The sequence below is a fragment of the Amblyomma americanum genome, chromosome 7 (genome assembly GCF_052857255.1).
Source record: "Amblyomma americanum isolate KBUSLIRL-KWMA chromosome 7, ASM5285725v1, whole genome shotgun sequence".
NCBI lineage: Eukaryota > Metazoa > Arthropoda > Arachnida > Ixodida > Ixodidae > Amblyomma > Amblyomma americanum.
Genome location: NC_135503.1, coordinates 74,026,354 through 74,280,454, shown reverse-complemented (window position 1 = coordinate 74,280,454; position 254,101 = coordinate 74,026,354). Strand labels below are relative to the sequence as shown.

General features: G+C 47.7%; 2 protein-coding genes, 2 long non-coding RNA genes and 2 other non-coding genes across 10 annotated transcripts; all 6 read left to right on the top strand.

Annotated features, from left to right (window-relative positions):
- Positions 1-10,114: 10,114 nt before the first annotated feature.
- On the top strand, positions 10,115-23,405 carry LOC144099311 (uncharacterized). Of its 5 annotated transcripts, none has more exons than XM_077632525.1 (5): positions 10,115-10,327; positions 10,465-10,644; positions 10,721-11,217; positions 11,319-13,360; positions 13,391-23,405. In XM_077632525.1, the coding sequence occupies exons 4-5, from the start codon at positions 11,693-11,695 to the stop codon at positions 20,834-20,836; spliced, it is 9,114 nt and encodes a 3,037-aa protein (XP_077488651.1). In that variant the 5' UTR covers positions 10,115-10,327; positions 10,465-10,644; positions 10,721-11,217; positions 11,319-11,692; the 3' UTR covers positions 20,837-23,405. The 5 variants fall into 5 exon arrangements, with proteins under 5 accessions (XP_077488651.1, XP_077488652.1, XP_077488649.1 ...); XM_077632526.1 differs by having other exon boundaries at positions 11,319-14,776; positions 14,837-23,405; XM_077632527.1 differs by having other exon boundaries at positions 10,132-10,327; positions 11,319-16,552; positions 16,871-23,405.
- A 26,413-nt stretch (positions 23,406-49,818) lies between these two features.
- Positions 49,819-63,255, top strand: LOC144099310 (uncharacterized). Its single transcript, XR_013307372.1, has 4 exons — positions 49,819-49,971; positions 50,223-50,311; positions 51,226-59,618; positions 59,691-63,255. It is a non-coding gene; the product is annotated as an uncharacterized LOC144099310 (long non-coding RNA).
- Positions 63,256-84,291: 21,036 nt separating this feature from the next.
- Positions 84,292-209,524, top strand: LOC144097224 (uncharacterized). Its single transcript, XR_013306956.1, has 6 exons — positions 84,292-84,518; positions 90,433-90,589; positions 201,957-202,050; positions 202,588-202,663; positions 204,721-204,850; positions 209,410-209,524. It is a non-coding gene; the product is annotated as an uncharacterized LOC144097224 (long non-coding RNA).
- LOC144097223 (arylamine N-acetyltransferase-like) lies at positions 130,490-132,601 on the top strand. The gene has a single exon (XM_077629970.1). It carries the CDS (start codon positions 131,331-131,333, stop codon positions 132,225-132,227), a length of 897 nt encoding a protein of 298 aa, XP_077486096.1. The 5' UTR covers positions 130,490-131,330; the 3' UTR covers positions 132,228-132,601.
- LOC144099637 (U1 spliceosomal RNA) lies at positions 184,887-185,049 on the top strand. Its single transcript, XR_013307452.1, has one exon. It is a non-coding gene; the product is annotated as a U1 spliceosomal RNA (small nuclear RNA).
- LOC144099639 (U1 spliceosomal RNA) lies at positions 190,240-190,403 on the top strand. The gene has a single exon (XR_013307454.1). It is a non-coding gene; the product is annotated as a U1 spliceosomal RNA (small nuclear RNA).
- Positions 209,525-254,101: the final 44,577 nt, after the last annotated feature.

Below are 254,101 nucleotides of genomic sequence, written 5' to 3'. Positions count from 1 at the left end.
AGCGTGCGTTCATTTTACGGTAAACAACATACCAGACAGCCGATACGCGTGAGAAAGGTTCCAGGGAGGACAGGGTCAAAATACCCAATTAGAAATACGCGTTGACCGGTGACAGGTGATGTAAAGGGAGACTTGTAATCGTTAGACCAGAGATGGCGCGCAACGGGGAAGGGGCGATACTAAGACAGATGACGACACGTGATGGCACATACTCACGCGAGACGGTTACCCCGCGGTCACGATGGCTGACAGGTACATTCAACTTGTCTCGTAATGCAGGACAAACAAGCGGACGTTGGTCTAAGCGTAATATTCCATCGTTTGCGAGCAGCCTGTACCATAGTACGTGGAATGCCAGACTCGCACCTTTGTAAAATATTGCAAATGTTGAAACTCGAGCGAGTCCTCCAACATACGTGCAATATGCTCAGCTCTAAATGATTGAAAATATTCTCACTCAAGTTCTCCATTATACGCGAAACATGTCCGCTCGAGTGAGCCCTGCAACATACGCGAAACACGCCCGACTCGAATCCGAGACAGTCCTTCAACATACGCGAAACTCGCCCGCCCGAGTGAGCCCTGCAACGTACGCGAAACAGGCCCGGCTCTAAGAGGGGCCTGTCGGAACTACGAGTTGGGCTGGGCTGCCCCGCTTGCCTGGCGCATACTGGAATATCGTTGTCGATCTGAAGATCCAACTCCGCGCAACCTGATTTGGGCCCCCGGTCACCAGGGCCTCCAGGGAAACGAACAGGCCGATCAGACCGCCCGGGCACTCTCTCCCCGGGCTATCTCCCTGTCCTTGGAAGGGTACTCCCAATCAGACAATCTGGCCATTACATTCAAACAAATCAACGATTACTACAAGGAGGAGCACCGGCGCTACCCGGCCCCTTGTAAGGGTCTGGATCGCGCTGACGAGCGCCTCCTCATCAAAATTCTCACTAACACTGTACTGTGCCCGGCGGTGCTTAAACACTTCAATACATCTGTGATGACCCCCATAATGCGCAGGTCCACACGGGACGGAGAGGCAAAGAGACACCGTATGGCTCAGTTTAAACAAACAGGTATATTCAATAATTACACATGATTAAGGTTATACATCAGAGGCTGGGGCGTCCGAGCTTACGTGCCGACGACTTCATGGGGGCGATGGAGTGGCTCCGGAGTTGGGCTCGAGCGGTTGCTGGCAGAAGCTGCACGCCGTCGGGCTTCGGCGCTGAAGGCCCTCTTGGCGAACGATGTCGTCCTGAGCGTGTATGCAGTAGAATTTCAATAGTCGTCCGTTTCTTCGAGGATGGTTCACAAACCCTTCCTCTAGTGTCGTTCGGCTTGGAAGATGAACAGGAGGCGAGCTTGTAGATGATGACAGCAGAGCATAATTTTACAACATACATATACAGAGAGTTAAACTGGAAAAAGCAGAACTGAATTTACAAAAGAACAAACTTTGCCCTACTTTACTCATCGACCGGGCAGGTTAGTGCCTAAGTAGCATCACATTACATGCTAAGCATGGAGCCCCGGCTCAGACTGGACTGCATCCGTTTACATGCGCTTTTAAGCACTTGATTAACAAAGCACTAAGGGCGGTCATTTTCAGTGGCCCGCCCAAAGCATCAATTCTCCAATCAAAAATAACATGCGAGATGGGGACAACCCCTTGGGTTGGGCTTAGCCTCGAACCCAGAGTCTTGTTAACAACACAAACTAAATAAACAAAAACGCCACAACTCTCTCTCAAGTGAGAGTATCCACAGGCTCTCCCTTCGGAGCTAATCCTTGCCCCATGCATGCATACCGCCACCCACCATCGGTCCGCGTCGCCCGTCAGCAACAGAGGAGGGGGCGAAAGGGCCCACGATGCTGCCGGGCTACCGACGGCGGGACACAGCTAATAAGCATGAAGGGGTTCGTCTGTCGCTCCGGGAAACCAGATTAAGGGTCGCCCCTGTCTTCCCACATTCTTGGCGAGTCTTGCCTGTACGCCATGACAGGTGTCCGTCACGGCCCTCCTGGGAATGCGCTTTTGTTCACGAGGCACGGCGGGAAGCTGTGGGTGCCTTCCCGGCGATAGCCCACGACAAAGGGGGGGGGGGGGAGGGGGTCCGTGCGTCAAGCGACAATTTTCGTTCCCCGTATGTACTCGGGGGTACTCCGCGTGGGCCGGCGTCCTGCTTTCTGCAAAGGTATGCAGCTGGAAAAGAGGGGCGGCCTTAAGCCCCAACTCGATGCACACACAGGGAATGTACCTCGTAGCACACAAGGAATGTCACACTCGCTCACCCTCCAGAAGAATGTTCTCCGAACATTTGAGTCCCTGCAGCTCCCCTTGTCTTTCTGAATCGCCTCGCACAGGGCGTCCGACAAAACACTTTTCGCTGCACTCAACACCACTGCACAACACCATATGCCTCCGCTGTCATAACTGGCGTCTCCAGGGGCAGCACTGATCTTCTTTTACAGATAAACATGAAACTCAGCACCCAAGCCTCTCCTTTCTAGTCCAAACTGGACGAAATAAATTTACCACAGTTATAAAGGAGCTCCCACTTCTAGCACGATCACGGCACAGACAAAAATATAGATAACGAAAGGAAGTAGGGCAGGTTCTGCATGCGCTCCGCATGCTCTCCTGTGAAGGTGTTACTTAATGACAGAAAGGTTTAACTACCAACTCCGATAACTTAACACATAAGCACATAGCAATGTTATGAGCTGTGGCATTACACAATTCTGACCAGTTCACAACTCCGCTCTGTTTACACCATTAGTCCGACTTAGCTTTCCGATTTCGCAGCGGATATCGGCCTTCATGAGTCATACTAAGTAAGTCTGTGACCCTTTGTCTGCTTTGGGACTCGCGAGGGCTCGTGGCAGGAGCCTCTCCTGGAGTTATCTGCGCGGCAACCTCGCGCGCTTCTTCTTCTAGCAATGCATGAAGTAAATCCGGTGGCATTCTGGCCGTCACCTCTGGCGCCTGCCGAACAAATGCAGGAGAGGGCGTTTCTTGCGAACTATCTGCGCGCTCCGCTTCACTTCTGTCCCCATCAAAATCCGCGCTTTCCCTTTCCTCATTTCGTGAATACTGAACCGGTGCCGACTTGAGGCGATTTGCGTGTATCCTTATCAAGCGCCGGTTCACGTCTTGGACTCTGAAGTTTACCGGAGAAAGCTTCTCGGCAACCTCGCACGGTCCTCTCCACTTCGTCTGGAACTTACGAGCTAGCCCAATCTGCCTTTGGCAGTTTTCAATGTACACGCTGTCCCCCACATTAAACGGCGCGTCTCTAGCACTGCGATCGTGCACCTCCTTCCTGCGCATCGCCGCTTTCTTTAAGGCCTCCTTTGCGACGTCCCTCGCCACTTGCAAGCGCGATTCTAGCTCCACCTTATAGTCGTCCAGTGAAGCGTATGGGACACGACGGGGGCCCTCTGGCACTTCACTAGGCTGGTCCGGGTCTCGGCCGTAGAGAAGAAAGAATGGCGATTCGCCCGTGCTCTCGTGTGCTGCAGAATTGTAGGCAAACATTGCATACGGGAGCCACAAGTCCCAGTCCCGCTGGTCGCGCGAAACAAAATGCGACAGGAACCCGGCCACGGTTTGGTTCAGTCGCTCCACCGCGCCGTTGCAAGCCGGATGGTACGGTGTTGTCTGCTTCTTAGCGATCTTAAGCAGCTCGCAAACTCTCCTCATTAGCTGCGACACGAAGTTCGTTCCCCGATCTGTCAAGAGTTGCCTCGGGGGTCCATGTCGGAGCACGATCTGTTCGACAAATGCTCTTGCAACCGTGTCTGCCTTCTGATCTGGGAGTGCTACCGCTTCCGCGTATTTTGAAAGGTGATCGACAAATACTAAAATGTACTTGTTTCCGGAAGTGGTCGTGGGCAATGGGCCCATTATGTCCATACCTGTCCGCTCGAAGGGAGCCGAAACCTCAGGGAACGGCTGAATTGGAGCTGGTCTTCGTCCCTTGGATGTTTTTCTTTCGAGACAGGAATGACACTTCGCACAGTAGTCTCTAACATCCTGTCGCATGCCACTCCAAAAGTACAAACGCTCCACACGCCTGCGTGTCTTCGCTACGCCAAAATGACCGGCGCATGGCGCATCGTGAAACGCGCGAAGAACCCTTTCTGTCCACGACCGAGGTATGACGACTCTCTCCCAAGCGGTTTTCTCTGGTCTCCCTTTCCTGGTTGGCCTCGTGCGCCGACACAGGGTGCCGTCTTTGCCAATGAAATAACCTAGCTGTTCGGGGTGAGACGGTGCGCCCTCTAAGCTTTCGATTATTCGCTTCAGGTCAGGATCTTTGCACTGCTCTGTGCGTAATTCGGCGGGGTCGACTACGGGGACAAACTCATCTATAGCTGCCACGGCAGCTGTGCGGCTGAGTGCATCAGCATTCAGATGCGTCTTTCCTGACTTGTGCTCAACTTCAAAGCAGTATTCCTGCAGGTGTAGATTCCATCTAGCGAGTCGCGAGCTAGGGTCCCTGACACTCATCACCCATTTCAGAGGATGGCAGTCTGTGACTAGCTTGAATTTGGGGCCGTAAAGGTAGCATCTGAAGTGCTTTACTGCCCAGACAACGGCGAGGCACTCCCTTTCCGTAGCTCCGTACTTTTGCTCTGTGGGGCTCAGCTGTCGGCTAGCAAAAGCAACGGGATGTTCTTTGCCCTCGATAACCTGAGAGAGCACGGCACCAACTGCGAACTTTGACGCATCTGTGGCCATAACGAAGGGCAAATTAAAATCCGGGTGGCGCAACAGCGGTGCACTCATTAGCTTCCTTTTCAGGGCCCCAAAAGCATTCTCCGCGTTTTCGTCCCACCGAAAGGCGATATTTTTGGCTGTTAAGGCGGTGAGCGGCTTAGCGAGCTTGGCGAACTCCTCTATGTGCCTTCGGTAGCAACCGATCAGGCCGAGAAACTGCCGGACCTGGCGGACGCTAGTCGGGGATGGAAAATCTGAGACACACCTCAGTTTCTCAGGGTCCGGTCGCACGCCGTCAGCTGAAACAACGTGCCCGAGGTATTTCACCTCGTTTTTGAGGAATTGGCACTTAGAGGGCTTCAGCTTGAGACCCGCTCCTCTTAGTCGCACCAAAACCTGCTCAATATCGCGCAAATGGTTCTCAAAACTGTCACTGTATATGATAATGTCATCCATATACACGAAGCACAGCCTCCCCAGAAGACCTGCCAGGATAACATCAGCGGTTCTCTGCCAGACAGCAGGGCTGTTGGCCAGACCCATCGGCATTCTTTTCCATTCATAGTGCCCTGAGGGCGTGTTGAATGCCGTTTTCTCGGCATCTGCCGGATCCATTGCTATCTGCCAGAATCCCGCCGCCATGTCCACTACCGTGAAGTACCTGGCAGAGCCCAGCTGAGAAAGCGTCTCCTGTATATTGGGGATGGGGTATGGATCGATGCGAGTTACGGCATTTAGTTTGCGGTAGTCCACTACCAATCGATACGAGCCATCTGGCTTTTCCACCAATAGTGCTAGTGCTCCCCAGGGTGACTTTGAGTGTTCGACAATGCCGCGATCAATCAGGTCCTGCACCTGCCGCTCCATCTCCTCACGTTGGGAGTAAGGAATCCTGTACGCACGCTGGTAAACGGGCGATGAAGTGCCGGTTTCTATCCTGTGCTTTATAACGCCACAGCAGCCCAAATCCAGGTTGGACGCGGCGAATACCTCCGAGTAGTCGTTCAGCAAACCAGCCAGAGCCTCCCTCTCCCTGGATTTTACGTGAGAAAGATCGAACGACACCTTTGGAGCAGCCGAAGGACTAGCATGCTCTACAGTTGCGAGTACCGTATCGGTGGGCTCACGTTTCTCTATCGCAGAGGTGAAGAAAGCCAATGTTTTGTTCTTGGGAAGGCTCAGTGGCTGCTGGCTAAAGTTAACCACCCGTAGGGGCACTCTGTGGGCGTCATTAACTGTCACGAGGCACGCGGCTGCCTTCAGGCCATTGCTGAGAGAGTCGACCGGCTCAAGCACTCCCACGGCGCCGCTCTCTACATCTGAAGGCACAAACGCGTACAAAATGTGCTCCGACCAAGGAAGGACGACCGCCTCATCGACCAGCCTGACGGCAACCCGCGAATATACCTTCTCCAATGATCCCACTGTTTGACGGGTGTCAATATCGGTAATGCGAATCTCAGCCCCTCTCCTGTTCAAAAACGGAACTTTTGATCCGCCCGCATTAACCTCTTCCTCAGAGAATGAAACTACTGCCTTCCCTTTTCTCAAAAAATCCTGCCCTAATATACCTGACACTCCGTTTGGCAGAGACACCGTGTCCGGGCATACGTAGCAGGGGTGCTCCAATGCAATTCCACCGAGAGAGAAGTGTAACCGGTAGAGTCCACTTATGCCAAGAGGATCCCCCGTTATGCCTACAAATTTGGTTGCCATACCACCAGACGCTTCCAACACCTCGCGGTCCCCCTTCCTTCGAAGCGTGTTAAAACTGCTCTCCTTAAGCAATGTCACCTTTGACCCCGTATCTATCAACAATTCCATGCAACAACCATTTAACTTGCAACGCACAACAGGGCATGCCTCGTCGGCCACACAAACTACCACCACCTCATCATCCACTGCTCCCTCCCCACGCTCCTCAGGCTGGGGAGGACTAACTAGTTTTTTGTCTCGGTATCTGGAGCCCCGCTGTAGGCTTGCTTAGGGCGTGTCTCGCCTGCTTCTCTTTGTGGCTCCCCACGGCGCACGTTTTGGCAGAACCTGGCGATGTGTCTGCGACCCTGGCAAGCGAAGCATACGATTTCTTCAAAATCTCGCATACCGCGCCTGTAGCTTTGTGGCGGTCTCCGGTTTCCAGCGAATGAGCGCTGTTGAGCGCGCGCTTCAACCTGGCGTTCTACCTGCTGAGATAGCAGCTGTTCTAAGCGATCTAATCGCTCTGTCAAGAGAGCAACCTCAGGGTTGAGCACCGCTCTCTCTATGACGCGTACTCTCGCTGCGGCTGTCGTTAACGCCTCATTTCGTTCCTCATCCAATGCGGCCTCCACGGCTTGGTCGAAATTGCTCGGCTTGCGCGAGAGCACGAACCGGCGCACGGGGTCTTGCAGACCAGCCACGAACAAAGCGGTCATTTCCTCTTTAAGTATATCCTCCGCGTATTTCTTCTTTAGCTGGTCTCCTTCCTCCTCCCTGCTTAACGTATCTCGCGCTAAGCGCTGAAGCCGCGACGTAAACGTTCGCACGTCCTCCCCTACCATCTGTCCGGCGTCACGGAACCTCTGTACCCGCACGTGACGTGGTTCAGTGTCGAAATGCTCAAACGCGAGCTTCTTAAATTCCGCAAATGATTTTGTGGATTTTACTTTTTCGTCTCGCCATGCAAAATCATGAGCAGCTCCTGCCATCTTACACCTCGCCATTCCCAGCATTTGAACATCGGACCATCCCCCCATTTTCCCAATCTCTTCTAGCATGGAAAAGAAATCGCAGATTGGAACCCCTGTCTTATCTCCTGTAAACGTCGGAATGACGCTTCCTAATGCCAGCATGCTTGCTCCGAGCGACGGCTGTGGAGTGGGAGCTCCCTCAGATAAAGACATTTTTTTTTCAAGCCCTCCGGTGCCTCAAGCCTCTCAAATGGGGGTAAAAGTCCCACAATCAGTCCCGTGATTCCCTTTTGATTACAATTTTGAAGTCATGAATGTCGCAGCATTCAGAGGACATTTGCTTTTGAGACTCCACTTCTGACACCAGTGTGATGACCCCCATAATGCGCAGGTCCACACGGGACGGAGAGGCAAAGAGACACCGTATGGCTCAGTTTAAACAAACAGGTATATTCAATAATTACACATGATTAAGGTTATACATCAGAGGCTGGGGCGTCCGAGCTTACGTGCCGACGACTTCATGGGGGCGATGGAGTGGCTCCGGAGTTGGGCTCGAGCGGTTGCTGGCAGAAGCTGCACGCCGTCGGGCTTCGGCGCTGAAGGCCCTCTTGGCGAACGATGTCGTCCTGAGCGTGTATGCAGTAGAATTTCAATAGTCGTCCGTTTCTTCGAGGATGGTTCACAAACCCTTCCTCTAGTGTCGTTCGGCTTGGAAGATGAACAGGAGGCGAGCTTGTAGATGATGACAGCAGAGCATAATTTTACAACATACATATACAGAGAGTTAAACTGGAAAAAGCAGAACTGAATTTACAAAAGAACAAACTTTGCCCTACTTTACTCATCGACCGGGCAGGTTAGTGCCTAAGTAGCATCACATTACATGCTAAGCATGGAGCCCCAGCTCAGACTGGACTGCATCCGTTTACATGCGCTTTTAAGCACTTGATTAACAAAGCACTAAGGGCGGTCATTTTCAGTGGCCAGCCCAAAGCATCAATTCTCCAATCAAAAATAACATGCGAGATGGGGACAACCCCTTGGGTTGGGCTTAGCCTCGAACCCAGAGTCTTGTTAACAACACAAACTAAATAAACAAAAACGCCACAACTCTCTCTCAAGTGAGAGTATCCACAGGCTCTCCCTTCGGAGCTAATCCTTGCCCCATGCATGCATACCGCCACCCACCATCGGTCCGCGTCGCCCGTCAGCAACAGAGGAGGGGGCGAAAGGGCCCACGATGCTGCCGGGCTACCGACGGCGGGACACAGCTAATAAGCATGAAGGGGTTCGTCTGTCGCTCCGGGAAACCAGATTAAGGGTCGCCCCTGTCTTCCCACATTCTTGGCGAGTCTTGCCTGTCCGCCATGACAGGTGTCCGTCACGGCCCTCCTGGGAATGCGCTTTTGTTCACGAGGCACGGCGGGAAGCTGTGGGTGCCTTCCCGGCGATAGCCCACGACAAAGGGGGGGGGGGGGGGGGTCCGTGCGTCAAGCGACAATTTTCGTTCCCCGTATGTACTCGGGGACTCTCGGTTTCCGCGTGTGCCGGCGTCCTGCTTTCTGCAAAGGTATGCAGCTGGAAAAGAGGGGCGGCCTTAAGCCCCAACTCGATGCACACACAGGGAATGTACCTCGTAGCACACAAGGAATGTCACACATCCTTTGATGGCACGTGCCAGTTCTGTGGGGAGGTGTCTGACACCTTCCACATGGTTTGGGCGTGTCAATCTAACCCATCTATCCCCCCCAACCCCAACCCCACCAGAGAGGACTGGGAGGCGGCCCTGCTCGGCTGTCAAGACCTGAAGAGCCAAAAGGCCTTGGTTCAACGGACGCGGGCGGCGTTGCTTGCCAATGGGGCCCCGGAATAGGGGCTCCACCTAGTACTGTGAGGGGAAAGGGCCAATAGGGTCGTACCCCAATCACCTTTCTGTAAAAATGTAATTGCTTATAAATGTTTTTCACCACCACCACCTAAAAGATTGAAATCTGAGACAGTCCTTCAACATACGCGAAACATGCCCGCCCGAGTGAGATCTGCAACATACGCGAAACACGCCCGGCTCTAAACGATTGCAATCCGAGATAGATAGCTCTTCAACATACACGTAAATGTTCGGCTCGCGTATTTTACAAAGATTGAAAATTTTTCAACCCGAGCGAATTCTCCAACATACTCGAAACATGGCCGGCTCTAAACGTTAAAAACGTTACCACCCGAGTGAATCCTCCAACGTGCGTGAAAATGCTGGGTTCGCGCTCTTCTAAACGATTTGCAAATGCTCACAGTGAAAGAGTCCTCCGGCATGCGTCTAAATGCCACACTTCAATCGCAGAAATGAGTATAGGCGTCTGTGCACAAGCGCGAGTTGCGTGGAGCTAAAGTACGGAATTGTAGGGTGTAAACAAAGGACGCGCCGCGTGTGCTTCCAACCAAGTGGTTACCAAATGTCGAAACGCGCCGTTCTCGATTAGCGGTCGCCAGCCGGCACCTAACGGGTGCGCGTGGCGTTGTTTTCGTTTCTAAATGGACAAGAATCGCCGTGCCTTTCGGCGACGTCTAGAAAGCCACCCCTGTGTTTGTTGCCGTTACAAACAACCCGTCGCAGAGCATAGATGCGCCGACGTGCGCGTCGACGGTCGTCTTGATTAGCGATATTCTCACACCGCGCTATCGCGTTCTCGCTCGCCTCCCAGATCCAGGAGAGAGATAGAGAGAGGCGTTGTGTCTTTCCGAGAAGGAAGCTCCTTCCTGCCGTAATGCACGCGCGCGATGGGCATCTATGGCATTGCTTACACAGCCTCGCCACGAGCCTTCTTTCTTCTTCCTTCTTTGTGTGTTAGGCGAGACGATAAATAGTCGAGTCAGCTGTTTTAGAGTCAGAATCACCGCGGGCGCCATGGTCGTGGTCTATCGTAACGAGAAGAACGTAAGTCTACCCCAAAGGTCTATGGTTTGCTATTGTATAATGCTATTGTATAATGCGTGCGCATCTCTCTCTCTCTCTCTCTGTGCTCTGCTTGTAACACCAATTTGATTGGCCAGCGTTGCGTGTATTTACTGCAGGCAGGCGCTCACTCGAAACTGCCCAGCAGCGCTTTTAGCTTGGGCGAAAAAAAGACAAAGCAAGGACTAGACCCGAACCCGCTGCACTCTTAATCTCGTGGACCGCGGGCAGTCTGCAAACTGCACGCGTTGCCCCGGATGCACCGCCGGCACCGCCGGCATTGGCGGCAGTGGTAACGGGTGAGGATATTTCACTGTTTCGTAATCTGTGACTCGTTGTTTGCGTCTCTTACGCTGTTATGTGTATTTGCCACAGGCGGGCGCTGCCTACGAAGCGGGCAGCCGTGTCGGAGAAAACGGCAAACCAGAGTTCCGGAGTGGCGCCGAGAGGAGCTACTATTTCAAATTGGACCGTCGCGCCCCTCGTTATCGGATGGGGGCCGTCGATATCAAGCCGTCACGCGATACGGCGCGTCTCAGATAAGTCGCCAGGCGTCGCTAGCGCACGGGATCGAGCCGGGCGGCAGGCGATTTGCGGGGGTAGCGCGTCGGCAATGGCGAAGAAAGGAGGAAGTAGCGAGGGAAAGCGCGGCGGGGGGGGGACACGCAGTTGCTGTCGGTGCCGCGAGGAAAGGAGACGGGCAGACGCGTTGAACGATTGCGGCGAGTTTTACGGCGCCGGTGGTGCCTTGTCCGGTGGCGGCGGTGACTCATTCTGCGACTTGCGGTGGGCGAGAAAGAGGCGTGCCGACAATTCTGCTGTGTCCTGTCACGCGACCGTGACGTACAGCGGACGAAAGGAGGACGATAAGGGTGAGTCGAATCCAGCTGAATCATCGTATGGGGGGGGGGGGGGGGCGGTTTTCGTTGGCGTCGCGTATCCTGTTTAACGGGCGATTCTTTTCTCACGCCAGGCTAAAACAAGAAGGTACCCGTGACACGCTGTCACGTGCGACCCAAACACGACAACGGCGGCAGCGCGACCGTTTGGACAATAATGTGACACAACCAAGAGGAAGCGCCAGGCTCCAGCGCATCTCTAGCATGTAGTTTAAGAGACAAGATTCGAAAGCTCAAAAAGGCAAAGAGGAGGGCAGAAACGCTTTGGAGCAGAAAGATAAAAAGAGCGGACAAGCGATTGAGAACGCAGCAGGCAACGTTGTCCGAGAAATGCCGCCAGTGCCGCGAGCGCAAACAGCAAGAACAGTGGCAACAGCAGAGCGCAGATGAAGGATATTGCAATGCACACCGAAAATTGTGGCAAGACACGATAGAAAATATAGTGCAGATGCGAAAAGCCAAAGTACAAGCGAGGGAGGAACGAAAGCAATTCATAAGAAAGCACGTTGCCATATTAAAGGCGACAATGCCGGCGGAGCAAGCCAAGCAGCATTTGGTGGAGAAGCCCCTGAATCGTCGCCTTACGGGTCTAGGCGGCTGCCAACAACTGTCGGAGAACTCTCGGGGCGACGGCGAGTTGGGCGGTCGGCAGCAAGAGCAATCCCAAGCTTCGAGCCAGCAGCCGCTTGGAAGCCAGGGTCTCTCAGAGTCTCACCACTACCGAGGGGAAACTACGACGACGCAGCAGCAGCAGCAGCAAGAACAGTTCCAAGCTTCGAGCCCGCCGTTTGTGAGCCAGGGTGTCTCAGAGTCTCACCAATACCGAGGGGAAACTACGACCACGCAGCAGCAGCAAGAACAGTTCCAAGCTTCGAGCCCGCCGTTTGTGAGCCAGGGTGTCTCAGAGTCTCACCAATACCGGGGCGAAACTACGACGACGCAGCAGCAGCAGCAGCAGCAGCAAGAGCAATTCCAAGCTTCGAGCCCGCCGTTTGTGAGCCAGGGTGTCTCAGAGTCTCACCAATACCGGGGCGAAACTACGACGACGCAGCAGCAGCAGCAGCAGCAAGAGCAGTTCCAAGCTTCGAGCCCGCCGTTTGTGAGCCAGGGTGTCTCAGAGTCTCACCAATACCGGGGCGAAACTACGACGACGCAGCAGCAGCAGCAGCAGCAAGAGCAGTTCCAAGCTTCGAGCCCGCCGTTTGTGAGCCAGGGTGTCTCAGAGACTCACCAATACCGGGGCGAAACTACGACGACGCAGCAGCAGCAGCAGTTCCAAGCTTCGAGCCAGCCGCTTGGGAGCCAGGGCCTCTCGCAGTCTTGCCACCATCGGGAGGGAACCGCGACACAGCAGCAACAGCAGCAGGGGCAGCCGAGCAGAGCCTCCGGGCAACAGCCGCCGCGAGTCAGCGGCCAGCAAACACCTCGAGATCCATACCTGAAATCGCCCAGACAAGTACAGTGGCTCATTCAACCACCCTTTCACTTGACGTTAGAAGAGAGCCAACATCCCGAACACAAGTGCTGTCAACAGAGAGACGGAAGCGAGTTTGCAAACGCGCAACTAAAGCCCATGTTGCCGATGGATGTAATTTTTCAGTACATGGACAAGCCAAATCAGCCGCTTCTGCCGCTGGAAATTGCTCCGCTGATGCCGTATTCGGACCCTCTCATAACGGACGCCGTGTGGCAGTATCGCAAAGGGCACATCGAACGCAAGCAACAAGCTTCCAAGGTTCAAGAAATGCCGCAGCCCGTGGCGATGCGCGACTGGTCGCAAGCGTATCCGCAACATACGCAAGCTTTTGCAACGACCCAGAAAGCCTGGGCGGCCCACTCGAGCAACGCGGAGTCGGTGACAAACAAGCCGGTCACGTCAGAGCGTCGAGACTCGCAGTCAATTCGGGAACCTCGGCTAATCCGCCTAGAAGGCGATCCCAGAGAATCGCAGCAAACCAGAGACCCACGGCAGCCATTTCCACTGCGAGACGCTCCTATACTTTCGGACCTTCGAACGCGGTGGGCCACCCAGTCGTCCCGGCCACAGCCGCCACGATCCCAGCTGTCCCAGGCCCAGTCGCTTCAGACCCAGCCGTCCCAGGCCCAGCCGTCCCAGGCCCAGTCGCTTCAGACCCAGTCGTCCCAGGCCCAGTCGCTTCAGACCCAGTCGCTTCAGACCCAGTCGTCCCGGCCCCAGCCGCCAGGATCCCAGCCGCTCCAAGCCCAACCTCCCGAGCAGCAAACACTGTTGGCTGCGATTCAAATGCCGTACAACACGGAAACCTCTTGTCCACTGTGCCTGGTGCAAATAGACACGCCAGAAAGCGACCGTGCGCAACAGGGCGACGCTGGTCTCACGCCGCCGCAACTCGAAACGGAAGACTTGTTGATGGCATTAAAAGGCGAAGAGAGTCCAAATATGATGGCCTACATGCAGTACTATCAGAGAAAGTATCCAAACAAGCGATTCTGGAATCCAGACTTGACCGCGGGGCAGCGCGACCTAACGATAGTACATCTGACGGTCAGGGAACACCAGAGAGACCGATTTTTACTCATAACGGACGTACTGCGGAGAGCGTTTCACCTGTTAACACCACCAAATCTCACGGAAAACCAGAGAGCCATGCTCAGAATACACCTCGAGTCTTTGGCGAGGCGCATTTACCTCCTTTTTCTGTTTCCAATGTTAGTGCCCCTTTGTTCGGCGATTGCAAAGTACCATCTGCGCACGGCGCAGACGAAGAGCAGAGAGTTTGCACAGAAAGTAAAGAGGGTGTACGCGGAGTTGGGCAAGTCGGTACTCTCGGTGCCTCTGATAGACACAAAGTATCTCTTTACGGAGCCAGTCAGACAAGAGGCGGCCAGCGACCCGGAGGCGATTCCCGGCGAGGTTCCCACGGTGTTAACGTTCGATTCGCAACAGCAAGCCGTCGCGATCGAAGACGTGGTGCCCAATATGGACATGAAAGTTCCCGTGTGTCATCATTACCGCAGCACTGTTGTGCCCGCTGCGGGAAAAGAAAGAGAAACGTCCCCCGCGCGGACAGGGCCCGCACAGAATCCGCCACCTGGCATGCCAATGCATTATCCCATCCAACAATCGACGCAATCGTCGTCACGACGACGACGACGACGACGGCGACGACAACTCAGTCGCTCGTTGTTCCCGAAACAACCAATGCTTCTGCGAACCATAGAGGCACCAGTGGCGCCGTTACCGCACGTTCAGGAAGACGAGGTGCAAACAGGGCTGGTGGAGCCGCTCACGAGAGCCGAGACGCATGCGAAGGTAGCGGAGACATTGGAGAGCCCGATAGGGGTGTTTCAGGCAGCCGAGGCGCATGCGGAGGCAGTGGAGACTTTGGAGAGCACGCCAGGGGTGTTTCCCACAGCCGAGACACACATAAAGGTGGCGCAGCCTACAGAGAGATCGACAGAGGTGCTTCAGACAGCCGAGACGTATGCGGAGGCAGTGGAGACTTTGGAGAGCACGCCAGGGGTGTTGCCCACAGCCGAGACACACGTAAAGGTGGCGGAAACTTTGGAGAGCCCGCTAGGGGTGTTTCACACAGCCGAGACTCACGTAAAGGCGGCGGAGACTCCAGGGAGTCCGGCAGAGATGTTTCAGTCGGCCACGACGCAAGTAGAGCCGCTGAAACGTCACGAGTGCCCGGCAGACGTGTTTCAATCGGCCACGGCGCACGTCGAGCGCCTGAAACGTCAAGAGTGCCCGGCAGAGGTGTTTCAGACAGGCACGGCACAAACGGAACCATTGGAAAATCAAGAGAGTCCCGTCAAGATGTTTCAGACAACCACGACACACACAGGTGCTTTGGAGAATCACGAGAGGCCCACGGAGCCATCGGAGAGTCACGAGAGGTCCACAGAGCCACTGGAGAGTCAAGAGAGGCCCACGGAGCCACCGGAGAGTCAAGAGAGCCCCACGGAGCTACTGGAGAGTCAAGAGAGGCCCACGGAGCCACTGGAGAGTCAAGAGAGGCCCACGGAGCCACTGGAGAGTCAAGAGAGGCCCACGGAGCCACTGGAAAGTCAAGAGAGGCCCACAGAGCCATTGGAGAGTCAAGAGAGCCCTACAGAGCCAACCGAGAGTCAAGAGAGCCCCACGGAGCCACTGGAGAGTCAAGAGCGCCCCACGGAATCTCTACCCAAAGCCAAGACGCAAACGGAGCCACGCAAGAGTACAGAGCTTCAAGCAGAGTCGCTTCAGGCAGTCGAGACGCAAGTAGAGCCACTCAAGAGAACAGAGCTTCTGGCAGAGTCGCAAACAGAGCTCTTACTGACTCGAGCGCCCTTGTCAGAGTTCCTTCAGACAGTCGAGACGCAAACAGAGGCAACGGAGACGACAGCCAAGATGCGAGCGGGGTCAGTGGAACCGCTGACAAATCTTTCCCACACAATGATTACGGCATCGGCAAGCAACGATGCGTCAGCATTTGTGCCAGGAGCGGAATCGCCGCAAGTGAAGACTGCGGAGACACTTGTGCAAACGCCACCTGCAGTTTCACCAGAGGCGTCAACAACGACACGGCGACGGCGACGCCGGGATGGCAATACGACGGTGGAGCAACATTTGAAAATGGCGAAGACGGTGGCGACACAAGACGTATCGAGCAGCGACAACGCTTCCCTCCGGGTCAACGACAAACAGGCAGCTCCTCCGGCGACGCAGCAGCAGCAGTCAACGCAGTCGTGTGGAACAGAGGTGTCGCTTCGCTCGCAAGCCAGGCCCATGGTATTCCGCTCCAAGCTGTGGCGGCCGCCTTGTGTGAGCCTAGAATCTACTACGTCGCCGTCGGCAGAGCGTGTGCTAACCGAAGCACAACAAGTGGTCGAGACGACGCAAGAAAAGGCGCCTCGATCGAGGATGACTCGAGAGAGCTCCCCGTCGATGAAATCGGCATGCAATCTGGTTGCTCTGCCGCCTGCGGCCAAATTGGCGAAACTGGCCGCGCCGGACAACAAAGGACAGCGAGAACAGCGGCGGCAACAGTCGCATCTTTCTCCGCAGCTTTTACACCAGTCGCAGCTATTACGGGCTCCCAGGTTTGACCCACAGTCGGCGGCGAGGTCTTTCGAACAGTCCGTCCAAGTACATAGCCAATCGGAACCCGTTCACCGGCGTTCGTCGGCGATCGTTGCGCATCATCCGGAGCCTGCTCATCAACATCAGCCGTTTCAAGAGCAATGTCCCCCTCCAGCCTCCCAGCGACCCGATCCGGCCCTCGCGATGGTTTCCCCGGCAGTTGCGAAATCTCCGATGGTTCACGCGTGGCCACAAACGCTCGCTTGCTCTACAGCGACGGCGGCAGACCCGCACGCGAGCATGGCTGCATCGTACATCGCGCCACAGCCCAGTTCGAGCGTATTATTACAGCCGTCCACCGCTTGGAGCCACGTGTTGCCGCCGCTACAGACAGCGGGGCTACCCTTTTTGCAGCAACAGTCGCCTTTACAAGCTCCCTTGCAAGCCGCCACCACCGGAATGCCGCCGCTCTTGCAACAATCGTTACCGGTCCCCTTGCAAGCGGGGATACCGCTAGCGGCTCCAGTGACGCAACACCAACCGTTACCAGTTTGCATGCAAGCCACGATGCCGCCGCTCTCAAAACAACCGCCCTTGCGAGTGGAGGTGCCGACAAACGCGTCGGCTCAAGCGGCAATGTCGTCGCTTTCGAAACAGCCGCCCCTGCGAATGGAAGTATCGGCGCGTGTACCTGCTCGAACAGCAATGCCGTCGCTCTCGAAACAACCGCCCTTGCGAGTGGAGGTGCCGACAAACGCGTCGGCTCAAGCGGCAATGTCGTCGCTTTCGAAACAGCCGCCCCTGCGAATGGAAGTATCGGCGCGTTTACCTGCTCGAACAGCAATGCCGTCGCTCTCCAAACAACCGCCCTTGCGAGTGGAGGTGCCGACAAACGCGTCGGCTCAAGCGGCAATGTCGTCGCTTTCGAAACAGCCGCCCCTGCGAATGGAAGTATCGGCGCGTTTACCTGCTCCAACAGCAATGCCGTCGCTCTCGAAACAACCGCCCTTGCGAGTGGAGGTGCCGACAAACGCGTCGGCTCAAGCGGCAATGTCGTCGCTTTCGAAACAGCCGCCCCTGCGAATGGAAGTATCGGCGCGTTTACCTGCTCGAACAGCAATGCCGTCGCTCTCGAAACAACCGCCCTTGCGAGTGGAGGTGCCGACAAACGCGTCGGCTCAAGCGGCAATGTCGTCGCTTTCGAAACAGCCGCCCCTGCGAATGGAAGTATCGGCGCGTTTACCTGCTCGAACAGCAATGCCGTCGCTCTCGAAACAACCGCCCTTGCGAGTGGAGGTGCCGACAAACGCGTCGGCTCAAGCGGCAATGTCGTCGCTTTCGAAACAGCCGCCCCTGCGAATGGAAGTATCGGCGCGTTTACCTGCTCGAACAGCAATGCCGTCGCTCTCCAAACAACCGCCCTTGCGAGTGGAGGTGCCGACAAACGCGTCGGCTCAAGCGGCAATGTCGTCGCTTTCGAAACAGCCGCCCCTGCGAATGGAAGTATCGGCGCGTTTACCTGCTCGAACAGCAATGCCGTCGCTCTCGAAACAACCGCCCTTGCGAGTGGAGGTGCCGACAAACGCGTCGGCTCAAGCGGCAATGTCGTCGCTTTCGAAACAGCCGCCCCTGCGAATGGAAGTATCGGCGCGTTTACCTGCTCGAACAGCAATGCCGTCGCTCTCGAAACAGTCGGTCTTACGAGTGGAGGTGCCGACGCGTTTAAAGACCCAGACCAAAGTACCGCCGCTATTGAAACAGCCTTTGCCAGCTCACACGCAAGTGGCGGTGCCGCCTGCCTTGCAAGATCAACAATTAGCCGGGATGCCGTCGGCCTTACAAGAACAACAGCGTTTACCAGCCGAGATGCAGCCGCCGCCGCTCTCGAAGCGGCCTTTGCCAGCTCACACGCAAGTGGATGTGCCGCCTGCCTTGCAAGATCAACAATTAGCCGGGATGCCGTCGGCCTTACAAGAACAACAGCGTTTACCAGCCGAGATGCTGCCGCCGCCGCTCTCGAAGCGGCCTTTGCCAGCTCACACGCAAGTGGATGTGCCGCCTGCCTTGCAAGATCAACAATTAGCCGGGATGCCGTCGGCCTTACAAGAACAACAGCGTTTACCAGCCGAGATGCTGCCGCCGCCGCTCTCGAAGCGGCCTTTGCCAGCTCACACGCAAGTGGATGTGCCGCCTGCCTTGCAAGATCAACAATTAGCCGGGATGCCGTCGGCCTTACAAGAACAACAGCGTTTACCAGCCGAGATGCTGCCGCCGCCGCTCTCGAAGCGGCCTTTACCAGCCCATATGCAAGTGGAGGTGCCGCCGACGTTGCAGGAGCAACAGCGTTTACCCGCCGAGATGACGTCGCCCTTGGAATCGTGTCTGCAAGTAGAGGTGTCACCGACCTTGCAAGAGCAACAACTACGACCGTCTGTACCGACAGATCTGAGCGACATTCGAAAATGCCACGGCGCAATGGTCGATTCGCTCGCACAACGGCGGGCAAAGCCAGTTTCTGTCAGCGCGGAACAAGAGCTCCCTTCGAGAATCTCTCACAGTATACACAACTTGCAGACGTCAATTGTCGCCAGGCAACATCTGCTACACGTAAAGCAGCATTTGGCAGCAGCAACTCCCACGACGGCTTTGCCAGATCAGGCGACATCTCGGCAAAAACCACAGACTCACTCTTATCTTCCCGGTCGGCCCTCGATCAGGCAGCACCAGCGGCTTCACATTCAGCCCAGTCAAGCATCCCAGTTTGCGCAGCTTCCAAGTCAGTCGGGCAAGACAGTCCAGTTTGTGCAGCCTCCGATTCAGTCGATCCAGGCGTCTTCGTTTGTGCAGCCTCCCATTCAGTCGAGCCAGGCGTCCCAGCTAGCACAGCCTCCGATTCAGTCGAGCCAGGCGTCCCAGCTAGCACAGCCTCCGATTCAGTCGAGCCAGGCGTCCCAGCTAGCACAGCCTCCGATTCAGTCGAGCCAGGCGTCTTCTTGTGTGCAACCCCCGATTCAGTCGAGCCAGGCATCCCAGTCCAAGCTGCCGCCTCATATTCAAACGAGCCAGGCAGCTCAGTCCAAGCTGCCGCTTCCAATTCATCCGAGATACCAGACGTGCGCTTACCAGAGCCACAGTATTCCAACCACAACGAGTGCTGTCGCGTGGAATCTGCCCTTTCTAGAGTTTGCCAACAGATACGCCCAGTTACCGACCGACGTGGACATTGTGAGGCAGGTGCGTCTCATGGTACAACAGGAAATGCCTGAGCTGCAAGCGGTGCCCATGTCGGAAGAGATTACGCAGAAAATACGGCAGCAGCAACTGTTGGCGCGACAGCGCAAACAACGAGAGCTACAACGGCAGCAACAACAGGCTATTTGGCGGCAGATGCAGGAGGCCAATCGGCAAAGGGCGCTACGGCAGAACTCGGCAAAGCCCCATCCCGTGAATATGCAAGCATCCGTTGCCCGTCCCGTAGAAGATTCGACCGAGACGATCATTGGAGTGCCGCACATGAACTGTCAGTCGCCCGAGCCGCCTGCTCGAGTGGTGAAGATCAAGAAGGAGCCTACTTCGAGCGTGGAGGAGCAATCGCAATCGACCGGGGCACCGGATTCGACCGAGACGATCATTGGAGTGCCGCACATGAACTGTCAGTCGCCCGAGCCGCCTGCTCGAGTGGTGAAGATCAAGAAGGAGCCTACTTCGAGCGTGGAGGAGCAATCGCAATCGACCGGGGCACCGGATTCGACCGAGACGATCATTGGAGTGCCGCACATGAACTGTCAGTCGCCCGAGCCGCCTGCTCGAGTGGTGAAGATCAAGAAGGAGCCTACTTCGAGCGTGGAGGAGCAATCGCAATCGACCGGGGCACCGGATTCGACCGAGACGATCATTGAAGTGCCGCACATGAACTGTCAGTCGCCCGAGCCGCCTGCTCGAGTGGTGAAGATCAAGGAGCCTACTTCGAGCGTGGAGGAGCAATCGCAATCGACCGGGGCACCGGATTCGACCGAGACGATCATTGGAGTGCCGCACATGAACTGTCAGTCGCCCGAGCCGCCTGTTCGAGTGGTGAAGACCAAGAAGGAGCCTACTTCGAGCGTGGAGGAGCAATCGCAATCGACCGGGGCACCGGATTCGACCGAGACGATCATTGGAGTGCCGCACATGAACTGTCAGTCGCCCGAGCCGCCTGCTCGAGTGGTGAAGATCAAGAAGGAGCCTACTTCGAGCGTGGAGGAGCAATCGCAATCGACCGGGGCACCGGCGGCACTTTCTTACTCTCCCGTAGCGGACGCGTGCTCCATGTCAGACGACGGCAATTCGTTGCAAGAGACAGAAATGCCCACTGTGAGCACTCGTTCGTTCGAGACGTCTTATGCAGCATCGCTCTTGTTGTCTAGCGAGCTGGAACGAACCGGTACCAGCGCCGACACAGAGAGCAGCACGCAGGCGTCGATGGTAAACAAGCAACGCGCAAGCGGCAAAATTGTCAAGCAGCGTCGCAAACTCAAAACGCGTCGCTCGCACGGAATTCTCTGACTATTTTGAGCCCTATGCCGCAAAGAAAGGGGACGTCGAGTGTTCGAGAGCGCAGCTATTGAGAGAAGCAAAACAAGGTGGCAACAGCGGCAGCTCTAAACGATTGCGTTGCCAGACGTGTATTGGGCCTATACCGTGTGTGTTTGCGCGTAAAGTGCGTGTATTATGCCTGCCATACGCGTGCCGTTCGTGTTTGAGCGTGTTCCTCAAAGTGTGTGTACTACGTGCCGCACTGTTTCATCGCTTCGTTGGACCACACAGCGGTGCATCTATTTTCCAGGCACACAATATAACACACGTGTGCCGTCCGTGTTTGAGCGCGTTCCCCAAATTACGCTCATTACATGCCGCGCTGTTGCATCGGACAATGCCGTCTGTGTTTGAGCGCAAAGTGTATGTATTACATGTCGCACTTTTTCGTCACTTGTTTGGACAATAAAGACTTTTCCATTTGCCACACAGCGGTGCATCTCTTTGTCCAGGCGCGCAGCAGCGTGAACGAACGGTGCAATGTACTCTGAACAGGTGCAAAAAAAAAAAAAAAGGGCGAGGCATGCCCGGACGCGTATATACATTGTAGCGACGAGAGCTCTTCCCTACGCGGCAGACAGCTGTCTTGCCTGCGAGGAGGAAACCCAGCGAGCGAGCGCGCAGGCGAACGGGCGAGCGGGCAAGCAAGCAGAGGCCACATGACCGGTTAAGAGAACAGATAGGGGGGGGGAGCGCACCTGAGGAACGTCACGCTTCTTTTCCTGTCTTGGATCCCCACGCGCGGTTTCTATATTCTGGGTAAGCGAACTCGTTTCTCGTTCAATCACGTTCGCGTGCATATATCACCTGCAGCAACATAACAATACTTTTCGTACCCTTTCTGATTCTCCCGCACCGCTCCTCTTCATTCGAACGCCGGCGAGAAAGAAAGAGAGAGAGAGGGAGAGATCGAAACGAGGACGCAAACAGCCGACGTAGCCGATGGCTGGGGGCGGGGAGTGGTGTCGTCAGCTGCAGTAGCAGCAGCGCTGGCGGCAGCGTGCGGTGGCTTTCGCGGCGACAGAGGCCGCTGCAGAACTGGGAAGGTCACCGCGAGGCGTGTGTGGACTACGGAGCGGCCTGCGGTGGGCCGATTTCGGGATACGATGAACGGCAAGTGAATCGTTGTTCTCTGTTCTGCGGGTGTAGTCGCGTGTTTGCGTATGTGTGTGTGTGTGTGTGTGTGTGTGTGTGTGTGTGTGTGTGTGTGTGTGCGTGCATGCATGCGTGTGGAACACGTGCGTACACGCGCGCGCGCGTGTGTGTGCAGTGTTTCCAAACCGAAAATGCGTCACGGGAAATCCGCCTGTGTTGACACGTGCGCGCGCAGTTTGACTAGGCGCGCGCACGCCGTTTGTGTGCGCTGTTTGACTGGACGTGCGCTATGATAGTTTCCGGCGTATCGGGACAGGCTTATGGCCATGGATATCCACCGTCTCTAGCCGAGTTGGCAAATCATCGTCAACAACCGCAACCTCACGGCCATTATTATCGTCCTGCAATGCAATCGCCGCGACAACCGAAGCACGTGCCGTGAACGCGGGAACATTACGTGCAACGGCAGCACTGTCATTCCCACTACCACCACTACTACCACCCAAATTCACACGGCCACCAAGACAATTTCCTGTTCAAGTTTATGCCTTTCTCGCGATGCAACGGACAACTAGACGAAGAAGCAACAAATAGCGACTCGCGTGCCGTAGGCGCGCCACTGCCCGTTGTTACGTTTGGAGACGCCAACATGCCAAGAATATTCAAGCCACTGGGAATCATCAATCTACAGCGGCTTCAAAGGGCCGTCGATGTGGTTGCAGCGCCACGAGTGCAGGTGGTGGCGTCTACAAGGGTCCTTCCCCCCCCGCCCCTGCTGTTTACGGGGTGAAACGGCCCTCCGCTGTCTGAGAATGGCTTTGGTGAACCTGTATTTTGTTCTCAACGCCGGACCCACCCGGGACATGTTTCTCCCGGAGGGGACGACGGGGGAGCCGGCGAGCGGCGGGACTGCAAATGAGCCGTGGCAAATGCGGCCGGGTTTGACTAAGCCAACGTCGCCGGAATCCTCGTGCTTCGAAAACAACTTCGTCTTAGACTGTGCTTTTCCTTATACATGGAACCTTCTGCAAACTGCAGTGGCAACCTTTCGGTCCCACGCTCCACGTGAAAGCTTCTGCAAACTGTGGTGGAAACCTTTCGTTCCCACGCTACCGCTGTGAAGTGCAGGTGACTGACCTTCGACGCTGCCATGGGACCCCCTTCGGGCTATTCATCACTGAAGCCTGGACAGCGCGGACCATAATCTGCCAGAAGTGGCAAGAGTGTGTGGCTGGGGGCGTCCTGGAAGGCGGACCCGGAAGACTGGACACGTGATCTACATCACAGTGATTCGACGCATTTTTAATGAACTAGATTCCCCAACTAGGGACCTGGGGACAGCGGACCCTATTTAAGCACCGATCTGGCGTGTGATCAGCCAGCTCCCGATTCACTCTTTCGAACTTTGTAAAAATGTAAATAAACCCTTTCAGTCTCTTCTTCACCCCGAAGCCCCTCTCATCTCTTCGTCACCCCCACAACAGCAGTCTCCCGATCCGGAACCCGGGGACACCGACCTTGGCGAGAGACGGCACAGGCGAACCAGGGGCCCGCTTCTAACAACTGGTGGCAGCGGTGGGATAGAAGCGCAATCCCCCAACACCGGTGGCCTGCTACGGGAGAGAAGCCCTACACTTAACAACTGGTTGGCAGCGGTTGGATCGACCATGCGGCGTGGTGTTGCTTCCGTGGGTGAGTGCTTGAACTTTGCTTGAGATTCGCCAGGCTTCAATTGTTTGGGTTAATACATTGAACTGCTGGGAATCGAGGGAAGTTGTTCAGTGAGACAAGTGTGTGTAGCTCACGTCAACAGTTGTTCAGCAAAGTCAAGGCTCAGAGCAAGAAACATGGATCTAATGAAGTTGCTAAGGTCAGATTTGCTGTCATTTTGCGAAGAGTTGGGTGTAGATGTAGGGGTTAAGATCAAAAAGACGGACATTTGCAAATTGCTCTTGGAAACCGCCGAGGAAGGAATAATTACCGATACGTGGGAACTCCTCAAAGCTGAGCGAAAGAAAAAGGAAACTGAGCTAAAGAAAAAGGAAGGTGAGCGGAGAAACATAGAGGAACAAAGGCTAGCGGCAGAGAAAAAGGAATGGGAGCTCAGAAGGTTGCAGCTTGCGCTTGAGATAAAGAAACTGGAAGATGAGATCTCGAGAGGCAAGACTCCAGAGAGAGCGAGTCAGGCCGGATCGTTCAAGTTGGACAGACGTGACGACGTAGAACAGTACTGTGAAACAGCGCACAACCGTCAGGAAGACTGCAGAGCTGTAATGTTGAAACGCAGTATCGAAAGCCACGCTGAGACAGAGGACGAAAGCTCAATTGCAGACGAGCAGGGCGTTTCAGGGGTAAGCGCTCAGGCCGATAAGCGGGCGGTGGAGGACTGCCTTCAGGGAAGCGAACTGCCCAACTCGGGGGTAGCGGAAGGTCCGTGTGTCAGCAGTGTGGAGCTGACACTGACCTGCGAAGTCAAAGCGGCCAGTTTGCAATTGGATGAATGTCTGTGAGGTGCCTCTGTAGAGCTAGATCAATCTAGTTGTGGTCAGGAGACGCAAACGGAAGGGTCTAGGCGTAAAAACAGGAAGAGGGCACGGACCAAGAAAAAACGGTTGAAATGCTAAGCCCTAAATCCAGGAGCGCAGACAGGTGCTAACGTTAGCACAGATATAAGTACGGCAGAAGGGAAAGAAAAGACTTCCCGCATGAAACATTGTAATTTTGCAGCTAAAGTTACTGGTCAGGCGGCACGCGCAGGTGCTTCTAAAGGTGACCGCAGTAACAGAAAGAGAAAAGCGCATCTTGCAAGCAGGACAGGAGCGAGGTTCTTGAAAGGGCATCGGCCAGCGTTAAGACCCAGACAACTCCGACCTGACAAAAAGGCGGTAAAGAAAAAGGCAAAGTGGCAGGAAAGATCAGAGGGCGCTAGATTGCGGTACCCCCGGCGCATGCGAGCTCAGGGGTCGAGCAATAGAGACCACGCATGCAGGCGTGTTCGGCGCCCACAACTGACAAGGATGGGTCCTGCACTTTCCGCACTGTATTCGAGGAAGCGCGCAGGGCGAAAGGGTAGGCGGGCTTGCTTGGGGTGAGAACAGAGAGCAGCTTCTCGCTCCGGTCGCTGTCCGTCGCCCGGAATCGGTTATCGGCACTGCATGGGCTACCGGGGCCTACTGAGCGCGTCTAGAGGCTGTGGAGATGACAGTAGCGATCAGGAATGTCTTCTTTCAGTTGCCCTTTGTCACGAGTTGACAGTCGTACAATGAGTCAGAGCGCGACCCCGACGGGCGCGGCTGAAGGACTAATCCTTTCGACGCGGGGGTGGTGATCCATGTTTGACCCCGTGTAGCAATTCGAAGTAGCTGTTTTTTTATTCCTCTTTTTTGTGTGTGCGTGTAAAAACGGGGAAGGAAATGCTACTTTGTTTTAAGTTAAAAAATTTGGATTTGATCAGGTGTTACTGTTTTCTTAACACTTAGATCAAGTTTATTGTACTATTCAGTTAGAAAGGACATGCGTTCATTTGGGATGCTACCGAGTGATAATGGCACTCACAGGAGTTTCGCGAAGACAGTTCCCGAGTAGACGATGAGCTGTTTGCTTATGTAGAACCGTTCCGAGAAAGCAAATTTCTTTGTGTTTTAATTTTGAGCACACGTTGCGCTTTGTATCTTTAGCAGATACCGGACGACAAGTTTTGTTGGGGCCATAGTTAGATACCAAACGTTTGTCTCATTCGTCGACGCTGCTGTCACGTTCCGGCCTCAGAACTTCCAACCGCGTCGTTCGTGTCAGCGCAAGGTCATCTCCCTTTTCCTCTTGCAACCCGTAGCTCTTAGCGGGAAGTCCTCGCAGGTCTTTCGAAGCGCCCTTATGTAGAGTGAGAAATCTAGTGGCGATACGTCGTTGAAATTAAGTGCTAAAAAGGCGAAAAAAGGGGAGTAGAAAAGCCGAATGAAGGCAGCAAAGGTATCAACTTCCCGGTAATAAGGAAAATACTAGTACGCGCCTAACGCTGCCTTACTCAGATATTAGTAGAAACCGACGTGTTTATGCGGAGAGCTAACACAGAAGTTCCCAAAATCCGTAAGAATTCTATGCTGCCCGAACACCCAAAGCGAAACCGGTTAACAATGAATGGCTTGACATACAAGCGCACGAGTACCGCCGCTGCGATTCACCTGTCTCGTGTGTCTGGCTGAAGTGAACTACGCTGCTTGCAAAAGTGGTGCTCGAGAAGCGGTACGAAGTTCGTAACAGTCTGTCACAAACGATACACTGGAATCCAAACAACTTCTCGTTGAAGTGACGCTGGAAGGTTTTATAAGCGCAGCAGGTTCGAATGCGACCTGATCCAAGGAGTTTTGCTCTCATGGAGTGCTGTCGCTGGCTTGTCTTGGTGATTTCTCAGGGTCGCAATTCAGGATCGTTTTTCAATGACCTCTGCTTCCGATGTACTCTACGGGCATGTACATAAAAAGCGTCCAACCATCAATGCATGGACTGACAGGTAGGTTCCTCATGAAGTTCTTCATGGAAGCAGAGGGGGGCCTTCGAAGGCCGGCATTCTGCGACTGCTGCGGCAGCTGTCACCGAGGCGCTTACAAGGAGGGCACATATTCGTCTTCAGCTATACTCACAGATAAAACATAATACCCATAGCACAGGTCTGGACTACCACCCAGACTTCCTCGCCATCTCGAAAACACTGCGTTTACAAACAGCTAAGGGCACAGTTTAGGACAAGTGTATAGCACGCATTGCAAAAACTGTGGCTCAGTCCCAACTGTGCAGCACGTTGCTTTCGAATGTGCGGCGTATACCGACTAGTGTGCGCGCAATGAACTTCGCATGGTGTCGCTCACAAAAGTGGCAGTAACAGTGGTCTGTATGCGAGGTCCCTTGGCCTGCCTTACGCAGCAGAGATGTGCAATGAAATGCTTATTTCCCCATTGATATGACGTTGATGTACTAGACAAGCCTCTCATACCTCCTCCTATCTCATAATTATGCAATCTTCATGCAGTGTAATTTTTCGGCCATTTGGAAGAGTTCGGACTAAGCAAAATTATTATCTACTAGCATTACTTGTAGATGCATCAGCCAAATTCAATGGCCTCATATTTTTCCGCTGTACCGTTTTATCAACCTCTCTCCTCCCCTTTGCCCCAAATTCCATTCCCCACACAGAATAGCATGTTAGGGATATTTAAACCGCGGCTAAATTTTCTCTTCTCAAAAAGGTTCTTTGTTTAAAAGGTTACGTTATGTTCTTCTAAGTGAAATATACTGCTGGTATTTCCGCGCTTACGCCGGTCTAGAATAGTTCAGTGGTGAGTGGAATGCTCTGAGATGACGACTGTGTCGTTGATCTCCTTCCTTCATCCGTGAGCTCAAGTAGTACTCACCTTCTGTACCTTGTCCTTCGTTCAATTTTCTAGTTCTTCTTCGTCCTTTTCTATATTCACCTGAATACCTTGAACGACCTGTTCTCTTATTTCCGGCCTCATGCACACAATATGTGCCATGCGTAACCGATAATAAGGCATACTCTTGTAAAGAGATGCAAGTTTTTCAGTATTGTCTAGGTGAGCTGTAGGGAGCGTCCTTCAGCGAAGGAACGGATGGAAAGACGATCAAAAGGAACAAGTAAAAAGCGCAATAGAAGTGCAGCTCATGTGAATAAAACAGGGGAGAAGCCGCATTTTTTGCGCATAGATACCCTCATGTATTAGGCATTACCACCTGTGCTGTGTTTTTGAAAAAATATTTACAGTGCGTTCTAACAGCTGCCTGGATTTCTTCTCACGGCGCAGCTGGCTTCCACCCACGAATCATTGATGTGAAATTTTTGTACAACATTTCCTGTATTAATTCACACCATTTACGTCGTATTTTACACCGTTTAGCACCATTTAAGCGAACTTTTCACAATTACGCTATAGTGAAGCATTGGCCCAGTCTCAGCAGTGTATGTTTGAATTTCAGCCCCTGGCTATGTGTTTACACTGGCGTGAACAGTGCTCCTGCGGTCCAGTTGTCGAAAAAGGCGTTTCGGAGTAGAAAATTGGCACTTTCAATTTTCGGCATTTTGGTAACAGCTTAATTTTTTTCTGTGTCAAAAAGAAGCGCTGTTCCCTGTCTACTGAAGAACATAAACGTATTTTAATGCTGCAGCGACGAAAAGCTTTAGTACAAGAAAAAGTTTTCATGCCGAAATGTGGCGCAAGTAGTTATCTGCTTATCGCACACTACGGAAGTTGGCTAAACAGGAGAAGAAAAAGGGTATGCAAGCTCTCACCAAAACATTTCAGTTTAAGCCATCATATAGCTGAAGCTGCTAGAGCTGCGTTTGTACGTCTCGGCGCACATTTTAGGTGCTGCCGTTGCATCTCCTGAAAGCAACCTGACCAGTTTTCTACGCTTCGCAGGCGTAGTAAGTTCCAACGGAGCTCCAAGACTCAGCTAAGGATGCGCAAGGTGCGCTTAATTGCCGGGAAAGTATGAGTGAAATGGACCGCATATAGCGGACAGTTCATTAGAGCCGAGGACAGCTATGAAAAACACGACATAAATTGTAGCAGACGACGCCTGGGAAAAGAAGAGGTGAAGAACGACAGAAATAACAATAAAGCACGAGCGGACGTCGTACATAGGACGAAAACACAAGCTGTAACTCCGCGACTGCGGCCCCAAGACAAGGAACCGTGGCTCCGTGCTTTGTGTAGCGCTTCATTATATCACCTGCAAGCAAAGCACATCGTCTTATAAATGTGGCATTGGTGTCTGCGTACTTGCTCATCCCCTGTAATTTCTTGTTCTCCTTATTCCCGCTCGTGTTCACCACGCTGCCGTAGCTCTGACATGATGACAACGGAGAAAGCAGGGAAGAAAAAAAGGCGCGTCAAGACATGAGCATCTCTGCTCATTTACTTCCTCTGTACAGGAGAGCAATTCCTTTGCTTCCCTTAAATTACGTTTGTGCTTTGCGTGAGCTTTCAGCAGTGCTCTCTCTCAATTTTTCATCACAAACGGACGCCTGACGCTGATAGCGGTTTGAGTTGGTGCGACATCGTTCCATTTGTGTGTGTTTGAGAGAGCGAGAGAGTGTGCGTTGGTGCGCATTGACGTCAGCGTAAGGTGCATCTTCGTCGAATAACGGTGGAGAGGTCTGCAAGCCACGTCCGTGTCCCCCGTCAAGACACTTGTCGTTTCTGAGCCTATTTTGGTCCTGCAGCTGCCCGCCTTTCGGATCATTTGTAGATAGAAAAAGAAACCAGATGCCTTTCTCACCATCAGCGTGAGTAGCAGCAGCGCTTGCGACAGCAGCCGTGGCAATAAATGGGGGAAATAAAAAGAAAAAATCTGCTTGTGCACGCTCTGCCAATTTTTCTGTCTTCGTGACCTCTTCTTTTTTTCCTGAGCAGTATTTTTCTTGTTTTTGCGTGCGCGGATTTGTAGTTGTTGTTTGTCCTATAAATAGGCACATACCCACAAGGGGGATTGATCAAAAGCAGGCGGTGAGTACATGTATTGCAAATTGCACGCAGCAAACATAGGATGATCTAAAAAGATTGGGCAATTCAATTTCCGTGAAAGAGGTGGCTGAGGGTGGTAAGGGGGCCTAACAAGCTTAACTTTATGCAGTAGGCTGAGGACAAGAAAGAACAGAAAAAACACATGTAGGAAATCATGCAAAAAAAGCCCAAATAAAGGGTAAAACTGGAATTATGAAAGCTTATGATGGTAGGCGTTTTGTTTCCAGAAGAAAATTTTGAACGCCAGAGCAAACATTCCCAATGGTAGGTCCATGCATAGCTTCGATCCTTCTGTGCGTTGGGCTTCTGTTTCTTTTCTTTTTTTGGTGCAGTGACCTTTCCCTACCTTCCCTTTGGAATTTGTGGACAAGGCAGGGCGTAGAGAATGGTTTTGTGCGCACATGGAAAGCCGCTAATTAGGGATATAAAAAGCACTGTACTTTTAGTCGGCTTATTCTATGGGTAACGTTGCCCGTTAACATCCCTGGCCCCGCATTCTTTCTGTTTCCATGCCTGCTTTTTGTTTTCCACAAGAATGCGGTTGCGAGCCTTACGCGGTCGACAAAGAACTGGAAGACGAAAATAAATTGCGCTTCTATGCGCCAGTTTTGTCTCTTAGCACGGATTTTCGCCGCAGTCACTGGTCGGACCCCCGCCTGTTTTTTTCCTTTGTGGAACACCGCGATTATATCGGGGCAGTTAATACGTAAAGCCCATATCTTATTTGACCTCGGGTCTCTTTGTAGCTTAGATTCTGCCCCTGTGGGACCTTTCGCAATGCATCCAGCTAAACAGAGGGAAGTTATGAATGCAGTTTGAAGTGGCGGCTCGCTGGGGGACGGCGGTTCGGAGGAATGGCCTGTTATAGTTTCAGGGTGCCCTTACGCTTGACCTGCCTGAGAGATCGAATTCCAAACGGTGGTAATGATTTAAACAATACAGCATTCACTTGGCCTGTTCCATTAAAGTCCCTCCTCCTCCCCTCCTGTCAAACGGAAAAGAAAGGGAAATTGTGAAAGGGCACTATATTCTGTTCGCCAGCGTCCGTAACGAAAGGATATGTTTCTATGAAGCAGGCATTCGGCCACGTGTCATGGTCACCTGAACACTTAACTTTTCAGGTAACCTGAAGTTGTGTTTCATTTTAATTTCCTGCGCCTTCCTTGCTTTTGCTTTGAGGGCTGATATATAGCTGCCTCTGGGAGATAAGATAAGAGGCCTGAATTATTAGCACTGCCGTTTGCGACGTGGAAACTATTTCTTAATATTATTTCTGCATTGTCCTTGGAATATAATTCCTATATCTGATCGATTGTTCATGAAAATTTACGAATCTTAGTAAAGTTTCAAGACCGGATGGTAAATAAAATAACTTTTGTAATAGCCATGAAAGTGCACAGCGCTCTCATTCAGATAGGAAGACGGGTGTATTGTTTAAATCATTACAACCGTTTGGAATTCAGTATAATAACTGCATTCCTTGTTTGGCAGGTTCCGCTAGGAGGTAATTTGATCCAGTTGTCCAGAAATGCTATGCCAAGCAGAGAACATCATGTGAAGGTCAACGCATGTTTCAAATATGCTCTTTATTTCCACTGAATTCCTGCACGCTCAGTTCTATTGGTTTCTTTGGGTGATGGTTCTTGTGTATCTCGCGAAAGGTACATTATTAGGGAGCGCTATAGTACTTCCGCGGGGAGAGTGGCTTTTATCTGTCCACAGACGGAAATTAAAAGCAGTGCCTTCAGTTATATCTGTGCATACAACATGCTATCAGTGCTCAAGCATGAATCATATCACATAGAAAAAGCCTATGAATAAATTATTGTCAATCAGAACACACCAAAGCGCTTTTTATTCTATTGCATTCGCGTGGCGAAGAGGTACTGCCATGCAGGATACAACATCCAAAGAAATAATACCCCCCCCCCCCCCCCCCCCCATATCCACCATGTGGGCTTTTTATCGGGTGTTCGCCGTTTGCCACCGACAAAGACAATTTAGCAAAAAGTTTTTGAAAGCCAAAACAACATCCGAGTTTTCTTCCACACTCAAACCGCGGGACGAATGTCGTCAAAAGATAAGAATGGGACAAGTCTGCGCATGAGACACACCGTTTTTATTGTTGGGCATTTTTCAAACATCTCCGAGTGCGCTTTCCAGACAAATTTGCTTGAGAGCGAGAGTTTCTGCTGCCCAATAGCCCTGATCATCACAAATTCAAAACAGAGGCGACGGGGCACGCCCTTCTAGTGGGTATCAACCATCGATCTCACATTCTCACGGTACGCGCTCATATGCGTGATACATGGACTGCTACTTTTCGAGCTGTAGCCTCGAAAGCTGGTTTGTTTGAAATAGTTTTTATTTGATCGCTCTTCGTTTCGTTATTTTAGAGGGCAGTCATTTGTTCATATTGGTGTTCGAGTGCAGGGTCAAATACATCGCAGCATGTGGCCATCGCGGCAGAGCCTGCCCAAAGTTTGTTTCTCCGCGTTTACGTAGATTTTGCGGCTAACATCACTAGCGCAGACGTAGGTAATTCTGCGAATCCAGCCAGAGTGTGCTTCCTATACAAGTAACGCCTCCGATCACTAGTCCTATTTGTAAACATTTGTTCGTAATCGTCCGTTCTGTTTTGTCATGCAGGCAATTAAAATGCGCTGAAATCATCTCCACAGATTTACCTGTGCACATTTGTGAGCAGAAAACACAATTCTAATATTTGAGTCTGCTCCATAACACAGCTAAGCTTAAAACAATACGTCAAATTTCTAAGTTTGTTCGCCTACCACGGTAGCATGCTAAAATGTCACAATAAAAGTGATGTTGCTTCTTCAGTAATACATGGAGCAGTTCTTGAGCGAGGAAGCCTAAAGTGGAACACAGCACGAGATTCCTTGAAGAATAGCCAACGTAATATTTGGCAGGTGTTTACTTATTTTTGTTAGTATTTAGCTTCGTAGATTCTCTGTTTCCGAGTAGCGTTTCGGAGCAATAATTGACGATTATGCACAACATGACTGTTTTTCCATCAGCCTATACAATCTCAGTTAACAGACTCTAGGTGGCCTGAAACTCTCACGTTAGGTAGAAGTGCTCTGGGGAAGTTCGGCTTTCAAAGTTCGGTCGGTCGGTCGGTCGGTTGTTTGGTCGGTCAGTCTGTCTGTCATCTGTCGGTCGGTTGTGCTGTCGGGCTATCGGTCGGTCGGCCGGTTGGTAGGTAGGTAGGTCGGTTGGTGAAATTATTAAAATACTGTCTTTTTCACACTTGTTTTCGTGTGTGTAGCAGTAAGACACAAGGTAAACTCTGGTCATTGCGCTCCTAGCACTTTCCTCTCTGCGTGAATACGCTGTCAGAAACGTGTGCCGCCCGCTCTAACGAAGCCGAGGGGGCAGTCGGGTGTCTATCGCTTAGTTGGCCGGCGCCATTCGGGGAATATTCACAGCCGCAGGTCACACGTTCTGGAAAGTCGTCGCAGCGCTCTAAATTGCACCCTGCGGCTCGCTGTAATAACAACCATTTATGCAGACCGCGCGCTGAAAGTTAGTGCCTACAGTTGGGAATAATTTGACATTATGGCCAGCCGTCCAGTTGCCCAGGTGCGCCTGACTAGCAGAGTTGTACACCTGTCACACGGGCGCATTTAGTCTCACTTTCGACGAGTGACATTCGCCTAGAGTGTCATTCGCCTGGTGTCATACGATCAGCTTGAGTGACACTCACTGAAGAACGCGCTTTCCCCGTAGTGAGTTTGACGAACTCATTCCTCTCGGTCCGGCAAGGCGAGTGTGTAGCCACTACAGCAGTGCTCCGAGATTAGAAAAATTTGTTTTGAAAATTAAATTGTCTTACGATAAGAGAAATTGTTTTAAATTATCACCAACTAAATATAATGCGCCAACATGAACAGCTACTCTCGCTTTGCAAAGGATGACGGCACCCTTCCGCGATACGCGTAAAGATGCCACAGTGTTCGTGTGTGCAATTTCGGCGCTTGTGGAGAGCGAATTCACATGTTTTAATGAACTCAAGCGGATGAGAGTAGATTTGAAAAAAAAAAAAGGACTGACCTGAAGTCGACTGTTGCTTGCATTAAAGGACGCGCATGAAGGGAACGGGAAGCACCCGTGGGACCCAGACTGCCGCTCAATGCTTTAGGCAGCTATCAGCAGTCGTCGCCGTCGCTTGTGGGTAAGAAATAAGACCATTTGAATGCATGCAAGCAGTCATCGAACACACTTTTGGATGAACTAATTCAGAATGAAGCATTAGGCAGGGACGATTAGCTAAAAGCGCCGGTCGTACACGTTGCCAGCAACCCGGCTGCCGAGCGTTACCCAGGTGTGCGGTCGCATCGGTGCTTCCTATAGAGTTGTCGCGCTAAGTAAACAAGAAAGGGTACAACCGGTTCAAAAATGAGATTATTTAAAATAATTAACGCGCTGCTAGTGTTTTATGTCATGGAAACGAGCACTAGCAGTTTGTGCAGAGCGATGTAAACACGAGTACTCGAGTGCAGTCATTCTCATCGGTGGGTCCCTGGGGAAATTAGACGTTTATGTGGTAAATGTTCAGTGCTGTACTATGATCTTCAAGCGCTCATTTAGGGTGTAGTGAAAACAATTTGTTAAAAAGAAGGAGAAAGAAAAACGAGCAACGTACATGAAAATAAATATCCACAGAACCGAAGCAAAGTGGCGTTGCTGTGTCCTAGGCGAAGCGATCGCGACGCCTGCTGGCCAGTGCGAGTAGTGCGGGCTGTGTTCGAGTTTCGAGTGCATCCCTAAATTTCGAATGTATTCCCGAAGCTCAGCTGCCAGGAATGCATCTCAGCCGAATACTGTTAAAAAATTCATCTAGCCGCACAAGGCGGCAGTCGAGTCGAATGACATTCGGTTAGAAAGCATTAAGAATGCTTTGTAGTAGGGGTATCACTTGTCTCGGATCGTGATGGTTTTGTAGTTGACAGTTATTCATTTAATCAGATCCGGAAATAAAACTACATTTGCTTCCGCCTGTTTATAGTTAAGACAGATCAGTTCAATGGTGTTTTCTATTGCGCTGTTCTGTGTTGCTCCCTCATTTGGGGAGACTACACTATCGTCGTTCGTAAATGACTCAGCTATAACTGATGTAATGCAGTTCAGAGCGTCGTCTTCCTCTAAACATTTTCCCTTGGCATCTTTGACCTGTTCTTGCTTTCTTTGATTCGTTTTACCCAGCTAGCTTATAATGTTTCAGATTTTTCTTGGCCCCTTATTAGTTACATTGCGAACTTCAACTATCCAGCAATCAGAGCAGTGCTTAAGTTTAACGTGGATGAGCACCTGCACTTGCTGTTTTTTTTGTCGCTAAGATTTTCATTCTTGACCTATTTCCTCATCAGATAACTGCGCCTTCTTTGCTTCTTTGTGTTCAATTGAAGCCGCCCGTCATTGTTCGATGGCGTGGCTTCTGGATGTTAAAGGGGCGTATGATAACGCATCTCATCAAGCTGTTTTAGACTCTCTCGAATCTTCAGAACTTTGCGGTCGCATGTTCTGCCGGATAAGCAGTTATTTATCGAAGAGATCACTATTTATGTAGACTAAAAATGGACCAACATCTGCACATTTCACTTCCCGTTTGGTATCACAGAGTGGAGTACTTAGCCTGACGCTTTTCAATCTTGTGCTTGTCGGCTTTATCTACAGTCTAACACAGTCGGCACAACTCTCAGTCTATGCGGACGATATATGTATCTGGGCATCAGGAGTTAGGCGGCCACAAGTTCGAACAGAGCTTCAAAAGGCGGCAAGCATTCTTACGGCCTACCTCCACCTGCAAGGCCTGGACATTTCTTCTGAAAAATGTTCTCTTTTTGCCTTTACACGCAAGAGCATGTCTCATTACCCCGTAAGCATAAATAGCTCAACAATACTCCACGAAAGAAGCCACCGCTTCTTTGGAGCAATCAATGATTATAATCTAACGTAGAGCCCCCATCTCTCGTAGACGAAAAGATGACTGACATCGATCGTTCAAGTTCACTCCTTTCTCGGAGGGAATTCCTGGGGAGCGTAAGTGCAGTCGGTGCTCCAGCTGTACACCGCAGTAGTCATGGGATTCCTTCGGTACAGTATCCCTGCACTAGAGAACTTAAAGAAAACGAACATACGGCGTTTGTCTACAAAGTGCTCAAGCTCTAGCACTCCGGACGTGCCAAGGACTGCCAAAATGCGTGTCTACAGGAGAATCCAGTGACAGCCTATGTCAGAATCGAAGCCTTGCTAACCGGCCGCGTACATTCTTGATTGATGCCCATCGCGACTTTCTACGAGCCCAATTTACACCAGCCTCTAGACCATCTTCTCCAGTATGGAGTGTGCACCAACATCGTTTGCTTCTTTCCATACCGGGCATTGAAAAGAAGGCTGATTTATTGTCGAAAGCATTAAAACAGACCACTCTAGAATATTCGCATGAGGAGCACGGACATCGACTGCACGTATACATCGATGGCTCAGTGACACCTTCCAGTTCGTCGGGCTCCGTGGTCATCCCTGTAAGGACCATAGTTTGTAAAGTTGAAACATCGCACCGGACTTCATCGACTGGTGCAGAACTTACTGCTATTTGTGTCGCCATCGAGCATATCAGTGAAGAAACACCCCATAAATGGTCTGTTTTCACTTATTCAAATGCTGCCCTCCAAGCCTTACAATTTGCTCTTCGTCATGGATCCCATGAAAAACTGGTCGCGGAAATCCGAGAGCTCCAACACACCGCCATCAATAAAGGGCACGATGTTGTTTACCAATGGCTGCCAGGACGCAGCGGCATCGCAGGCAACCACCGCGCGGACGAGGCCACGCGAACTGCTCACCATGAGGGAGATTGCGTCCATTGCCATCTCGAAAGCCGACGCAGCGGGTAGGCTTAGACCACCGGCGCTGGATATCACTGTTGCCGCGTGGAATTCAGGCTAATTTTCTAATTCGCGTTTAAAATCCTTGGACCCAGATTTGAAGCTCCGGCTTCCATCCGGCTTACTACGACGCGAAACAACTTTGCTGTGTCGCCTGTGCCTTGGTGTAGCTTTCACCAAGCATTGCTCTTTCTTAAGAGGTATGGCTGATAGCCCTGCATGTCCCATCTGCGGGTGTGACTAGACTATAGCCCACATCATTCGTGAATGCCCTGCCTACAGCGCCGAAAGACAGTTTCTCTGCCGTGCGCTCGAACGTCTATATCCACGCCGACAGAAGAAAATGAAGATTCTCGGCCACTGGCCGCGGCGGTCGTCGGCGATGAAGGTCTCCAAGGCACTGCTCCGCTTCTTGAGAACTTCGGGCCTGCTCGATGGGCTCTGACATTACCGAACACTGTGACTTTGCATAGTGACTTCAATTTCCTGTACTATCTTTTCTCCTTCATATTTTTATCCCCTCACCCCTTTCCCCCTGTACGGAGTAGCAAACCGGTTATTCTTCTGGTTGACCTCCCTGCCTTTCCTCCTCATCCTACTTCTTTTACTTGTTTCATTTTTGTAGTGATGAGTAGTTCTGATTATACTTCCACTTTTCCATTGGGCGTTTCTTTATTGCTTCCTCTATGGCGGCTGCTATTTATGCAATTCATTAGTAGATTAATTTTTTGTTTTTTTTGACTGCTCGTTATTTCTCTTCTGATTAGGGCTTCCAGCTGTTATCTAAAGCACTTAAGATCACTTCCCAGGCTGTACATTCCCTCTTCGTCTATTTTCATTATTGCGAGCTTGCTATAGATCCCCTGCGACATTAGACAGTTGTCAATGGTCGTTTGCCTGTTTCGAAATTTCAACGTGATTTCTCCACCACATTTTTTTTTCTCTATTTACAATAACCAGGTTGTTCCACTCACAGAAGTCTGGCGTTAACTTCCCATTACAATCTGTATATCTATCCAGATCCTCAATGTCGCCATTCATTTCACCCAGCAGAATGTTATATGCATTCTCTAAACTGCTTATATCGTCATTGAGACACTTAACTAGATCCTTGTTTTCTTGCTTCCACTTGTCCCCTGCCCCTAAATAAACTACCCCTAGCCATGTTCTTTCACCGGGAATCGTACCAGATACCCAGATCTGCTCTTTGCAAGTTGATTTCATTTGCCAATTTGTTCCTTGATTTATCAGCATACCTACCTGTGGAGTTCGCTGACCTTTCCGCGAACTCGTTGGTCTTGTGTTCGCAAGGAAGGCCGCTCGAGTGGGGTCGGAAGTCGCCAACAAAGGGACCCGTCCCGTCCTGGCCTCCCGTTCGTGCGGCGGACGTCCTTGTTTACTCCGCGCCGTCACGGGCATAGCCCGTCTTAAGAGGCCTGAAGCCAACGAGGTTTCGAGGGCGCACGAGATACAGCTGGGTGGGGACCGAGTGCTGGGTGACCAGGAAACGGATTATTCCCTTAACGACTGTGTTCTCTTTGTTGCTGTCAACAACCTGAGTCATCGCCTCGTCGGCACATGTTTCTAGCATCTGTGGTGCCGTGGGTGGCGTGGGGAACGGAAGTCGCATTTGTGTTGTTTGTGTGGTTATTTGAACCCCCTTCCCTAATGTTTTAATCAGAACTTTTTCCCCAATCTCTGATCAGTGGGCGGACCTTATTTTCCTTTCCCTAACCACTGATTGGCGAGATGGGTCGTTTGTTATCTTATTGGTTGCTGTCCCCGCTAAGGGTGGAGACAGAGGGTTTAAAACCAAGCGCTCTGGGTTGAGCGGGGGCTGAATTCGTCTGATCCACGATTTAGTCATGTAAATAGTTTTCTCCTTGCTTTGTTTCTTCTCGTTTTTTACCTATGTTGTAAATAAATAGTTAACCTTCTCCTTTCCTTGAGTAATGTGAATGTTTGCGAGCAGAACCACCGGGTCATCAAGAAACCCCGATTTCATCATCAAGTAGTTTCCTCTCATCGCCACCGGAAGGGGAAACTCAACTCTACCCCTCCTTCCTTCCTCTCCGTTGTTGTTCTGTTGCTTTCTTCCCAGACATAGCCACAAATAAACGGTGGATCTTCTAGATTCCTGAGATATGTTTCGCATAGTGCGTACACAACTACCTTTTCATCCTTTACCTGCTGTCCTATTACTAACCATTTCGCTCTCTTTCTACCCCCTTGCATGTTTATCTAACTGATCCAGGTGTTAATTTTTTTTGTAGTTTTCTTCCTCGACTCTCTAGTGGCCATTTTGTTTTCCTCAGCCGCCATTGTTACACTTTTTACTTCGCTTCTACATACACCTACGCCCTGAGCCGCCATGGACCCCCTAGAAAAGCTTCTGCCCGGCCGGCCAGCCGCCAGCCGATCTCTGCTCCTACCCTAGCTTCCACTTAAAAGGATTCCATTTAGTGCAAAGCCTCTGACAGAGCTTGCTCTCTGCACTTCTCTGTTTATGTCTGCCACTTCAAAGCCTTTCTCAAGGCTTAACTTCCTTATCTGTCGATTAACAGTTATCACGTCCTTGGCAACCTCTCCGTTCCGTCCTTGCACCTCGGCACTGTGCCCACCACGATTTGCACTTGCTGTGCTATCACCCTTATGGCGTCAACTCCCTCAGCTAATCTTTCCACTACTTGTGCGGCGTCACCATCCAGGACATCATTTAGCCCCGCCGCAACCACTACCAAATTGCGCCCCGCAGCATTCTTAGGAAGTTCGGTTTTTTGTCGCTCTCAGTACCGTGTCTATTGTCCTCCACAAGAATACCCCGACTGCTACCCGGCTATCCCCCTTTACACCCTCAGTTATAGCTCTTTTGCAACTTCGCAAGTTTCAGTCACTAGCGATAAGCACTAGGGCACTCTCTGCCTCCCTCCTAACTTAGGGATTTTGCTGCCCCTTATTAGTGACTGTGACGACATTGCTTGGTGTTAGCTTGTTCTCCTTCTCTCCATCGCCTGCGAACTTCTTAGCTGCTACCTGTGCGTAACTGTTCCTGTCTAAACCTGCCTGATTTAATTTCTTATCGCTGTCCATGCCAGTGCAGGCCCCATCGACGTGGCTGGCGCCGGAATGTCCGCCAATGTGTCTTCGGATGGAGGTTTCAGCCATTTTTGATTCCAATTGAACAAGCTGTTCTGGAAGTTTGCGCTTCTTTGCTCTCTCTACCTGTAGCTCTATTTCTAGAGCATCCTTGCGAAACTCTAGGTTCTGTTCGCTTGATGAGCCCTGTCCAGGAATGCACTTAGCACGCAGCATTTGCACATAAAATCCGCGCCTTCGGCCTCCTCTACTAATCCCAACCGCGTTTCCTTCAGATGCACCGATGCCTCACGCTCCTCGCATTTAACCTTTAATTGCTTGACCACCATAGCAGCAATCGTTCAGTGTTACCACAAAATGCTAGAATATCGACAGGCTAAAGGAACCACTTGCAAACATGTGCTCAAATTAAATCCTGCCTGCCGCAAATGCCGATCACCTAGAAATGAATAAATACCTTCTTTGAATAGTTAACTCTCACGTGAACGCTGAAAATCTATAGCTTCAGGCCAGAATAGGCTCAGCCGTTAGCTCACAGACCTAAATTCTGCCCCTTACCCTGCACTTCACCTAACTAGTCTAAAATATAACAACTCTGCCTAATTATAACTAGCCTAAATCTAAAGTTTCAAAATAGCAAAGAAAGAACTAACCTATTTGACGCAGTAACGTCGTTCTTGCAGTCGTCAGTCCGTCCAGTCCCGGTCACCACGCGTAATCCGAACATGCGCCCGCACCGCACGGCTGTCAGCGAGCAACACTGAAAAACAGCATCGAAACGGCATCTACGACAGCGATAGGGGTTGAGGCTGCTCAAGGGGAACCGATCTTATCTGGAGTAATTTCATTTGGCTCCTTTCGGTGTGTCGCGCTACTTTTCGGTGAAATGCCGAGCGGTGCCGCACTAGAAGAAAACGTTAAGTTAAAAGTAGACACCACAGACATGGCTTAGCGTTCGTCGACTTAGCTTCACGCCAACGACCACTACGCTAGCGATATCGCAGCGCGGCAAGCGCCGGTCGTGCGCAGCAGTTGCCGTGCCATATCTCGGCCATGCAGTGAAAAGAAAAGTATAAAAAAAAACGCCACCCATGCGACTTTCATCGTGTCTGAGCGTTTAGGTGAGAAGGAGCGCGACGCATTGAGCCTAGCTAACCGACATGTTTGTCGATAAAAAGGGGCACCACCACGATTGCCTTGATTCCAGATAGCTCTTGCTAGATGGCGTTGCAATGTAGTTTTCTCGAGCTCCGCCACCGGCCGCGTGTTGCATACTGCTTTTTCTTACGACTCTCCCTAAATGAAACGCAGCGTTCGATTTAATTTGCAGCTTTCAGTAGAAAACCATTTGGAAGGAAATATAAACTATGATAACTAAGGCGTTCTGGAATGCAGGAAGAAAGCTTTGTTAGAGTCAATAACAGAGACACCCTTAGCGCTCATTAAATGCAATACGATCGAAGTTGAATCCTGCCATAGCCGCCACTGCATGCGGCAGGATTTGTTCCCAAGGGTCAGTGTTGCGCAGTTATTCCGACGTCGTTAGAAACGTGATGAACGGCACGCATTGCAACGAGTCAAATTAGGTTCATGCACTGAATGGACGAATAAGAACTGATACCCGAAGTGCTGTCAACATTGTCCGCCCGCAGGTTTTCCCTAGTGGCTATATGGCAACCTGCTACACAGGATGACGGTTCGGGTTCGAAACAGAATTCTGAGACTGCACTGGGATCAAGGAGATTGGCTAAACCGTTAATGTGGTGGTAATACTGTGCACGCTTAGGGAGTTCACGGCGTTTGAATGAATCAAGAATATTGCACGTGCCTCATGCGGTTCCCTCATCTTTGGTGCTTGTGTAAATTCAGATTAAGCGCCTACAAGTTGCGAAAGACGGAAAGCACTGCACTTCGCCTTAAGTAGGGGACATGGAAACAGGGACTGCACCTGCGGCGGCAGTTGTGCACCTGTGGTGTTTAGCGGCGCGGTACGCATTCGAGCGATTGATCCCGGCCGGGCCGGTGCATTTGCAGTGTGTCAAAATTAAAGAAAAAAGACGGGCGCCAATGTGATCCGCAGGGGATGGGAGTAATGCGTATCCTTCCATTACTCTTTGCCTCATAGCCCGCGCCGCCGATTCGTTTGAAAATACGTACTGAAACAAAAGGTGATATTGAAGAGTAGCCAAGTGCCTAAGTGTGAACTGCAATGCCATGGCAGTTTTTGTATTTCGGCTAATAACCCCGCCCATCAATTTTGGCACATATATCAAAAGTGTAATATGTCCGCCAGCGTAAGAAACAGCTAAAATCATCGGATTAAATACAATTCAGATGGTGGCTTCGGCTACGAAGCCTACATACGCAGCTATATCGAATGAACGGGCCAAATGAAACTAATATTCTTCAATATAGATTCCACAGGGCCGGATTGAATAATTATTATATATGATAACTGCGTGTGGTTTACGAAATTAAACTGTCAGAACTTCGCATCGCAGATTATGTCAAGCCAATTCGGAGGCTATGGCACTTCAGTTTTTCTGGGCCTCTTAACAATGGCAAGTAAGCTTATTCAAACAGGCCGAACAAACAAGGTGAAGTTAGATGCACAAAACCTTTCTCTGGTATCCATATTGTGCGTACATTGTAATAAACATATTCTCCCACAAGCCTCAGCCAGTGTGTTGCGGTGGGTAATTTAGAGCCTGAAAATGACACAAACCGACTAAGAAAATTCGATGTTCTTCTAATTGCGGGTTCTCTAAGCATAACATTTTCTTAACTTTTTTTTAAACGCACTCTTCTTGGACCGAGTCGGGTGGATTTTGTTACCGAGGCCTTCTTAACGACCCGGTAATTAGCCCTAGCGGCCGCAAATTACGAAGGCGAGAACACCGAAGATGTTTTAAATCTGAACGAACGTTAAAGAGGGATAGCTGTGGAGCCCCGAAGACAGTATTTTACAGGAAGCAATTACGCAGAGGTTTTAATCGGTTCGCAATGGCGAAAGTGCCTTTTGGGGGAGGGTGCGAACGATTAGGTTTCCGATGGCGAGGTTCAGGCTTTCGCATCTTTCCGGGAGTTCGAGTTGGTGAAAATCGCTTTTCGCGTCGCTGTTTTATTGCCGTGAACTCTGCCTGCAGTTTCTCGTCTCGGTGGTGAGCGGTCAGGAACGCGCTTTCGAATAAATGAAGTGAAGTAAAAACGTTTCTCTGCTTCAGGAAGAGTTCGAGCAAACGACCGAAACATATATCATGAAAAGCCTCCAACTTGGCCCTCTTTGTGAGCCGTTGATGCTGAAGCATGGGTAGTTTAGTCTTTTGGGGGAAACATTTTGTCCAAATCACAGTAGCTTCTACGCGTGTGGCAATACCATTATTGTAGAGCCCCAAAGCGGCATTTGCTATGTGCATTTGAACTGTACTTTTAAATTATTCTTTTAGAAGCTTTGCAAACAATTATGTGCATTGGAAGGTCTCAGCTTTCTGTGAGAGTGCGCTTTGACTAACACTGGTTTCTTCACTGAATATGACTCTAAAAACATTGATACTACAACTGAGATGTATTCTGCATCATGTACCGCCTTTGTCAAAAGTAACCGGGCACAAGTGGTTTGTTTCTTAGGCGCGTGGCGAAGCACTTACGTCAGCCCTTCAGGTCTGAATCTGTGCAAAATAAGGAGAGCCCTTGTCATTGTTTTGACACCTTTCGGTCTTTAGGGGTGCTGTAAAGGATCCGTTATACGGTTGAGAAGCGAAAACAAGCTTCTCGGTTACTTTTGACAAAGGGGGAACATATTTCACGAAACTATGAGCTTTTCCGCACGTGCTCCGAAATTGTCATTGAAGGCTCATTTGATCCATCCGTTTCAGTTTTATGTCATTAAGTGCAGCTGCAGAAATGGTTTCCTTATAGCAAAATCCTCACGTTGCCCATTCGTAGAATGATAGGGATTACAGAAGGCAGTGACAATTTATCACCATAATTCTGGCGTGAACACAAATGGCTTCAAGGCACCTAGCAAGAATAGAATTGCATTATCTCCTGCATTTGCATTTAAGAGCGCTCGGCACTGGTTTGTGTACCTGTCAGTCATTTACGTTTCTGGCTTGGCGTTTTCTTGCTTAATTTTTGTAGTAGGGTCATTCCACGCCAAACATCCCAGCGTTGTGCTCGATCAGCTCCAATTTGTTCCAAAAAAAATCTTGGAAATTATCGTAATGTGTGTGATGAAAGTATGAAATATTTTTCCCGAAAAAAATTATTCGTGAGCTGAGGGCAGTTTGAATATTTAGAACAAGTGAGAAGCCAGGCACTGCTCAATAATTAATAACAAGTTCAAATTTTTGAATACACTTCACAGTTTTTTTTCATTGACATTTGCAGAGATTTTGGCTTTCGACATAATTCGGAGTATGCAGCTTTACAAGGCAAAAATATTTTTAAAAGAGCTAGAAAAGTATGACAATGTACCATTTTGTCTTTTTTTGTTTTTTCTTCCTCTAGATGTCTGCTACCTATAATAAATGTGGTGGTACAAATGTTCGGGTGATGAAACTGCGTACACCGAATTAAAAAAATAGTAATGTTAATAATAATAATAATTGTTTTTTGGGGAAAGGAAATGGCGCAGTATCTGTCTCATATATCGGCGGACACCTGAGCCGCGCTGTAAGGGAAACGACAAATGATGGAGGGAAAGCACAAAGGAAGGAAGTGGTGCCGTAGTGGAGGGCTCCGGAATAATTTCGACCACCTGGGGATCTTTAACGTGCACTGACATCGCACAGCACACGGGCGCCTTAGCGTTTTGCCTTCATAAAAACGCAGCCGCCGCGGTCGCGATCGAACCCGAGAACTCCGGATCAGTAGCCGAGCGCTTTAACCACACAGACACCACGGCGGGTACTGATGTTGCAAAAAGTGCGTTTTGAGCCAAACAACACCCGTTAATTTCACCTTCAGATTTTTTAAGTATAAATACAAACAATAAAGGGTTATGTAGAACGGTTTATTGCCTTTCATTTGTGAAATTTTTATCGAGGTAATTTTTGCTTAAAGCGAGAAAAAATTTTCGAAGTTGAGCGCTCCGGCCGCATGTTGCGTCGTCTCTTAACGCCTCTTCACCGCAGAACACGACACTGCTGACACTGTGGCCACGCGAAATCTGTTCTTAAGCGAGGCTTGCACTGCAGGCAAGCATTGGAACATTGAGTAGTAGAACAGGTATTCGTGATTTTCTTAACGTTGTTAGGGCGGCACATTCCCAAGTTAGCAAGTTCTTCGGTGTGGTTCTGTCGCAGTCAGTCATTCTTGTCGGCGCCATGACAGACGTAATCAACAGCTTATGAGACACCGATCTGGGCATGACCAGAACAATCCGGTGTTGAAACAATCCGCGACGCAACAGCACCTCGTGGTACCTGATCCTTGTGGCCGTCAGGGGCTCATGCCCGGTTGTTTCCAATGTGATGTGAATGTTATATTTGATTTAATCAGTGCAATTTCTGCATTATAACTCCAGCGACAAGTGTAGACGAGCTAGTATGCTGGTGAAGCACCTTCATGCGAGCGACGCACCTATGCGCGAGCGGGCCGTGTTCACCGCCAGCGCCTCTCGCGTTACTCGCCGCAGCCGTGTGCACTTCGCACCTTCACGTGCATGCACTCCGAGACGCGCGCTATCCGCGATCTTTTCGGATATAAATAAAGCACTTGTGATACGCCTGCCATACCAGCTGGTCAGCCCTCCTCGTAGTCCATGCGAGACAGCACGCAGAATGCCCTCGTTTTTCTTCTCTCGGCTGCCCCGCTCCAAAGCGGGTCTGTTCAAACTTCGAAAGCGAAAACGATCACGCTTATTGCATACCATCCGCCGAATGTGCCGCACGATATCTTCTTTACCTCCAGCCCTAAAAATTCACGACAGCGAACGACAGCAAACGAAGTTATCTGGCCGTAAGTGTCACTCCATGCCAGGTGCCGTGTTATGCGGTGAAGAGGCGTTAAGAGACGACACAACTTGCGGCCCGAGGGCTCAACTTGAAAAATTCCTTTCTCGGTTTAAACAAAAACTACCTCGAAAAAAAATTTCAGAACTGAAGGCAATGATCCGTTCTACGTAACCTATTATTGTTTGTATTTTACTTGGACCAACTCTGGGTGAAATTAACGAGTGTTTTTTGGCTCAAAATGCACTTTTGCAACTTTAGTATTTATTTTACTTCGTTGTACGCAGCTTCATCACCTGTAACATTTATATAAGTACTAGACATCTAAAGAAACTAAACAGCTTTTTGTGAAAGCAAGTTATTGTTTATAAGGTTTAACGTCCCAAAGCGACTCAGGCTATGAGGGACGCCGTAGTGAAGGGCTCCGGAAATTTCGACCACCTGGGGTTCTTTAACGTGCACTGACATCGCACAGTACACGGGCGTCCAGAATTTCGCCTCCATCGAAATTCGCCCGCCGCGGCCGGGATCGAACCCGCGTCTTTCGGGCCAGCAGCCGAGCGCCGTAACCACTCAGCCACCGCGGCAGCTGAGAGAAAGTTGATATTTACAACAAAAAAGGACAAAAATTGTACAGCTTCATACGCTTTTCTATTTTTTTAAAAATTTTTTGCCGTATACCATGCTCTGAATTATATCGAAAGACAGATTCTGTGCAAGTGTCAATGAAAAAAATGTTGAAGAGTGTTAAAAAAATTTGGACTTGTTATTAATTATTGAGCAGTGCCTAGTTTCTCGTCTTCTCTAAATATTCAAACTGCCTTCACCTCACGAATAATTTTTTTTCGGCAAAAGTATTTCAGGTTTTGATTACGCACATTAGGATAAGTTTCCATGAATTTTTTTGAACACATGTTGGAGGTGGTCGAGCGCAACGTCTAAGCCCGGAATGACCCAGTACAAAATGTTTTGCTACAATTAGGATACAAAGCAATGCAAAATTTGAGTGCAGCTTTTGAGGTTTTGAACTATGGACGATCGCACATAGACCTCGCAATGCACAACGGTGGCGGCTCGCCTGTGCTTTGGCGACATGTTTCAGAGAAGCCGCCCCAGGGAGAGCGCTGCACCACTTCGCATTCTGCCATCATAAGCTGCTCCTCCGTTATTCTCCTCCCTCTCTCGTCACTATTCGCTCATTTCACCCTTCTTCAACAATTTTGAACGCGATTAGGATAAACGCACCGTTAACAAGCAAATCCGGCGTCGACGTTGTGGGCGGAAAATAGCGAGCAGGAATCCGGAGAGGTGGTGCCCAGATAGCAACCTAGGAGGCAGTTGGCCCACGTTGGTCACGTGACCTTGCGGTGTGTCGACGTTTACTGCGCTCTGACTTGTGATAGATCATGTACGTAGGGGGCGCTCCAATTGCGAACCGCACCGTGCGTTCATTGCTCCTGCGTTTTGATGTCTCGCGCTTTTGAAACACGTTCCGACGCACTCCGACATATTGCGTCCGTGATAGCGCTCTCTTTTTGTATAATGCGTCGAACGCCACAGGCAAACTAAGGGTGCACAACAAATTACTTTGACTGCCTTGTTGATATCATTTCCGAGGCCCCTGTTGGGCACGTTCTTCACCCAGCTCTCGTGTTCAGCTCCTTTCGAGCGTTGCAACCGACAGCTCCACCGCTAAAAGGGGGCCACGTCTTCTGAGATTTCCTGCGCACCCAACTTACCTTCTGATTTTTAATATAGCGCTTGGAAAAAGATAGTTTTCAGCGGTTTCGAAATAGCGGGCCGTGAAAACCGGCTTGCGGCGAAAGTGTAACGCGTTTGAAGATCGCGCCGTTAATGCTGGGATCGCGCCGGAGAAGATGACACGCCGAAACGCTGGGCTCGGCACGAACTGACACGAAGCGCACGATGACAAAGAGCGCGGCACAAGAGAATTCAAATATTCACCGAGAGAGACACCATCAGCTTCAGCAGACACTGCGGCGCGCCCTTCTATTTTTTCAGTCATCTCTTCACTCTTTTATTTTATTCTTCTTTGAATATAAGCCCTTAGTGCTCCACCCGCCACTTTCACGCGGAAAATTGCACTTCAATCACTCAGGGTCTTGTCGAGATTTTTTTCTTTTTTGTTGTAGCGCTCTTCAACAAGACGAGCCTGATTCAAAACGCGTTTGAGAGTTGGTTCTCTTGCTGTACTGTGTGCCGCAGGCAGATGTCGCGGAGTTTGTAACGATTGACTGTTAATAACAATAAGGATTATGTAAACCCCCAGCAGGCGATCTTGCGGTGGTGCTCCCTTCTTCTAGATAGAATGCAGTGGGACAATGCAGAGAAAGGCACGGCTCCCTTAAAGGGCTTTTTCATGTTATTTTACTGACTAGGGCTAGTGGTAAATGCTTGTGCAGCTTGAGAGGCTTCTATACTTGTACAAAACTGTTTTACGAAGAATTAGAGGTCGACTCCTTAGCGTTTAAGCCATATTTGTTACATATCACCTCCAGTGCTTCTCGACCTCCTGTGGACTGCATCTGGGTGCCGATAATGTTATCATCATAGGACAAGCTGCTTCTTAGATTTACGCGCAAGCAAGATAGCTGCACCGCACAGTGACCTATCGTTGCCGAGAAGAGTTTTTTGTGCTGGTTGCGAGGTCACACCACTTATTATAAAAAATGTTTAATAGCGCTGCTGCACCTGGTTCCTCTGTGCCAGCTGTCAATAGTGCTTTATCAAGTCTACGTAATGCAACCCTTTGCCCGCATGTATTCCGAAGGAAACAAAGGGATCAGCAGCTACGTCGCAGAAAGACGGGAGTATTGACGTGATACACTGGCTTAACAAGGCTTAACATCATGTCGAGCATGTCAGGAAATTAAAAAAAAAGTAGTTCACATTGCAAAAGGTTGTTTAAGATTAAGATGGAGTGTTTAAAATGTCCACAGTTGATTGAACCACGACCAACTAATTCTCCAACAATGGCGACGATACTTGGGGACTAAGTGTATAGGAGACCGATTAGGAACAAGACAGAAACTGCTTCGTGCAATACTATTCGCAAGTTCCGTAGATGGTGGCGCCGCGCACCGGTGAGGCCGAGAAACGCAACAGAGATGATCGGCGCGTGCAGGCGCAGGCGTGTGTGCGGGAGCTAGGACTTCGCAGTTTTTTACTTTGTTCGAGCTGCGCGTCAGCGGCGTCTTAAGGCTGTTTGCGATAGAAAGAAAGAAGAAAGTACAAGAGCAACAGGATGTGCCGCAGTGCACAAACCGGGTAATGTGCGGACAAACAAGTCTGCATTATTTTCCCACTGACGCCCGTCTGAAAAAGCTGTGGGTGATTAAGCTGCGCATCGGGAAACGTGGGACACCGCCGATGAAGGTGTGCAGTGCCCACTTTGTGGAGGACGACTTCTTTTGGAGCCGTATTGGTAAGCGATGTGCTATTCATTTCAGTACTATGCTCGCGCAAATCGACTGTCTAGCGCAAATATTTCTGCAGTGTCCGTGCGCAAGGAATGAGCGGGTGACAAATGCAGATCTCAGGATTTAGAAGGAAGCTGCAACGAAATGCGTCGCTAAGCAGGGAAGTTGGCGTCAAGCTGTGCATTTGTGTAAATGCACAATCGTGAGATCTTTTCTGCCCACTAACAGCTGCTCATTTGTATGATGGTACCCGCCGCGATGGCTCAGTGGCTTTGGCGTTCGGCTCGTGATCGCAATGTCGCGGGCGAAATGCAAAAAAAAACGACCATGTTTTGTGCGGTGTGAGATCACGTTAAATAACCCTACATAGTCTACATTAATTCAGAGCCCTCCACTACGGCAACCTCTCATTAGCTGAGCCGCTTCGCGACCTAAAAACCCACAATCCACAATGTGAGGTCACTTATGCTCATTGGTACCGTCACGGGAATACACAAGCAGACGTGGGCACAAGTTTCTTGTTAATTTCTGCTTAAAGCGAATATCACTGTCTGAGTCACCCACTACGGTGAAATAACAGCCTGTGAGGGTAGTGCAGGGTAGCTATGATACAGTTCAGCGTAGTGTGCGATGCTGCAGTCTACCATTGTCTTTTGCTGCAGTTCCATGCACGGAGTACCCTCAATGGAAGCAATATATGGTTGTACTTAAACAGCTGTGTAAGGCATCTTTTGTCAGTAATTCCTGCAGCAGTCCTAGTGAAGTGCTGCATCAGTTCCCAAAAATTAGTAGTTTGTGAAGAGTGAAGCAACTAATGATAGCATTTCTGTCTTAACAGTGCCGCACTTTCAAACCATTGTCAGAGATAGAAGGCGTAGCTGCATTCGGCTAGGAGGTAATTCATAATTTATTCTACAGATCCAAACATATGGGCACCAGTTCGCAAGAGGCTCAAGAAAACTGCTATACCTTCACAATGCCTACCAAACAGAACTCACGACCACCAGGACCTTCGAAGAGCACAAGCATCAGCAGCCCGTGCTGCGCGAGCATCCGCTAGGGATAGCCACGGTAAGTTATTTTTCAAACCTGGTTGAGACATGGTTGCATTAAAGCCAAATTTCTTTATTAGATGCTAATTTCATTCAGTCAAGCACTTTGCTTTTTAATAAGTCTACGCCGTACAAATTACAATACACTAGAAACAACTGACGCATACACCTTTCTAAAATCTAAGGTAAACAACAGATTACACAACTTAATGCAGTGGCACTTTTATTTCTTTGTTATGGCAGAGAAATGTGCGTGTTCATTTTTTTCAGTGATGCTACCCGAACGCAGTGGCATCTCGGACCTGTCCTCTCCACTATGGGCCCCTTCAGATGGAGATACATCTACAGGGATGTCTGCGGTGAGCATTGACTTACCACATTTGTCTGGTTTGAAGCATTACTTTCCCTCTGAAAATGCTCACATACTCTGTATCAGCTGCCAATTTCCTGCACCATCCTTTGCATCTCTCGTCATTCAGGTGACATGTGCAGACAGTGACACTATCCCTTAAGCCTTCGTTAAGGCATATTGATAACATCCGCTGTGAAATACAAAACCCCTGGGTAAAAGATTAACATCTAATGAGCCACAGTGTGGCGCATGTGCAAATCATAAATTTCTACAGAAATGTTGTGCAGCTGAGGGACGCATTAATAGCTAAATATTAACATTGCAGTAAAATTATTCCTTTGCATGGAACATAGAAAACTGAGAAGTATGTAAAAGGTATGTTACTACTTTTTGTACTTATTTTAGTGCTCATGTTGTAGCTACATTTTTTTTCTTCAGTTGCTGGTGTGGGGAAATTTGTTTTGTCAAGGTGTGCTATCCCAACCATCACGAGACAGAGGGAGCCTGCAAGCACTGTTGGGCAGTTTTTGAGAGTTAGGAGTATGAATAATTGAAAATCACTTGTTCCAGTACCAAGTTGTGCCTGTTGCATGAGCCTCGCAGTGATAGTTCTTCGGGGTGTAATGAAAAACACTAAAAAGATTTGTTTGTGCATAAGATGGGGAAAGAGGACAGTCCCAGCTTTATTTGTAGATAACGAGGCGAGCTGGAAATTATGACATGTAGGTATGTCTGGCTTCTGTATTTGTTAACCGTGCAACTTTCAATGTTTATTCTCCAGATGCTACTGCAGCAAATTGCAGTACCAGTAGCATGTTTCACAGCATACTTGTCATCCTGGCCTGAAATCCTGGCTGAGATTTAGAAGGAAGTTTCATATTTTTCGTTTAATGTCTTGCCCATAAACATCTTTCTATGCAGGTGGAAGATGATTGGCATGCAGCTGCATTTCATACTGCCCCCCATGATGGCGAGAGTGTGCCCAAACCAACAATGACGGATGTTGAAGTGGCAGAGGTCATGCTCCAGCTAGCAGGGCACAGCCACACCTACACAGACAAAGGTGTACAAGTTGATACACTTTCTGCTCCGCAAAGAAAGAGGAAGGTTGTTGAATTACTGGCAACAGATGTAGCTGTGCGAGTCTTCACTGATGTGAAGTCAAAAAGTGCGCTTTTAGCTATTTCAGAAGAGGTGGCATTGGTCGACGAAATGACCACGGACATTCCTGTGTATGAGCGTGTTGTCCTTGTACTTGTATGCCTAAAAACATGCCTGTCACAAAATTGCCTTGCCACACTATTCTGTACAAGTAAAACGACAGTGCAGAGGCATTTCTATGGCACCCTTCGCAGCCTTGCTGCCATACTCAAAGCAGCCATTCCATGGCCATCAAAAAATGAAATAATGCTGAATATGCCTCATTGCTTTGCTGAATTTCAGGAGGTGCGGGTTGTCCTAGATTGCACAGAAGTGCAGGTAGAGAAATCGCACTGTCAGTCTTGCCGCATCCTGCCATATTCTTATTACAAGGGAACACAAACGGCTAAGGCACTTTTGGGGTGTCACCTGCTGGCCTTATAACATTCATTAGTAATGGATTTGGAGGTCGTGCATCGGATAAAGCTTGTATGCTAAAGTCCAATGTGTTGGACAAGCTGAAAAGCTTCCAAGATGACGTAATGGTTGACAAAGGCTTCTGCATTGACGACATGTGTGCAGAACGGGGCCTTGATGTGGTACAGCCACCATTCCTGAGCTCTGAAGAGCAGTTCTTAGCTGAGGATGCGACTAAAACAGTTCACATTGCCAGAGCTCGAGTGCATGTGGAGAGAGCCATCCAACGCATGAAGGTGTTCAAGGTGCTTAAGGGGCCTATTCCGTGCGATCTTGTTGGGGCGCTCGATAAAATAATGGTTATTATAGCAGGCATTGTTAACCTGTCAGCTCCGATATTGTCTGAAAAACGATTTAGTGGGGGTGTCCAGTTGCAGTAATTCTTTCAGTGTAATTGTGATTACTGGATTGTAAGGTTAGCACCATGGTGATATTTTTTTGCACTGTCTTCAAAATACCTTACTACAAATCAACTGTCTGCAACTAACACTTTTCTTTGTTGTGCCCTTTTCACCACTTAATGCAGTTTATCAGGCTTCATACGCCCTGGCATAACGAAGAATTGTTCTAATCATAAAATGCTTGTTGCTCCCATTCTCAGCAAATTCAGGCAAACATCTCCTGTTTGCAAATGTCCCTATCAGATTGGTTTGGCTCAATTTATGGGATTTCATGTCCTAAAGTGACTCGGGCTATGAGAGGCGTCGTAGTAGAGGGTTCCAAAATTTTGACTGCCTTGGGTTTCTTTAACATGCGCCGACATTGTATAGCATAAACGCCCTATCATTTTGCCTCCATCAAAATGCGGCATCTGTGACTGGGTTCATGGCAAGCAGAAAATAACTTCAGGCCTGAGTATGATTCAATACAGCACTGGCACCAAAAGAGCTGCTTCAGTTTCTCCTGCTGCGGCAAACTTGGCTGTCGCCACAGCTTCTCATATGGTGTGTTTTGCTCATAACCTTTTTCACTTTGTATCGTTGTCCTCATCTTTCATCTTTTTTCTGTGCTTCAAAATGCTTGGAGCCAATTGTGTGTGCTACTGCCGCCGTGCCTGTGCAACGGAGCCAGTCATGCCTACAGATACAAGACCTCGACAAGGTCTCTGCAGCTTTATTTAGGTAGACATGAAAGTGAGAAAAAGAGCAAGGAGGCCAAACTCCTCACTACGACCAGCAAAGAGCTAGTCAGTGCTATTGTGTGCCGAACAGCAAAACTAATTAGGAATTCTCATCGCACTGCCTGTCAGCAGCAGCCAAAGCAGCTTAACGCACCGGCAGATAAATCACAAGAAGTGGCGAATGAAGGCGACCTGGTGCTATCAGGCAAAGACCATGACCTATACTAGAAGAAGAGGAAGACGAAGACGTTGTTCGATCGCCTGTCGCCTCAGCCCTGTTTATTTAGCTAATTTTTCCTAATTTACCTAGCTTTATTTGAATATTCGAGGACGGCAGCATCTTCAAGGCGGTACTGTCCCTACGGGAAGAGTTCGGCTGTTCCGGCGCCGGCAAGCCTAAAGGGACCACGCCATTCAAAGGAGGCTGGCTCGGAAGAGGCGGCCATGGCTTCCCAGGCTGTGGAGCGACCACAACATGGATTCGACGACCCGTCCAGCGAGACCTCATCGCTTAGTGGGGCTGAGTCAACGATCATGGACGGTGACGAGTCAGTGGCCGATATGGCTGACGTGGACAACGAGGGTTTCAAGTTGGTGAGTCATCGCAAGCAACGAATGGTAGGGATCCCGGTAGTGGTTGAGCCCACAGAAAAGGGGGTCGATTTAAGAGAGAAGAGTCCCATCTTACTTTTCACGGCCATTCAATCACTGCTGGGATCAGCTCCGATTCGAAGTCGATTCACCATGCACGGGGCTCTTCAGCTGGATGTCTCGACGGAAGAGCAGGTTGACAAGCTCCTGCAGAGCTCTCAGATTTTTGGCATCAAAGTTAACGGGCGGTTGCCCCATTCCTACATGAAGAACACCTGTGTTATTAAGGGTGTACCAAAGTGGTATTCAGAACGCGACCTACTTGATTACCTGAAACCACAAGGTGTACTGCACGTGAAACGACTTGTGCGTCGTGTGGAGTCTCCAGGAAAAGAATGGGCTGCGAAACCTACCAACTCTATCGTGTTGACATTCGCTCCCAACTCAGAACGCCCCGAAAAAATTGATCTGGGATTCACAAAACACGCAGTTGCAGATTTCACTGAAGCTCCTCCACGGTGTTTTAGATGCCAACCGTTTGGGCACGTGGCCAAAGTTTGCATAAAGGATCGACGCTGTAAGCGGTGCGGAGGCGACCACGACTTTAAAACCTGCTGGGCAGATTTTGCTTGCGCCAATTGCGGTGGCGATCATCCAGCGAGTTTCGGCGGCTGCTCCTTCCGTGTGAGCGCTCTGCACCGCCGGATGTCCTTTATTTCTGGTCCAAAAACCTCACCGACTGAGACGCCTGTCCCTGAATTAGACGAGTTCCCAGTATTGGAGTCTGATGTTGTTGCGTTGCCCAACAATGTCCCTAAGAGACCTGAGTCCAGCAAGGCGCCAAGGCCCAGTGCGCGCGAGTCGACTGTTCGACCTCCAGCAAAATGTGGCCATGTTCCTGAGCGGCCGGATCACAGCCAGACTCCACGGCAAGGGGGACCCTCATATGCACAAGTGACAAAAAAAAAACAGCTACTGCGGCCAAGAGTGTGTCCCCGTCGGCATATTTTATCGATGTTGTAAGTGATTGCGTTGCTCAAAATAAGGAGCTCAAAAATCAAGGTATGCCTGACCTTCTTCATGTTTTGTTTGGGGCCCTGCGTTCACATGTTCCAGCGATGGCGCCTGGTAACCTGAAGAACTTCCTACAGCTTGTGCTTTCTTTTGAGTCCCTAATTTCCACCTTCGCAGCAAACTTCCTTGCGAACTAAAATGGATGGGGCTAAACCTCGTGGATCTCATATGCACCGAAAAGTGCCGTTTATATTGCAGTGGAACTGCGCTGGGATTTTAAGTCGGTTAGCTGAACTCAAACTATTCTTGAAAGAGACTTGTGTTCCAGTATTGGCCCCGTCAGAAGCTGGCCTGCCAAGCGGGAGATGTTTGACTGGATATGTCGCCCATAAAAACTGTAGCATAAAGTCATTTCCTGCAGGAAGTGCTGCACTTTACATAAGAAGAGAAATTCCACATGTTTCTCTAAGCGTTGCCGATCTTTGCACGGATGACATTGAGGTAGCGGCTGTGAGAATACAGCTCGGCTCTCGAACCCTTTCTATTGCATCCGTGTACGTGTCTCCGCGGAAGAAGGTAGAATTAGATTTGTTTCTACAGCAGCTCTACGACCGCTGCCCAGCACCTAGAATCAACTCCGGTGATTTCAATGCCCATCATGCTGTTTGGGGTGACAGGAACACGGATTCCCGTGGACGCAAACTTGTAGAGGTTATTGACAGTTTGGACCTGTGTGTTGCCAATGACGGAAGCCCCACTTTTTCCCGGCCTCCAGCCTCCGCGACAGCTATAGACCTGACACTGCATTCACCTGACGTCCGCGTGAGTTGGTCAACAGCGCCCGACCGCATGGGGAGTGATCACTATCTGATTTTTGTGTTTGCTGCCGACTTTCGTATGCATGGTCCTAAAATTAGCAACGTGGTCAACTGGGACAAGTACAGAAAGCACCTGGAACGTGTTTCTGTTGATGTTGACAAAATGATTTCTAGTAAGCTAGCAGCAACTACGGCGGTCAAGTTACCTGATCATTTTCCGGCCCCGGATTTAAAACTCAGGAACCTTAGCGCAGCGAGAAGGGCGGAACGCCAACTCGTGCGGAAGAAGGACGACAGGCAACTGAAGACGACCTTCAATAGGCTGAATTTTGCTATTAGACGGCACACGAACAAGCTGTACAGGTCGCAATGGGCCTCATTCTGTGCTAGTTTGACTGTGTTCTCACCGATAACGAGAATATGGCGCGTTATTGGCAGCCTTGCTGGAGAATCTCGCCCTTCGAAGCCTTTTGAAGCTCTTGCAATACGGAAGGAAAACCCTATTGCGTGCTTGGCAGAGTAATTTGCAGACGCACTCGTACGCGGTGATTCTGGAATAGATATATATTCACCACCTGCTTCCTCCAGGTCTATCATGGACGTCCCGTTCTTGCTTTGTGAGCTTCAGACTGAGCTCAGTGGCCTGCGGCGCAGGTGTTCACCAGGTCCCCACGGCATCACCAATCAAATGCTGAATAATCTGCCCTTGCAACTCCGAAAGGATCTCCTCAACTTCATCAATCGAGTTTGGGAGACTGGCGATGTTCCTCCATCATCGAAGGTGGCACATGTAGTTCCGGTACTGAAGCCTGGCAAAGACATGACATACCTTGCCTCGTATCGCCCAGTGTCATTGACTTCCTGTGTAGCTAAGTTGATGGAGAAGCTGGTAAATGAACGCTTATCATGGTGGCTTGAGGACAGCAAGGCACTGCCATCCTGTATGACAGGATTCCGCCGAGGTCTTAGTGCCCAAGATAGCGTCTTAGACTTGATCAGTCACATTGAACACCAGAGAGCTTTCGGCCTTTCCACCTTAGCCATTTTTCTTCTTGATGTTGCGAAAGCTTACGACAGCGTGCTTCAGAGCTCAATTCTAAACAGTTTGCAAGGCATGGGCATACAGGGCCATATGTTAAGATTCATTTGCAAGTTTATAAGTGATCGCGCGGTTCGTGTACGGTTAGGGAGTACGTTAAGCACCGAAAGGGTTCTATCACGAGGTGTGCCTCAAGGAAGTGTTCTTTCCCCCACGCTCTTTAACGCCGTAATGGCTGGCCTACCCGATTCGTTGAAAAAAAGTTGCAGGCAAGTGCGTATGTCACTTTATGCTGACGACATCTGTATTTGGATTACTGGCTACCAACACAAGCGATTAGCCCTGATAGCTCGACAGGCTATACTTTCGGCACAAGCTTACCTTCAAGGTGTGGGTCGTCTCTGTCAGTGGACAAATCCGGCTTTATTCTGTTTCCAAGTGTAGGAAGACGTCAAGCGCGGTTGAAGATAGACCTCGGTCACTCTTGCATCCGTCAATTCAACCACGCGCGTTTCCTGGGTGTCATTATTGACTCCCGTCTACAGTGGCGAAAAGCTGTAGACGCGATTATTTCATCTATATCTTCTCGTCTCAATGTGATCCGTAGAATTTCACGTGAGCAATGGGGAAACCATCCTTCTTCAATGGTCAAACTTCATGAAGCGCTGGTGGTCAGCCGGATAATGTATCAATTACCTTTAATTTCCCCCTCGCCATCACAACTTGAGCGTCTCGAAGTTTTCCACAGAAAGGGCCTAAGAAGAGCCATTGGAGTTCCCCAGGCGGCTGCGAATAAGGCAGTACTTCTTGAGTCCCTATCGAAACCTCTTAGCCTTATCGCTTCTCAGAGACTATTAATGCATCTTGACTGCTTAGGAGAGACGGTAGCTGGGCGATCCCTTCTCCAGCGGCTCTGCAAGAGATATGAGTCGAAGGCTTACTTGGCACTCAATACTCTTAGTTCTTTAGGCATTAATGTCCGAAGGCAAAGGAAACGGTTGAAACCCCCCTGGTCTTTTCCGACCCTCGACTGTAAGGTCACAATTCCCCATGTGAGCGCAAAGCGCAGCTCTCCTTTGGCAGCAACGCGTTCGCTTGTACTGGAATACTTGGAAACGGAGTATGCCTGCCATCTTCAAATTTTCACGGATGGTTCTGTGGACAAGGTCAAACAAGCTAGCGCAGCGGCTTTTTACATTCCTTCTTTGGACTGTAAGTGGTCCGTACGCTGTACTGCTGTCGTATCCCCCACAACGGCTGAAAGTGTTGCTATTGAGGCGGCTTTACGGAAGTTAGGGTCTTGTCCAGCTCAACCTGTTGTCATCCTAACTGATTCAAAATCTGCCTTTCAGAGGTTAGAGCGCGGATTCCCTACTGACGCCTTGTCTATAAGCTCTCTGCGCTTGGTGCAGAATCTGCACAGCAGAGGCTTTACTCTACATTTCCAGTGGGTGCCCTCTCACATAGGAGTCGACGGTAATGAGGTGGCAGACAGTCTCGCCCATAAAGCTCTCTCAAGGATTCCATCAAAAAAACTACCTCAAGATGGGAAAAGTCTCTGCAGGAAAACGGTGCTCGATCACTTCAGTACCCTGTGGAGTGCGTCCCACAAGCCATGTGTGACCAAGGGACTGAGAAGATCACAGGCGACCCTTCTACATCGAATTCGCACGGCCTCTGCTCGCACTCCTGCATGGATGCATAAGACCGGCATAGCATCGTCTCCACTCTGCTCTTTATGTGGTGTGTGCAGGGATATCGAACATTATATTATGTACTGCCCAGAGTACAACGCGGAAAGGCATGTGATGTTCGCTTCCTTCAAGAAGACAGGAACCCGTCATAGCACAGTGCAGGACATTGTCTACCCGAGTGGAAACCAGACATGCAGAAGGGAGGCTGCACGCCTTCTTTTAGCATTTCTGGAGAACACGGATCTTGTTTTTAAATGGTGATAGCAGGAATGGGCTATGGCCTACTGTGATTGAATGTGTGCGTAGATGGTGTCTCCCGGAGTGGACTACTTTATTCTGTGAGTGAATGTGTGTATGGAGTGTGGCACTACAATGGCCTGTGTTCTACTGTGACTGAATATGTGCATAGATGGTGACTTCTGGAGTGGACTGTGATGTGAACTGTGTGGATTGATTGCGTGCATAGATGGTGACTGCGGGAGAGAATGTGTGCTATTATAAGAGACTGTGCGCTTAGCGGGGTAGATGCGGCATTGTTAATATCGAAGGGACGCTGAGGTGGAGCAATTGCCGGCAGACACAGCAAGGCTAACCCCACCTGTAGCATTCAACACCTCAACCTCAACCTCAAAGTGACCTATACTAATGTATGCCATCTACAGTCCATGAGCTATGCTAGTGTGAGGTACACTATTCCACGCAATGCATTTCAAGCTTGCACTCACTTAGTGCGGAGAGAGGCTAGAAATGTTTTGCATTGTCAGTAAACTCAAGAATGTGTCTATGGACAGTTATTCTTTTTCTGTTTGGTGGGCCATTACTGATGGGCCAAAAGCTGTATAGCACTGTTTGCATCTTTTGTTGTGATGGTACTCTAGAGTTAATTTTATTTCTGTCTGGACATATTCTTTGGTGTGTCTGCCTTCAGGCAACTGGGTACTCTGCTATGGTCAGTACTGGTCTATGTTATTGAGCACCTTTATAATGTGCACTTTTAATTAGCACAACATACTTGAAAATGCTTAGCATATTGTGAAGTTTTATGCTCAGAATTTTGATGTATTGCTCAGTGCTGTGCATCTTTCTTTCTCTTGACTTATTTATTCAATCATTATTGCATGTTATTGCATTTTTGTTGTGCTTGTACCAGTTGTGATGACGTGCAAAATCAATTGCTATGGTACATGTTGTTCTACTCTGTTTTAGTAAACATTAAGAGCATTGTTTTCATTCTTGTGATGTTCAGTATAGCCTATTAGTGAAACAAAGTCATTTGCTGTAGTTAATTTCTGCAGAAAATTCATTGTGTGATTTGGAAAGTGTGTGCTTTCTTTCTTTGTGCTATGTGGATTTCATTTAGCCTGTGCACGCCGCATTGGTTTTGTGCTTTTCTTCCCATACTATCCTTCAAGATTATAGCAGTGAATTTAGCCTGTGCACGCCGCATTGGTTTTGTGCTTTTCTTCCCATACTATCCTTCAAGATTATAGCAGTGAATTTAGCACTTTTCAATTATTTTTCTTGCCTGTGACGTTAAGAAAACGTGATTGTGACGTGCAGGTTTTTGCAAACTGCCATCACACATTAACTTGTGTTCTGTTAATTCTGAAGTTAAATTAAATGGAAATAAAGCTCTAAATGAGATTTGTAGTTTCATGCAAAACACCTTTGAAAATTTACCCTCGAGGCAGAAAATCTTGCCGTCAATGAATTGTAGGGCATGTGCTTTAGATTCACACAAGTGATTTCGAAACTGATCTTTTAGTGCTGTCTTGGGATGTTTTCTGTAAGTCCTACTGACAGGCTGACTGTTTTTGAAGCTGGTTATTTTTCCTTCACTGTCTGTTTTTTTTCACCCTTTGCAATTGCTGCATAAATCGGTATGTTCCTGCTTTATACAAGTCCATAATAATAATAATTGTTTTTTTGGGGGGGAAAGGAAATGGCGCAGTATCTGTCTCATACATCGTTGGACACCTGGACCGCGCCGTAAGGGAAGGGATAAAGGAGGGAGTGAAAGAAGAAAGGAAGAACGAGGTGCCGTAGTGGAGGGCTCCGGAATAATTTCGACCACCTGGGGATTTTTAACGTGCACTGACATCGCACAGCACACGGGCGTCTTAGCGTTTTTCCTCCATAAAAACGCGGCCGCCGGAGTCGGGTTCGAACCCGGGAACTCCGGATCAGTAGTCGAGCGCCCTAACCACTGAGCCACCACGACGGGTTGTACAAGTCCAAGAAATTACGTTTCTTCTGCAATATCTTTAACCTTCCTTAAGGTAGCATTGCTTGTTTCTTTAGTGCAACAAGTAAAACAACCACAGGTTCTCTGTGTACTAGAATGAAAATGTTTATTAAAGTTGCACAAAACCTGCAACGCAGTCTTCCTTCTTCAAAGCTGTGCTTGTTGGCGTAGCAAATCAACCTTATGCAACCTTTGTCAGCTTTGGCAGCAGATGTTTAAAATACACGAACTGCAGTTTGCGTACAAGAATTAATGTGATGGTCACATCGCGCCACATTTACAATCAGTGACTGTACCTTAGAATACACGATGAAATGTACCATATCCAAGTTCAAAAGGAACATCCCATGTTGCACTTGAGAAAAATAATGGTGATTCTTGTTTACAACGGAATTTTCACCATTGTTCTTTAAGTATTTTAACTTCCCTTTATGGGCAATATCAATTGGTTCCCGAGTTTTTCCAGGAAGGGGACTTTTTACCTCAATCAGGATGGCAGGACAACCATTCTTGAACACAACGCCATCAGGGCTGTAGCCAAGCCAAGGGAGGAGAGGGTTCACAAGCAGCCCTAGCTTTGTTACAGCATTTGATGTCATTTTGTAATACTCGTCTAGAGCAGGTTCCTCGGAAGCTTTCCCATACCGAGTAGCCTTGTTTCCTTGGAAACAATAGGCGAGCATTGCGGTCACTTTTTGTTCCCATGACTGGTCTTCTCTGGGTAAAAAGGTGAAATATGCACGGCACTTGCTGCCAGTTATCCGCACTTGCCGTTCTCTTTGACACTTAGTGGTATTCTGGGAGTGGGTTTCTTTGCAGATCCTCACTGCTTGTTCTTGGGACACTTATACATACTTCGCGTAAAACTGTTGCTCTGCTTGTGACAGATGACTGTACGAAAATCTATATATTTAAAAGTTGAAATTCATCGGTGAATGCCACGTCATGGAAAAGCATCTGTCTGTATGGCATCACTCTCTCAGCAGCCATGTGGCACACCATCACATGCTCTTTTAATGTTGCGGTGGCATTAGTATCAGCGGCATCAGTTTGCCGAAACCTTCCGTGAAAGTGCAGCGCAAGTGCACTATCTGGTACTGCTGCCATGAGGCGCTGTCGTATATCGTGCAGTCTCTGCTCTGTAAGTTGCAGTTGTGGCTGCGCCTGCACATGGCACAAATCCTTCAGCTCTTGTGCTTCGTACAGCGGTTTGGACCTCAATCTTCCCCACGCCCTTTCCATATCCATGCATGTAAGATGTTCAAGGTTATGTATGCCCGTCCTGCAGATGAACCAAGAAAAGAACACAGGTGTTACTTTGCTAGTGCTTAAAAATATACTGCTTCTCGTATTCAAAGTAGTAAGACATTTGAAGAAGGTGGTAAAAACGGCGCTTATTACATTTAAGCAGTTCAGCTCATTAACAATGTATTTCTTTGGAAAAATAAAAATGAAAATTTCTTGCCTGTTCATAAACAGCAGCATTGCAATGATGTGCTTGCAGCGTTGTGATTTTCCTGCATTGCATGAGCACTGGCACTGAAAAAAAAAGAGAGGGGATTGCACAATCAAATACTGCAACTGAGCTGCCGCGGTGGCTGAGTGGTCATGATGCTCAGCTGCTGAGCTGAAGAACGTGATTTCGATCCCGACCGCGGTAGTCACATTTCGCTTATGTGCGATGTCAGTGCACGAATCCCAGGTAGTAGAAATCACGGAGTGCTCCACTACGGCGTCTCTGATAGCCTTGCGTCGCTTTGAGACATTAAACCCTACAAACCAAACCAAATACTGAAACTGCTCGCAAACGGCAATGATTTTCATTCAATTTTGCTTGCATGCCTTTCTCCCCTAACGCCTCTGCAAGCGGAAACATCGTTACGGGTGCCGCGAACGTGTACGCACGGTGCCAAAAACGTAGTAAATGTAGAGCACTCGAAGTGGCGTGCTGTACTGCAAGTGAATTTAAACCATATCGCGGCACTCTTGGCTGTGCGGTTATTTCTGCTCGGCTGCGCTCGTGCGCAAATATCAGTACTTTGGAATTTCGCTTCATTTCACCCGCACAGCACAACTCGCGTGATCGAGAGAGAGCAATGTGCATTGCCGCTGCTGCATGCACGCGCTTTTCACTGCGATTCGGGCACCGCTTGAGACCGCACTGCCTATGAAACGAGATCTGGCTTCAGTTATCGCAGGGCCGTTTCACATGATGCGATTGTTGCCGCAGTGCAGTGCGATTTATGCCGCTGTGCGACAGAAATGCGTGTCGTTCTCGTCGCAGGGTCACTGCGACAGACTTTCAACAAGTTGGTCGCACTGTCGCAGCGTCGGTGCGGTCGCAGCGACGGCCGCAGTAGTCAGCCATGGTTGTCTGCTTTGGAAAGGCGAAAACGTATTACTGAACATAATAATACATCATGGCTCGATATTATTACCCATGATTACGAAATCAACGCCTGCCACGATGTTTGACATTTATTGCAGCTGAAGAATTTTCGGCCACTGAAAGGCCGCACTGACGCTAGGGCGCTGGAGCCGACAGCACCGACTGAATTCATCGTTGTCATGTGAAACGGCGGCTGCGATTACCGTCGCAACGACAGTGCGACCGGGCCGTTTTTTTTTCATTCGCGTCGCACCATACTACAATTTGTATGCAAAATGTAGACTCACATACCTGCAACGAGGCATCAATTCCATAAACGCACTTCACTTCGTGCGGCTTCTGCTTCACGTGCGATGTTTGCAAGCAGAGGCCTTGCACTGTCGCAGACGCAGGGGAGCAATCCTTCAGGCCACAGCAGATCAGGTGGCCGGCATCGAGGACTTCTTCGCCTTCAATCAAGCACCGGATTCGTCTTTTCTCTTGTCCAATATGTTTCAGTATGTCTCCTAGACACAATGGCCGAGTAAACGAAGGTGGCATGGTTGCCAGCGAGCGAAGAGCACAACAAAGAGACCGGCCGTACGCTGCGCTTATGGACTAGACCAGCTATGCGGCCGCACGGATCATCTCTCCGAGAGCCATATTGGATTGTCTCGCGCGCCACCTATAGCCCGTGGAACTTCCAAATTGACGTTGTTGCGGCCAAGAACCTGGTTATGCTGCTATTTTTGGGCGGCGAACACATTGTTGCCATTGAAACGCAGATGTTGACGTTGTCGTAGATTACCTAATGAATATCCCGGAGGCATGAACGCTATTTGGAAGACGTAATTGATTCTGCATTTTTCTACCAGGGCCAGATTAATCATATTTATTTTCGTAATGGCCAGTCTATATACGCCACAATGGCCGAGGTACGGTAGTAAATGTGTTAAATTGTATAACAGTTAGTCAATATCAAGTGGAGAAAACAAAAGCTTAACAGCAACCCTGTGTCCAACATTCTTAGAGAAAAATATTAAAAATTAGGAAATTGTAAACCGCACGGTAAAGAAATTATATAAGTACTGAAGTCCATCCTTTAGATATTTTGCAGAATATTTTTTTAAGCTTTTCCATCGCTCGCATCGAGCATTTTAGACTGCGAGAGAAAACCAATGGGGAATGATTTTGAGAAGAGCAAACACATGAATGAAAAAAAAATGTAAGCCTGCTGACGGGAGATTGGCGGATATATAGATTGTTTTTGTGAAATCTCACAATATATGAAAAATTGCGCAGACAAACTTTTTCCTGTTCTAAAATACTTTTGTCAAGAATTGCTGGGTATGGTAGCTGTGTTCTTCTCGCTGTTCCATTTCAGAGAGGGAGGGAGTGTTTCTTCAAGGTACAGCAAAAGTTAGCGCCACTTATAAACATCTGAAATGCTTCTGTGTTTTCGATAACTGTTTTTAAAAGAGAGCAGGTAATTAAAGCTGTTAAAAATAGCCTAATGAAGCGAAAGGAACTGCAAGGAAAAAAAATATGCTGTCTTTGAACTGGCCTCATTACATATCAAAAGAGAATTCATGAAGCTTTTGCAGTTCATTGCTTCCTGAAAGGGAATGGAATTTATAGCCAGCCGGTATTACGCTAGTCATGCTTCTTCATGGAAGGATCGTTGCACCTTACGGAAAAGAAATTTATAACTCGAAATTAAAATAATAATAATAATAATAATAATAATAATAATAATAATAATAATAATAATAATAATAATAATAATAATAATTGGTTTTTGGGGAAAGGAAATGGCGCAGTATCTGTCTCATACATCGTTGGACACCTGAACCGCGCCGTAAGGGAAGGAATAAAGGAGGGGGTGACAGAAGAAAGGAAGAATGAGGTGCCGTAGTGGAGGGCTCCGGAATAATTTCGACCACCTGGGGAACTTTAACGTGCACTGACATCGCACAGCACACGGGTGCCTTAGCGTTTTTCCTCCATAAAAACGCAGCCGCCGATGTCGTGCGCACGGATCAGGAACGAAGATTACAAACGCTCGATTACAAAGAGCAGTGATGTGCCCAAAAGCGCGCAACCAAAAGCTAATGTGGGCGAAAATGAAAAGCGTCCGCTCCTATTAAAGCTGTGTTAGTTATGTACTTTTTATAGATCCTGCTGGAGGTAGGCGAAATATAAAAATAATGGTAAACATGGTACCAAGATCCGAATCCTTTCAATTAAAAAAAAAATTAAATAGGCGCGTGGCGCAGCATTTTTGTAAAATCTCGCTGCAGCTTGGAGGTTTGTTATATTTTCCAAAAAGCTTTAAATGCATGAAATTAAGTTAACGTGCTCCAGTTGCATGCACTTCGTTTTCATGGCTAATCCTGTTTAGAAGAGTACCACTAGTCAGTGGCTTGCACGGAAGTAAAAATAGCCGGTATGTTGTCCAACACTTTCTGCTGAGAAAGCTAACGTGAGCAACTTCAGTTCATGAAAAAAAAGTGCAGTTCAGGCGCCTCGGCAGAACCATTAGCTCCTAACGTAGTCGAGTGAGCGAGATCTGACCATTGCTGCATCGCTGGTGCTGTAGGAAGTTTGGATTCCCCTTGTTCGTTGACAGTGGGATAGGGGGCCGACAATTATTTGTATTTTCATTGAATTCGGCGAAAACCAACTGCGCTTTGCAGAAGTATGAAAATTATTCAGCCAACGCTGCATGAATGTATAGCTCTCTATGTTGTCTTAAAAGAGGCAAAATAGCACCAAATTCCGGTAATATCAGAGTTCTTTTAAGCGAAGAAAAGGCGACACAGTAAAGGACGGGGAAGGCGAGGAGCACACAATAGGCCATCATTTTCGTTAGTGCCTTGCACGTGCCTAATCATTCCTTTGGATGTTACATAAAACAATGCGTCGGCTACTGCAATGCCGTAAAAAGCCTGTGCATGTGTCCATCGTGAGAGCGCTTCTAATGGCGCTCCCTCTAGTAGCACGTGTAAACATTGCGCAGATTGTACTGCGCACGTAGAGTTGGTTCCTTAAAACCTGGAGTTTAGTCTTTTGTTTACCTCACTTCAAAAAACTAATGGCCACTTTCAGATTCAACAATGTCTGGAGTTTCTTTACGGTGGTGAACTATTGTTGAAATGTTGGTAAAATATTGGAGCCATGAAAATATCTACACCTCGAATACGTGTATATGCATGGGAATAGATATGTAATGTATTTAAAACGTACTATGGTTTTTAAACTTGTGCTTTAAGTTGATGCCCGTGAACTCCGCAGTGTGCACCTTATTCTTACTTTCTCGAATGAGTAGCGCGCCCAAGAATTCTGGACAGAAACATATCTAAGCGGGAAACTATTTATGAGTGCAAATTTTTCATGTTATGTGTGATTTCACTATAGCATTCAATATATCAGTGAAACACCCAACGGCAGTCTTGCATTTCTTTTCCTATAAACGATCTTACTATCGTCAAAAGCGTTCCCCATTGGTTTTCTGACGGCAGTCTTGCATTTCTTTTCCTATAGACGATCTTACTATCGTCAAAAGCGTTACCCATTGGTTTTCTGTGGCAGTATTAACTTTCAGATGTTATGGATGGAAACAGCTTAAGTAGAAAATTTTGCTTCATATCTCACGAATGAATCATTAGCTTAAACATTTCCATAGCCTTCTCTTACACTTATCCATTTTTCAAAATTTTTGCTCTAGAATGTTGGGCATGGCTCCACGAACCTTCAATGAACTGTGAACAAAGGTATTACATTATAAAACGTCCCCTGAAAGAGTGCGGTTTAATTTTCAATTACTTAATGGATTACTCATATTAGGTGAAGGACCAAGGGAAATACAAACTGCTCTTTCAGTGCCTCCTAAGAGAACGCTCGTATATGAAAGCAACTTGCTGCATCCTTAATGCTGCAGTTTGTGTAGCACGCCAAAGATAGTTCGCTTACAGGGCGTTGCTTTGTATCACAAACACCCTGTGCTAAGAGAAATCATGCAGTACCGACAACAAATTCACCTTGACTTTTTTATCACTTTACCTAGACATCCTTTTCTCATTACGCAATCAGTGCATCGAAAAGGAGCTCAATACTGATGCCAGAGGTCCTACTTGCTTCTCGATTAATTTAAACAAGCCTACAACGCCTCCGGCTAGCAAGCTGCTCGCCCAGCAACAATCGCGGCATCCTGAAAGACGGCACATCCGTCTTGATTCGGAAAAGAGTGGGCAACTTGATCGGAGCCCTCCCGCTTCCTCAGCGAAGACAAACGACTTAGGTGCCGCATTCGTTACCACGACAGTGACAGGACAAAGAGCAAAGGAAAAGTTACTGAGTGGCATGGCCGAATTACATGAGCCGAAGGCAAATCAATCGCACCAATTTGCTGAAAAGAGACAGCAATTCTTTCTTCTGGCAGCAATCGATTCGTGGTCCCTCGGTCTAAGAGTGGCTTATAGAAGAGTAATAGCGTATTGCATGACCTAAGCTTTTGCAAAAATAAGTTCTTAGTTTCTTTCGCAGACAATCAGATGCTTTGCGTCTCATAATTCGGTAGTATTGGCTATATTTACTTGTCGATCGCTACGTGCTGCATATTACAGAGTGGGAAACTGAAAATCTAAGTCTTTCATTTATAGCATACTGAATTCATTTCGAATGATCACGAGAAATTCAGACATGCGTTTCATGCTTTTTGAAATCGGTAATCTTTAAGTAGTGAGGGAGTTAGCCTATTTAGCAGCAACCTCAGGTACCCTGCATGGCATATGCAGCAGGTGACAATGAACAGGAACTTATTTCTAGATGCATTGTGTTTACAGCTGAACTACGATATGCCCGCAATATTTCATCTTAAAATAAGTTTTCCGCCAAATTATTTCGTTGCTGCGAAATACATTTAGGTCTAGTTGCGTCCTCTGGGGATCCATCTCAGTACTTTCATATCCAGAAGCAATCTTTCTAGACGACCGCTTACAAACCGTGCAATTAGAGAGTACACTGACCCTTGCTAACCTCCTCGTAGGCAATGAAGCCGGCGATAAAATACGAATGACTCCTGCACGATGTCATTGCTGGTTTTGGCATGTTTTCAGTGACCCTGGGAGGCAGCGTATAGCTGAAATTGAACGGCGCTGCCTAAAGGTTGGCAATATTTTTCTCCTCGCTCATTGGAGGATGCACCAGACGTTGTCGGAGCTTAACTTGAAAATTGCTCCAGCCGTCAATGTCAAAACGAGCAATGTCGCCATAAAACTTCAACAGCCCCCTTTTATGTGCACATGCGAGACAACCATAAAAGCACTGCCCTGAAGAAGAAACAGCAAGAATGGCAAATACTGGTTCCGTAATGACACTACTCCTCACACGCCTTCACCCAAAGTATACGGTTTTCTCGCTTCTCGGCCTCCTCCATGACACTTCGTTTTTTGTAGACAATCGTGGTGCGTGTTGCACTCACTTAAATGGGCTAGAAGCGTGTTATTATCCGTTCAAAAAAAAAAAAAAACATTACTAATTTCAAGATGAGAACAGAAAAAACTTCTTACGCCACAGCGCACTGAAATATAATGCAATATACCACTGCTGAGAAAGTGGCTATAAAATTTTATGTGCAGACTGATCGATGTAGTTTCATAACACAATTAGGATTTCTACTCTGCTTCGTCATACCAGGTTTCACGTTTCAGTGATCATATTGTCCTCTTTTTTATTGTCGCTTTTCTTTTATCCTTTTTACTTTTTTTACGCGAAAAGAACAAGGTCACAGTGGTGCTTAAGTTTTGTTCTCCTGGTATTTAACGCAACATGAAGTCCACTTTGTCTAGAATGCAAAAAGACTAAAATAGTGTTATCTAAACCTCTGCAACCCGTTTTTCAGAGGTGGCAACACAGGTTAAACTGCATAAATTAGCCCACTAACTCACTTCTTGTCCCTTTCTACGTTCTCTAGATCGAGGACGGGAACGTTTAATGTTTTTGAAGAATAAAAGTTCACTGCCTCGAAAAGCTGCCGTGTTAGAAGCGCACATGTCTTATCTGGCGGCGACGCCAACAGAAGAAGCGCAACCACAAATATAAGATCAACGTCCTCGCCACCACCGCGTCGTTTCCGGTCGTCTTTCCTTTGTTGTGGCGCACTAATGATAGGATGCACAATTATGACAGAGCCAAAACCCTTCGGCGCCAAGCAATCGATAGATTTTTCTAAATGTCAGCTTTTTAACTTCCGTTCCTGCGATGTTTTATCTTGGAATAGACTCCGCTCGCTGTTCTAGTTCGTTGTTCTCGGATGGATTTTTGATGCGGAGGGGCGATGACGACACACGATGTATGTCATTGATTGTAGTACCGACTTTTCGAGTTCCGAGTTCGTTCATTCTTTATGAACGCCCTTTTTTATTTTCCTGTGGCTTCCACTTTTGAACTGACGTGAGAGCCAGGAAACATTGATCAAAAACATCACCGCCTATTTTTCTTCCTTTCGGTGTTTTAAAACTAGGAACTCACGCAACGGGATCACTGTCATCTAAAAATGTGCAAAGATGTACTGAAAGTAACAACGGCGAAATCGCATGGTTTGAAAAACATTTTCGAAACAGTGAGAAACGGAGCTGACTCTTCTGTTACGCTCTTGGAGAGACGACGCAATGAAGAGGCAAGGAGCAGTGAAGCTCATTTCATTTCTCCAATCATTTCAAGCGCTGCTTTTCATAAAAAAAATGGTGCATATATGTACCCCTGTCACCGTAAGGAACTAAAAAGTGGTACGTACGTTTCTGTACGGCTGTCCGTTCGACGATTGAAAGAAACATTGTATACGAAATAAACAGTGGTACACAAACCTTTATTACCAGTTGTGTGGTGCAATGATTTAACGCTTCAAATGTACATTACAACTTGACATCTTGTTTCGGTTGAAGATGTTCATGCGAATCTGGTACATCCTATAACGTCTGGGTATTGCGGATCCCTGAAAATGCATCTTTAAAACTTTCATCGGCATACTTATGGGTAGCTGGAGTATAATATCTCGAGAAACCCTTTCAGTTAATTTACAAGGAACAGATATTTCTATGGTGGTTTCATTCCGAGCTTTGCGAGACAGCACCAATCTAAGCTAGCATCCGTGTCTTTCTTTTTCCGAAGCTTTTTTTCGCAATTATGAAGATATCCACGTCAGATCGCAGCGCTACAACTAAGCTTACAATCGTTTTTCTCGCTTTCATCTGCTGTTGCCCAATGCAAAATGAATTGTTCAGCAGTGCATTCGCTGCCTTTCTTCATTCAGCTCCAGGTTTACACGTTATTCAAACAAGAGGTCGGAAGCCTTTTCCTAAATGCGCGTGCCTGAAAATTGTCATTACATATATTTTTCTCAAAAATCTCGATATTTATTTGCAGTGCTTCCTTACCGAGATGGATATCGCGCGCGAGCCGCTCAGGGAGATTGCTGTCCGCATGAAATATATTGTTATAACAGTGTTGTAAAAAAACTACGGCCACAACGTCGAATTAAAATTCTATACTCGTACTGTCTGTAGGTTTAGAAACTAATTAATTTAAACACTCAGCATCAGGATTGGTTCTTTTTTCCGCCACTTTTTTTGGCACTAAACTGCGCCCAGTCGAAATATACACAGGAAAGACACACAGAACACCTGTAAGACCTCTCAGCGAGAAATAAAATCATGTCGAATTGACTGTTTAAATATTGAATAAATGGCAGAACACAAAAAAGTCGTCGTTGGTTGTACTGTTGTTTGTTTGCATAAAATGAAAACCTAGGCAGCGACCACTATATTATCAGCACGCAGATTACAGCAAGCAGATTCAGGCGGAGAATCGGCACTGCCAAAATTACGGATTGGGATGCGTTCAGACAGGCATGCAAAGAAAACCCAACCGAAGGAATAGACTCGATTGAGGCATGGGGGAAGATGCTCAAAGACAAACAACGCAGCTACACCAGGGAGATAGGACAGAGCAGACACCCCAGGTGGACCCCAAACTCCTTAGGCTATGGGAAACACGCAAGGCGCTCACCAAACGGTGGAAAAAGCAAAGATACAATAGGAACCTAAAACTGAAAATTGCGGAAGTAAACAAGAGGGAAGAGGAGTACGCGGAACAGCTAGCGAGAACGAATTGGCAGCAATTCAGCAACTCGCTGTGCGGCACTCTAATTACAGCCAGAACGTGGCACATACTCAGAGCCCTCTTCGATCCAACTAAAACCAAAAACGAAAACAATAAGGCGTTCCACAGACTGGTCCATCAATTTCAAGGACCAGATTCGGAATTAATAGAAAAAGTTAGGCAGAAATGCTTCGGCAACAGCGACCCAGCAGCGTACACCGAACACTACCTAGGACAGGAAAACCAAGAATTCGATAAACCCATAACTAGGAAAGAAGTCTACGCAGCAATTAGAAGCACAACAAGAAATACAGCGGTAGGGGCGGACAAAATTAACAACGCACTCATCCGTAACCTAAGCGACGGAATGATTGAAGAGCTGACCGAATACTTTAAGAAGCTATGGGAATCAGAGACTGTTCCAAAAGAGTGGAAGCACACGGAAATAGTAATGATTCCCAAACCAGGTAAACCTCTGCAAATATAAAACCTGAGGCCGATATCTTTAACCTCGTGCTTGGGAAAATTATGCGAAAGAATTATAACCAGGCGGGTGCAAGATTACATGGAGTAAAACGAGCTATACCCCCATAGCATGTTTGGACTTAGGGCAAAACTGTCCACGCAGGATGTCCTGCTGCAGATCAAGGACGAAATATTAACCAACGTACCCAGATGCGGTGAACGCATAATCATGGCCCTAGACATAAAAAGAGCTTCTGATAACGTTAGCCACGAAGCCATACTAACAGGCCTGGGCAATTTGAACTGCGGGAAAAGAATCTGCGGATACGTAAGAGCTTTCGTCACAAATAGAACGGCCAAAGTAGGGCTCGGGGAAATCAGGACCAAGAGCTTTCAAACACATAATAAGGGAACGCCGCAAGGGCAGTGATTTCACCCATACTCTTTAACATAGCAATGGTTAAGCTAGTTAGACAGCTAGAAACCATACAAGGCATAAGGCATACAATGCATGCGGACGACATCACTGTGTGGGTCACGGAGGGCTCACTCAGCGAAAAGGAAGCGAAACTGCAGGCTGCGGCAACGTGCGTAGAAAATTATGTTAGAGACAGGGGCTTGGCTTGCTCGACGGAAAAATCAGAACTACTAAGGGTCTGGCGAGGTAATCTCAACCGATCCGCACCGGAAACAAAAGAACTAAAATAAATGTTTATCTAGAAGGGCAACTCATACAGGAAAGAACAACCATCAGAATATTAGGGATGTGGATTCAATCCAACCAAAGGTGCACGCAGGCGTTCAAACTAATACAGAACTCGGCGACACAGGTCACCCGCATGATAACCAGCGTCTCTAGGAAAATACACGGCATGCGGGAGGGTGACACGCTTAAGCTTGTGAAGAGCCTAGTGGTTAGCCGAATTACATACAGCATACCGCACTACAACTGCAACAAAGCAGAAATAAAGCTAGCGGACACGATACTTAGGAGAGCATACAAAACAGCGCTACAGCTACCCCAATCAACCTGGACGGAGAAGCTAATGGCTCTAGGTCTGCATAACACCTTTGAGGAGCTAAGGGAGGCCCAACTCGTAGCTCAGTTCCAGAGGTTAAAAAAGACCAAAGCAGGGACAGAGCTGCTCAAAAGATGTGGCTACGAGGGTGCACTGTCAGAGATAAAAAGATCCAAACGAATACCCGATGAACTGCGGCAAACAATTAGGGTAGCACCAATTCCCAAAAATATGGATCCCAACCTGCACAAAGAGCGACGGGAGGTTAGGGCACAGTATGTGTAACAGAACCTAGCAAACAAAGAAAACATTACGTACACGGATACGGCTGCATACGGAAGAACTAGACAACATAACAGAAATAGAGCGGTTGCAACGGCAATTAATCATGAACTCAAGGAAATAGCCAGCAACTATCAGGGATGGCACGATTGAGGAGGCCGAAGAGGCTGCCATTGCCCTAGCGGCGGCAGAGGGTTACCGTGCTCAACGGTCCCTAATAATTCTAACAGAATCGCAAACAGCGTGCAGAAACTACATGAATGGAAAAATTGGGGGGGGGGGGGGGGCAGCGCTCCACATCCTAAAGACACCCAAGTTACCGCCGAAGGAAAAACAGTTGCAACACATAATAATGTGGGTACCGCGACCCACAGGCATCGCGGGGAATGCCGAGGTGGATAGGAGAGCTCGAGAGCTTACAAACCGAGCCTCCAACCAAATCAGCCTCGTGCAGCCTGACGCGGAACAAGTGCCCTTAGGATACTCAGAAATTCTGAATTGCTCTAAGGGGGTCACGATTAGATATCCCCCACCTCACAAAAATCTCCACCAACTGGAAGCGGTCTATTGGCGACAGCTACAAACGGAAACTTTCCCGAATCTAAACATTCTAAGCAAGATCCACCCAGGGCTATATAGCAGCAAATGCCCATGGTGCGAGGATAAAGCCAGGTTAATTCATATAACGTGGTGTGAAAAGAGAACAAATGGGGCTGCAATAAACAGAATCCCGAGTGCGGAGCAGTGGGAGAGGATGCTTTCCAGTGAGGATCCGGTGGTCCAGGCAGGACTGGTCCCCACCTCGACACCTGCCATGGTGCCCTGAACGGGAGTGCGGCTCCCCTGATGCCCTCCCCGCGCGCACTGGTGCGTGCGGGGCCCCGACGCGCCGTCTCCCACGGCGGTATCCAGCGTTTTTCTCCCCCTGCTGCTGTCCTGACGCAGCCCCCGGCGGTACGACCAGGCCCGCATCCCGTCATCCTGGACACGGCCGCCGGTCCCTTGTGCGCCAGCCCGCTGGCGCCCCAGCTGTAACCACAGCTCCTGCGCGCCGCCGGAAACGGCGGTTTTCCTTAGCGCACCCCGCCGCGCTGCTACCCTGTAGCAGTTTACCCCGCGGTCCTCATCCGCTGCCATGTGGTGGCCTCCTGCAGCCAACCCGGCTGAGCTGTAGTCATCGCCCACCTCCGCCTAGCCTTTCGGCCGGTCCGGGGTAATGGGCTGCCTGCCTCCTGCAAGCCCCCGACGTGCACGCGCCACTCCCAGTGCGTGCCGTTCACCCTCCCCTCCGCAGTTGTGGCTGCTGCTGCTGCGGGGACCTGCCTTCCTAGACACCACGGACCACCAGCGCGCGTTGCAAGCGGACATCCCCCTCCCCACATCCCCTTTCCCCATCCCCGCTCCAAGCTGTGCCCCCGCGATATGGGTGGCAGAAATCGAGCACATTCCCCCCACATAGCCACAAGAAGGCAGGACTGGTCTGGAAAGCCAACCTGGCGGCAAGACTCAGTGCAACCCTGGACTAGGGGCTCCAACCGTGCCACAAGAGCCACAGACCACATCAAAAGATTTTATGAGTACCTCTACACCGAGACCGACCCATATATTTTTATGAATAAAGTTATTACTACTTGCACAAAATAAAAGCGCAGTGAAAAAATGGTACGCATGTGTACCACTAATATAGAAATGATTTACCTTTTTTTTGAAAAGGTTAGATGAACTCGGTACACGCTGCAGCAGCTTAAACGTCAAAATATGCAGTTTTACACGCTGAGGAAAGAAGAACAATATATTTTTTCCTTGAAAATGAAGGCGCGCGATGAAAATCCCTATTTCTCGCTAGTCTTCTCTCAGTTAAATACAAGCACTCTTCGATAACAATTCGAAAATAGATGATAATTAAGAGGTTCCAGAATATATACACATCTCCGCACTCCAAAGGAATTGCATTCACTTTCTTCGTCGAGAATAGGCGAGAGAGAAGCATGACATGTGCGCGAGATGCATTGTGATCAAGGGATAGCACGTTATAGGGCGACTAATAGTTCCTCCTGCATAAGTTACAGCCCGATTGAGTCATGAGATGACAATAAGCCCTTACTTCGCACGCACAGACGTCTTTTGTTGTTCTTACGTAGCGTGATAAAGGTGTTGAATGAACCGCCTACTCATGTTTTACATAGTACCAGTATGACAGCCTTTCAAGAAAATCTTGAGCACTATTTTAATAAGAGATAACCGGCTGTTCCGTATGTGCCGTAATGTAGAATTTGTGGCGATTTCTTTCGCTTTTGTGTCATTGGATTCTGTGTAACATTATTTGATTGTTGTGTTTGCAGTACTCTAACTCAAAGTGTTCGCCGCTGTATTAATTCACGTTTAAAGTTTTAGGATTTTGTGACATTCCTTGTGTGCTACGAGGTACATTCCTTGTGTGTGCTACGAGGATCCACGTTCGACGGCGCGGCGTAGACGGAGACCCAGATGACAGGCATCATCAATTACCCAGCCATCCTCGTTGAGAGTGACAACCAGAACGAAGTGGTTTAAGCCCAACCGGACCCAACCGGACCCGCCGCCGCCGCCGCGGGGAAACAGGCTTTATCCTCCCCAATTGGCGTGGCGGTTTCAGGGGCGGCCCTCCCGGGCACATTCCAGGACAAGGGAACTGTCAGCGATCCAGAGCGCGCCGTACCACAGCCGACGCTATGCGCTACCGCGAAGACAACATTCTTTCCCTCGGACTCAACACGTGAGGGGGGGCGAGACCACGATGCGGTGGTATGTTTGTGCGCCCAAGTGAAAGCCCTAGCCCCCCCTCCTTCCCCTTACGACGTGGGCTATCGCCGGGAAGGCACCCATAGCTTCCCGCCGTGCCTCGTGAACAAAAGCGCATTCCCAGAAGGGCCGTGACGGACACCTGTCATGGCGGACAGGCAGTACTCGCCAAGAATGTGGAAAGACAGGCGCTAGTGAACAAAAGCGCATTCCCAGGATGGCCGTGACGGACACCTGTCATGGCGGACAGGCAAGACTCGCCAAGAATGTGGGAAGACAGGGGCGACCCTTAGTCTGGTTTCCCGGAGCAACAGACGAACCCATTCATGCTTATTAGCTGTGTCCCGCCGTCGGTAGCGCGGCAGCATCGTGGGCCCTTTCGCCCCCTCCTCTGTTGTTGACGAGCGACGCGGACCGATGGTGGGAGGCGGTATGCATGCCTGTGGCAAGGATTAGCTCCGAAGAGAGAGCCTGTGTATACTCTCACTTGAGAGAGAGTGGTGGCGTTTTTGTTGTTTATTTAGTTTGTATTGTTAACAGACTCTGGGTTCGAGGCTAAGCCCAACCCAAGGGGTTGTCCCCATCTCGCATGTTATTTTTGATTGGAGAATTGATGCTTTGGGCGGGCCACTGGAAATGACCGCCCTTAGTCCTTTGTTAATCAAGTGCTTAAAAGCACATGTAAACGGATGCAGTCCAGTCCAGTCTGAGCTGAGGACGACATCGTTCGCCAAGAGGGTCTTCAGCGCCGAAGCCCGACGGCGTGCAGCTTCTGCCAGCAACCGCTCGAGCCCAACTCCGGAGCCACTCCATCGCCCCCATGAAGTCGTCGGCACGTAAGCTCGGACGCCCCAGCCTCTGATGTATAACCTTAATCATGTGTAATTATTGAATATACCTGTTTGTTTAAACTGAGCCATACGGTGTCTCTTTGCCTCTCCGTCCCGTGTGGACCTGCGCATTATGGGGGTAATCACACTGGTGTCAGAAGTGGGGTCTCAAAAGCAAATGTCCTCTGAATGCTGTGACATTCATGACTTCAAAATTGTAATCAAAAGGGAATCACGGGACTGATTGTGGGACTTTTATCCCCATTTGAGAGGCTTGAGGCACCGGAGGGCTTGAAAAAAAAATGTCTTTATCTGAGGGAGCTCCCACTCCACAGCCGTCGCTCGGAGCAAGCATGCTGGCATTAGGAAGCGTCATTCCGACGTTTACGGGAGATAAGACAGGGGTTCCAATCTGCGATTTCTTTTCCATGCTAGAAGAGATTGGGAAAATGGGGGGATGGTCCGATGCTCAAATGCTGGGAATGGCGAGGTGTAAGATGGCAGGAGCTGCTCATGATTTTGCATGGCGAGACGAAAAAGTAAAATCCACAAAATCATTTGCGGAATTTAAGAAGCTCGCGTTTGAGCATTTCGACACTGAACCACGTCACGTGCGGGTACAGAGGTTCCGTGACGCCGTACAGATGGTAGGGGAGGACGTGCGAACGTTTGCGTCGCGGCTTCAGCGCTTAGCGCGCGATACGTTAAGCAGGGAGGAGGAAGGAGACCAGCTAAAGAAGAAATACGCGGAGGATATACTTAAAGAGGAAATGACCGCTTTGTTCGTGGCTGGTCTGCAAGACCCCGTGCGCCGGTTCGTGCTCTCGCGCAAGCCGAGCAATTTCGACCAAGCCGTGGAGGCCGCATTGGATGAGGAACGAAATGAGGCGTTAACGACAGCCGCAGCGAGAGTGCGCGTCATAGAGAGAGCGGTGCTCAACCCTGAGGTTGCTCTCTTGACAGAGCGATTAGATCGCTTAGAACAGCTGCTATCTCAGCAGGTAGAACGCCAGGTTGAAGCGCGCGCTCAACAGCGCTCATTCGCTGGAAACCGGAGACCGCCACAAAGCTACAGGCGCGGTATGCGAGATTTTGAAGAAATCGTATGCTTCGCTTGCCAGGGTCGCGGACACATCGCCAGGTTCTGCCAAAACGTGCGCCGTGGGGAGCCACAAAGAGAAGCAGGCGAGACACGCCCTAAGCAAGCCTACAGCGGGGCTCCAGATACCGAGACAAAAAACTAGTTAGTCCTCCCCAGCCTGAGGAGCGTGGGGAGGGAGCAGTGGATGATGAGGTGGTGGTAGTTTGTGTGGCCGACGAGGCATGCCCTGTTGTGCGTTGCAAGTTAAATGGTTGTTGCATGGAATTGTTGATAGATACGGGGTCAAAGGTGACATTGCTTAAGGAGAGCAGTTTTAACACGCTTCGAAGGAAGGGGGACCGCGAGGTGTTGGAAGCGTCTGGTGGTATGGCAACCAAATTTGTAGGCATAACGGGGGATCCTCTTGGCATAAGTGGACTCTACCGGTTACACTTCTCTCTCGGTGGAATTGCATTGGAGCACCCCTGCTACGTATGCCCGGACACGGTGTCTCTGCCAAACGGAGTGTCAGGTATATTAGGGCAGGATTTTTTGAGAAAAGGGAAGGTAGTAGTCTCATTCTCTGAGGAAGAGGTTAATGCGGGCGGCTCAAAAGTTCCGTTTTTGAACAGGAGAGGGGCTGAGATTCGCATTACTGATATTGACACCCGTCAAACAGTGGGATCATTGGAGAAGGTATATTCGCGGGTTGCCGTCCGGCTGGTCGAGGAGGCGGTCGTCCTTCCTTGGTCGGAGCACATTTTGTACGCGTTTGTGCCTTTAGATGTAGAGAGCGGCGCCGTGGGAGTGCTTGAGCCGGTCGACTCTCTCAGCAATGGCCTGAAGGCAGCCGCGTGCCTCGTGACAGTTAATGACGCCCACAGAGTGCCCCTACGGGTGGTTAACTGTAGCCAGCAGCCACTGAGCCTTCCCAAGAACAAAACATTGGCTTTCTTCACCTCTGCGATAGAGCAACGTGAGCCCACCGATACGGTACTCGCAACTGTAGAGCATGCTAGTTCTTCGGCTGCTCCAAAGGTGTCGTTCGATCTTTCTCACGTAAAATCCAGGGAGAGGGAGGCTCTGGCTGGTTTGCTGAACGACTACTCGGAAGTATCCGCCGCGTCCAACCTGGATTTGGGCTGCTGTGGCGTTATAAAGCACAGGATAGAAACCGGCACTTCATCGCCCGTTTACCAGCGTGCGTACAGGATTCCTTACTCCCAACGTGAGGAGATAGAGCGACAGGTGCAGGACCTGATTGATCGCGGCATTGTCGAACACTCAAAGTCACCCTGGGGAGCACCAGCACTATTGGTGGAAAAGCCAGATGGCTCGTATCGATTGGTAGTGGACTACCGCAAACTAAATGCCGTAACTCGCATCGATCCATACCCCATCCCCAATATACAGGAGACGCTTTCTCAGCTGGGCTCTGCCAGGTACTTCACGGTAGTGGACATGGCGGCGGGATTCTGGCAGATAGCAATGGATCCGGCAGATGCCGAGAAAACGGCATTCAACACGCCCTCAGGGCACTATGAATGGAAAAGAATGCCGATGGGTCTGGCCAACAGCCCTGCTGTCTGGCAGAGAACCGCTGATGTTATCCTGGCAGGTCTTCTGGGGAGGCTGTGCTTCGTGTATATGGATGACATTATCATATACAGTGACAGTTTTGATAACCATTTGCGCGATATTGAGCAGGTTTTGGTGCGACTAAGAGCAGCGGGTCTCAAGCTGAAGCCCTCTAAGTGCCAATTCCTCAAAAACGAGGTGAAATACCTCGGGCACGTTGTTTCAGCTGACGGCGTGCGACCGGACCCTGAGAAACTAAGGTGTGTCTCGGATTTTCCATCCCCGACTAGCGTCCGCCAGGTCCGGCAGTTTCTCGGCCTGATCGGTTACTACCGAAGGCACATAGAGGAGTTCGCCAAGCTCGCTAAGCCGCTCACCGCCTTAACAGCCAAAAATGTCGCCTTTCGCTGAGACGAAAACGCGGAGAATGCTTTTGGGGCCCTGAAAAGGAAGCTAATGAGTGCACCGCTGTTGCGCCACCCGGATTTTAGTTTGCCCTTCGTTATGGCCACAGATGCGTCAAAGTTCGCAGTTGGTGCCGTGCTATCTCAGGTTATCAATGGCAAAGAACATCCCGTTGCTTTTGCTAGCCGACAGCTGAGCCCCAAAGAGCAAAAGTACGGAGCTACGGAAAGGGAGTGCCTCGCCGTTGTCTGGGCAGTAAAGCACTTCAGATGCTACCTTTACGGCCGCAAATTCAAGCTAGTCACAGACTGCCATCCTCTGAAATGGGTGATGAGTGTCAGGGACCCTAGCTCGCGACTCGCTAGATGGAATCTACACCTGCAGGAATACTGCTTTGAAGTTGAGCACAAGTCAGGAAAGACACATCTGAATGCTGATGCACTCAGCCGCACAGCTGCCGTGGCAGCTATAGATGAGTTTGTCCCCGTAGTCGACCCCGCCGAATTACGCACAGAGCAGTGCAAAGATCCTGACCTGAAGCGAATAATCGAAAGCTTAGAGGGCGCACCGTCTCACCCCGAACAGCTAGGTTATTTCATTGACAAAGACGGCACCCTGTGTCGGCGCACGAGGCCAACCAGGAAAGGGAGATTAGAGAAAACCGCTTGGGAGAGAGTCGTCATACCTCGGTCGTGGACAGAAAGGGTTCTTCGCGCGTTTCACGATGCGCCATGCGCCGGTCATTTTGGCGTAGCGAAGACACGCAGGCGTGTGGAGCGTTTGTACTTTTGGAGTGGCATGCGACAGGATGTTAGAGACTACTGTGCGAAGTGTCATTCCTGTCTCGAAAGAAAAACACCCAAGGGACGAAGACCAGCTCCAATTCAGCCGTTCCCTGAGGTTTCGGCTCCCTTCGAGCGGACAGGTATGGATATAATGGGCCCCTTGCCCACGACCACTTCTGGAAACAAGTACATTTTAGTATTTGTCGATCACCTTTCAAAATACGCGGAAGCGGTAGCACTTCCAGATCAGAAGGCAGACACGGTTGCAAGAGCATTTGTCGAACAGATCGTGCTCCGACATGGACCCCCGAGGCAACTCTTGACAGATCGGGGAACGAACTTCGTGTCGCAGCTAATGAGGAGAGTTTGCGAGCTGCTTAAGATCGCTAAGAAGCAGACAACACCGTACCATCCGGCTTGCAACGGCGCGGTGGAGCGACTGAACCAAACCGTGGCCGGGTTCCTGTCACATTTTGTTTCGCGCGACCAGCGGGACTGGGACTTGTGGCTCCCGTATGCAATGTTTGCCTACAATTCCGCAGCACACGAGAGCACGGGCGAATCGCCATTCTTTCTTCTCTACGGCCGAGACCCGGACCAGCCTAGTGAAGTGCCAGAGGGCTCCCGTCGTGTCCCATACGCTTCACTGGACGACTATAAGGTTGAGCTAGAATCGCGCTTGCAAGTGGCGAGGGACATCGCAAAGGAGTCCTTAAAGAAAGCGGCGAAGCGCAGGAAGGAGGTGCACGATCGCAGTGCTAGAGACGCGCCGTTTGATGTGGGGGACAGCGTGTACATTGAAAACTGCCAAAGGCAGATTGGGCTAGCTCGTAAGTTCCAGACGAAGTGGAGAGGACCGTGCGAGGTTGTCGAGAAGCTTTCTCCGGTAAACTTCAGAGTCCGAGACGTGAACCGGCGTTTGATAAGGATACACGCAAATCGCCTCAAGTCGGCACCGGTTCAGTATTTGTTCGGCAGGCGCCAGAGGTGACGGCCGGAATGCCACCGGATTTACTTCATGCATTGCTAGAAGAAGAAGAAGAAGCGCGCGAGGTTGCAGCGCAGATAACGCCAGGAGAGGCTCCTGCCACGAGCCCTCGCGAGTCCCAAAGCAGACAAAGGGGCGCAGACTTACTTAGTATGACTCATGAAGGCCGATATCCGCTGCGAAATCGGAAAGCTAAGTCGGACTAATGGCGTAAACAGAGCGGAGTTGTGAACTGGTTAGAATTGCGTAATGCCGCAGCTCATAACATTGCTATGTGCTTATGTGTTAAGTTATCGGAGTTGGTAGTTAAACCTTTCTGTCATTAAGTAACACCTTCACAGGAGAGCATGCGGAGCGCATGCAGAACCTGCCCTACTTCCTTTCGTTATCTATATTTTTGTCTGTGCCGTGATCGTGCTAGAAGTGGGAGCTCCTTTGTAACTGTGGTAAATTTATTTCGTCCAGTTTGGACTAGAAAGGAGAGGCTTGGGTGCTGAGTTTCATGGTTATCTGTAAAAGAAGATCAGTGCTGCCCCTGGAGACGCCAGTTATGACAGCGGAGGCATATGGTGTTGTGCAGTGGTGTTGAGTGCAGCGAAAAGTGTTTTGTCGGACGCACTGTGCGAGGCGATTCAGAAAGACAAGGGGAGCTGCGTGGACTCAAATGTTCGGAGAACATTCTTCTGGAGGGTGAGCGAGTGTGACATTCCTTGTGTGCTACGAGGTACATTCCTTGTGTGTGCTACGAGGATCCACGTTCGACGGCGCGGCGTAGACGGAGACCCAGATGACAGGCATCATCAATTACCCAGCCATGCTCGTTGAGAGTGACAACCAGAACGAAGTGGTTTAAGCCCAACCGGACCCAACCGGATCCGCCGCCGCCGCAGCGGGGAAACAGGCTTTATCCTCCCCAATTGGCGTGGCGGTTTCAGGGGCGGCCCTCCCGGGCACATTCCAGGACAAGGGAACTGTCAGCGATCCAGAGCGCGCCGTACCACAGCCGACGCTATGCGCTACCGCGAAGACAACATTCTTTCCCTCGGACTCAACACGTGAGGGGGGGCGAGACCACGATGCGGTGGTATGTTTGTGCGCCCAAGTGAAAGCCCTAGCCCCCCCTCCTTCCCCTTACGACGTGGGCTATCGCCGGGAAGGCACCCACAGCTTCCCGCCGTGCCTCGTGAACAAAAGCGCATTCCCAGAAGGGCCGTGACGGACACCTGTCATGGCGGACAGGCAGTACTCGCCAAGAATGTGGAAAGACAGGCGCTAGTGAACAAAAGCGCATTCCCAGGATGGCCGTGACGGACACCTGTCATGGCGGACAGGCAAGACTCGCCAAGAATGTGGGAAGACAGGGGCGACCCTTAGTCTGGTTTCCCGGAGCAACAGACGAACCCATTCATGCTTATTAGCTGTGTCCCGCCGTCGGTAGCGCGGCAGCATTGTGGGCCCTTTCGCCCCCTCCTCTGTTGTTGACGAGCGACGCGGACCGATGGTGGGAGGCGGTATGCATGCCTGAGGCAAGGATTAGCTCCGAAGAGAGAGCCTGTGTATACTCTCACTTGAGAGAGAGTGGTGGCGTTTTTGTTGTTTATTTAGTTTGTATTGTTAACAGACTCTGGGTTCGAGGCTAAGCCCAACCCAAGGGGTTGTCCCCATCTCGCATGTTATTTTTGATTGGAGAATTGATGCTTTGGGCGGGCCACTGGAAATAACCGCCCTTAGTCCTTTGTTAATCAAGTGCTTAAAAGCACATGTAAACGGATGCAGTCCAGTCCAATCTGAGCTGAGGACGACATCGTTCGCCAAGAGGGCCTTCAGCGCCGAAGCCCGACGGCGTGGAGATTCTGCCAGCAACCGCTCGAGCCCAACTCCGGAGCCACTCCATCGCCCCCATGAAGTCGTCGACACGTAAGCTCGGACGCCCCAGCCTCTGATGTATAACCTTAATCATGTGTAATTATTGAATATACCTGTTTGTTTAAACTGAGCCATACGGTGTCTCTTTGCCTCTCCGTCCCATGTGGACCTGCGCATTATGGGGGTCATCACAATTTATTAATATTTTGATCGAGTTGTTTCTATTCCCCCCATGCCAAGAGCCTCAAATGCGAGTTAAGAGTATTGTTGATATCCGCACACGAGAATTTAGCGGGCCATTTGGCTGATGAACGCGAAGCCGCCTTCACCAGTTTCTGTTATTGGACTTCGGCTGCCACCCGCCGCGGTGGCTCAGTGGTTAGGGCGCTCGACTACTGATCCGGAGTTCCCTGGTTCGAATCCGACCGCGGCGGCTGTGTTTTTATGGAGGCAAAATGCTAAGGCGTCCGTGTGCTGTGCGATGTCGGAGAACGTTAAAGATCCCCAGGTGGTCGAAATTATTCCGGAGTCCTCCACTACGGCACCTCTTTCTTCTTTCACTCCCTCCTTTATCCCTTCCGTTACGGCGCGGTTCGTGTGTCCGCCGATATATGAAACATATACTGCGCCATTTCCGTTCCCCCCAAAACCAATTGTTATTATTACTTCGGCTGCCTACATAGTCTGTGTTAAGGCGGAGACTTCGGCACATTTGTACATCATACTAAAGAGGGAAAATCAGAGAAGAAACGTGGGAGGAGAAAGAACACGACGGCGCGGCACGTTCAGCCGTCATGTGCTTTTTTGTCCCGCGTTTATGCGCTTTTTTGCTTATTAAGGCCTCGCATTGCATGGCTAATTTCACGGCTTGAGGGGCCGCCGCCATCATCCGCTTCTCTTACGGCTTAACAGCCCGCTCGGCGTCCCACGCCGCGTTTAGCGCTTCACGGGCCACTGCGTTCAGCCACTTATCTTTAACGCACCAGGTTGCACACTCAGCATCTAACGCTGCTTCTGCCGCTTGACGCGCCATACCACTCGCCCGCTTATCTTCGAAACTGAGGATGCGTCAGGCCCTTTAGCTGCTGTTCTATGTTCGTTTGTGGCTACACAAAGGTACCGTTTGCAACATAAGCCGCCTTCCTATCTCTTTGCGCATCAGGCTTCATTGCACGTCCATTGAGGTAGCAGAGGCGCTGAGCGTTTAGAAGCACTGATTTTGTGGCCATAGGCTACGAAGACGGCGCGTTTAAACACGTAGCACTAGAGGCTGTGGTGATGGCCGAGTTGCCATTGTGATTGAAAATCTTTTTATATGCTCAAAAGGTCATAGTTCGTGGAGGGTGGTGGTGGGGCCTCTAGTTCGGGGAGCCGGAAGCCTCGGGTGCCCGCTGAGCTGTAATGATCAGTCTTATCTGACCTTCAAGCTGCGAACTGTGCAGCGCAGGTTCAGACTGCTACTGCGTCGGTGAGTTATTTACTCGTCCTGGCAGCCTTTTGGTACTCCAGACCACATAGTCAGGTGACCGCTCTGGATTTAGCATCATCTGCCCCCACACGGTTTGCGTATCCTAGGGTGCATACGTCTTGCAGCTTTCTTCCCCCTGACATCCGTGTGTCCTGTGGCCGCGTGATAAAGCGTATGTCTGCTGCTGTTGTTTCTCTTGAGGATAAAAAAGCTTTGCTTTATTCTTCTAGAGGTTATGATCAGGAGGAGATCGTGCTCTATGTCGGATCCCAGCACCCTGTGCCCAAAGGCAGCGAGAAATGAATGTGGTGTGTTGACGCCAGATAACTTTAGGATCCACATCGAGACTGTTGTTTGCGAAAGTGTATTTTCTCACCGCTACCAACCGGAGGAAAAATTTCGACAGCTTCGGCTTCATGGTCGGCGTTTTCATTGGCACTGTTTAGGAATGATGTGGGCTGCAGTTTCGTGGCCCCGGAAGCTAAAAGAATTTCGCTCGAGAGGAAAAAAAGCTCCGTCCCGAAATCAAGCCTCAACTTGAGCTAAGTGCCGGCAAGAACTGTCTCACTGTTCGTGCCTTATGCAATCGTGCTTAAATCCGTCTACTGCAAGGAGAAACCTTCGCACCCTCAAGGCGTCTGCGTGCAACATCGAGCTGCCGCGTGCATTTTCTCGGCAATTCTATCCATTTACGGAAGTAAATATCAATGAATGCCATTTTGTGCGGAACAACTACTCCTTAGCCATTAGCGACACTAAATGCGAGAGTGCCGGACAAGCGCTTTTCGACCTGAGGGTCCACAGCAGGCCCCGAACTTTCAGCTCACGAGCTTGCTTCCATTTGAGCTCGAGGGAAAGGTGGCCGGGTTGGTTTGATTCGAAATCGCAGCCATGTATACGTACGCACTAGAATGCTGGAGCTTTGCTAGTGATTGATCGTTGGTGAGGCTGATGTTGGAATATAGATGTGATAGATCTACTGCAGTCAACGCGTCTTTTCTAATGAAGTATCTTCGCGGCGTAGTTTCCTTTTGTGTGTCAGTTCGGTGCTACGCACATGCACTACTTCAGCATGATCTTTTAACTCAGACTAGAACGTCTTCGAAGATATTGATAAGAGGACTAAGGTTTTCATACCCACATGTTAATTGTATCAACGGCTGGTGCGCCGCAATCTTTTCAGAGGTGGCACTTGAAATGTCGGAGTAACGAACGAAGGCGTATGTACATAACAAGTGCCACTTGTGTGTTCCTCTACTCTTAGGTGGACAGTAGATGTCCTTGCATGGAACGCTAATGTGTGCGGAAGATGCTGCCATACCTGTTCGGCCACATTTAGAAGTCGGTCTTCGCGCTAGCATAGCGAAATTGTCTTCTGTTATAAGTTGGACGAGGTGTACGCACGTCGTCGGCGACAAAGCGATCCCCGTGAAGCGTTCTATCAGACCTCGATTAGAGCAGCACGTTGAGAGTAAAGGAGAAGGGGGTGGCGCTGCGTATCATTTAGTTCGTGTTCACGTTGTGAAGTGCCCAAAGTTTCGCGTCAGTTGTACACGTTTCCATCCCGGATGCCTACTCTTTATCCGCGTGTCCACGTTTATGGGCCGGAATTGGATGTTTGCATTGCAGCTCCCCAAGTCTATCGCAAGGGTGCACAAGTTTTGGGTTTTGTCGTGAGCATTTTCTTAATCTGGGTGTGCGCAGTTCTGTTGTGCCTGGCTTCCAGGTTTCGCTTCGGGGCGTAAATGTTTCACATTTGTTCTCCAAGCTTCCACGTATGGTGTTTACGTTTCGCTTGTCGCCGCGTGTGCCACGAGGGTCTCGTCATTCATAATGACAGCTTTCCGAAGAGAAATATGGTTTAAGACCGGGAGCGAAGATATGCGGTGTGTTCCTGTAAAACTTCAAATTCGTATCACGTCGCTGTTCTTGCCGCTGCTGCAGCGGCAGTAAGTGCAGAGCACACAATAATTCTGAAGTAATCCCGAGCACTACTCTTCACATTATTTACGCAAGAAAGACATAAAACTCATCGTCATTATGTATTACTTTAACCGTCCAAGCAGCTTTCAAACTCGTGGGCTGGTCTCTTTATGAAAACGGGAGTTACGATCGCTTCCTGCACGCAAACCACTCTGCTCAAAAGGCAAGGAGAACCAGAAGGTTCATTCCAGAAGAAATGGCCGGGCTCTAAACGTGACATATAGGGTGCAATATAGTGGACAGAGTAATAACGCTTTGCGTGGTTATAAACTGCTTCCAGCGGTCGAAGATCGTTCGGTTCGCGTATCTTCATTACAACGAAAGTGACGGCCTCTTTCCTTAAACATAGCCCTTAATAGAAGCCATAAGGGTAGAAAAATAGCGAAGGCTATATTACATTACACTGCTGATATTTCTTCAAGATACACTGCAGTGCGGCCGAAAATGCTGCTGTGCATCGCCAGTATGCTTCCAACCAAAACAAAGCGAATGAACGTTTCGCAATTAACATAGTAAAGGCCATACCTTTTTGCGCAAGACTTGAAAGGCATTTTCGCCTCCTCTCTAATACAGTCCAATATTACTCTATTTTATCGGAGTGCTCATAGAGCCCAATTTAAGCAAAGTTAGTAACAAAAGAAAGTATAAGAGCTAATTAGAAAATAAAAGACCCGAAGACATCTGGAACGGCTCTAATTGCTGCGTTGTACAAGAAAAGAACAAACCAATGAACGTAAAGTCTATATGAGAGGAAAGACGAAACATTCGTCACGGCAAAGAGCCGGTCCTAATTGGGCTATCGTGCGACTGAGATTTGTGTCGAACCGATTTTATCATAGTTTCGAAATATAACGTCATTTTCCGCATGCCATCTTAACTCTAAATTTGTTTCCTTCTTTTTCGTGTTCTCCTTGTTTAGTATGCCCTGAATTGAATTACTTAATTGGTAATGAGTAAATTTGAGCTTCGCCAAAGCAATATTTCATGCCTTGGAATCTTCTTGCCTGTCCTGTGACAACGGACGACGTAAGTCCTGAATCTCAAGAGTGCTCTTCGAGAGTGCTGGTCAACGACGCCAGCACTGTGAGTCCGGAGGAAGACAGATGATGCGAGGAGAAAGCATCGTCGTCGACTTTGGCGCTGGCGGTGAAGTTCGCTTTTTCAGTTTGCGGGATTCAAGAAAGAGCCCAGTGGGGAACGGAGAAAACAGAGCGGTGGCAACGTATACAATGGTTGAGTCACGTTCGCCACGCTTTCTAGGGGGAAAAAACAGATGAAGGATGTACGGAATGACAATTAAATCTGACAGTGGGGATATCAGGGTGGAAGAGGAAAAGAAATTTAGCGAGGAGTACAGGAAATACAAAAGCAGCAGCAAGGAGTTTCTTAACAGCTGGCACGAATAATGCAGTGTCACCGCGGTGACTTTGGAAGCCATAGCTAGTGCGAATTTATTTGGAGGTGGAGGAGCATGAGTTGATTCTAGGAACGTGTAGTCGAAGAGAGGAGGCACATTACGCGTAGATTCTGCATTTGTGACCGACATTACTTTTTACAGCAGTCAACTGAGGCCTCAATTGGAACTGTGTTACTTGGTTATGTTATTCCGCTTGCTTACCTTTGGCTACCTGGCAATCGTTCGTTAATCCATTCCATCGCTTTTACATTCTTCGTTTGGTTTATGCTGTGCATGCTGCAGACGTTTGTGCTTTAGCGCACAGCCTAGATAACAGGAGACATGGAGGATTGCACAGTCAGGAATAGATAAGATTTTCTGGTTCGAGGATTGACTTTTGTGGCTGAAGCCTCTCATCCTTTCTGTTATGAGCAAGACGCTCATATCTTTACCCACAAGAAAGCTGTTGAAGCGCAGCGCAATATTCTTGGCCTTTCCTTCTAGAAAAGTCGCACGGTTAACTCGCTAGCCGAGAATCTATTTGCGTAGTTCATGTCTTCACTGTCACGTGCAGGAGCACGTCCGCCACGTATCATTTCACTCTAAATGACTTTTTGCCTCGGTCGTAAGTTTTAGAGGCAGTATTATATATTCGCATAAATAACCCGATGATTGCCACGTAACCTCATCGGTATCAAGTCTAATCATATCCTAGCAGTTTCCGGTCTTTCTTTCGGCTGATGAGTATAGAAGCTGCATGTCTTGCTTTGATTCATGTGTTAACTTTTATGTGTGATACGTTTGGTGACCTCCGCCCAATTAATTACGTCTCACTGCCAGGAAGAGATGCGCAGTGTGCAATCTTGCCGGCCACTTAGATAAATACAAATGCGACAAAATTGTTTGGGTAGTGGATAAATGCAATCTGCAATGCTGGTGCAAGAATGTGTGATACGTTGAGTCAAGCGACAAATTCATTCTTTCCACCTGAGGCACCAATTTATTTACCGATATCAAGTTTCTTCTAAAAGTCGTCATAAGTCGCAACTGTCGTTCCACACAAGAGCTTAGTCGCTCGTTCAGGTCGCTCGCTTAAGCTCAAAGTGGAGGAATGGTATTGTGTTTTCCGGATTGCACTTGCATAGGACAATTTTCGAAGAGGTTGTCTTACAATATTTCTTTGCGTGACATCAAAATGTGATATTTGTGCTAACAAGAATTCAAGCCATATTTATTTCTGCAGATTTTGCACTGCACATTGTTCAAGGCCAAACCAAATAATATCCCAAAGCTGCAAAAGATGCATCTAGAGAGCAGTTATCTAATATTTGCAGGCAAGGGGGGTTATTTTTGGCCACCTTTTTGAAAACGTGCCTATAAATTACGTCTGGCAAATAGGTAGTGATTATTTTGCAGGAATAAAATATGAGCGACCAAACACAGAACAATAACGGTACACTTGTTTGTGCGCCCTACTTCTTCTCGAAAAACCTTGTGCTGATTGTTTCATGAAACAAAAGCAAGGCCGGGTTCCTACGCCTTTTAATCTATTGAAAACGTAGCCAATGAATCGGATTGATATGCGACGGCTTCACACATTACACGCCGCTTTGATGCTAGCGCTGAATGAAGATGTATAACATCATCATATCCAGCTGAGATTTCACCGTCACAGTAAAATATAAGGAACCTTTTTTTACGGGAAAGTACTGGTGGTCAAAAGTTTCCAAGCCACAGAGTTTGCTTTTCAGCAGTATAGCCAGACAGTTACGACACCTGTGAAGCTCATAGTATCCGTATAGTGTAAAAGACGCATCGTTCTAACCTCCTATACAACCTTGATAGCTTTATCGGCATTTTAAGTAAGTACCAAGATATACCGACGATGGACAGACCCTATGTGCTGGGAAATTTTGACCTACCCTGTATGAACACACGCTAACTGCTGCCAGATATTTTCTTCAGTGTTAAACAAATTAAACGCTTTTTTCACGTTTCGGCAACTATGCAGAGAGGATCTTCTACAGTTGCGCCTAGGAAGCATGTGCGAGTAGGTGCGCGTAACTAAGTTTTCTTCATAATAAGAAGCCGGCGGCACCATGAAGATGGTGGTCATTGTCATGTAGTTAATATTACCCCAGTACCATCCCAGTAACAAATCTTTTCACCGATATGAATAAAAAAACTAAGTTGGAGGTGCACGGCTTTGCAGTGGTTCTGTGTGCGGTTAGAATTTAGATTGAGGGCCAGCATAGGATAGGACCTTGAATATCTGAAGGCCAGAAAACAATTCCTCAGTGCAGCCGTCTGACACGAACAAAACTGCGCTTCGCTGCAATAAATAAAGAAAAAAGAAGGAAACCTTTCACGAACACATCGCGAATCTCGTATTTCTTAACGATGCAGATAACCTAAACGAAATCATCTTCTGTACATAATTTCCTCAACTGAGAGTGTATTTCTTCTCAGAGATGCTCTTTGCAACACTTCCGCTCAGTCGTATATGCAGAACCCTATACCTTGCGGCGTTCGCAGGTGCCACTTTTGAGGAAGGCTAGAAGGTTTCGGAGACTGCCTTTCGTAGCCCGTCGACCTGCTCAGCAGTAAACTTCGTGCTCTCTAACGAGGCTCAAGCTGGCCGGTGTCATCCAGAGTGTAGCGCCCCACGCCAACTTCCGCGCCAGGAAAGCAGGTAAGTCGCATGCGTAAATGTTGCAGTTTTAAACCAAAGCCATTATTTTTTATTGAAAATTAGCGTTGAAAATTTTCATTGCTGAAATATCATTCACTAAGGTACATGCTACTGCTCCTGGAATAATCGAATGGAACTATGATACTCCGACGCCAAAATTCTTAGGCCAATGTCCCAGCATGGCTCATTAGAGAACGCAACACGGACTATAGCTTTCTATGCGCCCCAGCTAACCTGACTGCACGCGCACGTATTTTGCTCCCAGTCATTCGTATTTGCAGGCGAGTATCAAGGTTTCGACTCCCCGTATCTTTACAAAATACGGAGGTGTTTTTGTTTTGAGGTTTTCGTGTTATTGCGCCGACAACGCCGACACCGGCTTTTCTGCGACACGAGCTCCTTAACGCTGTCGCGTGAAATTGAGAGCACGAAGAAACGGAGTGCGCACGATTATAAAGAAACGAACTCTTTCCAAAGCGAGGAGTAAACGTCGAAGGTGCGCTCGCCGATCATAAGTCACCACGTTATTTTTTTGCAAAGTGTGCAGGTTAGTTGTTTGGGCAGCGCTCTGCGCAGATACTCCAGTTATTTTTTTCTCTGCTTCCCCGATGAGGTCGGGTTAGGTACTGCTGGAGGCAACGCGGGAGAGCGCATATTTCTCAATACTGTGACGCCGCCAGACGTCGCAGTATTCAAAACCACAACGTATTCAAAACAAGACTCTGGTTCTGTTCATCCTGTTGGTTTTTTTAGTGCATGTCGCAGCTCTTTTATTTCAGGAGTTTTATTCGGCTTCACCATATTCCTAGCGCCGGTAGCAGCCGTGGGAATTCAGCGTGATTGATAGGAACTTCGCTTCTGAACATGCGGAACTTTTCTGTTATTCTTATTCTCTAGTGCCCCCGGAGTGTTTGTGTGTTTACTTCTGTTTGTGTGGACCCAAGAGAGTTGGTACCCGCGTAGAACGGATGCAGTTTTCTTTTTAATCTCTACGGATACCTGCTTTTTTCTGTCAAACATTGGAAGGAGTCTTCTGCAAGCGATTTTTCTTTGTTTTCCTAAACGGACATCTTCGGCCTGTGGAGTTCCTCTTCCTTTTCTGGTCATTTATTATTAGTCTCGGCTGTTTCAGAAATCTTTAATTATTGACTCTTTTGAAAACACAACGACATTTGTACGTACTATGAGTTGAATTTCGTATCTTTTTCTGCGGCTAACTTCTCATAGAAAGGAGCGGTGCCATTTGTAAACTAAATGCGCTGTCGCTGCTACGATACCACTGCTTCTATCTTACATATTGCTGCATGCTAGCAACGTCAGTTTTCATTCACTCTGTGCAATAAAATTATAACCCTTTCAAAGGGGGTGTGGCGTCTTGCTGAAAAGCTGGCTGAGCTAGCTTCTATGCAGCTAACTGTAAAACCTGTTGTACAATTAATTCTTCGTTCATTTTGAAGAACCCCTGCAGGTAGGCATCGCTACTAGGGCCTCCGATACGGGATATTTTCTAGTTCAAGCACAGCGTTTTTTTATTAAAATCTTATATTTTAGGTTATGCACTTTGATGCAGACACGTTTGAACACACTGCAGGGAATGAGCGTTTTCATTTTGTTTTTGCTGAAAACGACTACTCATGAGAATTAAGGTGATTTTCGAAATGGTAACAGAGTGCTATATTTCTAAATTTTAGACCACAAACTGCCGTATTTTATGGATGAGTACCTTCGAATTAAACAGCAATTATTTTGTAGGGCTGCCTTTGCTGATAAAGTAGAAAGGTCTTCAATGTTACTGCAACATTTCTTGAATTCTACGGATTGCCTTTAAAACCTCCCTGAGGGCACGAACAACATTCATCAGCATTCCTTACCGAGTCCTTAACTTAGTTTTAAAATGTCCCAATACGCGCACGAAAAGCCTTCTTGTGCGGTAATAAACTATTACTTCCGTTACAGAATAACCCACTTCCCATTAGGGAAGCCGCTGGAGGACAAGTGATTTTATGTCCATTTCGGCATCCTTTCTGAAGATTGTTTTTTATTGTGCAACATAGTTTATTTTCGATTTGTGGCTACTACAGGCGTCGTAATACTCTTCCTATGAAGATGTGAGCTTTAACTAAGGCATAAAACTGTGAACGTGAAAGGTACAAGTCTTGCACTGCTCTGAGAAGGGAGTGACGACCACGTCGCGTGAGCTGACGTGACTGTTAGTGCGACTGAACTTATGCTCAGGTAATATTGAGATATATAAAATTAGTTTACCAATAAACTTAAACTGACGCTTATGTGGGCTGCGTAATGCCGGAAACTGGCGGATAGCTGCACATTGTCTGCACATGCGCAGTGTGCGTTGTGTGAGGAGTAGAGGTAGCCACACTCGGTGTTGATTCGCGTTCTTTGCGCAACCGGCCTTTGCACCTTGCAACTGCGACTTCTTCGCTCTCTCCTAGGTGCGCATTTTCTGGTAAATCCAGAAAAACTTAAAAGGTAAAAAGAACCGCGACTTCAGAACAGGACGTAAGCCGAGGTGGACAGGACAAGCGGTAAGCCGAGGTGGACAGGACAAGCGGTTTGCTTGTCCGCTTGTCCTGTCCACCTCGTCTTACGCCCTGTTCTCAAGCCGCGGTTCTGTTACCTTTTAAACCTGTCAGACCAACTAGCCCAAAGTTTTCCTTTGCTGAATCCAGAAAAACTGAGCTCTCAACAGCCAGCATGGAGCAGAGCAGCAGCGTCGAGTAGCAAGTATGAGGGTATGATACCAAAGTATGAGAGACCACGCCGGCATCACGTCAGCGCGGTATACGAAACTCTTTGACGCACTTGTCACGGGGTTTACAATCAGAGAACACTAGCGTACCCATAATGGCCTTCTCGCGCAACTTACCCGGTCGCCACGGCCCTCCTAATGCAACTTGCATTCCGCCAGCCATGTCGGGCATGATTGACACTGGAGCGATCATGGTGGTCGCCACTCGCAATTGCTCGCTGACCATGTATTTCGGCCGAAGAAACCTGCAGCGGTGGCTCAGTGGTTAAGGTGCTCGTCTACTGAGCTGGAGTACCTGGATTCGAACCCAACCTCGGCGGCCGCATTTCGATAAAGGCGAAACGGAAAAGGCGTCCGTGTGCTTTGCAGTGTTAGTGCACGTTAAAGATCCCCAGGTGGTCGAAATAAAACCGCTGACCTCCACTACGGTATATCTTCCTTTTTTCTTTGACTCCTTCTTTTATACCTTGCCTTACAGCCCGGTTCGGGTGTCCATTGAGATACGTCAAACAGTTACTGCGTCATTTCATTTCCCCCAAATTCATTTTCTCTCAGTCGAAAGAACTTCTGATAGCCTGAGTGCAGGGCCCAGATGCAGATAGCATCTGAAAGTTTTTAGGGGACGTTTACCGGAAATGTAAAGACGTGAACGTGGCAATTAAACCCCGGAGATAAAGCATTTAATCAAAGATTTTTAAACAGGTGTCTTTCTTTAAAAAGCAGTTATATGCAGAAATATATATTCCTTCTACACAGTGCGGCCTCGAACTGCCATTACCTTTCAAATGAAAACTAAGTTTCACAATCACTCTTTGCGTGCGCCAAAATTTGCATTCTGTTTACTTGCTGTGTCTGGCGTGTCTCAAGAACCAACAAGAGGCTGCGCATTAGTATGCTGATACCACCCTTTCTCAGAAAGATCCCTTGTTTCCACACAGCAAATGGTTGAATGACTTACAGCAGTGTAACTAAAAGCAGAGTTTTAACAAGCCGTCCGATTCTTTCAGGATTCTTCTTAAGGTTCTTGCAAGTAACTTGTGAAGATTCTAGTCCGAGTCTGCATATTTAGAACCACCAATCGCGTTTTCTTGTATTTTTTGCATAACCCTTTGATCGCCCAGGCCATGCCACCAGCTACAAGATGCGTCGCTCATTTCGCAAAGAACCTTTTCGTGTCGGCGGCAACAGTCCCCGTTTCGCGCAGTGGGCGCTTTTCGAGAGCGCTCTGCACTCCGACCCGAGATCCCGCAAATCGCAGTAAACCGCTACAACGGCAAGCTGGTCCCCGTAGCCAGGAACTCCGAAATTAGCTCGAGAAATATGACGCACGTTCTGACACCTAATGAGGTCGTTAGTATGGGCGCGCGTGCCTCACTGAGATACAGACGTCAACGTCCACAACAACGCCAGGCCGGCCAGCGGTGGAAGCTTCGCTGCAAGGCCAATAGTTTTCCAAAGGACTGAACCACTGCGTGGGGTCGTTCGGTTCCAATTTGTGCACTGGGTTTCGTAAAAGAGAAAATACACTGATATATTCGACCCAGAGAGTTAATGAGGAGGAGGAGGAGTAAACACTTCATTCATTCGCAAGAGTTGAAGGCGGGTTGTTGCTCGTACTAGCTGGCCGGAAACCCCTTTAGATTTCAGTGCGCTGAGCTGCAAAGCTGAATCGTTTGATTTCTATGTTCAGTTCTCATAATGCGCGAAGAAAGCTGAATGGAACAATTTCTCCGGAGCATGCAGCGTGACACCGGCTACTTTTGTCCCTAGGTTAACCGAAAACTGTGGCTTTTGTATGCTGACAGGGCACTTTGACAGGGCTGGGCCAGAGGTGTGACCGAGTCATGTATCAGAGCAGGCGCCTTGCGGGGCCGTGAAACAGCTGGCGTCATCTTCGCTTCGTTTCAGTAAAGAATGAATAAATATTCACAGACGATTCACACGGAATTCAGGGTAAGAACTGTTCACATTGCGAAAGGTGTCGGCATCCCTCAGTGCACACAAGTGCTGTGGCTGCCATGCAAATAGATGAAAATGAAATGTTGATCCTATCCGCTTTCAGCTTTGAAATAATCTTGAGGAGGAAAGAAACAGCCGCCATGATTAAAATCTTGTTCGCGTTTGGTGACGCTCTGTGCACACTTTGCCGCACAATACAGTGGTACCGAAGCCGCAGTAAATATGGGGTGATAAATTTTTCGTATAACTCTGGAAGCAATCTTGAGAAAACGAAGCAGCGCGAAAAAACGGGGGCGAAAAAGACACACATATGACAGGACGAATGCTGCACTTCCAACTATTTTTATTGAGAATACCAAAGCTTAAGTACAGCGCTACTATCGCCTCGTGGCAATCAACCGCAATGATTCAAAAACGCCATTTCATTATCAAGAAGAGACAAGGAAGCTGTGCTGACACACTGACCACCTGCTTTCCTGATGTGATATGCTTCTATAATCTCTCTTTCCATCCGATCTCTTCCACGCCCAAGAATTTTAGATTTCAGAAATATGGGTTTACACTTACAATCCCGGCAGTGGATAGCAAGATGACCACTCTTCTCTTCTTTCACCAGATTATAATGCCCCCTAGCTCTCTCATTAAAACAGCGTCCCGTTTGACCAATGTACACTCTATTGCAAGTGAGCGGAATGCTGTACACTTCCTTAGTAGTGCAACGGGTGAAAACAAGTTGGTGGTTTATAGTGCAAATCGGCCTTTTCTTACTTATCATCATTGGGCAAACTTTTGATAGCTTGCTTGGGGCGGAGAAGAGCACGGTAACACCGTATCTGTTTCCAACTTTCTTAAGAGTATGAGAAACTCTGCGAAGATATGGAATTACTTGAGTTGGCAGCCTCTGGTCTTGCTTATCCGTCTTTTTGATGCACTTTTGCTTTTGTAGCGGCGTCTCTGCAACAGCTGACAATAAATCTGGAGGAAAGCCGTACATGCGCAATCGCTCAGTTTGCATTTGGACACTTTCAAACATTTGATTCGGACATGTTTTTTCCAAAGCGGAATTGAGGCAATTCATGGCTATTGCTCTTTTGAATATTTTTGAATGAGCTCACTACTGTAAGGGAGGAGTGCCTTTTGTGACCTAGGATTGTACATCCAGCATATATGCCCGTCCAAGAAATGAATTCTCAGGTCAAGGAACTGTATACAGTTTCCACTAGGGAGTTCAAAGGTAAAATTTAGCCTTATGCAACCCTTTTGAACGATGCCAGAACATCAGCAACAGCTTCGTCAATAGATAAAACATGCGGCTTGTCCGTTATCACGAAATAATCGTCAACATATCTAAAAATGCGTAGGTTAGGAAGTAAGCTATGCAAGCTTTTGTCAATGCAGGAAAGAAAAAATGTCAGAAAGAACCGAAGCTACGCACGATCCGATGCATATTCCTGCTTTTTGTGTGTAAAACCAGTTAGATCGGTAATTGAGGATTCGGGAGAAGTGCCTTTTCAAAACAGCGGGGGTGTGAACATCGACCGTTTCTTAGCCCTTTTAGAGTTTTATCTACAGTCAACTGCCATTAATTTTAACAACCGGTTTTACACAAAAAAGGAGGAATATGCATCGGGTCGTGCGTAGCTCCCGTTCTTTCTGACATTTTTCTTTCCTGCATTGACAAAAGCTTGCATAGCTTACTTCCTAACATACGCATATTTAGATATGTCGACAATTATTTGGTGATAATAAACAAGCCGCATGTTTTATCTATTGACGAAGCTGTTGCTGATGTTCTCGCATCCTTCAAAACGGTTGCAAAAGGCTTAAATTTTACCTTTGAACTCCCTAGTGGAAACTGTATACAGTTCCTTGACCTGAGAATTCATTTCTTGGACGGACATATATGCTGGATGTACAATCCTAGGTCACAAAAGGCACTCCTCCCTTACAGTAGTGAGCTCATTCAAAAATATTCAAAAGAGCAATAGCCATGAATTGCCTCAATTCCGCTTTGGAAAAGTCATGTCCGCATCAAATGTTTGAAAGTGTCCAAATGCAAACTGAGCGATTGTGCATGTCCGGCTTTCCTCCAGATTTATTGTCAGCTGTTGCAGAGACGCTGCTACAAAAGAAAAAGTGCATCAAAAAGACGGATAAGCAAGACCAGAGGCTGCCAACTAAAGTAATTCCATATCTTCACAGAGTTTCTCATAATCTTTAAAAAGTTGGAAGCAGATACGGGGTTAACGTGCTCTTCTCCGCCCAAAGCAAGCTATCAAAAGATTGCCCAATGATGATTTGTAAGAAAAGGCCGATTTGCACTATAAACCACCAGCTTGTTTTCACCCGTTGCACTACTAAGGAAGTGTACAGCATTCCGGTCACTTGCAATAGAGTGTACATTGGTCAAACGGGACGCTGTTTTAACGAGAGAGCTAGGGAGCATTATAATCTGGTGAAAGAAGGGAAGAGTGGCCATCTTGCTATCCACTGCCGGGATTGTAAGTGTAAACCCATATTTCGGAAAGCTAAAATTCTTGGGCGTGGCAGAGATCGGATGGAAAGAGATTATTGAAGCATATCACATCAGAAAAGCAGGTGGTCAGTGTGTCAGCACCGCTTCATTGTCTCTTCTTGATAATGTAATGGTGTTTTTGAATCATTGCGGTTTATTGCCACGAGGCGATAGTAGCGCTGTATTTAAGCTTTGGTATTCTCAATAAATAACAGTTGGAAGTGCAGCATTCGTCCTGTCATATGAGTGTCTTTTTCGCCCCCGTTTTTTCGTGTTGCTTCGTTCTCTCAAGATGGATCATTACCAACTGGCCAAAACTTCGTTGCTTTTGCATAGTATTTCTTGAAGGTAGTGGAACTTTAGAACACCGGCTCTTTTCCAGCCCAGTTACCAAAGACGCGGGCGAGTTTCCCACATTAATCCGCGTACAAAGTGTAAGGTAAAGAGTAGTCCAGTAACGAGGAGACTGAAGGATCTATGGCAAATGTATGCGCAAAAAGCACTAAAATCCTACAGTGTTAACGCAAGACCATTTGCAGGACTGGAAGTGAGAACCCGCTTATTTTTGATAGAAGGCTTATTACGTACTCCGATGGAAGTTCTGGTTGATAGCGTTGAGCGCAATATGTACAGCCGTACGACGCGTTTTGTATTTACCTTGGCTCAATTGATGAAAGGTTGTCTTTAAAAAATACTGTAGGGAGCACAAAGGCAACTAAATTCGGTTTGACAAAAACATTCTCTCTTTGAAGTTTTCTTAAAAGCTTTCTGGTGAGCTCGTTACTCCACATGAAGACCGCCAATAATAATCCTCGTAGCACCCGCGACGATTGTACACTTGCCGATATTAAGATAGCGAAAATATACTATTTTATGCTTTAGTTAGCTGGCCTAAGTTTATTACCTTTCAATTTGTGAACGCCAAACTTTTTTCCATTTCCCTCTTCCCAGCGACAGCCATTCTTTCTTCTCTTAATTATTCACGCGGGTTTAATGCTGTTTCAGGCACTTGATATCGAGGCGAACAAAAAAAATTAAGGATAGAGTTATCGCCCTTGATTACCTCGTTAATGAGCACTAATCATGCCTTACACTATTACCGGTAAACTAATCTGCATATAGGTGCCTTTATTCGCTGTGAAAACACTGGCGACCTTACCACAACATTTATCAAGTAGCTTGAACCTAATTAAAAAACCACGCCTCCTCCTTATCCGTCCTCCTTTCTTATACGCACCACCACCTTGGGCTAAAGCCTTTTTCATGGCCAGCGCGGTCATGCACGCTTCACATGGAGCACGTAAAGAAGCGGTGCTAGCGGAGCCATCTGAAGACAGCATGGACTGAGTATACTTATTCAAAGAGTAACCTCTCTAGGCTCTAAGAGCTTCATGGTAACTATTTGCAAAGATTGAAACATTTTTCCTTTACATTGGTTCTTACATGAGAAACGTATTTGCTGTTGAAAATACCAGCCTCGCACTCCAACATTCTCAATTTCAGAGAAATTCTTGCAATGACCCTGCACAGTCACCTTGCACAGTCAAATTGAATACAGCACTTGGAAAGTTCTGCTTAAATGATTTAATTTTGATTCCCTTAGGCTGCTAACTAAACTCACGGCAGCCGCATAGGTGAAATACGAGCAAAGCTGGGTGTTGGACTGATGCAGAACAATGTCCAGGAGTCTGGAGCTGATCCGGAGTCGTGAAGTGTATGGCCGAAATGCAGCGTTAACCCCTGCAGAACAATATAATTATCCCAATTTTTGTTGTTTTCATGCGAAAGGCAGGTGTCATCAACAAATACATAAGCACGACTCCTCCAGAAATGCAATGAAATTTATAGGCTCCTGCCAAAAGCTGAAAGAGCTGCATGAAAACAGCCGCATAAAAAAGAAAAACATCGGCAGCCGGTCAGGCGACTGATGTGTACCACAGACCGCACTCTGGGGAGCTAGGAGCGCCGTCTCCGAGGAGCTTTATGTACCGTTGAGCACATTCCCGGCAGCTAGGAGTGCCCCTTCCAAAGAGGTTTAATTACGCGTTATGTATGACCCGAGAAATGAATAACATCGCCCTGAGCACGGAAGGGTGGGAAAGTGAGCCTGAAAGAAAAGAAGAAAAAACAACAAGCTCGCTGAAGGCACCGACCTTATGGAGGGAAGTAGTAAGAGATAGAGTCGCTAAAATGCGTCAGAGCTATGACAACAATAACAAAGAACTGTGAAGCCGGAATGTGAGGAAAGAGAACCTGATTTGAAAACTTTCACATCAGTGACGATGAGCGCGAGGAGTGCTCTGTGTTGAGATGAGTTGAGTTGTTTGCTACAGTTGGGATTAGCCTTGAGTGCTCTGACTCCGGTCTCTGAAATTAGAGCTCTTGAAGATTTCGCCTGTACAGCAGGAGAGGGGTGAGAGGGGAGGTAACGTTGGACGGGAACGCAATTGTATGGTGCCACACTCCGCCCCAAGCTTCATTATCACCAAGTGTTGTCTGAGGCCTGTTATCTCCAAGTGTTGTCTGAGGCAGTTCGGGTGAACTGCAGCTTGCCTGAAATTGTATAACATTACTTGTTTATTTGTTCTAGACATCGATCCTTCTCTAAATAGTTCTTTTTCAGCCTCTTCCTTTCTCGTTTCTTTCTACTGGCCTTTATATCTATTTACCTCTCTGTAAGGCGCCACGCCGACTTGTGATCTAGCTCTCTCCTGTGTTTCTGGGCGTCTTCCGTTTCACTCGCCTCTTCGCTCTGAGTAGGCTGCCTTTCTCATGAAAGCCGGAGCCGGGCACAGAAGATCCACAGTTTCCTAAGTCGCAGGTGCTTCCTTCCAACTGCCGATATCGCGGTGCGGATCGCCGGGGCACGCTCTATTCTCCTTGTTTTTTCAGCGTCGCTTTCATTTCGCCCGGCGTCAAGCTTTAGAGGAAAACAGACGTTGAGCTGACGGGGCAGTCTGAAAGGGCGTCTGCGGCATGTTTCATCGTTTACTTTTGGTTGCCGATGAAATTTATTTTCTCTTGATTGTTCTCAAATCGTAATGAAGAAAAAAATTCTTATAAGCGGAACTGAGAGAGCCTTCTCGATCAAATACGTATCTTGACTTCAAAATTCCGGCTACGTTTGCTGCTTTTCCTGCGTCTCCGAGCCCAGGCGCTCTTTTGCTTTTACTGAAGCAAGTTAACACTAGGGGGCGCCTGCCAGGCTGGGAGAATATGGTAACGCCATTCTAATCAGAGAGATCACTCGCAGCCGGCGTTAAGAAAATCTGAAAGGCTTTGAAACTGGGCCAGTTGCTGCCTCGATGACCTTTAGCGTCGTTTCGAAGGCGCCACACCGAATGTTCACGAAGGTGGGCCTATCGAGTAGGCTTCGGTCTTTTCGTAGCAGGTGCAGACTTAACAAGCTGTACACGTCTCGAATTCTTCTCAGTTCATTGAATACTGTGAGCCTCGTGCCAGCATCATTGATGCCAGATCATGAAGAAGTCGGGTGAAATGCCTCCTTCTCAATTCGGCTGTGAGTCAGCGATCTCGAAGAAATTTCTGTATTCACCGTCACGGAAAGGAGCCACATTAAAGTCCGCACAAAAGAAGGATGAATGGCTGGTACCGCCTGCGCCCAATTTGCAAAGCGCGCTGTCCTGCCAGGTTATGTTTTAGCATTGGAGCATGACCGTTGGACGGTGCGTTATTTCTTCTTGTAATATATTCGTTTTATTTTCAGCGTAGATAATGCCCACTCTTGGTTTCCTATATATTTTTACCTGGCGGCCAGCTGAAGAATTAGAAGACATGACTGGTGGCTATGAGATAATTTAATGGCCGCTGGATTAGCGCGAGCGCTCCGTTCCGCGCCGCTGCCAGCTTCTTTTTCGTCACAATACAGTTTAAATTTTTGAACAAGCAGCCCACGTAAAAGAGAAAAATTATATTTAAGGGCAAACTAAGGCCTATGCATTTCGCAAGTTTTTGTTTTCTTTCGTACAATATTTTAACTGTCCTATCACCTGCCATAAAGTATAGAACGTGTAAAACTAGCCCCAGAGATCAGCTCTATCAAATTTTAAATTTATGCACCCATACTCTACGAATGCCGACCGGGGTTTTTCACCGACGTGAGGCATTTAGAAAACTGAAGGTCTACCATACGGAAACCGGAACATCTAAATTTTGATTCTCTTTATTTCACGGTCGGCGTCAGCTTTTCACGCGTTAATGTCACTGTTCCAGACCAGGACAATTTTCGTCCAGCTCTCGGCTGAACGTTAGATTTGAGTCTAGTTTTCGAATACGCAGGTATCTTATGGCACTAAATGTCCAGAACATTGGCTGCTAACCTCTGACCATAACCTCTGCCATTGTGGATTCCGAATCATATATGAAGGTCTCCGACTTTCATCAACCGTACCTGCGAAATAACTGCCCGAAGTTGCGAGGAACAATCCAGAATGGAAATGAGGGTTCAGAATAGAGAAGAATCCAGCGAGTGGGTACACAGTTCATTTACTTCGGCCACACTGAAAGAGTAAACTACAGAAAAACATATTGTTGCAGGCTACTTACTTTAGAACTAGCGCCCTTATAATTACTCCCGTGCAGCGCCAGGCTGTAACGGCTGCCGAATTTATGGCAGCGAGTTGGCTGCGAACTACACCGTGATGCGACATGCTTTGATGCCTGGGCCACTGTACTCCCGCAACGAGATGTCAGTCAGTTGTGCGACAGACTGAAAGTCACTGGCGAGGCGTAATGACGAGGTAGGCTCCTGAACCCACACGAAACTGCGGTTCCTACCGTTTTAAAAAGTGACACCACGCTCTGTTGGGCGTCGCCAATGGTACTTTAAATACTGTAAATGCCACTCCCCGCGTACGTTCTTTCAACCGCAGTATCCCTTCGAATTTTACTCACTCACGAACCCCAAAGTGCATGAAAGATCGATCTACTGGCTTATAACTGACAGCCGAAGTTTTTTGCACGGAAACCATCGTAAAAACCCGATTATTACGCGGGAAAGCAGACAAGATGCTTATCTGTGCGCATTACTGAGAGACGCCCGTATTTATGAGAGGAACGTAGACGTACCATCCTGTTAATTTCATTACGCAGCATACAGTGTCAGGCCAAAAGACACCTCAGTGAGCATTGCTAGTCCAACAGTACTCAAAAACTCCGCATCTGGCCTTTTAAGTTGGAGTGAATAGCTGCATTTAGGGCCCCGTTTCTTCTCGGTGTTTGCGGACCGAAATATTGTAATGTGCACACCGCAGTGAGGTGACCACGTGTGCATGGCAGATCCCGTCAGAATGGCTGCACATTCCGTGTTTCTCGAACAAAAATAAAAATAACATAAAATCCTACCGTGTTCGGTGCTGAATACTGTCCTTGTCGAAAAGTATACACCGGATCTTTGCAACTACTCCACGTTAAGCGGCGATGCTGGTCGACACAAGAAGCCAGCACACACACACACACACACACACACACACACACACACACACACACACACACACACACACACACACACACACACACACACACACACACACACACACACACACACACACACACACACACACACACACACACACACACACACACACACACACACACACACACACACACACACACACACACACACACACACGCACACGCACACGCACACGCACACACACACACACACACACACACACACACACACACACACACACACACACACACGCGCGCGCGCACACGCACACACACACACAAAGTGCACTTTGCGCTTGTGTGTTTTGTGTTGTCTTCTTGTGTAACATTTAGCGCATACTTTCGCATAATAGCTGCTGTTAATTTGCCGTCTAGCAGGTTCTAGGAGCACGCGGACCTGAAAGCTTCAGTGAATTAAAACGAGAAAGCGACGGATATATGCAGTGTTTTCAACGTGTACAGCCAGTGCGTTGGAACAAGCCTTCTTTTTCTTGACATCATTCTTGTGCTCATTCAGCCGTCTTTCAAAGTTTCCGCTTTCACCTATGTAGGAGTGATCGCAGTCTGAGCAGGGGATTTTATAAATTACTCCGGGAAACTTTTCCTTTTTTAGCTTGTCCTTTACGGACACCAACTCGTGACGAAGCTTGCACGCAGGCACGTGAGCTATATGCACATCGTAGGTGCGAAAAATGCGGGCCAATGACTCGCTCACGCCTGGCACATAGGGTATTGCAGCTCGGGCACGGCAAGGTAGGCGAACGGGCTGAGCTGGTCTCGTTGTCTGCTGTATTACAGCGTTCACGAAGTGCTGTGGGTAGCCACAATTGTTGAGCTCGCGTCGCACTTGGCGTATGTCAGAGGCTTTTTCTTCGGGTTTCGAGCATATTCTTTCCGCACGACGGACGAGGGTAGAAACGACGGAGCGCTTATGGCACGTAGGATGGACTGAATTAAAGTGAAGGTACTGGTCTGTGTGCGTGTCCTTTCTGTACTCCTTGAATGATAGGCGGTCATCACGTCACTCCACCATGACGTCCAGAAAAGGAAGACGGCCAGAAATCTCCTGCTCGACGGTAAACTGGATGGAATCTTCCATGCTGTCCAAATGGTTCGTGAAAGCAGCCAAGGCATTCTTTTTGATTATGCAAAAGCAGTCATCAATGTACCGCAGGAAGACCTTCGGGCGCGGCTCGAACGAAGCCAAAGCGCGGCTTTCCAGTGCTTCCATTGTGAGGTTTGCGGTTGTGACCGAGATAGATGCTCCCATGGCAGTGCCATGAACCTGCTTGTAGACAGTGCCCCGAAAGATGAAGTACGTGTTCTTCAAGCAAAACTGCAGAAGCTTCAACAGGTCCGATGGATCGATGGGTGTCCTAGCACTCAGTCCGTCGTCGTCTCGAAGCGCTGAACGGCATACCTCCACCGCCAGATCCACGGGGACGCTGGTAAACAGTGATCTGACGTCAAATGACACCATTATCTCGTCGCTGTCAATCGTGATTTCGCGTATTTTTTCAGTAAAATCAAAGGAGTTGCTTACGAAAGTCGGTCTCTTGCCAACGAGTGGCGAAAAAACTTTGTGCAAGTAGCCTGAAAGCCGGTACAAGGGAGAGCGGGTAAAATCCACTATTGGTCGCATTGGAACGCCTGGCTTGTGGATCTTCGGGAGGCCATATAAAGCAGGGGCAGATCCATTGTGGCAGAGGAGCGTGAAGTATAACGACCTGTGCTGTGGTGGAACAAACTGGAAGACGTCTGTCAAAAGCCTTTGCAACTCTCGCTCTACCTTGAGTGTAGGGTCCCGCTTGAGTCGCATGTACGTGCCATCATCCTCCAGAAGCTTCGTCATTTTCTCAACGTAGTCGCTGTGGTTTAGGATGACGGTGGCGTTGCCCTTGTCAGCAGGTAGGATTACGATATCCGTATTGCTCCGCAGGCTCCTGACTGCATCACGCTCCTGAGCAAGGAGTGGGGTGGGGTGCCGATGTGGCAGCTTGGCTAGTATGCTGATCGCACGGGTACGAGCTTCTTCTCGGCGATTGTTTTCCACACGTCCCACAGCCTGTTCCACGGCACAGATGATTTTTCTTGCGTCCGGAGCCGCTCTCGTATCGAAGTTCAAACCAAGCTCCAGAACGGCGAGCTCTGTTCGAGTAGGCCTATACGAAGACAGATTGTGGACGGCGGGGGTAGGTCTGTTGGCCGGACTCCCTTTTCGGCCAGGTAGCAGTCTGATTAGCTTCTCTTTGTGTGTGCGCCCACGCTGACCAGACTGTAGACTAGCTACGAAGTTCGCGTGCAACTGGATGCTGACGAACTCGTTCGGACACTGGTGTTCAAGGCGGCGACGGGAAAAAAAGGCTTGGTTCTGAAGGTGCCTTATTGATTCCTTGCACTCCAGGATTCTGGCTTGAAGCAACTGTCGTTCTGCTCTTGACACCACGCTATGACCGAAGGGCGTATCGACCGGTCGTAGCAAGCGGAGGGACCGCGGGGTTAGGTTCCTGGCTTTGCATATGAGGTTGAATTCTAGATGGGCCTTGAACGCAGAAAGCCGGACGGTTAGCGAAACGAACTGGCGCACTTGAGTGATGAAATTCTGGCCATACGACCGTCGTAGCATGATGCCAATGTATTCACCCGACCAGACGAGATTTCGTCGAACCTTAGATTTCGGGATCTTTTTTGTTTAGTCTTCTGTCTATGAAGCGTTCGTCGTCCGTATCTGGCGGACGAAACTCATCCCTTCAGAAAGGTGAACGCGAGGGAAAGTGAACCGCACCAAGGAACGCCGCCGCGACCACACTAGAACGCGACGCGTTATGGGGCTGCGCGCACTCTAGATAGCCGTGTCGCGCGCGAACAACTTTGCGCATGCGTGGTAATGGCCGGAAGTACAAAGGCGTGCACTGCACGGGTCGCCTTTAGTTTCTGGCGCCGCTGCGAGTCTTCGTCAAGCGAAACAGGTAAATAAAAACAATTCAGCCAAAAACGAGACCTGCGCACTTTACAGTCGAGACGAGACACGTCCCAAGCTGTGACGGGCTTTCCTGAGTTTGTTCTCCTTCACGAGTGCTTCTATTCCCCGGGAAACACGGCACTTCGCTATGTCGCAAATGAGAAAGAAGTTTTAGTAAAGGGACGAACAGCAGCACGTTCGGTGTTAGTGACCTAACATGACGGTACAGGTCATCGAAATCTTGTTCGGAGCACCTATACCGATGACGGGACTTTCGATCCGAGACTAGGATTGCGACCCAGAGAAGCAATCGTCAGTAAAAATTAGAAGATTCACGCATGATGGCGGGGCATTCGGACACGCTGGGGTTAGAGGGCGCATTCCTTCATCTAGAGAAACAAAGTTCTGGTTCTGATGCCCTGTTGGACGTGCCGCATCAAGGCCCTTGTGCGCCGGAGAGAGACGTTCCAGGAGCTGTACATTTAGTGATTAAAATCTAAGTAAATCTAAGTGCAGTGAAGCGCGACGCGATCCTTTTAAAATAAAACCTGCCAGAAACGCCTGTGAGTTTGTGCTGCGTTTGCAATGAACGTGACGCTATAAAGTTTCTCGCATGCCTGCGAAAGCAGAACCATTCGGAGACCGATTTCATATGAGTTATGGGGATTTGAAACTGTTCTTACGTGGTGGTGCCAAGTGCGGCGCCCGCATTGTGCACTATGTCGTGGTTATTTCCACAAAGAGCAACTGATTTCGCTTTGAACTGGTTTGCAGAAGTCGGTATGTTTTTTTTTTCGAACTGAAGCTAAAGAAAAAATTATTTTTGCACCTCTGGGGAGTTTTCGTTCTGAGGCTTTCGCAACTAAGCATATTTTATGACAGCAGTGCGTTCCAAAGAACGGGAAATATTCCCAGTTTAGTGGAGAGTGGAGTTAGAATAGAGTTTCTACCCTGGATTGCCTGGCTAGATTATAAAGTGGTCGCAATGAAACTTACTTCAACTATTGATCGATCGATTGAGTGATAGATCGACCGATAGCTTCTACCAATACTACAATCAATGAATTATTATATCAACTGATTTAACAAAGAAACAAGAAATTACTGATGATCGATTCTTGGCTCGGAAGCGTATCGAGAATTCCAGTGCCGCGCGACAGTGCGGGTAGGATGAATAAGACATCTTTCACCACTCTGTGTTCAATCTGTTTCTACTCGATTGCTGGAGGAAACTAAGAAGAAGATCCACGTCAAACTAAGAATGATCACAGTATTCTTATTACAGTATGTGTGAGAAGGGACTGATTACGAAGCGGCTATCTCAGACTGGAAACACCTAGAACCCCTGCGCAAGCGCATGAGCGAAGGGCAATTTCTTTCTTTCGAGAAAAGGAGAACATTTGCAAGCACCAACAGCAATAGTTAAATGTGCCTGATGTCGCAACAGCTCGTGCGTTGTAGTATTGGTTTAGAGGCATTAACAAGAGTCATCTCTGTGAAATACCGATGATAATAGAGAGAGGAACTTTTTTGGAAAGGATATCGATGCTTCTACGACCAAGATTTGTTCTTTCTGAGAATGTTTTAAATATGCACATTAAAAATGCTCATAAAGGAAACCGAACTTGCAGAAATCGTTTCATTAATAAGAAAAATGTCTATATTTCTACAATACTGCATTTCACTTCTAACCCGGGAAAGGCTTTAAAACACTGTATAACGTCCATCTGCCTTGCAAAGCTAACCGCGATTAGTCGCAAAGCTTCTTCTATATTTTAATCAGAACACGGATAAGAAAGGTGGGTCAAGAGGACTTCGTATTTGTGGTTGGGGCTTTTCGATTACCATAAGCTCTTCGTGCGAAACAAGCGCCTCATTAAGCTGATCACCTCCGCAAAGCGTTACAGCTTCTTCACTGCAGTACTGCAGACACAATGCATCCGCAGTTTTATTTTAGTGCTAGGCTTTCGCAATACTGCCAGCGATAACAATATCTCCAGACGCGGGCAGCGGGCGTCAGCGATGAGTTCAGCTTTTCCAACAATGATGCCTCACAGGCTGTTTGTCCGCGCCAGGCAGCTTGCATAAAAAGTGGCGGTGTTTACTAGTACTTGAGACTAAAGTTAAAAGCGTTAACATCCTAAGCTGGCTGAACACGTGTGTGCTGCGCAGGTCACAAGGTAATATAGTGCAGAGTGCATTCGAATGTTCTTTCCGTTACAGCAGTAGTTCATCGAAACACATACTTGCCTACTTAATGACTAAGCTAAAATAAATGCTATTGCCTACTTTTGCACCCTCAGCTGTCATAGTCAATGCGTATATTCTGGCTTCTGACAATTCAACTTTTATTTGCTGTCCGCATAGTGTAGGCTTTTCTTAACAAACAAAGCTTGAAAAATATTCGAGACCCTTAAACTCTGTATTGTGGGTATGGTGCGATAGCGTTAATGGCTTAATGCCCGTATTAACGCGACAGCATTAAATGCCTCGTTGTACAAAAATTGTGTTGTCAGCGTTGTGAGCGAAAAATCACGAGTTGACTCTGGCAGGTTGGCAGGTGATGCAGAGAGATCAGCCTAGGAGGCAGGTGGACCACCTCAATCACATGACCTTGCGGCGTTATCAAAACCTACCTAGTGGTGACCAAAGTGCCCATCGTGGAAGGTGCCAGTTTAATTAATGAATGGTCGTCGGGAAGATGATCCTGGGTCACACAGGGCCAACCACTGGGAGCACCTACTATTGCTGGGCAGTGGCGCATCGCCTAATCACTGCACCACTGCGCCAGGTATTAACCTACTACGCTATCACGTCATACCCTTGACGCGTAGCCAAGTGTCCTCCCCCCCCCAAAAAAAAAAAATTATGCAGAGTTGTTCATTCTCGACTTTACATTCATATATCCTTGGGAGAGTGGCGCAGTGGTGCAGCGGTTCAGCGATGTGCCACTGCCCTGCGATGACAGGTGCTGTCACTGGTGGGGCTTGAGCGACCCAGTCTGCTCTTTCTGGGCAATCTCTTGCGGTCAATGTTTAATTTTACTACCACCTGCCACGGTGGCCACCTTGCTCACAATCCAGTGCGCAGGTTGCAATGGCGCCAGATGGTCACGTGACATACGTGGCCCGGCTAGGGTGCTTCTCTAGGTATTTGTCGCTGACGGTGCCGAATGCAACGACAATGAAGGATTTTCTTCAGAATGGCAGGCTTACCAATATGATATTAAAAGAAAGTACAGTTGGTCAGTCAAGCCTGCTCTCACAATATGACAAGGTGTGAACAGCCTTCACAGAGTTGAAGGTATGAGCAGAAAAAAGAGGAGTGCAGATTAGGAATGGTGCGTAGTGTTTGACGACACAAATGCGGTGTGCTTGCGCAGGTTGGAGCAACATCTGTGACTTACATGCTGTTGATCCTAACGGTGCAGTAAAATGTGAAACCACCGCCCAAGTCGGAATGTATTCCTCTCGTCATCAGCAGGGAGGTGATATGCTCTTCTGACCGGTTCAAGCTGCACGTTTTTGTTATTTGTGCTTATATTCGACAGTTACCATGTTCACAACGTACGTTCACGGAGCAGCCCTTTTTTGTGACTGAGCACTTGTAGTGTGTGACCATAGTGAAACCACCCTAATGTCAAAGCCATCATTTTATCTCTTATTACATTTTAATGCAAGATAGCTATCTTACATGACTGAGCGACTAATCGCGATACGGAGATATCTAGGTTACTATGCTTAAAGAAAGCAAAAATTTCTAGCAAAGCTAGATTGAGTTGCTCGGCTGATGAGGGCTATTGATTTAAACTATTATGCACGAATATATACTATTCAAAAACAGAATGAAAATAAATTTTTATCAATTTTCTCAAGTTATCATTTTCGAACCCTGAAAACTACCGTGACAAGTAACTGACAACTAAGTAACGGAACTGATATCCTTCTTCAAGTAGCCTCATCAACTATTCATCTCGCTGCTAAACATCTGTTCGGCTTTCATTTGTATTTTTGGCAGCACAAGGATACGATAGTCCGATCCAACCGAAGAGCGAAGCAGCAGATGTGGCAAATGCCCCTCAAAGGGGCCCTCCAGGTCGACTTTGTTATTGGAGCGAAAGCTCCACTCTCCGAGACAAGCTTCAGACGCCTGACGTCATACTACGCGACTGGCCACAGCTGGAGCCGAGCTCCGCTTACACCGCGCCGCTCGCCTTGCCACTGCGCCTAGCCCCCGCCTTACCACGTGACATGACCACGTGATTGTCCGCATATAACGCGCCCGTCGCCACGCTCGTTTCAGTCCGGGCCGTAGGTGGCTCGACTTTGCGGAGTGATGGAGGTCGTCCTATTAGGTGTAAAGTTAAACGCCAGCCATTTTTACACGGTGTTCATATTTCGAATTTCTGTGTTGTACACTGCTGTATACACTGTTTTGAGGGAACTGACACGTCGTCAGGTTTTACCGCCTTTTATCAATGTTTTTACTTTTATGCCTGAATGAAATAACACCTCATGTTAAATGGGATTAACCACGGCGTTATGAAAATCTGTCTCCGCTATTGATGAAGGGCCGATCTTCTTTCAGGGGTATCTGGCGCTTCGTCGCTTAGTTGTATACGACTATAGCACATGTAGCTGCAGCGTGAGCTAGGTAGGCAATAAAGCTACTGCCTGTTCTGTTTGACAGTTGCAAAGCGCAGAAATCGAAAACTATAACGACAAGCAATCGCGAACCAAGGATGGCCATTGAAATGAATGGGCTGAAATGGTAATGCTTTATGAGAACAGTAGTCTCCCACGCATGCTGAGTAAGCAGACGAAGTGGAACTAAAATGTCCTCGAAAATGAAGCAGTAAAACTGATTTTCATTGCTGCATTCAGCAACACGCACATTATTCTAAACAGTGTTTCTAAAAAGGAACGTTAATGTGGCCTATCCAAAATTAGAACAATGTTCACTGCTAATTACAACGTTTTTAAATGCAGTAGCGGTATTCTTGCTCAAATTTAGTAATTTACTGTGGCAACTGCTTTTATTTTGTCCACGAAGAATGCAGTCTGCAGCGTTTGACGTTTGTATTCAAATTTGCATTTGTTGCACAAAACGCAAAGCCAATCCTATGGGTGCCGTGATGTCACGTGTATATGTAAGTGGCGCAGATATCGTCTTAAGAGCACTCGGCTACAACTCCAAGGTCAGGGGTAACCTTCAACCAGGATGTCCCATTTCTTAAGTCGGTCACATTCGTACACAGAAGCTCGGCTCGACGTGCAGCATTCACCGCTTAGTTTTGGTAGGTTCCTCTACAGTGCACATTTATCGGTGACACAGTTAATAGATGGAAATCTCACGCCAACTGAGCAGTACCAAAAACATAGGAAAAGGAAGGCAAGCGGTAAATTTAATGACAGCGACCCAGGGGAAGCTGTCTTTGCGCAACAACAAAAAGAAAATGCTCCGGAATTCTGGAGCAGCAAAGAAAATCTCTTTCTTTCTTTGCAATTCTAGTTTGTCTCCGTAAGGAAGATGTGAATGAAAACTAAGGCGTTCGGATTGCGGAAAGACGGGCTTTCGAACCCGGCGTAAAAGAAGAAGGAGAGACTAAAGAATGGTAAAGAGTATGGCAGTATGGCAGGAAAAGTGAAGAAACTAATCATGAACGGTTAGTCAGACGAAAAAAGAGGAATAATTCTTGTGCATGGCAGTCAGAGTCGCGAACTTGAAATCGAAGTCTGGAGCACTAGGACTTCAATTTACAGTCGACGGCATCAACCTCCTTTGATATTTGTGTGCTATAACTTTCCAGGAACAAAAAAAAAGGACCGTGAACCAGTCAGGAGTTTCAGTCGCGCTCAATTTTCATTCGTTTTGAAGCGAACGATAATAAAACGTAATGGACAGAATATCCAACACGGGCGTTACACACGCGTGAATGAAGGACTGATTTCACCGCCGCCTCGAATTTTGTACGCGTTTTAAGCGGTGCTGTAGATAAAAGCACTCACGCTCGAAGCATTTAATGATCACAGCGTGTCCCATTGGATGTCCGAAGCTTTGAAGATAAAACGCTTCTGTTGAAAAAATGGGAGAGGTTGAAATACCCCTTTTGCAGCTTTCGTGCTGCACTGGGAACTTTGGAGTCTCTCCAACTCACCGACAGTAAAACATGAAAACGCTCATTTCTCACCAAGTGTACGTACCCCACCCTGGAATAAACTGCAGTGGTTTATGAAAGAGCGCCATTATTCAGGCAGGTATAATAGGAAAATGTTTGTTCCTCTAAGTTCACTTTATTGCAAACTAAACGTACCCAGTCAGAAGCACATAATAAACTGCCTTTAGAATTATTGGAATGCGATAGCAGTGAGTTCAATGAAAGAACAGTGCCAGCTGATGAATTTTATAAAGGGCTACGAGGTTACCATGGAACTAAGAAAAAGAAGGCAAATTTTATGAAGGCAGAATCAGTTTAAGAACCAAGAAATAAGTTGTTATTTCCAATGGAAGGAACATAATCATCGCAGATTATGTTGAAAAATCGGCAGCAGTTTAGATTCTGTTATTTTAGCAAATTATTTTGCTTCAGCAGAACTTCTAAAAGTTCCTAGAGAATCGACTGTCCTTAAGAGGTGTCTATCGCGTCAACGGGGTCTTTCTGAGGGTTCTTAATAAACAAGGATACCGCTTCACGCAGTTGTTCTAATGCCGTACGTTCGTGCTGTGCTGTGCTCTACTGTCGGAGGCTTTCATCAACTGTAAGCACTAAGCAGAGCAAATTTTCGAAGCTTAGGCCGTTTTCATGAAGGAGCAAGTAAACTGCCATAGAATACTTTCTTTTGTCTTGACTCTTTACGAAGAGTTGAAAACCACGCCTTCAAGTATACGCAGTATGAGTTATGTGCCCGCCTCGTCTCAACGTTCATGCTTGCCCTTTACAATGGGCTGGGAGCTGTGCTCCCTCACGATGAGTGACGGACCCACAAGCGATATCAAAACACCGGCTTACTCCAGCCCGAAATAAGTCTTTCATTGGGCATAGCATAGAATGTAGTGGCGGTGCAGACCACGCAGTCATAGACTCTAGTGAGAGCAACGTTATGCGGATACCAGTAAACAGGGGGCAAAAATGTAAACGCTAGAAGGAACAAAAAATAATACTGCGGCTCGGAGGAAAGTATGCTGCCCTAATTCGATTTCGACGCAGTACATGAAACAGGGCTGGAGACGTCCCTGCAACTCACACCACAAACCGTTTCCATCGTCGACACGCTGCCGGTTGACCGCCTCTTCACAGTCGGGAAAGGCAGCGCTCCGTCGGCAGGGCAACAACACGGCGGCCGGAACTGGCCCGCGTCAAAACTAACCGGTACCTATCCGCGCCCCCGCGCCCCCGCGGAACCTCTGCCTCATGGGACGCTGTCGGAGTCCTTATTTACCCTATCATCACAGCCATGGTCACACCCACGCTAGCGCCATTGTTACCAACAACAGTTCAGTCATGCGCAGTTGCGCTGCACCTGCTCGCACATGGATGCGGATAATAGAGCGCGCACGCAGTTTGCACAGCTGGAAGAGGCTCTAGAACCTCCACATCGAATAATTTTTCAGACAATGAAATCCTTACCTATTTATTATAGAGCCCTGCTATCCGCTGTGAAACAAGAATTTTGGCCACTTCAAATAAAGTTGCCTTAATTGGCGTCATGCTATCTTAAAGGTGAAAATACCGGACACACCCGCAAGGCTGCCACAGAAAAGACCATGCTGTCTATATGGCCATGGGCCATAAGGGGTTTGCCTATAATCACGGAATGTGCTACATTGCGAGTCTGTTGTAGAGGCGGGCTGCGCGTACTCATGAGGCCTAGACAGTACGGTGTGGTACGGCGTCCCATGGCAGGCCAGCATTCTTCCAGGGGAAAGCGAGTAGTTTGGGGAACCTTTATAGCTCTAGAATGTATTATAGATAAATTACTTCAAATGAAAATGGCTGTAATTAGATCAAATAAAAACAAAACAGCGCAGTGAACCATCGATAATGCCAAATAGCTTATAGAAACGTAAAAAAATTGCCAGATGTTAGCCGCGGCGGTCGAATTTCGATGGAGGCGAAATTCTAGAGGCCCGTGTGCTGTGCGATGTCAGTGCACGTTAAAGAACCCCAGGTGGTCGAAATTTCCGGAGTCCTTCACTAAGGCGTCTCTCATAGTCTGAGTAGCTTTGGGACGTTAAAACCCCATAAACCATAAACCAGATGTTAGCGCTCTGCGGCGTTACGCACGAAACTAAACGAAAGCTGTCGCTGTGCTCCTGCATGTTTGCTGCTTATGCATAAAACTTACAGTAAAATCTACGGCGTAGATATTTTGTGGAAACCTCGGTTACGACAATGATCGCCACCAGCATAGGACCACGTGCCTCGCATTCTTCACGTGGGCGCGACTGGCCACATCTAAACACGTGCCGGTTACGTTGCCGCTATTAAGACCGTGAATATGCGACCATCCCATGACCGCCGGAATAGCGGATGTTGACGACATATGCCACGAAATCCTCCGTATGATGGCTTTCACTGTAAAAAGGCTAGAGAGCAGTGTGAAACGTCATTAGGCTGCAGTGTTTTTACTTCGTAGAGTACTTGATATATGTCTCAAAATCTAGCTTAGTACGATACAGTAGAAAATTTAGTAATGAAAACGAAGGTTCCATGGTCGCCGTTATACTGAGTCAAAGGATCAGTAAAGGAGACCGAGTAAATCGAATGTGACGAGTGGCTAAGATCGATTACAGTTCGCTATAAATATTTTCACTGTTTTCAGTTCACAAGCAGAAATGAGGTAAGCGCTTTTTTCTTTACGTTTACTTACTTAGCTTTACTAATACGCCATCTTTCTTTTCCGGTAAGCGTAAACATTGGGACAGGTCTGTCTTTTCAAGCCGTCAGGAACTGGTGCGATTCCCCTTTTTCACGCGCACTTCCGATCGCCGTCACAATTTACTGATTTCAGTTTTTTTGCTTGAGGTACACTGTGTTCAGCGCACCTGCCAGTGTCTATCTTGAAATGCGTTTTACTGCACTCGTCGCTTCTAGCGATGAGACGCGAGTTTGATCGAGAGCCGAGCTTTATAAATGTCTGAGCAGAGGCGCGATATCTCGCATCAGTGAGTCATAAGGATGGACCGGTGTGCTGGCAGCCGCAACCACAAATAGAGTTTTACTTTTCTAATATGCGAAGAACAAGTAGAAAGCAGTGCAGAATATAGCAAACATATGCGTTGGTTGTCATTGATGGATTCGCGCGTTGAGGAAAAAAAAATGTTTACATGAAAGAAACCTTACACTGGGTTTTCCATTCCCTCCAATGCGTTTCCAGTGTCCGTAGCTAGCCAGCAGCACTTTCTTGATTTTGATTTTATTTTTTTTGTAAAAGATCCCATTAATTTTCTTCCAACTTTATCAAACGTTTCATGGCTAGAAAGTGAGAATTCACAATGGCATGCCATCCAATCAACTTCATAGTATTGCTTGCGGTACAAGATGCAGTACGGTTCTACAAGATAAAATGGTATAATCTAACCTATACGTAAATGCTGTTTAGTAGCAGTCACAACAATATTTCTTTTCCCGGCGTCGAAATTGTTCGTTATACCATCGATTTTCTCACTTTAACAGCTTCCATGAAGCCTGCGTCTGGCAAAATCCACATTTTTATTGTTTTTCATTTAAGCTCATAGTTTTTCAGCGCAACGGCGCACGGCCAAGGAAAAGAAGGAAGAGAAGAAGGACGAACACGGTGCTGACTGACAAGTGTTTATTTAGGGACGCATACACAGCTTAAGTACACTCAGACAAGGCAGGCACACACCGTGCAAGGAAAAAAAAAGAAAACAAAAGAAACGCATCGCACATTTACCCCAAAACTTTGAAAGGAACGTCTTTTCTTCGTTATACAAAAGAGCTGGAGTATCGCTGGCACATTCTGACCCAGCTCTCTGAATATAATGTGCCTCTTTCGTCTCACGGGTTGTTTTTAATTTGCTTCTGCTCAGAATCTTTACTCCCGGAAACATCGGTGTACAACCCTTGCAAGTAGCACAGTGCTCGACAAGGTTAGCCCCTTCCCTATTCCTTTGGTCTTCTGCGTGCTCCCTGGAATACAGGGGAATACTGATTCTATTTTTCTATTTTTTCTGTTTTCTGTTTTTCTATTTTTTTAATTAAGGAAATAAAAGCATTCTCCTGTGCACCTTGGTTTCGGTGATTGTTGGCTTTCTTCATGTGTTTGTCAAACGACGCCGCCCTCATTTCCTTTACCTTGTCTGCTATATATATATATATATATATATATATATATATATATATATATATATATATATATATATATATATATATATATATATATATATATATATATATATATATATATACATATATATATATATATATTTCTTGTTTGGTTTCGGTGATGGTTGGCTTTCCTCCTGTGTGCGCGTCATAACCAGTCCCTCATTTGCCTTCTTCCCCCTCTCTCTCTCTCTCTCTCTCTCTCTCTCTCTCTCTCTATATATATATATATATATATATATATATATATATATATATATATATATATATATATATATATATATATATATATATATATATATATATATATATATATATATATATATATATATATATGAAGCGCACACAGGAGGAAAGCCAACCATCACTGAAACCAAGGAGCAGAGAAGAATTCCTGTTTGTTTTTACTTGTGCTCTTGATAACTGGAAAATTAATATTGTAACTATATTATCGCTGCAAGATAATTACTTAGAAAGCAGAAATCACAAGCCCACGCCGCCGTAGGAATCCGAACCGACGATCTCCGAAATATTGAAACATTTCCACGTGCTACTTGCTTTCTGTGTCTTTTGGCTTTCTTCGTATATATAGTATATAATGCATTATGTACTCCTCTAATGAACACAAGACCGTGGTCAATACATCAGTAAATATTTGTTAAGGTTTCAAACATGTGTCAGTCTGATTTATAAACACATATATATAGTCTGCTTTGTAAAGACACACATACACATGCATTTCATTAGACCACTGCCAGCAGCAAAACGTTTGTCGTTACTACAGCTTTCTACATAAACTTCTGCTTGAAATGGTAACAGAGTTTCTTTGTCTAATCAAAGCAATTTATTAAATAAAGCAGAAAAGTCTTGCGAACGTTCCTTGTATTTGCACACTTTAGGTTAATTTCCTACATATCCCCTAACGGTCTCTGAACTCAGCCGTTCTGAGCTTCCTTTGCACAACAAATGTAAGCGGAGCAATGCCAAGGAATTTCCTTTACTTGTCAAAAATAACGAGGCCATTTGTCAGTTCCTCTTAGTGGCTTCAATTACACAATACAAATTCAGCCACAAAGCCAGAAAGGCCAACAGGCTAGTGCTCTAACAATAATTTTTCTTTTATATTTAGAGGAACTCAGTGCAGCCGTCTTCTGTGGGAGTGATATGCAAGTGACAAGTTAGAGTAGCTGGAACCCTTTCTCTGCCAGAAGGCGACGAATGACTCTTCCTGTCAGTTTTTAAAAGGACGGCTCCAAATATCTGAAATTGTCCTCCCGGCGGAACATTAGAACTAACTCCGGCGCCTGGCATCGTCCGAACAGCATGCCCATTAGGAGCGACAGGTGCCCGGAATCGCTGGTTCCGGGCTTCGCCTCGAGCAGTCGACACCACTTCCGGTCGGACAATGTCCCTTCCTTCTCTTTCGGTTAAACAGCCGCGCGCTTCTTACCGGAACTACACCCGAAAATCCGTCATGTGCAGTGACTTCCACAGTTCAGGAGCGGAAGAGAGTGACACTGCCAGTTTGCAAAGTAAGTGAGCACACCGAAATTTGATTCGTCAGTGTTGCCTTCCTGTTCGAGTTCGTGAGCTCAAAGCCGAAGTTGGCGGGGGGCGCTCGTAGTAGTTTACTAAGGCCTTATTGCGCAAAACAACAACATTTTCGTTTCCGCGAGGGAATGAAAGGCGACAAAAAGAAGCCTAATGTATGCTTCGAGTGCCTGTTTAAGTTATAAAAGTAATTGGCAGTGCTAAAAAAAATTCCAGTGAATGAGACAAGGCTATTACTTCTTCTACCACTAAAAATTGCTTTTCTCATTTAATCCTCTTCAAGATTTATCGCTAAGCATTCTGGTATATTAGAACACTCATGTCATCGGAAGGAAACGCGGAAGTGTAAAAACAATCCTGTGCAATAGAACGCAGACAAAAGGGTGCTGATATTTGATTAGAGACACATTGACGAAAAAAAAAACATTTTTATAAGAGTACGGAGAGAGATTTGAGGATATTCGTATACACAAAGATGAAATTTGCGTTCGGGGAAACGATAAATGAAGGCATATTCGTTATTGTTGGGAAGTATGAATGGATGGAGCTCGCACAAGGTACCGCTTTACACAATCATATAAGCTTTAGAGATTGCAGATTGAAGAGATTGCAACTATCTTGCATATATTTGCCAAATGCAACTCAGGCGAAATTATGCTCTGCATTGATCGTTTTTACAACGTTATGGATGCCATCATGCGATAGTAAGAGTGATGCTGGTTTGAAATCATTCTTTTAAAACGCCCTGTAAACTATATGTATGGAATTCGCTGCAGAAGAGGGGCTTATTATGAAATTCAAGGACTGTAACACATCTGTCGCTACATCCTCATCCTGTCTTGAAGAAGTTCAATTTTTGTAATAAATATGTGAACCTCTCGTTCATTGAATATGTAGCGACCCGTGGGGCTGGCAGTGCGCGTAGTGCCGAAAAGGACGAAGTGTCCCCAGCACGCGCTGGGAAGAACGCTCGGGACCTTGGCCAGGGCCACTGCTTTCCCCACTTCGGCAGCCCTCAATAAATGTTGCCGCGGTCGCCTTCCTGGGCGACCTTTACAAATATAACAACCATTGCTGGCCACAAAACAGTTGTCAAACATGAATTATTTCAATGATGAAAGGTGGGCGAAAAAATTTACAGCCTCATAAGTAGTTCCTGGTCCAATGATAGTAGATATTGCATCATAGTGCACATAACCAAAGTTTTGTTTTCTCTATCAGCAGATTAATGGGCAGTTTCCAGAACATCAAATGTTTCTTGAACTTGTACTCTGTGTAAATGTGAATGTTATCTGAAGCCTACTTTTCTGGCAGGGACAGGAATCACTCACGTTGGTAGTTTAGAAAACGTCGACGAGATTGTGCTTTCGTGTTCGTGTGCATAAACTCAGTTACGTGTATGTGAGGATGCTTTTGTTCGCAAAGGCATGCCACGAATCCTGGTACTCATCTTGGTAAGGAAATAGACCATTTATGATAGAGACAGTTCATGAACTTAAACACCAGTTCTACTTGTGAACGCCACGCACATTATTATGATAAACTGAGTTTCCAGAAAACTTTCATGAAAAACAACTTCAGCATCAGAAATGTGTTGAAGCAGAATAGAAAGTCGGGTAAAGTGGTAACAGATCATGGTGCATAGATTAGGACGAAAACAAGCCGAACGGCTAAGCAAGACTCCACAAAAAGACGAATGTTGACTGGAAGGTACGCTTTAAAAAAATCGTAAATTTACACGTGACAGTATATTCAGCTTGCAGTGCCTACACCACATGCGCAGAAATCTTCAAGGGGTATTTCTTATGCGATCTCTTAAGTCACGCACTAAAAGCTTTTCCAACGCAAAGCTCCCATCCCATACTTTTTTTCTAGCCTCCGTTATAATCATGAATCACCAAGAAATAAAGTATCTTTATAAAGCAGCAATAAAAACGCTGGTTTATGAATTGCTATTGTCTTTTACGAATGAAATATGCCTCCCTAGTTTCCTTGTATTTTTATGGCGGTGGCAGAACACGATGCCAGCGTGCGTAACTAAAAGCACTTAAGGAATCCGCACTTTTTCTTTTGCTTTTTTTACAATCACGGTATTGACCTTTCAGTTCGGAATAACTTGATCCATAAAGAGATTTAACGTGTTCGCGCACACGATTGTGGGTGCAACGATCGGTTTGTCACATGTATTCTTTTTTGCATGAAATATTTAATACGCATGTGAAAAGAACCTGAAAAATAAAAATGCATGCCGAGAGCGCGAAGCTTCTTACACTTCAGACATAAATAACAATGCTATCAGAGCTCTTACACTACAGGAAAAATGAACGCAACATAAGTCGCTGAAAGTCACTTTCGTGAAGTCACAATTTTACTTAAAAAATACGAATCACACTATTTATGACTGCGTTCATTGTGAGCAACCACACTAAAGAAACTCTGGAGACCTTTCTGCTGCATCTGGTACTTCTAAACAGGCACTAGGTGAAGATATCGCTTCAAATGCACAACGTCCGAATTGTCCAGTGTTGTTGCATTAGCTCCCATTTACAAACAATTCCGCACTTAACGTGATGTTTGTATAACATATGTCGTAGATTATTGCATGCAATTTACTCTGAATTCTTAAACTATTTTAATGTTAAAATAAGCCCTTCGGCAATTAGCATTAAGATAATTTGAAAATTATGCCCTCCGCTCTAATAATGAACGGATGTTTTCTGTTTTTATGCGCTGTTAGTTTTCGCAATTTGTGCGAAATTATAATTGTGTTCTTGCAGACATCCAACAGTATCTTAATCAAAAAACGAATATTTCCCAGCCACAACATGGAAATCAAGATATAACAGTTTCTCCTTTACTGCTCATTGCTGACATCGAAGTTTAATTAAACTGCAACTCAAACAAAAAAAATTCAATGATTTATGTTTTAAATATCGTTCCACCGTTCTTTGCCAGCTTCTGATCAAGGCATCCTTTCTTCTTCTCTCTTTATTCAATAAAACAAAAAAATCTCATCACAGGAAGCGTAAAAAGATTACTGGTAAACTCGGAAAGCCAGGAAGTCGTCACTGCGCGAGGCTAAGTGAAATCGAAAATGAGGTTTCTGCAGGAATGTATCGCCTACCCCTACGACCCATGGCAATCCAAGCCTTCAGGAAAGAAACAAAATAATAAACGTGAGAAATAGACCTAGACGCAAAGTTAGCATCCACGGCAGAAACGTTCGTTGAGCGCTGCTTGCAGGGGCGGCAGAGAAGAGGGATGGAGGGTGCAAGAGACGCAGAGCCGTAGAGAGACGGCGACAGCTGCAAAGTGCCTCGGCCTATACCGACGACCGTCGAAGACACAGAGCGGCTGTTGACGACTCAGCGTTTTATCACCCCAGTATCAGCCGCCGCAGCCGGACCAAGAAGCGGTCCGCTCTGCAAACCTTTCATTCCCGGCGGCAGAACCACTAAGTCAGAGGTCCAGAGCTCTCTTTCCAGCCGAAGAGCTTCGTATCCTGCGCAGACGTAGAAAAAAAGGGGCAAAAAAAAACATCAAGTGACAATAATGCGTCGAGAGTATCAATTTGCTCTAAGCCTGCGTGAAATAGGGACGGTGAAGACTGCGAATAAAAGAAGCTTAAATAAGCAAAAGTGCAGGGAAAGGCGATATCCGCGCATCAGAAATTGTTGCGAAATACCGGTGGCTGGCGGGATGGCGTCTGATGCAGTCGCTCGCGGTAGAGACCGGTAGGGGCAACCACCGTCGGCGGTGGATGTGTTATTACAGTATGACAAATGTTTATGATGCCTTGTGGATCTCTGAGTATGTGACAGTCGCGTGAATAATTTTTCATTCAAGACTTACAGGTCTCTTATCACTTCGGGATATCGTTACCGCTAAGTGTGGGCCTGAGCAAAGGATGAGCCTGGGACATTTTCAAGGATGCTGAAAGGTCCCTGCCACGTAATAGCCTGTATGGAGAGCGATGGCTGTAGACTGCTCTCTCGTGGCAGTCACAACCGCAGCACCAGAAGGGCAGTCCCTAAGTTTAGTTTAGTTTATGGGGGTTTAACGTCCCAAAGCGACTTAGGCTATGAGAGACGCGCAGTCCCTAAACGATTGCAAAAAGAAAAGAGCGAAAATGAAGTGCGGTACAAAAAGGGAGACAGTATGTGTTTTGAAAGGAAAAAAGATGAAAGAGGACAACAGCGTTCCCCGCTTACTGCATATTTTCGTGTAAATGAGTTTCCAAGAGAAGCTCCGCGCACTCAATTGCTTCATTTCAGTTCTCACAGTAGTTGCCCTAATGTGACAACGAACAGCGCCTCGCCAGAGGGCGATTTACTCCAAGTGGCGAACTGCTGCTCGCCTTCTTTGATCTGTGCTCTCGAATTAACGACATGTCTGGTTCATAGTGCCTGTTGCTTTGTTCCTTCGGCTCTTCCTCTCAGCTTTGTCACGTGGAAGCGCTTCTGACAGAAGCCGTTTCGCGAGCGGCACTAACTTCATTTGTTCATCTCGGTCATTCGGGATGAAGCAACGGTATCGCACAAAGAAAGAATAATCGGAGAGCGGTAAAGGTCTTAGCGCTTCTCTGCATCGGTGACGATGAGCTCGCTGGAGTGCAATGACAAAGTAAGTGTTCTCGTGCAAGGACATTTCAAAAGTGCACTCGCGCGCCGCATTTCAAGCGGTGTCATACTCTAAACAAGCTTTGCTGAAGACTTGACAACCCGTCAAGGAAGAGTAGTGGAAAGAAGCGACATGAAACTGGATTGTAGACATCACTGCCACGGGCGCATCTAAAGTACAGTTTCACATGAAACTGCAATGAGATCGTTAGTAAAGTAGAATGCGCAACAATTGCCAACATTTACAGCGAGAAGCTGTTTGGAACATCATCTGTAATAGCCAGGAGTGCCATCAGCAGCTTCGTGACGTCACCGAAGAACAAGAATTAGCCCAGAGTCGTCAGCAAAGCCAACATCCAGACGTTTGAAGAGAAGCCAACAATGGGCGTCACTCAAGAGGTGCAAAGGCGCTTAAGGGAAGCATCCGGACGAGGATGCGCTTTGCTCATATAACGCAAACACTTAATAGGAGCTAAAGTAGATGCCAAGATTAGATCTCTATGACAGGTTCTTCCTCCTCCAACAAACTATTGTTCCTGTTTTTGCAAGGAAATGGCCCTCAACTGAGAACTGTATTGAATTAGAGGTAGTTTGCAGCTGTCTCGTCGGCGCAGGTGCGCTGGCCTACTAAGGAGAACGTTTTTTTTTTGTTGAAGTTACCATAGTGCGAGCAAAAAAATACTAATGTTATTGAAAATAATTATTCACGGAAGTTATCAGCCTGATTGTTTGTATTGACTTATGCTTTTTCTATGACTGCCGATAATATAGCCTTTATCGCACCGTGATTAAACAAAGCAGACTCTCCTGGAAAGCCGTTAGCTTCGGGCTTTCGAGCCTGTTCCGTGTAGCTGCTAGAGAAAACACTCGAACCAGGCAGGTTTGAGTGCAACGCCTGCCACATGAGATACTGAACTTACTCGTGTGTGCTACAGAGATTTGGACACCATGCCTTTTCGCGTTGCCTCTCATATTATGCGAGTACGTATGCGGTGTAATATGAAAGACCTGTTTGTTAGCATGATATTCACAAGTAGTATCTCTTACTTCCTATGTTGGGTCTGTCTGCGAAGCCATTTGTTTCTAGTGCATTGACCGCCCAGTGGTGTCTTTTGGCAGAGATCCCAAAATCCCTAAGCTTTGTTTTTTCACATTGCCGTCGTCAATACACCCGTTTTGCGGCGCCCCATTCATGTTACCACAGTGTTTATTCCGTGTTACTTTTGTGACGCACTATATTGGGAAATCTTTGCGGTCGTACGTCCGGCATTATCAAAATGCAATTCTGAAAATTTTCATCAAGCATATCCAATATGAAAGCTATAAAATCCATGCGCTGGCGCTGTCCACAACTACTTCCTTACGCTAAAAGAGACCCTTCAGCCGCAGGGAGTTTTTACCTGGACTTCTCTCAAAATCTGCAGGATCGTTTTGCACTCTACTGGCTACTGTATTCGCATGCGTACAGAACCCTGTTTCTGAGTATTTCTGTTCAATCTCTTTCTTTCAGCCTGCACAAAATGCAAATATAATGAAAATCCCTCCCGGCGTGTGCGACTGTACTATAGAGCCTGTACAAGAGTTGAATGAGAAAAAGTGATGGCTCAAAACTGGCCATGGTGTCAATATGCATATGATACGTTACCTGCCTCTATTCCATGAAGGCAGCCAGTAATCTACTGAAACTGACCTTACTAAGGCGACTATTTGATTAGGAAAACGTAGGTTTTCAAACCAGGAGATCTCTTTGTCCCAATAAAGAAAAAAAAACGCAGTGATCGTCATCTAGTACATGTCAGGAGCGCTTTCTAGACTCAACTTGATCAGTTCAAATGTGGCCCAGGCACTTTCAAGCCTCTTATAACGTTTTTTTTCTGTTCTTTACTCCCACTATCACCTCAAAAGGCTATATGCTCGCCGGCGAAATTCGACTCGAGAACCGAGCATCTTTTATTGCTGCAGTTACACCTGAACTTGGTACATGTGCCCTACACGTATCTCTTTACTTCTTTCTCCTTTCTTGAATGCTTGCTTGGACTTAAAGTTTGTTTGTTAGCTTTTTTTAGCTTTTTAAGGTTTCCGTGCAATGGCCATGCTCCCAATCCGCTTTCACCGGTTAACGTTGCTGCGTTTCATCCTAGTTGCAGTTCTCCGTCCCACTCGCTGAGCAGGTTACTTTCAGTTTTGTCGCGCGGCTCCCGTTAAAACCACAGCTTCCTCTTGTTCCGTATCCTCTCCACAGCACTCGCGCTCTCGTTGTGAATCTCTAGCCGCATTTCCTATTCCCTGCAACGTCTATCCTGCTCGCTGGCGGGAGCGTGCCTTCATGAAATTCCTTGACCAAGCCTCCTCAAAAATAGCGGTCCCTACAGCAGCGGAGAGCAAGTCTCTCTTCACGCCATTCGCCTTCTTACTTTGACGGAGACGCTTGTTTCATCCTTTTTTCTAGCGGGCGGTGCTTTACCTTCCTTCCCCTTTCCCGTGAAGAAGGCCTCGTTCTGACGTTGGTAGAAGGATACGCAAATTAAGCCGCTGCTGTTCCGGGCTCTCAGTCCGTTTCGAAAAGTGCCTCAGTAGGGTGCGCCGTCCGATTATACGTATTGACGCACATGAGACTGACTCTCACGTGAGAACGAGGAAGGTAAAGGATCAATACACGAAATGAGAGGACTCTGAGCATAACGGAAAAAAATCAGAGGGTGGTTACAGGCCTCAACGCGAATTATCCGGCGTTAGCTTGCTTGGGATTGTGAACAAATGGAAGCATATTAAATTTTATGTTAATTTGAAGGTAGCGTAAGGGCTTTTGCGTACTGAAATGCGCTGTTATGTGTTGAATATCTTTAATTACATCTTTCTTTTGAATAATGATGTTTAGACCTCTTTTCCTTGATGTCGCCACTGCTTTGGGATCGGTTTAGTTTTGTAGCGCTATATTGTATTGAAGGTAATTGAAGAAACCGGCGCTGTCTGCCTAAAGAGTGAAGTTAAAGAATGTTAAAGTAGTGTTTAGCGCATCCGCCTCGTAAACGTACAATGATGGCTGGTTTGGCAGGGAATACATTTTTATGAACGAGTGCCTTGCGGTTAGATTGCGGACGCCGGCGCTTACGGGTCAAAGCTTTGGAAAGAGTTAATAGCAACTAACACCGCAAAAAGAAGCCGCGGAATTAGAAGAGCTACCTGTCTCTAGCTCTGGCTAGAGACTATGGTCGGAGGCGGAATAAACGCGGACACGACGCTCATTACAGCCGGCGCTATGCTGGCGACCAATGAACCAATGCAGAGTGATGAAAAAGAGCGTAAACTTTTTTCACGGGTACGTGGTAAACGTGTCTCGATACTTAAATACAGCTCTCTAAACAACCATAACTACCTAATATGTGCATTGGGTAGCAGAACTCAGAAAAAGCATTAGCCTCTTTATACCTCAGGAGTCGAGCATATTTTGGGCGTTTATTCGTTGAAGACCAATTGCCTGTTATTTTGTTATTGTGCTCCGCTGTCACACTCTTTCTATTGAGTATGCTTCTTTTTCCTATTTCATAGAATATGATTAAGGCTACCCATCCTTTTCCGTTCTGTAAGAACCTTTCTTGAAGAATCTCGTTGTCGTTGATAGATACTGTCTTCTAGAGGTAAAGTACCTCTAGAAGACAGGCCTGTGTGATGTGTGAGCGCTGCACCCGATAACAACCATTTTTGTGAGCTTTTGTTCTCTTGATGACCGGTAACTAGGTGCCGCAAAATTTCATTGTTTGAGCCACACCACAGGTTATGGGGGAGAAAAAGAGTATAAGCCAGCTGAGAAACTAAAACGTTATTTTATGCATACACGGGGGTATTTTCTTTCCTATGTGCCCACCCGAACAGAGTACGTGCTTCCCCATGCATGCTTTTACGCTTGACGCGTAAGAAACGCCAATCTCCAGTTCGTGGCATAGCCGCATTACACCATACCAACACCACATGCTGGCAGAGAACAACTGAAAACATTTTCGACACGACGAAAAGAGACAGGAAATGTGGCGCTTTCTAGCAGCACCACTCCATCGTAGGAGCCCAAAAAATTGGCCCCCAAAAGCGGAATAAAGTATGCTGGGCGCGCTGGTTTTTAACTTCCATATCTACAGGGCTAAAGGCGGCACAGAAGGAACACACGCAAATCACGCCACAGAGCGCTCAGTAACACACAAATCATACAACAGAGCGCTGTTTAGTGGTATGATGAATACGCCTTCATTACTGGTGCCGCTGGATCTTTGAATGCTCTGGTCCTGCATGTAAATGTACCAGAACCTCCAGGTGTTCTCTGTACGCTCGCACTTGCTGCAGCCACCCGACCATTCCGCTTTACTTGGTTGTGTTCAACCCTCAGCTAACCTTGGAAGAAGACTGCACGCATCTAAGGTCGAAATGGCTGCAGAAAGTGCGAGCATACATGGAACACATGAAGGTTCTGGTACATTTTCATGCGGGACCAGATCATTCAAAGATCCAGTGGCACCAGCTATCAAGGTGCATTCACGGTACCACAAAACAGCGCTCTGTTGTGTGACTTGTGTATGTTCCTTCTGTCCCGTCTCTAGCGCTGTAGATATGGAACCCAAAGGTAGAAAGTTTCTTTGACAAACAGCAAAAAAGATATAGAATATCGGGAGAGCAAGCGAGGTCGCGGTGTTCTGACCTCAGCAAAAAAAAAAGATATAGAATATTGGGAGAGCAAGCAGGGTAGCGGTGTTCTGACCTCGCGCATCCTATTTTCCCAGCTGAGTGTCGCATCTTGGTGGAACACAGAGACCACGGGCGCATTTGAACAGCCGATTAATTACCACAACCCCGTTCCTGCACATGTTTGTGTTCGCTGAGGGATGCGCATACGTTGGCCACCGTCTCGCGCAAGAGTGCCTCGCGTGTACGCCTCCTTGCAAAATCGCGGCAAACTTCCAGCACAGCGCCTTCCTAACCCGTCCGCACCCAGTTCCCTAAGGGCTGCCTTATAACTGCCGACCCCGGTGCTTCCATATCTCCACGTGCTCCCGCGCTCTCTCACCTGACGCTGTAACACATCTGGCAATGTCACATCCGCTGCCGTGGCGCCGAGTTGAGTGCTTGTCCAGGGCGCGGACACTGGATCCTTCAAGCGACGAGGTGAGGGAAATAAAGAAGTCTCGCGCCGCCTTGAGGTTCTTGAAGCAGAACGTGATAACGTGTGGGTTTGGAGGCATGCAATGTAGCAGCGTGTCTTTCTTTGAGGGAGGATCTTGCTTCTTTCATCGACGTCACTATGCCGCCTCGCGATCATCGTCCCAGTTAGCTCTGTTGGTAGAGCGACTCGTCCCGTCAAGCGTTGGTCATCGGTTCGAACTTCGGACTAGGAGAAATTTTTCTTTAACTAGGAAGCTCGTGATAAAGTTGTAGAGCTTTCCTCTGTAGCCGTGCGGCTGCGCTTGGGTGGAGGCCAATGATTAATTACTCCCTTATTTCAAATATACTCCACCTTGGAGCCGCCTGAGTGGGTATGGCGCTCGGCTGCTGGCCCGAAAGACGCGGGTTCGATCCCGGACGCGGCGGTCGAATTTCGATGAAGGCGAAACTCTGGAGGCCCGCGTACTGTGCGATGTCAGTGCATGTTAAAGAACCCCAGGTGGTGGAAATTCCCGGAGCCCTCCACTACGGCGTCCCTCATAGCCTGAGTCGCTTTGGGACGTTAAACCCCCATAAACCAAACCTACTCCACCTTGGGGGATTCCGCTAAGCATTTGACCAACACTATTCCCACTTCGAGTTATTGATAAATTCGCTCTTGCCCTACCACAAGCTTGCCGTCCCCGTTAGCTCAGTTGGTAATGGGATTGTTCCAGTGAAGCGATAGTTCCGTGTACAAACACCGAACCGGGAAGAAATTTTTGTAAACTACGAAGTTTCTGAGAAAGCTGCAGAGCTTTCCTTTTAGCTGTATAGCTGCGCTTGTTGAATGTCCATGAGTAATTACTCCCTGTTTTCAAATCTACTCCACCTTGATGGATTCCCCTAAATATATGACCATAAAATATGGTGTACCGCGAAGCTCCATTCTGGTTCCTTTAAAGTTTATTCTCTACTATCAGTAAGAATGCGTTCATGCCAGGTACTGCAGAAACGATCGTTTACGCGGATTACCCCTACGTTTTTTGTTCTGGTTATGATTTGTCAATTGAAATTACTGCTATAAACGTGTGGCTCAAGAATCAGTCTCCTTGGTTTACGGCCAACCAGCATGCGATCAGCGTTAGTAAAATAAAATATGTTATATTCTCTTCAATTAGCAGACCGATCCATCTCTGTAATCCAATAAATCTTCAGTCTCGACTTTTGGTGCGCAATGGAAGTAAAAGTTTTTGCTATGCATCCGCACGAAAATCTCCTTTGGACACAGCATAGTCGGGTCGTGATCCGTGCTATAACTAAGTGGACTGGAATATTGAACCAGTTTCGCTCATTCGTACCAATCAAAATTAGGCGTCAGCTTTATTTCACTGCAGTCCATTCCACGTTGCACTACTATTTGCTTCTCATGTGCGTCACTGGTAGGAAAATTGGGGAGAATAATTTAGCTCCTTCTTAAGGGTATGACACGACTGCGTAGTCGGTTACTCTTTCAATTCTGAGCAGTTTGAACCTTTGAATGCATTTTCATGCCTTTAATTGTATCTATTATTTGATTAATCAATTACACGCTCTAATCTATTTAATTTGCATCATCCAGCACTGGGTTTTCATTCTGAGCATTTTGACACCTTTGAATCCCCATTTTATAATTTTTTTTCATTTTTCATAACTAAATAATTGATTAATTACAAATATTTCATGGAGTCCTGATCGTCTATCACACATACACCAATAACAAATCACTAGAATCATAATTTACAATGACATCACTTGTTTTACGCAGCCCCGGATTATTTCCGACAGGCTGTGCCGACTACGCGGACGGCTTTTCGACCTAACGTCCTGTATACGCTCTCGCGTAATATTCTGATCGCGATAGCAGGTTGTTGAAATCGGCCAGCTAGAGTGCTGTTCGCGTTTTGATGTCTATGGGGGCACCGTTCGTCCTAACACGCCACCATTTTCTCGGTTAACGACGGAAACCGAGTTTGCCATGCTCGGTTCGCGATAACAGTGGTTAGCGGCAAACTGCTGTTTCGCTTACTCGTTATTACATTAACAGCGGTTAACGCTGCCCATGTAACAGGAGTATTACAGTACACGTGTATTATGCCAGAATATTGTGCCGACGAGAAGAAAAAGCGAGCCAAACGTTCGCTACTTCCCTGCAGAAAATATTTAGCGTATTAGTCTTTAAAATATCAGCAGTCTGCGAGCCGTGAGTAGCACGTGCAAAAAGCTTAGGTGGCGCGTCGTACCGTATTCCGTATAGCGTATCAACGACACTGGGGCAAAGCCAGAAACACGTGCGGATTCGTTTTGCGGTTCCTTCATGCGTTTCAAATGCAACGTTTAGCAAGCCCAGAAAGAGGGCGTTCTGTGTGCTTGTTCTGCGCTGTATCGCAGAATATAGGCTACGTGACATTTCCTGCCCATTTTTTTTACCAATGCCGACTTCATGCGCACATGCAGCAGCTGTTAGCGCTCAGAATAAAAACACATGGGAAAGCATCCGTTCACATTCGACCACGTCACTTCCTCATGTAGGCCAGGTGGAAGCCTCGAATTGTGCAGCTCTGTAGTCGGATTCGCGAGTGTTAGCTGCCTGGCAGTATTATTCGGTAGGTGATCCCCATCTAGTTTTTCCCCCGCGTAACCGAATTTTTTCAGAAAGCTACAGTACAGCGAAACGTTTTTCTCACTGCTTGGAAAACTTGAATATCCCTTCGCCTGGTGCCGGTGGTTGAGTTTCTACAGCATGCTGTTTGCCGCAACGTAGAGGCTAGCCCTGTCCCTGCTTTCCACGTTTCGTTAGAGACAGACAGTGGAGGGGTTTTGTGCTTGGAAGCAAAGGAAGGACACTGCTGCGGTTCCAGTAAGAGTATACTCGAAGTCTTGCACAGGACGCGAAAACCGATATTGTAACTGCCTTGCATTAGCTTGCGTTGCCCTCCGGAAGTGGGGCTTTAGCATACCCAAAAGCCACGCAAAAGATCGAATAAGAAAAAAATGCAGGCAGCATGCCAGCTGTGAGCCAGTGATGTAACATTTCTTAGAGCACGACCAAGGAAGAAAGGCATGTACAAACAGGATCTTTAAAAGGCAAGCCGGAAGATTCCTCTTTACTAATTAACAGCTCTTGGCCAATTAAAAATAAGTATTATTCTATGGAGTGAGACGGGAAGGAAGAAGAAGTGTCTGTTTCAACGGCTGCAAGAAAAGCGACAGCCCTGTTCAGCAACAACAACAGCATCAGCCCTGTTCAAGCGCATTCAAGGCCTTCCACTCAACGCTTTCAGGCAACGCAGCGAGCTATTGAAATCAAAGAATCTTTCTCGCGCGCAACCAGGCAAGATTGTTTGCAGCGAAAGAACTTTATCACCCGATCTTTTCGATGGAAGCTTTGTCCGACGAACGAGTAGAGGACTACCTGAGGTATTTAGGAGTTTCCAAGCCCGCCGACCCGAACCTGGACAACCTCGACGTCCTCGTGAGGGCGCATTTAGAACGTGTCACTTTCGAAAACCTGGACGTTCTACTGGAACGGCACATCAGCCTGGATGCCGAGATCGTCCTCAGCAAGGTGACGCGGCGTGGCCGCGGAGGCTACTGCTTCGAACTCAACTCCCTCTTCGGTCGATTGCTGCGGGCACTCGGTTACCGCGTGCAGCTACGTGCTGCCCGCCTTCGTCTCACGACTCCGGACGACTCGCCTAAGCGGACGCGGCTCTCCCACATGGTGCTCAGCGTAGAGCTCTCGAACGGCGACCGCTACTTCGCTGACGTCGGTATGGCCTTGGTCGGCTTGCACCGAGCTCTTCCTGTACAAGGTGACGCGTCGCCTTTCCGAGTAATTCACAGTTCGGAGCCTACGGAGAGCATAGACGTCGCAGTTCCCACCAGCAGCGGCGGCTGGAAAATTTTCTATACCGTCGAACCGTACAATCTGGACTGGCTGGACTTCGTTCCTCTCAACTGGTACTCTTCGACTAACCCGGACAGTGCAATGCGACGAATGCTCCTTGTGGGCCGGCGGTCCACGGCCGACGGCTCTTGGCTTCGCCTTATGAATGACAGGTTTGTCCGGTGGTCTCCCTCTGACGGCATAGTGGAAAAGCGAGTGATGCGTGACGAAGACGACATACTGCAGCTCTTGCAGACCGAGTTCGGTCTGCGTTTGAGCGCTGCGGACGAGGTTGCATCGTTGCGCATCCGTTTGCGCAGTCTTCTGGATAAGTTAAGGATGAGTGAGAACTTACTCAACCGTAAACTTGTATGGCCCGAAGTGTAGCTGTATATTGGTGGCGGTGTTGTGGTCTGCGAGTGTTTCTTCACGCTCAAAAAGTGATTCTATTCTAATCGCATGCTTAGATGCCAGTTATAGTAAGAATTCGCCACAATGACAGGAATTGTGCTTCGCCTTCGAGGTGACATTGCGAAAATGCCGCAAAATATGTGCGTAAAATTTAACCATTAGTAATGCAGCTCTTACTTTTGTTCAAAATTTTTTTTTGTCACTGTGACAAAACGCCTTATAGTTTTGATAACGTTGTTAAATTATAAAACCACTCCAAGATGCATAGGATCATATTATTTGCTGCTGATCGTGTTCGCGCCCAGTGGAAATGATAACGAAACTCTGAATAAATGTGACAAAGTGCTTTAAGCCACCGTAATCCTGTGTGTTGTGCTTTGTAAGAAAAATTGCCGGTAACTCCTCAGCGGATGAAAGGCTCTCGGAGCAGCCGTAATGTTTCAGAATCATTTACCATCATTTACCACCCCTCTAAGGATGACAAAGGTCAGATATTTTTCTTCTTCCTTTCCATCAGCTGTAGCTGACAACCACATAAATTTGTCTAGATTACTGCCTTTGCAGTACTAGTGTTACAATGCGGGAATGGCGGCGTCTGGCTGAAGCTTCGCAGATCGAAGACTCGACCCTCCCGATGCACCACTTCAAGGCTCATCCTTACCGCACCTCCAATACAGGGGGCTGTCCGCTTACAGACCACCACCCTCATCGATCCAATTAGTTGCTACTGCATCATGGCAACAAGTGCGAGGGAATCACTTGAACAGGAGAGGATAGGCATACAGTAAGTGCGAATACACGAAGACGACTTTTATGAGACAAACTGCTGTGCTTGCAGCCGAGATGCAGTATCGCCTCATGACGAAAGTAGCCATGGTGCCTTGTCTTCGGGGCGCCACTAAGCCCATTCAACAGTTTTATTTCGAAGCCCTTGTCGCTTTCTTCCTGGCGGCCGGAGTACCGTCCCCACTGCGTGACAATGTGCTTTATTCTGCCAAAGTTGGGGCAATGCGGACTGCTTACTTCTCGTAAACGGTACCGTAAGCGTTCTGCACACCCAGCGTTCAAACCAAGTCTAGCCTAAAGAGTGCCATTGCGACGAGGCTGTCTGAGTGGTAGTCTGAATCTGAAATTTCAGTTGCCGGGAATACCGCTTGCCTGGGCAGTAAAACTGCCCAAGCAAGCGGAGTAGATTCATCTTTGTTGTCTCGGCCTACTCCCCCCCCCCCCTCCCCCCTTCTCCGTTCCCTGCAAACTTTGCTCGGATGAAGGATGAAACGTCGTCGAAAACTTGCGTGTGAACGCATACGTTGACGCTTAGAAAGCATTTATGTGTTTTAGCCCACAGAGTAAACGGCAAAGGTAGGTCGGCGGCAAAGGGATCCTGAATTGCGACCCCGAAAACCGTCAAGAATAGATGACAGTGACCACACCCTGAGGTCTAGGCTCTTGAAAACGATGCTGGTAGGCTCGGATAGTTGGAAAAGCTGCGACGCTTATGAGAGCTCGTTTAGGATCATTTCAACGAGAACTTGTTTGGCTTCCAGTTTACCGTTAGTGACACACTGTGGTTGTTTTTTAAGGGCCTCGCCGCACCATTTTCGAATGCTGCCGCTGAGGGCAGCACTGTTCAGACCAGCAAGATCAAAAAGATAGCCAAGCCACGGCGGTGGCAACGGAGTGTTTATTTGTGAATGCATTTTCCACCCGTCCTGCCTTCCCTTGTCGAACTCTCCATATCTCACTAATCTTGCAAGCTTCAGTGGTAGCTACAAATTTAACCTTGTCGCTGATCAGTAACATTAGACTGAAGCAGTGTTAGGCGCCTTCTAGTAATGAAATTTTCAGTTTTCTTAATCGTCCGAAGTCATTTAGCGGAAAATTGTTGCCCTTTTTACCCTCATAAGTATTTTCTGTTGTTCACATTTCTTATATTGCAAAACCTGATCCCAACCACGCACCGCCAGCGGTTTTCTCTATCCCTAAGGGCGCTTCGGAACATGCGGGAAAATCCCGGTGAGAGCGGCGGGTTGCAGGCGGTGAATAGAGCACTCGTTTGGCTGACACAAACGACGAGACCCGTTGTTGTCGAGCCGGAAGGCTTGAACAGCCTTGACGGATTTAGTAACCTCAATGCCGCCCCATTCACCGCGATCCATGCATAAGGGCTTGATGGGCTCGGATAAAGCCCGCTGTCGGAACATTGTGCGAGCGCGGTCCGCGCAGATTAGCGGCTTCATTTCATCCAGAATGCCGCCGATCCTTTCCGTGCACTCTGACCGCGGAATGGCACGACGTGATGTACTCCACTGATTACCCGCATGTCAAGCACTGTCCCCCTTTTCACAATGACAATACAGATGGCATGTCCGCTCACCGCTCTGGAATTGTTTCCCAGTGGTGCCTTACCTCACCTCTCCTTTTGCAAGTTTTTCTTTTCATGTTTGAAATCCTATGACGCGCACTCGTTGAAAGTCACGCTAGCATCTAAATCGCCGTTAAATAATACAGGCGCAACCTAAAAGCTGTGAGGAATTCGGCCCGGTGCCTTCCCGTATTACCGTTTTGGGCGCAACCGAAATATGCAAAGGTAGGTAAGGACAGCACGTTGTAACAGTGGGTGTCGCAATGTATACTGAGCGCAGTGCACCCGCGGTAGCAGCATTTCTTTAACCTTCTTTTCTTTTTCTTTCCCCTTATCTCACCGGCCGCGTGCTTACACCATTCCGGCGGCCCACAGCAAACCCTTTGCTGCCACCAACCACTGCAGAATTTCCCCTGTGAAACCTAGTGCGCGTGTTGCACACTCAACAGGAAACCCCTACGCTTCCTCCTTGCATAAGAGAGCAATTACGCATTGGCATCCACCGAAACTCAACCATACTGGTACAAAGGAAAGCTATACAGCTTTCTCAAAAGCTTCGCAGTTAAAAAAAAAATGGTCCTTGTCCGCGCTCCTCCTTGCATGTGCGACGTTCCCTGACAAGCTCTAGTTTCGTGCGGGGTGGGGCAAGGGACCTGGCGTGTAATCATAAGCGCGCAGCAAGAGCTCTAGATTTTTTCACTCCCAATTTCTTAAAGGTGTCACGCCTATGAAAAGACGCCGTGGCACCTCTAAAGCTTATAATTAACTTAGGTTTCCTCTCGTTTCTAAATTTACACTCTACACGCATACACACTACTGCGCACATAAGAATGGATCGCCGCAACGCTCCTGGAGCCAGGGGCCGGGAATTAAGTCACGCTGGGACGTATTTTACGTTCCGGACCGCACCCCGGTTCCTAAAATTAGGTCCTGCGAGATTAATGTGTTGGCTGAAATAGGCCTCGCTCAGTAGGCAGCCTTGCGGGCAGTATTATAGCACCTAACCACGATGCAGTAATTTTCTTGCATTATAAATACGTAAAGCAGCTTTACAATAATGATGACTTTGACAGCCAGTGAACTTAGGTGTTGTTTTCGTAATTTTTGACTTAAATGACTAATAATCATGCATGCGCAAATCACACTACTCGTTTTTTTGGCGTGTTTTTTTTCACACGGGGCACTACCAATTACCTTGAGGGCTTCTTATGCGAGATTTGACAAGAATACCAAACTAGCTATCTGCATGCCGGAATTCTGGATGCCCATAAATAACTCGGTCATCAGCGGCAGCGACTTTTAACAAACACATATAAGCTCATTGTTCACGGCGGATTATAAGACACAGAAAAAAAGGGAGTTTTAAAGCTGCCTTTTAAATTTTTTCCTCGCAAGTCCCCAGACATGCTTATCATTCTGCTCCGAGGAAAGAGTTGCGAGTAATGAAGCTCGCTGTCTGGATTGAGAGTTTAGGTGTCATCATGAACTACGCTGGCGCCGTCCATTTAGCGGAAAAGGGTGTCCCTGAATATTTTATTTCGCAGTTGTCGGCCCTGGAGAGGAAACTGGCTGCGTAATTGGGACCGCTTGCGTGTACGAGAACCATTTAGCCACGGAAGCTAAGCGCAGCGCTGAATTTCTTCCCATTCTGGATAGCCTAATAAGATTCCTAAGCAGCGCCCATTTGGTAGTAGCTCGTTAAGGTCAGGCTCATTACGATTACATTTCAGCCGTTGGTAATGCACCACAGCACTTTTTATAACGCCTTCTCGTGTACCAACTAGCACGCATAACTCTCCGTGATTGACGACAACTGTAAACTAGACGTAGGAAGTCCGACGTAGTATTTGTAAAACGTTAAGTTGGGCACTTGCGCAAATGTCGACCCACTGGAACTCTTTATTTCTGAAAAAAAAAAACAATACTTCAGACATAATTCAAATGTCGAGGGATGAAGTAAAGGTTCCCGTCACAAAACTACACTCAGGCAAACTTTGGTCTCGGGAGTAGTCTCGTGACATTGCCAAATATAATCTAATCGGCTGACATTGGCTAGACGCTGTGAGCTAGGCACACGAAGTTTGAAGTACATGTCCGGAAAAAATAAAAGTTGTGAGATACTAACGGTAAGACAACATTTTAGGCAGATACTAGCAACATGCGTAGACCGAAAAGGCCTTTTTAAAGTATCAGCAAGCACTTTAAGCAAGTAAAGTTTTGGGGACATTTAAGCTCCACCTTTAAGAGTATGGCGTGACAGTGTTGATGGCTCCCTGCAGCAGTTTCCATCCACACATTGTAACACTTCTTTCTTCACATTCAAACATGATCAATTATTACAACACAGTGTCCACATTTTTGTCTCTGAACTCTTCGACACTGCAGTTTACGCACCTAATAATATTTTGATTAATTTCTCACTGATTAGTATTTAACCACTTCATTAACTACCCCCTTACTAGGCTTTAAAGTAAGCCAGCGCCACAAAACACAGCACACCCCCTTCCACGCCAGCCAAGTCTACTTACCGAAGTTGCCTAGTCCCTAGCATTGCTTGCTCGCTCCCCGAGATTCTTGGGGTCGAATACTGACTAATTCGTCACGTCAAATCACGTACTTAATAAAGTTATGACGTTTGAGTCATGCGCAGTCCTTGAATTCACATTACAAGTCCCCTTTTCAATTATTCTCATTGCAGGTAAACACGCGTGACGCGACGGTTGTTTGTAGATTTTCCGCAACAAAGCCGCTAGTACAACGCGAGATTTTCCCCTGAAGGGGAGCCTCAACACAATCGAGTTAATGTGATTGCACCTTGCTCTTGAGAGTCCATTTTAGTCTTGCTGGCAGTTCCACTTTTCTTAGCTCTAGGTGCGACGAGACGAGTTGCTAAATCCCCAGAAAAATGCTTTTCAGCTAGAGCGCTACAACTGTGACACTACAGAATGTTTAAACGGGAAGAAAGAAACACAGAACACAGGACGCGGCGCGCTTAAAACTGCTGCTTATTAAGACACGAGGTGGTTTTATTCAATTCATGGCATACCCTTGCAAAAGCATAAAATTATCGCCAAAGTTTTCTATAGCTGCTGCACACGTGTATGCTGTCACCTGTTTCCTTCGAGCTTTTTTTCATCAGCAATTAGCGTTAAGTAGCGGCTACTTAACATTTCTCTTCGCATCTTTCATATTTCTTGTATCCTGCTCTTTTCTCTCCTTGAGGTTGGTCGAGCACGATAGTAAAGGGGAAAATGTTTGTGGACAAAGGGCTTCCTCTGTGGGACTGCTTCGGTAAAATGAAGGCCCTCGGAAAAATTACCTATTATTTTATTGTGATCTATGGTGATGAAAATAATCGTTAGTATTTTTTCTCGCCTTTCCTTGCTTTTCAGTGATGTCTAACGTATTTTTCTAATTCAATATCGCCCGTAGCGTGCCTCTGCTTTTTTGTTGTTCAAGGGAAGAACAGGAGGTAGTTTAATTTGCAGGAAAAAGACGGGCGCGCCACAGACTCGTTGTAAAGAAGCTTCTGCTCGACCAGGGAAACGTACGCATTCTAAGCATTAAAGTATGCACGTCGAACGCTCGATATTAAGATGATGCTTTTCGAAGTATTTTTTAACACAACCCAACCGAAAATCTTTCTGCGAGCCAATCATGCAATGCAAAAGAACGCGGGGGAAAAAAGTGTGACCGGAGTTGCCCTGCGGCTGTTTGCAGAGTAGTATTGGCTTTTTTCCGAGAAACGATTGTAATAGAAGGAGCAATGTAAGAAATTCTGCAAATGCCCTGAAAAAACGGCGTTTAAAATGTCGCACATCGAAGCATAGGAGGCATCCGCTGTTTCAGTACGCGTTCGCATTCAATCAGTGATTTACTCACTGAGCCAGTCTTTCAGTGCAGGCAAGCTTGCAGGCGTAAGACGTTTCCTATCAGTGTTCTACAAGTTACCGTAGTGAGGTGAGTTCTTTAATATTGGAGGCAGTTAAAATCGTCCTTCACTTCTTTCTTCCCTCTTGTTACCTTCTTTGTGCCGTGCTGCTCAGCACTCCGTAACTTTAGTTCTGAAATGCCCCACACCTTTCTTCGTCCTTATCCTCGAGGCGTTTCCTTTTAAGTGAGTGCTTGGTGCAACGTTGCGATGTTCTGCAAAGTGGACTCATCCGGCTAATGGCAACCAATGCGGTGAAGTGCAACTAGTATATGGAGCGTTGCTGAAGATTAATCCTGTTTGCCCCTTAACGCAACCATCAACAACACTTCTAGCTGAAGTGGGGCCAAGCACAAAACAGCAGCGTATTATGAGAACATTCGTGGGATATTATAATTGGTTTTGGGGGGAAAGGAAATGGCGCAGTATCTGTCTCATATATCGTTGGACACCTGAACCGCGCCGTAAGGGAAGGGATAAAGGAGGGAGTGAAAGAAGAAAGGAAGAAAGAGGTGCCGTAGTGGAGGGCTCCGGAATAATTTCGACCACCTGGGGATCTTTAACGTGCACTGACATCGCACAGCACACGTGCGCCTTAGCGTTTTTCCTCCATAAAAACGCAGCCGCCGCGGTCGGGTTCGAACCCGGGAACTCCGGATCAGTAGTCGAGCGCCCTAACCACTGAGCCACCGCGGCGGGCCACATTCGTGGGATGGTTAGGAGTTTCGAACGCGGATGGCCGAGCGTTTTGCTGGCTTGTGATCGTGAAGAAATAGAGACGTTAGAGTTGACACGTCACAGTATTCGCTTCGTACGCAGGAGTTGCTGGAAGATGGTGGTGGTGCTTGGTGAGAACTGCTGGGGACGTATACGGGAAGAGCGTTTTTACAAATGGGTATCCTGAGGATCATTTCAACCAGCGGGTGGCTGACGGTGGAATTGCGGATGCCGACGTCATAAGCACGAAGCCTAGAAAAGAATTTAAGAGCAGGTAACAATTTCAACGCAAAATTCGCATGGGATTCAGTACGAATGCCACGCTTTAGCGAAACCATACTGAACCGGTGGGCTCAACTTATTCACCTTGGTCTCTTGTATTTGCAAGCTTTCAAGCGGCAAAGTTATGCGCTCATTCAACTGCATAGCTGTAGATCTGGTAACCTAACCTTCTGCAAAATTAATTGTGAAGACGACTACGCAGAGGAAGCGATGCCCCTGCATATGGCAATGCCATGTTGACTCGGTTTTAGGGGAAACAGTGCAATGAAGCAGTAAGATAATGCATTTTGTTTTTAATTATGCACAGGTATTAAGAGGTTGTCTCCAATAGCATAAGAATAAGGTATTTTCGTGCATTGCATAAATGAACTCCACGCCCCTGAGAACAACGAATGCATTCATAGTGAGATTTTTCTTTTCGTTAAGCTCACCCATTGCGATGAAGTAATATCTATAGAGTTCGAGTGGGCACTCCAGGTCGAGGAATTTAATCTAGTCTTCTGGGGCTGCGGCTCTGCAGAGGCGAAATGGGAACTCAACCGTGTGGGAGAGGCAAAAACGCCAGATGACAGTTCACGTTAAAGATTGTCAGCTGGTCTAAATTATCCAGGAGCCCCCAAATTCGGCATCTTCACAGCTCGCGCGTCTCTACGCGTTGTTGGTGCTTACGTGCCTTACCCCACCATGCCATGCTGTGCCATGCGCTACAATACCAATGTGTCGTGGCTTGCCGCACCATAGCGGGATATACCATACCATACCATATCATATCATATCATATCATATCACACCATACCATACCATGTCATACCAAACTATTTTCACAACGAATAATAAAACGCCCCACTTCACCAATCGGACTGCATGTACTCCACTCAAGGGGTATGCTGATCTTTCCAATCCCCTGATGTCAAAATCGAGCTTAGGTAGCGTATTACATTCTGCACCGCTTGCCTGAAAACAAAATAGCTGGACTGGGTTTAGCAGCGATGTTCTCTCAAGCCCAAATGTTGTCGCTGTTTTCTTCGCTTGATAAATGACCCTCAAAACACACGCGATGTAAGCTCCGCATATCTTAAAGGTAAAGGGTATCGACGGCATTCTTCGACCTGCGATGTTCGCAGTCTATTAAAAATAGTTCCTAGAAAACGAGGAAATGAAAAGCGGACTCTGCTTTAGAGCTGCCTCAGATTTAGAGCCCCACACAAAAGCTATGGAGGTGGTAATCAAGGCGCGAGGCAAAAGAGTGCTCGAGAAGGCAAAAAGAAAAACTGGTGTAAGAGTAACACGCGGCCAGTACACTACTCTAGACTTTGATGTAAGTGGTACAGTTGAGATGTCTTGGACGAGCTTTACCAATTAACTCGCCTTCGCTAAAAAAATTCGCTCTTGTTATTGTTGGATCTAAATGGCGCGAACAGGCATATTACTTCAGATAAAGCGTAATACAGCTTTCATCCCACTTCGCGAAGCAAGTAGCCTAACATCAACTTAACAATGCATATAACCGGCTCCTGCAAGCCCATGAATATTAGTAGGGCTCAGACGAACATACAGTGTCACCGTCCGAGAATGAACGCCGTCCTGCAAAATTCACTGCCGCCGGCAGCAAAGAAACCTGGAAATGAAATAACTGAACAGTAGCGCCTAGGCCGTCTTGGCGCCGTCGCCACGACCACTCTGACTAATTCATCACCTTATCTTACGCACCGCAGCAAATCTAATGAGCTAGTGGCATCGTTTGGACGAAGTATAGCAAGCAAAGAGGTACAAATCTGCTCGAGAAGTAGAGCTTCTTTCCTCAGATACGAGGAATGATAAACTTGAGTAAAGGGCGAGTAAGCCAGCAAGAGCAGAGCTTCTCAATTTACTTGCTGTTCTTTTGTAACGTTTTATACATCGAACTATAGTCAAAGTGCAATGAGGGGGCTACTACTGTATCATTTTTTTTGCCCGGATAGCAAAAGAAAAGCAAATGCACACACATATAAGCAGAAGACTTTAACATCAGGTCATTTTCTTTGTATCTGGGACTGCTGAAGAGTGCATTAAATCACTCGGAGCGTTCGTTTTTAGAACACCCTGTTCGTTAATATGCGTCTACAGCGGGGAAGCAGAGGATGACTGGACATTCTCCGTAAATATTTACTGCAATCAGGATGAGCTCTTCTTTGATTAAAGGATGGACTGTGAGGCGTTACAGACATCGTTAAGAATAAAGGCTGGAATCACTCGCTTAAAAATGATGAAGATTTTAGTGTTCCCATTAGAGTATTCACTCTGCGAGCCTAGGCCAGCTAAAACGTGATGATGGGAATGTACTTTTACGTGCTGCACGCGCCAAGATTAAAGGAAAAGACAAGGTCAGCCAAACAGTGTGCCTCTGCATCTGAGGGGTTGTAAAGATATTACAAATATTTAATCCACTGAACTAAGTAATGATTACAGAAGCACGCAAGGGCCTGGTGCTTTGCTTTCTGTGTTATTTAATTACTACCTGATGCATTAGAAAATAGAACGTGTTGTCGGGCTAGTTGGCTCAATACTTCAGACATGGCTGTTGCGCGAAACACACACACACACACCCACACACAGAGTACGGGGCGAGCGCAATCTTCCTTCAAATATGTGACGTGTCCGTTGAACAAAATCAGTTGTAAGTTTGCGCTCATCCCATGCCCTGTTTTGAGTGTGTGTTTCGCGCAACTACCATGTCTGAAGCATTAGTAAGCGCAATGTGCACAGAAATTTGAGGAACTAGATAATAGTAAATCAATGAGGCTTGCAGATATGGCGGAAAAAGGAAAATTTACTTGCCGCTAAGAAGATCGTCGCTGCAGAGCTGGGTACTCTAGCAAAATTAGGCTGGCTATCTAGGGGAAAAAAGATTTAAAAAATATGACTTATAGAAGGGCTTTGTTAAGCGGCCAATTATGATTCCTGCCTGTGAATAGTGCTCGGTAACAAAATTACGGTTCTGAAAAACGTTCTTTAAGGCACGTGTTTTTAGGTACACACGTCACCTTAGTAACGCTCAACGAACTTGAACATTTAACTGCTCAGACTGTAGGTAAATATCAAGCAATAAGCTGAGTACGACGATAGGACCACTGAGAAAATTAATCTCAAACCTCGTCTGTACTCAATCTGATCTGGCTTTTTGAGAACAGAGAAAGGTACCTTCATCATGTTAAGCTGTGAAGGAAGCGAGCTCAGAAAGACGGCATCAGAGGTGCAGATGATATGCCAGAATGCACAAACACTAACTTTCATCAAACCATTTCGTTTATGTAAGGAAAGACAAAGAAGAGGAGGTGTCTGCAACGTATAATTTCCAGTCACCTTAATTGGAATTTAACTACAAAACATTGTACACTTTCGATCACGTTTTCTGAGTAGTCCGAGACCAATGAGCCTCACCGCGTCCTCAACTTGTTTTAATATTAATAAGCTGTATACTGCTGCGCGCAATGTTGCGCGAGCCATACCGATCCGTTCTTAGCGTGATTAGAGAGAGCTGCGTTTCGACGGTGTAGAGGAGAGCTCAAGACCAGATTGTTAGCCGCGCAAATGCGAATCACGTTGCGGCTTCAATATTTGTTGTACGTAAGCGCCTTCTTATCCGAAAGTGGCCTGGAGATTGGCGCCCTTAAGGAGAGAGGAGAATAGAAAACACTGCTGTGCCCCTTTCCCATGATTTCTATCTGGTCAAGACGCATTGGAGATGGTCTATCATGAAAGCGGAAGAAATGGCAGCCACCAAAGTGGGAACGTTTTTCGTATTTTTCGCGCACTACACTAAGGTCATTTGGAGTGCAGAGAACTGGACGCAGGACAGTAGTATGGCGGTAAGCGAAGCCGGCCATACAAGCGGAGAATAGCGAACGTGAGCCGAGAAATTTTCGACGACCGGATCGTACACTCAACGCTCGGGTGCCTTGGCGACCCTTAGGTTCACGAGAGCAGACCAGCCAAGGGCGATTTCGTCGCGAGTGCACTGCAGCGTGTGCTGGTACTAAATTACGAGGCCCACGGTCGCTTCTGGCATTAAATGCTTGGATTTGAAATGCATGCACCTGTGCTGGGATTTTAATGTGGAGGCCGTGTAAGCAGCTAGCGCCACACTGCGGCGACAGAAGACGCACGAGGCCGCGTGGGCAGAAGAAAAAGAGGAAGTGGAACGTGGCGATGAGCGCGTGCGGGGGAGAACATGTAGAACGCGTGTGCCATGCCACCAAGGCAACAACAACAACGCGGTCGGCTACGGACGCGTTGGAGATCTGCTGGCAGCGCGAATTTCCAGGCTTGGGCCTCAGCCACAGACAACCGGGCTACCAGACCTGGGCAGCCGTCGTCGAGAGTCTCAGTCACCAGGCCCAGGTGCCGCTGTTCCCTTCCTGTTCGGTAACCTCAGAGCACGGGCCGCCTCTGTCTCCACCGCTGCTTGCCCGGGCTACCTGACCTGGGGGCGCGCCTGTGTTCCATCAGGGCCTCGACCGAAGCTCATATACTGCGCCGACGGCCCGCCACACCTCCTCGCCCGACGCACCGTCTACCAAGCTCGCACGTCAAATGCTGAATATTTCGCTGAACATCGAACGCTGAGTGAACCTTTCCTTTTTTTCCCCTCAAGCTTTTCTTTGTCTTCCGCGAGTGTTGTCTTTGTTTGTTTGCTTTCCTGTTCATGTGTTCGTGACTGACTACTGATCCGGAGTTCCCGGGTTCGAACCTGACCACGGCGGCTGCGTTTTTATGGAGGAAAAACGCTAAGGCGCCCGTGTGCTGTGCGATGTCAGTGCACGTTAAATATCCCCAGGTGGTCGAAATTATTCCGGAGCCCTCCACTACGGCACCTATTCCTTTATTCTTTCACTCCCTCCTTTATCCCTTCCCTTACGGCGCGGTTCAGGTGTCCAACGATATATGAGACAGATACTGCGCCATTCCCTTTCCCGAAAAAAACAATTATTATTATTATTATTGTGTTCGTGACTCCTTTCCCCTTAAAGCTTACATTAGAGCTTCTTTTTTCCCACCTGCCGCCTAGTCCATTTCTTCCTCCGTGTAATGTGTGGTTATCTAACATGCAATTTTCCCCTTACAGGGCGCTAATATGGGCTACTACGTTTCTGCGTTTTGCTCCCCACAATGCCTATGAGAAAATCGGGCTCTCCGCATGAAGAAAATATTACGGCATCAATGGTTTCTTGAAAAATCATTTTTTAGTCCTCTGATTTGAGGTTTTTATGAACGGTAAATGGTTAGAGCGAACAGAACCCGTCTGAGTTCTCTGTACCGGATCCATGCAGCTGAAATTTAATTATAGCGAAATCATACAGGCAACCAGACGAATGCACAAGCAAAGATGGCATTTTTGAGCTAACCTCTTTTTCCATCCATTCCTTTGCTGCCTAGCAAGTAGTATACACGCAGCTTTGCACAACCTTGGTTTTCTTGCTTCCTGACGTCACAGGCGGCACATATATGTGGAACATTGGAAATCGAACCATTCAACAAAAATGAATTACAACGTCTGACCATGGCCATGTTCGCTTGTTCTTCAGGATTATCATGTTGAGAAAGCTATCTGCTAAGGGGAAACCTATCCTGTGGCCCTTCGAGATCTTCATTGTTTTTTCTTCTCAATCGGAACTTTTTCTAACTTTTTGTGAGGACATCGAAAAAGATGGAGTTTTAAGGCCTTCATGTTATTTTTTTAAAGAAAGCCAGACTTCTGTGCTTCTGTGCGTGACTCGTGTTTTTTTAACGCCATACTTTGCAGGGGTGTTTCATTGCAGCTGTAGTAACAAAATTTATGCACATAAGATTACCTGCTTGTCAGAGTTATACTTTTAAGACCTGAACCACAGCTTCACCGTACAGGCATCAATCCTTATACAGGAACACGTATAAGTCCACGAATTTCCTGACGCCGAAATAATTTAACTTCGCTGAAAAAATTATGCAATTATGAATGCAGATTTATGCAAAATACTCAATGAGGTGTTAAAAAAGGCATTTCCATACACAGCTGATAGAGACAGCCAACAAGCACTGCAGTAGTAGAAAAATGCTTTAACATCGACGATTTATGCTTTTGTAACATGCAACTGATATGATAATGCCGTGCAACTTAGTTTACACTCTTCATACTGCACTTGGCTGTGCAAAATGAAACGAAGGAGCTCTTCTGACCACTGAGTACTGCGTCATTCTACCACTGCGGCTACGAACTGTGCATGGCGATAAATTGTTTTGACAGTCGTAAAGGTGCCTCAGAGTTTTATTGCGCAATTGCAAGGAGTTCCATATAAAATTAACGGGAAGCTGGAATTTTTTTTCAACACAAAAAGCAAACGGTCTCATGTGTGAAGTTTAAAGGTATCCGTGTGTGTTTTTCAGTTTAGAAGAAGCTATATTCATAGAATATGCGCTTTGCTCTTATTGCTGTACACGAAATGTCACGATTTTTTTTTCACAGAAATCTTGTATTTATCCGTGAGGTACAATTTCACTGACTTGACAAAGCCTGGACAGTGCAGAGTGCTTGTGAACGTGCCACAAATATCACGAATATTCTCAACTAATTGCCACAATAAAATTTTCATATTACGCATAAGTGAGCCGAAGCCCAACTTCTGGGCTCCAGAGCGTGTTAAATAACCACAGTACTCGTTTCTTTCACCTCATGCTCACTGTGGCGGGATGATGTTGGCAAAATGTACTATCAGCGGCAAAATCAGTGTGAAGGGGATCAACAACTGTGTTTGCAGAAGCGTATAAACTTTCTTTTGAGGGCTTCCTAGAAGCGCCAAGCAATTTAAGAGAATATTGAGCAATATGTTGCCGAAATATGTATAATGTGTTATTTTTCGTGTAGGTGTTCGATTTCATTTAAATATATGGACTGTATGTGATTTGTTAATGTGCGTGTAAAGTTTGTTACTGTGAACAAGATTTTTGTGTGTGGGGCAGTTGGGTGAGTAAATATGCGTATGTCGGCAAGACAATACGACCATTAACTAGATTTCGCGTTTTTTCTTCATCTTATGAACTAAGTATTACCCGCATGTCTGCATATGAAATACCTGTCTGCATATTTGGTGTACTATGTGCAGCACGTGCTATCGGATGCAAAATAAATGGACCAGAAAATCGAATTTAAACTCATATTTCAAGATATCTCAACACTGCAGTCAGCAAACGACGAGTACGACAAGTGAAGTCTACTTTGCTTATCATCTGTTGACCAATTAAACCAATGCTTCTCTGCCAGGTTTCCGGAAATTAAATATTAATTCACTTCCTGCTTCCCTTTACTTTTTTCATTTGTGGATTGTGCGCTAAGATTTCCATCACGTTTTGATGGCGCTAAGCGTTCAGTATCTTACGGCAGAAATAATATCCGGCTCCGACAAAGGGTATCATCACCTCTTGAACTCACAAATAAATAAAAAAAACAAGTAGATGCGCAAATCAGATACGCCTTTCGCTCCTTTTCACGCTCGCCGCGATGAAACCGCGAAATGGCGCCGCCGATGTGGCCTCTAAGTCTTAGGCGACTGGGCGTACCCAATGACCTGGATTGGCGGTAACTTCTCGGCTCCGTCGGCGCAGTTCTCTAAGCTACGCTGGTGCCGAGACCTTGGGCCGTTTACTGCCCTGCGCCGTAGACAACCATGACGACCGCGTAAAACCATTAGTGCCCCGCAGAAGAATCGATGGTGCGAGGCACCCTGTCGTCTAATAGAGCATCTCTTTGATGCCGCTGGCGCTGCCACACTTTTGACAGCAGTGCTATTGGGCACCTTATCCGCGAGGGACTATTAGGGGCCGATCTTTCGGCCGCTGGAGGCAGTAGTTGCACAAGGCTGAAGAAAGGGCAAGAACTGGTCGGCGAGAGCTGAAGGATGTGGGTGGAACGGGAGGGGTAGACATCAGCGTGTTAAGGGGGAGAGAGGAGACGATGGGAAAGGCAGGAAAGGCGAACAGGAGGCGAGGAAGGGTTACTATAGAAGCAATAACACGCTAGACTGGGCAGCGCCAGACGATTAAGGAAGGTCATTCCACACGCAGCCAAAAGAAGACGCGCTCACTAAAGTCCAGATGAAGGCGAAAGGGGATTAGTGCATGTTCGCGGCGACGCCACCATGTCGGCGTCGTGGGCTGTGTCTTTCCACGTCTGCCTTTTTTGGCTTCCATTGTTGGGGATATTTTTATTTTTATACTTGATGCTCCAGCTTTCAGAGCTCCGTGAGTGATTGCAGTTTCACTCCGCCTGCGGCTGATATACTCTGCGTACGGTGGTCCTTCAAGGGGCGCAAGAAAAGGCCGCGCTGGCAAAATTAGGGCTTACATTCTCCAGTTACATTCTTTAATTTTTTGGCAAATTGATCTGTGTCAGCTACAGGTAAAGGAAAGCGAGCTGCAGAAAACAGCATTTACCTTTTGCGAAAAACTACGGCGCAATGAAGAAACACGGTATCTACTTTCCGCGAAATAGCACTGCTTCTGCATCGTAGGTGAACGAGAAACTAGTGGGGAAAAGAGCGAATATCGTGAGAAAAGTTACAATTCAGCTCGAAAGATCGCTTTCATCGGGAAAAATAAAAATGTGGGAAAAAAGGACAGAGGTCAAAAGTGGGCTGATGGGATGCCCAGGAACAGGGGCAGGGTGGTGAAGGAGGCGTAATAGTTAGTGAGCATGTGATCTGTATCGTGTGGTCATAACGGGAGTGCTTTTCTGGTATTAGTATGCTTCATGAGTGCAAATTAACTGACAGAGATGATGATGTGGCTTTGTACCGTACTGTTATTTCACACTATGCTTTAAATGTTAGTATACAGAAGAGAATATTTCCGAAGATAATGCAGGCACATAGGCGCCATGTAACTGATAAGTGGCACATTTTTTCTAACGTTAATCTTTCTAATGATGATTGAGGCGTACTTCAGTATTTAATTCTGATTTCTCAGCCTTTACAATCTGTCGGTCTCGAGCCAACAAAGTAATGTTTCAAACTGCGCTGTACCCGAGTTTGCCGCTCTTCACGTCACGCTTCTGTGGATGCAACCTATTATGACTTTGAGCGTTGTTTACTGCTCCCTTAATCTGCTGGACGTCACTTTCATGTCCGACGTTGTGAGACACGTGCTGTCAGGACATAAGGCGTTCGGTAATAGTACTGTAGTGACTGAGTGACCGTCAGCATCACGATCTTCGTGTTATTCAAAAGAAGACCAAACGTTGTGCCTCTTTGTGAGAAATCATAGGAAACGTAACTGCGGTAACTGACGCCGTAAATACTTAAATACTTAAGTTGAACGCCGAAAGAAATGCAAGCTTGCTTTCTGTGCCAGTGGGTGCGCTAAAAACATTTTCGTACAACAGCACTGGATCGAGAAGTTTCTTGGAAAATATGCACATTTGGTACTTTCGTATTTAAGTAAACATACTTGAAAAGATATAATTAGTGCCTCCAGCTGGACGCCATGATTTCATGTATGATGGCAAAATCGATTTAGCTTTTTCCCACAGATGCCATAAGCTACGCAAATACGAATTAACCAAACATAAGGGCAGCTAAAGGGAGACGCTAACGGCTGAGATCGAGTTTTCGGCAGCAAGTAGCGCTTGCATCTGGAAGACAGAAATCAGGTAGGCGCCAAATGTAAGATAGCCTCACAAGGAGAACATCGAGGAACCTGCACGCATTTTTGTTTCCAGCCGGCGAAGAGTTAAAAAAACGAAATATATCCACACCACTCAGACAATACGCTCACCGGATCGAAGAGGCAGTCTGAAGAGTAAAAGAACTAAACGCCTTTAATATGCGGAAAAAAAAACTACGATGGGGAATAAGATGGAATGCCGCTTAGAAGAAATCGAAACACTTCTGCGCTTTGGATGTGACTTTTGTAATTGAAGTGGTTGAAAGGCCAAGGCAGATGCATCCATAGACATCGGAAGGAATATCCGTTGGCCTCAAGTCAACTGTATTAACTCGTAAAGTGGAATCACGAAGTGTGCTCTGTCACTCAGAAAGGGTGGAGATCGGCGAGAAGACGCCGAAGTGTTCCTGTGCCGTGGTGTGTACGTACATGTGTTTTGTGAGCTCGCATATTTCACTCATCCCGTAAACCATCTTACAAAAACCGCATCATTCTTGCTCCTTCCTGGTCAAGTGCCTAACCTCGTTGGAGCTTTGAGTATATTGGGATGGGCACTAACCACGCGTTCCACAGGGTTTTGAGAGACACGCCCGAAACTCGCCATTCCTTACCATCCGAGTGCTCCAATGTTATCTTTCCTTTCGGCTTTTGATCATCTAGTTCACCAGCTCTAGTCCTCTGCAAGGTGCAGATAGGGCACAGAGTGCGACGTACGGTACATTTGGTAGCGGAATTGCAACTCTGGCGGCAACGCCAGCGAGCCGCTTCTCAAGAAGCAAGCTTTAATCGAATTTCACTGCTCTAGCACGGGCGTCAATTTCTGCGTGATTTATTGTCTGAAGCCATGTGTTTTTCATTCAGAAAGATTTCGTATGATCTCACCTCTGCATTGAAAGCACCTTTCATAAGTGCATTAGGCGGCACCTTGATTCCTAGCGACTTATTGCACCACCTGCAACAGCTTCGCACAGGGACTGGTCAATTGTATACTAATTCATAAGCGGAATCAGGTGAAATTCTCTTTTGGACTGCGTTATTCTGCTAAAAAGTAGCGATAGCTGCAGTCACGTCGAGCGCCAATCAACAACATGCATTCCTCCTGGTGACACTTTGGTCAGTATGTACTATATTCAAGAAAATATTCAAGAAAACCAAGTGACTTCCCAGCCCATGCCGAACCATATCGCAGTGCATGTGGCCGCCACCTGACGCAGCGCACCTAGTATAGAAATCGGCCAAGTGGACCGGTGTGAACAGTGCACTCTGAACAGTTGGCTCAGTGGTTAGGGCGCTGGGCTGCTGTCCGGAGTTCCCGGGTTCGAACCCGACCGCGGACGCTGCGTTTTTATAGAGGCAAAACGCTAAGACGCCCGTGTGCTGTGCGATGCCAGTGCACGTTAAAGATCCCCAGGTGGTCGAAATTATTCCGGAGCCCTAGCACCACTACGGTACCTCTTTCTTCCTTTCTTCTTTCATTACCTCCTTTATCCCTTCTCTTACGGCGCGGTTCAGGTGTCTAACCATATATGAGACGGATACTGTGCCTTATCCTTTCCTCCAAAACCAATTATTGTTATTATTCTTTTTTGTGCGTCTGGAGCAATGATTTCTCACTAAAATCAGACCATAAATGTGCAGCACTCTATTACATCAGGAGGAGATTACAGCGATACGCACTAATAAATATAACGGAAAGGTGCACTGATTTGTTGGCCCGGCGAGTCGCACTGATTGGTCAACCCACGATCTTAGCTCTGCGGAACTTGCGCTGACTTCAGAGCCTAATGTTGTCTTTGGGTTGAGAACTGTAAGCAGGAACTGTAAGTCGGAAACTCGGAACTGTAACTGTAAGCCGGAAAGCAAAATTCCTTCTAAGAGAGAGTCTGAAGTGCCCTCTGCTTCGGCGCTTGTATTGCAGGCCGTTTAGTTCTGACTCATCTCTGAGATAAAATAAAAGGCTGAAGATACTTTCAAAACTGCGTGCCGAGCCAAAATTCTTCCGCAAGGCAGCTAGGCCTCACTTCACACAACAGGCGTGATAACACTTTTTGACGGTGGCGTACGCATGGATCCTGCCTCGCTGTTTCAGACCAGCCCAGCGGCATTGATGCGACCTGGAGTCAAATGTATCGGAGGCTCAGAACATTTCTCCATTCACGTCAAGCCCGCTGACATGAATGCAAGCGCTAAGCGCATATTAGCATCTCGAACCCTCGCCGCTTCCTCGCCCAAGTAAATGCCGCACCCGTGTATACTGGGGATTCTTTCTGCAGTCTTTTCCAGAGCTCTCATGGCGAAATAGTGAATAGAAGTGAGGCAGAGCATCCTGCATTTGGCTAGAACATGCTAGAGATAGGCTCCGTGCGATGCCATGCAGACAGCACAGAGGACAAGAAAGACAAGCAGAGCACTTGACTGTTTACACTCGGTAGAACGCTTAAGCGCGGCGATGCGCCAACACGCTCTTTCGTCGGCATTGCCCCTCGCTTTGCAAGTTGGATGGAGGAAGTGAGCAACACGTGGTTGCACTTGCGGCGCATATCACTGCAGCCCAAGCAAACCGCCAGCCTCTCTCCGCGGTCGCCGCCTCCAGAGATCTCAGAAGTCAGCTGCTGGCAGAGAGGTCTGTCGAGCGGCTAGCAACTTCACGCCCCACGATACAGTAGCTCCGGCAGCGATGTCACCGTTCTTCTCTATTTCGCTATATCCCCTTCCCCGCCCCCTCCCCCCCCCCCCCCCAAAAAAAAAGCCTTCTTGGGCGCCCCAGTCCCCCAGTTGGCGCTGAGTGAAGTTTCTCACCGCTGCACCAGCCACTCGCCAACTGGTCCTGAAGGGGTGCCGTACCAGCCGCTGGGCAATCAGGACGCACAGTAGTGCGAGGTCCTCTTCGAGCGACTCAACCTGCAGTGAGACCGAGGAAACGTATCGGATCGGACATTTGTGTTTTAGCGCTTAGCAAGGCCATAACAGGGATGAAAAAAATTGGTGGTGGTTTAGCTCTGGTTAAACATGGAGTGACGCGATAGCTACAGGTCGCTGAGTGGAACTTGGTCACTGTGAAGAACCACGTGACGAACCACGTGGTCAGCCACGGCGCCGCACCGCCGGCAGCTGCTCCGCACCACGTGACCAACCACGTGACAGCGTGGCGGCGCAGCCACAGGGTGGCTCGAAATGCTACCGTAATGTAGTCGCTAGAAAAAAAAGCTGTTGCTTTAAGCAAGTTGATGACTTCCCATTACCCATTAGCAGCGAGTACCTTTCGTCTACCCCTTCACTGAGCCAAGCCGCTCTCTTTAGAAGCTCAGTGGGTACTGGCGGTGGCGCTTACGTGGCCTGTGTCCAATTTGGTTTGGCACATCACTGCCAGCTGCAGGCTGCCTTTCACGGGATGCGCTGCATGCCGATTCTATATCGGACCTTGTCTCTGCGCTCGAGCACACAGTAACAGCGTAGATTGTGCTTGCCGACATGTCGAGCGTGCTCGAGGAAAGCTCTCGCACGGCCACCGTCACGAAGCTAGAACTTTGGCCCTTCGTGCGGGATGTTTGGTTGACCTCGCTATGCGATGCGTGTGAATAGGCATCATCGGAGCCTCGTTTGGTGTACCTGGTTATCCCGCACGCAGAGTTTGGAGTTATCCCCTGTATTTTCTAGTACTTATACGTTGCAGATGTCAGGCTGCCTACACCCCCCCCCCCCTTTCCGCAACCGACAATGTGCGCATACCCACTTGCGCGGCTAACATTGCTTGTTGAGCGGGGGTCTCCCGGACGAGGCTTTAGCGTGAGGCTTTGGCTCTAGAATTATCTCAGCCCGCAACCTGCCACGCAGCTTTTTCTTATGGATCTTAACAAACGTATCCGCCTCCATGAGCTGCTAAGAACGCTGCGCGCTTGCCTTGCGGTTTTCACGCTGAATGGTACGCCACGCCTCTTTCGTGGCGTCACTCTGTGGTGTTCACTTGGATGCCAGTTGACACTTTTGATTCAGCGCTGTGGTAATTAAGACACCCCTGTAGGTCAAGAGAAGAAATGACGATGCCCATAAGACCACAGATACAGGCCACGACATTGCGACTTTGCGACTCTGCAGAACACGGAGAGGTGGCCCTTAGCTCCCGCTAACCACTCGCAAGAAGCAGTCGAAGGCTCTTGATGTGTGTGATTGAACGCCCGAACTAATTTGCTTCGGTGTCCCCATGAACTGGGAGTGCGCCACAACATTGGACGAGGAAACGAGTCGTGTCTCCAAATGCTGGCCACGAACGTGCTGGCCTCCCTACATCGATCGCATCCACAGCGCGCCGGACGGCGACCCGCTATTGCAGCGACTGTGGCTACAGCAGCGCTCTCGAGAGGGAGCGGCGCTGCGAGAGGACCCCCAGCTAACACCCGCCAAGCTCCCTATTCTCTTTCTGGCCAGCATCAATGAAGGTTCGTCGGGAGTTCGCCGGCGTCGCGGAGGAGCGGTCCACTCCGCTCTGTCAAGTGCGGGAGCTTGCCAGAACCCTCGTCCGCGAGGAACAATGAAACCATCTACTCATTTACGATGACTGCTCCGTTCACTGTGTGTCGAGAAACGCTGATCGCTCGGAACGGCAGCCAAAGTCCCTGAACTGCAACTGCTAAGCCGACAGCGGATCACCTACCTGTGCTCCGCGATCGTGGTGGAGATGCTGGGAATTCACCTGAGCCTTGAACAGCTGTTCAGCCTCGTTGCACCACTGCCGATGTCCGGCCTGCTGTGAGGCTGACGCTCCGCCCTCAGCCAGCGACAGACCCGTGTCCGGGGTCCCACACTTTTTTTCCAGATCGTGTTCTTTGCGCAACGTTGATGCACAGTTCGCACGACATCAGTGTTAGGTCACTGCGGCTCTAGGGCAACGAAAACATCGACGTATTTGCCACTTACGCACGCCAAATGTTCCACAGCGACCTCCCATTGTTTCTGCACGATAAAGTATAATATTTTTTTTCTTCGTGACCGGCTGGAAAGGCGCAATGATTCTCCGACTGCATGCAGGTGTTATATGTCCTGGGAGGAGTCGGGTACGCCACGTGCTAGCGACCGGCGACGCATGCCGTGATTGCAGTGTGGTTGAGTCTTTGAACCGAACACCCGTTCCTGTGCAGCGCCGTGTTGTCGGAGGTTCGTAACAAGGTTCTGGCGACCTGCAGGACTCTCAGACTTACCAGGGACAATCTGACAACGCTCTGTGGCCATTGAGCTGGCAGCAGAAGTGTGGTGAGACTCTGTGGATAATATAAGAAGGCGAGCGTTATGACCTCCCCATCCCTCGAAAGGTAGCCGTGCAGTGACAGAGGGTACCAGGTTGCTGCCTGCGGACAAACGCACTCGCACACACCAACTCGACTGCTAGTGAACAGTGAACCACGCGAGGGATTCAATATGTTATGAAGCGACCTGCACTTGCGGTCGTATACCCTGTGTAAAAGGGTGTGTATAGATATTCTCATGGTGACCGCCAGCTTACGGTTTGAAACTGTGACCGAACACCTTTGCTCGATTGATTTATGTCTTTATTTGTGTGCTTGTTTTTGCTACTTTATTTCGCACTTTGCTGCACACCTTTTCTCTCCTTTATCATTTTTTGGCCATTTTTCCTACATTTATTTCCTTTTTCTATGTTTCCCCTGCCACCTTTACTATCGCCGGCCGCAGATCAGGTATTTAAGATAATGCAGCTTCCGCGGCCGGGACCTATCTTTCACTTCGGTTTCGCATTTTATTTTCACTAAGTTAAGGCGACTACCATCACCATCACATTGGACAGCTTTCATTGTACGTTGACTATGAATGCGTCACGGCAGAAAATACATTTCAAAAAACGTTCTTAAATTTGGGACATATAGGTGTAAACCTGTGTACACTCTAACATAACCCACGTTGATTTCTAACTTCTACCTCGATGATTGACCTTCTGCGTATGCTTGTAAGCTCGACTGCGAAATATGAATCGTAGTACTAGCGAGATGATACACAGATACAGGCATCTCAAAACAGTTCCATACTCACCTGTCATAAGGAATGGCTTAAAAGTGAAGATTTTGGGAAGCGTTCATAACTGATGGAATGAATACTTCAACAACGTCTACAGTGTTTTATATTATTTTTATGGAATGTCCATACGTTCACTAATGTTTTGTGGCTGTATTTGAGCATTTGTGAAGTTTCAGGAAGGGCTGAGAGCATTCTTGTTAGTGTTAAATACAACACAACTTATACATTAGGACATTCACGTGGCTAGAGAATGAGCGGGCTGATGGATAGAGGGAGAATAGTAAAGGGGAGCTGCCCACTGGTTTGCTTGTAGCTCCAAAAGAAACATCGTTGCTGCAAAAGAGACAAATTAAATCAAACTGTCGTGACCGAGGATACAGAAGCGATAATGGCTGAATATCGTTTTATGGCACCACCATAAGTTTACATGTTTAGCTTGGCATAGATAAGACACTCGGTTTGATTTGATTATCAAGACTACCACTACGACGCGCGAATCCTCTCCCAGAAGGGCCACATTGAATGGCACCTTAGAATTCCGGATCCCAGAAGCTACTCGGATCAAACTCGACACTAAGCGAATCCCCATCGCGGGCGGGTGTTGCTATGAAACAAAGACCGTGACAGAGTCCTCCAGAACGATAAGAAACTGAAGAAGTATAAATTGCACCAATAAACAGGCACTGCACTCATACTGCTAGGCGGCCTTATTTCCACGGAGCCACATCTAACCAAAAAGCCTTGCCACCTCCTTTCCACAGCCACGTAAGTGACATCACCTAGGCACAGCATGGTGTCTGCAGCCGCAGGAAGGCAACGGTGCGCGTTAATGAATGAGGCTCGGGGGACACAACACCGTCAGCTTTTAGTCAATGGTGCCGCCGCAATGCGATGACCTCTCTTAGGCCCTCTTCATTAGGGTCCCTTCTCTTGAAATTTTCAGCCAGAGGCGTGTTTCTCTCAAATCAGCACGGATGAGCTCGATACTACATAAAGTTACCATACCTTTAGGGCATAAGCTCTCCCTTTCTTAGCGGCCAACGACAGTACGGTTGACTTAATATATATTTCATGTATCTATGACAGGCTACAAAGCGCTGCAGTTCGACGAAACATGCCAGCTCCTGGCCAGAGCTAGAAGGGGAGTCTCCGAGAAAGCAGAACACAGGCGGTGCCGAGAGGTTGGCCTCCGGAAGCGGTCGCTTGCGTTGCGGGGGATACCCGAGTTTCTAGTTGCCGTGATGCGCACCACCTCTCTTCTAAATACACGCACGCATAACTGGTGAAAGCCCGGGAGGCTGACTTGCGTAACAACACAAACCACATACGCATGACTCTTCGGAGGTACCGGCACCGGCTGTGAAGTGGACGTCTCAGAAACAATCTCTGAGTGCGGGAATACAGGAAATGAATCATGCCCTTTTTATGACACTTATAGAACCATCATAAATGGGATAATCTGAGGTCGCTATATATAATTTTGTTACGTGGTATGATTAAAAGGCTTGTACCAAGTGAAGCCCAGATGCCATGAAGCATTACCCAAGGAGATGAGCGAGGCTGAAAGCAGAGCACAATAAACTTTGCAGAGCAAATCAAAAATGTCAAGAAGGCATTGTGCTCCATTTGTTGCCTCGAAAACTACACTGGCACTGCATCTTTCCACCAAATGTTTCAAATTTTCGGAAGCTAGGTTATATTCTTCCAGGTTTCCTCGGCGGTGTTGCCTCTCGCCATTGTAAATGCAACCTGTTCTTTTTCCGGTTCGTTCGCATATAATGTATCTGGTTTTTGCTATTTCTTACTTGTTACCTTACTGGACCCGCAATGAAGTTTTGCGAACATTTATTTAGGTTTGAGAACAAGGGACGTAGTAGATAGATGTTGACTTGGGCTTCTCCTGTGTCGTTCCACATTTATCTGCTTCGATTTTCTGTCTCCTCCAGAGAAAAAAAAAACGTGCCACTTTGACATCACTTTTTTATATGTGTGCTCCTTTTTTATTGCTGCCTGGAAACTCGAAAACGCCACCAGCCAACACAACTATTGACCGTATTTTTGAAATTTGTGGCGGATAAGGAATGCTCTGTCTGGGTTTCTGCGGTGTGCTATATCTCGCACTCGTAGATGCAACCTGATCTTTCCTCGGATTCTCAGTGAATTTTGTATTAATGTTTTTCTACTTTAAACCAGTTATTTTGCAGTACCTGTCACAGAAACTTGTAAAAAATATGAGAGTGGAGAACAGCGTTGAGGTGTAGCACCGACATTTCGAAAAATTTGATGTTGCCAAACATGTGTGGTCTTCCGGCAATGCCCCCTTCCTGTACGTTTGCATGCAAACCAAAAATTCATGTCAAACTATTGTGTGTTCTCTGCTGAGGTGGCAGAAACTTGAAGCACATAAGTTCGGAACAACATAGGCGCAGACTAAGTAAACATACGCATGTCTATTTGCTATGGAGCATAGTGTAACACTGCGCAATTTTTTTTTATAGGGGTTTAACGTCCCAAAGCAACTTAGGCTATGAGAGACGCCGTAGTGAAGGGCTCCAGAAATTTCGACCACCTGGGGTTCTTTCACGTGCACTGACATCGCACAGTACATGGGCCTCTAGAATTTCACCTTCATCGAAATTCGACCGCCGCGGCCGGGATCGAACCCGCGTCTTTCGGGCCGGCTGCCGAGCGCCATAACCACTCAGCCACCGCGGCGGCCAATGTGCAAATTTCCGTACATCGGTGAATTAAAAGGAATGAAGAAAATATTTACGAATGTGCCGCTTGGAGTATTGCAGATTCCCCCATGTGTGTGCCTGCAAGCGAATGCATCGCCGGCGATATTTTTGCTTCGTTTCATTGCTTTAATCTTGGCAAGTCTCTGTGGCAGCAACACCTTCCTTTTTCTTTTCCCATCTTTGTGTCTGGGCTCAGGTATCATGCCCCTGTGCACTGTTAGCGGCAGCCTCAAATAAGAGAAGCTGGTGCTGCCTGGAGAACGAAAAGAATCAGGAAAATCGCAAAGCGATTTAAAAAAGATCTTTTCCCTGTTTGCATTTTTAATGAAATACAAAGATGCAAAGCTACACAAGGGGGTGGTGCTCAAACTAACGAGGCAACTTCAACTTGCCATTTTTGCTTATCGTCGTCACGCATAATCTTTTGAACTTCGTCTCCGGCTGTCTTTAACAAGTGCTGCGACTAGCAGCTCTTTCTTGGTCGCATTTTTGAAGAACGTTCCACAGACGACAAAGAAGCATAGAGCGCAAAGTAAGAACCAGAATAGAACTTGATATTTTTGCCTATCGCCAGCTTTATATCTCTTGCACTTCTTCGCCTCTCCTTGATAACGCGTGTACCGTGGATTGTACTAGCCAATTCGAGATATCTCCGCTTGCAGTATTGGTTTTATTATGCGGCTTTGTATTGATCGTCAACCCATTGAGTCCAGTAATTGCATTTCGCTGTCGCTCTTCCGTTAATGCGCTGCGTAGCCTTCCGGTGGGAGGAGGTGTGGAGAGGCTTCTGGAAAGAGGAGGCAGATGAGTGGCGGGTGGAGGCGTTTAAGGGTGGAGGTGGGTATAGGGCTTCTGGAGGGCAAGGTGGGTTGCTGGTGGTGAGAGCAGCTTTTGGAGAGGGTGTTTGGGTGAGGGCCATCTGGAAGATGAAGCTCGGTGGACTGAAGAGGATAGAGGTGCGTGATGAGTGGTGGTCTTCTGGAAGATAGAGGTGGGCCGATGGAGGCTTTCTGGGGGTGGCGATAGGTGGAGTATGCAGGTGGGTGGACGAGTGGTGCTTGAGGCTCATATATAGAAGACACACACACACAGAGGCCACGGGTTTTGGGGAAAGTTGCACTTTACTGCTAAAGCCATAACACTAACTTGCTGAGTTTGAAATTATCTTAGTTTCTACAGCCATCCTTTGGAATTAACAACGCAGCCTTTCGTTCGCGAAAGTCTTCATAACGTAGTGATATAGCATTTCCGACATACGCCGAGTTATTATTCAGGACCATCGTTTAGTTGTAAAGTCGAGGCTATTACTGCGTTTTTCAGCATGTTCAGTGCCAATAATTGGGCCATCGTGATTTCGCTTCATCTCATCGCGACTATAACAAAATCTGTAAACGATAAGGTATGTCTATTTTTTCATTTTGTTTGACGATTCTGGTGTTCCTGTGCCTAAAGAGGCGCCTTGAATTGTGGTCAAAAGTCGCTCTCCTTCTAAGAAGCAGGCAGCCTCACTGCTGCTGAAGAAAACACGTTCCAGAAAGCGCAAGAGAACCTGCCGCGAGATCATGCCGTAATTGTGCAAAAGCGAGACAGATTGGTGGTCCCGCTTGTTAGAGCGTCAGCAGCTGATAACATGCTCCTTTTTTCACGGCGAACGTAGCCATTTCACTCGTCCGATTTTAGTAGTAGGGCGTACATGCCTTTATACCGATCGAGAAGCGACCGTGCTGGACGGTGCTTCACGCCCGCCTACCCAACTCCGCCGTCTCTCATCGCCGACTCTACACCCAATATAATAAACACCCCGACGCTCATCAGCATATCGCATCACCATTGTTTGCGCGGAAATTCGCATGACCGCTCACAGGGATAAATGGAAGGTGAATAATGTATGCCATCCTTCAGATTTTCCAAATTTTTCCTCAAGCTCTAAAATAATTCTGTGGTAATATGGTGAAGACAGAGCAATCAAGAGAACTATGGCCGACCACAACTCAAAGAGAGATATTTAGTCATGTCCAGTTCTTGCTTGTAAATAATGTGTTTGGATAATAAACAGCCACGCACAGGGCAAATAGCTTAAGCGAAATTTCACTATCTTAGAAACAACACCGTAATTTGTAAGGCAATACACGTAAGCTACATACATCATTCGCAGGATGTATGCAATCACGGTATAAGCTGATATAAGGAGTTCGGACGTTCGTATCAGGTTCGCGGACGGTAGACAACAAATGGAAGAGTGGCGATTCGGTCACGTTGATTTATTAGGAACAGGCAAACGAGAGCAAAGAACATCGACAGCAGAAAAGAGTCAACACACGTGTTGACATACGCTGCGTCAGCGCCTGTGCTGCCGCACCTTTTCTGCCATCGTTGTTGTTTCAGATACTTTGCCTATTAAAAAATAATAATTCATGGTCATAGTTGTGCGATCAACGCAGAAGAACTAATCGCACTAATCATGGTTTATATTTACTGTACTTATCGCTCCAACCCCCTCAATAATGCCCGGTCGGCTGGGGAGATATTTGCCATCAATAAATTCGCGAACCATACATTTTAAAGTGCATTGAAATCACTCCCCATTCATAAGTTGTATGAGAGAAACCTTAATCAGCTAGAACTTTTTCCATCATATAAGAATTTGACTAAAGTGCACACTGCGTTTCTTTGAATGTAGCTTGTTGTTCAAAGATTCGCAATTCTTGCCACTTATTACGGCCATCTGCGCAAAGTGGGCAAGGAATCAATGAGGGTTTAAGGATCGATGCTAGCTTTTAAAATCGTTCACAAACGGTGTTTTAGGCGGGATTATTTCTCCGTTACTTTTCCAGCAATTACTAACGCTGTTTTGACGTTGTTAGGTGACGGAAGTGCTGCAGAAACTCTCGTCACGAAGGAAAATTTTACCTGATACTTGCAGCTGTACCAGGGCAGTGTTTTTTTTTTTCAGCTTCATCCAGAGCAGAACTTGACCATCTCGGAAAGCCAGAATCGCTGAAACTCTACACAACAATAACAAGAACACATTGAAAACTATTTGTCCCTATTTGAAGCTGATCGTAGGTTTGAAGCAAAATTGAGCTAAAACTACCCCTTAAGCAGTTGCCTTTGCGCTCTGCAGGCAGACTGTTTTTTGTCTACCAGCTCAACAAATGTCTGCCGCTCCTATGCCGCGCATATACGAGTGCCTATGTGTTTCTTTTGGTACTCGGGGAGGAGGGGTCGGGGGGGGGGGGGGAGCTTGTTTGTTATATTCGAATTCGGTTTGGGGCAAAATATTTTATAACTTCAGAAAAAGCTGGTTTAATACTTTTTAATCTATCAAATATCTTCAACTCATACAGTTGTATTCAAAACGAAGATATAATACCAGCTCTAACACTATATAAATATAAGCTAACGCTGCTTTCAGGCGCCGAATAGAGAATCGTGTGTCTCTGAGCTAGTGGCCGCTATTAGAAAAGAACACTGCAACTTACACGGCACAAAGAAGGGCGGAATATAGTTACCCCCCAGAACCAATTGCGCAATAGAAAAAGTGTCGTTCACCTTTCCATAATATTAAATCATTATTATAAAACCGGTGCTAACTTGCATCAAATATCTAAACCTACACCTTAACCCTTAAACCTCTACGATGATGTCCGTATTTGATCTCTACTCATATCATGTGCTAGGTGCTTTCCCTCACTGTATATCTCTCTTCACGCCTTCCTCTGTCAGTGCATTGTTGCAGTAGCCTTTATTTTTATCTCTTGGTGTAAATATTACTATGTATGTGTGTTTCAAGGATCGTAGCGAACAATTGTGTACCTGCGTGTTTTTTTCCATTCCTTCTGTTTCCACCCTGTAAAAGGGGCTGTGCGTCTTTGTCAAGCGACTTTCCTCGAGCAGCTTTTACCCACATCATTCTCCATCATTCGGATGAAAATAAGCGATTACTGTTATTGCTATTATTATTATTACTTCCTCCGCATCGAGGATGCGCAGGGTTTAAAACGAGTCATCAGAGTCGATCACAAAAGAACGTAAAGACTTTTTGGTGGTACGACAGTACGGTGCGTCTTTTCTGAGCGTATTCCGCATTCCACCTTCCGCTGAGCTCAAGCACTCCATCTGAGCCTTCTTACACTTCGGCGCCCTCCGTTCTTCTGCTTCAGCAGGCGCACTTCGTCGCGTCCAAGTCGGAATGGCCGCACCACTCAACTATGCACTGAGCACGCCGGGAAGAGCTCGCAATTTGGCAGGTGCAACTGATGGGGATCATAGCTGCACGACGCAGTTATATGCAGCGTCGTTAAGTGTTATTCTGCTCGTGTAAGGCAGGGCAAGAACAAGGTGGCTTGTGCATACTCAGAACTCTAGGGGTAGGTGTACGTCACCCTGCTCGTCGCATGCGGCATGCTGGGAAGACAGCCGCCGAACGACAGCACGAATGCGCGGCACGTTATTACAATGCTTGTTTTGTAACGCCTTATTCGTTGCCCTTTTTGTATTTCATCGCTTATTTTCACTGCTGACCTTTAGTAAAAAAAAAAAAACTCCAGAGGCGGAATCTGAAAAAGAAAAATGAGAAGAAACGCACAGAAAAAGGGGCGAACAACAAGACCAGTGGGTTACCTGAGAGTGCATTAAATATGCAATCACATATCGTACTCTCGAACGCCTATTTTTTTTCCTTTCTGCGAGGTTGAAGCCAACAGACGGCGAACATGTCAGTGTGTTTTTACTGCTCTTTAATTTCATACCGCCAAGGTGACCTGTTATCTTTCTCTCTTATGTTCCCGCTTTTTCTCAACGAAAAAAAAATAACAGAAAATCGAACACCCTGTTGCGCTTTCAAACGGAAAATAAAAACAAGCTGCAAAAAAGAAGAAAAAAAGCGCTGTCTTAGGGCACAACACCAAATGGTGCAAAAAACGTCGCTCTCGCTTCATTGGTAAAGACTCCTCAAAAGATAACGCATGCGCTGAGATATACCTTTGAAGAATATAGAAACTGCAAGTTATGAAAACGGCTCTTTTTTAAGCAGCTCTAGCGGCGAATCTCCCGGCAATGTAAACTGAAAGCAGGCTGACTTTTCAAAAATCAAAAATAAAAACTCTCTTATTGTCCAGGATAAGCTGGATGCTCGTTTCCCTTTGACAATTGAAGATATGATTTGCTTGTGTACACTATCTGCTGTTGCACTCCGAAACAAAAAAAAAGTCTGTTGCTGCTTCGTCCGCAAGAGATTGCTTCATGCATTTTTAAAGCAGGCGAATCCTTAAAAAGGGTTGGCGTATACGGTCGTTAGCCAAGCCTTTGCTCAGCGAGCATCGTGAAGTCCCCTTTACTTTACACCGTTTTTCATATAGAGGAGATGCGGTGTGGCGCTCACTGGCACTGCAGCGTTTCCATAATTTTTGGATGACAGCGTACATTTACTGGTCGGCTAAGCTTAAGTTTCCCACAAGCGATGTTGAAATGAGAAACAAAGCAGGAACTACATAAATGCATTCACTAGAGGTCGGGGTTGTCGCTGGGGAGTGGAGTGCTATTAATGGGCTATGGTGCGTGCGTAAATTTTCTTTTATTTTTATTCACTTCGTCAGGCACCCGGCCATGCCAGATGAGTTGGTGGTGGTGGTAGTGGTTTTTTTATTAAAATATAGTAAAAAGGAAGCAAAAGATTTTTTCTAACCCCAGCATCTGCCATCGATACTGACGCACCTGAGCTGGGGCAGCGGAAATAAAGGATAGCAGGCAGAATGGAGAAATGAAATGAAAGAGGTGAGAGGACAGGAAGAGAGGATAGAGGGAGAAGGAATATGTACAAACTACTTACACAATAAGAAATGTGTCCAGGTTGTGCGCGTGATTAGTTCATTTTAGAGGAATTAAATCACACGCGCACAGCACTGTGCTGGCTACAACTCGAGTGGGGCGTCCAGTTATTAATCGTTCAAGGTAGAACTCGCGGAGCGTTCAGTCACTGTGTGTAACTACCTGACGGAGAACAGATGGGAAGTCAAGCCCGTGTGTTCGAGGAATGCACAGAGGCTCACCAAAGTTTGCTCACGAGTGCGCGCACTGCTCTGCGGCCACAACAGCGTCTTGATGGAGCCTGGTAGTATGCCCTGCGCTCTATAGGCCGCGAGAATATCGCGACGGGCATCGACGAACGCGGCACAGTGAAGGAGAAGGTGTTCCAGTGTTTCCACAGCACCGCATCCGTCACACACGTCACTCGTCGCGATTCCGTGATGCACCCTTCGTTCCCCGGGCCACACGCAGCCAATGCGCGCGCCGAGGATTATTGCACGTTGTGACCGTACAAGTGCGCGACATCCGGTGATACTGTCGATGCGCTTACCTCCTGTGAGGCGTGGGTCGGGGTGCTGCTTACGGAGATGGTCGTGGATGGCCGCACGCACGTCCTCCAGCGCAAGGGGCAGGTCGCTGGCAGGTAGTTGGTGTGCAGCGGTCGCGAGGTCGTCAGCTTCTTCGTTGTCGGCGATGCCGCAGTGACCGGGCACCCACTGTTCACGCCCGACACAACCTCTCTGCTCGAGGCACTCGATGCGCGAGCGAATTTCCCGCACTAGTGGCGTACCGCGGCCGTTGGATTGCAGGCGGCTGAGGGCGACGCGGGAGTCGCACAGCAGTGCACCACTCCTGGGCGGCGGAGGGCCATAGGTGAGCAGCAGGTCGAGCCCGAGCCGGATCCCCTTCGACTCCGCCGTGGTGGAGGAGCCCAGGATGGTTACGTGTTGCTGGCTGTGCAGTCGCAGGGCGGGGATGGTAGCCGCCGCTGCAAAGGAGTAGTTTCCGCGGGCCACTGAGCCGTCAGTGTACAGGAGGAGATGGTTTTGGAGCTCCTCGTGTATGACGGCTCTGGCCAGCTGCTGCACAGCACAGAGGGGTGTGCTCCGCTTTCCCGCAATGCGACGATCTCTCGCTTTATCTCCGAGGCAGCAGGACAGGGCGCGCAAGAGCCGCAGGGGGTGGGCCTTGTGTCAATTGCTCATCTCGAGCAGCACTGCGCCCATTCGTGAGCGCGGGTGCGAGGGCATACGCTGGAGCAGTGAGTGGCCTCCTGGTGCGCGGTGAAGCCCGTCGATGTGATTCAGTGCCCTGCGCGCTGCTTGGAGCTCAAGTGGCCGCGCTCCTGTCTGGGACAACGTTGCGGCGCACTGCGAGTTTCTGGCAGGCCTAGGCACACGCGCAGGGAATTGCGGTACTGGAGCTCGAGTTTCTTCCAGCACGGCTTGCGCACCGTGACGAGCGGCAGCGCACAGAGCACCGCCCCAAAGCTGCGGCATTGTATAGCCGCAGCGCGGCTTGCTGGGAGATGCCCTGGCCTCGGGCGGTGAGCTTGTGCACGGCGGCGGTGATCCTCTTCTTCTGCAGACAGGCCTTGGTCGCCGCGGGGCGGAAGGAAAGGCGCCAGTCGATGTCCAGGCCAAGGTACCGCACCGATTTACGCCAAGGAATCGGAGTCCCGTCCAGTGACAGTGGCGCAAGGTGCGCGCGCGAGCGCGAAACGCAGGCCATAGCCACCGAGTTACCCGCGCTCAGCGACAGACCAAGGCCGCGCAATCTGGCATCGATTGCGGTCAGAGCTCCCTGAAGGCACCCCCGCACGCGGAACGCCTCGCCCGGTGGTCCCCGGCACCACAGAGCTATGTCGTCTGCATTTATGGACATTTACACATGGTGTCGGCCGCTCGTGGGGAGGGAGGCCGGCACCACCGACATGGCCACATTAAACAGAAATGGTGATAAGCCAGAGCCCTGCGGCACGCCCATGTCCACCGGGCGAGGCTTGGAGAGCTTAGCCCCTACTCGTACGCGCATGGTGCGCCCGCTCAGGAAGGCATGAACGTATCGCAAAAGGCGCCCACTCACACCGGCCCCCTCAAGCACCGCGAGAATTGGTGCGCGGTGAACGTTGTCAAAAGCGCCCGAGACGTCCAGTAGTAGCAGCAGTACAGCCTGGCTTGCCGCCCTGGCATGCTCCAGCGCTGTTACAACGTCCGATATAGAATCAGCCGTGCACCGCATCTCACGGGAACCAGTCTGCCGCTCCTCAAACAAATCAGCCTCTGTAGCCCGCTCGTTCAGACGCTGCAACGCCATATGCTCCATGAGCTTACCTGCCGCCGATGTTAATCCCACTGGCCGGTATCCGCTCAGCTCCGTAGGTGGGCGCCCTGCCTTTCAGATGGGACTAACCACCGCGGTTCGCCAATCCTCCGGTAGCTCCCCGCGTTCCCACACCAGGTTGATCTGCTGTAGGAGGATCTGTCGTTGCTGCGCATTCAGGTTTCACAGCATCTTATATGTCACCCCGTCCGGTCCGGGCGCCGAGTGGCGGCGGCAGCGCTGCAGAGCATTGTTCAGTTTCGCCGCGTTGAACGGCGCATCACATGGACCTTCCGAGGCGACGGGCGAGAGACTGGCGTCGCTTCTGGGGCTCTCAGGAGCAGCTATGTCAGCTGCGTTTTTCGGGGCTGGGCGGCGCGAATCGATCGGCAAACTCTTCAAAGCCAACTACTTCTGCCAACTCTTCCAAGCTGAGCCCGCTGGAGATTGCGAGGGCGGCCAGCGGTTCACGGTTTGCCTGTGGTTCGGTGATGCGCCGCAGGGTGTCAAACAGCCTGCGCGAGCTGATTGATATGAAACCTGCCTCACAATTCTCCCTGGACACCCGTACCGCGCCGTAAGGGAAAGAAAATCCCTTCCCTTACAGCGCGGTTCAGGTGTTCACCGAGATGCGCCACTTTTCGCTCAAGGCCAAAGACGCCGACGACACCGGCTTTTCTGCGACTCGAGCTCCTTAACGCTGTCGCGTTAAAAATGCATGTAAGCGGAATGATGCACATTTCTGCAGTAGAAATCAAAATGAACGCCTGAGAAGGTCCTGCACAGCGCACCCGTAAGATAAGCTGCCAGCAGTGGCGTTGTTCGGGGAGGGGGGGGGAGGGGGTGCTCATGTTGCAGTGTGGCCACCTTATAAAATTTGTGGAGGAATCAAACGCCTGAAAAATAACTGCATTGTCGTTGACAATGCAATTGTGTATTAGATAGCGCTACGCACTGTCTAGACGAGTGAAATATATATATTCTTTAAATAGAAGAATGTATTCGCATGTCTTAAAAATCGTCGCAGACATAACTGATACCAATGGTTCCATGTTTCTGCGTATTTAATTAGTAGAGAAAATATCACAAGAAGTCTAAAACTACATCAGTTCGAAATCAGAAAAGCAGTGCATGGCGCTCATGTCCTTCGTTTCAGTGTACTGCGCAGCAGCAGCTCTCACTAGTCATGTATTGCGAGTAATTGCAAAGAAATTTTATTCGCAACAGCGAGCGCATGTATAAACGAGGAGTTCTGAAAATTAAGCATTAGAAGTCCGAAGATAAACTGGAGTATTAGAAATGAGAAGATACAACTTGGTAACGGACAAGAAAATGTCACTGGAAACATAGTCATTATATGTATGCAGAAAACCTCGAAAAAAGATATTTATCTGCACGTTTGTCTCTATTACATATACGTATCTAAGCAAAGGTCACTGTACACCATGCGTCAAACAGAGCAAATAAACATCTTGCGCAATCGCAGACAGTAAACTTTACACACCGAAAGACAGATGATCCAGGCAAGAACAGAACTATGATAGCAGAAGTCACGATATATACTTGGGCCATGCTGCGGTCGCGACAGCACCATATGGTTAGAATGATAGAGGAACAATTCAGTAATCAATACGAAAGTATGTATTTTTTAACTGCCTTCACGGCGACAATTATTTTCCACCCATAATTACAAAAGGGTATTCCTTTGATTCAAAGAAAAAGTAAAATCAGGTAAATAAAAAGGAAAAAAATGACAAACCAAAGCCACGAATAATGCAGCAAGTTGAAATAACCAATATTCGAGTGTGTAGGTTGGGAAACACCGCGTGGGCAGGGCTTTCAGTTAGCAAAGTCAATCAAAATCGTTATTGATGTCCTCAAAATTTTCGTATTCGCATGGTAATTTTGATTATAATGCTAACTGTTACAATGAACGGCACAAATTTCAGCGGTATGAACAGTAATACATTTTCGTAACTGCCCGTTTATGCCAGTAATTGCCCGTTCGCGCTAGAATGTCTTTTCTAGTCTGAAAAAAAAGTCATTGTAGGTGACAAAACCCAGAATGAGTTCTGGCGCCGGTCGTTGTTTTGGTCAGCGGGGCGTGACAGTTGGAAAAAATTTCGGGCGGGCTGAAGCCCCATAAGCCCCTCCCCCTCACCCCTGGCTACGCCCCTGGAAACGCCCCTGGCTGCCGGTCACCCGATCGGAGGTTGCTATCGGCGGAACAATGTCATGAAGCAGCTCTTTAATGGGCGAGATGAAACAAATCACTGTATCGCACTATGCTGGCTAGTGCACCCTACTGCTGCCGCCTGCGAGGCGCCGCGTGTCGTCTGCTCGAGCAGACGACACGTCTCTGTGCTAAAAAATCGAAGTACTTTGACAGTAAGCACTATATACGAACGCTTCTACTTGCTGAGAATTACACGACAGAAGCCAACAGCCACCGAAACCAAACCGCATAGGGGATGATGTTTTGTCATTTTATGGTGTAAAGCAATTGTAGTTTATTATTGTAAATATTCAACCACGTAAAGATAATTGATAAGAAATACAGGACATAGAGGTAATAGAGGACGTAGTATGTCCGCCGCTATGGACGAAGGTGACGCTGGCGAACACTTTCAAGGTTCGGTTACACTACACACAAATACTACCGCAAGCTGAAGCTTAGACAGCGGTTGCCGTAGCTCAATTGGTAGAGCACATGACTCTATATTCACAGGGCGTGGTGTTTCGGATCCCACCGGCGGCGTGTGGTTGTTTTTTCTTCTGCGTTTTTGTCAGCAATCTTCGAGTGGATATGTACATTATTAATCTCCAATTACTTAACACCACACATTGAAAATATAAAAATAAAAAACATCTCATATACTTCTCTCCTCGGAGCCTGTTAGCTCGTGTCATGTAAGTCAAAACAAGCACCTCTTTTACTTTCATTTGCAAGCTTAACTGCTCAGAACTGTGCAGTTAAATAAAGAAAAAGGCATACATAAATTTTGGGGTCTTTGAACTCTGGCTGTGGTCGCAAATCTTCTGCGCGTGCGCCGCTGCTTCATAGGAACCGCCACAGAATCGGCGGAGGTAATCGGCACCGTGAACGTATACGCTGACCATATATGTTCCAGTCACAATAAGTGGCCGCTCTCTCGCCACAGCGCGGCCACGCCGTCGGAGCACCTCTCTACCTTCCACCATGATCCCGCCATCTACTATAGGGTAATTCAACTGTAATGCAGTCTGCCTGCGTGCTCAGCCAGAAAGCAGCCGTACAGGCGATGTTCATCGAGAGTCCACCGGTTTGTCGAGAAAATGCCGCATCTTTTAACTGTAGCGAATTCTAAAAATCACCAGGTCTCAAGGCTAGCGCGAAGGGTGGGTGGGAGGGAGTTAAGTACAGGCGGCCCACTTATTTTTTTTTACCTGGGCCCCCGTCACTGTTAATCCGGCCCTGGATAAAAGGACGAAATGTGTTCTCCCGTTTTCTCCTCAGCTGTTGCACCCATAGGCACAACGAAAACTCGCTATCGCCGTAGCACCGAAACGCCGTCAGCGCTGGGGAAATGCTTCGCGCCAAAGGTTTCTCGTGTAAAACAAAACGAAATATACCCGGGAATGGAGCCAGCGTCTGCTGAGGAGCAAGAAAAAATTCCTCGCGAACACTGCCCCAGTGTTCGACTTGAGAGCGTTAGCTAAGGGAGCTTCGAGTGTTAACATCGGTGTGCTCGGCAAACGCGAAGACCAAATACAAACATCCGCGGATGTTTCCTTTCCTGAAACACACCGTCTAAGACAAGAACAGCGCCATCTACCTCGTGGGTTTCGCGCTACTATTGCAAATTACAGCCACCTTCGATATATCCTGTATGTTCCCTCGTTATATCAGTTAATAAATTTTATAAACGTGTGCATCCCAACACCACGAACCATTTGACACCAGCAGCGTAGCCAGCGGGGGCTTATGGAGCTTCAGCCCCCTCCCCCCCCGCCCGAAATTTTTTTGGAGCTGACACGCACCGCTGACCGCGGTGGCTCAGTGGTTAGGGCGCTCGACTACTGATCCGGAGTTCCCGGGTTCGAACCCGACTGCGGCGGCTGCGTTTTTATGGAGGAAAAACGCTAAGGCGCCCGTGTGCTTTGCGATGTCAGTGCACGTTAAAGATCCCCAGGTGGTCGAAATTATTCCGGAGCCCTCCACAACGGCACCTCCCTCTTTATTTCTTCTTTCACTCCCTCCTTTATCCCTTCCCTTACGGCGCGGTTCAGGTGTCTAACGATATATGAGACAGATACTGCGCCATTTCCTTTCCCCCCAAAACCAATTATTATTATTATCACGCACCGCTGACGAAAACAACCACCAGCGCCGGAAGTCATTCTGGATTTAGTCACCTTCAATGCCTTTTTTTTCAGACTAGAAAAGACATTCTTGCGCGAACGGGCAATTACGGGCATAAACGGGCAATTACGAAAATGTTTTACTGTTCATACTGCTGAAATTTGTGCCGTTCATTGTAACAGTTAGCATCATGATCAAAATTACCATGCGAATACAAAAACTTTGAGGACATCAATAACCGATTTTGATTGGCTTTGCTCACTGAAAGCCCTGCCCACGCGGTGTTTCCCAACCTACACACTCGGATATTGGTTATTTCAACTTTCGGCATTATTCGTGGCTTTGGTTTGTCATTTTGTTTCCTTTTTATCTACCTGCTTTTTCTTTTTCTTTGAATCAAAGGAACACCCTTCAGTAATTATGGGTGCAGAATAATTGTCGCCGTGCAGGCAGTTAAAAATACATAATTTCGTATTAATTTATGCATTATTCCTCTATTATTCTAACCATATGCTGCTGTCGCGACCGCAGCATGGCCCAAGTATATATCGTGACTTCTGCTATCATAGTTCTGTTCTTTCCTGGATCGTCGGTCTTTCCGTGTGTAAAGTTTACTATCCGAAATTGCGCAAGATGTTTATTTGCCCTGTTTGACGCATTGCATACAGTGCCTTTTGCTTAGATAAGTAGATGTAATGGAGACAAAGGTGTATTTAAATATCTTGTTGCGAGGTTTTGTGCACACATTCAGTGACTTGTTTCCAGTGTCACTTTCTTGTCATTTATCAAGTTGTATCTTCGCATTTCTAATACTCCAGTTTATTCTCGCACTTCTAATGTATAAGTTCCAGAACTCCTCGTTTCCACATGTGCTCGTTGTTGCGAATAAAATTTCGATGCAATTACTCCCAATACATGACCGGTAACAGGTGCTGCTGCGTAGTTCACTGGAACGAAGGTCAGCGTCATTGAGTTTTTTCCCTGGCCGTTCGATATGTACAAAAATCTAAAGGCTCTTGAACGACACATTCATTAAAATGTTTGTCCTCTGCTTGCTCATTTCATGCGTACATTTTTCACATCAGCGCCATGCACTGCTTTGCTGGTTTCGGCCTGATATACTTTTAGACTTCCTGTGATATTTTCTTTACTAATTAAATACGCAGAAACATGAAAACATTGCTATCAGTTGTGTCTGCGACGATTTTTAAGACATACAAATACATTCTTTTATTTCAAGACTGCATATTTCACTCGTCTAGACAGTGCGTAGCGCTATCTAATACACAATGGCATTGTCAATAGTAATGCAGTTAATATTCTTGCGTGTGATTCCTCTACAAATTCTATGAGGAGGCCGCCCTGCAACATGAGCCCCCCTCCCCCTCCCAACTTATTATTACCAGCTGAGTTAATAATAATAATAATTGGTTTTGGGGGAAAGGAAATGGCGCAGTATCTGTCTCATATATCGTTGGAAACCTGAACCGCGCAGTAAGGGAAGGGATAAAGGAGAAGAAAGGAAGAAGAGGTGCCGTAGTGGAGGGCTCCGGAATAATTTTGACCACCTAGGGATCTTTAACGTGCACTGACATCGCACAGCACACGGGCGCCTTAGCGTTTTTTCTCCATAAAAACGCAGCCGCCGCGGTCGGGTTCGAACCCGGGATCTCCGGATCAGTAGTCGAGCGCCCTAACCACTGAGCCACCGCGGCGGGTCTCAGGATTGTAAGATTCATCTTCCTGAAGCAGCATCTGGGCTGTGGGAGAGACTTAATAGGAAGCCGCAATATTAACATACACCACCAGCAGATATTTAATTGCATTGACAAGGTACTCGAGAAAAAATTGAAAATTCGATTTTGGAGAAAGTAAATGGAGAAAGTAATAGTAACACTAGAACACCTGCTCCTTCACTGTGCCGCGTTTGCCGATGCTCGTCGCGATATGCTCGCGGCCTATAGGGCGCAGGGCATACTACCACACTCCATCAAGACGCTATTGTGGCCGCAGGGCAGTGAGCGCACTCGTGAGTGAACTTTGGTGAGCCTCTGTGCATTCCTCGAACACACGGGCTTGACGTCCCGTCTGTTCTCCGTCAGGTAGTTACACGCAGTGACCGAACGCTCCGCGAGTTCTACCTTGAACGATTAATAACTGGACGCCCCACTCCAGTTGTAACCAACACAGTGCTGTGCGCATGTGTGATTTAATTCCTCTAAAATGAAATAATCACGGGCACAACCTGGACACATTTCTTATTGTGTAAATAGTTTGTACATATTACTTCTCCCCCTATCCTCTATTCCTGTCCCCTCACCTCTTTCATTTCATTTCTCCATTCTGAATGCTGTCCTTTATTTCCGCTGCCCCAGCTCAGGTGCTTCAGTATCGATGGCAGATGCCGGGGCTAGCAAAAATCTTTTCCTTCCTTTTTACTATTATTTTTTAATAAAACCACTACCACCAGAAAGTAAATGGTGCAGTATCTGTCTCACATCTCGGCTGGCGCGTGAACCGCGCCGTGAGGGAACGGAGGGAGTGAAAGAAGAAAGGAAGAAAGAGGTGCCGTAGTGGAGGGCTCCGTAATAATGTTGACCACCTGGGGATCTTTAACGTGCACTGAATTGCAAAGAACACTGGCGCCTTGGCGTTTCGCCTGCACCGAAATGTTGCGGCCGCGGTCGGACACCAGACATCTGTTTTGGCATATGGCCTCCACAGAAATAGAACCCCCTCCTTAATTGGTCTGTTAGCCAAGGCTCTTTGAACAAACGCATCAGTTGGCAGTTTTTGACCTCAGTACGCCGGGAGAAACAGTAAAGCTATCCGCCGCGGTGGCTCAGTGGTTAGGGCGCTAGGCTACTGATCCGGAGTGCCAGGGCTCGAAACCAACTGCGGCGGCTGCGTTTAGGAGAAGGCGAAACGCAAAGGTGCCCGTGTGCTGTGCGATGTCAGTGCGCGTTAAAAATCCTCAGCTGGTCGAAATTATTCCGGAGACCTCACTACAGCAACTCTTTCTTCCTTTCTTCTTTCAGTCCGTCCTTTATTCTTTCCTTTACGTCGCGGTTTAGGTGTAGATGAGATGTGAGACAGATACTGCGCCATTTCTTTTCCCTAAAAAACAATTTTTCAATTTTTTCTTCTATTTTCAAGTAAAGCTGGGGTTAAAATAACAGCTAAGGCAGCTGTTAAAAGTGTTAACTTGAAGACCAGTAAAATCTTTACCACTTACTATTTAACGCAGTGTTGTCCTGTCCTATTCGTTAAGAAAAATTTCCAAAGAAAATGCTGCTAGGATACCTCAAGCGTTCCTTGCCGCCATTGTAATTAGTTAATTAGTCACATTGTGGCTTTGATGTGTATTCTGCAAGTGAGCACTGAATGGGGACCGTGTATATTGTTACGCCGGAAATAGTATTGTAGTCAATATGAAAAGTTCTAGACAAGCTGGGCTTCAAAAGCGAGTGGCATGCCAAAGTTCTCAAAGCAGGCTGCGAGCTACCTTTGATGCTATATCCAGTGAGAGAGAGAGGCAGAAGTAAGGAAAGGCAAGGAGAGAAAGAGAAAAACATTTATATTCGGACCCTGGTCTGGGTCGCCATCTCAAGTCGTACCGTCTGAGCCCATGTCACCCAGCAAGTCGGCTATGTGGGCAACCAGCAGTGGCCACAGCATTGGTGGAGTGGAACAAGAACGCCCCAGCTTCTTCCTTCGGGCCGGGAGGTTAGTATGACAAAGTCAAGATATGGCACCACCCTCTGGGAAAAGAGCAAAAATGTAGCCAACAGGAAAATGAAGTGGGAAATAAAAATTAACAGCGGTTTAACTACTGCTGAACCTAGTCAGAGAGGCAAAGCTTTGGTGTATCCGGTAAGTAGACGTGGCTTGGCGACTGTAACGCTGATTGCGTTGCACACACCGGATAGGCAGCGCGCCCACTGTTCCAGGTGGTGGTTAAGTTAATGTTTGATCGCGACAGGTGGGTCAGGCGATGAACGCTGCGGCCTATTGCTGCTGTGTCGAGTTTCTGACAGCGTTGTCAGCTATTATGCATGCAGCCTACATCTCTCCATAAACTGTCTGTCTGTCTGTTGTTGCCAGGAAGAAAGAAAAGGAAAGTGCACAGGCCTGCTCACTGGCTCTAGCCGAGCCACAATCGGTACCACGTGCAGATAGTAGGAGAGTTGAAAGATGGGATAGAAAGACAGGATAGTAAAGACGCGCTAAAGACAAGGCCGATCCCGGAGGCAGTGAAATACCGGGCCAACCGGTGGCAGGAGTGAAGCATCCTTCAAACTCTCCGCCACATTTCCAAAAATAATTCCAATTGGACCCGTAACAGATACTTTACGGGGTCCGGACATGCGCTTTTCCACCGCCACGTATCTGAGAAAGCGATTGGCTGAGCGATGTTAGTGCACGTTAAAGCTCCCCACGTGGTCTAAATTATTTCGCAGCCCTCCACTACAGCACCTCTTCTTTCACTCCGTCTATCCCTTCCCTTACGGCGCTGTTCAGGTGTCCAACGATATATGGCACAGATACAGCGCCATCTCCTTTCCACAAAAACCAATTATTATTTTTATTATAATTATTACCATTGGGGCGTCATATGCCCCAGGGAACCAGTTATGCGTATTCCTTTCCACAAAATCATCGAAGTCTAGCGTTGTCAACGCTGAAGCGAATTAACACAAAGAACGCCGACGGTCTATTTTTCAGTGCCGCGTTTCTGCCACAACGAAAGAGGAGAGGTGGCTTCCTGGCCTTACGCTGCTGCACACTAGGGGCTCTCGCACATGTGCCGAGTACACCTTGTCACCGGGGGAATTGTTGCTAACCGTCCTCGTCGGTTCAGACGACGTGGTTGTTGCGGCGCGCGTACATTCTTTTTAAAACGAAAGCTTTACAACGCCAGCCAGCGACGCATTTAGGCTCGTCGCGCACTTCGGCCGTATGCCGTATGCCGCACATGTGCGGCATACGGCATACGCCGTGGCTTAAGAACGACCTCAAGCCGCCGTTGCCTATCAACGCCGCAGCCGCGCTCCAACGGATGGCGCCGCCGTCGACGCCGCTGCCGTCACCGCTCGCTCCACCAGATGTGCTCCGCTGGGGTAGAGGGAGAGGAGGTGTCACCTCGCGGGGGTGAACGCGCGCACACACACACACACACACGCACACACACACACACACCACACGCACGCACACAGCAGACAATGTGAAGGAGATGAGGGACTCCTTTTTGTCGAACTTAAGGGAGCCAACAGTCACCGAAACCGAGGTGCATTGGGGAATGTTATTTTTTTTTAATGCGTAGTACTAATCACTGGGTTAATAATACTTCGATTATTCTATCGCTTAAAGGAAATTACTTATAAAGCAGCAGAAAAAACAACCATGCCGCTGGTGCGATTCCAACCCATGACCTCCGAATATCGCGTCCGGTGCTCTTACCAACTGAGCTACGGCGACGGCTCTCCAATCTGCTGCTCTCTTGGGTATTTGCGTTTAATGGGTGTAAGCGAACCTTGAGAGTGTTCACCATGGGTTCGGATCGTCGGTTCGGATCCCACCGGCGGCATGGTTGTTTTTTCTGCTGCTTTATAAGTAATTTCCTTTAAGCGATAGATTAATCGAAGTATTATTAACCCAGTGATTAGCACTACGCATTAAAATAAAAATTAAAAACATTCGCCTACGCACCTTGGTTTCGGTGACTGTTGGCTCCCTTCTTAAGTATATATATATATATATATATATATATATATATATATATATATATATATATATATATATATATATATATATATATATATATATATATATATATATATATATATATATATATATATATATATATATGCACTTCGTCTCAGTGTATCATACCTGCTACCCGATTTAATATGTGCAACGGGTCTTTCGACGTAAGATATTAAACTTATATATAGAGTATGGCAGAGGCTTGGCTTGAAGCACTCTGGCACGGGCCGTCGGCCCGGTATTACACTGCCTCCGGGATAGGCCCGGGGCATATTAGCGCCGCGCGTCTTTCTTTCACTTTTTGCTCTCCTATTTTCAGCACGCGGCAGCGAGCGTGGCTCGGCTTGAGCCAGTAGGTAGGCCCGCGCTCTCCTTTCTCTTCTTCCTCTCAGCATTATCAGTCAGTCAGTCGGTCGGTGGGTCGGTCGGTCGGTCAGTCAGTCAGCCAGTGTATTGTAGTCGTTATTGAGAGCGCGAAAGAGACGCAACAACCAGAAAACGAAGCGAATAAGAGACAACGCACTCAAGGGACGTCAGAAGAAGCGCAGCACTAATCGAGAAGCGTCGTAACGAAGATGCAGCTAGAAGTCGTGCCACGTCCCCCCGGAGTGACTCTTCAACTGCGGAAGAGACCGGTTTGAGTTCTCGAAAGCGTCGGAATGAGGCGTTGCGTTGACGACGTGCAGAGGAAACGAAGCTTTCGCAATTCAACTCGGGCTAACCAGAGCTAAACCACAGGCAATTTTTTCAATCTTTCCTCTCATATCTCTTTAACCTCTCCTAGTGTCTGCACGTGGCAGCGACTGTGGCTCAGCTGGAGCCAGTGGGCAGGCCCGTGTATTTTACTTTTCATTCTTCCTTCAGTCACCACAATAACAACGTTGCGAACGCCAACGCATGTAGTGCACATTTGTCACTGCCGCTACGTAGCTTAAAGCGCGACTGAGGTGGCCACCGTCCCAGGGGGCTGGTTATGCGTCTTTCCTTTGGTTTCGTAGATAACTGACAATTGGTTTGAAATTGAAAATTCGTTTTTGGGGAGGGGAAATGGCGCAGTATCTGTGACATATCGGCCGGCACCTGAACCGCGCTTTAAGGGAAGGGATAAAGGAGGGAGTGAAAGAAGAAAGGAAGAAATAGTTGCCATAGAGGTGGTCTCCGGACTAATTTAGACCATCTGGGGGTCTTTAACGTGGAATGACATCGCACAGCACACGGGCGCCTTTGCGTTTCGCAATTGAAAAAAAAGATTTTTAGGTAAAGGAAATGGTGCAGTATCTGTCTCACATATCGGCTGACACTTGAACCGCGCCTTAAAGGAAGAGATAAACGAGTGTGTAAGAAGAATGAATGAAAGAAGTGCCATAGTGGAGGGCGCCGGAATAATTTCGACCACCTGGAGATCTTGCAGTCGCCGCGGTCGGGTTCGAACCCGACTGCGGCGGCTGCGTTTTTATGGAGGCAAAACGCTAAGGCGCCCGTGTGCTGTGCGATGTGAGTGCACGTTAAAAATCCCCAGTTGGTCGAAATTGTTCCGGAGCACACCACTACGGCACCTCTTTTCCTTTCTTCTTTCAGCCCCTCTGTTATCCCTTCACTTACGGCGCGGTTCAGGTGTCCAACGATACATGAGGCAGATACTGCTGCATTTCCTTTACCTAAAAAACCAATGTTAAAAAATCTTAACGTGCACTGACAGAGCACCGCCCACGGGCGCCTCAGCGTTTCGCCTGCATCGAAACGCAGCCGCAGCGGTCGGGTTCCCCTCCATCGAAATGCGGCCGGCGCGGTCGGGTTTGAACACGGGAACTCCGGATCAGTTGCCGAGTGGCCTAGCCACTGAGCCACCGCGGCGGGCGAAGATTGTTTTTTAACGCGGGAGCGTTAATGAGCTCTTGTCCCAGAAAAGCCGGTGTCGTCGGCGTCGACCGTGAGTGCAAAATCCCTCCTCCTCCCAGTGGGCGAGAAATTCCTCCTCCTCCTCGCAATATACGCCACTGCTCCAACAGATAGCGCGCGATGGCGGCGCGAGGAAAGGAAGAGACGCCTGTCACATATTTCGGTGGACAACCCGGACCGCGCCGCGAGGGAAGAAAAATGAAATGAAAACTGGTTTTAAGGAAAGGAAGTGAGGTCTGTCTCAGATATCTATGTGGACACCCGAACCGCGCCGTAAGGAAAGGAAAATGAAATGAAAATTGATTTTAAGGAAAGAAGTGACGCGTCTGACATATCTCTAGTCCGGGCGCAGTGGGGTCGTGCTGACACACAGTAATCAAGCGGTGAGCAGCGAAGAACGCAGCGCACATCCAAATCTCGTTCACCACGAAGCTTGTGGCTTGCTGTGCGTTTATTCAGCGCGGAAGCTGTGCTGGCGGTCGTGGCATCGGGTTTGTCAAGAACGATGTGCCGGCGGATTGCGACTGCAACTTCTGCCCTGCGCGTTTTGGCAAGGCGCTTGGCACCGCTTCTACGTGGTTTGCTGCTCCGCGCGTCCGTTTCACCGTACGTCGCTGAGCGATTTGCCCAACGGGCAAGGCGTCGCGCCAAACGGGCGAAGGCGTTCCGTGGACTCCCTGGCAGTGCTGCTACGCGCTGTCGCGTTCCTCTCTAAAAGGCGAAGCTTAAACGTCCTCCAATTTTTAGAACTGGTGTTGAAGAAAACAAATGGCGCAGTAACTCTCACAAATATCGGTGGAAGCCGGAAACGGTTGGTAGGAAAGGAAATGGTGTAGTAGTAACTGTCTCAGTTATATCGGTGGACGCCGGAACCACGCCGTGAGGGGTTTGACTTCTGGATCACTTGAAGATCAAAACCGCAAGCACCGCGAAATTGTTACGAAGTAGCGTAGTGAAGCTTTCACTTCAGAAGGGTAGGCTTGGTACACTTGTTCAGGCGTTAAAAGAAAAAATAATGTTGCTAGACCACCGTATACTCGTAGGCGAGCGATATTCTGCACTGCGCTTCCGCGAGATAGGATATTTGTGAGAACGGGTAACAGCGCATTTAAAACATTTCATTGCTGTTGTTTTTGCGGTGCAATAAATGAGTTCAGGGTGTTTTGATCGCGTAAGAAAGCGGTTAGAATCCCTTTTCTACAGGTAGACTTTTCTCGTTTCTTTTTTTTGTTTGACTAAATCATCAATAGCTTGAAAATATATTTTTTTGCCGTCGGGGAGTCTCACCTTTAAGGCTGCATTCTGGGATGTCTTTGAGCGGAAATTATCGTTTAAATCGTCCAGCCGAAATCAATTTTTGTTTCTTGCCTTTTTTGCTTAACCATCATAATCTAAAACCAATGAAAATTTTGCCTATCCGCACGGGATATGCGTTAGTTTTTTTTCATTGCATCCTGAGATATTTTGGAGCAAAATTCGCTGTATAAAAAGCTCGAGACGAGCCGGGAGGTGAAACCAGAAGGTGATGCACTCTATAGGTACTGAGCTGCGGATGCGCTCTATAGACGATCGAGCGCCCGAGAATGCCAAATGCCACATCCCCCGACTGCAGCACATACCACCGGGGCTCCTTTTGTAATGCTATGACTGGCAGTGATTTGAAATATATACCAAGTTGCGAAATTTATGCGCCGTCTTTTTTCATAACCTAATTTTCGTTCTCCATGCATATAGTGGCATAGAGCGAATCAGATCACTCAGCAATAAGCAAAAGAAATTCCTACCTATGATTTGTTTCATTCAGGGCATCACTAAAGAACAAAAAATTAATGTGGATTAGCTGGCGATATACAAAGCGAAAGATTTCGGCGTTCACTATGTTCATTGGCATTGGCGTTGACAATGTTCTAGACGGTGATGTCTTTGAAGAATGGAAGGGCGCATAACTGGCTCTCTGGATATACGAACGCCTCATTCGTGCTTTTATACATGAGCCGTTGGTGAGAGAGAGATGTGGCCTGAATGCATTAGCGCTGACAGCGTTGTGGTTTACATGGGGCATTGCAGGAATAGCTAGGCCGCAGCGTACATTCGGTGATCAATCTCTCGGGATCAACCATAACTGCAAGCCACCTCTCAGGGGGAAGGAAGGGAACGCTGCCTATCCAGCGTGCGGACCGCAATAAAAGCAAGATTTTGCAGTTGGACACCAACGCCACACACATGACAGCGAGATTGAGGTCTCCACTGACCCACGGAGCCGGTTGTGCGCTTTTCCTTTCGTGAAATTGAACGGCCTTTGCAAAGTTGTCAAAGGCAATGAACTCTATGAACGTCGCCGGCTTAATTGTTTTGTTAGGTTTTTGAGGAAAGGAAATGGCACAGGAACCGTCTCACATATTTCGGTGGACACCCTAACAGCGCCGTAAAGGTAGGAATACAGGAGAGAGGGAAAGAAGAAATAGGAAACTGAAAAGTGAAAGTTAGATTCTGAGGAAGAGCGTGGCGCTGCGCAGCGCCGGAACGCCTGTGGCTTGGTTCTACTAGTTGCGCATGCGCAGTAGTGACTAGGGAGCGAAAGAGAGAGAGAAATATGTGCGGCGTGGCGCGCGTTGTGACGTATTATGCCTCCTAGAAGCACCGCCACGGCGATATCACAAGTTAGCGAGCAGTAAAGCTTTCGCTTTAAAAACAAAGCCTTACTGAACCGTTGAGGTTGGTGTGTTGGTGTATGGTACGCTTTCGATGGATACCAGGAATCTGGCACAGCGTAGCATCTTCTCGTCGAGCGATACTTTTCAAAGAAGCCGCAGAGCAATCATGGACTAGATTAATATTCGCTTGGGAGTGAAGGTGAGTGACGTGTCAGATTTGAGAACGAGGTCAGGCTACTGCAGGCTGATTCATAAGATTTTTTTCCGGGTTCTATTAGGATGAGAGCAGTAAAAAAAGGAAATGTTCCTGGATACGACGCAGAAGCTAATTTCGAAATTCCATGTGCTGCATTAATGAAAGTCGGTGAAAAAGCCGACCTTGCCATTGAAAAGTTGAGCAAAGGAAGCATCGCTGACCACCTTGATCTCGCCCGATAGTCCTTGGACAGATATGCCACTTCAACCCAGGGCGGCCCTTTAGAAAATCCTGGAGTTGTCACTCCTGCCGATTCTGAGCCGGCGCCTCCCGGGACGTCAGGTTCCAGCAGCGTTGAATATTCTAATGCTGGCACGGAGCAGCAAGACACGACAGAAAACTGGCGCCAGTGCCTCCAGAAGAAAAAATATCGCTTTTCATGCCCAAGGTATTTGGAGGAATTTTAAAGCAGAGAGACTGCTATTTCGAAAAACTTGTCAAGATATAAAAGATCCGAAGCTAGATAAGGAGCACCGAAGGAAGTACACTGGTTGGAAGATTTGGATCAAGAACTAGAGGACGTCAATCTAAAGAAAGTTCAACTGGAGAGCACAGCCGAGGCGGCGGCAGGCAGTAAGCGTAACAGGTGGTGGTGGTGAAAACTTTATTTGAAACAGGAGAGTTTGGAACACGCAGGTCCTTGGGCCCCCGCACGGTCTCACTGCACTCAAGCGATCATGGCCCCGAGCCTCATAACGCTGGCAGCCCGGCATGTGGCGATGGCTTGCATGGCCGGGTCCTCGGAGCGCAGTAGGGTCTCCCAAGCCTCCCAAGTGGTAAGGTACTCCAGGCCCCGCGGACGAGAATCCGCCACGCAGAGGAAAATGATATGGCCGAGAGAGGCTTTCGCAGGAGGTTTCTCTGCTGCCATGGTTATTAGCCAAGCCTCAGCTGAGGAAGCAGCATCAGCTCATTATGCATGGCTTCGTCAGTGATTGAGACTTTTTAGCGTAATCTGAGTCTCTGAGTTCTTTTTGTGCATTTTCCATGTATTTCTGCACATTTTGCGTCTTTGTGTATTTGGACCCGCCGCGGTGGCACAGGAGTTAGGGCGCTCGGATACTGATCCGGAGTTCCGAGGTTCAAACCCGACAGCAGCGGCGGCGTTTTTATGGCGGCAAAACGCTAAGCCATCTGTGTGCTACGCGATGTCAGTGCATGATAAAGATTCTCAGGTGGTCGAAATTATTCCGGAGCCCTTCACTACGCCACCTCTAATTTTTTCTTTCTTTTTTCAATCCATCCTCTATCCCTTCCTTTAAGGCGCGGTTCAGGTGTCCGCGGATATATGAGAGATACTACGCCATTTACTTCCCCCAAAACTTTTATTATTTGAAATAATCATTCCTTTTTGTTTCTTCACTAAAGTATACTTCTAAGCATTTCTCCTTGACATGAATGTCTGCCTCACGTTAATTTAGCGAGAATGGCCAATTACTATTTAACGCGACAGCGTTAAGGAGCTCGTGTCGCAGAAAATCCGGTGTCGTCGGCGTCTTTGGCCGTGAGGGCAAAGTGGCGCATTTTGGTGGGCACCTGAACCCTGCCGTAAGGGAAGGAATTTTAACGCCACAGCGTTCAGGTGCTCGTGTCGTAGGAAAGCCGGTGTCATCGGCGTCGTTCGCCATGAGCGAAAAATGTCGCATCTCGGTGGACACTTGAACCGCGCTTTAAAGAAAATTTTCTTTCCCTTAAAGCGCGGTACGGGTGTCCAGCGAGAATTGTGGGACAGGGGTCACTTTCTTTTCTTAAAACCTATTTTCATTTCAAATTCCTTCCCTTACTGCCCGGACGGGTGTCCACCGAGATATTTGAGACGGGCTTCCCTTCCTTAAATTGTCCAAGGGGCCACGCGTCGCGCCAAACGGGCGTTGGCGTTCAGTGGACTCCTTGGCAGTGGTGCAACACGCTGTCGCGTCTCACTCTTATAGACGAAGCTTAAGCATCCTCCAAATTTCTTCCTCTCATTAATTCGCGGTACGGGTGTCCAGCGAGAATTCTGAGACAGGTGGCATTTCCTGCCCTTAAAACCAATTTTTATTTCAATTTCCTTTCCTTACGGTCCGGTTCAGGTGTCCACCGAGATATATGAGACAGGCGTCCTTTCCTCTCGATAACAATTTTTTTTTCATTTTCTTTGCCTTAAGGTGCGGATCGGGTGTCCACCAAGATATTGTTACCTTCGATATGTTTCCTTCGGGCAAGGTATCGCACCGAAGTAGGATGGCGTTCCGTGGATTCCTTGACATTGTTGCAATACGCTGTCGCGTCTGGCTCTTAAAGGAGAAACTTAAGCGACCTCCTAATTTTTTTCTTTCTTTTCACAATCATTCATTAGGTTAACCAGTTAATCCTGCCTGTCGGTGGAAGCTCCCCATCCCGCTGCTGCTTTTTTAACAAAATTGGGCCTAATGCGGAAAACAATTGGCTGAAGGCTTAGCTTGGTTAAGCCTGGAAGATTGCGAAAGCAATACCCTTGGCTTCGCATTGGTTCGGCTGATGGTGTGGACATGGTTGCCCTTTGTTAAACTTATGGCTATACATTGTTTGGCTTGGTTTCTGCTATTGATGTCCTTGGTACACGTATGACTTATCTATGTTATGCATGGCCATACATGGATTCACACTGGACACAACATGATAATGCTGTGATGTTGCTTTATTTAATCCTATGAATACGCTATTGTGATGACATAGTCATTGGGATGCCTATATATGACTAGATCTAAACCGCTACACCATTGGGTGGTGCTCTTTGGCTGCAGGGGCATAACTGAAGACAGTACTTCTCGTCAAGTGCTTGTATTAATCGATGGTCTCTTGTAGGATCCTTATTGTAGTCTCCCGTGCAGATAACCATCCGTTTATCACTTCGCTTCGGCAGCCCGTTGGACAGTATTGCAAGAGCGGCGTCGTCTCCTGTTTGGGGAAGCATCCATGATAGTCTCTTCGGCATTAAGAGCGTCCATGAAACTTGTCTCCGAACTACTGGTTGTCTCCCTAGTTTCGCTACCATTAACACCGCTCATTAACCTTGGCCCTGAACTTGTAGATGCACCCGCATCAAGCGATGTTGATCGGCGTGCTCGCCACGCTGCTGCATACGCACGTTGTTTAGCTCGCCGTTCTTCTGTTTCTTCAGCATGGCGCCGTCGCTTGGCCGCAGCAGATCGTTCCAGCATCGCCTTGTACACATCATCCGACATAGAGCAAGGCAGCGCTCCGACCACTGCGAGGAGCCGAGCTGTAGTCCCATTTATCCTCCTAGCGTGACGTCGCGCCAGCGAGCACCCTCTCTCGGTAGCGCCACAGCATCGGCGGGCAAGGCTTCGCCTCCACCATCGATGCCGCGAGCTGGGGCCCCGTCTCTCGGTCTGGCGTGATGTCAAACTAGCGAGCGCCCTCTCTCGGTAGCGCCGCAGCAGAGGGGCGCAATGCTTCGCCTCCACCATCGATGCCGCGAGCTGGGGCCCCGTCTCCATTCCATTCCATTCCAAAAACCTTTATTTCCACCAGAGAAGAGGCTCCCCTACTCCCCATCTCTGGCACGCAGGCCTAGGGGTGGGGGCCGGGAGCCTCGCATCTAAAGGCAGGCATAGAGTTCTTGGTCTCTTGCGGCCTCCAGTGCCAGGTGAATGACTTTTTTCTGCACGGCGGGGTCCGCGCTTTGCAGAAGGGTCGTGACGTCACACGGTCACGTGACAAGCAGCTGTGTAAGGAGGCGCCACGACCACCGATGGGCCGAAAGTGCGAGCAGTATTGCTTTCGCAATAAGAGGAACTCCATAAGAAGTATAATGGCCACTGGAATTGAAGAGACGTATGAACCGCATGACGTCCGATTTCAGTCGGTCTCTCGCATACTTACCCAGTGCAGGGTCACCGGCGATCAGCGAGGTCGGGGCTCCGTGCCGAGGCCTACCATTGCACTGCGGCAGGCTGAAACGCGCCACTACTGCAAAATGAAATAGATGGGGCATGTAATTTTTGGTAGTCGGGGCTCGGCGTTCACGCCAGCCCCTTTTATGAAATTCCAAAATAAGAATGGTACCACACATTGGTGTACGAAGTGCCTCCGAAGAGCTGCAGTCTTTTTCTTCTTTCACTCCTCCCTTCCTTTAAGGAGATGAAGGGTTCACTTTGCTGACCTAAAGTCTCGTGAGGAGGGAGGGGTTTTATTGGGCGCCGCTTTCCTACTCGGTTTTATTTATTAATGTTTCGGGGTTTTTAACGCAACGGCGTTAAGGACCCTGTGTGGCAGAAAGCCGGTGTCGTCGGCGTTGACTGTGAGCAAAAAATTCCTCCTCCTCCTCCTCGCAGTGCACGCCACTGCCCCAACAGATAGCGTGTGACGGCAGCGCCTCCCGCTCGGCTCGTTCGGGCGCAGTGGGGCCGTGCGGGCACGGAGGAATCACGCGGTGAGCGGCGAACAATGCAGCGCACATCCAAAGCACGTTCACCACAAAGCTTGCGGGCCCCGCCACGGTGGCTCAGTGTTTAGGGCGCTCGGCTACTGATCCGGACTTCCCGGGCTCATACCCTACCGTGGCGGTTGCGTTTTTATGGAGGCAGAACGCTAAGGCGCCCGTGTGCTGTGCGTTTTCAGTGCACGTTAAAGTTCCCCAGGTGGTCGAAATTATTCCGGAGCCCTCCACTAAGGCACCTCAATTCTCTCTTTCTTCTTTCAATTCATGCTTTATCCCTGCTCTTACTGCGCGGTTATTGTGTGCGCTAATATATGAGAGAGATATTGCGCAATTTCCTTTCCCCAAAACCAATTATTATTATTATTATTCTTATTATTATTTGGAATGATCTTTGATATTTGTTTCTTCACTGAAGTATACTTTCAAACCCGACCGCGGCGTCTGCGTTTTTATGGAGAAAAAACGCTAAGGCGCCCGTGTGCTGTGCGGTGTCAGTGCACGTTAAAGATCACCGGGTGGTCGAAATTATTCCGGAGCCCTCCACCACGGCACCTCTTTCTTTGTTTCTTCTTTCACTCCATCCTTTATTTCTTCCCTTACGGCGCGGTTCAGGTGTCCAGCGATATATGAGACAGATACTGCGCAATTTCTTTTCCCAAAAAAACAATTATTATTATTATTATTATTATTATTATTATTATTATTATTAAGTACACTTCTAAGCGTTTTTCCTTGATATGAATGTCGGTCTTACGTAAATTTAGCAAAAATGCTCCATGACTTCTTAACGCGATAGTGTTAAGGAGCTCGTGTCGCAGGAAATCCGGTGTCGTCAGCGCATTTGGCCAAGAGCGAAAAATGGCGCATCTCGGTGGACACTTGAACCGCTCTTGAAGGGAAGAAATTTTCTTTCCCTTGCAGCGCGGTACGGGTGTCCAGCGAGAATTGTAAGACAGGAGTCAAAATGTAAGGTGCCCGTGTGCTGTGCGATGTCAGTGCACATTAAAGATCCCCAGGTGGTCGAAATTGTTCCGGAGCCCTCCACTACGGCACCTATTCTTCCTTTCTTCTTTCACTCCCTCCTTTATCCCTTCCCTTACGGCGCGGTTCAGGTGTCCAACGATATATGAGACAGATACTGCACCATTCCCTTTCCCCAAAAACCAATTATTATTATTATTAAGTCATTTTGTTTCCTTAAAACCAATTTTTCATTTCAATTTTCTTTCCTTACGGCCCCGTTCGGGTGTCCACCGAAATATGTGAGACAGGCATCCTTTCCTCTCGTTAACAATTTTTTTAATTTTCTTTGCCTTACGGCGCGCTTGAGATTTACACCAAGATGTCGACTTTTCTTGGAACTTTCATGCCTAAATCTTCATCCCCTAGTCTATAACGGGCTACGTAGTTTTTTAATCGGCCGTCATTAGTTCGTTTTCGTAAATATCCATTCCTCTCCGCTGTCTCCTGTGATTTCTGGTGTGCCTCAGTGTTTCGTTCTCGGCCCACTGCTCTTCTTATTCTACATCAATGACCTCTTTAACGATATATCTTCTAACATACGTCTCTGCTGATGAATGTGTTATATGCATACCGATTAACGATTGTTCAGACGCCCTCATTCTTCAACGCGACTTACAAACAGTAGAAAAATGGTGTAAAACTTGGTTAATGTCTTTAAATGTCAGCAAAATGTCCTTAATTATTTTCACCGCCGCCGTTCTCACGTAGTGTCCACGTATTTTTTTGGTAGCACAGCAATATCGTCTATGACCTCTTATAACATCTAGGTCTTATTTTAACACAGAATCTTTCATGGTCCTCTCACATAGCGAAAATATCTAACGAGGCTAACCGCACTCTCTGATTTCCATGGCGAAATCTTAAATTCTGCTCCCCTTCCGTAAAAACTCTTGCTTAGAAAACCCTTATAGTTTGGGACCCTCATCAGACTAACCGTTCAAACTCTATTGAATATATCCAAAACCGGGTAGCTCGGTTTATTTTTAATGACTATTCTTCCTATACTAGTGTCACAGCTCTAAAATCTAACGCAAATCTTCGCAATCTAGAAACACGACGCAAAATTTCCAGGCTCGTTCTCTACCATAAGTTCTATCATTTTCCAATTGATAACAGCGTTATATCTCCGCCCCGCCGCGGTGGCTCAGTGGTTAGGGCACTCGACTACTGATCCGGAGTTCCCGGGTTCGAACCCGACCGCGGCGGCGGCGATTTTATGGAGGAAAAACGCTAAGGCGCCCGTGTGCTGTGCGATGTCAGTGCACGTTAAAGATCACCAGGTGGTCGAAATTATTCCGGAGCCCTCCACTACGGCACCTCTTCTTCCTTTCTTTCACTCCCTCCTTTATCCCTTCCCTTACGGCGCGGTTCAGGTGTCCAACGATATATGAGACAGATACTGCGCCATTTCCTTTCCCCCAAAACCAATTATTATTATTATTATATCTCCCGCTCACCGTCATTCATCCCGGACCAGTCATTCCAAGTCTGTATACCCGCCGCACGCGCGCACATCATCGCACCTTCACTCGTTTTTTACACAGAGAAAGACTAGAATCATCTCCCTGAAGAAGCGGTTCACCACTCCAGTGCGACAAATTTCAGGACAGCCATCGCCATATTTCTTTTGTGAATCGTCTGTGATGCTGCCCACCCCTCATGTAAAACCCCTGTCCAAGGAGCATTTCAGGACTAAATAAATAAATGAATATTGTTACCTTCGATATGTTTCCTTCGGGCAAGGTGTCGCACCGAAGAAGTGGTTTTTTTATTAAAATAATAGTAAAAAGGAAGTAAAATATTTTTGCTAGCCGCGGCATCTGCCATCGATACTGAAGCACCTGAGCTGGGCCAGCGCAAATAAAGGATAGCAGGCAGAATAGAGAAATGAAATGAAAGAGGTGACGGGAAAGAAAGAGGGGATAGAGGGAGAAGTAATATGTACAAACTATTTCCACAATAAGAAATGTGTCCAGGTTGTGCGCGTGATTAGTTCATGTTGGAGGAATTAAAACACGTGCACAGGACTGTGTTGGCTACAACTAGAATGGGGCGTCCAGCTATTATTCGTTCAAGTAAGCCCCCCTCCCTCCACACACACAAACACGCCGCGGTGGCTCAGTGGTTAGAGCGCTCTGCTACTGATCTGGAGTTCCCGGGTTCGAACCCGACCGCGGCGGCTGTGTTTCGATGGAGGCGAAACGCATAGGCGCCCGTGTCCTGTGCGATGTCAGTGCACGTTAAAGTTAATAATAATAACGATAATAATAATAATAATAATAATAATAATAATAATAATAATAATAATAATAATAATAATAATAATAATAATAATAATATTAATAATAAATGGTTAAGGGGGAAAGGAAATAGCGCAGTATCCGTCTCGTATATTGTTGGACACCTGAACCGCGCCGTAAGGGAAGGGATAAAGGAGGGAGTGAAAGAAGAAAAGAAGAGGTGCCGTAGTGGAGGGCTCGGGAATAATTTCGACCACCTGGGGATCTTTAACGTGCACTGACATCGCACAGCACACGGGTGCCTTAGCGTTTTGCCTCCATAAAAATGCAGCCGCCGCGGTCGGTTTCTAACCCGGGAACTCCAGATCAGAGGCCGAGCGCACGCATCGCGGAAGGTGAGCGCATCGACAGTGTCACCGGCTGTCGCGCACTTACACGGTCACAACGTGCAATGATTCTCCGCGCACGCATTGGCTGCGTGTGGCCCGAGGAACGAGGGGTGCGTCACGGAATCGCGACGAGGGATGTGTGTGACGGGTTCGGTGGAGTGGAAACACTAGAACACCTGCTCCTTCACTGTGCCGCGTTCGCCGATGCTCGTCGCGATATGCTCGCGGCCTATAGGGCGCAGGTCATACTACCAGACTCCATCAAGACGCTATTGTGGCCGCAAGACAGTGCGCGCACTCGTGAGCAAACTTTGGTGAGCCTCTGTGCATTCCTCGAACACGCGCGCTTGACGTCCTGTCTGTTCTCCATCAGGTAGTTACACGCAGTGACCGAACGCTCCGCGAGTGCTACCTTGAACGATTAATAACTGGACGCCCCACTCCAGTTGTAACCAACACAGTGCTGTGCGCGTGTGTGATTTAATTCCTCTAAAATGAACTAATTACGCACACAACCTGGACACATTTGTTATTGTGTAAATAGTTTGTACATAATAATTCTCCCCTATCCTCTCTTCCTGTCCCCTCACCTCTTTCATTTCATTTCTCCATTCTGCCTGCTATCCTTCATTTCCGCTGCCCCAACTCAGGTGCTTCAGTATCGATGGAAGATGCCGGGGCTAGCAAAAATCTTTTCCTTTCTTTCTGCTATTATTTTTAATAAAACCACTACCACCGAGCCCCGCATCTGCCATCGATACTGAAGCACCTGAGCTGGGGCAGCGGAAATAAAGGATAGCAGGCAGAATGGAGAAATGAAATGAAAGAGTTGAGGGGACGCAAGGAAATACGATGGCGTTCCGTGGATAACTTGGCAATGCTGCAACATGCTGTCGCGTCCTGCTCTTAAAGGCAGAATTTAAGCGTCCTCCAAATTTTTTTGTTTCTTGTTAAAATCATTTTTTAGTTTAACCAGTTACTCTTTCCTGTCGGCTGTCCCTCCGCATTACGCTATTACTTTTTTAACAAAATTGCACCTAATGCGGAAAAAGGATTTCTTTACGAAATATATTGGACACTGGTGCCGAACAGACGTATGAATCGCATGACATCCGATTTCAGCCTGTCTCTCACAATCTTACACAGTGCTTGGGTCACCGGCGATCAGCAATGTCGGGGCTCCGTGCCGAGGCCTGCTATTGCACTGCGGCAGGGTGAAGCACGCCACTACTGCAAATTGGAGTAGATGGGGCACGTAATTTTTGGTAGCCGGGGCTCGGCGTTCACGCCAGCCCCCTTTATGAAATACCAAAATAAGAATGGTAACACACTGGTGTACGAAGTGCCTCCAAAGCGCTGCAGTCTTTTTCTTCTTTGACTCCTCCCTTCTTTTACGGAGATGAAACGTTCACTTTGTTGACCTAAATTGTGGTGAGGAGGGAGGAGATTAGTAGGCGCCGCCTTCCTACTCGTTTTTTTTATTAATGCCTCGGAGCCCTTAACGCGTTAAGGGCCCAGTGTTGAAGAAAAGCCGGTGGCGTCGGCGTCGACCATGAGCGAAAAATTCTCTCCTGCCTCTCCTCGCATTGTACGGCACTGCCCCAAGAGATAGCGCGTGACGGCTGCGCCTTCCGCTCGCCTTGTTCGGGCGCTGTGGGGTCGTGCGGGCAAGGAGGAATCACGCGGTGAGCGGCGAACAATGCAGAGCACAGCCAAAGCACGCTCACTACGAAGCATGCGGGACCAACCGCGGTGGCTCAGTGGTTATGGCGCTCAGCTACTGATCCGGAGTTCCCGGTTTCGAACCCGACCGCGGCTGATGCGTTTTTATGGAGGCAAAACACTAAGGCGCCCATGAGCTGTGCGATTTACGTGCACGTTAAAGATCTTCAAGTGGTTGAAATTATTCTAGACCCCTGCACTACGACAACTCTTTCTTCCTCTCTTCTTTCACTCCCTTTTTTATCCCTTCCCTTAGGGCGCGGTTCAGGTGTCCGCCGATATATTAGTCCGAAATTGCTTTATTCCCTTCCCAAAAACGAATTATTATTATTATTATTATTGAGTTAAGCTGTGCACCCTAACTTTCTGTACACTTTGTTAACAAGAGGGAGACACCAGTGCAACTCAACACAAATCATTGAGACGGCAGTCAAACAACAGGCACTATTCTGACTAATGAACTGTTCAGGAACCACTGATGGCAGGCTATTGTGCAGAAGCTTGGCGAGCAGCCCGCGCTTTAATAGACCCGCCGCGGTGGCTCAGTGGTTAGGTGCTCGGGTACTGATCCGGATTCCCGGGCCCGAAGCCGACCGCTGCGTATGTGTTTTTATGCAGGATAAACGCTAAGGCGCCCGTGTGCTGTGCGATGTCAGTGCACGGTAAAGATCCCCAGGTGGTCGAAATTATTCCGGATTCCTCCACTACGGCACCTCTTCTTCCTTTGTTCTTTCACTCGCTCCTTCATCTGTTCCCTTCCGGCGCGGTTCAGGTGTCCAACGATATATGATACAGATACTGCGCCATTTGTTTTTCCCAAAATCCAATTAATATTGTTTTTAATACACAGGTTTATCTGTGCGTTTTTACGGCTAGAGGAAAGGAGCGGACGAGCGCAGACGAAACTGCGTGTGCGCACGACTCTAGGCCGTCCAGCGTTTTTACGGAGCGAAGTTTACGCCCGCTGTGAGTGAGTGAAAACTTTATTGGATCTTTCAAGGGTTTCGCGGTTATGAAGTCTCCGTCGTCTTCTCTAGCGCTGGCGACTTGAGGCTTCTCGTCAGCAAGGGTGGGCCCCTATTCCAAGGCTCCACTGAGTCGTGCTGCATCATTCACGTGCTGCACTAAGGCCCGCTGGGAATCCCTTTCCAGCGGAGCGATAGGCCGCGCGCGAGAGTGCGCTAGAGTGCGCGTTCATGTATAGGTATTAAGATTACAGCCGCCACATCGAGAATGCACGCGAAAAGGAAAGGAAATTGGTTTTTAGGGAAAGAAAATGGCGCAGTATCTGTCTCACGTATCGGCGGACACCTAAACCGCGCCGTAAGTAGTAGTAGTAGTAGTAGAAAGCATTTATTCCAAAAAAGTAGGATAGAAAGGCGAAAATACAGATTTTGGGTAGAGTCCTTATTTCAGGACCCCAATGTCCACCGCAGTTGCTCTTGCTTGGGATATCAGCTTTCGCTGCGTCGCCAAGTCAGAGCTGAGCAGGGCAGACTCCCACTGTTCCTCGGAGTGATGTTTGTCTAGTTCTGGGGGCTTGGGACTGGAGCAGCCCCATGTTACATGATATGTTGTTGGAATTCCGCGACACCAGGAGCAGATGCTGTCATATCTGTCGGGGAAGATGATGTGGTACTTGTGTAGGTTAGGAAAGACGTTCGTCTGTAGTTGTCGCCATTCCCTCGCCTCTGCCGCCGTTAGCTTACGGTGTGGGGGGGCAGACTTCTCTTTGTGTTCGGAGAAGGTGGAGGCGCTCGTCGTATGTAGAGGGGAGAGAAGTGAGGTCGGGGAGGTTAGTCGCTCGGTTAGTATATCCTCGAGCTAGACTGTCCGCCGCCTCGTTTCCCTCGAGCCCCTCTTGCCCAGGAGTCCAAGAGATTTAGTGCTTGCATGTGGAATTTTGAACTTGTGATGTAGTCAGAATGGGAGCGACGGAGTGTGGAAGTCTGCCAGAGAGGAAGAGGCGACACGCGGACTGGAAGTCGGTAATAATTTTTAGCTCATTTCCCGTACCATCACCGTGCTGGATTGCGAGGGCAATTGCAGCAGTTTCTGCTACTGTGGGAGAGCAGATTCGTAGGGAGGCGCTGGCGATTTCCTTGAAATTGGTGTCCAAGACGACCGCCACAGCGTTTGTTGAATCAGGGTGCATGGCTGCGTCGACGTATACAGCATTTTGTGCCTGTCGATGTCTGCGGCGCTGATAGTCCACTCGCGCCTTTCGTCGTCCCTTTTGTGAGTCCGAGTGCATGTTCTTCGGGAGTGGAGCTACATACATGCGAGTTCGCAGAGTTGAGGGTAGGTCTCGGTTGTCCTGGATGGCGCGTATGTCAGCCGGGGAACCCACTATTTCCAAGATTGCGCGTCCAGCTTTGTTGGTGAAGAGGCGTTAATTTTGCGATGCTAGGACGGCTTCTTGAATTTCTTCTATTGTGTTGGTCAGTCCCAGGTCGTCGAGGTGGCAGCTGGCCGTGTACATCGGGGGGCCTAACGCATGTTTGTAGGCGGTATGGATGATGGCGTCTGCTTTGCCTCGCTCATTCCCCAGAAGTGGTAGGAATGGGAGACCGTATGACAGGCGGCTCATTACTAGAGCCTGTATCAGTCGAATTGTATCCTCCTCTCTCATGCCTTTTCGGTTGAGGGTGATGCGCCGAATCATGCGAGAGAGCTGAAGGGCAGTTGTGCAGAGACGCTGTAACGTGTGGTTGGCTTTCCTGTCGCTCTGAAGCCAAAGGCCTAGGATGCGGATAAGAGGGACTTCCTTTATTCCTGTGCCTTCGAGGTAAACCTCGATGTCGCCGGGAGATTTGTAGGCATAGCCCTGAATGCGGATATTTTCAGATTTGTCGGGTGTGCAGCGGAGGCCGCAATTTGCTGCTTGTCTTTCTACGCAATTGACTGCCTCTTGTAGGGCGTTTTCTTTGTCGGCAAGGGAACCCCAGGAGCACCAGATGGTAATATCATCCGAGTAGATAGTATAGCCGATGCCTTCAATAGCCTCGAGTGGTTTTGTTATGCCGATCATAGCTATATTGAAGAGGAGAGGAGAGATGATAGAGCCTTGGGGAGTGTCGTTGTTGGGTGTCTGCTCTGTGCCAGAGCGGACATCTCCCATGCCAATCGTGGCCGTGCGGTTGCTGAGAAATATTTTGATGTAGTTTAAGGTCTTGGGTTCGCAATCGAGGGCGTTGAGCTGCTTCAAGATGGCGTCGTGAGAAACGTTGTCAAAAGCGCCTTTAAGATCAAGTGCCATAAATAATTGCTCGCCGCCTCTCGGGATGTTACTGTGTACTTCTTCCTTGATAAGGAGGAAAGCGTCTTGCGTAGAAAGACTTTTCCTGAAGCCGATCATAGTGGGTGGAAAGAGGTTGTTGTCCTCTATGTAGTTTTGGAGGAGGGTCTGGATAACGCGCTCATATAGTTTGCCCAGGCAACAGGTGAGGGAGATGGGTCGTAATGCTTCCAGGCTTGGTGGTTTGCCTGGTTTTGGGATAGTAACGATTTCGGAGTGTTTCCACTCTGCAGGGAGTTCTCCCGCCTCTCATATGGTGTCATTTATGTAGGTAATGAGGACCTCGATCTGCGACTTGCCCAGGTTTTGAATAATCCCATTTGTGATCTTGTCCGCGCCAGCTGCCGTGTTGCGTGTGGCAGATCTAGCCGCGGCGCTAACCTCGGCAGTGGTGATGGGGGCGTCTAACCTCTCATTTGGGCCTCCCGTGTACGAGATTGTGCTGGGAGGATGGGGGTGCCGGTGTGTTTTGTTTTGAGGGCGGTGAGCAGGGCCGCGTCGTCTCCGGGGTACAGATGAGCGATTTTCTTGAGTTTACGGTTAGTGGCAGACTGCGATGTTTGCGGATCGACGAGGCTGCGGAGGATCGTCCAGGTGCGGGAGGTCCAAAGCGTGCCGCGCAGTGACTCGAAAAATTCCTGCCAATTCTGTTGAGAGAGGTGTTGTGCATACTCTTGTGCTTCTGCCGTGATCTGTGATATGCGGAGTCTCAGGGGACGATTGAGGCTTTGGCATTTCCATCTGCGAACCAGAGTCCGTCGGGTCTGCCACAACTTCAGAAGGTGACGATCGACATCCGGATTATCGAGTGTGCATTGTACTTCGGTGGTGGCCTCCTTGTGTGCTTTCCGAATCTGTTCACTCCATTCGCTGATTGATTGAATGGGGTCTTCCGGAACGGCCTGTGCAAGGTATTTAGTCCAGTCCGTGATTTTGGCTGTTCCCAGGCTGCGATGAATGTTTGCGGAGGTGATAGACGTGCTTACGATGTAGTGGTCGATACCTAAGCTCTCTCCGAGATTTGTCCACGTAGCGTTGTGGATGTTCTTGACGATTGTAAGGTCAGGCTATGAATCGCGCGTGACGCTGTTTCCTTCGCGGGTTGGGTATAAAGGATCAGTAAGTATTTCCAGGCCCAGGGCACCCCGAGCTCGTACCACGCTAAGAACACGCAGCGTGTTCGTTTTGTAGCCCCATTCCCCGTGGGGGGCGTAAAGTCACCGAGTGCGATAAGGTGATGCGAAACAGCTAGCTGATCTGCCTCTTGAAGTATTCCAGAGAAATCGGCCTTGGTTGCTCATAGGGGGTGATACACGTTCAGAACGAAGGAGCTATTGCGGCCCCTCTTGTTGGGAATGACCTCGATCATGTTGTAGTTGATCTCCTGTTCTCTCAAGGAGTGTTCGATCACCGTGATGTCCTTAGAAACAAGGGTGGCAACTTTTGGCGAGCTCGCGTTGTGGACTGAGTAATATCCAGGGAGAGTCGGCGCCGGGTCGACTCCTACCTCTTGCAGGCAGATTATATCGATTCGAATGGGGGTGACATTGATGTATTGTTTCAAGAGGCTTTGTTTTCTCCTGAAACTTCGGCAATTCCATTGCCAGATCTCTAGGCGGTCAGGAGTGCCTGATTTATAGATCGTAGCCATCCTGGTTGCTGGTAAAGCTTCTTACAGATTCGTTGTCGCTACTCATAGCGACCGCCGCGGTCGCGGACCGGTAGGTTTTTGCTCGAGGGTTGTCAGAGCTGGTAACACGGTTTCAGCTAGGGGCTTTTGTGTTTATCAGTGCTTGTAGGGTAACAAATTTGGCGTCATGTGCGTCCAGGCGCGCCTATTTGTGCGATTTGGGCTGAGAGCTTTGAGGTGAATGTTGTGAGAAGGGGGTTTATGTTGTTCATAATGCTATTCAAGAGACGTCCCTCTATTTCTTCATATGTGTTGGGGAGGGGGTGGTTGTCGGTTGGCGAGGTGTGGGAGTGGGTGTCGCCACTGGTGGTAGAAGCGGTTTGGGGGAAGTCTCAACGTCCCGGGGCGCGGGAGGAGGGGAGGTTGGGCATGGGGATTGTGAGAGGAGTGCACTTGCGGGCTAGCTCCGCTACCTGAGATTGTAGCTTGTCGATAGTGTGTGCCATTTTTGCGCAGTCTGAGCATTTGGGTGGAGTGGGTGTGTTCGAAGGAACAATGGGAGAGTTCTTAACAAGCTCTGCCCAGCTCACCTTTTTGTCCGTGGCCTTGGCTTGCCCCTGGTGTGGCCGGCTAATTTCCTTTTTTTTGCTTGGGCGCAGGGGGAGGACGGGTTGACCGGTTGGTGGAAACGGATCTCTATCTGCTCCTACTGCTGCAGCTTTGGCTGGATGACTCGTCGTACGTGCTTTACCAGCGCGGCGTCCGAGTTCGGGCCTGGTTGTCTTTTTTGGACCGGTGTTGTTCCTTGATGGGTGGGGTGGAGGATCGGACGGATGGTGGCTTTTTCTTGAGTGGTTTGAACCGATTGGGGCACTCCTTGCTGCCTGTTTCGTGTGTTCCTCCGCACGGAGCACACTTCGGCAGGCACTGATGTCCGTGCGGAGGATTTTGGACCCCGCATTTCCTGCAGGCCGCCTGGTCTGGTGAGGGGCACACATCGGAGCGATGACCCGGCTGCATGCACGCATAGCAGAATTGTCGTGCTGGGCGGTACAGATGGCAACGAAACTCCGCGATCTTGAAGTACACAACTTTGGGGGTGGTCGGGCCGTTGAAAGTGATCAGCATTGACGATGTTTTGCCCATGCGTCGTACGTCGAGTACGGTGGTCCCGCGTGAGCGGATGTATAGGCCTGCCTGGACACTTTCCGGTGTCACGTGGTCCGGAATTCCGTGGATTACGCCCCGTCTGTCGTGCTCTGTGAAAGGTATGTAGGCGTTCACGTCATGAGTGAGGTCTCCTAGGGTCAGTGTCCTGATTTGTCGATGTTCGTTGGCGACTTCTGTGTGCGGAGTGCTCGCTACGAGGATATTTGATCCGTAGTGGGGACGGAGGAGGTACCTTCCTTCCACCTGCTGCGGTTCTGGACACCCGATCAAAACGCACGACAGAATTTTTTGTCGCGCATCTGTCGCGCGACACAATTTTGTGTCGCAAGAGAAGCTGTCTTGTCGTGCCTTGTGTCGTGCGACAAGCTTTGTGTCGTGGGTTCTTTCGCGCGACAAAGTTGTTTGTAGTAGGTTCTGCCGCACGACAGACATCTTTCCTGCATTTTGTCGTGCGAAGAAGGTCCCTGTCGCAGCATTTGTCGCGCGACAGGTTTCTGTCGCAGGTACTGTCGCGCGACGGAGGGAGTCGTGCCGCACGAGAGAGATTGCGTGCCTCAGCAAAGTTGCCTGTCGTGGGTTCAGTCGCGCGACAAACTTCTATCGCGCCTCTTTTCACGCGACAAAAGTACCTGTCGTGCGGCCTGTCGCGCGACACAACAGCTTGTCGTGGGATATGCCGCGCGACAGATACCTGTAGTGGATTGTGCCGCGCGATAGATGCCTATCGTGGGATGTGTCATACGAATGATTCCTGGTGAGGGTAATTGTTTTACTGCAGAATTCTAGAAATACTGCCGTGCTGTCGTGTGACAGCGATAGGATCAAATTGACCAAAGTTGCTTCAAAGCGCGTTCACTGTGGCGAGTCGCGAAGAGGATGCGAGGTGCTCTGGTCTGTTGGTGACGGGCACCGAGCGAAATGAAGTGCTCATGCACATTGGCGAATCGAGTTTTCAACTCGCTTCCCGCGACCTGGCTCTCTCACCGAACGAGAATTGGCTTAGAGGAGAGGCACTGCTCGAGCACTCACCTGATTAATTCCCTTCTGTTCCCACATGACAATGTGACGAAAGTAGTGCATGCTCAAGAGTATAATGCGGCTTTGAAAGCCCAAAAAGCTGTAATGCACAAGCGACGAAGCCAGCGGTGCCTGCGTATCCGCACGCGCTTGCGGTGGCAGCATGTAGCTGCAGCCACGACAGCGCCTGCACACCAATCGGTGTGCGCAAGTCGAATGGCGCTACTGAAAGTCAGTGTACTCTTGGCTTCTGTGACATGTTCAAGCCATGTCACATAATGTACCGCTACTACTACATGCGCAGAAAAGGCCAAGGACACTTCTATGCGTCGCGGAAAAGAATATCGTTAATCGTCAATCAGGGAAAATTACTCGCCATAACCATCCGGCTACACAAAGGCAGCATTTGTGTACATGCACGCAGTTCTCTGCATAAATGTCCAAAGCAACCCCGATATCATTTTTCCGCATTTCAGTTTTAAGAGCGTCAGCTCTTACTACTTACGTTTGTCAAGGACACGTCTGTCTGCAGGGAAGGTCATATTGGCCAAGACAGTTACCACACTATATCACACAGCAGCAGCGGGCGCGTAGAGCCTCAGTTGTCACAGACATGTGCACCTTCGATCCGTTTTACATATGCCAGTATAGCGGCTATCGAAGTGGAACCACGGGGACCACCATTTGCATCAAATTTGGGAGCCGCCAGTTTGACGCATAACGATCGAAGTGGTGTCATCTGACTTGTCATGTTCCTGAGGATAATATAAATATTTAGATGAAGCCCAAAATATGTTTGGAATTCGCACCGACGACCTTTTCGCCCCCAAACCATGCATTCCGAAGACTTCCAGACAGCCATAAGGCCTAATCGTTTGTCGCAGAGGGTTCCGGATGCGGTCAAACAATTCGTCTTGTTGTAATGCACACGTTTATACAATTCGTTAACTGATATATAAGGAGGAAACATACCGGATATAGCGAAGGTGGCTGTAAATCGCAGTAGTAGTGCAAAATCTTTGAAATAGATGACGCTGCTTGTATCTTAGAACGAATGTTTCCGAAACGAAACGCCCTCAGATGTTTGTATTTTGTCTTCTCCACGTTTGCTGAGGACCCCGATCTAGCACCCCGATCTAAACACTTGAAGCTCTCGTAGCTAACGCTCTTAAGTCCAACGCTGATGCAGTGTTGGCGGAGAATTTTTTTTAGCGACAGTGACGTGGTGCTTATCATAAAATAGCAAAAAAAAATACTTTACGACGTCGTTCATTGCCTTCACTGAAAATTTCATGACGGTGACACGAAAAAGTCGCTAAATATAGACAGCAGCGTATGCAGCCGAAGGTGAAATGCGGCGGCCGGCGAGTTTGAACCGATTTGATTCTCGGTAGAAATGAGATTAAAGTCTTGGGACTGACGTCAACCGCGCGCTTTAAAGAGTTTCGCCTTCTTTGACACAGTCCAGCTCCTGTGCACCCGCGCTCGGTCCTCTAAACTACTCTGGTCCCAGTGTGACTGTGTGCTATGACAATGTGAGCGAAAAGGAGGATGTCTGGGGGTTTTGATGTGCACCACGGCCATACAGTTGAGCGACATGATAACGTACGGGCGCGGCATGCCAGCCTGAATACCGGCCCCCAGCGTCAGAAAAATTCGACAGTAATGTTTGTTCAAGTCCATACTAAGCCGCCGGATGGAGTATCGTTGGCCAATATCGAGTCGTTGGTAGAGGCGATAACAGGAATACAAACAAATGTCTCCCTACGGCGCCTTTAATTGCTGCTGCTCAATCGCGGCTCTCCTGGCCTCAGCTGGCTCCGCTCCTGAAGGTGTCGCGGAAACCGAGCATATCTTTGTTTTACTATGAGACGAGGTTCACAGTAAAACGATGACGAGAGCAGCACCTCAGCGCTAGCCAGTTTCGAAGTGAACTCAGCTGCTGCATCGATGTGAAACCGGCTAGGCTTAGCGACGACTAGGGCAGCCAGGGGGTAGCGCGTAGTTCATTGCCCGGCGCGCCCGCGGGCGGCGTCGTTCCCGAAAGCTCGCCTCGCTCACTCCGGCTGGCTCACTGATTGCCTCAACAGCTTGCGACCTTCACTCGGAAGGCTGGAAAATCGAGAAGCGAGCGACTGGCGCTGCGACTGAGCGATACTTTATGCCCACGTTTGCAGTACTGGTGAACAACCTTTAACGCCCATATGCTTGGGTTATCGGCTGCTTTGCGGCGAGTCTTAGTTAAGATGGTCCGCGACGCCATCGTCACCGTCCGTGACGCACAGGCTGAGAACTTTAATTCTAGTACGTGCCGAAACAGCTCGTATTTATCGTAACGATACGAACTCGAAAACACGGCTGCTTCGATGCGCTAGTGGGCTCTTGCTTGTTAAACTACACGCGATCAGGATGCGGCGAGTGCTAGCTGCTGTTGCATATTAGTTAAAGTGAGACGCAAGTATCGACGTAGTTTCGTAACGCAGTTGATATCAAAGCAATCCGCTTGTACTGGTCACCCATTAAGCTGTAAGTTTCATGATGTCCGGTGAGCGTGCCAGTGTCGCGCAAATGAATGCATCGCAGCTACTCTTCATCGTGCCAATTGCGTTCAACTTATCTACGATATTCGCCAGCTTGAGATGCGGCGCTTTTCTTCGCTGTTTTTGTCGCAACTTAGAGATTTTATCTGGCATCAAACGAAATTGCATTCTGTCAACACCGTCGTCTGCTCCGTCGTCCGCTCCGTCGTCTGCTAGGGCATCCGGGTCACTTCAGGGGATCACAGGATCGCAGCTTCTACAAACGACATGCCAGAAAAAGTAACTGAAAGCGCTTTAGTATTCTTAAATAATCTAAAAATAATTTAAAATAAATGCAGCGGCTTTGTTATGAAGATATAAATATTCATGGTTTAAAAAACAAATTTTTTTGTCGGTTGCAAATTTTCACTGACACGAAAGCGCAGCCGTCGGCGCCATTGCAGCGCAACCGACGCGTCGTGTTTTGTATTATTTGCCTCTTTGAGGCATTGCTTGAGTACTTGTACGGCGGACACGTGTGAAGAACTCATTCAATAGGAAGGTGAGCAGGAGTGTGTTTTGGAAGCCAACGACCAGGATTTCGGCCTGTCAACATGGGCGAGTTTCAACGGGTAAGCCATGAAGAAAGACAGCGCTGCGACGTCTTGTCATCTGTAAAGGGAACGAAGACTCCTGCGCCGTTTTACTAAGCCTGGATGAATCGCATGGCCGTTGAGTCCCGCTCTGCGTTTCTTTGCTAATGATCTGTATTCACACGCGCTATTTGTATGCGGCTATATAGGGATGTGAGTGGAGGCAGTCCGCCTGCGGTTGCCGCAGCTATAATGCGGCGCCAAAAAAGCAGGGCCTATATCCTGCATGACAAGTGTTGTTCTCATTGTCTTTATGTGCATTTAGTAGTCGCGTGCCGTGGTAAATAAAAAATAGCACCAGATATCACAACAGAGTTACGCTTTCGCTTGCTAGCGCTTCGACACTCGGTGCAAAAGCATGGATTTGCACTGCGTAGAAGACGATGAGCGAGAAGTGCCGCGCGGCGGAGCGCTCGCGCTAGGCCAGCTGCGATCAGACACCGCACTATTTTGCTCAGGGTTAGTACTCACTGGATTAGTGCTTGTGCCTTAATATGCGTCATTCTAAATTCTGAGACAGTGATCGCATGCGAAAGGCTAGTTCATATTCATCGCCTTGTCATTTGTAAACTTTTATGTGCTTCCCCAGTGGAACAGGATTTGAGGCAGTGTTATGTCAAAGTTAGATCAATCTTGCGTCTCCTGAGCTGTAAACGTTGATGCTTCCTCTCTTTCTGAGCACTGCGAGCTGTCGGAGATACAACTGCGCAATTATTTAGGATTTCTACCTTTTTGCTATATCTCTCGCTTTTGCGGCCCGCATTCAAGTCGTTCGCCATTGTCGATGGTTTTTTTGTTACTTATTTTCGCTTTGTTATTTATTCTTGGTTGCGTGCCATCAGCTGTGGTGCCGGCGATTCTCCGAGCTCGGAACTCTTCCCAGGCACGAGATCCTACCCACAGACCTCCCTTCGCCGCACTCACGAGTGTTCTTTGGTATTTTTTTTTGTTTCTCTTGCCCTTACATGCATTGCCAGTCGACAAATTTGTGCAGCTTTTAATTGTATGCAGATTTGTTAAATGCGCTAGCAATTTTTCGATGATGCTAAGCGGTGCTGTGAGATATCAAGCTTCTTGCTAGTGAAGGCATGCTTTTTTCCATTCTCTCTTCTCATTTCACCTAGGCAGACTGGTTGCAAATTTCAATTTAATACCTGGACATTGGTGCAAGGCACCATGATAGGAATTAATGAAAACCTGCACATCCTATATTCAAATTGGTGTGCGGTATTTCAGCCAGCTCATCTTTCAGTGGGGTTATAACAGTCATTGTGACTCTTCTCAAAGAATGTATATGGGTGCATTACATAAAATCTGTTCATTTGTTTTGTCATGGACTAGCTCATTGGTTTTTTATTTACTTATATTACGTCTAAGTTTGGTTTTTTAAAGCAGTAGACGATTTCCTCTCTTGTCATTCATGACATGGCTACAGCCATTGACAGCTGTTGCTCTGGATGTGTTTATGTGCAGTTGCCAGCAGCCAGCATCTATTGGGCCATGCGTGCTTCCTGCCTTCGGCTGTGTCATCCCTCCTGATCCGTTCATGGTAGTTATTCTTTATCAGTGATGCATATCTTAGCTGCCTATTTAGAAAAATATTTTCAATATAGGCTTGCAGCTAGGTTTAGAAATGCATGAAACTCTACATGCACTTCACAGCAGTACCTCAGCTTATAATTACCGGAACTGTAGACTTGTACAAAATATAGTCGCTGATGTAGCTCTTGACGCAGCTGCTGTTAACATACACGTGCTTTGACATTGCACACCTGTTGCCTGGTATGCATATGTGTCCTCGAAAAGGACCTATATGTTCATTTATCCCTTTAAAAACATTGTGCCCTACAATGATGGTTTACCAGTATTTCTGATACAGAGACCAAATTGTCAGTCAGTAATGTTACATTTGCAAGATGACACCAATCCTTGTATGGCATAGCATCCTTGCAATGCACTGGGCCAGCTGCTGTCAGCACAGATTTATTGCTGGTTTATTACCATAGCATATGGTTATACTGCACAGTTTGGACCTCTACCTTCTTAAAGCTGTATACTTGAAAAGTTTAAAATTAGTTGAAGGAAAATTCAAGAAATCTAACAGTAACTGTCTCACATTTTGGTGGACACTTAAACCGTGAAATAAGAGAGGGATATAGACGGGAAGTAATGAAGAGCTGATGCCCATGTTAGATGCCCCTCTTTAGTTAAACATACCTCGCAATTAACACATTTGGTGCAAAACAAACATGGGACTTGCACGTTCACAAGCACCCTCATGTCAGTAAAACAAAGTGCCAATGTTGCCGTACTTTAGAGTTTTGCTCTTAAAAGCGCAGCTGACTGCTGTTCAAATTTGAGAGCAAAAATATGTCTACTTTTCCTCATGTGCAGTCGCGGTGCTGGTGCCATTTGCAATGGTGATTGACATTGAGTTGCATGATGCGCAGTCCGTTCCTGGAGTTAGTGATTTTGTCTGTCGTGTGAATGTGCTGTTAAAATTAGTGCAGAACAATGGTTCTCTAGTTCATTTTAGGTAACTGTGTCCTGTGCCACATGCTACCACCCTTTTTCCAAAAATTTCCTAATCTCATTTAGCCATCTGATTGCCACCCATTCATGCATTCACCTACTCTTGGAATCATCCCAGTGTTTTTTAGTGTGGTATTGCTTATATCTTCTCTGCATTACACATGCATTGCACTTCCTCTTTTTTGATTTAGTCAAGATATCTCTGTTCCTGTTTCTTCCATAAGCATAAGAGGCGACTCAAGTGCACCATCTGGGCTTGTGATGCAATGTGTAAGGCCCTTCGTTTTTGAGTAAAACCTGGTTTATCCCTACTGTTGCACCAATAAAGATTCTTAAAGATCAGGTTCAACACAATTTCTGTGCAAATGTGCCTGTAAGAAAGTGTGGTTTGAAGGTGCACAAAGCCGAAGAACTGCTGGAGTGTAGTGGATGTCACATAATTCTTCTGACAGATTTTTAAACAATTCTGGTTATTTTTTCCTTTTAATGTTTATTGTTTGTTGGTTGCTTATAATTTATGGATAAACTGAAAACTACATGTACTGACTGGTATTTCATTCCAATAATTATACCCATTATTATGAAGCTGTGTTGGAAAGTAGGTGTGCAGTTAGTATGCGTGCTTTGAAATTTAGTCATTGTTTCTGCAATGCAAAATGGAGGACAGGTCTCTGCTGTGCGAGTTTTTTGCAATGGAGTGAAAGTAGCTGGAGCAGCATTTGCTACTGTGTCACCCAGCCAAAAGTTCTCCCACAGACCACTGAGTTTCTGAATACCTATGGCTTAAAGCTCGAAGCTCTGGTTGCCCTTTCCGAGGTTTTCTGCATTAACGAGTGCAAGCCCAAGGGCTCAGAGCTAACAAGCATTTGAAACCATAGAGCTATACACAGTAGTGCTGGGGCCGTGCAGCAAGTCAGTGTGAATTAGGTCGGGATAAACGTGGTTTACTGTAAAAAGCTAGTGTGAAAAAATAGTTGCGCTCACAGAAACCGCTGTTTTTTTCTTAGTCGGTCATTGAAACAAAGCAATGCATGTAAAATTTGATATCTCACTGATCCCTCATTTTTTCTCCAGCTAAAGACCAAGAGTTGCATGGAAGTTGTGCAAGCCACCAAGTTGCGTGTGATTTTTGCCAGGGACCTGGAGCAGGCTGGGAAATTAGTGGATGGCCAGTGGTATTCACTCAGTAAGGCAAGCTCTTTCTGTAAGTACAGTTTTTGGCATGGCATTGCTTAGGAACGCATGCACTAATCTGACTACTCTATGCCCGCCCATGTTTCAAGAATAATGAAGTACATGAAAAAATTAATTGCCGAAAACAAAATTGCCGCTTCTGTTTGTTTTTTCAGGAAAGTATTCGCCGTTTAAAGGGCTGTGAAAACCTTAAGAATTATTATGTGCTTGCTGTGGCTTTTTTTTTCAAATTTCTTCCACGTCTATGTTGGCCTGACCTTGTAGCTTGTCTGCATGAGATTGGCTGCTACCTACAGTTCACTTTTTTGTTGCTCCTTTATTGCCTGTCACAATCTTTACTTTGCGTGGCAGTGTCATTCAGTTTGGGAAGTAATCTGATAATATTTCTGCATTGGCCTGAAGTGCAAGCTTTTGCATGTGGGGCAGCTTTATGGTGTCCTTTTGTTTGCTGTAACTGCAGTTTGGTCATGAGGGTTAGAGGCTTAGTACTTTTTTTATTTTGATGCAGTGTCATATACTTCATGCATTATATAATGAAGTAAGCACTATTTTTGTAATAAAGGAACATTCATTATAGCTGTGGTCATAAGTGCACTTGACTCTAAAATGGCTGTCTTCCGGCATTCAGTATTACATCTTAAAACCAGCCGGAAGACACAAAACAGGAGAAGAGATGAGCACAAGATGAGGCTGGTCTAACAACTGAGATTTTATTGAAGGAAAGTGGCAAAAGAAGACCTGCAAAGAGATTCAAGCACGCAAAACCCCAAAGCAGTGAGATGGCAAAAAACAATCGAAAGGCACTGACGTACTAGTAAACCATCTAAAAAACTAATTCCTTACAGTGAAGGTTCACCGACGGTTTAGCCAGGCACTTGTTTTTAGCCTTACTTATGTAGAAAGCCTCAACTATATCAGGACAGATTTATCACTTCCCTAAACCACTGATGTGCCGCAGAAATCAGGCGTGCAAAGAGAAAGGTCGTCCTCCGATTGTATTCACGAGATTGAACGTGCAGTGTCAGGTGAAAATTCGCCTTCCTCTCTATACAGTGAAAGTGCTCTCAGCCAGGCGCACATTCAGATATCTGCTTGTCTGCCCATAGTAGGTTCAGCTACGAGGCAGTGGAATGCAAAAAACCAGTTTACTTTTGGAAGTGGTGAACATTTTTTATCTGCCACTGTGCATAGCGGACGATTACCCATAGTTGTATCAAGCCTAGATTGAACGAAGAAGCAAAGGGCTCCTACCTTACTTTTAGTGGTCAAGACAACAGCAACATCATACTTTGGTGCAACTTTCTTGGGACGGTGCGAAATGGCGTGGAGGTAAGGTATAGAGCCCATCTTTTTGTGCTGCTCAACTACGTCAGCATCATGTGAATGGTGTTCCGTTCCCTCGAGAGAGTAAAAACACAGTGACAGGTGCGCGAGATGGGCAAGTGGGAACCCAGGTGCCATGGCTTAGAAACCTGCTCCGAGAATGCATTCTAAACGCTGTGTTGGCATGACTTCCATAAAGCGGTCGTGATGCATGCGATTTCCAACCTGTCCTTCACCAGCCTCGAGTGGTGACAGGTGCGCGAGATGGGAAAGTGGGAACCCAGGTGCCATTGGCTTGGAAACCTGCTCTGAGAATGCATTCTAAACACTGTGATGGCATGACTTCCATAAAGCGGTCGTGATGCATGCAATTTCCAACCTGTCCTTCACCAGCCTCGAGTGGTTCAACTCGTAGCCAAGGGGCTTCCTGATCTTGGGCTGTGGCGCCAACATATGTGGTCGTCCGCAAAGCGCAGGTCTAAGTCAAGAAGCTACAAACGGTTATGCTTAGTGAAATTCAGACATAAAAGATAGGCTTTGACCACATGCCTAAAGATTTCTAAAACGTCTTGTGCCAACTTATCTGAGCCCTCCTTGTGCAAAAAAATTAGGTAGCTATCAACATAACGAAATGCTACTATGCCGAGGTCTACCAAACAGGGCTTTGATGCGGTATCGACTCTGGACAGAAGAATGTCGCGGAGGAACAGTGCAACCAGGGACTCTGCATATGCCTGATTTCTGATGTAAACTCACAAAAGTGGAGTTCTGTGGAGTTCGTTTTTTGTGGACAGCAACCTGGGCAGGTGCTCTGCAGTGAGCATCGACATGGAGTGCATGCACTATTTATTGTCACATGATAGACCTCTGAGGCATGTGTAAACTGCGTCAGGGTGAACAGTTAACATGCTTTTACAGATGATTGCGTGATTTCGGTTGCTGGCTTCATGGGGCTGTTGTCCTTTTACTGCAAATCCGCATTTGTCAGTTGGCAGGGCGGTATTTACACGCAGGTCGTACCTTTGCTCGGCAAAATTTTTTTGTCAAAAGTCGATAAGGCATTACAGCCCTGTTTGGAAGACCTTGGCATAGTAACATTGCGTTATGTTCATGACTATCTAATTTTTCTGGACATATAAGGCTCAGATAAGTTGGCACAAGATGTTTTAGGAGTCTTTAGGGCATGCGGTCAAGGCCTGTCTTTTACATCAGAATTGTCTAAACAGAACCGTTAGCAGTTTCTTGATGCAGACCTGCGCTTTGTGGACGAATATGTTTGTCGGGCCTACAGCTAAAGATCGGGAAAGGCTCTTTTTAGCTACGAGTCGGACCACTCGTTGCTGGGGAAGGATGGTGAAGAGGTGTATTTGTTGCTGGTTAAGGTCAGTAAAGGTGGAAACACTTGATGGGTGTGCAATCGTGTGCATGACATCAGCTTTACATAAGTCATGCCATCACTACTGAGGACGCATTCTTGTAGCAGGTTTCCAAGCAGCTGGGTTCCCACTTGCCCATCTCAACAACCTGTCATAGTATGTTTTCACTCGCTCGAGGGTAAGGAGCACATACTCCGATGATGCTGATACACCTTACCTCCACAGTATTTCACAGTCCCAAGAAAGTCGCGGGAAAGCGTAATGCTGCTGTTGTCTTAACAGCGAAGTGCAAGACAGGAGGCCTTTGTGCGGCCATTAAAAAGGCTTGATAAAACTGGGTACTTGTCCACAATGGACAGTGTCACAAAAAAAGGTTCACCACTTGCAAAAGTAATGGAGTTTATTGCGTTCCACTGCCTTATGGCTGCAACTAATATGGGCAGACAGGCAGATATCTGAATTTGCACCTGACTGAGCACTTTCACTCTATAGGGGGAAGGTAAATTCTAATCTGGCACTGCAGGCTCAATATTGTGAATGCAAATCTGAGGATGACCTGCCTCTTTGCACGCCTAATTTCCACGACACATCAGTGGTTTATGGAAGGGATAAATCTGTCGGTAGATAGTTGAGGCTTACTACATCAGTAAGGCTAAGGACACGTGTGGCTAAGCCATCGGTAAACCTTCACCGTAAGGAATTTGCTTTTTTAGATGATTCATTAGTATGCCAGTGACCTTTGATTGCACTTCGTCCTTTCACTGCTTTGGGTTGTTGTGCGCTTGTATCTCTTCGCGGGTCTTGTTTTGTGGCTTTCCTTCAATGATGCCGCCGCGGTGGCTCAGTGGTTATGGCGCTCGGCTGCTGTGTCCCAAAAGACGCAGGTTCGATCCTGGCCGCGCCAGTGAAATTTCAATGGAGGCAAAATTTTAGAGGCCCGTGTACTGTGCGTTGTCAGTGCATGCTATAGAACCCCAGATGGTCGAAATTTCTGGAGCCCTCCACTACGGCATCCCTAATAGCCTGAGTCGCTTTGGGACGTTAAACCCTCACAAATCAAATAATCAAAATCTTCAATTAAATTTTTGTTAGTTCCGCCTCTTGAGCTCATGTCTTGGGTGTTCTGTCTGGTTTTAAGGTGAGTCAGTACCAACTCGGCCAGTCATAAGCCTTGTTCAGTATTACAACATTTTGAATAAAGTGAGAAGTTTACTAGGCTATGTTGCCGGGCATCGTGTCCGCAGCAGTTGTGGGCAACTCAGAAGAGATAGCGTCATACGATTGGCTGTGTAATTGGCAGAGGATGATGTGAGGATGCTGCTGGAAAAGAAAATTTCATAATCGGATAATTATTTACAGCCAAAAATGTCCAAAAAGTGGCTGGGCCAGAGAAAAAGTGCCGCAAAATTTGAAAACGCTGAAAGTAGGTGGAGCTACAGCATAGTGCCAAGTTTGAAAAACTGGAAGTATGGACAAAGCCAAAGTTTGGCGCCAAGTTTGAAAACTCGAAATGAGCAATCACGTGACCAGTGATAAGTGTCCTATACTTAACCAGGAGATAGGAAAAAGAATGATAAATTAGAGGCAATTAGGTAATTATTGAGAAGCGAAAGGCAATGAACGGGTGATTATTCTGGGCGGGTATTCAGTGAGTGGGCAGGAACGATCCATGGAGGAAAATTTGAAAACTCGAAATTGTTGCTGGAATGAAATGAGGGTAAAATAAGAGTTAATTGATAACCAATCAAGTCAACGAGAAAACAACCATGGCGCCAAATTTGAAAGGCGACCAGTGTCGAGGAGGTGTCAACGCTTTCACATTTTTTTTGCGCAGGTAGCAGCGGTGATCTCTATTTTTTGTTTTTTCCAGTCAAGACAAAAACCATTTTTCTTGGCTCATGGGCGATGTATCTAGGAACCTGCGGCCAGGACAACACTGGACAACATGCATCAGCAAGCTCGAAAAAAAGCACGAAACAGTAAATAAATATTGATCATTTTCATTTCAATTCTAGTGGTTTTGTGCACGAATTACTCTGGAATGCACAAAGCTTGTGTTAATTGACAGGCGACCATTAACAAGCTGTGCATTGCCTACTCCAGAACACAAATCCTGTGTTAATTGACAGGTGACACAGTAACGACTGTTACACAGTGTACGAGCACTACACAAGACACACTACAGAAGACAGGGCAAACTACAGAAGACAAGACAGACTACAGAAGACAAGACAAACTACAGAAGTCAAGACAGACTACAAAAGAGAAGACAAACTACAGAAGACAGAATATTAAAGACAAGACAGACTACAGAAGACAGGACTACAAAAGCCAAGACAGACTACACAAGACATGCCCAAAATACAAGACTACAGACAACAGAAATTTTCTGTCTTAGAATCCTATAGTGCGTTTTGACTGGGCAGGCCTTGCTTACTGCTTGGGTAAGATCGAGATTTGAGAAGTTCTTTAAAGCGAGTCCTCGGCGAGGTCGAAACACGATTTTGATGTCCGTTTGCGGTTGAGGCGGGAGGCGGACTCGAAGGCCGCGTTTCTTTGGCGTAGGATGTTTGTGATTTGGTGGGGGGCGCTGGGAGTCGGTGCTGCCCTGCACTTGGCTGTTGGTTTCAGTCCGGGCTGCTTTGCGAAGCTTCCTTTCTTGATGTCTGCTCAAGGCTATCTTCCAGCTATCTTCCGAACTGGTCGTCGGACCGTTTTCCGTTCGGTCTTGAGAGTCGGTTAAGTCCATGTCGGAATCCAAGACTTCATCTGTTGTGGGTGGCAGGGATGCCTCCGAGCTCATTTTCAGCGCCGCGCAGCGTGGCGCGGGGCGAGGCGTGAGCTGGAGGACCGCCAATGTTGTGCTAGGCACAACGCGAGGCCTAGCGTTCCGCGCCTGGCTCGGAGCGTTAGTGTCCTTTTCGCGCAAAAGTGGTCGGACGTGCACGGAAAATGGTGGGAACGGGTGCCGAACACCTTCACTGACCGATTATGGGTGGTATCAGTCCATTTCACGTCGAAAATCTGCCGTCCCGAGTGAAAATCCACAGTGCCGAGGTGAAGCACGTGCGTCCGCTCACGGCGTTCCCCGCGCCGTAAGGGAAGAGATAAGGGAGAAAGTGAAAGTACAAAGGAAAAAAGAGGTGCCGTAGTGGAGGGCTCCGGAATAATTTAGACCACCTAGGGATCTTTAACGTGCTCTGACATCGCACAGCACACGGGCGCCTTAGTCCGGGAATCCCGGAAACGAGGCTGCCAACGCTTTAGCCCGAGGTTCTCTCAACCGGGCAGCGGCGGCCTCCGATCTGGGGTTCTCACGGAAGCGCATGCATTCCTTCAGTGAACTGACGCAGGCCTGCAAAGCGGAGCGTCGGCTGTACCCTCCACCCAATTCCTCCCTCGACAATTATCGTCAGACAACTTGGAGGCGGCTCCAAACACGCACCTTACCCTCCCGTTATATACGCTCCCGCTACCATCAGGTCCACACAAACCCCTCCTGTACCCTCTGCCACCACCCCAAAGTCACTCTCGATCATATCCTTTTCCTCTGCCCGGCGGATCCTCCTCCGCGGGGCCTGGAGCACCTTACCACTTGGGAGGCTTGGGACACCCTACTGCGCTCCGATGACCCGGCCAAGCAAGCCATCGCCACAGGCCGGGCTGCCAGCGTCATGAGCCTCCGGGACATGAACATTTGAGTGCAGTGGGGCCGTGCGGGGGCCCAAGGACCTGCACATTCTAAACTTCCCTGTGTGTAATAAAGTTTCCACCGCCTCCACCAGGCGCCTTAGCGTTTCGCCTCCATCGAAACGCAGCCGCCGCGGTCGGGTTCGAACCCGGAAACTCCGGGTCAGTAGTCGAGCGCCCTAACCACTGAGCCACCGCGACGGGGAACGCGCGCTGACTTTTGTTCCGGCTTGACTTGAATAGCACTGGCGAACATATACTGTTTAACAGACTGCTCTTTCGCACATCGAAAATGCAACAATTGCCATATAATTAACTAAAAACACAGAATCTACGTTTACTAAACAGTTTCAGTGGATTATTAGATTGCTTAATTTATATTCTTTTCACTCTAACTCGAATTGTGACCGATAGGTGGAGCAACAGAGTAAGCGACTCTACTACGCTCGAGAATACGGGCGATCCGTCCGGCTTAAACTCTTTTCTCGCGCGCCGCTCCGCTGGTGTATCTGCTCGCCCGCTCCGCCCCGCTGGCCGTAAAAGCGCTGACCTAAAATTTGCTAATGCTGATATGAGAAATGCTAAGGCGCCCGTGTGCTGTGCGATTTAAGTGCACGTTAAAGATACTCGGGTGGTCGAAATTATTCCGGAGTCCTCCACTACGGCACCTCTTCCTTTCTTCTTTCCCTCCCTCCTTTATCCCATCCCTTACGGCGCGGTTCAGTTGTCCAACGATATATGAGACAGATACTGCGCCATTTCCTTTCCCCCAAACCAATTATTATTCTTATGATATGAAGGTTTTGAAAATATATCAGTTATTGCGGAATGGAAATGTCGCAGTAACATCTCTGCGGCCACAAGAACCGCGCCGTAAGGGAAACAATACAGGAGGCACTGAAACAAGAAAGGACGTAAGAAGTATCGTAGTGGAGGGCGCTGGAATAATTTCGACCACCTGGGGATCATGACATCGCACACACCTACCGCCGTGATTGGCTTCGAACCCGTGTACTCCGAATCAGTAGCCGTGCGCGCTAACCACAGAGATACAGCGGCTGGTACAAAATATTCCTGAGCTGGTTTGCGGAGGTTCAGCATGCAACATTTACCCTCACCGTTCTTTTCTATTGTAGGAAGAAAACGCTGCTAATATATACAATTCAACGCTAGTTAGGCAGCTCCGAATTGTACTCGTCCTAGTGAGGTCGCGTTCCACCGAAAGCGGAACCTATTCACATGAGCGCCACTGGATTAGAGAGTAAAATGGGTCAGTTCAGCAGCGCAGTGCGCAAGGTTCCTGACAAACGGACGGCGCAGAAGGAACGCGTCCAGGGCAGGACACACGGCTTCATTGCATGTTTGTTGCTTTACCGTTGCCGCAGTCCTTTATGTGGTTGCTGTAGCGGTGGCTAGAAAGGCATAAACGGCTTCACAGATGCACACGAGGCTCGCCAGTGAACAACCTTCGGGTGCCCGCGTGCGTTTATTTCAAGTTACATTTTGAAGATACACAGCATCTTTGGTTCCAACAAGTTCATCTTCAATTAGTTAAAGCAGCGGTCCCCGGAATTAGAAGAATCTGTTTTTTTTTGGGGGGGGGACGAAATGGCGCAGTATCTGTCTCATATATCCAGAAACGCATTTGAAGGGTCTCTGGAACCGAGAGGAGGATTCTGAGAAGCTTTCGCTGAGGCAAGTTTTCACGTACCAGCCGATGTTTGTGATTGGCAGAAACATCTACGCTCCACTCCGGCCTGTTTTCTTGTTGACTCTTGTGAGTAAAGAGTGTACAATGTTAGTTGGCATATATATATATATATATATATATATATATATATATATATATATATATATATATATATATATATATATATATATATATATTGGAATGAAGATGAAACAGCCCCGAAGCCAACGACGACGAAGCGCTCGCGCCGCCGGTTGGATGCTCGTGCTGGATGGAACACTGCCGCTTGTGTCTGGCCTCTCGGCTCTCTGCCTCGTAGATTGCCTGTGCCAAGGTCTTCGTAGCCGGCGCTTCCATCGTGCCAATAAACCGCTCTACATTCGGTGGAGGTTGCTGTGTTCCCCTTTTCACCATCACCGTGGACCTTCGCAGCCGCACCATCCCGATGTCCACTACCAAGGCCAGTCAACAGCCCGCCGCCACGTCGCAGCCATTCATCTGCTCCGGTGCCGTCCGGCAGCGCGACCCCGCTGTCTTCAGCGGCCATAGCGACCAGGACGTCTAAGATTGGCTGGGATCATACGAATGGGTGAGCCGCCACAACAACTCGGACGACCGCGTCAAGCTTACTAACGTCATCTTCTACCTCAGCGATTTCGCGAACCTCTGGTTCCGCAACCACGAGGCCGACATTCCCACTTGGGCCGTTCTAAAGAGCACCCTTGCGGAGGTTTTCGGCCGTCCTGCAGTGCGGAAACTGCGCGCTGAGCAAAGCCTGCGCGTCCGAGCTCAGCACACGGATGAGACTTTCACCAGCTACATTGAAGACGTAGTAGACCTCTGCAAGCGTGTTGATCCGGCTATGTCCGAGGCTGACTAAGATCAAACACATCATGAAGGGTATCGATGACGATGCTTTTCAGCTGTTGTTAGCAAAGAGTCCCACCACCGTTACCTCGGTGTATACCCTTTGCCAGAGTTTCGACGAGTTGCGCAAGCAACGTCTTTGCGCTCGTCGGCCTCCTCCGCCTGCCGACTCCATCTCCGGCCTGGCCATCAATCCAGATCTACTTGCTACCATCAAAGACTTTGTGCGGGACGAGGTCGGCCGGCAGCTCTCGCTCCTATCTCGCCAACATCAGACACCGACCCCTCAGCGCTGAGATCCGGCACGCCATCACGCAGGCGGTCGCTGACGCCCTCCCTCCTCTTCCACAACCAGCCCCCTTGGATCCCCAGGTCGGCCTTCCCCCGACCCCACAACCGCCTGTTGCTGCTCCGTTGAGCTACGGTCCTCCAGTTGAAGTGCCGCCTGCCCCCACTCCCGTGCCTCTCACGTATGCCGAGGCTGTCGCGCGACCACCGCGACCGCAGGCTTATACGTACGTTCCTCAAGTGGTGCCTGCGCCTGCTGCTCCACGGACCCGCTTCACGCCCCCTACCTACAACCCTTGGCGCACGGCTGACAATCGACCGATATGCTACGCCTACGGTCTTCCGGGCCACGTCGCGCGCCTCTGTCGACGTACTCTGCATGCGCCTGTCCACCCTCTGCCAGACTACCCTGATGCAGACCGTACATTTCGCCCACGTTTCGGACAACAACCTCAGGAGACCTCTCCTGACCGCGAGCACGGTCGCCAGCCCTACGTTTCCCACCGCTCGCCTTCGCCTCGCCGCCGCTCATTGTCGCCCACGAGGCGTCGCAACGTCCGCGCCGATTCGGAAAACTAGCAGCCGCAGTTCCGGGGGCAAGAACTGCGCACTCATCGCCCTGCTTAAGTCCTCGCCTTTTCCCGCCGAACCTTCTTGACGTTTTTGTCGACGGAGTCAATACACTTGCGCTTGTGTACACTGGGGCCACCGTTTCTGTTATTCACGAAAACTTCTGCCGCTCGCTTCGCAAAGTTACAACCCCATCTTCTGGACTCTCACTCCGTACCGCCAGCGCCGATACCGTTCATCCCTCTGCCGCTTGCACAGCACGCGTCGTCATCGCCGATGTTTTGCATGTTGTCGAATTTTTAGTCCTCCGTGTCAGCTCCCATGACGTCATCCTTGGATGGGATTTTCTCTCCCTGCACAGTGCCGTCATTGACTGTGCCCGTGCGCACGTCGTCTTCTCTCCACTCTGCGATGCGCTCCTCGACGAGCCTCCGATTCGTTGTGCTGCTAAGCTTGTTGTCGCCGAGGACACTGACATTCCCCCTGACAGTGCCGTGCTTGTCCCTGTTTGCGCCGCCTCAGTTTTTGACGCCACCGTTCTCTTCATGCCTTCCCCTGTACTTGCCTCTCGCCGACACCTATGTCTTCCCTTCGCCGTCATCGACATTCACCACGGTGCTGCCGCCATCCTCGTCTCTAACACCTCATTCTCCGCGCTCTCCCTGCTCCGTGGCGAGTGCCTCGGCCATTTTGAAACCGCTGCTTTGATCTCTTCCTTCGACACTGATGTAACCTCCTCCAGTGCCGAAGTCGCTGCCCTCACCCCACGTGGTGCTACTCCAGCTTTGTCATCGGACATTTTCGACCGCTGCATTGACCGCGCTCTCGACACTGCTCACCGCGCGCAGCTCCTTGCCCTGCTCAACCAGTTTCGCTCATCGTTTGACCACCAGCCGACTTCTTTGGGCCGTGCGACCACTGTCGAGCACCACATTGACACCGGAACCCATGCTCCTCTCCGTCAGCGCCCCTACCGTGTGTCGCTTCCCGAGCGCCGCGTCATAACTGAGCAAGTTGACGACATGTTACAGCGCGGCATTATTCAACCTTCCGCCAGTCCTTGGTCGTCCCTAGTCGTCCTGGTTAAAAAGAAGGATGGCTCGATACAATTTTGCGTGGACTATCGCCGGCTCAACAAAATTATGCGCAAAGACGTCTACCCGCTACCACGTATTGACGACGCCCTTGACTGCTTGCAAGGCGCCGAGTTCTTCTCCTCCCTGGATCTCCGTTCCGGCTACTGGCAAGTCCCGATGGCTGAGTCCGACCGTCCTAAAACGGCGTTCGTCACCCTTTACGGACTCGTATGAGTTCAACGTGATGCCATTCGGCCTCTGTAACGCTCCCGCAACGTTTGAACGAATGACGGACCACATCTTGCGCGTCCTGAAGTGGACTGTTTGTCTCTGCTATTTAGATGATGTCGTATTTTCGCCCGATTTTCCGACGCATCTCAAGCGCCTGCGCCAGATACTGAGCTGCCTCACCAATGCTGGCCTTCAACTTAATCTAAAAAAATGTCACTTTGGTGACAATACTCGGCCACCTCGTCTCCAAAGACGGCGTCCTGCCCGATCCTGACAAACTCCGTGCTGTCGCTGACTTCCCTAAACCGACTTCTACAAAACAAGTGCGCCGATTTGTGGGTCTCTGCTCCTATTTTCGGCGATTTATTCCCAATTTCGCCTCCATCGTCGCGCGCCTGACGAAACTTCTTAATGGTCCCGCCGACCTGTCTACGTGGGACTCGGCCTGCGACGACGCTTTTGCTGCGCTCCGTCGTTTTCTCACCTCACCACCTATCCTTCGACACTACGACCCCAGTGCCCCTACTGAAGTGCACACCGACGCAAGCGGAATCGGCCTCGGGGCTGTCCTTGCCCAGCGCAAGCCAGAATTTCCTGAATACGTCGTTGCGTACGCCAGCCGTGCCCTCACTAAGGCTGAGTCAAACTACACCGTGACGGAAAAGGAGTGTCTCGCCGTAGTGTGGGCTCTAACAAAATTCCGCCCATACTTATATGGCCGCCCGTTCACCGTCGTCACTGATCATCACGCTTTGTGCTGGTTGGCTTCACTCAAAGATCCCTCAGGGCGCCTAGGCCGCTGGGCTCTCCGTCTTCAGGAATTCGATATCACCGTAGTTTACCGATCGGGCCGCAAGCACTCCGACGCCGACGCCTTGTCCCGCTCCCCACTGCCCTCTCCTGCGCCCTCTTCGCCAATATCTGCATCCCTACTCGCAGCGCTCACTACCATAGACATGCCCCATCCACAACGCCAAGATCCATGGATTTCATCGTTGCTCGACGTACTTCGTGCACCCTCTACGGCCTCCTTCCCTCGAGCACTTCGTCGCCAGGCTTCCCATTTTGCGCTTCGCGACGGTCTTCTGTACCGGCGCAACTATCGTCCAGATGGCCGCAAGTGGCTTCTCGTGATTCCCCGACATCTCCGCACTGAGACTTGTGAACACCACCATGCCGATCCTTAGAGCGCTCACGCTGGCTCGCTGAAAACGTACGAGCGACTACGCCAGAGGTACTATTGGCGGGGCATGTACAACTTCATTCGTCGCTACGTTCGCTCCTGCACGGCCTGTCAGCAGCGGAAGTCGACACCTCGCCCTTCGACTGCCCCGTTACAGCCAATACGGTGTCCGGCTCGCCCTTTGATCGTGTGGGCATCGACCTATATGGGCCACTTCCCTTCACGACCGCTGGGAATCTCTGGATCATAGTCGCCGTGGACCACCTCACTCGGTATGCTGAGACCGCTGCCCTACCTGCGGCTACTGCTCGCGATGTAGCCTTCTTCCTTCTTCATCACTTTGTCCTGCGTCACGGCGCTCCTCGCGAACTTCTCAGTGACCGCGGCCGTGTTTTCTTGTCTGAAGTTCTTCACGAGCTTCTCGCTGCGTGCCACACAATCCACCGCACCACTACTGCTTACCACCCTCAAACCAACGGCCTCACCAAACGCTTCAACCGTACTCTTGGGGACATGATCGCCATGTACATTCACTCCGACAGCTCCAATTGGGATCAGGTTCTTCCGTTCGACACCTATGCATATAACACCGCCTCTCAAGCAACCACCGGCGTTTCCCCATTCTTTCTTTTATTCGGACGCGAACCTTCTTGTATGTTGGATACGATCCTTCCCTACAACCCCGACAGCTCGGAAAATGCTTCCCTCTCTGACATCACCCGCCATGCTGAGCAGTGCCGCCAGTTGGCTCGCTCCTTCACCGCCGAACGTCAAGGTCTCCGTACCCATGCTTCCGATCAAGACACGCCCGCGGTTCACTTCACCACTGGCTTACTGGTCGGGCTCTCTGTTCCGAATACGTCCAAATTTTCGGCCAAGCACATCGGCCCTTGCCGCATTTTTGAGCGTACGTCACCGGTCAACTACATTATCGAACCGGTGACACCTTCTTCGGACCATCGCCGCCGTGGCCGCGACGTCGTTCACGTCAGCCGCTTGAAGCCGTATTATAGCCTCCTCGTAGCCTCCTCTCCTTGAGTCGCCAGGATGGCTCCCTCTTTCTGCCGGGGCACTTGGAATGAAGAAGATGAACCAGCCCCGAAGCCAACGACGACGAAGCGCTCGCGCCGCCGGTTGGATGCTCGTGCTGGATGGAACACTGCCGCTTGTGTCTGGCCTCTCGGCTCTCTGCCTCGTAGATTGCCTGTGCCAAGGTCTTCGTAGCCGGCGCTTCCATCGTGCCAATACACCGCTCTACATTATATATATATATATATATATATATATATATTAAAGAAGCCAACAGTAACCGAAATCAAGGTGCATATGGGAATCTAGTGCCAATCAATTAGTTTTTTTAAAAGAAAATTACTTATAAAGCAGCAGAAAAAACAACCATGCTGCCGGTGGGATCCGAACCCACGACCTCCGAATATCGCGTCCGGTGCTCTTACCAACTGAGCTACGGTGACGGCTGTCCAATCTGCTGCTTTCGTGGGTATTTATGTATTGCGTGTAAGCGAACCTTGAGAGTGTTCACCAGCGTCACTTTCGTCCATAGCGGTGGACGTAGCACGTCCTGTAATACCGCAAGTGTGACGTAGAACGTCATCTAACGGTGAGGGCGGAAACGGTGCGAGAGCCCTCTTATGCTACCTAAGGCGTCAACACTGCCAGAAACGAGACCCCCGTTAGGCTATTAGCAGACAAGGCAAATTAAGTGAGGGGCTCGTTTGACAAACATATTAAGGAAGCCAACAGTCACCGAAATCAAGGTGCATAGGGGAATGTTTTTTTTAATATCTAGTGCCAATCAATTAGTTTTTTTAAATTGATTGGCACTAGATATTAAAAATAAGAAACATTCCCCTATGCACCTTGATTTCGGTGACTATTGGCTTCCTTAATATGTTTGTCAAACGAGCCCCTCACTTAATTTGCCTTGTCTGCTAATATATATATATATATATATATATATATATATATATATATATATATATATATATATATATATATATATATATAGTTCAGTTAGTTTCTTAAAGCTCTTGCCGAATCATGATTTCACCGAAAAATCTCTGGGAGATCGAGGCCGCTACCACTAACTGAAGCTGGGGAGACGCAGGCAGATTTGACTTTCGTGCGATTCAACATCAACATCACTTTCATCAAGCCTGACTGGAAACTCGGTCATCTATTTTGTTCCTTACTGCAATACCTTGCCGCTGAACGGGTAGATCATTAGATTTTCTGGAAACATTTCATTGCGCTTACTATTGGAGATCGGCAAGGACCGGGTTAAGCACCTGCAGTACATTTGGGGCCGTAGATGTGGGCAGGCTAGGGGGCAGCACATGCCTGCATTCTTAAGAGCCTTTAGCATTGCAAATATTTTGCTTATCTGGGACATGGGCCAAATCCTAGCCTTCTGCTCTACCAGTAATATGTTCAGAACCAAAGGTGGACGGTAGCCGCTTCATCACTGAGTGTACATGGCGTCGGCAGGAATGGCCAAGAGACGCCTGCAGCTATCGTTCCTTCTTCGCCAGTCAGTGGGCCCCCATCCTTTACAGCGGAACGTGGAAAGGAAGTAAAAGTTGTACAAACAACTGTAGTAGATTCCACAATGGCCACAGCAGTTTTGGATGACTTTCGACGAGGGGGACGACGCGTCTTCGAAGCTTAGCAGCTGCCTGTCTGAATTTTCAGTGGTCTGTCATCATTTGTGAAAGCCCCGCCCGTTCCCTCTTCATGCGGGGACACTTTTTCGCGGAAGCATCATGAGGGCAACGAACGTTGGCACACCTGAGAACAGCTGGCCGGCAGGTGTCTTGCTGTGTAGCTCAACAAAGCTGGGAACACCTGGGCACAATTGCATCGGCTACTCACGAGTCTGATCTTCATTCATTTCCAGTACTGGAAATGCTTTGGAATGAAGGACCTAACCACGTATCGGAAGTTACCACATTTCACGTGCGCCTGAATGCAGAACCCCTGAAAAATAAAACCCTTCTACTACAGTTGTTTCACCCGCCGCGGTGGCTCAGTGGTTAGGGCGCTCGACTACTGATCCGGAGTTCCCGGGTTCGAACCCGACAGCGGCGGCTGCGTTTTTATGGAGGAAAAACGCTAAGGCGCCCGTGTGCTGTGCGATGTCAGTGCACGTTAAAGATCCCCAGGTGGTCGAAATTATTCCGGAGCCCTCCACTACGGCACCCCTTTCTTCCTTTCTTCTTTCATTCCCTCCTTTATCCCTTTCCTTACGGTGCGGTTCAGGTGTCCAACGATATATGAGACAGATACTGCGCCATTTCCTTTCCCCAAAAACCAATGAAAAAAAAATCATTTTGAACTACCGAAGTTATGGGGCTCCATGCTATTGCAACGTCCTTGGTAGATGGCGGGATCAATGTTAACAGGTCAGAGTGGTGATGAACACATCGACGTCTTAAGAGGGCGGCCATAGCGCCACTATCCTGACGGACCAGGGAGTGATCGCTTATGTCTTCGAGTTTTTTTATGTTGCTCAGAACATTGAAGCGCTCAACAGTTACGGCACTCGGCTACTGATTCGGAGTTCCCGGGTTCAAACCCGACCGCGGCTGCTGCGTTTCCATGGGTGCGAAACGCTACGGCACCGGTGTGCTGTGCGACGTCAGTGCATGTTAAAGATCCCCAGGTGGTTGAAATTATTCCGGAGCCCACTACGGCACCTTTTGCTTCCTTTCTTCTTTGATCCCCTCCTTTATCCCTACCCTTACGGCGCTGTTCAGGTGTCCGCCGATATGTGAGACAGACAAGCTGGGCCATTTTCTTTCCCCCCCAAAAATTTTCCATGTCTTGTCCGTGATATCAATGGCGACAAAGTTATCATTACGAATGAAAATTGAAAATTGATTTTTGAAGAAAGCAAATAACACAGTATCTGCCTCACATCGCATTGTACAACTAAACCACCCAGCCGTAAGGAAAGGGATAAAGGAGGGACTGAGACAAGAAAGGAAGAGGTGCCGTAGTGGAGGGCTCCGGAATAATTTCGGCCGCCTGTGGGTCTTTAGCCGCCTAAGGGTTGCCTCGTGTCATGCTAGCGGTTTTGCCCCCTCTGTATTTGGAAATGAGAGAGAGAGAGAAACTTTATTGTTGGAGAGGAAGTCGGGGCACGCCCGTGGGTCTCCGCACGACCCCACTGCACTGAAGTGTTTATGCTCCTAAGGTCCATAACACTGGCAGCCCGGCCGGTGGCGATTGTCTGCACGGCCGGGTCCTCCGAGCGCAGCAGGGTCTCCCAGTCCTCCCAGGTCTTGAGGTCCTCTAGGCTGCGCGGGGGAGGGTCCGCCGGGCAGAGGGAGAGGATGTGGAGGGAAGAGGCGAATGGTTCTGGGCACAAGGTGCAGGCAGGAGTGGGGAAGGAGGGGTGATAGTGGCCTAGGGTCAGGGGTGAGGGGAGTGTGTGTGTCTGTAGTTTGCGCCAGAGTGTTGCGTGTTTGTTATCTAGGGAGGGGTGGGAGCGGGGGGTAGAGCTGGCGCGAGGCTCTGTAGGCCTGCGTCATCTCGCTGGACGAGTGCATTCGCTCTCTCGCGAATCCCCTATCCGAGGCCACCTGAACCCAATTTAAAGATCCTCGGGCTAAAAGGTTGGCGGCCTCGTTTCCGGGGTTCCCGGAGTGCGCAGGCACCCATATAAGCTCTACATGGCGAGATGGGGGTGCATTGGGCGAGCCCAGTATGCCAAAAGCAGGGACGTGAACTCGGCCTCGCGCAAAATTTAGAATTGCAGTTTTAGAGTCTGTTAAAATGTACTGGGCTTCCATGCGGGTGATGACAATTGCGATGGCGGCTTCGTCTGCAGCGTCTGGGGTGGTGTCAGGGGGGAGAGGTAGTGTGAGGAGGGCGGATGAAGAGCAGTCCACCACTGCTGCGGTTGCTCCGTCACCCGTGCAGGCGGCGTCCACCCATACGGCGTCCGGCTCGGAGCCGTACACTCGGTGGAGTGCCTTCGCATGGGCTCTGCGGCGCTGCTCATGGTGGGAGGGGTGCATCTTTTTTGGCAGTGGCTTGATGACCAGCTCTCGGTGAAGGGATCGAGGAATGGGGAGGAGGGTTGGGTCGTTGGCCGATATTCTGATTCCGAGGGAGTCCAGGATATACCGGCCTGTGGAGGTTTGTGTAAGCCTTATGTATTGGGCCTGTCGATGGGTATCCACGAGTTCCCCGAACGTGTTGTGGAGGCCCAGGCCTAGTAATCTGTCTGTGGGGGTGTTGAGGGGAAGATGAAGTGCGACTTTGAATGCCTTGCGGATCAAGGCATCCAAAGTATTTATGTCGCGTTTGGATAGTTCTAGGTATGGGGTAGTGTAGAGCACACGGCTGAGGATAAAGGCATGAATGAGGCGACAGAGGTCGCACTCCTTCATGCCTCTATGATGGCCCGAAACTCTGCCGATGAGATGCGATATGGCGCCTGCAACCTGCTTGAGTTTCTTGAGGGCGGTGGTGTTTCTGCCATTGTTCTGGATATGCAGGCCCAATACGCGGAGGGTGTCAACCTCGGTACCGGGTCCCCATTCAGTTCGATGGCAATGGAAGAGCGGGGGGAGCGTTGGTGCTTTGGCCGGATGAGGAGCAGTTTGGACTTCTCTGTGGAACAAGACAGTCCGATGTTCTGTGCATAAGTTTGGGTGAGGGTGGCTGCTTCCTGTAAGGTGTTCTCTGTGTCGCCGTCACTGCCGTGGGTGGTCCACAGTGTGATGTCGTCGGCATAAAGAGTGTGCTTAAGGGGGGATAGTTGGCAATTTTCGGGCGAGGGGGATGAGGGTGATGTTAAAGAGGAAGGGGGAGAGGACGGACCCTTGAGGGATTCCGATACTCTGAAGCGTGTAGGAGGGGGAAAAGAGAGGTCCAAAATGTATCTCAGCCGTGCTGCCAGTGAGGAATGCTTGAATGTGCGCGCACCCACATTCAATGAAGATAGGGCAGTCATGATCGCCTGATGTTCGGTGCGATCAAAACCTTTGGAGAGATCCAAAGCTAAGACGGCCTTTGTGTGACCAGGCAGAAGCGGGTCGAAAATGTCATGTGTGAGTTGCAGCATGGCGTCCTGTGCGGATAGATGGGGGCGGAATCCCACCATGCTATGTGGGTATAGATTGTCGTCCGCCATGTGCGTTGTGAGTCTTGCTAACACAACATCCTCGAAGAGCTTTCCGAGGCATGAGGTTAGCGAAATCGGCCGAAGGTTTTGAAGTGTAAGTGTTTTGTTGGGTTTGGGTATGAATACTGCCTTCGCGTGGCGCCAGGACTGCGACCACATGGAGATCTTTAACGTGCTCTCACATCGCACAGCATACGGGCGCTTTAGCGTTTCATTATCCTCAAAAATTACTTTCTGAATTTGTTTGGCTGTTCCTTTCAATTGGTTTTCTGAGTAAAAATTCCCGTCTGATTGTCCATCTGGCTTCATTCCTACATTGGTTTTTCTTCTGAAACTCAACTTGATACGTTTGATGTCACTTCCTATCATCTAAGCTAATTACTCCTAATTTATTATGCATCCTATCTGACATAATTGCATAATCTATCGACGAGTGCAGACTTCCTTTCTTCCATGTTATGAGCCCTTTGCACTTCTCGGTACTGTTGCCTACAACTAAATCGTGCCTGTCACCCATATCCAGCAGCATGATTCCTGTCGAATCTGTGTATCCATCCAGATCTTCTATGTGGGCGTTCATGTCGCCTAATATAATTATCTCGCTCTGTCCTCCTAGATCATCAATGTCGCTTGCAATCCATTCAAAGATTTTCTGCTTTCCTTTCTTGCATTAGCTCCTCTCCACAGGTATACAAAGCAAAGGAGTGCTTCCTCCCTGCCACTTTTGTTTTTAGCCATAAATATTTCTTGTATCCCAGTTTAACCTTTTGAAAATTCTTGCTTTGATGAATAAATGTCCTGATTCCTGCCCCCCTCCCCCTTTCTGCTGCCCTCTGTTTTATTGCATTATTCCCATGTGTAGTTTGGGTTAGAGGGTGGTTGTTCCATGTCCCTAAGAAGTTTTTCTACTAAACCATATACCATTAATTCCTCCTGCCTTAACTGTTCTTCTATTTCCTCTAATTTCAGCTTACTCCTGCCACCTTGATTGTTAATGTAAACTATGTCTGAAATAATTTGGGCCCTAGCTGTGTCTATTTCTTCTGTTATGGTTTCATCGTTTGTTTGGCCTTGGTTTTTCTATGTGTACACTGGTTTCCTCAGAGCTCTGGGTTCCCCCAAAAAAGCTGTAGCCTGGCGACCAATCCTACTCCCTACTTTCTTGCCAGTGACACCATTGCAGTGAATGCCATTATGTGCAAAAGAGTGGGAGCTGATCTCGTACACGTCCCTGTTAACTTCCATTACCCCGTATCCTTGTCGTCGACACATTAACCTAATTACACGGTTAGCCTCAACGACCCTTTTTTCCTTTCCGCTAGGCTGCCTCTGGACCTCTAGGGTTGTGCATATGGTCACATGCACCCTCTCAGAGGCCTCTCTAAGCCTACGCATCTCCACTTGTAACTGTTTCTCGAGGTTCTGGCTGCTCCCCTTAAGTACACCGTTGAGACCTGCATGGATGACGACAACTTGTTCGTTATCCATGTTGTCCCCTACCACTTCCTGGGCTTTGACTGAAGAAACCCGGAGAGCTCCCTCTGGTGACGAGCGGACTTGTTTTAATTTTTTTTGTATGACTTCCTTATTATCTATTTCAGTTGTCGAACACCAAAGAGTGGTTGTTTTTTTTTCTTGGCAATTTGGTTGGTTAACTGCCTTCGACCGGTACCTCATAATGAGAATGGGTATTTCCCCCACAGGATGGGGCCAGTCCCGTATGACTTCACTAACTACAATTGTTTCCAAAGATGCATAAATAGGGAGTGACTCTTCCACTTAGGTGGCTGCTAATAAACCCTACTAAGCCTAAGTAAGCAGGCGGAGAAATTTGCGCCATAGAGGTGGCTGCTAATAAACCCTACTAAGCCTAAGTAAGCAGGCGGAGAAATTTGCGCCATAGTTCTTAGTCTCGATTTTGTACATCCCTGTTCTTCCTCATCCCTTTTAACTCATGCTGCTTTCTACCTGAAAGGCCAATTGGAATTTCTCGCCGATGATAGAAGACGGGACCACAAGTCAGCAAAGTGTTAAAGATAGTAATGCATGCCGCAGGAAATCATTAGCTCGATCAGACATGCCTATTAAATTAAGAAAATCACCTTGCTTTTCATGGCGTCATAATTGGAATATATGGACACTTGTACTTTTTTATTTGAATAATCTGCTCTAAAACGCGTGTTTCAGAAATTTTATGCAGCGCCATACCAATTGTTTTTGTCTCGAAATGATAGTCAGGACAAAATTCTTTTTTATTTTTCTCAGTTTTCTTTATATGAGGAACATCGCCTATACGCTAGACTAGACCGTCAGGTGCCATTGACGATAAAGGCGGAAATTGCCTGATGGAGAAAACAATGTGAACTGCGTAGCGTTTCGACTTGTGACCGGAGAAAAGTCCATGCGACTGCGATAGAGAGTTGCAAAAAGACCGCCAGTACTCTGGAGATAAATGCGGCGATGGCTTAAAATCATTTAATTTCGGTAGCGTAGACATTTTTGCGAAAATCCGGCTTCACGGATAGGTATCACAATAAAGCAAAAACATAACATAGAGATGAGATAGCGATTAGAGACTGAAGATCCGCAAATTATTCATTGAAATGCGCGGTGTACTGAAAATGATAGACTGCCTTTTTTTTTCATTGCGACTATAGCAAGGGCAGTTCGCCAAGAAAGATTACGACCATGCCTAACCAAAAAAAGAACTTGCCACCTCCGTCACTCTTTGCCGCGCAGCTGACCATTTATACCTCTTTGCCACCACGACACTGATACAGTCGAGTGACACAGAAATGTCCACGGATGTCGGGCGCCACCTGCTGTTGTTGATGAATGGGCCTCGAGATGTACAGCACGGCCAACCATTAATCAAAGACGACGACGCATCGCGACGACCTCTTTGCTGGCCGCTTGTCTTGATTTCGGAACCAGTGGGAGTGGTTTTATGTCTTTTTTGCACATCTGCGTGCAAGAGCTCATGATTGCTGAAGCCGACGTCTTTATCATACTAAATGGTCATTGCTTGGGGTACTCCATTGTGATGGTTTGCATGAGTAAATGGGACGGCCCCACTCATAGACTGGCTTTCAATTCCTTTTACCTTCGGCGCTTTTATTCCAATGGAAACTATATGACAAGTATCATTAGCAACGTTTGATGCAATTCATTCGAGTTGCCTATATATGCTTATTACATTAACGTCAAATGGAGGCAGGGTACGAAGAACCACTGGCATTTTGCACTTAAAGCTTAAAAGCAAGGAAAGACCGCGAAAGATCACTCCCAATTCTGGTGTGAAGACCACTGATGTGAACACCCAAAATTTGTTGCCTATTCTGTGTAGCATGAACAGCAGTACTTGATAAGTAGTGTTGCAGAAATATGTGACCATTTCTACAGGCTTGCAGTTGCTAACCCTCTACGAGTGATTTGTGTTCCTCCTGTTCAGTCGCTCGCATATCGATGATTTTTTTCATGATTCATAGCGTGATGGGATATTCTTCTTAGAAGAAGTCAATAAACAAGCCTTAAATAATGTTTAAAATATACTACTGCTCGCGATTATGGTTTTTTTAAGCCTAGCCATTAGTTCTATAAATGATTTGCTTTGCTTATGTGGTTCCATAACAGAAGCGAGGAGCACAACTACAACATATATAATATAACACGTATAAACAATGGTAAAATTACTGCTGGTACCAATGCAGGCTGTGCTTTGAGAAAATACGAGTGATCAAAACCCTTACAAGGGCTAGAAACGTGCTGTAGAAATAGACAAAATTCAGTGTCAACCCTTGTGGGACCATTTTTCTACTCGGCCAATATAAATTGCTACCAATACTAATGAATCCATGACATCTTGTTTCATAATGCCATGTCTTCTTATGCACATCATTAGTGTAAGGGTATATGATGGTGAGGAAGCAAAATGGCGGCGCTTCTCAGCTGTTCATTTGCATCCCGTACCGTCTTTTCTGTTTTGCAGTGTATTACGTATCGCGCATTCACCAAACTAACATTAATAGCTACGCTGTGTTCACTGCGACTAATCCAACAGTTGCAGTAATATATTTCAGAAGGGTATATGCTTGGGCTTGTTGGTTCATAACTTCAAGGTGAAAAACGTAGCGCAAAGAAACGAGGACACAGAAAGACGGACAACACACGGCCGTGTGTTGTCCGTCTTTCTGTGTCCTCGTTTCTTTGTGCTACGTTTTTCACCTTGAAGTTGCAGTAACGTAGCAAGCTGCTCTCTTTTTACATCTGAGTGAGTCTTGGTGAGCAGTTCTGTGTACCGGTAGTGCAGACAAAGCATAATTCCCTGATAGCTGCTAGTCACAAAAATAATAAAAGAAAGATAATGTCTTTCACTTATTTCTAATAAAATTATTCGACCATTATGAAACGTTTTTGATGAAGTTATGCCACCAGAACTATGATTTAAGTGCTTCTTAAAGCACCTCACTAAGGAAACGTGCGGGAGGGCGCTTCGGGCACGTGCTTAGTAACATATGGAGTACATAGTCTGCTCTCCGTTTGCTCTATTCCTCTTATGTATACTTAACCTCTTCTGGTGTGAGAGTACCTGTAACGTAATGCATTGCATTTATTCTTACGAAAATGTAAAGCAGGTGTATATATCTTCTCGAAAAGTTTTTTTATTTTCAAACCTCAATCTCGCGATCGCGCTTCTGCAGTTTTTCTGAATGCATAATACACAGATGTAAGTTCGCTGTCGCCGAAAAACTCATTGGACAGTGTTCCCCCGAACGATGAGACGCTGAACATGGCCCAGTGGCAATTGCACTTATGCTGAACAGAACACCGTGAAGGACGAGAAAGACCTGTCCTATTTTCCCGGTCCTTTGCTGTGTCGTATTTGTGTGCACGAATAAAAATTCGAGGTCATAATACATAGAGTAATTAGGGTGGCCATTTTTTCTAGCACAATCTTCTCTGAATCCTTCAAGAGATCTTCAGCCACCGGACCCTGACCAGCTGTTTTTCCGTTGTGCATGGCTGCTTTCTCCATGTGTCTGCAAAAGAAATGGACAACAATCACACAACATATTTTACCAATAGAGCAGTGATGGCAGTTCGAGTAGAGTCAAAGCTTTACAGCTTCGTCACTTCGCGGCCATAACGGGTGACTTAACCCAAGGATTTGCACCATTCACTGCTGCTGCTGGAACTGCGCATTAGAAGTTGAGGTTATAGGCGCGCAGACTAGAGCGTTCATCTTGAAGTTCCACAGACACTATACTTGCTGATGTTCACAATGCGAACTACGGAAAAGAAAAAAAAAACAGCCAACAACCACAAGGTATTGCCTCTAGTTGAAATAAAACTGACCCGCTACTGATTTATGTCAGGGAAAACAAAGTATTCTGACGGCGCTACTGTTTCTGCCCTCCTATACGCCATTCAAATAACTCTGGGAAATTAATCCCAGCAGTAACTCACTCCGAACTTATCCGCAGTCACCGCGCAAATTCGCGTATGTAAGCACGTGATTTCTCTACGCCTCGACAACCACGGCCACCCGTTATGGCAGCAGCCCTGAACACCCTAGGACGACGAATCGCCTTCGTGTTCCAATCGCACCTTATTACCAAATATGCTGCACACACCACTTCGCTGACACAACCTTGCAAAAAAAATTGGTTTGGTTTGGTTTATGGGGGTTTAACGTCCCAAAGCGACTCAGGCTATGAGAGAGGCCGTAGTGAAGGGCTCCAGAAATTTCGACCACCTGGGGTTCTTTAACGTGCACTGACATCGCACAGTACACGGGCCTCTAGAAATTCGCCTCCATCGAAATTCGACCGCCGCGGCCGGCAAAAAAAAATTGAAACCTCACCAGGCAACAACCACCAACACCAGACTGATTTCTTGCCTAGGCCTTCGAAAAAGGGCGCCCGTCGCGACAATCTGGTTCCTCGGGACATTGCATGTCCAACATTTTCGGATAAAAGTTTTCAATATTGGGAAACTGTAAGGCACACTAATGGAAATAATGAAGGAAGTGATCGATTCTTCTCACATGTAACCAAATCTTTCTTTCACAGCGTTTCCAACGAACGCATCGAAAAGTTAAGACTGCCATATTAAACCAATGGGGAACGCTTTTGACCATAGCAAAAACGTTAATGGAAAAAAAGAATAGAAGACTGCCGTCGGATGATCTGCGGATATATTGATTGTTATAGTCAAATAATAAGTGAGTAACTACCGATTGTCATCCACCCAAGCGCACCGATATGGCTACAAAGGAAAGCTATAGAGCTTTCTCAGAAACTTCTCAGTTAAACAAAAACTCGTCCTAGTCCGAGGTTTGGAACTGGGACCAGCGCTTCACCAGAGCAGTCGATCTACCAACTAAGCTAACCGGAATGGCAAGCTTATGGTAGGACGAGGGCGAATTGAACAATAACTCGGAGTGGGAACAGTGTTGGTCCCATTACCATTCGAAGTTTCTGAGAATGCTGTATAGCTTTCCTTTGCAGCAGTATGGCTGCGCTTGGATGATGCCAATGAGTAATAACTCCCTTATTACAAATCTATTTCACCCTTGAGGTTTTGCCCAAAACATTTGACCAACATAATCAAATCTTACATTATATGAAAAAATTTTGCTCATAAAGGGTTCCCCGCTCAAAAATGTCTTCGCCCAGAATCGTTGGGTATGAAAATGGCGACAAAAAACCACCACAATTTCCCAAGAAGCGTAACGAGAGGCCTGCGATTGTTCTCACAGCTGAAGTCCAGCCCTCTTAGTACCTTATCAGGCGTTCGGCGGGCAACTTCCAAGCCTGCGCTTCTTTTTTTAAATATTCGCGTACCTCTTCTCAGTGGGCGTGAAAAGCGGGAGAGAAAAGCAACAGCCCGTGTCAGCCAACGTAACTGCATTTGCACCTGCATCGCCACAACGCCGAATGAAGGCAATGTCCGCCGATGAGATCGCTGATAGCATGTGATTCAACTTTACAATGCACTTTGCTGACGACAACAGTTTTTTCAAAGAAGCAAACGCTCTCTCATGCGATTGGCCAAGATTCCACCCTTCGCGAGCAGTTTACGGCGGTTATAAGTAATTTTAAGTCAGTTATAAGCATTTATAAGTATTTGCTCATAGTTCAAGGCTTTGCTTCGTATTATGTCATTTGAATGTATTACCAGAGATCCCCACATAGCCAAAGTTTTATGACTACTTTCTGACTGCGTTATTAAATTCCTCACACTTCTTCAGGACGAGACTTGAATTGGCAAATAATCTGAAGTTGCCATTTCAAAGCGCTTTTTTTCACGGACACATTGCAACAGTTATGATGGTTTGAGTTTGACCTTATAAGTCAGTACCATGCCTATGTAACAGTTTTCTCTTTACCTCTAGCAATCTGTAGGCTTTCGCTAGATGGTGCTGGTAGTTTTAAGGGGATAAACTGCTCCTCTCTGTCGGCAATGAGAACTGTTTCCGTGCAGCATAGCTCATTGCAGCATGTCACAGTTTAAAAATGTGTCAGTGACACATCTTTTCATCTCTATGAGGCTGAAGAGAAATTTCTTCGAAGAGTGCTACGATAAGGCGTTTTGGATGTATTTTTCTGTTGCCGTGTACTGGTGCGCATGCGCAAACGTTTTGGAAGGGAATACAAGTCCATTGCTTCCGCCCATTTAACACTTCTGAGCAAGCGCCCGTGTTGTCTTCTTTCTTCTTTTTTGTGTGCTGTACGTCTCGGCTCTAGAATACTTTTATTACGTGGTGCCTGGATTAGCGAAAACATGGCAGTGACAGTCAGTCAAAAGAGAGAGAAAAAAAAAAGCAACTAGCGCGATAAACGCAACAAACGTACTAGAAGGCTGGTCTGTGGTAGAAACGAGGTTAACATTTCAAGACAGATAGCGAAGGCTGCAACAAAAACACAAATTGAAACAACCGCAATGCGCGGAAGAAGGAATAGCGTTCTACAACATTCTCAAGTGTATTTTTCCGTTAATGCACCTCCTTCAAGTACCCGAGCCATCGCAATCAGTGGCCACAGCGTGAGAAGACCACAGAGAAACGGATTGCTATTAGGGCTTATTGCTACCAGTCGCTCTTCTGCTGCGGCTTATTTCGTTCCATCTGTCTACTTGTTGCAAAGTTCGATAGGAGCCTGCTCGAGGGCGCAGCGAGGTTCAGTAGCAAAGAGCGCAGCGAGGTCGCTGGAGACAGTGACTGACGGCTTTGTGCACTCACTGCTAGATTCCCTTGTGTACACTCTCGCTAGAGGCCTCCAGCCCGAGATTGAACACACACCCATGACAAAACATTGGAATTGGTTCGATAGACGAAATACAAAGAGACAAATGTATAGACTAGGGCAAAAACTGTACCATTAAATAGGCGCTCTCAGTGACAAAAACGGGGTGCTGCGAAACAGAGGTACAGTCAGCATGGCCTTGCACACAATAAAAGACACACATAAAATTCGGAATAATCGGTTAGTTATTTGTACTTTATTTTTAGTATCTTCACCTTGACACCGTCAGCACTGAGGAAAGAACATAAAAGAAAAAAGCAAAGGCGATGAACCTATGAACTGATGTTACAAATCTGCTTAAGCGGTATTGACTGCATTTACTTTTGATTTTGCATTGATCACCTTTTTATCCCATCACACGATTTGATTTCGTCATTTCTTTTCCGTTTCGGAGCTGAGCGTTCTTGCGGCGGGTGAAGGCTTCTGCATTGTGCAAGATGTTGATGTGTGCAGGCAGAAGGGTAACTCCAGTAGAAGCTTTTTCATTTATCTGTCTTTCCTAGAAACTGGTTTTTTCGCAGGGATTTTGTTTTAGTGGCTGTCAAAGCTTGTTACAGCAAATGGCATGGACAGGCTGCGATGGTCAGGCCTGCGCACCTTATTGGTGGACTCAAAAAGAACAGAATAGAAAACCGGTCCCGTGAATGCCTGCTTCTTAGAAAACTAAGCGTTGAGTTTTCGCGGTTTTGGGAAGCGCAAATATTGATCGAAAACTCGGGAAAATGGGCCAACAAAGCTGTACAAGATTTTCTCCCGGGTCGAGGTCTAGAGCAGCTCTTCATTCTAAAGCAGCTTTTTATGACCGAATCAGGTGTTTTGTCTTTCCTAGGGTTCATATTTTAGCAAGCACCTTTTTCACTATTCCGGTGTAGAAAGACAAATGCGTGCGAGGCAAAAAAAAAAAAAAAAACATCTACACGGCGCTAAGCGCGTTAAGGTGCGTTAAGGTTAAGAAACGCAGACCTAAAATTCGCCGTCCGCGCATCTGGTCGCTGAGATATAGTGCTACCCCAACATCTTTGCAAGAGCAGCACAACGTATTGAAAGGCGGGTCGCAGATGTTTATAGCCACTCGCCGCAGATACGCTGTCTTTTCTAGTATGTCGGTTTTGCGCGGCGTGTAGTTTTACGGCAAGCTTGAAATCCCGATTTCCATGTGAACAACGACGGCGTCCTAGTGCAGCTCTCAGGGATTATTTCAACTAACCGGGGTTATTTAACCTAAAGTTAAAGAACTCAGCAAAAGGGCGTTTTTGCATTTCGCCTCCACCACATCCCGCCCTTGAGACCTTTGTCCAATCCAGTGACCTTTGGGTCTGCAGCGGAACTCTTAACAAGCTGAGCCAAATCAGCTGATTTTTCAATGCTCGTGTGGGTAAAGCTTGCAACCTGCCGTTCACAAGAGGAAGACTCTAGAGCATCTACACAGTTGCCGGTGCATTTTTAAACACAGAAAGCTGTTTATCCTGGCAGTGCTCAATTATTCGATATCTGGTGGCTGTGTTTTAGATAAAAGTTCTCACTTTCAACTTTGTATTTCTAAAGATATGTAATACTTTGTATTCTGTCGATACAGAAGCAACTCGCAAAGAACAGATTTTCGACTTTGCGTACACGTAAAAGTTTTTCTCTACCTTTCTGTGCGTATTGCTCCGTTTAGGAAAAAAGGCCTTTTGATTAGGAAATTATGCAGAATAAATGCGGTGCTTCAACTTTTCTCACCGAGTTTTTTGCACTGCTCTGCAATGCCCTGCAATTATTTTGCTGCTTTTGTTTATATTAATATTTTGTTATTTTATTGGCCTAACGCTTTCTTTATACAGTATACAAAGTACTTTCATTCAATCTAACGCTAACCCCCCCAGAACCTTCCTTTCCACAGTTCCCTGCGTTGTATCCAATTCGATTTTGACTCTTTTCGTAAGCCTCCACGTTTCAGCCGCATAGTGCTGCTTTCTCCCCTTCACTGCGCAATTACCGTTTACTTAGCATTCCCGTGAGAAGCGCTCGTATCTCTAAGGAGCTGGTCTACTGGCTTTGAAACCTGGCTGCCGCAGCGGCGAGCACTTTAGGCTCGAGACACGCGTGTCCTATATATATATATATATATATATATATATATATATATATATATATATATATATATATATATATATATATATATATATATATATATATATATATATATATATATATATATATATATATACATATATATATATATATATATATATATATATATATATATATATATATATATATATATTAAATCAGGGCTGCTGCCGCCCTGGAAGTACACGTATACGCCACGAACGACGGTGACCCAGACGGACTCACTGGTCGACGGCGCCGCCGCCGCTACAGGTCGACACCGCGAACAACAGGATTCGTCTTCAGCGCGCACCTCCCGAGGCGACAAGAAAAGGCAATTAGGAATCTCGGTGCAAAAAGAGAAAAAAAGATAAAAGAAACCCCCCCCCCCCTCTTTTGCAATAATGCTGGTGGGTGCCACTGATTTGTACAGCAAATGAAAAATATTGGACGGAAGACGGGGGTCAATAATTGCACAATTTGTTTTCGTATCATTGCGATGAAGAGCTTTGTGTCACGCTTATTACAAGGTGCCGCAGTGTTTTCAGTTTATTTGAATCGGTGGTCGCCACCGGCCATAAAACTGTCATCGACGAGGCCTGCGAGAGCGCCCCGTCACCAATTCAGGCGTCTTGACGAGAGAGGACGAGACGCTGTACTAGATCTTGCTGTTTTTCTTGAAGCCTTCGCAATAAGATGGCACTACAAGCCTCAATTGCGAGATGGGCTGTTTTCTAGTTCCTGCCACAGATCGCACTGTGATCTTAGGGTGGTAGCAGTCCCCACGAAATCTCGAAATATGATGAGTAGTTGCTCCCACAGATGGCGCTGTGGTTTTAGGGTGGTAGCAAACCCCACGAAATATCGAAACGTCATAAGTAAGAGCTGATGCTCTTAAAAGAAATTATGATTGGTATAGGATCTCTCAAGGCTGCCTATCAGGATTTTTGAAGCGCTTGTGAGTACAGAGAAAAAATGCGTAAATATAGTGATTTTAAAGAAGCAAGGTAGCCTCCATGGTGACCAGGAAAATCAAACCCAACACTAAAAATTTTCTTCGGTTGTACTAAAAAGAAATGCGAAAAATTAACTTAATTCCTAAACTTTTCATGTTTTCATAGTCATGTTCGTTCAACGATGAGCAAATAAGAACACAATTTGTTCTTCAGGAAGATATTTTCTTCCTATCTGAAAGACATGAAAAAAATGCTCAATCTGGGTTCTCTCTACGGCTTACAATATTGATTTACTCATTTTAAACATTGACTACTCTATTTTCCGTCCCTGTCCGCGGCACATCTCTGTACTCGGGTGTGATTAAAAAAAAAACTTTGGAAAAATAATGTGTCACGCAAAACTCCAGCAAATTCTCCGTCAGTTCAATATGGGAAAAATGTGCCAGACTAGTTACTACTGGATTATGATTTGATTAGGCCGATGTAAAATTGCCCTAAGCACTGCTGTATCGACTAAGGTATCCTGGGGAAAGGATTTAGTAATCAGATTTCAGTTGCAGCAATAATACACCTTAATATCGATCTTTGAAAGTACCATGCGCAAAGCTAATGCTAAATGACAAAACCTCTGCTCTAATTTTGTAAGTAGCCTTTATACAACGTTTTTTTTTTAAACGCGCGATGTAATGCACATCTTCCACGTCTATACCATTTGCCAGTTTGCCATAAATATCTAGCATAATTATTGTTCGCATATTGAAAACAGCAGGTTCTGGGCACCGTAGCGAACTCCTTTAAGATCTTCAGTTCAAGGCATCGCACCGACCATATCAATTAAAACAAGCGAAAGAAAGCCCTCAAGCAATATCTAATCCAAAACCTTAGCCTTCAATCTTCCTGATATTCCAGACAAGTCTGTTACTTGTCTCTATGTACTTTTTTATGGAAATATTTCGATGACTCTACAGGCTTTCGATATATATAGAGACAAGCTTTCGTTAGAGGTAAATAAAAAAAATTGACTAGTTCAGTGCTATTACGAAATTAAGTAAGCAGAGCTGTGTCATAGCTCTGAATGAAAACAATGAAACCCAGCCTTCGGAAGGCAAGCTAAAAAAGTGTGGCTGCCTCCGAAATTCTGGACACATCTGTGCTGCTCTCGACACATCTGTGGAGACACCTGTGACACGTACATCTGTGTGGCAATATCAGGCGCCTCATCGGCGACCGTTCCGTTCGCTAATGCACTCCTGTGCGAGGACGATCGCGAGGCCGCGACCATCTGTTCTGCAGGTCCTAAAAATGAACGTTTAGAAACGCCTGATAGAACATCAATGGCAGGTGATTTCTTAAGGTTATTTGTGGGGATGAATAATCGAAACTGCGAATTGAATATCCTGCTATTTGATTCGGCGAATCAAATGGAGCAAGTTCAAATTATTGGAAACGAATTGAATAAATTCTCAAGTTTTCGGATAGTTTTCCAGTAGCAGTCGCGAAGTTCGAATAAGCCTCGTCGAAATTTCATTGGACGGATGTGTCAGAAACTAGGCACAATTCGACGCCGCAGGGCACGCGGTCGCGATTGATCTGAGTGTTCAGCGCCGCGACGCGCTCCATTCGTAGGACGGCGTTCAGTATGTTCATAGGTATATAGCTTCAAGGACGGGACTATGCGTCAGAATTTCGTCACAACCGATGAATTACACCTAATGCCTGATATCATAAGCAATTACGCATAACTGGCACTCCATTAATCAACTGAAATATGGCACTAGTTAGACAGCCATCTTCGTCAGTACCAGAAGGCAATTTTCTTGTGCTAATAATAGGCTGCCCAAAGACATAATATGTTGACCTCACGTTCACTTCGTTGCATAGATTAGCGCTGTGTCTTTTCATAACTGAAGCTTGAACTCCATGAGATAATGCGCTCTTAACAAGAAAGAGAGTCAAAAGGGAGAAAGCTGCCTTCAAGCACACTCCCTTTTAGGGGCAAAGAATGCTGCCCAATAGATGAGGTTGATTTTCATTAATAAAAGTATGAAATACTTAATGTTAGCAGCAGAAGTAAATGTCCGCTTCAGAAGCATGCTAAATTCTATCAGTTATGTAGAATATAAACGAGGTTTCAGCCTCCTTCATTTGCTAAGATGGAGAACTCCAGCAGCGCGTTTAAAAGCTTCCTAACATTGCTAATGGCATCAAGTTAAAATGTTTTGCAGCGGGAAAATAGCTCTTAAGTCAAGAGCGAGCATTCCGTATATTTAGTGGCCAAAATTTACCAAGGAACTTGGGCAGCATACCCTGCTCCTAAAAGAGAGTTCACGAAAGGGCACCTTACCCTCGTTTTACTCCCACATAGGCTCACTGGCGTTTTGAGAGGGCGCCATCGCTACCGCTTTGTTGTTTTGCAAGGATAATCTTTTTGTACAAATATCCGCCGATGTAAAAAACATTAAAAAATTTCTTTCGCATTCGACTGGTGCTTCGTCACTGTTCGTTTCGTATCCGATTTGCTCTTTCTGTAAAGTATTCGGATCCTGCATGAAAGCTAGAATATTCACATTTGAATCGGTTTCCTAAAGATACTTCCCCATATCGTTACCATCAGCTGAAATATACTAAATGCGATTGCAGAAAGAAACAATCGATAATTCAGAGGGTAGGATTGCTTGACATGTTTTGAAGCATGCGCAAAACGGTGCAGTGAGGAAAAGTGTCGAATGCCTTCATAAGTTTATGGCTGACACCATGAGTGATTTCTGTAGCTTTCTTTTTGATGCAGGCGCCTCCATCAAACAGCCCCTAAAAATTACAGTAGTACTGTAAAAGGACAGTAGTTCGTGTGTCAGCAATAATTTTCAGTGATTGCATGTTAACTTATCTACCAAATTAGGAGTCTGGGCGAGTTGGTAGGTACTCATTCTAAAAGAGCGCAAATCAAGACAAGAACGAAGCGCTCGTGTTTAACGTTTCCTTCGTCCTTCTCTTGGCCGCGCGGTTTTAGAATAAATAACTTATCTGCATGGAGGCAGAATGCTTCTTACGTTCTGTAATAAAAGTTAACGGCACTTTTTTATTTTGTGGTTAGATGAGTATCAGTACGTATTCAATAACGCGGAGGAAATTGGTTCCTCGTGAAGTCCATAGCTCCGATCTATAAATTTTTCTGAAAACACGTTCATTTAACTCCTAAACCTCAGAACCTGCGAGGCATGCGTTTTTATTCAAATAAAAAAATTCCAGAGTGCTAGTTACAAAATCTAAGAGAAAAATTTGAATAAAAGAAACGGCTACGATAAGATGCTCAGAGTGAGGCCCGTGGATAATTATGCCGGCATTTTGTTCAGTGCTACTGCTGAACATAGTACACTTTCCTAACATCACGGGTTTCGTTTTTGCAAAACGTTTTTAGCAATGCACTACACTAAAAATACCTCGTGGAACTGGCAGGCATTCGAAGTTCATCCTTAGCTTTCTCAAATAATTTTCGTCACTTCACTTTCGTTTCCTTAAACGCGGCTTCTTTGGCCTTATCATTAGAGGCGTGTGGTGTGCATAAGAAGCTTAAAATGACTTGTTTGTTTGGAATTAAAATGAAATATCACTTTATCAAGGAAGACTGGTGGGCAGCGAACGGCTGCTATTTCTTTGGAAAGGGAGTGCCCGTCACTTGCTGTTGGGGGGAAAATGACTTGGAAATGTAGTCGCATGGGAAGGTTGGCATGAAACATGCAACGGGTCAGCGATGGTGTGAACGTCCTCAATGTAGGAGCGAGATGTATGGTGCCTGTCTTAACTGGGAATAATAAAATTTGCGCAGCACGCACAGGCTGGAATTGCAGCGAGAGAATGAATTACTAAATAATGCGGGCTTTAGCTTGAGAAATAAAGTGCTGCTATCGCATGAGTATGGAGATAGATGAAATGTACGGGTTCGATTTACAGTGCTCCTAATGAGTCAATGTTGGTTTGAAATGGCGGAGGCGTACTCATATTTAGAACGTTATCAATGAGTTGTAAGCAAGCAACATTACACCTTGAGGAGGGTCGCGCAGATGACATTTAAGGAAGGATATTTTTAATTACTCCTGGATCACTAGTACGCTTGAAATTATGTTACCTAGCAACGTGCACTTTCAGTTCCATTATCGCTTTGTGGCAAGTAGTCTCCAATTGCGTCCGTGAATTTTTACAGTTTCGAACACCTAGCGGTGCTTTCATGAAATCAGTCATGCCAGCTACATTTGAAAATCCTACTGGTCACAATGGGTAGCTGATTTTGCGTCTGAAAAAAGAATTGCTTTTCCAAAAACAAGAAGTAAGTACAGACACCGCTAAGTTCGACGGCGTGCCTAGGAAGCGCTGTCTAATGCTGTCACTTATTTCGTGTCTGCCGCTGTCCAATGTTTTACCAGCTGACCCTGAAACTGCCTTTTAGTTGCTGAAACAGTTTCGGATGACAAGACAAAATCATTATCTGGCCGAAAATGTGCTTGAAAGAAAAATAAGGCTTTGATTTCGTGTGCGTGAAAGTATGTGGTGCGACGATTCCTCACCTTTGTATGGCACTGAGGCACTTTGTGAGAAAATAAGGGCTTGAACTAAGAAAACTCAGACGTTCATGTTTTTCTGGATAACTCAATATAATCCGTGTCTGAAATTTTTTAAATTCATAGAAATTCTATAACTTTTATTACTTCGAGGGCAATGAAATGCAGGAGAAAGTTTTTCAATCATTTAGTAGAAACTTAGAGGGCAGTCGGTGCATTTGCAGACGGTATTCCTGCAAATATAGGCAAGCTGTCACTCAAACTGTCAATAAGACCTAAATTACATTCGCAACTACAAGCGCAGTATGTAGAGTTCTTAGTTATCTATTAAAGCCACAATGCAACAAAACAAGGAAGCAGGCACATATGTGAGGCTGGTTTGTTGCGTCTTTCTATTAACCTTTGTGGGTGCTTCTTTGCAAAACATGCTGAACCAACTCGCCCAACAGTTAGCAATATCACACGAAATTGAGATAATCCCTTCCGGTTGCTCATGAATGCTTTCATCGCAAGCTCACTGAAAGCAATGGTTCCAGCGGATATGTTAGAAACGGAAAAGAAAAGCAATCATTTACAAGTGCGGCCTAAGAAAATTTTACTTAGGACAGAAGCTGGGCCAATACACATGCGATGACGTTCAAAGGCACCTTGCCAACGTATTCCTTTGTGATCGTTGTAGCCCCTTTTAAACTACGCTGTAGTGGTGGACTAACAGTTCACAATAAACCAATCTTCCCCACTAAGAAACTGTGTTCTGAAAGCGGCAGGTATAGCTATAACGGACTCTTTCGGTATCGAATTCTATATCTGCAAAAATGCGTCTGGAGAGGTGCTTCGGAAGCATAGTCGTTTCATTCCTGGGGCAAAAGTAATGTTCGAACCAGAATTTGCGCAGCATGTGTAACTGATCAAAGCTAAAACAACGAAAACAACGTCCGCGTGATGCATATTTTCTTTTGGCACCGAGAATCATGCAAAACTTATCAACTCAAAGTTTGACAAAGAAACTCATGCATGTGATATATCGTTTTCTCGTGACCTATTGCCGCCCATCGCCCTAAGTGAGGGCTGTGCGATCGCTTTCAGCATGAAGTCCTCTTCAACACCTGTGTGGTGTACCGAACAACTTCTTCCACGAAGGAAATTACGAAACACAGGTTTTTTTCTAAGGTTCCGGCAAGCGTGCTGAACGAGCAAAAAACACCAGAAACGAAGGCGCAGCATTTGACACGGCACACAGAACACAATTTTCTATTTTTGTTTGAACCACTATATATAAGAGTATCGATCGGAAAGCTTTCGAGTAGCGAACAGGGACAGATCGAACGGTTTGATGAGATTTAGTTTTTCCAGTTATCGGCGCCACAAGGAAAACTGCGTCACAGTACCACCCGAGCGCTTGAGATTCGCACCACATTGGGGCGCATCTCGTGACTCCTTGGGGCGTGGCACAATTCCGTCTGCACACTGTAATGCGAAGCTGCACCTTCTGTCTGTGTGGACGATTTACACAACAATGCTGAAGACTCTTTAACAGCGAGCAAAGCCAGTCAGGAGAACTCCACCCTCAATCGTTGCGTGCAGTGCATTGGTTTCTTTTCGCTGCTCTGGCAAACCAATAGAGGCTGGCAAAATTGCTTAGAGACAACAGCGGGGGTTTCGTTATAAATTGGTTTTCCGAGCATCTATCGGTGTGCCTTTCCCGTGGAGAAGGCCCGCGCAGCTAGAAGGATTTTGCTCCCTCAATAGAACGGACCACCTCTCCCTCGCTCTAGAATCCAGAAGCCCTCACGAAGCGAGACTGTCGGTGTTCCAGGCAATGGATGGCAGGATAAAAACCTACCACAATAAAGAAAGGGGCGTGGAGGGAGATTGTTTTTCGAGTTAGGGTGAAATCGAAGCTATCTTTTAGGCCACGCTTGAGCGCTTCACGGAAACGCTGCTGCAGCGTGCTCAAAATGCTGACCGCCGACCGGGATGAAGCTTGAGTACTTCCTTCACTCTCCCCCTTTGTCTATTATACGCTATCTTTGCGCTCATCAAGTTTCTCGAAAGGAAACCTTTTCACGACAGCACCCTCCATTGCTTAAATCAACCAAGTCGCCAGGCTTGGCTCAGCCTGCTCCTCGTTCGGAAAAATATGGGCGCAGTAAAAAAGCGATGCCTCTCAAACTGGATACTTTCTGAGTTTTGGGGCCTCCTTTTGACTGAAGAAAGACTGGGCTATATGATTTCTGCCCTATGTCTTCCTGTGTTGTTGTTCGGGCTTTGCATATCAGGACGTTTGTCAGTAGACAAATAATGAGGGATGCCCTCTAATTTTATTGGATTTTAAATGGCTAATTTATAAAATGGATACCCGAATAATATTTACGCTCAACTCCTTCCCTCGCTATGCCTCATTAATTGCGAATTTTAAAAGTAGTGTCCTTCGTAACATTATTGCACGAATAACCTCGTTTTTTTAATTTCGCGTTTTGCAACATCTGTGTTTGCTCTATAGTCGGTTTGATTGGCGCAACTTATTGTATTACATACAGAAAAGTTCGAAACCACCGTACTTTGTTCTTTATAACCGCTCTCTAGCTTTAAAAACCGCACGCTCACATTACTGTTTGCGTGAGAGAAAAAAATTAGGTTTTTTCCTACTTTATTCGTTGCTTTCCATTCCTACAAAAGCCTGAAATTTCGCAGTAGCTCATTGTCGACTCTTCTCCGTATCGCATATGCTTTGAAACACAATTCGTGAGCTATTTCATTAACAAACATGTTACATTCCTAAAGGCCGAGAGAAATTAGTAGTCATTATTTTTGGTCCAGTTATCTTGGACAGATTCCACACATTGCCTTTATAATCTGTCACGTTCATGCTGTCGAAAGAACACACTTAGCGCATTTGGAGGTGGGGGGGAGGGGAGGCTTCATAACTAAATGCTTCAATCACCAACGCTTGCTCAGGTTGAACCCCCCATGGGAAAAGTGCGGATATCAAAGAAATATTATGCTTAACAAGAGCGTGGTTTGTGTAGGTGGGGCCAGCAGATTTCATTCAAATGGAATGCATTAGAGAACATAACTAATAGAACTGCACTGATATAGGGCACTGATAGAAAAGTGTTAAGAAAGTCAGTGTCAGCCGTGGCTAGTGCATGATCGGCCGAATTATTCGCGGTTGGCAAGGCTAGATTTCAAATCCCACAACTGTGTTTTATTGTACTTGTGAAGGTAATCTCACCGCTAAATGCATACGATGAAAAAGCTGAGGGCACTCGTAAAATGCGTTTGTAGCAGCCTGCTATATTTACCGACTCTTAGAAGCGCACTTTTCTAAGCATAACGCATGCCGTTGCGATGCATTATGTTTCAGAAATGAATCTGCACTTTCGAACGCTTCTTAAACTGCGCTAAGAATTCAGGAAATTCATTGGTACTTATTCTGACAATGTTGTGCACGCGCTTAGTCTGAAGTGCGGCCAGGATTAGGCGTAATTTTTTTTTTGCTGAGCCCCAAGGAGCCAGGAGCGCTAGCCTAATTATTTTGCTCTCCTGATGGTATCTATGAGCATTTCTTAATTAGGTTACTTTTGATTTCAATTCCAGGACAGAAAGGAACAAACCTAAATATCCAGCACAGGAGACAAATGATGATGTAAATAGCAAATTCCGCGCCGGTCAGGTGACTATTATGACGTATGAATTCCGGTCTAAAATCGCTGTTTCAAAGCGCTGTGCAGCCGCATCTTATCATCCCGCTTCTTGTAGCTGACTTCCTGGCTAAGACACGCGTTGTATCCAGCGCCACTCGTCTTTCGGCCGGCAGCTCCACAAGAGCTGGGCCGACTTATTGCTTTCGCTCGGTGACTCCAAGCGCGAAATCAAAGCTGTGGTTGCAATAAAGTTCAAAGCCCTATTATTTCTTCGAAGCGCAAAAAAGGCCACCGCTGGAATCCTGCCAAAGAGCGACTGCAGTGGTGAGCTTTCCAGGAATCATCCCGCGTTGAGCCCGCCTTGTGTAACTTGACTTATATGCGAGGGCAGAGGTGCAACGAATAATGTGGAGCATTTTACGTGAAATTAAACATCATGATTTTCTCAAGGTTTTACCGAATCCGAAACATAGAGAGTAGCAGCTTCGTTACAGCTCTTTAGAATAACGTAGTACATTATTACGAATATTTGCCAGCCTTCATCGAAGTAGAGAATGCAAATATCGCTTGTAAATGACTTGAACAGAATTTGCTTCAAAGCGCGGCTTCTTTATCAACAGGAAATAACTGAAAAAATATTAATCTATGGTGTGCAGTGGATTATCGTCATGTTTTGTTTTCAGGCGCGCTCATAGAAAAATATTTGTAAAAAAAACTTTTTGTGGATAGCAGTCCTTTACCCATGTCCATTAGTGAAGTTCAGTGAGCACTGCTAAAATTTCATACGCAGCTTATAGGAAGCCTCGCGTTTTATATTTAAATAAAAAAAACAAATACCAGACAGTCTTAGTCCAAGTCAAACTTACACTATAATCAGAACAGGAAACAAAGATGTGGGGATTCGGAAGCAAAATTCTCTTTTTTTTGCGTTTGTAGAAATAGTTTAATTTTACTCCATATATTGCGCATATAATATTCATGAACAATAGACAATACCTATGTTCGGGAACCGCCTGATTAGAGCTGTTTAAAGGATAGGATAGCAAAAAATGACATCACTACAAACAGTATTTTCGAGAAGCAACGGCTTATGAAGGCGTTCGGTACAGCGTTCTGACCACCTTTCTACGTGGCGATTTCTATTTGTACCATTGTTCGGCGTCGTGATAAATTTCATACTTTTTCCATTGGCGTAAGGCAAGGATCGCTGAGCTCTTTGTTATATGATCGGTTATAAAGGGTTTTCAAACTTCCCATAGCTTACCTGCTTCTTGACTCGGCCAGAACTGTAACTACTAACTCAGGGTAACATGCGCATCAAGTGCGGTGCAATGAGAGAAGTGTTTTGGTATTTGCAATATTGCTTATATTGTAACGCCCAAGAAGAGGCTATGCCTTGTCTATTTGGTCGGTATTACGACTATGCAGAAGAGGAGGAGAACGAGGTGGTTGGTGGCGTCTCGTGCTCGGCAAGCGGACCCCAGCTGGTTTCAGTCGCCCGTCGTGGTCTGAATACACCCCCGGTCGCAACATCTTGGTGGAAGGTGCCGGGTATACTGGTTCCTCGAAGACGAATCCCCTGCCTCACCTTCGCTGGGGTTGTCGAATTGCTGGTCCGCCACCTTCTGTGGCCATGATGTCCCTGGACGACGGCGCTCCGAGGTATGTGCCCAGCCGTTCGTGGCAGCATTACCGGGAGCCACGGTCGTTCACGGGCTCAACCAGCGACGACACGGATTAATGGCTCACCCACTACCTACGCGTGAGTCGCTACAATAAGTGGAACTCCTCCGCCCGACTTGCCAACATCGTTTTCTCTCTTACCGACACTGCCCTATGGTACGACAACCACAAGGATTCTTTCACGGCGTGGGACCGCTTTGTAGAGGAGCTCAAGAAGTGCTTCGGCGACTCAGTCGCGAAGAAGAAGCGGGCTGAACAAGCGGTTGCGCAAAGAGCTCAGCTTCCCGGTGAGACGTGTGCGAAGTACATAGAGGAAATCTTAACGTCTGCAAGGTCGTCTCTGCTGTCATTACAGAAGAGGACAAAATTGGCTATTTACTTAAAGAATTCTTCGGAGACGTTTATAATTTTCTTATCGGAAAAGAAAGTCTTGAGTCTGTGGCCTACGTCATCCAGCACTGCCGCGCGTTTGAGACATTGAAAACGCGTCACATTACACCGAAATTTGGCCGTTTGGCCGGGGTGACTACTGTAGCAGCTGTAGAGACACCATCGTTATGTGATCTGGGTTCCACAATTCATCAGATCGTTCGCTAAGACCTTACCAGGTCGCTAGAACTCACACGAAATTCCTCAGCTCTCCCTCCTGCGTATCCCACGCGCCTTCGCCCGCCAACCGCCGTTTACGCAGCGGACTTTGAGGACCACCGGGTACCCCGAGGGCTGCGGCCGACCAGCATACCGCGATCGCCTCGGAGCACCGGTCCCGCTTTTACCAGCCTACGCAAGCCACATACGACGAGAACTTTCGGCCCAGTTCTTCGTATGGTGACTACTTGCCGGCGCAACCTGCTGGTGGTTTTTATATTGTGTGTTACCGCTGCCGTCCACCCCGTCACATCTCGTGAGTTTGTCTTCGCCAACGACAGCTATCTCATTACGGCTCTTCTACCTATGCTTCACGGCCGGTTATATGTTTATAGCCGTTTACGTTTCTGTTATTGAAGCCGGGCCAGACGAAATACGCGGCTGGGGAACAAAGAATGAAAATTTGCCGAGCATCTAAACAGAGGGTCATTCACCGGTTATGCTTATTAATATTCTCACGAAGTGGTGACGGCAGTCCGGAGAGCAGCAAGGCTGTGAAGATGGCGTGTAAAGAAAACTTTTTATTTGGGCTGAATAGCGCCCACAATGGACTGAATCACTCGACGGCGGCGAAGCAACAAGCGTGCTTGTGCAGTCGTCGAACAGAATTCCCGCCGCTGTTGGCCGTGCTCAATTTAAAGCTGATAGCGAACTTTCGAGATAAAGCGTGCAAAGTTAGAATATTCCGGAACCACGTAGAATCAGCTCTGCCTGGAGGCGATCAATCGAGATAAATCTGGTCGCGTATTGCATCGCAGACAAAGCGATAATACGGCGTGCCTGCAGCTTTGAAGAATGAGCAGACAAACACTTTTTGTCCTTGGCGCTCGCCGGTCGGCCGCAGCAGCTATCCTTTGGAGCATCGCTTTCGTCTGCCACGACAACGTCGGCTATTTCCTGCCGAACCACCACAACGGATCGGCCTGGAACCTACCGGCCAAGCATTATCTTGAAGAAGAAGCCATTGACCGGCCGCCGCTTCCAGCACTTTCCACATCGTTCGTCTGGCAACATCATTCAGCTATCTTCCTGGGATGTGCTACCCGGTCACTACAAAAGCCACCGACGCCTTGGAACCAGTTGGGGCACGACACCACAGTGAACTTGGTCACGAAAATGCCCTTTCTGATGCAGGTCAGTTACTTACCACACGCTACTTGCGTTTGCACTAGTGATCCGTTCGTTATAGCGGTGTCGTGCCCCCCTGGCATACGCGACGCCTGTCGTAGGATGTTACGCTGCGCATGCATGTGTTCGCTCAACGCGTGTATTGTCTACTTACAGCTTATTATGTCAGGCGATGTCGAACTAAACCCCGGACCTGTCGACAGTCATGCAGATGTCACACTTGAAACTATTGCCAACGCAATAGCACGATTAGAAGCCACCCAGAACTCCGTACTCGCAGAGCTTACACTCATCCGCACAGCTCAAACGAAATTTGACAAACTTGTAAACGACCTTTCTTTGCGCGTAGACGCACTGGAAAAAAGCATTGAAAATCCCAAGTCAAGCAGGGCAGACTCAGATTCAATCGTGAAATTGACCACGCACATTAAACAGCTAGACGACAAATGTGATGACGCGGAAAATCGACTTCGCCGATCTAATCTAATATTCTTTGGGATTCCAGATGCCAGTGACGAAACATGGACACAGTCAGAACAGCATATAATATCACTCTGTTCACAGGAACTAGACATCAGTATCAGTGACACCGCGATTGAACGCGCTCACAGACTGGGCCGTTTCAAGCCTGGAAAGAACCGTCCAATTATTGCTAAGTTTTCTCATTTTAAAGATAAGACCAAAATTTTGTCAGCTATACCGCAGCTCAAAACATCAACCTATGCAATACGTGAAGACTACTCTGCCCGAGTCCGATTAGCCCGCCAGAAATTGTACGCTTTTGGCAAGGAATGTAACAGCAAGTTCAAGATGCGTTTCGACAAACTTATCATCGATGAAAAGCAATTTATCTACGATACCGAATCCGATTTTGTTTTAGAGGTCAAATCATAGCGCTCACTGCCGACGGCTACGCTTCCATTTTCCACTCCCCCTCACCAACAGTCTAGCCGGAATAGAATACCTGCTCATAAGGTCATGTCAGTAATGTACACAAACATCTGCAGTTATTTATCCAAAAAAGAGGCCATTGAAACCCTCCTTCATGACAACGACACCGACATTGCCATTTTCACAGAATCGTGGCTGAATTCTGACGTTGATAACAGCGAGTTACTTGACGATGAAAACTTATTCACTATTCATAGGCTTGATAGGGTTGGGCGCAGAGGAGGCGGAGTGCTGGTTTTTGTAAAATCTAGTATACCTTCATTTCCAGTCAAGATTACTTGTAGCCACGAAATAACATGCGTCCGAATATTTCTACCTTCTAGCACTGTTATCCTCACAGCTTGCTACCGTGCGCCTGATTCCGATAGTACCTTTGTTGACGATCTTTGCAGTGTCCTTTCAAACTTGCATTTTCGCTTTCCAAATGCTGAACATGTGGTCTGTGGGGATTTCAACTTCCCAGACATTGACTGGAACAATCTGTATGCACCTTCCCGTCAGTCCAACGAATTTCTTGACATGGTACTCACATTTAACCTCATGCAAACAGTTAAAATAGCAACCCGGGGCACTAATATTCTTGACCTTATCCTGGTATCAAATCCAGATTTTATCCGGTCACTGTCACGTGTTGATTTTCTCAGTGATCATAAATTGCTGTTGTGTGATCTTTCTATTCCAATCCCCATGAAACAACCGTCAATAAAATACATCCGTAGTTACAAAAGAGCCGATTTCGCTAAGATTAATTCCGAGCTTAATAAGTATTTTCCGTACTTCCTAAATTCTTCTCCTGCTCGAACAATAGATCCAAACTGGCTACTCTATAAAAATAAAATTTTATCGCTTATTGATGCTTACGTTCCCCTCATACGTATTCGCGGTGATGCTAGGAAACCGTGGTATTCCAACACACTAAGAAGACTATCGGATAAAAAGAAACGCCTCTACCGTGAAGCGAAAAATTCTACTTTCGCTTCTAAATGGCAAAAATACCTGGAATGTCTTCACCAATATACACGGTTATTACGACACAGTAAAAAAAAATTCTTTCATCAGGACTTGAAGAACATTATTCGTAATAATCCAAAGAAATTTTGGTCCATACTGGCACCACACACTCACCGTTCACGAGACATCACCTTGTTTGACAAACGTGGTGCATCTGTTCCCACAGAACTCCGCTCAGATACAATGAATTCATATTTTTCATCGGAGTTCACCCATGAGCCCCCTCAAAATATACCACCAGTTCCCAATTCAAATTTTCCTCAAATGCCCCCCATTCACATTGCAGCGGAAGGCATTGTGAAAATAATTGATGGGCTTAAAACGTCGAAAGCACCAGGCCCTGACGGAATTCCTGCAAAATTTCTTAAGAGCACTAAGGAAAGTTCTAGCCTATTCCTTCAAGTTATTTTCGAGCAGTCATTGACTACGGGTTTGCTTCCGAAAGACTGGAAAATAAGCAAAGTTGTGCCGGTGTTTAAAGCAGGTAACAGATCAGATCCCTCAAATTATCGCCCAATATCTCTTACATGCATTGCCTGTAAGCTTCTAGAGCACGTCATATATTCACATGTTGCATCACACCTCGATCAAAACAATTTCTTTTTTACTAAGCAGCATGGTTTCCGTTCCGGGTTTTCGTGTGAAACTCAGCTATTTGAATTTACCACTGACCTCCACTTAAATATGGACTCTTCATTCCAAACTGACATTATCTTTTTAGATTTTTCTAAAGCCTTCGATCGCGTACCCCATCTTCGCCTCATGTCTAAACTCTCCGGACTGACTGTCCATTGATCCTCTCGTTTTATCATGGATACATTGCTTTTTAACAGGTCGCTCCCAATACACAGTAATCGACAATCATCCTTCAGGCACTACTAACGTTATCTCTGGCGTTCCCCAAGGTTCCGTTCTTGGCCCACTTCTTTTTCTAATCTTCATTAATGACCTTCCTTCCGGTGTTTCATCCACTATTCGGCTTTTTGCGGATGATTGCATCCTTTATCGTCGCATTGTCACTAACAGGGATCAACTATCGCTTCAGAACGACTTACACATAATAGAACGGTGGTGTTCCGACTGGCTTATGCAGCTGAATGTCTCAAAGTGCCAATTCATGCAAGTATCGCGAAAACGTTCCAACATCAGATCTGCATATTCACTCCTGTCAAACACGGTAACCCAAGTCCAATCATATCGGTACCTTGGAATCACCATCTCCAGCAAATTAACCTGGTCGGAACACATCTTATATCTAGCATCTAGAGCATCAAAATCACTTGGCCTCATCCGAAGATCCCTGTACCTAGCCCCTCCTTCTGTTCGAAAATTAGCATACGAAACATTCACCCGTACCATACTTGATTATGCAGCGGCTATATGGAATCCTCACCAAGCATACTTAATTAACACCTTAGAAGCCGTTCAAAACAGAGCAGCCCGTTTTATATCCTCAAATTACAATAGACATAGCAGTATCACCAGTATTAAATCTTCACTTAACATCCCGCCACTAGAGCTCCGACGGAAAATCGCACGACTCTGCCTCTTTCATAAGTTATATTACAATTTTCCTGATCTTCGTGACACATTATTACTAGCTCCCATCAGAACATCGCGCCGCCTGTTTAACCTCCTCAGCATTCAACGTATACATGGATCGACCTTGGCATTTAATAAATCTTTTCTTCCAACTGCAATAGAAAATTGGAACCTGCTACCCGACTACATTGTTAACGAGCGCGACGCTACTAAATTTCGACAGGCATTAATTAATCGCTGTACTGAATAAAAGACACTTCTCAAACTTCACCCAGTTAACTTATTATTTTTCTTGTTGTTGTTGTAGTTGTTACCGCCTAATTCAGCCTTGTGCCCTTCATTATTGACCAACGTTGTATTGTGATGTATCGTTTTTCATTTTATTGTATTGCATTATGTTTTGTTGTATTAACGTATTATTCTTAGTTGCATTTGCTTTGTCCCCCCCCTTATGTAATGCCTCAACAGAGGCCTTTAAGGGTATAATAAATGATGATGAAATGATGATGGAAAGATTCGTGTCTCAATGTCTCAGACCTAAATTCGCGTTTTCATTGGTATAATATTCTCACTGGTTGCGGACATTGGAAAGCAGTAGTGAAGCTCAGCAAGCATCACGAACGTAGCTTTCCGTGCCATGCTTGCGCACACAGCACTCTATCAGACCGTAGCGCCTGCCAGCAGACAGTACAGTTCCTGCAATTCAGTTTCGTGTGGTCAGGTCACGCGTTGACGAGAGCACAATGGGGACTCGAAGTGAACGATTAACGTGTGGTTGCAGCGCGTTGCTTTGACAGGGAAGCAAATGGCCGTTTCTATCTCGAGGTATGTGAGACTGCGCTTAGAGCAGTGCCACTTCTACTTAGCCATAACTCCGAAAGCGTCCCAAGAGCACTACTCCATACTGCATTCAGCATGTGGCATGCACAACTAATCCTGCACATCTGATTCATGTTGTTTAATGTGATGAAGGTGCACAGGGCTTTGAGAAACGCCGCAATGGAGAGCTGTGCATAAATTTCAACCACGTTGTGTTATTTATCTTGGAATGAGATAGCATAGCAAATGGGCGTCTTTTCACTCCACCTCCGACTTGTATATTAAATAAAATGACAGAACAGGCCTCTCACGCACTAGCGGAAACAACAGGTTTTCCAAAGCAAGAACTTTGTAATCTGGGTGTACCATGAGGTGAAACAGACGCACATGAATGTTAAAACACAGGGCACTTTCATTTTGGCTTAAATATGTCACCGAAAGAAAATAAACCTTTACCTTTCGCAGGATTTCATTCCTTCTTATGAAAATAACTTGAAATGAGGCGTATTGTGGCTGTTACCAATTATTGCATGAAAGCAGGCTGCTTCGGAGGGTTTTGTGAGCGTGTTTGTAGAGATTGTGAGAAAAACAAAAGTACCTTTACTGCCTTTATTCTTTTGAACAAGCACCAGCCACCTTCCGAACAGCCGATACTGTAGGTATCCGCAAATACTGCATATCGCACTCTCCGTCTTTTGAATACGTCGGCCGGGAAGTGGCAGCTCGTAAGAGATTTTCCGAAAGTGTATGGCAGGTCGTTTCGGGGGCCCTTTGCCAATAGGCTCCGTCACATAGACTCAAAATAATTGGTTAATGTTACATGGAGAGTTTTACTGCGGTATAACACATCTTACCGCTCATTGAAAGTGCACGAAACATTAAAATAAATGAAAGCCAAGAATGAGAAATCGTACAAACAAAAACAGAACGAAATTAATGAAATGCTCTTAGATAGCAGCACATTCTATTCAACATTTGCCATGCCACAAATCCGCCTCCTTCTGCGTTCTTTGCCTGCAGTGCATAAGTGGAGGAAACGAAAAGTCTCAAGGGAGAAGATAATTCAACTTTGAGTTTTGTTGACTGGTTACGAAAAAAATTATTATTGTTCCCGTAAACTCTTTCAACTATGTGTTCAGTTTCTGAGAGCCCGCTACAATGTGGAATGAATAAATCCATCTAGAGTGAATATAAATACTTCACTCTCCAGACCCTTTCCAGCCTTTCGTGTCATCCATTCCATGTGAACGACGCCGTTTATCGAGCGCCGCTGATGTGTTTCCTTCGCCCTCCAGTAGTGCGTTGTGGTCTCATCGCACATTTTCGGGCTCAGCCTCATAATTTGCAAGGCAGAGTTGATGATCGGATGCGCCGATAGGGACGATGCCATTGTGTGCGTCGATCGACGTCAAGCCTTTCAGCCTGGCGTACGCAGAAGCAGGCGCAGCTGCAGCCCTACAAGCTGAAAGGCGCAGTAGGTAGCAACGCCAATGATGCCCGCACTGTGGAGCGAAAATGGGCAAGGAACAAAAGAAAGATGTTAAGGCCCAAAGGAAATCAATTCCTTGCACCTCTATGTACGAGCACGCTGCTGCCGACGCACAAATAAGCATCACGAAAATCAAGCAAATAAGAAAAACAACAAAAGTGCAAGGTGGAAAACAGTTGGAGGCTTAAGGCGCCGGTAAGTCCCAGGAGCACAAAGGAAAGGGGAACTGACTTCGCGCCCGACACGTGGCGTCCATCCCTTGATGAGCTTTTAATGCAGATAGGACGCGTGCAGAAAGCGCACTTGGATTTCGACAGCGGGGGAACGAGGCGTTGCGCACGTATCGACGTGGCGCTGTCTCTGTCTTTTCACTCACTCTCTTTCAGAGTGACATCTTACTGGTGCTGCCTCTGATTTTTTTTTCGATACTCAGAGTGGTCCGCCTTTTATGTGTGCATTGTGCTTCCCACCTCCCTTTCAGTCAATAAAAACCCGCAATGCTCTTGTCACAACGCCACTCGTTATAGCTGATTTATCGATTTCACAAGTCATTTGGACGTGTAGAAATCGTGTCTATGCGCCCATCGATCGTTCAAAAACATCCTGCAGAATAGCGTTTAAAGAGTGATATGGGCAGTGGCTTGGATTTATAATTTCCTGCTATCTCGTGCCGACTATTGCCATCTCTCATTCAAACTATCCAAAAGAAGTCTCGTATACTTTAAGGTTTAACTGGGATGCGAAACAAAAATAAAGCATGATTTTAGAGGGCTGAATAATTAATCTTGCGGAATTTTGTGCCGTCTATTGTACCTCTGCAGGCAGATACGAGAAAGTTTCCAAGAACGTAAGCCAAGCCTGAGCGTTCAAGGCAACCTGCAGCCGGGACAGAGACATAGGAGATAAAATAAACGTTCTTTTCTGTTTTAAATGTGTGTAGGGCGCCTCAAAATGTTTTAGCCAGAGGGCCGGGGCGAGCAGCATTTTTGTCGCAAGTGCGCAAATAGAAAAACTGTGATGAAATTCGCCATGTTAATTGCAGCGCGGAACACACATACTAGCAGTGAAAACAAGCATATTTTTGGCGCACCTACAGTGTGTTTCCCCGCCGCCCACATGCGTATAAACGCATGAGCGTCCGTAGCTTGCTTAGTCACACCTGGCATTCTTCGGCTAAATGCGCTACGTCGAAGCAGCTTGGCAAGGAGTGCTATCGCCCAAGTGCTCGCCTCTAATCGTTTTGGACGGGGTCTAGCTTTTGTCGCGGCTCAAGCGGCTGACGTCAGTAATTTGTAGGCGTGCAGTGGAGCAATTTCAGCGCCGTGGGGGTACTACAGGTTGCCTATAGGCATCCATTTTCGAGTTCGCAAGTTGCGCCAGGCACAGACGCGGCTATTAGAGCTCTGGGTTCACGTTATTTTGAAAACTGTCCACAACCTCTGAGCGCAAATTTCATGCATTGTGGGAATATACATAAAGAACAAGTCCAAAGCGGTAAATCTCTGTTTACTTCAACTTGATATTTCGATTCGTATGCATGACTATTGCATTCCGGTAGGCGCCATTTATCTATTTGTTCACGTAGCCCCGCGATAAAGAAGAGCTTTGCCGATAATTCATATGTCATATCTTTTATATACCACTCATTGTTTTGACATTTTAACAGGACTTTGAAGTTCCAGGTAGCCTGACATGTGGTGTTCTCTCGAGAGCTTACCCAAACACCACCCTGACGCTCCTAACCCTTTCTTTGGCAGAAAACATTGTATGTGCGGACGTTTATACAACAAACAGTAATAAAAATAATTCGATGCTATTATTATTATTATTACGTAGCGCACATACATGTGGCCGTGTCGAACTCTCTAGCTAGGACAACGTTATTTACGCGAGCAACAGTATGGATATCTCGGAACAATAAGGCTGAACTCAGTATCCGTCAAGCTGCCTGCACGTCACTCGGTTAGAATCCAGCACGCATTGAGTATA

Bases quoted from the DNA above. Each gene is read 5' to 3' on its own strand.
- LOC144099311 (XM_077632523.1), top strand. From the start codon at position 11,693: ATGCGAAAAGCCAAAGTACAAGCGAGGGAGGAACGAAAGCAATTCATA.
- LOC144097223 (XM_077629970.1), top strand. From the start codon at position 131,331: ATGGAAGCTTTGTCCGACGAACGAGTAGAGGACTACCTGAGGTATTTA.